The 288,358-nt window shown below is 35.7% G+C and overlaps 11 protein-coding genes and 2 long non-coding RNA genes across 28 annotated transcripts; 5 read left to right on the plus strand and 8 right to left on the minus strand.

The window, feature by feature from the left end:
• Positions 1 to 2,761: 2,761 nt before the first annotated feature.
• On the minus strand, positions 2,762 to 4,234 carry LOC128227665 (uncharacterized). Its single transcript, XR_008259844.1, has 3 exons — positions 4,119 to 4,234; positions 3,084 to 3,150; positions 2,762 to 2,851 (listed from the first exon to the last, which is right to left on the minus strand). It is a non-coding gene; the product is annotated as an uncharacterized LOC128227665 (long non-coding RNA).
• A 3,834-nt stretch (positions 4,235 to 8,068) lies between these two features.
• LOC128227662 (uncharacterized protein y4mH-like) lies at positions 8,069 to 36,898 on the minus strand. The gene is made up of 7 exons (XM_052938403.1): positions 36,874 to 36,898; positions 36,450 to 36,694; positions 10,995 to 11,152; positions 9,762 to 9,809; positions 9,525 to 9,638; positions 8,490 to 8,556; positions 8,069 to 8,257 (listed from the first exon to the last, which is right to left on the minus strand). Exons 1-7 carry the CDS (start codon positions 36,896 to 36,898, stop codon positions 8,069 to 8,071), a joined length of 846 nt encoding a protein of 281 aa, XP_052794363.1.
• Positions 11,460 to 22,691, plus strand: LOC128227659 (uncharacterized). 2 transcript variants are annotated; one of them, XM_052938400.1, is made up of 17 exons: positions 11,460 to 12,009; positions 14,256 to 14,388; positions 14,708 to 14,918; positions 15,773 to 15,960; positions 16,338 to 16,419; positions 17,038 to 17,109; positions 17,477 to 17,583; positions 17,684 to 17,774; positions 17,970 to 18,050; positions 18,426 to 18,560; positions 19,606 to 19,702; positions 19,871 to 19,953; positions 20,266 to 20,442; positions 20,662 to 20,763; positions 20,873 to 20,975; positions 21,952 to 22,061; positions 22,210 to 22,691. In XM_052938400.1, exons 1-17 carry the CDS (start codon positions 11,859 to 11,861, stop codon positions 22,213 to 22,215), a joined length of 1,929 nt encoding a protein of 642 aa, XP_052794360.1. In that variant the 5' UTR covers positions 11,460 to 11,858; the 3' UTR covers positions 22,216 to 22,691. The 2 variants fall into 2 exon arrangements, with proteins under 2 accessions (XP_052794360.1, XP_052794361.1); XM_052938401.1 differs by having other exon boundaries at positions 18,429 to 18,560.
• Positions 23,912 to 28,501, minus strand: LOC128227664 (uncharacterized). The gene is made up of 3 exons (XR_008259843.1): positions 28,406 to 28,501; positions 26,496 to 26,589; positions 23,912 to 26,283 (listed from the first exon to the last, which is right to left on the minus strand). It is a non-coding gene; the product is annotated as an uncharacterized LOC128227664 (long non-coding RNA).
• Positions 36,899 to 42,467: 5,569 nt separating the features above from the next.
• LOC128227655 (OTU domain-containing protein 7B-like) lies at positions 42,468 to 69,837 on the minus strand. 2 transcript variants are annotated; one of them, XM_052938393.1, is made up of 11 exons: positions 69,719 to 69,837; positions 67,389 to 67,533; positions 60,439 to 60,779; positions 57,545 to 57,914; positions 55,863 to 56,087; positions 53,915 to 54,013; positions 50,370 to 50,497; positions 49,142 to 49,287; positions 48,561 to 48,779; positions 47,655 to 47,749; positions 42,468 to 47,062 (listed from the first exon to the last, which is right to left on the minus strand). In XM_052938393.1, the coding sequence occupies exons 2-11, from the start codon at positions 67,474 to 67,476 to the stop codon at positions 45,912 to 45,914; spliced, it is 2,862 nt and encodes a 953-aa protein (XP_052794353.1). In that variant the 5' UTR covers positions 67,477 to 67,533; positions 69,719 to 69,837; the 3' UTR covers positions 42,468 to 45,911. The 2 variants fall into 2 exon arrangements, with proteins under 2 accessions (XP_052794353.1, XP_052794354.1); XM_052938394.1 differs by lacking the exons at positions 67,389 to 67,533; positions 69,719 to 69,837 and adding an exon at positions 63,497 to 63,754.
• Positions 69,838 to 74,987: 5,150 nt separating this feature from the next.
• Positions 74,988 to 159,285, plus strand: LOC128226495 (semaphorin-2A-like). 9 transcript variants are annotated; one of them, XM_052936394.1, is made up of 23 exons: positions 74,988 to 75,108; positions 80,526 to 80,609; positions 91,139 to 91,230; positions 102,118 to 102,174; positions 105,125 to 105,806; positions 118,280 to 118,397; positions 119,393 to 119,435; positions 119,821 to 119,886; positions 127,837 to 127,941; positions 128,598 to 128,688; positions 132,282 to 132,437; positions 133,543 to 133,554; positions 137,677 to 137,801; positions 142,855 to 142,963; positions 143,239 to 143,290; positions 145,601 to 145,739; positions 146,288 to 146,468; positions 148,008 to 148,129; positions 151,552 to 151,703; positions 153,196 to 153,281; positions 155,373 to 155,678; positions 156,044 to 156,135; positions 156,715 to 159,285. In XM_052936394.1, the coding sequence occupies exons 5-23, from the start codon at positions 105,704 to 105,706 to the stop codon at positions 156,739 to 156,741; spliced, it is 2,085 nt and encodes a 694-aa protein (XP_052792354.1). In that variant the 5' UTR covers positions 74,988 to 75,108; positions 80,526 to 80,609; positions 91,139 to 91,230; positions 102,118 to 102,174; positions 105,125 to 105,703; the 3' UTR covers positions 156,742 to 159,285. The 9 variants fall into 9 exon arrangements, with proteins under 9 accessions (XP_052792354.1, XP_052792352.1, XP_052792351.1 ...); XM_052936392.1 differs by lacking the exon at positions 91,139 to 91,230 and having other exon boundaries at positions 105,125 to 105,272; positions 105,693 to 105,806; XM_052936391.1 differs by lacking the exon at positions 91,139 to 91,230.
• A 5,982-nt stretch (positions 159,286 to 165,267) lies between these two features.
• On the plus strand, positions 165,268 to 189,862 carry LOC128227780 (semaphorin-2A-like). Its single transcript, XM_052938627.1, has 18 exons — positions 165,268 to 165,521; positions 167,649 to 167,781; positions 168,126 to 168,168; positions 169,504 to 169,569; positions 170,814 to 170,918; positions 173,116 to 173,206; positions 173,987 to 174,142; positions 174,586 to 174,710; positions 179,924 to 180,032; positions 180,193 to 180,244; positions 180,363 to 180,507; positions 181,281 to 181,458; positions 181,684 to 181,808; positions 182,682 to 182,833; positions 183,192 to 183,277; positions 187,375 to 187,644; positions 188,012 to 188,103; positions 189,012 to 189,862. The coding sequence occupies exons 1-18, from the start codon at positions 165,428 to 165,430 to the stop codon at positions 189,066 to 189,068; spliced, it is 2,079 nt and encodes a 692-aa protein (XP_052794587.1). The 5' UTR covers positions 165,268 to 165,427; the 3' UTR covers positions 189,069 to 189,862.
• A 195-nt stretch (positions 189,863 to 190,057) lies between these two features.
• Positions 190,058 to 194,662, plus strand: LOC128227781 (uncharacterized). Of its 2 annotated transcripts, none has more exons than XM_052938628.1 (6): positions 190,058 to 190,321; positions 191,201 to 191,401; positions 192,165 to 192,327; positions 192,695 to 192,895; positions 193,611 to 194,145; positions 194,467 to 194,662. In XM_052938628.1, exons 2-6 carry the CDS (start codon positions 191,267 to 191,269, stop codon positions 194,534 to 194,536), a joined length of 1,104 nt encoding a protein of 367 aa, XP_052794588.1. In that variant the 5' UTR covers positions 190,058 to 190,321; positions 191,201 to 191,266; the 3' UTR covers positions 194,537 to 194,662. The 2 variants fall into 2 exon arrangements, with proteins under 2 accessions (XP_052794588.1, XP_052794589.1); XM_052938629.1 differs by having other exon boundaries at positions 191,249 to 191,401.
• Positions 194,663 to 196,772: 2,110 nt separating this feature from the next.
• LOC128228220 (tetraspanin-33-like) lies at positions 196,773 to 207,371 on the minus strand. The gene is made up of 7 exons (XM_052939386.1): positions 206,972 to 207,371; positions 203,821 to 204,021; positions 203,350 to 203,517; positions 202,780 to 202,911; positions 201,250 to 201,294; positions 200,451 to 200,535; positions 196,773 to 197,257 (listed from the first exon to the last, which is right to left on the minus strand). The coding sequence occupies exons 1-7, from the start codon at positions 207,050 to 207,052 to the stop codon at positions 197,079 to 197,081; spliced, it is 891 nt and encodes a 296-aa protein (XP_052795346.1). The 5' UTR covers positions 207,053 to 207,371; the 3' UTR covers positions 196,773 to 197,078.
• A 2,051-nt stretch (positions 207,372 to 209,422) lies between these two features.
• LOC128226731 (uncharacterized) lies at positions 209,423 to 213,671 on the plus strand. The gene is made up of 3 exons (XM_052936735.1): positions 209,423 to 209,876; positions 211,947 to 212,184; positions 213,137 to 213,671. Exons 2-3 carry the CDS (start codon positions 211,975 to 211,977, stop codon positions 213,254 to 213,256), a joined length of 330 nt encoding a protein of 109 aa, XP_052792695.1. The 5' UTR covers positions 209,423 to 209,876; positions 211,947 to 211,974; the 3' UTR covers positions 213,257 to 213,671.
• On the minus strand, positions 213,667 to 222,050 carry LOC128226730 (uncharacterized). 5 transcript variants are annotated; one of them, XM_052936732.1, is made up of 12 exons: positions 221,930 to 222,050; positions 221,573 to 221,672; positions 221,201 to 221,335; positions 220,165 to 220,348; positions 219,419 to 219,690; positions 219,063 to 219,298; positions 218,430 to 218,583; positions 216,475 to 217,641; positions 215,922 to 216,090; positions 215,338 to 215,615; positions 214,636 to 214,812; positions 213,667 to 214,205 (listed from the first exon to the last, which is right to left on the minus strand). In XM_052936732.1, exons 2-12 carry the CDS (start codon positions 221,606 to 221,608, stop codon positions 213,981 to 213,983), a joined length of 3,033 nt encoding a protein of 1,010 aa, XP_052792692.1. In that variant the 5' UTR covers positions 221,609 to 221,672; positions 221,930 to 222,050; the 3' UTR covers positions 213,667 to 213,980. The 5 variants fall into 5 exon arrangements, with proteins under 5 accessions (XP_052792692.1, XP_052792690.1, XP_052792691.1 ...); XM_052936730.1 differs by having other exon boundaries at positions 221,096 to 221,335; XM_052936731.1 differs by lacking the exon at positions 221,930 to 222,050 and adding an exon at positions 221,837 to 221,907 and having other exon boundaries at positions 221,096 to 221,335.
• A 451-nt stretch (positions 222,051 to 222,501) lies between these two features.
• LOC128228913 (uncharacterized) lies at positions 222,502 to 228,962 on the minus strand. Its single transcript, XM_052940459.1, has 10 exons — positions 228,932 to 228,962; positions 228,538 to 228,623; positions 227,498 to 227,863; positions 227,051 to 227,286; positions 225,056 to 226,367; positions 224,768 to 224,936; positions 224,511 to 224,654; positions 224,193 to 224,323; positions 223,493 to 223,705; positions 222,502 to 222,821 (listed from the first exon to the last, which is right to left on the minus strand). Exons 2-10 carry the CDS (start codon positions 228,568 to 228,570, stop codon positions 222,771 to 222,773), a joined length of 2,655 nt encoding a protein of 884 aa, XP_052796419.1. The 5' UTR covers positions 228,571 to 228,623; positions 228,932 to 228,962; the 3' UTR covers positions 222,502 to 222,770.
• Positions 228,963 to 234,966: 6,004 nt separating this feature from the next.
• LOC128228954 (uncharacterized) lies at positions 234,967 to 241,186 on the minus strand. The gene is made up of 6 exons (XM_052940538.1): positions 241,088 to 241,186; positions 239,255 to 239,441; positions 238,140 to 238,256; positions 237,421 to 237,582; positions 236,471 to 236,591; positions 234,967 to 235,045 (listed from the first exon to the last, which is right to left on the minus strand). The coding sequence occupies exons 1-6, from the start codon at positions 241,133 to 241,135 to the stop codon at positions 235,033 to 235,035; spliced, it is 648 nt and encodes a 215-aa protein (XP_052796498.1). The 5' UTR covers positions 241,136 to 241,186; the 3' UTR covers positions 234,967 to 235,032.
• Between the last annotated feature and the right edge of the window lie 47,172 nt (positions 241,187 to 288,358).

Genomic DNA, 288,358 nt, shown 5'->3' on the forward strand with positions numbered 1-288,358 from the left:
AACCCCTTTCCGAGGGAGTAACCCAGTCGAACCTGGTCCCATTAGCGGGCTCCAATGGTTCCTGCCCTCCACAAGTGCTGATTCTGCAAGACCCTCTCGTGCCTCTACCAAGTAAGACCCTGATATTGCCTTCCCACACTGGAATGGTCCTACTTGGTCGGCCCGTTCGGTGGCACCAAAACCCGTTTTGCCACGGTTACTTGACATACCCGGGATTGGGACCTCCCACCCCACAAACTCCAATACGCACATGCGGAGATTAACAATTGCTTGTTCCCTATGCAGCAAATCTGCTCCTAGTAGCATTTCAGCTTCAATTGGGGCCAAGTAAACAGTTTCAATGCCCCAAATACAAAACATCAGGTGATCAACTACATAACTATTGAAGAATCCGGCAATACATTCATAAGACGCGCATTTTGGAGTATAGGGGGACGTTTTTTATCCTACTGTACAGATGGTCAGAAATAATGGTAACTTCTGCCGCTGTATCTACTATGACAGAAACTTCAAACCGATTCACACTAACATCAATTAGGCTAAAGTTTGTCATACTGCCCTTTAGAACGATTGGATTAGTCCCCACTGAAATAGTATCAATACTTGCCGGGTGACCCACCAATTCACAGACCCTTTCATTTTCTGGATATGATGCCTAAAACCTGTCTACTCGGGACTCAGTAAATGGAAAGGCGGTATCATTTTCTGGAAGGATCAAATATACCTTACCCTTCACATCGTTTATCTAATCGGGACTCACCAACTTCATTGGGACGGACCTGCCTTGAATGGCATTCGCACCCAGGATTGACTTACGTGACCAGGCACACAATTTGAAAACTCTCAGAGCTTCTGTCCAGGGACTTGTAAGGCTCTGCAAAGGTTACAGCTTTATTCTTGTACCTTATTCTTGCATTCCCGTTTAAAGTGGGAGGTATCACCACATGCTAAACACCCAATCCTCCCCCGGGAGAAGGACTCCGGCTACAGAACCCTGAACGCGCTACCCTTTCGTCTGGCATACAAATGTACGGAGCATGGTTCCCTGCCCTTTTCAGAAATTTTGATAGCAGATTCCACAAACGATCCAGGCTCCTCGCTTTACCCTGCCCTTGTCTATTTTCTATAGGACTCGTGGATTGAGGATGATCTTTGTCCTCAGACGTGGATACCACCCTAGCTACAGAGGCGGCATCATATTTAGTTATATGAGGGGACTGGGGACACTAAGCCCACCCGTTTCCAAGGCTCGTTAGACTTAACAGTATGTTGATACAACTTTACGACATCAACTGTGGCCCTTGCTGTTCGGGACCACTGACTGACACCACTATCTAGTATCCCCCTACAAATTTTGGTGGTTGCCTCTTTTTCAAGGAAATCGACCGATTGACTCTCATAAGCCCGAGACCCTTTTTAAGGACCCCATCTACTCAATTATACAACAGATTCCCCCTCTTCTTGAACTGCATGTTGAAATTCAAGAGTAGCTGTCTCTGGGAAAGTGAACCCCCATACCGTTCCCTTAGACAATCAAGAATCTCCATAAAGTACATATGTTGGCTAGTTTTATTGACAATGGCATGGACTTTTGCCGCCTTTCCCCCTTCCCCTAGTCTTGCACAACTGGTCCAAAGCATGACCATATGAAAACTCACTAGCTCTTTTGAATCACATAAACTTTGATTCAAATACTCCCAGTTAGAAGTACCGTAAAATTCTACCCCTGAAGGCATTCGCGCCATATAAACAGACTTCTCTGACTTTGGCCCTTTGTCTCCTTCTCTCCCAAGACTGCATGCTTCCTGCTCAATGGCATCATCATTCCAGACCAGATTAAATCCAACCCACTCCTGCGTACCCTGGCGAGTGCACATAGAATCTTCCAAATTTAACCCAACCGATGGAGCCCCTTGATTTGATACATTAATCATATCAGGCACAAATGTTCTGCACACTTTTGAGCGGTCTCCAGTAAAGTTAACGGATACACTCGAATTACCATTTAAGCTGGGTAGGGCGCATTAAATTGTTTAAGTGGCAAAGGTGCATAACCTCGGTCAGGTTGCAAAAATGGATACCCATGTCCCTCGCCAGAAACCCCAGTTGGTGAGGGCCCTACTCTGGATGGAGGGACTATTGGGTAGGTATACCCCCTATATTGATTGTAAGATAGAGGATAACGAACCAAGACATCATGCGCGGGTGGAAAAGAATACCCTTGGAAATAAGCATATGGGTACCCTGAGTCTTGTGGACAATATTGATAATTACCCCTATTCTGCTACCCAGGGGACGGGTTTGGAAATGGAGCCCTAGGTTCCCTGCTTTCCCCATATCTTACCTCTGATGAGGGTACACAGCCATCGTTTTAGGCATTAGGATAAGTCACAGTTGGGGGACTTTGTGACCTGGGGACAATATTCACAACTCCCATATAACTGGCCCTAGACTCCCCATATTTAATCAATAATGAAGGTTCATGGTGGTAGTTGTAAGCATTAGGATAAGTCGCAGGTGGAGGACGTTGCATATGGCACGAAATAATACTTGCAATACAAAATCGTTGCATCCCGGTCAAAAACGAGGTTAAACAGGTCAAATGAAAGTCATTGCATTTTGTTTCTTTATCAATGAAGCCAAATGTATGAAAATGCGCACATTACAAATCCAATTTATAAAATTTGATAGCGTTTTCCCGAAATATCTTCAATCTCTCATTTTGGTCGAGTTTTGCCAGGAGTTTTTCTGTATTGGCGAGGTTTTCTTCATAGGTGACCCCAGCATTTTCGAAAACGGGCCAGTCTGATCCAAACACACATCTGTCTACTCCAAATACTGAGAGAACGTGCTGTAAGAGACATTGAATAAAATAAGTGTCTTTCTAAAGTTGCATTATTCAACTGAAATTAGCAAATTGCCATGTATACCAGAAGAGAAGTCTAAGCCATACCACAACAATTAAACACAAACGCATTTTTTACGATAGACAAGACTTGGCTGGGCTTAAAATTGTTAAGCATATCAGTTATTAACGTCATGAAGGTCAATGTATATACATTTTAAACCAACAACAATCTTACGTCAATGAACGGTGGGTAGTCTATGGACCCCCATGTGTCTTCTTTTTGCTCAGAAATCAACCCAGATCTGTAAAATAGTGGTTCTTAAATTGGGAGAATTATGTGCAAAAATATACAATGAATCTGCAGTTTAACATTTGAACTACATGTATAAGACACACAGGTCAACGGCAAACAAATACTCGACGAGAGAACAGGTAACGTACGAAATGTTTTAAGTATAAGCTTTATTTGTTTACAACGAATGTGAAGACAGTTATATTAACTTATGCTGCGTCACATTCGTTGGTTTGATGTTGCTAAGAATGTAGTCTTGTATTGTCGGAGAACCCGGATAAAAACTTGTTCGGCTTGGTGAACACCAACCAAACTCAAACGAGTCAAATCAAACATGCACTCGAGGAGGTACACAGAGCGTAAAGTTCGACGACTAGTTATTGACAACAATTATATCTATCAACAAGAGGAAAACTCAAGTATGTGGTCTACTATGGATGTTTAGTTCAGATATTATTGGTGTGTTCTAAAGAAACGTCACTTTTGAATTTGGTGTAATAAGACAACTTTTAATGTCTATGAATGGTGTGGCTGCTTATCAACGATCGTGATTTTATATTTATAATTTATTTTATTCTGCTCCCCGAAAAACATTCGGTGAACATATGGTCGCTGCTTCCTCTGCGTGTCCAGCATTATTTTTATTTTTCAACAACCATATACTAGACAATGAATGTTTATGACAAGCTTAACCTCAGGAAGAGATGCGCATATTATCAGCACATTTAGGCTTACTGATTGTTCGCAGAGGTTTGGCCGTTCTAATCGCTCTAAAGTGTGATATAGGACCAGTCCACCCCACTATTCGTGTCCAGTCTATTCCTCAGCAACCACCAGCTTGAATTCAATAACACTTCAAGGGGAAGCTTTCTGAACAAGAGGAGATGCGCTCATTATAAGCACGTTCTGTATCGATGCTTTTACGCAGTTATGACCCTAAATATATACTCAAATAATGCCAATGTAACAACTACTTACATTTTGCAGAAAGCGTTTGGGAATTTGGCAATCTGTGTCATGTCATTCCACCAGCCCGTTGTCCTACCCTCCGAGAATATTGGTTTGGCAATGTGGTTTATGATGAAACGAAGGCTACAACATTTGGGTATTTTTAGTTGTTTTTTTGTCACATAATCATGCTTTCAGAGTGAGTGAATCAAATGCATTGACATGACAATGAAATTTCAAATACAATTTTAAATCAACATTTTACCTCGGGTGTTTTGCGACGACGGTTGGGACCAATGGAAGGTGATGTGGCCTGAAGAAATAAGCCGTGGTGAAAGTTACTCCTACATGTGTCAATAGAGACCACAATGTCATGTCAAGTTACTCCTACATGTGTCAATAGAGCCCAAAAGGTCATGTCAAGTTACTCCTACATGTGTCAACAGAGCTCACAAAGCCATGTTAAGTTATTCTTACATGTGTCAATTGAAACCACGATGTCATGTCAAGTTATTCCTATATGTGTCAATTGAGCCCACAAGGTCTTGTCAAGTTATTCCTACATGTGTCAATTGAGCCCACATGGTCATGTCAAGCTATTCCAACATCTGTCAATTGAGCCCACATGGTCATGTCAAGCTATTCCAACATCTGTCAATTGAGCCCACATGGTCATGTCAAGCTATTCCAACATCTGTCAATTGAGCCCACAAGGTCATGTCAAGTTATTCTTACATGTGTCAATAGAACAAGATTAGTTTTAAATATAACTAATAAATAAGATCGACTCTAACCTTCCGTAAGATTAAGAAATAAGGATTTTATCATATTGTAAGGACAGATCTAAGATGTATATTGAATACGGCCCCAGGACAGCAACTACTGGGAGCTTTTACCAGCTCCTCAACACAAGCCATCAGGACTTTTCCAACCAACAAAGTTACGAAATGAAATTCAACTACGTCATTCAACGATAGTAGCTTAGTTTTGACAGTCCCGCCCATCCTGGAGAAGATGACTTCACAGTTAGAGCAACTCTGCAAGCAACTCAAAGCTTGTTATGTGGCCGGTTTCCTAGCCAAAGACCCTGACCTCCTAACTCCAACACCGTCAACAGGTGCCACTTCAACCACATCACTAAACCAACGGCCCTTTCCCCCTCTCCAATTTAGTAGGAGTAAGCCTCATACTTTTCTTAATATGATGTGCTAAGCCTGTGTCAATTGTATGGTAAATGCCCTGAAAATCCCAAAAGTTTAACTCATCTCGTGCAAAGGTGTCCCTTGGGATATTTTAACTATTCCCCCTATTTGAGCACAACCCCTTTCCGAGGGAGTAACCCAGTCGAACCTGGTCCCATTAGCGGGCTCCAATGGTTCCTGCCCTCCACAAGTGCTGATTCTGCAAGACCCTCTCGTGCCTCTACCAAGTAAGACCCTGATATTGCCTTCCCACACTGGAATGGTCCTACTTGGTCGGCCCGTTCGGTGGCACCAAAACCCGTTTTGCCACGGTTACTTGACATACCCGGGATTGGGACCTCCCACCCCACAAACTCCAATACGCACATGCGGAGATTAACAATTGCTTGTTCCCTATGCAGCAAATCTGCTCCTAGTAGCATTTCAGCTTCAATTGGGGCCAAGTAAACAGTTTCAATGCCCCAAATACAAAACATCAGGTGATCAACTACATAACTATTGAAGAATCCGGCAATACATTCATAAGACGCGCATTTTGGAGTATAGGGGGACGTTTTTTATCCTACTGTACAGATGGTCAGAAATAATGGTAACTTCTGCCGCTGTATCTACTATGACAGAAACTTCAAACCGATTCACACTAACATCAATTAGGCTAAAGTTTGTCATACTGCCCTTTAGAACGATTGGATTAGTCCCCACTGAAATAGTATCAATACTTGCCGGGTGACCCACCAATTCACAGACCCTTTCATTTTCTGGATATGATGCCTAAAACCTGTCTACTCGGGACTCAGTAAATGGAAAGGCGGTATCATTTTCTGGAAGGATCAAATATACCTTACCCTTCACATCGTTTATCTAATCGGGACTCACCAACTTCATTGGGACGGACCTGCCTTGAATGGCATTCGCACCCAGGATTGACTTACGTGACCAGGCACACAATTTGAAAACTCTCAGAGCTTCTGTCCAGGGACTTGTAAGGCTCTGCAAAGGTTACAGCTTTATTCTTGTACCTTATTCTTGCATTCCCGTTTAAAGTGGGAGGTATCACCACATGCTAAACACCCAATCCTCCCCCGGGAGAAGGACTCCGGCTACAGAACCCTGAACGCGCTACCCTTTCGTCTGGCATACAAATGTACGGAGCATGGTTCCCTGCCCTTTTCAGAAATTTTGATAGCAGATTCCACAAACGACCCAGGCTCCTCGCTTTACCCTGCCCTTGTCTATTTTCTATAGGACTCGTGGATTGAGGATGATCTTTGTCCTCAGACGTGGATACCACCCTAGCTACAGAGGCGGCATCATATTTAGTTATATGAGGGGACTGGGGACACTAAGCCCACCCGTTTCCAAGGCTCGTTAGACTTAACAGTATGTTGATACAACTTTACGACATCAACTGTGGCCCTTGCTGTTCGGGACCACTGACTGACACCACTATCTAGTATCCCCCTACAAATTTTGGTGGTTGCCTCTTTTTCAAGGAAATCGACCGATTGACTCTCATAAGCCCGAGACCCTTTTTAAGGACCCCATCTACTCAATTATACAACAGATTCCCCCTCTTCTTGAACTGCATGTTGAAATTCAAGAGTAGCTGTCTCTGGGAAAGTGAACCCCCATACCGTTCCCTTAGACAATCAAGAATCTCCATAAAGTACATATGTTGGCTAGTTTTATTGACAATGGCATGGACTTTTGCCGCCTTTCCCCCTTCCCCTAGTCTTGCACAACTGGTCCAAAGCATGACCATATGAAAACTTACTAGCTCTTTTGAATCACATAAACTTTGATTCAAATACTCCCAGTTAGAAGTACCGTAAAATTCTACCCCTGAAGGCATTCGCGCCATATAAACAGACTTCTCTGACTTTGGCCCTTTGTCTCCTTCTCTCCCAAGACTGCATGCTTCCTGCTCAATGGCATCATCATTCCAGACCAGATTAAATCCAACCCCCTCCTGCGTACCCTGGCGAGTGCACATAGAATCTTCCAAATTTAACCCAACCGATGGAGCCCCTTGATTTGATACATTAATCATATCAGGCACAAATGTTCTGCACACTTTTGAGCGGTCTCCAGTAAAGTTAACGGATACACTCGAATTACCATTTAAGCTGGGTAGGGCGCATTAAATTGTTTAAGTGGCAAAGGTGCATAACCTCGGTCAGGTTGCAAAAATGGATACCCATGTCCCTCGCCAGAAACCCCAGTTGGTGAGGGCCCTACTCTGGATGGAGGGACTATTGGGTAGGTATACCCCCTATATTGATTGTAAGATAGAGGATAACGAACCAAGACATCATGCGCGGGTGGAAAAGAATACCCTTGGAAATAAGCATATGGGTACCCTGAGTCTTGTGGACAATATTGATAATTACCCCTATTCTGCTACCCAGGGGACGGGTTTGGAAATGGAGCCCTAGGTTCCCTGCTTTCCCCATATCTTACCTCTGATGAGGGTACACAGCCATCGTTTTAGGCATTAGGATAAGTCACAGTTGGGGGACTTTGTGACCTGGGGACAATATTCACAACTCCCATATAACTGGCCCTAGACTCCCCATATTTAATCAATAATGAAGGTTCATGGTGGTAGTTGTAAGCATTAGGATAAGTCGCAGGTGGAGGACGTTGCATATGGCACGAAATAATACTTGCAATACAAAATCGTTGCATCCCGGTCAAAAACGAGGTTAAACAGGTCAAATGAAAGTCATTGCATTTTGTTTCTTTATCAATGAAGCCAAATGTATGAAAATGCGCACATTACAAATCCAATTTATAAAATTTGATAGCGTTTTCCCGAAATATCTTCAATCTCTCATTTTGGTCGAGTTTTGCCAGGAGTGTTTCTGTATTGGCGAGGTTTTCTTCATAGGTGACCCCAGCATTTTCGAAAACGGGCCAGTCTGATCCAAACACACATCTGTCTACTCCAAATACTGAGAGAACGTGCTGTAAGAGACATTGAATAAAATAAGTGTCTTTCTAAAGTTGCATTATTCAACTGAAATTAGCAAATTGCCATGTATACCAGAAGAGAAGTCTAAGCCATACCACAACAATTAAACACAAACGCATTTTTTACGAAAGACAAGACTTGGCTGGGCTTAAAATTGTTAAGCATATCAGTTATTAACGTCATGAAGGTCAATGTATATACATTTTAAACCAACAACAATCTTACGTCAATGAACGGTGGGTAGTCTATGGACCCCCATGTGTCTTCTTTTTGCTCAGAAATCAACCCAGATCTGTAAAATAGTGGTTCTTAAATTGGGAGAATTATGTGCAAAAATATACAATGAATCTGCAGTTTAACATTTGAACTACATGTATAAGACACACAGGTCAACGGCAAACAAATACTCGACGAGAGAACAGGTAACGTACGAAATGTTTTAAGTATAAGCTTTATTTGTTTACAACGAATGTGAAGACAGTTATATTAACTTATGCTGCGTCACATTCGTTGGTTTGATGTTGCTAAGAATGTAGTCTTGTATTGTGGGAGAACCCGGATAAAAACTTGTTCGGCTTGGTGAACACCAACCAAACTCAAACGAGTCAAATCAAACATGCACTCGAGGAGGTACACAGAGCGTAAAGTTCGACGACTAGTTATTGACAACAATTATATCTATCAACAAGAGGAAAACTCAAGTATGTGGTCTACTATGGATGTTTAGTTCAGATATTATTGGTGTGTTCTAAAGAAACGTCACTTTTGAATTTGGTGTAATAAGACAACTTTTAATGTCTATGAATGGTGTGGCTGCTTATCAACGATCGTGATTTTATATTTATAATTTATTTTATTCTGCTCCCCGAAAAACATTCGGTGAACATATGGTCGCTGCTTCCTCTGCGTGTCCAGCATTATTTTTATTTTTCAACAACCATATACTAGACAATGAATGTTTATGACAAGCTTAACCTCAGGAAGAGATGCGCATATTATCAGCACATTTAGGCTTACTGATTGTTCGCAGAGGTTTGGCCGTTCTAATTGCTCTAAAGTGTGATATAGGACCAGTCCACCCCACTATTCGTGTCCAGTCTATTCCTCAGCAACCACCAGCTTGAATTCAATAACACTTCAAGGGGAAGCTTTGTGAACAAGAGGAGATGCGCTCATTATAAGCACGTTCTGTATCGATGCTTTTACGCAGTTATGACCCTAAATATATACTCAAATAATGCCAATGTAACAACTACTTACATTTTGCAGAAAGCGTTTGGGAATTTGGCAATCTGTGTCATGTCATTCCACCAGCCCGTTGTCCTACCCTCCGAGAATATTGGTTTGGCAATGTGGTTTATGATGAAACGAAGGCTACAACATTTGGGTATTTTTAGTTGTTTTTTTTTGTCACATAATCATGCTTTCAGAGTGAGTGAATCAAATGCATTGACATGACAATGAAATTTCAAATACAATTTTAAATCAACATTTTACCTCGGGTGTTTTGCGACGACGGTTGGGACCAATGGAAGGTGATGTGGCCTGAAGAAATAAGCCGTGGTGAAAGTTACTCCTACATGTGTCAATAGAGACCACAATGTCATGTCAAGTTACTCCTACATGTGTCAATAGAGCCCAAAAGGTCATGTCAAGTTACTCCTACATGTGTCAACAGAGCTCACAAAGCCATGTTAAGTTATTCTTACATGTGTCAATTGAAACCACGATGTCATGTCAAGTTATTCCTATATGTGTCAATTGAGCCCACAAGGTCTTGTCAAGTTATTCCTACATGTGTCAATTGAGCCCACATGGTCATGTCAAGCTATTCCAACATCTGTCAATTGAGCCCACATGGTCATGTCAAGCTATTCCAACATCTGTCAATTGAGCCCACATGGTCATGTCAAGCTATTCCAACATCTGTCAATTGAGCCCACAAGGTCATGTCAAGTTATTCTTACATGTGTCAATAGAGCCCACAAGGTCATGTCAAGTTTCTCCTACATGTGTCAATTGAGCACACAAGGTCATGTCAAGTTACTTCTACATGTATCAATGGAGCCCACAAGGTCATGTCAAGTGACTCCTACATGTGTCAACTAAGCCCACAAGGTCGTGTCAAGTTACTCATACATGTGTCAATTGAAACCATAAGGTCATGTCAAGTTTCTCCTACATGTGTCAACTAAGCCCAAAAGGTCATGTCAAGTAACTCCTACATGTGTCAACTGAGACCACAATGTCATGTCAAGTTTGTCCTACATGTGGCAATTGAGACCACAAGGTCGTGTCTAATGGTCCTGCATTATGTCAATTAAAACAACAAGGCAGTGTGCAGTACATTTTACACGTGTCAGTTTATACAACAAAACAATGATCGGTAGCCTTTCCATGTTGTTTTAATTGAAACATGAACTACATGTGCGCAGCTATTCGTGACTGAAATTGTACAACATCGCTCATGTGCTCTTTTATACTCTAAATAACTCAGGTTGTAGTGCTGTAACTATTATAAATATCTCAGGTTGTGGTGCTGTAACTATTATTAATAGGGTTAAACAAAGTTCAAAATAGATCGAAATCAACAATTAAGGACATGACCGAAGAAACAAAAAATACATAAAGCACCTTTCAAAACAATTTAGATATTGCTCTTCTAAGAATTACGTGTTTCTTTCTGCTGTGCCAACATGTTATTAAAATAGCATATACTCATATAATTACCTTACAAGCAGGTCAAATGTGAGGTCATGTTTAGCTAGGGTCTCGAGACCTTTGCTGACGTCATCTCGAGTTATCCAATCGTCTGCCTCAAAATCTAGAATATGTCTTGCCCCTTTTAAACAACCTTTTGCCTTTAGCGACGTGATAACGGAATCCAGCTTAAACAAAATAGAGGACATGTAGCTACATGTAGCCAACCCCGGCCAAGCATAGTTCGGAGATACGAATGGAATAAATGAAAACTCTACTATTTTTATATGCAAGGGTTTGGAATAGAATAACAGGGGATTTTGTACACTTACAAATATAATGATTGACAAGGGTTTATGTCACTGCAGTTCAATTTAAATCTGATGTACGCGTCCAGTGGTCATGACCATGGCAATGTGCAGATTGCCATTAGCTTTAAAGATCCACTCAACATTATCAGATAAGTAGATTGTATATGATACGCTATTAATGAGAGGCCTGTTGTAAGTTTTTCGGTATCGGAAGTAGAGGATTACCTTATATGGAAAATGCTTAAAATAGCACATGACGTATTGCAAAGGTTACGATCTACGCACACTTCTGGAGAAATGACCCGGAAACTGATGCTTTCTGTCACGGAAAGCTCACGAGAGAGATTCGATTCGAATTTCTTGAGATTGAAACTGAGATTTAAGCTTGCTTAGATATCATCGCTGACCAAACTTTAAATCAAAATACTACTCGCGCCTTTTTTTTGAATATAATTGTGACTGAATTAAGTTCCTAGAATTATTTATCGCGTTTTCGCTTGTATTGTGAATCGTCATTTGATTTCGCGACTTTATTTTTAAAAAAAAACCAGCAGTATTTGTCTATATTTTCTTTTCTGTCGAGATGCACATCCAGGTCGAGGAGCGTGTGTTTTCTTCCATTGCAGATTCAAGTGGATGTCTTGGTAGTGCGCTTGTGGCAGGTGATTCCAACGTACATCGTATCCAAGCAGCGATTCCAAATTGGTCCACTATTCGATGCCTCCCAGTATCAGGTACACACATTTTTAAAAGGCAAATGGATGTTATTTAAATGATTATGGCGAACTATTTTGCTTCAATATTGCATAAAGATGTTAGTGAATGTATTATGACCCAAATAATCTGCCACTATTCAACTTATAGTCTCCTTCAGTTTTGCAGACGACATATTTCATCAACCCGAAGACCTTAGCCTTATAGTATCCAATTTGCCCTGATATATTTGATGGTTATTACTGTAAACACTATGTTATGCACCAGTAAATTGTAACCCCCCCCCCCCAGGTCCGGGGGAATACCAGGGATAGCCGGTGAAAAGGGCCATGTTTCTACTTTCCAGGTGGCCCCACAGGGCCGGGTGACTGCGGTGTTTTTGTCATAGCGCCAAATTAAGCCGAGATTGGGCTTCATGTAGAGTCTCTGAGGTGCGAGGGCATTTGGCCGGGGTTTAACCATCAGTTCGTTCCCGCAGGGCAGGGATTTTACCCGGGGTTGGCTGGACCGAAAGTCAAAGTCCCGGCTATTCCCCTGACCCTGGGGGCCAAGGTTACAATATTGACTGGTGAATTAGCGTAGCACTATTATCTCAAGGGTATTCTGTGAGGAAAAGTGTGTCCATGCAGTGTTGGCTTTCAACCCAGAACTGCTCGAACCAACTGAGCTTTCCGGACATGAAGGATTTCGTATCCAAACACTCTCTAATTTTCCCCATATTTACATTTAAGGGTGATTCTGGCACTCGGTTCTTTCTTTTCTGACACCAATAAAGACATCCGTGGAGGTAGTGAAAGTACCCAGTGTGGTGGCTGGACACATGAATACCAGAACAATAGCACAGCCCTCTAACCAATTGGCTAGCTGGGCAGCTGGTTTTTACACATGCACACACACACGCATATACACACGCTTCATGCCTTCCACCAATAACCTTTTAGGCTGATCCAGAGATTCTTGCATTTTACTTTTGATATATCCGTATATAAGTAGTCCTGCGAGAAAGAGTGCATCCTGTGTGTGGCTTGAACCCATGATTTGATTGCACTAGCATGGCATTCCAGTGATTAATTTTGTGCAAAGGCTTCTCAAGGCTGTTTCACTGGACCATAAATTTTATTTTTCCCAAATTTTTTTGTCCAATTTCATATTTGCAAATTATGTTGATTTATACAAATTGCAGTGAATTTTATAAAAAAAATCTTGACATGACAAACTTGTTCACAGCATAATGTTTGCATAAAGAAGTGATAACATGTCTATTTACCATTACCCACACACTGTTTACTCCACTCCGCCATTTATTTTGTAGCTTGTTCTTGCTCACACATTTTACACTCCTTGGCCCCAATTAACCTATAAGCTGATTCTGGCATTTTTACCTTTTATTGACACAAGTAAGGAAAACAATTTGGAGGAAATATTGTTTGTTTGAATAATAGCCTTCTTTTGGACTCAAACCCATGGCGGCAGGAACATTAGCACAGTTCTCTAACCTATTGAGCTGGGCTGGTGGTTCTTACCCACACAAGGTACAGATACATGTAGGCCAATATATTGCTAGAAGTAAAAATGTCATATATTGCCTTGTTTCTCAGCCATTTCATCTAAAGGTCCCTGTTAGCTCAAAGTACTTGTTAAAGTGATTGGTGTATACAAAATGTTTTTCTTAAGTTTCTAGTTAAAGACCTTCTTTCTTTTCACTTTTCCTGTTTAAACATCCCACATATCAGTCAAGCTAAACTGAATAAATTTTTTACGTATATGGACAAACAAGAACTCCACACGACCACTTTTTAAACAGTGTATTATGTGAAAAGAAAAGGAAAAATGTTTTTTTATTTAATACCAATTAAATTCCATGCGCCAATCATATCACAAGATATGGTACTGCATATTCCATTCCATATTAATTATTGAATCAAATGTTTCTTGATTGATTTGAACCATCCAATACCAAAATAATATTATTAATACATCAGTCAATTGTAACCACGCCCCCCCCCCCCCCGCCCGCCACCCCCCCCCCCCCCGCCCGCCCCCCCCCCCCCCCCCGCCCGCCACCCCCCCCCCCCCCCCCAAGAAATGGTCCTTACCGGGGTTAGGGTTAGCAGTTTGTCCCCACAGGGCTGGGGTTAAACCCGGGATTTGCTGGACCGAGAGTGAAAGTCACCGGTATTCTGGACCCGGGGGGGGGGGGGGGGGTCGTGGTTAAAGAAAACATATAAAACAAAAGCTACCATTGTTCAGTTTACCTCAATTGTAGGAGCCAAGTTTGTGAATGACAAGAAGGGATTTGTGGCAGTTCTGCAGCTTTCATTGAAGAAGGAGTTTTACCCATGTGTCTATATTCATCTTGGCTCCAATGATGTTCAAGCCAGAGAGGATGTGTTTTATAGGTACACATTAAATATGTTTGATTCTATTACGTACGAAGCAGTCTTTTCAATAAGCTTCGTCAAGGTACCAGTTTTTAAAAACTCCCTTTGGCGTACTCTATTTCAATGACACACATTTTGTCTACTAAGTAACAAAACAATTTATGAAATTTTATTTAATCTCCTTTTCCTCAAGTTTTAATGTTATGAAATATGCCTGATTCAAGAAAGTTATGACAAAGTGTTATTACGACTTTATAATGCTTTATTTGAAGAAGTCACTACTTGTTTGCCTTGGCTTTATTAATAGTCTATTAAATAATGTATGTTTATTTCAAAGGAGAGTCACTGAGGTATGTGATAGTATCCACGAGACGAGTCCGGAAACTGAGATTGTTTTATGTTCTATTCTGCCACGAAAAAAGAATGACAGACGAGTATCTTCAACATTAGCGAGAGTCTTCAACAGATGGATCCAGAATGCTAACACCATGCTAATGGACATTTCAGAGGCCATCCCATACATCAGATTCCTTGGATATGGAGCTCAGGTATAAATCAACAAAATAAGTTTATGCAATACAGAAATAAAAGTTGTAGATATTTGGCAAATTTAAGATGATCCTTATTTATATAGACAGGTAGAAATATGTAACTGTAATGCATTTTTATGCCTTTGTGGATATGGGTTGTCATAATGATATTGTTTATTTCATTGGTATACATATATCATTATTATAAGTCACGTGACCTGCCCATGTTAATTTCTCATATTCCCATCATGGGCAATTTCGTACTGTCACACACTGACAGTATCGTTTTGACCGGTTGACATGATACTGTCACATAGCACGCACGTCTTAAAATAGGCATTTTTTGGTTTCCCAAGTCTGAGGTGGTAAGCGCTTATTAAAATGTATTGTGAATCTGGTTACAACCGGTGTTTGCCTTATTTCTAAACAACATTTGCAACAAAATGACAGCTAAAGTAAACAAACAATAATTACAGAATAAATTGATTAAACTTGAAAGTTGTGTTATTGTAAAAATCTTATATATCATGTATATAAATGTAACTGTGTTCGGTATAATAAAATAAATATTGCATGGCTTCTAGTGTGACAGTACATATTGTCAACATTCGGGTAAATACTGTTACCCTCGGCTTCTCCTCGGTAACAGTATTTCCCTCATGTTAACAATATGTACTGTCACACTGGAAGGCATGCAATATTTATATAATATTCACCAACTTTTTCAAAAACAGTATATGAGCAATATCATTATTTTTGTTTCTGTATCTCCGTTAACAAGATAGTATATTGAAAAGCAAAGATGAAGACTTAATATTCCAATGATTGAAAAGTTTGTTAAACCATGCATTCTGTTTTTATATACAATTAAGGAATGTGCTGATGTGTTGGGTCGTGATGGACTTCATCTGAGTCGTGTTGGTGGTAGACATTGTAGTCAGGTGATTGAGGAGGATGTGTATTCCTGGAGTGAAATAGCCTATCAGCAGGATGTACATTGGAATGAAGACATACGCCAACCACATTCAGCAGAGATTGATGCATCAAGCTTTGACCAGTGGTATTTGTTTCAAATATATTACAATTCAGCTGAGTTAATTAGTTTTTTGCCTGTGTAAAATATCCGAATATTGTCATTACCTCAGTGTTGTTTAAGGGTATAAGATGAACATGTCGTGTTGATGAATTAACATGAAATATTTTACAATGATAAGAATTATATTAAATGTTGGCATTGTTCGATACTGTCTCACTTAATTGCTTGTTGTATGATGCAAGGTTAAGTATGACTCTTGTTCGGTTTGTAATATGTTAGTCAGTTAAAAGAAGGATGTCCATTTAATTATAGTTCATATGGTGTTCCTAACTCCCTACGTCTGAGATATTAAAAACAATATTTTCCTGGTGCCTTATTTTTAGCTCTGACTATTTTCAAAGCCTGGCAGCTGCTGTTGAACCAGTCAGTGACCAGAATGTCCAGGCCAGCAAGCAGCCTCTGTACTCGGAAATAGTCCGTTTGGTAAATACAACACTTGCTCTAAATGGATGTCATTTGCTAGATGAATAGTTATAATTTATCAAAAGCATTGAATTCTCTGATAAGATGCTTGTGTTGGTTGGTAGATATAGGATGTTCATTCATAAGTTACCATTAACAGGTAATTCAAACAATTATGAACCTTTTCTAATTTGATATTCGTAACATTTGGTCAGTCATCAAGTTAGTCTTTCGGATGAACAAGCCCGAATTCATGTATAAATGCTTGGCATTTGATTTTTTTAACAAGCCCTGCAGTATAAAACCCAGAAATTGAGGAAGCCAAAACACATTTTACCAGTGCAGGGATGGGGCTTGTGCTAATATATATTTTATCTATTTTGTGTCGAAAGTAAATTAACACTTATTTACTAAGGCAAAAGTGGTCAATGTCAAGTGTTTTAACCTTAGCATGGAAGAATCAAATATGTTGTGTGTTTTTTGCCTTAATTCCTATTTTGTACCACTGTTCTTTTTATTTTGAAAATGCCTCTATTCAGAGGAGATAACAAAGGTTATTCTTAATTATAGTGACTTCATAAAACAGATGAACTGAACTTCATATTATGAGGAAAAGGAACATTTGTTTTATTCTTACAGCCAGCAGCTGAAGTTCCAGATGTTACCTCAGTGCAGCATAATGTGAAGTTACCAAGGCGCAATGTATTGAAGGTCTCTGTTATGTTTGTTTTGTACTTAAAATATATATTATAACATAATTATTTAATAAATATAGGTAATAGTGCAAAAAAAACTTATGTCAATCTGAGATTCCTGTGCTGGTGTTCTTTTTGAAAGCCTGTTAAGCTGTTTCAGATGGGCAATGCAACAATTTTAATAAAATTTAATGAGCATTTACATAACTAAACTTAAATACATTCATTGATGAAAACATTTAAAGCATGTCTGTTTCTTGTCTACCTTTGGTAGGGACAAGGGTTAAACAACCTGAAACATTTCCATATTTTGCTATATTTTTATATATCCTGATTGACTTATACCCAGAAGGTAGCCAACGTTTTTTGTCATTAATATTTAGGTTGATGAATGTGCTAGATCAGCCAGACCATGTAACCACAGATCAAACAAACATCGAAGGGCAAGGCGAAGAAAATTTACGCAACACAGACAGCTGAAAGTTCAAAGGTAAATGAAATATATTTGCTGATGTTAAAGCTTCTGTTTAATTTACTTGTCAAATCAATTAATTGATGTTACAATTATGTTTCCACATGTATATTTGTAGATCTGAGCAGTATAAAGATCACGTTGAAATTCTGTTGACATCTGATGTAACGGTAAAGGTGAAGGCAGACAATGTACATAGCATCTGGATGGTAAGTTACAATATTCCTGTAGTGATGTAGTTTCTTCAAAGAAGATTAAAATCAACATAACTATCAAAGTTAATCCTAATCATTTTCTGAGCCATAACAATGTCCTAGTGTTCTGATGTGTTCTTGAAATAGAGAGAAGAAACACTTTTGATGGTGGTTATGGATAATAAATGCTTTGATATCTTGCATATTTAGTGCCCGAAAGAAGACGCCATTACCACAAAGAAGCGCCTACCTGTCTGCTCTACAATGACTGGAGTTAAGAAGATAAACAAGGTAAGAACATGCTACATGAAATTGCAATTTGTAACAAATTGCAGCATCATTTAAATTAAATACAATTCAGTTTTCCAATAATTTAATAAAAAAAGGGTAGGCAAATGCAAAACCAATGCCTTTGTTAATCTATGAGGATTTCATTCCCAGCTTCATTTAGTAAAACCAGAGTTATAGCCCTTGAGTTTGCATTATTATTATTATCATATTTTTTTTTCTATTTATTTCTAAGAATGTTTTGGTGTATTGCTTTGATGCTTTCTGTTGAAATGTTTTAACGTGCAATATTACGAAAAGTGTCGAAGTGAATTGTAAAAACCTCATTTTATAACTTGAAGCAAGAAATATTGAATGCATTGTGTCCGTTAACTGTAGCAGACATGGTTTGACTGCCCCCTTTGCCCAGTGAAGTGTTCTAGAGAAGATTTCCTACTGGACCATTTCTGTCGACGCCATGTTCCTGGAGGGACCAAATACAAGAAGAACACTGACAATTCTTTCTGTCATCGGGTATGTTAGATATTTACTGAGTAGTACGGTAAACAAGTTTTTTTTATATCAGTGAATGAGTTTTACCTCTTAGTTTATAATTATACATTTTATAATAAATTTTTCATAGTCCTTGGCATCTTCATTTCTTACATGACTACTTTGTAAGTTTTAATAAGTCGGCTATGATTAAATTGGTATATTTTGATCCCCCACCCCCTTTTCGGAAATTTCCCCCTGGCCCCTTAAATTTATTGACTGATATAAAAATGCTCAACACGGGTCTAACCATCTTGCATATTTGTCAGGCATTGGAAACAGCTTAAATTGATACCAGCTGGTGTTGATGTAAACATTTACATGTAAAAAGGGAGGATTGTTACATTGTGTTATGCAATAAGACAGAGCATGAACACATATCCAAATGTGATACAGTCATTTATAAAAAACACACAACCCAAACCACTATTTAAAACAAGAATTTGATGAAAATGTGGCAATAAATTTATATTGGCGTAAGATACATTGGATTGTCTACTTTCTCTATGTGACATTCCCCCCATCCCCAGTGAAAGATATGTTTATAATTGTATATATGCATTAGTTTTGTTTATTTACTGAATCTTAATGCTCATTAGATAATCAATGATTCTTGCTTGTCAATAATTGTCAATTCATTGTAATGTTAATCAAATTTAATTGAATAAATGCCAAAAATGACAGATTAATATGTAATATTCATTATGTGCTTTCTGTCTAATAAAAGAAATTTATCAGTAAAACAAAATGGTTATTTACACTGTTCTGAATTTTAGTCAGTTTTAATGTCAAAACCATACTTTAGTGCAAACAGGGTCCAGGAACTCAAATTATAAATTTATGATATCCTTTCTGAAATGACATTTATCTTGCTCTTTCAGTGAAATAAATTACAATATTACATTGAAAAACAAAACAAGCATCATCTATATATAATGAACTTTCCATTAGGGTAATTTTAATGTTAAAATAATAAAAATGGATATTAATGTTTAATGAAATTATTTTATTACAATTTACGAACAAGAAATCAACGAAGAGCAGCAGAAGTCAGCCAAACTCGAAGAGCACCATTTCAACATCCAGCCTGAACCCTGTAGAAAAAACTTCACCTCCCCATCAAGGTTTAATTTCTTTCTTGGGTACTAAATCAAACATTGTTTATATAATTTTTTCATGTTATTCATGCTTCTTTTTGTCAACACTTACTTATCAACTTAATATCTGTGTAAAAATAAAAGTTATTAAGGCTCAAGTGTACATGAATTCAGAAATTTGTGATTTTCTTACAGATGAATTGGATATCGCAGATCACGCCGATTTCTCCAAATTAAAATTACTTTTATCAAATGATGTTGAGCAAAATCCTGGACCTGTGAGTTATAAAATATGTTAACATGAAAATAACGAAGAGATCAAAATTTATGAAATATAAAGTTACTATTATTAAGTTAAGTGCCAACCTTCATCTTCTGCATGTTATCCTAAAGTTTGTTTATGACATTTAAAAAAATAAAACAGTTTAAACTGGTCTTGCTTTAATGACTAATATTAAGAAACATGCAATATAACAGATTTGTAATAAAAATTTTGCATTTTCTATGGTCTGAATGAAGGTAATAATTCAGAAAAATATTAAATGATTTATTTACCATATAAACAAATTTCTTCTGTTTTTGTCCCCAAGACCTATCACTGTGAATGGAATAATTGTGGATTCATCGGGCTAACAACAACCAGAATGGGACAACACCTGCGACAACATGGACGAGAAGAGGAATGCAAATGGGCGCAATGCAATGGATTTCAGCGAACGAGCTACGAAGACCTGGAGTTACACATTATACACGACCACTTCTTTGATGTATGGTGCAAAAAATTTTTTGTAATGTTTAACTTTTTTGCATGTTTATAACACTAAATAGAAAATTAAAAATGTAATGACAGGGTTTATCAATAGCCATGATGATCTCCTTAACCTACTGAGCAATAAATAATTAGCTGTTTCATTCCCTTGTGTTCATGTATGACACTGTTAGACATCTTTCTGTCAATTTTATTTCCCAAATGATTTTTTATTTAGGACAGAATCACCTTTCCTTCCCTAGATGATTGGCTGGAATATCTCCCAGAAAAAAGAATCGACCCAGAAACCACTGATTTACGCTTCTGTCCAAAACACCTGGTAAGACCTTTTCAATAGTTTCCATATTTGAACTCAATGTGGAAATAAAGGAGTCTTTTTCAGCAATATTTCACTCACAAATATGAGAAATATTCAATGTCTTTTACAGAGAAGCAAGCTGAAGTTGTTACTGTTTGATGAGGACTACCTGGACATGCCGACAAACAAATCATACACAATGAGCGACCACCTGTGTACACTGGATTTTGAAAGTAATCATTATACTAAAAATTTCTTAAATATTGAGAAAAAATTCATTCATACAACATATCATGGTGTCTTCCTCAGCTACCTGAATATATATCTTTCCATCCTCTATTAAATCAATAGAAAATTGTTCATACATAGATTTTTTTGATTCCTGCATAACACTCAATGGCTCCACATCTTTTGTCACCTTCACAGAGTCAAACTGAGGAATGTACGCAAATTTCAGATAGATGAGGACCGAGCAGGCAGAAACAATGACCATGATGATGAAGCTATGGACTTTGAGCGATGCAGAAAGATTTACTCAAAAATACAACAATCAGCACCCGGCACATCTAACTTGTTTCTTTGGTTTTGTCCAGATCACGGTCATTGCTATGGATTCCACATGACAGTGGCTGAAGGCAGAAAAGATCCATCAGCTTCATTATACTCTCATCTAGCCAAACCTCCACAAGCAGTGTTTTATGACTTTGCCTGTAACTTACAGGAATATTGCCTCAACAGAGAGAGTGGGTACTACAAGAATGTTAGATTTTTTCACGATATTTTTCATGGTTATTCACACAAATGCTCTACTTCTTTTAGAAGCTCTCGACTTCAAGGATTTGAAAGTGTGAACTCAGAAATCTGCGAACAGTTCAACAGCTTCATCCAGATTCTGAAGAAATCAGCAAGACAAATGACACAATCTCATTTCTGTTTCTATCTTCAGTTCTTTATTCATGAGTGGAACAGGAGAAAAAGAGTTGCTTACAAGAGGAAAATCAGCACTGCACTAGCTGGGCTTTTATGAAATGTATAACAACTTTGATTTTCAGAGAGCTGTGCATCATAAAATGATCAAATGAACTATGTTTAATTTATATTTCATTCACTTCTTATATATATTTGTTTGACTTTCTCATTTGCGTATACTTTTGACTAGTATTTATCACTGCATCTGCAATTGTTTTCGGTTTCTGCTGTGTTTGTTAGTATGTTTCAGTTTGAGCGAACAGACTCCAACTTTGGCTTCCAGCTTTGCTGTTGAGAAAGGTCAACAAGTTCCACCAGAAGTTCCACCAGAAATACATCACGTCTTTAATGTATGTTAATAATTATTTACATGGTTGTAAACTAAAAGTTCAAAGCATAAATATCTTATATATATATAATTACATAAAGAAAAATGTTGATTGTTTATAAAGCTATGAATTAATATGTTTGTTATAGAAATTCATATCCCTCTTTCAGGTTTGAGGCAGATTTTCCACAGCGTCTTCATCCAATCTACTTGTGTCGGCATGTGCAACTACTTAATCTGAAGGCTTGGAGGGAATTGTAGCTCAGTGCTTCATCCTTTATGTGGATAAACAAAAGGGAACCAGAAGGATCGATCTAAAGACATTCTTTTCATAAATCTGTTGGTGTCAAACAATATAATTTTGATTGATCAGTCTTCTTAGTGCCTGTAGTGAACAGTATGTATTGTATTATATGTAGTATAATAATCAATTAAGTGTTGATAAATGTCTTACAATTATCGTATAACCCTTTATATCAAGTTTTGTTATTTAATTGTAGAACAGCAAAAGAAACATTTGTGGATTTTAAAAGATAAGGCAGAGACTATGTTTACACTGTAAATGTTCAACTGGTGAATTCCATTATTTGTTGCAATATCTAGATTTTGATAATGTAAGGAATGATTTCTGATTAAAGTATTACAATAGGAATCCAATCTCTGTTATGCTTAAAGATGCACTTTTACTCCCAAATTAGATATTCCACAGTTTATATGATTGTTTTTTATATAAAAAAAATAAGATTCTTATGAAGGATACAGAGTTGAATTTGAAAGAAGGTTGCAGGAAACATAAAGATCATAATCTTTTAGCACTCATAATCTTTTAGCACTCACCAATCATTTAATATTTTTAATTTTAGGAATTAAATACACAGTTACAATATTGTTATCAGGAATCAATATTTTCCATAAATGCATTATTTAGTAAGTAGTTAAAGGTTTATCAGTCGAAATGTATGTTTCATACATGTGTATATTTTGATTTTGAATAAGAGTCACTTGAAAGATTTAGCTAAAAATGTTAGAAGAAGAAACTGAAATTGCCCAATTCTGTACAAATAATTAAGGTCATACATTCGCTTATACACATTTTATCAATGTGGAATGTTAACTTAAATTGTTTCTTAAGTATGATATAACAATCTATATTGCATAAGTAATTGAAGATATTGTTAAATACCACTTGTATGTGTACATGCTGGGTACCCCTTGCACATAATGAAAGCTAGGTATGAATAATATACGATTTTAAAATAATTGCAGTAAACTGAATGGAAGCTGTACACACACTTATAAGTACACATTCACGTGCTGTTTCACAACATCTCATGTAACTACTGAGAACACATGTTTACAGTACATATATTACACTGCTTTATTTGGACTCATTTTATAAAAAAAAACCCATTTAATTCCTGTTTTGTTATTATTTGTTATAAATCAAATGCTTGAAGTCATGTTTTATGATCTTATAATAAAATTTTATTACGGGTCTAGTTGTTCGTTGTAGCATTGTTGAGTGAACGTCTCTGATTTTGCCTCATAATTAATGAATTTCACACGAACATGTGTATGGAACCTTCTGTAATGTTTGTGATGTATGAGATTTGCTGTTTGGAGACTTTCAGACGGAATTCTTTCCTTAGAATTAGAATGTACCATTGTTTATTATCGCAATGTCTGTTAACATTGCCAGCAAAGCACAATAGTAGAATATGGAGTCTGCAAAGAAACTGGAGCAAGTAAATGAAATGCTAATTATTACAAACTTTCAGTCGTTTATGGAACAAAATGTAATAAATGCCTCATTGGCCAAAGTCAAAAGCTAATACACAAAAAGGTAAAAGGTAAGCCTGATGATAGATACTTTTTATTCCTCCATGAAATGAAGAGCAAAACATTGATATATATACTAATAATGACACATATTATGAATTACATTTAACACAATAATATTCAAACAATACGAGTAAACCAAACATGCATATTATGTACACAAGTAGACAAACAGAATAAAATATCAAGTACTCTCGAAAGATAACAAAATTAAGCATTGGTAAGAAATATTTAGATTTAGAGCAGCCCTCTAATCCTAGGTATAATTACACACATGAATGCAAAGCTAGTACGAAAAACGAAATAACTAGGAAAGCAAAGTGTGATTTTACAATATACCTAATTCTGGATCAACTTAATTCAACAAGTTATTGACACAAGCTACATATGATTTTAGCAAGGTACAAATTCTGAAAATTGATATCCCAATGTCCGTTTTGATCAGTCTGGTCCCTCGAGAGATTGTTTTGAAACTTACAACTGCTTACTGACACACTGATTTTTTTACTATCAAGGCCCATAATCTAGGCATGCATGGGCGGATCTGGCTGGTTTTCAAAAGGAACCAAGCTCTTATGGATATGTAGATACTGTTCAAGTTCCATCGAGATACAATCAAAACTGAAGGCTGTATCATGTTAACGAGCAACTGCTTACTGACACACTGATTTTTTATACTATCAAGGCCCATAATCTAGGCATGCATGGGCGGATCTGGCTGGTTTTCAAAAGGAACTGAGCTCTTATGGATATGTAAATACTGTACAAGTTTCATCAAGATACAATCAAAACTGAAGGCTGTATCATGTTAAAGAGGAATTGTTTACAGACGCACGGAGGCACATACTACGTACACACTACCATCGCATAAGACTAAATGACTAAACAATAAACCAGTCCATTAGTTGAATAATTAAATTATATGATTTGTAATGTTCAGTCAACATTTAATGTATTGCACAAGCTCATGGTTGTTTAACATGTTAAACTTGTTAGGAATTAAATATCCAGTTAATAAACATATTATTCTTTGGGTTTAATTGCTGTAACGTTTGTTATTCAAATTAAATGACGCAACATGTTCAAATGGTCAATTCAGCCCATTTCTAAATTTACCATTACCTGGTATGTTTGAATTGTGTTGACCAGGTGGATGAGGTTAATGGAGCAATGGATGATAATGGAACTGATTCAGAAAATTAATTGAAATTAATTCTTCTTGTATATTTATGTTTTTTCCCATTAATGATTTTTAAAAAAAACATAATTTCATTGCTTTTAAAGTATAAGCATGACAGCAAAAACAAATACTATAAATAAGCATATATATGAGAGACTGTCCAAATTTCATTAATCTGCACATTTGTAGAATTCATCATGAAAAATGGGCACATAATATTTGTTCTTTCTGAAGTTAACTGTATTACAAAAATTGTAATCAGATTTTGACTAGATTATGTACTGAACACATATGCCATGTAATAAAATAAAACTATGCCCTACATTCCTGTTTCAGTTCTTGTTTGGAGCACACCCAATATCAATGCAAAAGGTGCATCGCACATTTTTGTTCAAGATACATGTTTACAAGCGGCGCCATGTATAAGGCATTTTGAATAAAAAATTTTTTCCTTTTGTAAGTAAATGATTGAACACATCAATGAAATGACATACAGAATTATCATATCAACATTACAACAAGTTTATAATACTACTTGTTTTCCTACCACAGATTCTTCATGTTCTTTATGAAAAAGAAATTAAGAAAGTAGTGTTCATACATTTTGAATTTTTAATCCAGTGTTCTTTCTTACAATGAATGTAGTCAAATTATGTAGGGTTGAAGTATGTAGTTGCATTGAAAACATGAGAAAAGTAATGGGACATAAATCATTCAAAAAATTGTGTGCCTATGACAATCCTTTAAAAGAAAGAAGTTTGGAAGAAATTTATATACATAGAAAAAACATGATTATTTCATTTGTAGTACCGGTAATTCTTTTGCAAGGCCCAGAATCACGCAATGCATATCATTTGGTAAACAACACATTTTTCAGGCATGTGGGAAAAGGCTGTGACCTGTACTTTTGTTTTTAAACTAATATACGATACATTTAAGGAGGTTGCAATTATAAGTAACTTCTACTTCAATGAAATCGGCTCGGGTTCATATAAATCAGAAAAAGAAAGATACAGAAATCGAAATGTTATATACTTAATACTCTGTGTACAGCACTGATGATGATTGAATAACTGGTTATATACAAAACATTCCATATACGTAATTTACATTGCATCAGGGACCCACCATCATCTTCAGTTTAAGGGGTTTCATGCGCTGCAGATCCTTGACGTGTGCAAGCTGCTATTGCCCTTCTCTCCATTTCTATCTCATTGGCTGCAGGCTGAAATTTTTTAGTCTGCTTAGCACATCATAGCCACTTGGCAGAAGGTGGAATGAATTAATATTAACTTCAGTTATTATTATATGCAGTTATGACAGTATACTATCCAATGTTCTTCTATTACTTTTGATGAAAGGTTCTCTTCAAAGGACAAAAATGATAATCACAATTCTAATTGAAAAATATTTTTAAGTCATTACATGTATGTGTACCTTTTTTTCTCACAACAAGAAGTCTGCACAGTTCAAACATTTATACGTTCTTAATGTTGTTACTTGGGATGCCTCCTAGGATGGCTCAAGGCACCTGCAGAGAAACAATACTTGTCAGATAGAATATGCATTCATATAAAACATTGGTTTATACACTCTTTTTTTATCTCACTATTTGGACCAGATATAATACCATAGTTTTATGATAAACATTAGGTTTATCTTTAAAGATCTTCCAACATATATTTATCCATATAAAGCACATAAACAAGGCAACCTGAAACTTAAGGATTTGATAAGAAATCCTCAAGTTTGTAAGCAGACAAAGTTAATTTGGCAATATTTGGACACATTGGTTAGAGTCTCATTGTCAATTACCGGTAATGAAATAAACAAATGTATGGAATAAAAATACTCTGTCAATCAGACAACAGGTGGGATTTTTCTTGTTGCTTGTGAAAAAATACAAAGTACTTAACTGTTGTTTAATGAAATACCTTCTTTTTCATCAGAGGATTGATAATTATAAATCTAAGACAATGTTAAACATTGCATTATCACTAGTGTACGAGAATGATAAAATATATGCTATATTTCAAGCAACTCCAGTTATACCCCATCCCCTAAAGATCAGCCAGTGTTATATACTAGTACCTCTTCTTGACTTTAAGCTGAGAACAGTCATTAACTTTTTTTTCCTTTTCTTCTTTATGCAACAAAGTTTAAAATAAAATTAAGTGCACATTACACATCATTACAAAATATTTGAATTAGCTTGACACATCTACTCTAGCTGTTAAATAGATACATGTGGTTTACTTGTAACATTTTTGCTACCAGTAATAATCAAATATATTATCAGCTTTGACAGGTTATAATTTTCACCTACTGTAAAACCATTTTCAATTTTGTGTGGTATGAATCTCATTCATAATCCCTTGTATTTCCCACGTTTTTACAAATGCATCTAAATCCCATCGGAAAACATCCTCTTGTATACATTGATCGTATACTGAGGGCAATATACCAGTACTATTTTGCAAATATGTTGGTCAGTCAATAACAGTTGATTTGCACTACATCTGAGTGCAATTATTGTTTGTATCAGAATTTTAGGTTTTTATTTTTGTCTTCTTTGATCCAACAATCTGATCAATTTATCAAAAAATGAAAAAAGAAAGATTGAATTAATGCAAGCCATTTAAGTTCAAATTCTATGGAGATTAATTCTGTTACTACTATATATTTTAATGTTTAAAGTAACACTCTTATTCAAAATCAATACAAACGCATGTATAAACAAAAATAAAGTCTAAGTGATAAATCTTTATCTTCTTTCTAAATAATGCATTTATGGTGAATGCTAAAGATTAACTGTGATCTACTATGGTCTCATTGAAATACTGTGATTTCTGCACCATTCTGTTAATTAAACTTGGTACTTTATACATGAAAACCATAGATTTAAACATTTTTTCATACATTTGGTATATAAAAACAATTGTACCAATTGTGATAAATCTTATTCGGGAGAAAGAGTGTGCCTAGTTTATCATGCAGATTTTTTTTCAAAAGTTTACAAGCAAACTTAAGAGAAAAACATACAAGTACTTTACATAAATGATAAGCATTCTTAGGATAGCAGTAAGCCAGTTACTATCCTCACAAGAGACAATGCTCATCAAGGAATATAAATGCATAGGAGTGATTCAATAAAGTTAGCAACCATCTTTGATTTTGTCAAATCAAATATAGAAATCTCACTTTCAGATAGCTTTGAACATAACTGTAAACGAGAAGTTGAGCTAGACACAGGAAAGGACAGTGCGATTTTAATTTTTTTCACTCTCGGGGGCATAAAAAATACACCTCAGAAATCAGTGAGATAAATTGGTTTTACTTTAACTTACCCATAAGAACTCGATCAGGCCAAAGAACATTTGGATTCCTCTTCACAAAGAATGGTGGGAATGAAAGATGGTGTGTACTGTCCCTTCTGATGCACTGTATACAGGAATGATACATGTCTATTAATCATTGTTATCACTAACTACATGAAACATGGCTTGAAACGGGCCAATTTCAGCACAATTAAGAGAAAATAAATAATATTTATATGACCATAGAAAAATTGTTTGTATTTTGAAAGTCATTTTGAAACTCATATTCTTCACAAAATTGCAGTGTCCATTCATTTTCACTTAAGGCTTGATGGGATAAAATAGTTTTGAAACTATACCATTGAATTGCTTTCAATATTTTGGCTTTCCATGTCAAATATTTATTGTTATCATAGATGCAAATAAGTCATTGCCTTAACACAAAAGTAAGTACCTAAACAAGTAAATAATCAATTGAAAAGAACTCATATTGATAATTGGCTCCAAATGTAATCTTCTGTAAAAATCAACCTTGCCTTTGTGAGCATATCCCTGGATCTTTCCTGTGATGTTCCATCCTGAACATACTTTGGCTTTCACCATTCTGGAAATGCGGACAATGGGCCTGTAACAATTCAAAACAAAATTTTACAACTATAATATTAAATTGGGGTGGGGCATCATTTCAAGATCTGTTCAAAGACACAATTAAATCAGTGCCTGAATGTACAACAAGGCAATCCAAAGGACAGCTATATCCCCTGCAAATAACATTCTCGGATATCTGAACATAATGATATTTGTTATTCATATTGTGTGTACTAAGTGTAGGACCTTTAAATGTTAGATGTGACCTTGACCATTGAGTTATGGACACAGGTCAAGGTCACTGCAAATCATCCCAATGAGGACACATTTCTACCAGGTAATATGGTAATCCATTCCTGCAAGTTATACTCCAGACACGAGCATGTGTACTATGGCCTTTAAATGTCAGATGTGACCTTGAACATTGAGGTTTGGACCTGGGTCAAGGTCACTCCACATCATCTCAATGACAACATTTGTAAAAAGTTATATGGTACCCATCAATGCATTTGAAATATGGACCCGGATCAAGTTCACTGCACATCGTCTCAATAAGGACAACATTTGTACAAAGGAAAATGGTAATCCATTAATGCATAAGTAAGTTAAAGCCCGGACACGAAATGTTATGGACAGACAGACGAAATGCATTCCTATAATCCTCTCCCCACTCTGTTGCGGGGGAATAAAATCAGAAACTTTTTAACAATCATCATTCAATGTCCGTGGACTGGAGTTACAAATTCAAAAATATTACAACTTAAAGCTGCACTCTCACAAATTTACCGTTTTTACAACTTTTTTATTATTTGTCTTGGAATTAGCAAACTTTTGTGTCAATATCTGCAAACCAGTGATGAAAGACCGTTGGCAAAATGTCACATCGCAGATTTTCATATTTCCATTCCAAATTTAATGTTTTATGGCTTAGACGATTTAAAAAAATGCATAAACATCAATTTTGGAGAGGAAATATGAAAATCTGCCATCTGATCTTTTGTCATCAGTCTTTTATTACTGGTTTTCTGATATTTACGCCAAAAACTGCTCGTTCCAAGACAAAAATAAAAAAGTTGTCAAAACGTTCAATCTGTGAGAGTGCAGCTTTAAGTCAATTTACAAACTATCAAGGTACTGAGTATCAGTGAAAGTGGCTTAAACTTTGGCTTTCAAGGGGCTTTCTCACGTAAGAAAAGTAAGATGCTGGGTTTCAAATTTGGCCACGCGGGTTTGAACCCAGTCTCCGACACATTTTTTTTTATATCAAAGCGTTACACATTCTATTCGATAATTGTCCAGACATCAGATGGTCAAAAAACCCAGTAACTTCTCAAAAACAGCATAGAAATTTCCTTGTGAGCTACCATGAGGCAGACCATTTATAATGAAGATAAACCCAACAATTATGTCACATCACTGACATAAGCACAGTTTACCTGTTTAGAAATAGCACATAATGGGTTCCCAGTTAAAAAAAAGCATGGAATGATATGACCGTGCAAGTCATGTGATCATTTCATATCTTAAACTCAACTTTAAAGCATTGTAGCAATACATATAGCCCGGAATTAACATAACTGAGTTTTCCCATGCCGGTACAAATAAAAGGTGAATTTCAAGCTATTGAAATGCATGTAACAGTCCAATGACTCTATTGTTTCCAAAGTAACGTGTATATATTACAACGGTTTAATTTTGTTTGTACCGGAGGATTAGGTTGGGTAAACCAGAATAGCTATAATTCCGGGCTACAACTATTTGCTGTGACTTTCAGCAGAGTTGACCTTTACTGTGTCTATGTCGTGACTAGCCTTTCAGTATACTAACCAAATCTGTGATATTTATATATATAATATATGCAAATTATATAGATGAAAAGCATTCCTTTGGCTGCCATTTTAGAGCACCTGCTGACACTGTATAGAAACACCAAACCTAATTGTACCCAAAGACAAAGCAATAATAGTTCCCATAATTGGGTATTGGAACCATGAGTTCACTGGACCACTTTATTGACTTTTACAGCAGGGTATGTATTGATCTGTAATTCATTTTTTTTTCACAACAATATATAAAAGTTATGTAAATTCTAGACAATATTTTTAATTGTGTGCAATTGTATTATGCGGTGTCCCTTTAAAAGATTAATAGTTTCATATCTAAATCATGCTCCAGTAAGAGTACTTAATTCTTTTAGGTATTGGATTTGTATCAACGCTGTTAATAAAACAGTACTGTCATATAATGAATACCACTGACACCAAAATGTGTGATTTAGGTGTATAAAATAGTGTTTTTGTTTACTAAATATGTGTCTGTTTTGATGGATTTCTCCAACTGTTTGAACAAACTAGTTTGGTCGTTAGCTAGTGAAAAGGAGTATAAACATTGTTTCACTAAAAGCAATATATAGGTACCCTATGACTTGATATCAATATTATTCATGTTTGAAGTGTGTGTGGACATTTTTTTTAAAAAAGAAAAGATTACTATTACTATCTTTTGACTTTTCAATGTTATAACCCTAGAGGGTATTTAGCCTTTCTCGTATGCAAGGCTCACGCCTGTCATTTTTCGGCTGTGAATTTTAACAAATTCACAGACAGGCTGAAAAACAGACATTTTTTTCAAGTATTCTGTTTGTCATGTATAGTATACTATGAGAAATTCGTCCCTCAAACTGTCTGAAGAGTGACAATATTAAATTTTTGAAAAAGATGATCACACAAGTTAAATTGCACCAGTCAATTGTAACAACAAATTCCCAGGTCTGGGGGGGGGGAAACCAATAACTGGTGCATTGCATGCCACTTCCATGAGACAGAATTGTCATATTCGGAGGCAATTGTGCAGAGACCATGAAAAATACCGTCATGTTTACATGTTGAAATTAGACTTGGAAGATAAACAACCCTGAATGCTTTATTTAACATGAACACCTTGAGACAACCACCTTATAAAATAGAAAAAAATAGAAAAAGATGTAGCAAAAGGCAGATGTGGTAAACAAGAGTCCAGGTGCAATACCCTAGCTCTTTTACAAAGAGACCCCTTAGTTCCTTCACGGGCTAGGTGTGAAGCACTGATACACAGGGTGCAACTTACCTAGACTAAACCAGTACTGAATACACTACTTTTTCAAGCACTACACTGCCAGGCACCAGACAAGGGAGCTACATGTACTTGTACCAACTTTTAAAGTATTTCAGTAAGAAGTGGCTTGGGAGTTTGAACCCTGACCTCCAACTCCTTAGGCGGACAACTTTACAACTGGGCATCGGAGACAGTTATAGATATCTACCGGCAGTATTTATTTACTGTGACAATTCACAAACATGTCTTTTTCATTTCTTAACTCCTGTGTACATGGTTGTAAACATCAGTTTTTTGGAGCATTTTAAATGTTTGACAACTATTTCCTCATGATAAATTTTATTTTGTCCCATTACATGACAAGCAACCAACAATGTGGCTCTTACTTCTAAATAGAAGATTCTGATGTTGGTGATGAAATTCACATACCGTGACGTCAACTTTCATATAACCTGTTCTAATAGCCCCACAATAACTTACTGAGATGAAAAGAATTCAAACAGGAGTTATAGCAGGGCAGCTTAAAGAATAATTATGACATTACTGGTTGACCATACGTGGTATATTTCCAAACAGGGCACAAATACTGATCACCTACTAATTGTAACCAGCCCCCCCCCCCCCCCCCCCCCCCCAGGTCTGACTTTCGGTCCAGCCAACCCCGGGTAAAATCCCCGCCCTGCGGGGACAAACTGATGTTTAAACCCCGGCCAAATGCCCCCGCACCCCAGAGACTCTAAATAACGCCCAATCTCGGCTTAATATGGCCCTATGACAAAACCACCACGGTCACCTGGCCCTGCGGGGTCACCTGGAAAGTAAAAACACGGCCCTTTTCCCCGGTATACCCAAAGACCTGGGGGAACCGTGGTTACAATTGACTGGTGCATTATTTGATGAATACAGTTCATTAATTTCATCTTGTTTGTTGAGTACTTTTTAAAAAAAAAAATGCCATTTAATGTAAATACGCTTAAAAATCATAATGTAGCACACGCGGGAATGACCTCAGAAGATTCATGTGCATTTTTGAGGTTTTGTGGTTATGTTAACTTCAAGATATTTATAAATATAAATAATCTTAACATTTGAATTGCAATTGTTCCAAAAAACATTTGAAACAATAAATAACTTGAGTGAGGCTTATGCACCAGTCAATTGTAACCATGCCCCCCCCCTCCCTTTCTGGGGGATAGCGGGGATTTTGACTTTCAGCCCAGCCAACCCCAGCTAAAATCCCCGCCCTGCGGGCACAAACAGATGGTAAGATCCCCGCCAAATGCCCCTGTCCGCCAGGGACCCTAGGTATATTTAAAGCGAAGACAAAACCACCTCATTCACCCGGCACTGTGGGGCCACCTGAAAGGTAAAAACATGGCCCACTTCCCCAGCTATCCCTGGTATATACCCCACCCACACCCCCGGACCTAGGGGGGCCGTGGTTACAATTGACTGGTGCATTACAGTAGTGTTTATTCAAAATAGCATCGGTAATATTTATAATTGTATTACCATGCAAGGAAACAGTATATGTGCCCTCCATAGCATAATTTTAATGGTGTTTTTCTTTCCATAATATGAACGATTTTTTTACATAAAAAAATATTAGGACGGGAATCTGTTGTCACATTAACCAAAGATGTTTCATACGAAATTTTAACTTACAACAAAAAAGATAAGTGTGAAAAAACACTTAAAAAGTGTACGGATTTGTATCCTTAGCCTATATGTAGTCAAAGTAAAAACATAAAAAGAACTAACAAATATTGAAATAAAAAACATCAATTATTATTTTGGAATTGGATCGATGCCATTTTCACCGTTGGCTACGACGCTAAACTCAATTGAACAAAGTATTTAAATTACACACATTTAACACCACTTATCTTCTCATGATTTCATACAAACATGCAACCAAGTATGCGTAAGTCTCGTTACCGGCAAGGTATGTGTTATATGGGAAACGAAATCGAATATTTAGGGGATTCGATTTTGGTTAACGTAAATTGTTCTGAAGGGCGGTGCAAAAGCACGGTTACCGGTACCCGGTATTTGCAATCACTTTCCGATAGGACTGCTATATAGTTAATATTATAATAGTACGATGGCTGTTGTGGAGTTATAATTATTGAATATGCTCTTACTTTAAACTAAATGCCTTCATTTGATAACAAAGGTTATAGTTATCCAAATTGTATCCAATTATATATTTTGGCAGATAAGGCGATAAACCGAAACTTGAACCATTTTAGTCAATTGCACACTTCAATAAGGCTAAAGATTTTATAAAAAATAAATAAACAAAAAATGAAAATGACTTTCAAATGACCCCCGTATAGTCAACAAAACTATATGGGATTCAGTTTTGATAACTCAACAAATATTATAAAGTCATATTACACCAGACAGTTGATTCAGTTTTGGTTAAATGCAATTTATGGGTATACGATTACTATATGGGAGTCAGTTTTGGTTAAATGCAATTTATGGGTCTTTAATTACTATATGGGAGTCAGTTTTGGTTAACTGCAATTTATATGTATACGATTACTATATGGGAGTCAGTTTTGGTGAAATGCAATTTATGGGTATACGATTGCTATATGGGAGCCAGTTTTGGTGAACTGCAATTTATGGGTATACGATTAATATATGGGAGTCAGTTTTGGTGAACTGCAATTTATGGGTATACAATTACTATATGGGAGTCAGTTTTGGTGAACTGCAATTTATGGGTATACAATTACTATATTTGATCCAGTTTTTGCATCTCTACTGTAGGCTAGGCATTGAACGCACGTTACAATGAACAGCTATAATGATAAAACGGGATCCCTTACCGTCAACTGTTCGTTTCATTATAATGCTCACGGTTTAGAGATATCAAAACTGGATCCCATATAAAGTAATGCTACATACATACAATGCAATTAACCAAAACTGAATCCCTTTAGTCAGTTAAGTCAACTGTGTATTTCAATATGTTTTCACTGCCTAAGGATATCAAGCCTGGATCCATCTAGTAGTTTAATACCCATACATTTATGTTGCAAAAATGCAATTAACCAAAACTGAATCCCTTACAGTCAGTTGCGTCAACTGTTCATTTCAATGTGCGTTCATTGCCTAGCATACAGTAGAGATGCCAAAACTGGATCCCATATAGTAACTGTATACCTATAAATTGCATTTAACCAAAACTGACTCCCATATAGTAATTGTATACCTATAAATTGCAGTTCACCAAAACTGACTCCCATATAGTAATTGTATACCCATAAATTGCAGTTAACCAAAACTGACTCCCATATAGTAATTAAAGACCCATAAATTGCAGTTAACCAAAACTGACTCTCATATAGTAATTGTATACCCCTGAATTGCAGTTAACCAAAACTGACTCCCATATAGTAATCGTATATCCATAAATTGCAGTTAACCAAAACTGACTCCCATATAGTAATTGTATACCCATAAATTGCAGTTCACCAAAACTGACTCCCTTATAGTAATTGTATACCCATAAATTGCAGTTCACCAAAACTGACTCCCTTATAGTAATTGTATACCCATAAATTGCAGTTCACCAAAACTGACTCCCTTATAGTAATTGTATACCCATAAATTGCATTAAACCAAAACTGACTCCCATATAGTAATTGTATACCCATAAATTGCAGTTAACCAAAACTGACTCCCTTATAGTAATTGTATACCCATAAATTGCAGTTAACCAAAACTGACTCCCTTATAGTAATTGTATCCCATAAATTGCAGTTCACCAAAACTGACTCCCTTATAGTAATTGACTCCCATATAGTAATTGTATACCCATAAATTGCATTTAACCAAAACTGACTCCCTTATAGTAATTGTTTACCCATAAATTGCATTTAACAAACACTGAATCCTTTTTATCAACTGTCTTATGTTATATGATTATATATTCGTTGAGTTACAAAAACTGGTTCCCATATAGTAAGGATTTTCTTTTTTACCAAAACTGACTCCCATATAGTCAACACTTCGTTTCAATATAGTAATCATATTAGTAATTACGGCCAAGATATTTCAAAACTGCTTCCCATATAGTTATCTTATACCCATAGACAGCTTTAAACCATTATGTAGCAAATAAGTCATTTTACGACATTATCCATTTTTGAATCCCCTCTATCATTGAATAATGAGAAAACGTCTCCCATATAACCTCCACCTACCGGCAACACATTTCCTTCTTCTAGGCAGCCATTTTTGTTACAGTCAGCATCACGGTAGTGTAGCACCGCGCATGCCCACACCACGTGACTATTTTAATATTCCATATATGGTAAAAACCGAAAAACTTACCACAGCCTAGTGTAATAAAGTGCGATGTTTACCAAATACGTACATCTGGACTGGTCAGGTCGAGTCCAGCCACAACGCCAACAATGACCGGGTGACGCGTGGCCATGTCCATCACCCATTCTGCTTCCGCTGTGCCCCCGAAGCTCGCGTTCAAACACTGCACGAAGACCGCGTGTTTAACGGGTATGTCTTTTATATTTTTCTCAAGGCCACATGGCCAGTAGTCCTTGTGGATCCGCATGTCCGGCGTTGGCCAAGGGTACTTGAACTTCTCCAAGGCCCAAACATCTGAATCACATTGAATGATGCAAAAAACAACTCTTTTTTAAATGTTAATGCATTGTGTTGTGTCCATCCACAGTGCAAAAAAAACGATTGAAAATTAGTGCTAGCCGAATGGGTATTACCCGATCCAATCGAATTCAACATACCATAAGCTATGTTATTGCTATTGTAACATTACTTACGGAAATGGCAATCCACATACTCCATTGCTGTTAATGCAGGACAAGTCGTTCATGTGAACAAAGAGTCGTGTCTATAGATACCACTCACCTGGATGAAGTGTATGTATGCCATGTCGGGTGAAGTTTTTACAAAGATAAAGTTCACATTGACAAGGTGCAGTGTTTATATAGATAACGCGCAACTATGTACATCATTAAAGTGACACTCGTGTTCAAAATCAATACATACACATGTACAATAAACATAAATTTTGAGTGATTAAACCTTTAACTAATTAGCATACAATGCATTTATGGAAAATATTAATTACTGATATCAAGATTGTAACCGTCTATTTAATAGCTGAATACGCAAAAATATTAAATGATTGGTGAGCGCTAAAATATATACTATCGTCTCATAAGGTAGAAATGGCGTGTTTTCTGCAAATTTCTTTGACATTAAACTCGATATCGTTCATAAAAACCTTGAGTTCGACATTTATTTATCCTTTTTTGGTATTATATTGAAACAATTGTATTAATTGTGGTAAATCTTTTTGCAAGTAAGAGCGCATCTTTAACTAAGGCCGCAACAAATAGACCAGTTTACGATTACAGTGGACATGCGGGAACCTCGCCTCCATTACAAGGCATTATGTGTGTTAATAAAAAAATTAGGGATGCAAACGAATATTTGAATATTCAAATATTCGATCAAACGTTTGGTATTCGACATTCGAAACTCCTCGGCCATTTTTATCAAAAACAACCTCGGATGTATGCCGGTACATCAGTTGAAGTAGTGTTTTAGAATTGTATTTATTGATCTAAGTTTAAATTGATTGTCAGTGAAGTATATTATTGCAAACATAATAAAGATTTCCAAGAGTAAAGTCATAAAGTTTAACTGCTAAATAAAATTACTACGCGATCTACTTGCAGCGGACTTAAACGTACCTCTTTTTGAGTATGTAAACCGTCCAAATACATCCGAGGTTGTTTTCGATAAAAATGGCCGAGGAGCTCCGAATGGGTATTCGAATGTCAAAATCGGTATACGAATATTCGAAAAAAGGTGCAATGAAGAGAATGATTTTTTTTTGCCTACACTTCTGCTTTTGTTTATAAAGTTCGTTTGTCTTGTTTTTACAACGATTGGCCTCTAATGCCAGAGGTGTGAATGTGATGACAATACATTAAACACGCATCATCGTCGGGTACTATAAAAAGTCCCCCTATTCTTACAATAACTGACTAGTCCGCCCGGTTAGCTCAGTCGGTAGAGCGTTGGACTGCGAACCCGGGTTCGATTCCCGGGCGGACCAGGTCACTTCTGTTGTGATTGGTTATGACATCCTTTCTACGACCATTCACACTGTACCACTGCCCCTGGCATGTACAGAAGTTGTCAGTTCCTTGCAGAGGTGAAGGCACCTAGTACTGGTTAACCGCCCAGGATAGGTGTGCGGTGGTTGAACTGTCACTCTGGGACCCTTCAATGTGCTCACGCCGGGACCCGGAGTATAACCTACTAACACCACCACAATAACTGACTAGGAATCGGCTTCAACACCAATGTGTTGTCTTTGCAGCAAATTAAGATTTGCAACATAGCTCAAGTCGCCGTGATGATATGAATGCCATGTTGCTACAATAATGTTGTTACATACATGTGCTTTAAACTGTTTTCCTTGTTTCGATACAATGTTCGTGCTTTGAAATGGAAATGTATAGCGTTTTAGGATATATATCCTATATTGTTGTACAATAGATGAGTCAAATCCATATATGTTTTCGTTTTATTATTTTACTAGTTCCCGAGTTGGTATGGGTTTTCCATAGTTAAATAAGCCAATTTAGAGGCCAATCTCAGAACGAGGCTGCTCGTCCTACGGAAAGGCTTTCCATTGGCGCAAAACGCTATTTAACTAGGAATCCATTTAATTTCACATTGTTTAGAAATATAAAGGCAGCGGAATTGAAATCATTCGATTTTGTTTGTTCAAAATGTATTGCTTTTCCCCCTGAAAATGAAAGTAACTAAATATCGTCCTTGCTTCTCAACTTGACAAGGGAGAGTTACTTTCGATGGAAGGAATACAATAGCAAAAAATGTATTACTTTTCGCAATTCAATTTCACACTGATTGTAAGCAAGATTCGTGACTGTACATGTCATGATAACAACACGTTTTAATCCAATTAATTTTCATTAAGTAATGATTTGCCATGCTCCCCCTAAAATTTGTGTGTGTGTTTTAATGTTCGCCATGCCCTTTTTCATCAGGCCCCGTTGTCATCCATTGGTCCCCACCGTTGTTGCAAAACTTGAAAACTAGAATCCTTTCAACATCTAAGAAATTTTGTTTGAAATTGTATTCGATCCGGTACATGATTTGGTACATTTATTCTGAAATCCATATTATTTACCCCCCCCCCCCTTAAAAAACAAAAACAAATCCCGAAAAACAAACAAAAACATCATCAACAACAACAAACAAACAAAAACAACAATAACATTCAACAAAACAACACAAACAACAACAACCCCAAAAGAACCTCTGTTATGTAGCCCTTCGTTTCATCATGTAGCCAATCCGATATACATGTATACTGAGGGTATGACGGCGTACTGGTGGGGTGATATACATGTAGCACAGATTGCCAAGCACTTAAATGTCTTCTGCAAAATGTAAGTACATTGTACTACTAGAGGCATTGGCATTTTGTGAGATTGATCAGCATGTCGACTGATTTATATAAATGAGCTGGTATATCAATGAGTTTATGGCTATATATTGTAAGATCAATATTTTGAGTTAAAGATTGCCTTAAGATCAACTTGAAAAATGTACTTTCGAATTCAAACTAGCTGTTTCATAAATGACCAGCAAGGTTATCGTTGGAATCGGTGTATGTTCATCGGTGGGGTACAGACTCTGTTAGAAATCATCAAGCTGGGACGTGCTGATAATATGCGTATCACCCAGTAATCTAGGATATAAACTTCCAAATAAAGTTTCATTGAATTCAAGCCAAGTTTTTGCTGAGAAATACCCTGGATAATAACGGGCCTATGTCACTTTGCATACACATTAAAAAGGGTATAACTACGTGAAAAATAATTGAACCGTTAATTGCCGTTAATATGAGTAATCTCCGCCTGTAACTTAAGCTTTCCATAAGGTTTCAATGAATTCAAGCTAGAAGTTGTCGTTTAATAGCCGTATCAGAAAAGTCGGATGGACTGGTCCTTTTAATACCTAACTATATTAAAAAGGCCCTAACTCTAAAAAAAACTCTGAAAATCACTGAGCCGGAATGCTGCTGATAAGTGCATACTCATGTTAGTAAATCTTTCCATAACGTTTCATTGAATTCCAGTCAGTAAATGTTTATAAATATCACAGACACGAATAGTGGGGCGGACTGGTCGTATATCGTACTACTAAACATAAATAAAGGGAAATAACTGTGAAAAATCACCGATTTAGAGCGCGCTGATAATGGATGTGTGTATCTCCACTTGTGAGTGAAGCTTCTCAAAAAATCATTGAATATAAGCTGTTGGTAAGAAATAGCCTGTACACGAATAATGGGACAGATGGACGCACCAACATCTACGGCTTAATACGATGGTTGATATGAGGGTCCACGAAGACGTTTGACGTTGTACGACTCCTCAGTCTGGTCGAGTAACAGCTCGTATTAATTCAATACTTTTTTGAGGATTGTTCTTGTCATAATATTCGACAGAAAGTTTCTTGGCGATATATAATCATTTACCGTTTGTTTGTAATTGGTTATTTTTACGAGTCCAGCGTCAAGAAAATGAACGTTGGTGTTTTTGCAGCCGCGCTATTCTTAAACTTAAAACGTGGTTTTATTACACCAAATTCTAAAGTGACGTTTCCCCTGGAAAAGCCCATGTTATGTAAACTAAAAGTCTATTACAATTAAAGTCCACGCGTTCAATTTTGTCGGACATAAATAAATCCTATTTTTGATTAAAATAATTGTTGTGAACAACTTGTCATCGTACGTAACGTGCTTTGTCCCTCCTTATGTGTAATTAGGCTCCGACCCATGCGATCCAACCTGTAGTTCTATTTTTGGACTGTGCATACAAAGATGGATCGTACTATTTAAATGAAACAGTCGGAAAAGAATTCAACGTTTTTTGTTAGCATATATCCGTCTTTAAATAAATATTATTGTGTTTTGTTAAATATAGACATTCGGAACACCTCGGTCATTTTCCATTGTAACAACCAACAACACAATTTGCAGGCAGATGTGTGTATGGATCAAACTGGCAAGACTTCTAAAATGTCGGTATCACTAAGAAATCCTCGCCAAAACGGAAAGTCTTGAGTTTCAACTGTTTCTCTGTTTTTAGTAACAGTGAGCCACAAATGATATCCTATGAAAGTTCTCCATAAACTCTTCCTTAATACCAAATTTCGATATGTCAACCCTATCGGAAGTTATTCAGTCCCTTCTGCTTTTCTATTTTAGGTAAGTGATCTTGACCTTGACCTTGACCCAAAGGGTCCCAAACGCAATCCCATAAAAGATCTCTATAAACTTTTCCTAATGATCAAGTTCAGTAAAAAAAAATCAACCCTAGCTTAAGTTATTCAGCTCTAACCGTTTTTCTATTTTTAGTTACAGTGACCTTGACCTTGAACCCAAACACAATCCCATAAAAGGTCTCCATATACTTTTCCTAAACACCAGGGTTTTTTTTCTTTTTGGAATCACTAAGAGGTGATCCTTTCATTCATAAAAAACATATACAAATCATAAACATGACAAATAATCATGATATACAACTATTTCATGTTAAAACATTGCACTTTAACTTAATAAATATAACTTGTATTTTTTAACAGAATATTCTTAGTTGCTTTTAAATTTCATTATGAACTTATTGAGAAAAGGAAAATGAATTCCTTTTTATATCATATTTGAATAACCAAAAGGTTGGCATGTTTAAACAAGACAGTGAACCCTAACAAAAGTTCTTCAGTTTTAACCGTCTTTCCATTTTTAGTAGCAGTGACCTTGACCCCAGGGGCCCCAAACAAAATCAAATGAAAGGTCTGCATTAACTCTTCATAAATACAAGTTTTGTCAAGATATGTCAACCCTAACAAAAGTTATTCAGCTTCATAGGTAAGATTGACGCAGGCCGCTTGGCAGCTCGCCAAAACAACAATGTACAATGTTCAAATTCCAAGGTTTCACTATGTAAAAACTGAGTTCAAAACATTATAATTGTATAACAGTTCAGAAATTGGTATGCAGCAGTGAAGATTTGGAAACTTTTCTGTAACTGAGTGAATTTCTTTGTTTGTAATCAATGCAGTTTGTTTTATTTTCGCTTAGGATTAAAATGATTTGTTGCGAACACATCAAATTTAAAACCCAGGGAAACATTCAATTTAACCTAACATTGATGATTTAATATTGGCATTGTAAATTTTAAACCTCGTAAAATTTACTGAATTTCAGGAAATCATTAAAAAAGGGTCATGGCGAAATGAAAATGACCAACAGCATTGTAAAGAATGTCGGTTGAACTTCAATACAAAAAACAAGTGCCATGAGGCCAGCAGTATGAACTTTAATCATATATTTTGCATAAGAAAATGAAGACATAACACAATAACAAGTAGTCAAAAAATAAATAACAATCATTTGGTTTATGAACTCATCACAATAAATGCAGTCTCCACGATAAACCATTTGTCCAAAGCCAGGGACAAGTAAAATTGCCAAAGGGCATGTTGAAAATTCAGTCAGCATGGCAGAAGGGACAAGTCAAACTAAAGATTTGGTGCAGGCAGACAAAAAATCAAATAAAAATAAGGTAATATGTTACAATGGCGAATGCTTTGAACCTAAATCAAAGAAAATTTACACATTTTTTAAAACCAATAACAATTGTCACGCCAACCTTATCGATTAATTGGACGTCTGTTTTTATGTTCAAGAACAAAAAAACAACATACCTATAGTCAATAGGTCTTGTTAAAATAGTTTTGGAATTTTTATTTTATTTTAACAATGTGTTTGGGCAAGTGCGAGTTGCTCTGTGCAGGTTCATTTAAACAGCTTTAATGGGCAACATTATGTAAGATATTATCGTGAAGACTGTAAATGGAATAAAACTCCAGGACAAACATTGAATATAGCATATTATTTGAAAGACAATCTTTGATGTTGAAATCCACTATATAACCGGTACAAAATATTATGTAAGTCGTCTGATCTGCAGGTTTGTTTCACTTTCAATTGCTTGCATAAAGTTTGTATGGCACAAGACAGTTGAGTGTGATGTATCTTTATTCTATCAACAAGAAGTAATCATAGTTTAACTGTCTTAGGAATATAAATTTCTTTTACTATAAACATATTTAATATTTCTTATAAAAAAAAGCACATAAATTTGCCTGCAAACATTCTATTTCATTTGCGTAGTTTTGCGGAGTAGAATTACCAATGCACTCTAGGTACATGTACCTGCATCAAATGGAACCAAAAAAACACATTTAATACAGAAATTTGTCTGAGTCTCCATATTTTATGGTCAATCTTAGATTATTTAAGACAGAAACTTTACAGGTGTGAAATAAAATATCATCGTGCTTACTCATTTCAATAGTAATACTTAAAAGAAATTGATATTATAACAAATGGCTTGAATAATTGACTACCAACTCTGATCTATATCCGGTATATCTAATTGACTGCCACTTGAATGCTCCCAAGAAAATGCTAAATACAATGTTGGACAATTCAAATAGCACAAAAAGCATGCAATAAGACATGATGCACTCATACATGCCATATCAACCCCGAGAGAATCCCCCTGACATTTAATCCATCCCTATGTCACCCTGCAGAGGATGAATATACCCATTTAAAAAAAAATTGTTTGTGTCATTCTATAGGTAAAATGTAGACTAGATTGCTTGGTACAATACACTTTCTAACAACATATATACTTAATACAGTGCTTTTCACTTAAAAAGAAACACTAGTATAAATATGGCATGTATGTGCACCATCTATAAAGTTAAATATACACTCAAAAATAACACTTGCACACACTCACATAATCTGAGGTAAATTAAGAAAAAGGCATATTGCGTCTGTTCCTGGAAATTGTCAAAAAAGGTAGTGCTATCCATTCCTTCATCAACCCATTTAGTCTATTTAAATCGCAATTCCATGCTTTCAATTTCAACTGCTACACTGCTTCAGTATAATTTCGGGAATTTCCAGGAATATAAAGCACATTGATAGTTTAATACAAAATGATATCTGACTGCAGCTTTGTCTAAGTTACAAACATTAAATGAATTAGACTTCACAATTTACTTAACACATAACAAATGAGTTTGCTATGAAACTAAAATAATATATACAGAGGATAAATGTTTGTATCAGTGTAAAATATATATAATCACCCAGTTGCACCAAATGCTATATTTCACAGCAATGAGTGAAATGTTTACTTATGGTGTTAACAAGTTGAGAATTATTGCAATGCTACAAACAATTTTTCGTTTTTTTTATTATACTCTATAACAGATAAAATATGACATTAGTAGTTTCTTTATATAAGCGCACCAAATTGTATGTAAACATTAAGTCATTTCAGAAATGACGTTATTAAAATTGTCAGCCCTGTACGCGCGAAGATTTGATTAAGACATAAGACCGAGCTAACTGTTGAAACAATGAAATTATAAATTAACATTTACACTGTTTGACAAATCCATAAACAACAGGAAAGCATATAATAAAATTATGTAACAAATAAAAACAGGGAGAATGCTATCATTCACATACTGCAAACATTTAACAGTTGACAATAAATATTGTTTTGGAACCATTTCAATATGTATATATAAATGGTGAAGTCAAAATTTGTATATGTAAAACCATACAATTATGCGATACCTCTATTTAAATTATGATATGTAATGATTAAAGCTCCTTTTTAAATAAATCACAGTCAAATATTACACTGAAGGATGAATTGGATAAACTTCAACAAATTTGTGTTTAGAACAACTGTTTTCTTGAAACATTTTTTAGACATTAAAAGCAATATAAGAACTATGAAAAAAAACAAGAAAGCTGTGCCCTCTATACACACGGAGTTCTGAACAAAAGCACAATTAGGCTCCTCTCCTATAATGTTGATCAAGTGGCATAGTTGATAACTTTTTGAACAGGAGTAATGGGTTTTGTTCCAAGTGGGCTTATCAGTACTGGTAAAATGTGTACCAAGTTTTATGTGAATATCTCGCAAGTATTTCTGATTCAAGGCCAGGATTGAATTTTTTTCACAACAGCACATGATCAAGGGCCGTAACTCACGCATTTATCACCATGGTTACAGGAATGGCTTGACATGTGTGTATTGTCATTAGCAATACAAATTTACAGTCTCATGTAGATATCATAACCGTTTTTGAGTGATAATAGGCTTGAAGTTTTTACTAAACATTTTTTCTGACAACAAAGGGTCATAACTTAACACTTATCAGAATCAGAATTTAGGGTCTTGCTACACATGTGGGCATTGCTATTGGTCACATGTTAACATAGTTTAATGTGAATATTTAGGGTGGTTTTAGAGTCATGGCCAAGTCTAAAAGTTATATCACAATACCCAAATGTTTTTCTTCACGAAACAGACAAACAAAATAATTTCACTTAACACCGAAACAATTTGTTACCACTATTTTTTTATTATTTTTTTATGGACATATTATATTCAAAGCTAAAATCGTAGAAAAACTGACAACTGACAAAACTGGAAAGGAAGAAAAACTTCAAAATAATTAAAACACCTTTTAGCTTTAATGCGAATAACTTTCTAGATATATTTCAATTTGTAAGATAATACTAACAATCTCTAAATGACTATTATCAGACTAGACCAATAGCAGGTTGGCCAAGTTTAAAAAATTATATATTTCTTTTGAAACAAAATACTTTCAATGATGACCAGTTGCTAGTGATAAAGCAATGTGATCACAATCTTATTAAATCTTTTTGCATTTCCTTATAACAAGAAGAACAATAATTGTCGTATTTTTCATTTCCAAAGAAAGTACATGAAGTGTTTCGACATTTTCTACCACCAGGAACTGTAGAAGATACCACATTGGAACTCACTGGTCTACTAACCACAGGTTTTATGGGAACTTTTTCTACTTGTTGATGAGGGGGTAGTTTTGGGTACACCACGTTGTCATAGTCTGGGGAAGGAGTCCGTGTCTGTGGCCTTTGCTTTTGTTGAGCCATGCTGGAGTTCTGTCCCTTGCCTTGGGAATTCAGATCAGCTAGCGGCTTTTGGTTCAAATTTTGGGAATCCCGTCCATTGTTGTAATTTCTTTCATTTTTGTCATTATTCATGTCATAAAACTTTGATTTACCAATCTTAGTCCCATCCATAGTGTCATGATGTTTATCCCTAGAGCGTCCATGTTTTTCTTTCTCGTGATCTATCTGCAATTTCTTCTGATCAGCGTAACATTTAGAACACAGATAGCTCGTATCAGCTGATCCATATAGATTACAGCCACTGGTGATACATTGCACCCTGTGTGGTACCACAGGACCACCGTCTCGCGGTTTTATCCGGTTAGCAGCTACATCAGCCTTATAGCGTTCCTCAGCATCATACAGGTAATTATCCACCATTTTCTGGTGTGTTTCGCTCCTTTTCAAGGCAAGCTTACAGCACCATATAGATTGTTGTTCGTTATCAGCAAGGGCAGAGATAGTCAATGGAATACGAGAATTTTGTGAACTAGAGTTTCGTAAACTTCCCTTTTTCTCTTCTTTATTACCTTTTCCCAGATTTTTCAATTTCTTTCCAACACTTTTACCAAAACTGCCAAACTGTTTTGAGACAGAATTTCCCTTTTTATCTTTCTTTTTTCCTCTATCGTCATCAGAATCGTACGACCCACTGGAGTATTTATCACTATTGTTCTCCCCATAGCTCCCACAAATTGGCAGCTTTTCAACGTCCATGTATTTCTTAAGCAGATTGATCTTCTGCTCGTCCGGCATCATGAACTGGCCATCATTCTTCTCCCAGTTGTAGAACGAGCCAGGATCTATGGCAAAGTGTAGAGGTAGGATCTTCAGTTCAGAACTTACAACAGGAATGGCAACTGAAATAGCAGGAATGTTAATGTTAATTAATCTACATTAACATCTAATACCGATTATTTCTTTCATAATAAGTCAAGTCAAGTAAATGTTATATATAACATATTCAATTCACTTTTTTTAGGGCGGTCTGCCCCTTTTTTAATCGCCCTGCCCTCTTTAAACTAGGTAATACCTTTTCACAATTGCTCTATTATTGCCTTCTATTCTGTTAGTGCCCTTTTTATTATCAAAATCACCACCAATAATTGACCGCCCTGTCATCCACTTTCATAATTGAGACATATTGCGTAATACTCGTGATAGTAGTGCCACCTTCCTATGCCCACCCCAATCTGCTGCTATGCGGATCAAGCTGCTTGCCATTTCAAAACTCTACCCAGCCCTTTTTAAATGCAGCTGGAGCTCTTTATTAGAACATTGCCAATATACAAAGCTATAATAGATGGCATTTAATGACAATGTAAATTGAAGTGAAATATAACTAGCTTTTAAATTAGCAGTGATCTTCGTTCTTGTAATAAAAATTCAACTGAAGGTCTCAACAATGGTTAGAATAGATATCAAAGTATCTACTACAGTCTGAGCACTGACCAGGAAGACTTGATCTATCCTCCTCCCCTTGTATGTTGTCCATTGGCACCAGGGCAGAGAAGTGAGCCGCATCATACGTCAACAACAGCGGCGATCTGTAATAGGGCTTCTTGTTAACAGAAAACCAGATGACGAAATTCTACAAGCTACATGAACATTCTTCTGCTACAACTTCAAAAGAGTCTTCATTTTTTGAAAAATAAATTATTTTTTTCCACTCAAGAGAACCTAAAAACTTAGGCAAGCAGATGCAAATGTCTGTCAGTTTTTATCCATGTGCCTATTTCTCAAAAACTATTTAGAATTAACTTTTTTTTAATTTGTTTTTTACTATTTACTGAATTAACCTGTCTGTTAATAACAAAATAATAAGTTTTATTTAACAAATCAGTATAAAGTGAGAATTTTGCTAAACAACACTGAAGCCTGTTAAGCAAAAGAAGTTTCAAGAAATTGGGGCCAGATGTTCATGCAGAATGACTTTACAATAATAAAAGCCAATTTATGGGACTTACTACAAATGTGAGTATTGTCACTGGTCATTTGTGTATGAAGTTTCATGTTAATAAGAAACAGTTAAAAACTTTTGTATTCTGTCATCAAAATGACTCTAGCAATTATATTAAAATAGCTCAAATTCTATGTATTACAAAAATTAAAAATAAACATGTTAAAAATGTGAAAGGCCCAACCTAGGTATTCATTCCTAAAAAACCAACTTACCAGATTAGTCACATCAGTATCATAGTGTTTTCATAAGGATTTTATGACCAATGAACATGAGCAATACAGGGCCTATCTATGCAAGCACAAAGTGGCCAAAAACTATGCAGGTAGCCTAAAGAAGGATTTTTAAAAAGACCGATGAGTAAACACTTGCACATGTATCCCTTACTGGACACTAACCTATGGCACTGTGTGGCCTCACACTCCAGGGGCAGGTAAATCCCGCCAAACGGGATGGGGGCCATAGCCTCGCCACTGGCGTCCCGAAGGATTGTGTCCGCCACCACGATGATTGGCCGCTGGATAACGTGGGCAAGCACAAACACATGGAACTCCTCCAGGCTTTCATACACTACAGGCGAGTCAGAGTCAGCATCCTTGTCCAAGGTCTTATCAGAGCTGCATTTACATGTAGGTGAAAACGGTTCATTTACACTTTACAAAGAGTCAATGAACTCGGTTAAACAATGATAAAAAGTTCCTATATAAAAAGTTGTGCCATCTTGTGTTATATATGAATTTACAAAATTTGCACAAATGCTACCAGACTATATCATCCCCTAACAGCCTACCAGGATTTGTCTACAAAAACAACGACATCACAATCCATTGCAAGTGACTACGTAACTATATAAAGATTAATTAACAGACAAGATTTTTCAGTTCAAGAAAGAAATTCAACACTTATTTCTACACAACAATGCTACTGTATAAGCTCTAATGCCTCTTCAACCATATTACCATATTGCCAGCTACAATACCTGGATGATGATGATGTGATGAGGCTATCACAGCAGCTGTTGTTGCGGGGAATGACCCCGGGGAGGGCGCGGGGCGTTGTGGAAGCCAGCCGTAGAACGTTGTCCCACTCTGCCTTCCACTCAGACTCTGAGAATATCAGGCCAGCCTGAAACACCATAATAAACATGTATTAAGTATAATCCACACATGTATTAATAAGGTATAATATACATATATGTAAGGTATAATCTACACATGTATATGTACATATGTATCAGGTATAATCAAACCTAAGGTATAATCAAACCTAAGGTATAATCTACACATGTTCATGTACATATGTATCAGGTATAATCAAACCTAAGGTATAATCAAACCTAAGGTATAATCTACACATGTACATGTACATATGTATCAGGTATAATCAAACCTAAGGTATAATCTACACATGTACATGTACATATGTATCAGGTATAATCAAACCTAAGGTATAATCAAACCTAAGGTATAATCTACACATGTACATGTACATATGTATCAGGTATAATCAAACCTAAGGTATAATCTACACATGTACATGTATTTATGGCATAATCCACACATGTACAAAATAATTATGTTAAAGTATAATCAACACATGTACATGCACATATGTCATATACATGTACACATGTATAGGTTTCACTTATGGTTTTCTTTTCATTGACCAATTAGTAAATGCTATAAAGGAAATAAATAAATGTACTGCACATACACATTCCTTAAATCAAATCTAGTTTCGATCTTCCTAGTCAACAAACGCATTCAATATTTCACAGTCATTTAAAAAAAAATCCTGGATGCAGATTTTAACATTATTGGACAAGTTTCTGTAACATATTTTCAAGTACTTTAAACAAATATATACTAATTTTAGCATTTAATCTGTAGTATAATTTAATACAAAGTGTATATTGAGTCAGAATGAGTTTAAACCTGATTAGAAATCAATCAATATCAAGCCTCCAGGTATAGGTATTATAAATTATGGGGTAAGTAGGTGACCTGATATGCCCGGCGCAGATTTCCTTTGCCCTGTTTAAGCCCAGATCGGGTCACCTACTAACCCTGTTACTTATAAAACCAGAATTTTCTGGTGATCCATTTCATTCTAAATTGTCAATCCTTGATACTTATACGAATGCTACTGGTATTTATATAATTTCTTCGAGAATACTGGAAACCCGTGAAATCTGGCTGGTAACTTACCTGTTTGTTAGTCTGAGTCTGCTGTAGTCGCCAACGCCGGTAGAGGGCGTTACTGTAGAACTTCTTTGTCAGAGTATCATACAGGGCCTTACGCAGCATCAACTGACGGTCATGTATACCCCACATAGCTAAAAACATGGCAGTGAAAATCATTAAAAATTCAAATCATTTCCTTTTGACCTTAATAAAGTATTCTCGAAATAACATATCATCCTCTTATTTTTCTTATTTTATAATATTCTTATAACAAGATCACACCAAGCTGATCCCTCCATTTAAGCTACAAGACCCACAAATATGTGAATTTTGGATGACACATGACCATCTATTATTTTGGTACATTTGAAAGGGTTTTGTTTGAAGATAAGAAACTGTAAAAATTAGGCAGACAAGAGCGGTCACAGACAGCTATATCCCCCGCCTCATGGGGCATTTTTTGTAACGAAAGCCAATCAATGGCAAGGGTAGTTTCTCAGGAACATAAGAAATGCGTAAAATTAAGAAAGGGCAATAACTCTTTCAAATACGGTCAAATTGCAAAAGCCTGACAATATGCCCTGCATCACTTTATAGTCTTCAACGTAAGTTGAGTTGAGAAGAAACCAATTTTAAATGTAAATTAAGCAAAGGGCAATAACTCTTTCAAAATTGGTCAAATCAGGAAAGCCCGCCAATATGCCCTGCTTCACTTTATGATCATCAATCTGTGAAAGTTTGGTAGAAATCGCATGAAAAACGTAAGAGGAGTTTCGAAGAAACCAATTTGAAATGTAAAATAAGCAAAGGGCAATAACTCTTTAAAAAATGGTCAAATCAGGAAAGCCCAACAATATGCACTGCTTCACTTTATGATCATCAATCTGTGAAAGTTTGGTAGAAATCGCATGAAAAACGTAAGAGCAGTTGTGAAGAAACCAATTTTAAATGTAAAATAAGCAAAGGGCAATAACTCTTTCAAAAATTGGTCAAATCGGGAAAGCCCGACAATATGCGCTGCTTCACTTTATGATAATCAATCTGTGAAAGTTTGGTAGAAATCGCATGAAAAACGTAAGAGGAGATGCGAAGAAACCAATTTTATATGTAAAATAAGAAAAGTTTGGTAGAAACCGCATTTTCATGTCTGTTTTTAATTGGAATAAAGAGTAGGGATGGCAACGAGTACCTGAGTACTTGATCGAACGTCCGAGTACTCGAGTACCAAATCACTACTCGAGTACTCGGAAAAAAAAAAAAATCTATAAAAATCACCAAATACACGATTAACAGACAAAATATCAGATCTGGTTAGTTGCCAAGAGGACAATTTACGGTCCCTCTAATCCCCACTGTGTACACAATTGACCTCAATCAATTAGTTGACAGTTGTTATGATAGTTGCAAACTGTCAACAAAGGACCCCTATTTCAAATTAACACTGATGTCAATTAGCGAAGTTTTGATAGCGGTACTTTCACCTACACAATTCGACCGTTACGAGAATTGATTTTTTAATGGGCGCATTTTAACTATTTTTGCAATGATTATCACAATTGATTGGTTGATATTAAATCAAGAATTATGAATATTAATGAGGTAAACAACAATTACACAGTACGAAAAACTATAATTTAAAAAAAAAAAAATTTTGTAGAGTAAACAACTCAACAACTGAACTTCGTATTGAATATTTTTATGGATGCTATTAATTTTTTGTCATTGTAATTCTGATTGTTGTTCATTTCTGCAGTGCATTCTTGTATAAAATGAAACGAATAAGACAAATTAAAAGCCTGAAACAACATTTGTTTCCTTTTTATATCATTTTTTGTTAAAATAGTAAAAATACGTAATGAAAGTTTACTTTAAAGGTGAAAATGACCAATAATAAGACCAACGCACAATATACGTCATTAACAATACATGTATACACAATCTTGTCTTTGCGAACACATATTCAATTTTTCCGAGTAATCGAGTACCCGAGTACTCGAGTACTCGATCGAACGACCGTCCGAGTACTCGAGTATTAATTTTACTACTCGTTGCCATCCCTATTAAAGAGCAGAAATTTACACTGTATGTTTAATGCAGTTTTGGTCATTTATTTGACATATAAGTAGTCAGCAAAGATACGCTTTTGAATAATACAAACACTTAAATGGGCCACCAGGTATCAAAATTTTACATTATATTTAATTGAGCTATCAGATAACTAGCTTATTTTTTGGTCAGATTCCTTATTTCTTTTTCTGAATTAAAGCTGGCCATGGGGCATAGCTACAAAATCACTTAAGCTAGAGTGATTGGCCTTTTTGCAAATTTCAATTGTTAACATGTTGGTTTAATTCTATCGGAATATCTTAAATAATCATTCATTTATGATCTCAAGATAAAGTATGTGCACAATTATGCTTAGAAAGACAACAACAAGGCTATGACAATACCTCCACATCAGGGCTTCTAAAAACCGGCAATTTGCCGGTCTGGACCGATTTTGACCAAGCCAGACCGATTTCAGTTTCAAAAAGTGTAAAAAAAATCGGTCCAAGATTTTTTCATTTTTTTTATAATTTCGGTCCAAAACAACTATTTAAACAAACAGTAAAAGTTGTAGAAATTGTAATACACAAAATTAATATTCATAGGTCATTCACACATTCGAAACAACCCCCAATAGGTCATAAAAGTGTCTTAGTTACCATTACCATCACACCAATGTGACCGGCTGCTTTTTCCGCTACGCTGATCACTCTATAGCCTATCTGTTAATTAGCAGACGCTTGCAATCGGTCCAATCACGTGTATTGGTAGGTCGCAGAAGACACAATTAAACAAAGCATATGTTAATTATGTGCTTGCAGCTATCTTGATTAGTGTTAAAATTGGTCCATGTCAATATGCTATGTCGTCGTCGATCATTACATGATATATCCGTTTGTTGATTACAAAACTGTTAAATTTAAATTGTAATAAAGAACCATTGCTGGTTAAAAATGGTTTTAAAGACAAATGCATTTGTCATTGTTAATCCGCGAAAGCATTAAAAATCCGAAATAACTAACCTAGCCATATATCAACAGTGTCACGCTTGATTAACTACATAGTCTGAAAGCTGAGTGCGCCGCTTGTCATTTTAATTCGCAAAAATGAAAAAATCGTTGTTGATATCACACTTATTGCTAGAAGCCCCGATTATAAATCTAGATATATAATATTATTCAAGATTATCAATTGAATGTTGACCCACAGTAGAAGCATTAAGCAAATAAATCATAATAATGTTACAATTTTTGTCGTCTGACCGCTTCCCACCGGCCACAGTTAATTAAGATCGCAGTCGTTCTTGTTAGAAACGCCGCAGAACTCGATGAGAATCTCTTTTGAAGAATTAAGCTTATATCACCGACTATCTGAATCGGCTATGCTGGCTCTAGAGCCCTCTTACGAATTGCCACATCGATTGAGGTTCTAAACTTTTAGAAGCCCTGCTCCACATTTTTGGTTATTCTGTCTTTATTAACAGTGTTTTCAAATCTGAGATTCCATCAGGTTTAATCATTTACCAAGTGACGCAGCATGCAGAAGACAGTTGCCGTCGCCGCTAGTTGCCATGGGCCACATGCGCTGACACACCCCTAACTCCGCCCACCAGTTCAGGCGACCTGCAGGAAAAAAACAACAGTTATGTCATCATTAAGAGAATTAAAGTCATAAGAAGTATATGTTTACAAAATGCAACCAATATATATATACATACTTGGCTAGTGCCTTATTCCAGAAAGTGCCTAAAATTTCACACACCTAATACATTCATTTTACAACAACAAAAAATCCTGTTTGGTGAGCTCAAATACCCACTCTTAAAGTGGGGTCTCTAACAGAAAAATAGCCTGGGGTCTGTTAGAGTATGAGGGATTCAAGCCCCTTTTAAAATTGTTTCTGAAGCCATTTTATTATATTCATTTCAAGGTGCTTCCTACTGTTTTTGATGAAATCCTCCATTCCCAAAACACTCTTTACAACTGCACAATAGTCTGAAGTTAAAAGCTCTCAAGCCTGATTCCAGAATAAATCTGAAGTTCAGAAACCCTAAAAAAGCATCCAAATAGTTGTGCATTCTGCATTAAAATGACAGGTGTTGCAAAGTAATTTCCTTTGCTAAGTATGAACACTTAAGAGCAATTTGTATCAAACTAAGACAATGTGTGATAAACACCCAGAATAGTTTGGTGGAAATTAAATGCTTAAAAACAGTTAAATGCATAGTTATTCTTAAACAACTTGCACAATTGCCCAGAATTACACACATGCCTAGTAGCCATATTGGAAAGTTTTGTTTGTCTAATTTATCAAAATTAACTCACTTATAACACAGGTGTTGTTTCAAATTTAAAGGCTGTTTTCAGCATCTTATGTACCGTAGTTCACCTTAGAGTTCAGACATCTTAAAATAATTAAATTTTTTTGTGTCCGAATTCATATAAAATTACCATTTTTACATTTTATCTATGTCCGATATAAAAACAAAACCTGCCCTTTTTCGTGTTTTTGCGTATGACTACTTTTAATTTATCCGTAGTTATCAATGGTTATTTATTATGCCTATCAGTGTAAATCGTCCATCAAGTTAATAAAAATCCCAAACAACACGAGTTTACACATGCATTGAAATGAATAAACACCTTCTATCAGCTTCAGATCAAAAGGTCACATCGTGTGACGTTACATAACTCAAAGTTATACCCTCAAGGGATTTTTATGCGATGAATGTTTCTGCGTGGTGTTTTTTTATTGTAAACTCAGTAAATTGCACTTCTAACTTTAATTCATCACGTTAATTGTTACCTGTATCATTGAATGTTTTGACTTTTATTGTTCTATTGATGGTTTCAATCAGTATAACTGTACTATTATTGCTTCAGAGAGTCTATAAATGTGGTACAAACATGTCATGTCTTGTTTTCTTAATCCTCTGATTGCCCTTGTTGTTTCTTAAATCTCTAATAAATATTTCACACTTCCTCTTTCTACAGGCAATAAATCGTTTAGGATGGTTAGTAACCAATTGAGTTGTAGTGATGTTGATGGGTACGGTAATCTAGCCAGGCAAATACATTGTAATGATAAAGATCAATAATTGTCTGTGAAACTTGTTTAGGTTAACTGTGAAAGTTATGACTGATGACCTTTGGGTGTCCGCAAATTAGGTACGCAAAATAAATTTTTCAAAAATAATTATGGAACTCCAAGGCGAATTACGGTGTATCCACTTTTGCTCAGAGATATTTGTATTGAATACATAGAATGAAAGGTGGTTTAAAACATCATGTGCGTGAAGTGATTGAATTTAACACAAGCCCAAATCAACCTCTGGTTGTAAAAAAATCTGAGTATTGTTTTATGTTTATATATGAGGGCTTGCGGGTAACAATCATATAATGACATGAACATTGTTTCAAAAAAAATGATTTCAATGGCGTGAGTGGTATGGCAAGAGTGGAAAACCCATACCAGCCTGCTCCAGGGAGACGAGGGTGGATATCTCGATAAGGTCCTTCTCCAGGAACTCCCGTAAGTCGTCGTTATACCCAGAGATGTCCGGCAGTGTGAATGTCTGAACATACATGTGGTCATGGCAATCCTCGCTGATGTCATGTAAAACATTCTTCCTCTCCTGATCAACGAGAAAAGAATTCTCGGAAATCTTTGATATGCCTCGCTTGAGAATTTTTGGTGCTGAAAATAATACAGTAATATAAATTTATGTGCTTTATGTGGATCTGTAGATTTTGTCATATCAATGTTTTATTGTTAATGCTGAAATACAGGCTTCAAAATCTCCAGGTACAGTTACAAGCATAATCCCACATGCCAAAATTCTGGATTTTATACAGCAGGGTCAAGCACTAATCTTAGAATTTCGGCATTTTGTTTCGTTTCAAAGTTTGACAAATGTAATCAGATTAAAACAAGAGCTGTCACAGTATGTGACGAATGCCCCCGAATGTGACATTGACCTACGAACAAGGTCAGTACATGAAAAGTTGATCTTGCCTTTACGTGTCAAATACATATGGCAAGTTATTTTAAATTGCCTCTGAACATAAAAAAATACCACCCATACTTGACAACCTACACTGTTATGTCCTTATATTCAGAATTCCCTTGTGAATAAACACTTAGTCTTTCACCTTAGAGGTAGGGACACGGGTCTTGCACGCGACACGTTGTCTTCGTATGTGGAACACATGTAGCAAGTGATTTTAAAATCTGTCCATACAAGGGAAAGTAACAGCCCTGACACGACAACCTATACTCTATGTCCTTATATGCAGCACTCCATTGTAAATAAACTCTAAGTGTGACCTTGACCTTTGAGGTAGGGACACGGGTTTTGCACGCGACACGTCGTCTTGATATGTGGAACACAATTGGCAATTTATTTTAAAATCTGTCCATACAAGAGAAAGTTACAGCCCGGACACGACAACCTATACTCTATGTCCTTATATGCAGCACTCCATTGTAAATAAACACTAAGTGTGACCTTGACCTTTGAGGAAGGGACACAGGTCTTGCACACGACACGTCGTCTTGGTATGTGGAACACATTTGGCAAGTTATTTTAAAATCTGTCCATACAAGGGAAAGTTACAGCCCGGACACGACAACCTGTACTCTATGTCCTTATATGCAGCACTCCATTGTGAATAAACACTAAGTGTGACCTTGACCTTTGAGGTAGGGACACGGGTCTTGCACGCGACACGTCGTCTTGGTATGTGGTACACATGTGGCAAGTTATTTTAAAATCTGTCCATACAAGAGAAAGTTACAGCCCGGACACGACAACCTATACTCTATGTCCTTATATGCAGCACTCCATTGTGAATAAACACTAAGTGTGACCTTGACCTTTGAGGTAGGGACACGAGTCTTGCACGCCACACGTCGTCTTGGTATGTGGAACACATGTGGCAAGTTATTTTAAAATCTGTCCATACAAGGGAAAGTTACAGAACCGGACGGATGGACGGACGGACGGTGCGATTTTAATATGCCCACCTTCGGGGGCATAAAAAAATGTTTTAATATGAAAATAACATTCAAAGAAAAACAGGTGCATGTTATTCCAACTTCACAAAGCTACTTCAGTAAGCTGAAACTGTCAATAGTTAGTTTAGTGTACTTACAACAATTGCCAGAAGGCATCTTAGGAGGAGATAACCTTTCATCCTGTTGTTTGCTCTCCCTGTGCAGTTCTCCCTGGGTGGGGCTGGGTCCCCTGCTGCCACTCTCCCCTGGGGCCTGCAGTCCCTCCTGGCTCCCAACTACAAACCCTGCCTTCACAACATGGGTGTTGTCACTCCTGCCTAGGTTTCCAGAGTTGGGCCGCATGGGGACGGGGTAGGACTGGGACTTTGGCAGGGGGTCAATTTGAGTGTGCCCCTGAGGCTGGGAGGATGGGCGGACAGGGGCCTGATAGATGGCAGGGGGCGGCCTTATACTTGCGCTTCCTGCTTGGGCAGCTTGCCTCTCCACCACTGGCCTTGGGCGCTCTACCTGAAAACCATACAGCACATACATGTATATCACTCATACCTTAACACAAGTTGATACTATTTTGCACTGGTAAATTAAGAGGATTTAGCAGCCACAAAATTTCAATTAGGAACGCTTTTATCTTAGATCTAGTTCATTTTCTAGACATGAATTTAATGGGAAATACCTCTTAAAATGTGCAATTATACTGGTTTATCTTAATTTTATTTGTTTCAATTTCAGTAATTACCTGCAAATATAAACCGGCAGATAAAACAAATTCTTTCTAACAAGATAATTACAATGCTGATAACAACAGAAAACTAGGTGTATTTGGCATAAAACACAACGGGCAACAAGAATGATGGGTGGTGACCTGTACTCTTGTGACAAGTACCCATGTAATAGTGTTTTAGCCAGGTTTTAAGAAGGGCAGGCTGCTACAGAAGAGGGATTGGGTGCTAAGGAAGAAAACATTAACAATAAGAACTTAACAGAAAATGCTAGGGATTGTGCTCAATTGAAGTGATATAAGGTTTCAAGAGCCAAATATGTAAAGTTTGCATACATTTATAATGATATAAGTTTAATTCAAACATAAAATATAATACAAAGAAATATTTGACAGTCATTTAGCATTTCATTCTATAAAGGCAGAAGTGTGCCCATGGTGGTCTCCATGAAGGCAGAACGGTGCTACCAAAATGGACAGGGTGCAGCACCCTTCCATAACTCTTTAGCTTAAAACCCTAATGTAACCTGTTACCCCTAATGTAACCTGTTACACTTAAACATCTAGACAACTAAGCAAGGCAAGCGTCCATCAAGTATAGTAGTACGTTTGATAAAAAAAAGTAGGGATGCAAACGAATGGCAAAAGTGATATTAGAATATTTGATCATTCTTTCAATCGAATATTCGAATACCAAAATTAACCTTTTAGAATTGTAGTAAACTATTATCTACTGTAGTAATAATCAGGGCCCTGTTACCCTTCTCTGTTGTATCCAGTACACGCGACGGACACTTATTGTTGCACAATTTAGCCTATGAATTTCCCCATTTTTCGGAATATATCCCATGAAAAAGTGATACATTTTAAACAAAAAAACGAATTATTTCAATTCCTGTGTGTTCATATTTGTAAATAATGCAAAATAAGATCTGGGATTTTCGTATTTTCCCGGGTAAATGACAATATGCTCCAACATGTGACTTCCAGCCTTGTTCTGGGATTGATGTTTACGTAATATATTTATAGAAAACGACACCATGGCCAAGCGTCGATTTTGACTTATGTATTGTACATCAATACAGGACATTATCCTTAAACGCTAAACCATACAGTGATGTTTCAAAGCAAGAGCCTTATATCGAAACAAGGAAAACAGTTTAAAGCACATAACTAGCACATGTCCTATGTATCATCAATGCGATTTGAGCAACATCGCCAAGCTTGATTAGCAGTGAAGACAACACATCCGATCTCTTAAACCCTTAATTGACATGGTCATTTAAATGTACCCAAAATAATTGGAATGTGTTTAATGTTACTTTTTCAACAGCCAGTAAATGCAAAATAACAGGGACTGTTTATAGTTACCGACCATATATCCGATATGACGCGTGACTAAAGCGTCATCAAGTTCACACCTCTGGCATAAGGGGCCACTCGTTGTAAAAACAAGACAAACGAAAAACACAGTTGTAGTCAAACAGTTTATTAATTTCAACAAAAACATTGAATATTCGAATACTGATTTTGACATTCGATTACCAAATGTTCGATCGAATATTCGAACAATCATTTGCATCCCTACAAAAAAGGGATTCAATAATGTTGTACTTTTATTCCTATTCAAAGACATTAAGTAGGATATTGTCTACCTGTTAACCTGAACCACACTGTTTGCTTTAAAATTATATTTCAATAAAAACTGCAAACTGTTTTCAATTTTTAAAACTGAACAACTTAATTGTCAAATGAGCCTAGTCTAGTACTATAAACATTTTCCAATGAAATTTGATATAATCATAAATAAAAATTCAATATCACAAATGATACAAAATAACATTCTTGTTTAATTCCATTTATTGATCAGAAACATTTTCAATTTATACTAGATGAAGAAAGTTGTTTTTCCAATGATTGCAGCAGACATTCTAGTGATTTCTATCACTGAAACAACTAATTTCATCTAGTCAATAAGCCATGCACAGTTTAGGGTTATAGCTAGAGAGCTATGGAAGCATGCTGCACCCTGATTTATTTTCATTGCACCCTTCTGCCCTTATATTTCTTTTCTTGTTTAATATAATGTATAATGATAATAAACTCATACAAAATTGACACATTTGGCATTTTTGATACCTAATATTACTTGAATTAAGCACAATTCGTAACACTTTCTGTCAAATTCATGATGTTCAAATTCTTCACAGCCTGACCTTAAATACCCTTTTCTCCCTCAGCACATTTTTTGCATTACCCTGTATTTTTTAAACCCTGGTTAAAACCCTAGATCATGCAGCTATATATAATTACCTGTATGGGTATGACAATCTCTTTTGGAGCGTTGTTCACAGGGAACTTAGGCACATGTTGCTGAGGTAGAAAAGCAGGATAAATATCTCCGGCCGCCGGCCCCATCCCTGACATAGCCGTCCCCAGACCGTCTGATATACGGTAGCTGGTGGGGCGGGGGTACATGGCCTGCTGTGCTGGAAGCCGCACAGTGGTTGCCACAGGAATCGGGTGGCGGGGTGTGATGCCATGGGGCTGGTACTGGATCCCTGCGCTGGGCACAGCCCCACCTGGCTGATATCCACCACTGGATTTTGTCTTTTTGTACATCGTGTGGGCTGTTTCAACGTTCCAGTTACTCCCTAGGGAAGGATATGATTACAGTATTATAGATGACTTATAATATAGACCTCAAATACTCGAGATACTTGAGAAATTGAATTCAGTAATGTTGCAACATTTTTATATGTATTAATTAACTTTTCTACAAAATGTTTTGTCCTGAGCTTGTCTTCTAAATTTTAAATATACAGTTAAAAAGGACAAATGCTATTAATACAAGAGCTGTCGTAAGACAGCGTGCTCGACTACGCCGCTTTGACTTAGAAGTGAATACAATAATGATGTAATATGTGCCTGTCAAAAGCTGTCAAAAGCAATAAAACAATCAAATTAAAAAATGAACAAGAATCACAATGTGACAAAACCAGGTTTTTAATGATTGGCAGAAGAGATTCAGTTTCAACCGCTTTCTTCTATTTTTGTAACATGCAGTGAACTTGATTCTAAGGGCCCCAAACACAATCCCATGGAAATACTTTTCCTACATATCAAGTTTGGTCACAGTATGTCAACCATAATTGAAACAGTGTTTTTATTTTTAGTAACAGTGACCTTGACCCAAGGGGCCCAAAAGGCAATCCATGAAAGCACTGCATAAAAGTACCAAGTTTGGTCAAACAATTTTAACCCTTACTTGAGTTATTCAGTACTAACCATATTTCTATTTATAGCAATAGTGACCTTGACCTAGACAATAACTCTTGGGCCCAAAACACAATCTCAGGAAAGGTCTCTATAAACTCTTCCTATATACCACGTCTGGTCACAATATGTAGACCCTTACTTAAGTTATTCAATACCAACCCTTTTACTTGTTTTCCCATAATGAAAATGTGGTTAAGAATACAAAAAAATGTGCCTTTCAAAAGAAATTAAAAAAAAAATTAAAAAAAAAAAATCATTCAAGGGCCATAATTTTTATTTAGGGTTAAAATGGATTTATGTTCCTTGTTGTATGATGGTCGTCAATAATTCTGCAAAGTATTAAGGGCATTGAATGAAGGGTATAAAAGTTTTTTTATTAAAATCCAAACTTGCACTAAAACTTTAACCTTCCCTAAAATTTCAACCTAAGTCAATCAGGGGCTATAACTTGTATTAAGGATAATATGGAGTTATGTAACCTCATCGTGTGATGGTCCTTAACAATTATGTGAAGTATTAAGTCAATTGAATGAAGGGTATAGAAGTTATTAATAAATATCCAAACCTGCCCTAAAACTTTAACCTAAGTTCCATAGTCAATCAGGGGCCATAATTTGTATATAGGATAATATGGAGTTATCTAACCTCATTGTGTGATGGCCCTGAACCACGGTGTGAAGTATTAAGTCAATTAAATGAAGGGTTTTGGACTTATGTGTAAATCCGAACTTGCCCTAAAACTTTAACCTGCCCTAAAACTTTAACCTAAGTCAATCAGGGGCCATTACTTTAAGGATAATATGGAGTTATGAACGCCGACGCTGGGGCAAGTAGGATAGCCCTCCTTATTCTTCAAATAATCAAGCTAAAAATGAAGATTGGAACTACATGACAACTTAAAAGTGTGAATCAATCAGATAATTAACTCTTTCCAAAAGCTAATTTTGTTGCGCTTATTAGCCGAACATATGGCCCTGGTATATTTTGGACACAGTTATATAGCAATTGAGATTATTGAATATTTTCAATAAAATGCCAATATGTATAAATATGTCCTATTAAACATGCAGGACTCATGTCTTTTTGAGAACTTTGTGCGCTTAAAAAGAACCCCATCTTTCACCATTCAGCAACTTTTAAAAATCCGCTAAATTCAAGTAAAAAATATGAAACACTGCTGCATCATAGCTGTATACAAACCCTGTTATGTAAATTATTAAAATGGTTCACTGAAAACGTGACTTGGATTTGTCAATACAAAACTTTCGACAGAAATGAATTTCATCCCACTAGCTGTCTTTGTAAATATAGGGTACATTTTCCAAATCTTGAATGATGTGAGTAGGTGCTCGAAAATGGCAGCCGAAGGAATGCTATAAATAAATAAATTTCTTTTTTTTAGAGTTTCGAGTGAAGGTTATCATTGTGTATGGTGCAGAATCAGAAAATAGATCCACGCAAAGATCTTTGGTGACTAATAAGGCATGCACGTTTACAAGGACATTTTCGTTTTTTTTTGTGTTGAAAATTACATTAGACTTTTTGATGAAGCTTCAAATTCATAAGTATGATATCAATATCTCATAATCTGTATTTAATACTACTCTGATTTACTCAGCGAAATTGTGTTGCAGTAATTTCAATAAATTTAGTTGTCTTTCGAAAAACATTTTGTATGTTAACTCAGACATGTTTGTTTCATTCAGAAGATATAAATAACAATCAAGTATGTGTTGAAAGTTAATAAATTCCAAAGAATCAGCTGAAATAGGAGTGGGATAGCTATAAATTATATGTTTTTGAAAGTTTGGCACTCTATTTTTATAGCATATGAGTCTCAATTGCCAACCAAATAGCCGAACTTGAATATAAAATTGTTCAATCAGACATTATCATGGCATTTTCTAGGTAGAGACAGTCTGCCGAGAAATTTTAAAAAAGTCGAACAGAATAATATAAGTTGTATAACAATTTTCTTCATTTCTTTTGTTTTATTTTTCAATTATTTAATGTAAAACTCTGCCAATATACTGCTCTGTGGGTAAATGTCGTAATTAGAAATGAAAGTATGAGAAACAAGTTAAACACTCACCATATAACACAAATCCAACCTCAGTTATTTTTCAATTCCATTTTTTATTGCCACTTGAGTCACCTTAAAGCTAATTAAATGATATTCCCACTGATTGTTTCAATGTAAACATGTTTACCACATTACTCCATACAATTTTACAAAAAGGAGAAAACTAACCACTGTACATAACAAAAGGTGAGTCAGTCAACAATTTCTTGGCAAGCAGGAGTTATAATTATGTTCAAAACACCAGATCTCCCGATTTATATATATTTCTCACTTATTAGCAGCATCTATCATGTCTATGTATCATGCAATCCCTATACAAGTTATGTTTAATCAATGTTTCTGAACTTAAAGCTATTTTTGGGTTTGGTTCAATAAACTTCAAAGTTGACCTCTCGGTTCAACGATCTTAATAAATGATAATTACAGAAGAAATAAGTTATTCCCTATCTTTAATGTCCGCACAAGAACAAACAATAGTCATTTAAAAACAGAAAAAAATCTCCTTATCAAATAATTTTTATATAAATATTGCATAAAAATCCCTATAAACAGTATTCTAATTATTCTTTCTATTTTAAGTATTTTGTAATTCACAGCCTATTATTTATATTAATGTTAAGTACTATGATCTTTCAACAAAATCACATCACGCTTGTCCACAATAGACAATTAAACTTCCCATAAATATAAAGCTATGTGCTGAACAGTCAGGTCTGCCATAGTAAACAAATCTTATTGAAAAGATAGATGGCTGATTTTTGCCATGTGATGAATTAGTTATTAGTGTTTTCACTCATGTTTCCGCTAATAGGATCACTGAGGACGGATACTGCATGATTTAATCATTCAGAAAGCCTTCGACAATATCAAATGCCAAATTTCCATGAATTCATTAATTGGTTTTATTAAGTGGGTTATTTAGAAGTTCACTTATATGCTCTAGCTAATATAGAAGCAATAACTACAATAACTAAAAAGTTCTTTATTTTTGTTTTATTCAACATGAAAACTAAAATATTTGGCATAAACTTGGCATAGCTTTTACCTACGGTTGTCTTGAATATTGCATGAAGAATGTTTTGCTTTTTCATATATATTCAATAGCACTGATAGATGTTTATTTAAATATAAAACTTACTTTCATTGGGGGAACAGATAAGATTGTCAGAAATCATTACAGAAAAACGGCTACAATAACTTAATGTTCAGTGTTTTTAGTGTTGTTGTTGTTTTCGGCCATTTTGTTAACGATAACAAAGACTTCTGAATGTATTTATAAATGAACTCAAAGATGAAAATTGGCAAAAACTAACCGAAAGCATAGACTGAGAGGAAAGAAGAAAAACAACTCCCAGGTTGAATCGATGATCGATTTTGACCAAATACAATTCATTGTTGCCGATTTCTGTCTCAACAAATCAGTTTTCGATTTATTATAATCGATCATCAGAACACCACTTTTATCGAAGACTTTCTATAAATGTGTGAATTACCTCTAGCAACGTGATTATGTAACAAGAAAAAGCTAGTGTTTTTTTTAGATTTCTAAATGATGAAGTCGGCTGGCAAGGTGCTGACTTATTGTTGTAGAAGATAAAAAATAAATGCCTACTTTCTTAATGTTAGTGCATCTGAAGGCAGTCGCTTCATCGTTGCTTGACACAACAAAATAACATAAAAATAAATTAAAAGTAATCTTGAAACAGCTGAATTATCTGCTTGGGTTTTACTAATTTAAAAAACAACAACACTTATATTAATCAGCACTCAGAATTCTGTGCATCATTATCTATTCATTTGTTTTCCTATGCTAGGAGTAAAGAACTGGCCTGTAGTGTACAGGTAAACCTCAGGTAACAGATGGTCAGCTGTCACTGACTGCCTCACAAATGTCTCAGAACAACCCACAAGAAGAAGGATATATATATATATATGTAAATGCTACAAGTGTATACAGTTACATTAATTTACTAGTAGGTAGAAATAATCAAATAAATAAACGCCCTTATTTAGGGCCTTTTTACCAGTTATTGGGAAGACACCCTCGTCCTTTTTGTGAGGGATAAATCATGTTTTTTTAGTTTTGAGAAAAAAAATGAAACATTAAGGAACAATGAAGTAAGATATCATTAAAGCAGTAAATATATCAGTCAAAAACATCATTTATGATTGTGAGATTTTCAATTAATTTTTTTTTTTTTTAATTGGGAATTTGAGAGGCTTTTTTTGGTGAAACAACCAGGGTCTCTCCTTTGAAGAAGTCAGGTATTGGCTAAGGCAAGAGGGTTGAAATGCCCTTTCATTTGAAAATAATATATCAAGTAACAAATAACCTGACATTAGCTCCATTACATTTAAACACCAAGGTTGCTATAAATTGAACAGTAAAGAATGCTAATTAAAAAATGAATATGTAACAGCTGGATGGTTCTTCTTGATATAAATTAAACTAATCATTTCTATGACAACAATTTTGTACATAAGCACAGTTTGTTATGAACCCTTCGCATGTCTGCCCAGTTAGCTCAATCGGTAGAGCATTGGACTGTGAATCGGACAAGCTGGGTTCGATTACCGGGCGGAGCAGGTCACTTCTGTTGTGATTGGTTATGATATCCTTTCTACGACCATTCGCAGTGGTACCACTGCCCCTGGCATGTACAGAGGTTGTCAGTTCCTTGCAGAGGTGAAGGCACCTATTACTGGTTAACCTCCCAGGATAGGTTTGCAGTGGTTGAACTGTCACTCTGGGACCCTTCAATGTGCTAACCCTGGGACCCAGAGTATAAACTACTAACACCACCAACCCTTCGCATATCTTAACTGGTTACCGTTATGAAAAGTTTGTTATTATACACCTATAATGCCATAAGGCCACACCAAATTGATGTTTTGTTCCGCGAATTAACAAATTTATCGCCAACCAGTTTTTTGTGGTAATAAGCACTGTTGAAAGGTGAAATATAACAAATTATAAATTTTGCTTGGTAAAAACGGATGAATAAATAGTAGGTATTTGAACATTTTCCATTGTCCAATATTTATTCAGTTCAAGATTATATTCAAATGGATAAAAGGATAATTATATATAAACATTCTTTATTCTTTTTATGATTGTAATTTTTAAAAAAAAATTGCACTTCGCTCACTTCAGTTTAATGAAAACTGACAAAATTGTATTTGATTTTCACTCACTTGCTCCAATTTTTGCATTTCATTACGAGTCCATTTTTACTTTTTTGAGTATTTCGCTTTTTCTTGTGAGTTTTGTTACTCGTGACCCTTTTAAGATAATGCGTTTTGTTGATTTTAATTGCGTATTAACGCATATACGCACCTTATCTGTAACTCTGTACATGTTCTTCTACTGTTACAATTAATAAATAAGGTTCCAGTGTTCAATCATTATAGAAAATTGATTGGTTGGGCTTGAAATCTGCAACAATCGATTGAATTTGGTTATAATCAATCATCACTTCAACCAGCAAGTTGTTTCCTTATTTCCTCTCGTTATTGGTGTTAGGGTGATTTCTGCAAATTTTCTCCTTTGAGTTCATTTATACATTATAGGAAGTGTTCAGTTTTCATCTTTAACAATATGGCCGTAAGCAACAACAACATCACTAAATAACTTCATACGCATAACATAAGCATTAGTTAAGGGTCGCGGGTTATTGTACAAGAATAAAACTAAGATTAGGGTATTGTCAAAGACCGATTGCACTATCGATAATCGGTAATAACTTGATTGAAACCTATTATCAATAGTCAAACTGGAACCGATTCCCAACAATTAAGTTATTGAATATATCAATGGTTAACTATACACAAAATAAATCTTTTGAAAAATAACTGATATGATTTAAAATATCAGGCAATATTGCTCAAGAGAGATACTTACGCTCAAGGTAGTCCCTGGCCTTGGCCTTATTAAGGCCTGTATATTTGATGAGACGTTCTATCGCCTCCAGCTGCTGAAAGCTGCTCATGGCTTGCTCTTAATGCGATACAATTCCCATTAGTTTGTTTTGCTTGGATTTTTGGCACTGAAAATTATTTATAAAATAAAACTCAACAATTGTCACCATAAACAATAATCTATAGACTGGGATTTTTTTGTGACTGAATTCACTAGAATACTTTTGAAATAGGGCATATCATTAGCCCTTGTAAAGAAAAGTATTCTAAAAACCTTAATTAGCGGTGTATTATTCTCTAATCAGAATGCCTTTGCAATTGCAGATGAATTTCAAAGATTAGTGACTCATCAATACTTAGTAAGAGCATGGACCTATAAACCATGGATTGGCAACTCTCATCTGTGTTAATGCGATAATCTCAAACTCACGCGTGCAGCGGGATTTCATTCCGAGATCTTACCGTGTGGTCAATTTCGAGACGTCCGACATCGGCCGAATATATACATGTAGGAAAAACATTAATTAAAATTGACTCAAATGCGCGGTACTTTCATTTGAGTTGATAATAGTCCAATTGAATCTGATTAATATCACAGTTATTAATCATAATTAAATCTATAACGAACAAGGCATTATTAGCAGAGTTGGCGGGAATAACCGAAGATCGCCGTTAATCACCAATCAGAGATTCGGCGGAATTTTTCGATATTTGCCGAGCGCGCGCTTAGGATTGTGGGTAAATTATTATTTCTTATCCTTTCACCGATATGGGGCAGTTGCCAGTCAATGGTTTATAGGTCCGTGGTAAGAGGCCAACCAAAATATTGCTTAAAGATCATAGTGACAGCACATTCACAGTAAATGAGATCAACATTTGGAAGAGTTGCAACCAATACCATCAAACACAAATCAAAGAGTCTCTAACCAAACCATTTTCACTCACATGGGACAATTCAGATTTGGTGGACAACTTGAATACACTGCAACCTATTTTTTGAAAACACTGCAACCTATTTTCTCCATCTAGATTTGAGTGATTTTTATATTTTGGTCATATGTTGGATTCCTCACAAAGGCTTTTTGAAGTGAAATAATGCTACACAGTTACACATCTGAAAAATGTTGTCAAGAAACAAGATTATTTATTCAAAGTTGGGTATATGACAGCAAAACATCAATGATATGACAATGCTTCAGAAAACAAACATGTAGGTTTAAAACTTATCATTTAATAACATTTGTTAACCAAGTTATTACAACATTATATTAATCACTCTCGTTTTATGATATTACGAGTGTGGTCTTGTGTAGTTCTGGCTTCCATAACTTTAATGTTGATACTTATTTTTTTGATGTTTACAACACATTACAAGTTATGGCGTAACCCCCATAGTAAAGTCAACCAGAATCAATTGAGTGTGATGATGCAATGCAATCACATGACCATGATGACGTCGATGGATTCTATTTATAGTATCGGATTCACATTGTTCATTTAGTTGAATCCAATTGCAGTAAGGCTGAGAATACCTTTTGATAAGTAAAAACAATTGATTTATTCCAAATTTGTAATTAGTTATATACTAATTATTCAAAATAGAAAAAATAACAGCAAAATAAACACTACATTTGTGAGGTCAAATGTAGGTCACATGGTTATTTTCTGAAAATCTTGATGTCACGTAATTAAATTTGAACACAACTTTGACCTAGTTAAGGAATGCTTATAATCGGATTTATTAAAATGATAAATTAACTATCTATAAAGCGTTTTTTGGTTTTGAAAATGTGTTTGTGAACTACATTTTACTTTATTTACCTTAGGATATAGTTATTTTGTGTGTACAATGCATACAAGTGAAATAACAGCGTGACATAAAAATGTCACGAATTCTGGTAGGGTTTGGATACGGCGTTCTCTTAAGCTAACACGTCCAAAAAGGTAATATATAACGTGTTCGCTGAAGTCCTTTTGCTAGGTCTTGTGTTGTTGGTGGAACCGGAGTACATGAGGAAACCCACTTGTCTAAATTAGGTGACCACAAACCAAACACACAATCCGTATAATTTTTGATTGGTATGACAATGCTTCTGTTTGTCTCGGAGATATTGGTTCTCATACAAATCATTTTCAATTCAATACACCTGTTGCCTTAGAAACATGAACGCCTGTAAGTAGAAATGCACACTATCTTTCACCACCTAAAAAGGTGGGTGGAGTTGGTTCAACCGATAAACTTATGCATTTAAATGAAGGACATATATTCAAAAGTTCAGGTAAACTGTAAAAGGTGTGAAAATAGTCCAATACCAATTCAACATGCTTGCGGTCACTTCCTCATACTGGAAATTTAGAAGAAAAATATAAATATCAGCGCAAACTTTATTTTGACAGCCATTAATTTTCACAACGCGCATGCGCAAAATTACTTTGACAGACCGCGCGAGTTTTTCAACGATGAATCATTTTGAAGGAACCTGGATAAATAGCCCCCCAGTCAAATAGCCCCCATTTTGGTTAAATAGCCCCCACACGTTTGATCAAATAGCCCCCACTGGGAAAAAAATGGTCAAAACGCCCCCATTTTGATCAAATAGCCCCCACTCCTTTTTTTATTTGAGGTTATATTTGAAGGTAAGTTGCAAAGTAATATTTTTAAGATATTTGAATATATATTTGAAGGTAAGATGTAATTTTCTTAAGATATTTGTATTAATATTTGAAGGTAAGTTGTTATATTTTTAATATATATTTCATTTACATAATTGCTAAGTCTACCGGTTGTATAAAGAAAAAAGTTGATTTTGAAAAATATTATACATACTGGGCGAGTACCTAAATCGGAACAGTACCTAAATATGGAACACCCATTATAAAAGTGTTTTTCCTATCGAAATCAGTTTATTTACAATTTTAATCAATAAAGACGCTTGCTTCCGATACAAGTTCCAAAGAACACAATTCCCCGGTAAGTATTTAAAATACTGTGATCATTTAAAGATTTTCATGTTCAAATGTCAATACATGGCACGCGGGGGAAAGAATTCATGCTTGCTACAATCACAGCATACTGGTACAGCCTGTACTTTACCGAAATTCATCAAATTTTACTGACAAAAATTACAAAAAAAGACAAGCTGGAAATAAATAAATTACTAATTTACTTAAACAAAACATGGAGCAATAATTTTAAAAGAATACATAAAAATAAATAACGAATTAAAACTGTTCCATATTTAGGTACTCCGAGGACGAAAAAGGCAGTACTTGATTGTGCGGTTAATAAAGTATTTTTCATGCAGATTGGTAGTATCTTGAAACAAGCCATTCATATCAACCAATTGGTCTTGAATCCTAGTATGCTGATGGAACATTTTGTAGTTGTGGTGCAAGTCTAACAAAAAAAAAATCACAAAAAATGCCGAAAGTGTTCCGATTTAGGTACTCACCCAGTACAGTACACCATAGAAAATGAGAAATATTTATTAAATAAAATTGAAACTAGGAAAACGGTATTTAAACAAAATTAGGAAATTTAAAAAATAATTTGTCTGATAAAAATAAGAGCACATATTATCCGATTAAGAGCAGAATGTATTGATAATGATAAAAAAGCCAACAGGTTTTTTTTTCTGTCCGGTGGAAACAATCTTTTCTGGCTTTTTGGTATCATTACATGTATACCAAAAGATAATAAACTAAGGAGGTTTCTTAAATGTATGTATATTTTTACATATAAAATCAACAGGGTGGCATCGCCGCCTAAACAGTCTGCTGGGATTGCGCCGCCCTTTTACAACCTTGTACGGCTGCTAAGCATTGAGGCCGATTTGATCAACAATCAGATTTGCCTGATCTCAGAACATCGCTTGCAACGTAACCAGAAGGCAGCATACAGGTCTATGCAGGGACGTGTGTTCGCTGCATGGGACCTGTACAGATCTGGCGATCTGACCAACACCGGCCGGCTAAAAAAGATTTGCTCTATATATGTGCACACCGGCCCAAAAACAAATGAAACAGAAGATTAGTGACAGCTGCATAAGAACCTTTTTATTATGTATGACATAATTTATACATTCTCCATTCTGTTAATGTATACTGTATTGTGCAATGAGAATACATTTTACCATACATTGTAAATGTGTATATAAAAGATGTGAATAATGTGTAAATTATTTCAAAATTTAAAAAAAAAGGTAAATTATATATTCTTGTTGTTCATTAATTTTGATTTGATGCGTAATCAATATTAAAATGAAGAAATACACAAAAAACTAATGGCTTAGAAACATTTAAAATGTAGATTTGATGTAATAATATATTATTTATAAGTAATATTTTAAAACATTTGTTATTCTTACTTGGTAAAATTGTCAGATTTATTAATATACAAATAATGTTAATTGCACTTCATTTTGTAAAAGTAAAGGTTTAAAAATGTTTTGGAATAACATAAGTACGCATACATACATATATATATATTTTTTTTTTAAAAAGTGGGGGCGTTTTAGGGGGGCTATTTGACCAATTTTAAAATGTGAGTGAGGGCTATTTGACCAAAATGGGGGCTATTTAACATGGGGGCTATTTTACTTGGGGGCTATTTGACTAGAAACACTTTGAATCGATTAAGTGAGTTTCGACTGAGCGGGATTGTCTTCCCTGACAAACACGTTCCTTGCCGTTTTAGTTGACACACATACTGTTAACTTGTAAATGGCACAGAGAACAAAAACCAGCAGTGCGTTCAGTAAGGCGAGCGTTTACAAAACGCTCGCAAACGTTTTGTTTTGTATCCCTGGTGCAACGCAGCGCATACACGTTAAGCGGGAAACCAAACAGCGAACGTTCGCCGCAAACATCTTTACTGAACGCGCTGCAGAGACAAACAGACACTCAACAAGAGAATCTTTCTCCGAGGGTCCCCTCAACATATATACAAAATACAGTATCTATTTCACAAAATAAGAGCATCAAGCCAGATAACAGTTATGGTCGAAGAACAACCATGTGAATCATGTATATGCCCCACGTTGGGCGCCAATGTCGACAGTAGCTCAAGCCGGCATGAATATATTGGGTTCTGTTGTTTATGCCAAGTGCATTCGGAACTCCTCGGCCATTTTATTGAAAACAACCTCGGATGTATGCCGGTACATCTGTTGAAGTAGTTCGTAAAATTTTAAATTATATCATTAGTTAAATGTAGTGTTTTAGAGTTGTATTTATTGATCTAAGTTTAAATTTATTGTCATTGAATTGTATTATAGCAAACATAATGAAGAATCCCAAGAGTTAAGTCACAAAAGTTAACTGCTAAATAAAATTACTACGCGATCTACTTGCAGCGGACTTAAACATACCACTTTTTGAGTGTGTAAACCGTCCAAATACATCCGAGGTTGTTTTCGATAAAATGGCCGAGGAGCTCCGAATGATGCCAAGTGATAACAACAAGCCTGCAATAAATATCCAAGATATTTATTTATGGAAATAAGGCATGACTGTTGTCAACAACCGAATATGGCAAAATGCCCAGATTATAATCAACAATATGTAAACAATACAATAAAAACAAATACAACTAACCTGCAATAAATATCCAAGATATTTATTTATGAAAATAAGGCATGACTGTTGTCAACAACCGAATATGGCAAAATGCACAGATTATGGCACTTGACACATTAAAAACAGTCATGCGTGAAAGGTTAGTTTAACAGGATTAGATTGATCACAGGACAGTAGGGGCGGAGATTTAGTTGAGAAATGATAAGAATTGTAAAATAGAGATCACAAGACAGTAGGGGCGGAGCTTTAGTCGAGAAACAATACGAATAATAAAATAGAGAAAAATGGTAATTTGTATTACTACAGCAACTTGGTATACAGAAGCAAGGCTCCTGACAAACAATCACATTTAAAGATTATCATTTATTATCATTTTATTACAATTTCAAATACAAGTCCTGTGACAATAACTAACTTCCAAATCATCAACGCCAAACACCAACCATCCCGGCTTCTGGTGAATGTAGCTGATCCCGATAAGCACTGAAACATGGCTACACAAACTTATAATATATGCATATAATTTATACCCCCTCCCCTGAAGCAGGGCCATTAAGGGGTCCAGGGGTCTAAGAATTAATTCTAGATCAGAAGCTTCCAATCGGATTGTAGCCAACAAGTTCTGTTGAAGGCCACACCTGCACCGATCACACCAGCTACCCCACATGAATCTCTCTCAGCCCTTTACCCTTACTGATCTACATAATTGGCATGCCATGAAGAGTTGATTCCCCTCAAGCCATTTGCTGATGGCAGTATCCTTAATACGTGTAGGTAGATGATCAAGTACCATACATGACTTTTAACCTCTAAAAGGACTTTCTCAGAATGGAGCAGTGGGAGGCAGACTGGGTGATGGATTTGAAACCATCTAAATGTGAAATAATCAGGACCTTTAAAATGCGTTCCATTCTTGCACAGAAAATGCCTACTTCATGAAGGGAGCAGGACTTTTCAGCCCCTTTTCAAAATGAAGACTTTTCAACCCGTAGACTTTTCAATCCCTGTTGTAAATACTTTTCAACCTTGACCTGATTGGACTTTAAATAGCCCTACATGACCAAGAACTTGCAATTGTCCATATTCTGTAGCGGCAAATACCGCTGCACCTTAATGTACATGATCAGAAGCCGTATTGTGACCTTGTATTAAAAGCAACAGAAATATCAACAGTCTAGTATTCCTGAGGAAAATATCATTAGCTGCCCTCAGGCCATTTTAAAGTCCCAGTCTTACACAAAACACTAGTGATGCTTGTCCTGGAACATGCCTCCTCAGCATACATGTACCTGGAATCCAAACGTACACTACCAAGGACATAAGAAAACTCGAAGTACTGCAGCTTCATGATAGTAACTACCTGAGGATAGTAAACACAACTTGCAGCCAGGTGATAGTCACAACGATAAGACAAATAACTGATTATTGTGCATCGCATCATTCCGATGATGGCCACATTAGCCCCTATTTTGACCCAAATGGCACACTCCCTATAGATCTGTGGTCATGTCCAACACCTTCATGATTGCTATTTAATCATGAAGACATTACTCCAGTTTATTATACTTGACTTAGAATCAGCCTCATTGGCTGACACATTATCAACGCAAATCGGATGCAGGAAGTCTGTATTGGATGGGTGGCAGTAGGCGGATCTTAAAACACCCTCAAACGTTGAAATTCTAGATGATGAAGACTTCAGTATTGCCTATCTGCTATTCAATTGGCTGAAAATACAGATTATAGGTTGTATTTTAAGTAGTGGTTCTAGTATTTATTTGGATTACTTCTTCTTTGACTGTCAGGCCATGCCAATAAAATGTCAAGTGTTATATACATTACTTACGTACAATTATATTGTATTTAAATTAGCATAAATAAAATTGAAGATCATAATGACACGGACCTATAAGTCTGTGATAATGATTACTTTATTTTTGAGTCATAAAGGGAGGTCACCTAGATAGAGATCATGAATTGGGTTTAGTATAGTGTACTGTAACCATGACAATCAAAGCCCACAATCAAGTTCACCTTTTCCGGAAATAATTTACTTGTGTTGTTTTCTAAGAAAATAATATTTCCTACAGCTGTATCGCCAAGAAAATATTATAACTTAAAACCAGGTTATATATGTTTAAGTTAGATTTTCTTTGTTTATTGGTCACAATACTGAGAATAGTAACTTGAGTCAACTTTAGTTTTCAGGATTTTTTTTTGACTGTTGGAACATTTCCTGAACTCTGGCTGAATTGTAAACTTTGCTTTATCAGCCGGTGTGTAAGTGTCCTGTTATACACTTATATGCATCTGTATGTTATATGAAAGTGCTTGGTGTCTCCCAAGTCTACCTAAATGGCCGTCAACGAGTCTTTTGACATTTTTTTTTTACTATGGCAGACTCAAGACTAGGTCTGGCTTCCATAACTTTAATGTTGATATTTATTTTTTTGATGTTTACTACACATTCACGTTATGACGTAACCCCCATACAAAATCAACCAGAATCAACTGAGTATGATGATGCAATTGAATGACTCTGCAATCACATGACCATGATGACATCGATGGATTCTATTTATAGTATCGGAATCACATTGTTTGTTTTGTGGTTGTCTGCCCTTTCACAGCTGATTTTGACCTTAGTAACTTAACTGATGACATACTTGCATTTCCAGCAGCTTCTGTTTTAAGAGCAGCAGCCTTTCTGTGCTTTTTCTGCCTTAATCTGGCTTTGGCTTTTATTTCTGCATCATATTTAATGTTGTTTTTTCTCAGCTCTTTAACCTTCTGTCTATATAATTCATTCTCGGCCTTCTTCTTTTGTTTCAACTTTTCAAACTTTTTCTTAAGTTTGGGATCTGATTTTAGTTTCTCCCTGTACCTTTTTACCCGTTCTTTTGAGCTTGAAGAGGGCTTGCTTTCACTATCCCTATCCTTATTCTTAAAGTTTTTTCCTTTAAAAGGGAGTTTGACCATCAGTCGCATGTTTAATTGTTATTCTTTACTGTTGACCTGTGTAAATCATAAGTATTATTCATAAAAGTCAAAAGATGAATATTATGTCACAAGTGTAACGTTTCATGGCATGTTGCAAAACTTCAATAATTATATTCTATAATCATATTTATTTCATATTTTCTTTATTTCTGAGCATGTAAATTATCAATCATTAAATTTAGTTTTAAAAAAACTTGACTAAATAGTTTTAAAAAGAAAATGTTCTGCATTTCTGCATTTCTACAAAAACAAATTGTCATGTATTTTAAATGGCACTCACTCAAAACTTGGCTATGCTATACTTAAAATATATTTTAATGTTCCTGCATGTTAACTTAACACACCGAAGAGTAATGGAGTTATGGATGTCTAAAAATATGCCACATGCTCAAAATGCGTTACGCTTGTGACATCAGTTATGATCAGGTAGTGAAGTCATTCACTTCCCCACTTGATCATTTTTTCTATACATGTTGTTTTTGGACTTCCTGGAAGTGAAAAAAAGAAAAAAATGCATTGTTAAATATGAATGGGAAAAATGATGATGTTTAAAACACATAATGTTACACTTGTGACATTCCTATGTTATGTTAGTTAATCTAGACTAGATACAAATTCTCTTTGTTTTGAGTTAATATGCTAGTTGTTTTACAAAGCCAACAGATTGTTATTCATCAGAAAAATAGTCTCTTTATATAGTGCCTTATAACTTTTCAAGGCAGCTCCAGTACTTTGAGAACTCTGAAATTCTGAATGATTGAAAATTCAACAGGTGTGAATTAAAACATGCTAGTTATGAATTTAATGCTAAAACCCAGTTAATGGAGGAAAGAAGCTGGACAGTTGGACCAATTTCTGTTCAGCAATCATCAGACTGGATCAAAATTTGCTGGTCATGTCCATCTGACCAACAGTCTTCAGGAAGTCTGCTTATGTCAAAATCCCCTGGAATAACAAAATTGTCTAAATCCCCCTAAATGTTTTTCTGAAATTTGGTCATAAAAAAATATTAATTATTGACTGCAAAATTATGCGCCTATTAAATGGCACTTCATTTGATTTTACTAGCAAATCCTTTGGTATTTGGGATTCAAAGATCATTGGGATTTAGTTTGGTTTCCAAACAAATTTTGACTTCCAACGATTCTCCAAATGGCAAAATTTATTATTCTGAATAGTAAAAACTTAAGTGTAAACTATTATAACATTCAAATATGTGATATGATATAAAGGAATGTTATGCCATTACTATTTTTTTATCTTATACCCCCGTTCTATGAAGGGACTTATGATGGAAACTCCTGTGGTAGGAGGGAAGCTGATCCTTAAAAGTTGTCTGGCTTATTGCTCAAATATGATCCCTAAGCATGGTCGCAATGTTTGTCAGCAAAATCTTTCAGACAAGTTTGATAACTAGTTTTATTATATGCCTATCAAGTTTCTTTTCCATATCCAATACTTTAATAAAAAAAGAGCAACTTTTGAAGAGACTCAGATAAATACATGTATGTGGGCATTTGAAAAATCTGACAATGAAATGATCATGTCTGTTAGGGCTTCTGGGCAGAAGGGATGACTGGTTTCAAAGAATTGCTGTCAGATAAAAAGCACACCAGAAAGCTTTGTAATATACAATCACACACACACATACGGTATATATATATATATATTATGAAGCCTGAATTATTTCATTTCATTGTATGTAATGTGTAAACATACAAATGTTGTCTGTAACTGGATATGCCAATTTTCTTCTGTTGATTATAATTGAATTTGGCTTTTAATGAAATACCCAAATGTTTGAAAATGTGTATGCAGTCCTTGACATGACAAAACATTTCATAAATGTCAAGAACAAAATTCTATCCTTTTTATGATGTTTTACAAATAAATTATTTACAAGATGACAGCTACATTGTAAAGTCTAATTGCAGGTTTTGTTTGTTTAAAAAGTTTGAAATCCTGTCATTTTAAATCTGACAGATGAAAAGAGACATCACAACCAAATAAAATCTAAATGAAATTTAATATTCCTGTTAATCATCAAGATTCCTCTCAATAAAGACATTGTAATTACTTGTGGAATGCTTACTTTCAATTTTTACAATAGGATACAATATGATACACAATTAAAGTATAATAAAAACAGTGTTAAGTCATTTCCTGTTAACTTCAGACCGATATTAAGTTTGAATTAGTTGCAGTGGGTGAGAAAAGCAAGATCTGCCCATGTTAGCATACTGCAGTGTTTTTAACCATTTTAGGAGTGGGGCTGGGGCCTGTCTACCCAATGGGAATATTATGTATCATCTAAATTGATTGGGAGTTCCAATTTTGCCTAGAAAATTAAAATGGAATACATACATACATACTCTTACCTACAAAACAGTTTGGGGTCCATTTTTTCAGAACAGGAATTGGAAATTTCATTTTCACATGTGGGGAAAAAGTATATGTTAAAGCATTAATGGGAATGGAGCAGAAATCAGTCAGAAAAGCACCTCTGCACTGGTATGGGAATTCAGGCCATTGAAATGCAGATGTTCTGATTTATTTCCAGTTCAAGAGTAATTTGATTGACAAAGCTAGTTAGTGTCAAGAAAGATAATCCTGTAAGGTTATTGGAGCAAGAATACTGTTGGCTGATTGGTTGTATTCATTGAAGGATACCGATGCTAGGAGGGTCATCTCCATAAACCTTGAAATAAAGGATTCCTATTGTGTGAAGGTGACTTAAAACCCTTCAAAATGTCCATTCATGTCATTTGCTAGTGTCATCCTTTCTGCTAAATGATCTAGCTTGTGCTACAAAGAGCCCAGCCATTCATGCCAACAACTATTTGTGGAACTGATTTTGATTGTATGTATAATGTTTTAATGATAATTATTATGTATAAAAAATTATAAGTTTGTTTTATACCTTTTTTATTGGCACATTATCTGGTATGCGATTTGTATTGTGCTCCCAAGAAACATTGGTTTGAACTCTTTGATTGCACCTGGTGGTTTTGTTTCTGTCTTCAAATTTGTGTTATTTGATGGTCATAATGATATTCAGTATTTTGTACAATATGCTATTTGATTTTGATGTTAATTAATCAATTTTCCTTACAGACTAATCATTTCAGTGAAAACGGTTTCACATAGATTGGATACATGTATGGATACATTGTGTATATGCTAATTAGTTCATATGACTATGATGTTGATCAAACCTGAAAAATATATCATGACGACTCTAATTATTGAATTTTGATATCAAAGCAAATTGTTTTGCATCAGAATGAACCCTTATTTTGAAGCAATTGCTTTGCCGAACTCAGATCTTTATCTTACAAATGATAATTCATAAATTTCCATGGACATGTCAACATAAAAAAGTGAATTGTTGAATGAATGACTTGACCAGGTTTTGAAGAAAGCAGTCAATGTGAAATTATTAATGTCAACTATCTCAAGCTTCATACAAAAATTAATACCGATGTTCCATTAGGCATTTTAGATAGTTATTTTTAATGGGTTTGTGTATGCTGCCTGGCTGGCGATATATATATTTGATGTGGAGACAAATATGCACCAACTCTAAGATAGTTATTGTTATGTCTCCTCCAATGAATTGGGGAAACAGATTGTTTTTAATGCCCTCACAGCTGTCATGCAGTCAGTCAGTCCATACGCCATGCACACACTGTTTCCACTCAATAACTCTAGAACGCTTGGTTCCAGGAACTTCAATCTTGGTATGTAGGTTGGTCATGACCACTAGATGACCCCTATTGATTTTGAGATGAGGAGGTCAAAGTTCAAGGTCAGGTCAACAATGATGTAAAAAAAACGGTTTCTGCTCAATAACTGAGGATCCTTTGGGTCCGGAACTTAATACTTAGTATGTCTGTTGGTTAGACTAGTATATGATCCCTATTGATTTTTAGATCACGCAGTAGGTCAAAGGTCACGTTTCCACTCAATTACCTAAGAACGCTTGGGCCTACCCTGGGCCTTCATACTTGGTTCTCTAATTACTTATGATTAGTAGATGACCCCTATTGATTTTAAGGTCAGTAGGTCAAGGTCTCAATGACTTTCAGGTGAAAAACCATTTGTTGGTCACTAGTCTGTACATCACACTTTGTTTCTGCTCAATAACTTTTGAATGCTTGGACCCAGGAACTACATACTTGGTATGCAGGTTGGTCATGACCAGTAGATGACCCCAATGTTTGTTCATTTCCAATCCATTAAGAACAAATTTCATGCCCCTCATTGACTATTCCTCAGCTATGACCACATACAATGGTAGAGACAAGTGCTTTTTTATAAAAGCAGTCTCCAGTTTTTTTTTGCTTTTTTAAAAAAAAAATTATTATTAAATCTGCTGCTGGGCTGCATCCCATTTTTCTCATAATGCAATCATATACAATAACTATTACATATTAATGACAGCAATATTCCATTTGTTTACAATTTTCACTGAACCATTGCATATTGATTTTAAATTACATTATGGAGAAGGTGCAGCTATTATCTATTGTGTTTGTTTCAGATTTCCAGCCAGACAAAAATCCGTTTGTGAGCCATACTTGATTGGACCTCTTAAGTCAAAGACAAGGAAGTCAATTTCAAGAGGGTAAGATTTTTAAGGATTTCTGTATTATGGGATTTTTTTCTGTATTAAGGGAATTTTCTGGTATTCTAGTAAGTTAACCCCCATCAGTACGCAGTATTCAGGAGCTTTAAAGGAGAACTATCATGGACTTAAGAGTACTCTAAATAATCAAATATTATTTGATAGACAAGATTCCCGTTGAAACATGAAGGAGTATTTGGTGCACAAGGGGAACGGGGTTGGTTGAAACATGAATGAGTATTTGTCACACCAGGGGAGATTGGGGGTTGGTTGAAACATGAATGAGTATTTGTCACACCAGGGGAGATTGGGGGTTGGTTGAAACATGAATGAGTATTTGTCACACCAGGGGAGATTGGGGATTGGTTGAAACATGAATGAGTATTTGTCACACCAGGGGGGATTGGGGGTTGGTTGAAACATGAATGAGTATTTGTCACACCAGGGGGGATTGGGGATTGGTTGAAACATGAAGAAGTATTCGGTACACAAGTGGTGATGGGGTTTGGTAAAAGCATTAAGGAGTATTCAGTGGCTAAGGAGGGACAGGGGATTTGGTAAACAAGGGGGGATGGGGGTTTAAGTTGAAACTTCAAGGAGTATTGGCCACACAAGGTGTAACGGGGTTCAGGTTGAAACTTAATATTTTGTACACAACAGGGGACGGGGTTGGTTGAAACATGAATGAGTATTTGTCACACAAGGGGGATGGGGATTTGATGAAACATGAAGAAGTTAGTTACACAAGTGGTGACGGGGGTTCATGGAAGCATTAAGAAGTATTCTGTGCATAAGAAGGGATGGGGTTCAAGTTGAAACTTGAAGGAGCATTGACGCCACACAAGCTGGGACGTGGTTTGGTTGAAACTTGATTGAGTATTCGCCATACAAGGTGTAACTGGGTTCAGGGTAAAAACATGAAGGAGTGTTCGCCACACAAGGTGTAACGTGGTTTGGTTGAAACTTGAATGAGTATAGGGTACACAAGGGGGGACAGGGTTTGGAAGAAACATGAAGTATTTGGTACACAGGGCTTAGTTGAAACATGAAGTTGTATTCAGTATGAGTTAATTTGTCTATATTTAGAAATGCAAAAAAAAGTTGAATTAGACCCCTTGAGTGCTTTTCAGTTCCAAAGTACCTACTAGCAAAAAATGCTGGCAAACATGATAACTTTGATTTAACAATAAGCATTCAATTGTTTTCAACTTTATTTCAAGGTTAAAATACTTGAAAATGTGTTTATATGTTGCATAAATCTCATCAAAAGCATCTGTCTACCATAGTGTTATGGATTAGGTAACTGAAATTAATTTGAGATCTAAAGTATATTACTTTATATGCTTACTAATTATGTCTCCCCCTCTCTGGGGGAGACATATTGTTTTTGCCCTGTCCGGTAGTCCGTCAGTCCGTCCGTACGTCACACTTCGTTTCCGATCGATAACTGGAAAACCGCATGACCTAGGATCACCAAACTTGGTAGGGAGGTTGGTCGTGAGGTGTAGAGGATCCCTATTGTTTTTGGGGTCACTAGGTCAAAGGTCAAGGTCGCGGCGACCCCCAATATAAAAAACATTTCTGCTCAAAATCTTGAGAACGGTTTGACCTAGGTTCACCAAACTTGGTAGGGAGGTTGGTCATGAGGTGTAGAAGATCCCTATTGTTTTTGGGGTCACTAGGTCAAAGGTCAAGGTCGTGGCGACCCCCAATGTAAAAAACATTTCCGCTCAATATCTTGAGAATGGTTTGACCTAGGTTCACCAAACTTGGTAGGGAGGTTGATCATGAGGTTTAGAAAACTCCTATATTTTGGGGGGTCACAAGGTCAAAGGTCAACGTCGCTGTGACCTCTAATGTAAAAAAATATTTCCGTGCAATATCAGGAGAATGCTTTGATCTAGGTTCACCAAACTTTGAAGTGAGGTTGGTCATGATGTCTAGATGATCCCAATTGTTTTGGGGGTAACAAGGTCAATAGTCAAGGTCGTGGTGACCTTCCATGTAAAAATCATTTGCGTGTAATATCTTTATGTCTCCCCCATTCATGGGGAGACATATTGTTTTTGCCCTGTCCATCAGTCAGTCCATCAGTCTGTCAGTCAGTCAGTCAGTACGTCACACTTCGTTTCCGCCCAATAACTATAGAACTCTTAGACCCAGGAACTTCATACTTGGTATGCTAGTTGGTCATGACTAGTAGATGACCCCTATTGAATTTGGGGTCACTAGGTCAAAGATCAGGGTCAACGTGACCTTGAGGTGAAGAAACGGTTTCCACTCAATAACTAAAGATCCTTTGGGTCCAGGAACTTCATACTTGGTATGCTAGTTGTTCATGACTATTAGATGACTCCTATTGATTTTGAGATCAAAAGGTCAAAGGTCAAGGTTACCTTCAGGTAAAAAATGTTATGTTGGCAGTGACCTTAAGCTTAAAAATGGTTTCTGCTCAATAACTAAAGAAAGCTTGTACCCAGGAACTTCATAGTTGTTCATGACTAGTAGATGACTCCTATTGATTTTGAGATCAGTAGGTCAATGGTCAAGGTCACCGTGACCTTGAGGTGAAGAAACTGTTTCCGCTCAATAACTAGAGAACGCTTGCAACCAGGAATTTCATACTTGGTATGCTAGTTGGTCATGACTAGAAGATGACCCATATTGATTTTGAGATCACTAGGTCAAAGGTCAAGGTTGCCATGACCTTGAAGTGAAGAAAAAGTTTCCGCTCAATAACTAAAGATCCTTTGGTTTCAGGAACTTCATACTTGGTAAGCTAGTTGTTCATGACTAGAAGATGACCCCTATTGATTTTCAGATCAAAAGGTCAAAGGTCAAGGTTACCTTCAGGTAAAAAATGATACGTTGGCGGTGACCTTAAGCTTAAAAATGGTTTCTGCTCAATAACTTAAGAACGCTTGTACCCAGGAACTTCATTCTTGGTACGCTAGTCGGTCATGACTAGTAGATGACCCCTATTGATTTTGAGATCAGTAGGTCAAAGGTCAAGGTTGCCATGACCTTGAGTTGAAGAAATGGTTACCGCTCAGTAACTAAAGAACACTTGCACCCAAGAACTTAATACTTGGTATGCAAGTTGGTTATGTAGATGATCCCTATTGATGTTGTGATCAGTAGGTAAAAGGTCATGGTCACGATGACTGTGAGCTGAAAAATGGTTTCCGATCAATAATTGAATAACGCTTGCGCCCAGGAACTTCATACAATGCAAACTTCGTTTACATTTTCCATGATTAATCAACAACACTTTCTTCTCTTCTCTATTTGATATAATCGAATAAACCAAACTTCACTGTTGGTTTGTCTCCAGTCCAAAGTTACAAATTTCATGTCCATCATTTATTTTTTCTCAGCTACGACCACACAATAGGGGAGACAAGCGCTTTTTCAAAAAAGCAATCTCTAGTTTCAGAAAAGTTTTTGTTTTGGATTTAATACATAAAAAAGCCGACAATGCCCCTTTAACTGAAATCCATGTACAGTTTTTAAAATTTAGTACTTAAAAAAAATGGGTCAACATCAGAAACTTTGTTCAGTCTATCCACTGCTCATTGCCAAGTCTGCAACCATTGCAATCTTTATTGCAGATAATGAGATAATTACTGACTTAATTGAGGTTTGTCACAAAATGTATTCATTAATGTCCACATGGTTGTTTACATATTTTTGTACACATACTTATGTTACTTAAAGATTAATATCTGATTTCCTCAGACACTTGTTACGAGGGTGGACCAAGGATTTCATAAAGGAGGGGGCACACTTTAGGGGACCAGATTTGGGCTTGTCTCCTATTCCTCAGGAAATCACAAAAAGGGATCTTATTCTTGCAAGAAGGTGTGGCTAAATATTTGGCTAATTTGTGCCTAAAATGGTGCATTTTGGTGTTATTATGCCTAACATTCTACCCAGGTTGAGGAATCATGTGACTTGAAGGGGTTCTCACATTGATAACCACGGGTCACAACCGATGTGAACAAACAAGTAAGGGACGCTAGTAAGAATTTAATCATAAAATACAAGCAAATCTTAAGTATTTTACATATGTATAGAATCAGAAAATAGTATAGTCTTTTTAAAGTCACTTACTTGTTTGTTTACATGGTAACCCATGTGAGAACCCCTTTAAGTTGTGTGAATCCTTGTACCACAATTGTATGAAATGTTCACTTTGAGAATTTAAGGGTGTGGGTGGGGGGAAGAGGGGGGAAGAGGGGTGTTGATGCGGGTTTTCACCCACTTGATCCGCTAGTGTGCATTGTTTATTCTGACTTCCTAGTATTGAAGTTATTTATTTACATCTGTACATTGTCAAGTGTACACAAAAATACCTTTCATATCATGGTTTAAAAAGCTATTGATAATTAAAGCAGGTAGTGATAAAAAGAACATTAGTTTGATCAGACTTAAGCCATCTGGATTTTAAGGAAAAGTTTGGTTAAGTTGGACAAATGATTTTTCCTGGAGATTTTTTAGAAAGATTAGGAGTTTTCTAAGTGAATGGAACTGTTTTGTGAAGGAAAAAAAATTCAGGTGAAAGGTAGTGATATATTGTTCAGGCTTTATAATGGTTAGTTTTGATGGTATGACTTTATATTTGAAAATATATTTATGTTGTTTATAATTTTGTAATGAGAAATGAACTGTAAGATTACATTTATTAGATCTCATTTTTAGCTGGACTGAAAGAATAAGGAAGCTATATATTCTATTTGCTTGGACCATCGTACAAATTTTAGGTTACATAACTCCATATTAACCCGAATTATATTAACCTTACAATCCAGTCAACATCTTGTTATATCTTCTCTGCTGCTGAAGTATAATGATAACATGCTCGGAATGTGTATTTTTAATTTCACAAGTGATCGCTTGAAGTGGGGCATATTGTTGTGAGTTGTATATAATACCTTCTGTGGCACTTTAAGAGATTTGTAAGTATTTCCCTGAGATTTATTTAGAATTTATGTTCAAGTGAATGTTTCTCACGCTGCACCATGCAATTAAATTTGTCTAAAAAAACAAATTTCTGTAAATCACTGTGTAAAGGATGCTATCATAGATAGGAAGCATGCAAAAAAATACGAGAAAAATGGGGGGGGGGATTTTTTAATACCATAGGTAGGACGCAGTGAAAAAATGTCAAAATCGGCAGCCACCATATTTGTTTCGATGAAATTTATTGAATAGTGAAAATGGCAAAGGTTATACAGCACATGTACATAAATGATAAAATATATTGAAAAAAATGGCACAGGTGGTATAAAGTGTATAAATAGTAAATTACAATTATCAAGGCTTCTAAAAGTTAAACTTTAAAATATTAACTATGTTTACTTGTTGTCGTCTGCTGGTGCTAACTGTACCCGATTTTCCACTGCCCATATAACTTAAAATCAATCATTTGGTGTGAGTAATGTCCCTTTGAAGTGAAATGTAAACAAACACCCTTTCTTCCAATTATCTATCTATTTTAGCAATTTTCTGCAAAGGATTTTGGGGAAAAAATGCCAAAAGCCTAATGCTATAGATAAGACCAGGCATTTTTTGTTGTTGGTTTATTCTGGAGGGAAAAAGTGTGTCCTGATGCACAGTGATTTACAATATGTTATGGATACTGAAACAATTGTGTCATGAAGAGCCTGTTTTGACTGAACATATTTGGCGGGGTTTTACCAGCAGTTCGTCTCGGCAGAGCGAGGATTTTACCTGGGCTTCACAGGTTGGACCGAAAGTCAAAGTCCCCGCTATTTTCCGGACCTGGGGGGCCATGGTTACAATTGACTGGTGCATTATTATATTACCATCTGATGATGGTAAATCCTGAAAATAGCTTGGATAGAATTATATGCCCAAAGCAGGGAAAAGTGTCTGAAATAAGACCCTTTTTGACATGCCCATTCCAAAGTCCTTTACATTCATTTCAAAGTACTTCTTACTGCTTTGATGCAGATGTGCTGCAAAAAACAATCTTTACAATTGAACAATAGTCGGAAGTTGAAAGATTAGTCCTGATTCCAAAGACCCCTGTTCTTTAAAGCTGCACTCTCACAGATATACCATTTTCACAACTTTTTTATTTTTTGTCTTGGAAAGAGCAAATTTTTGCGTAAATATCTGCTAACCAATGATTTAAGATTGCTGACAAAAAATCAGATCGTAGATTTTCATATTTCCGTTCGAAAATTAATGTGTTATGGCTTAAACCGTTACTAACGGTTAAAGAAAAATGCATTAAATATCAATTTTTGAACTTAAATATAAAAATCTGTGATCTATTTTTTGTCAGCAGTACATAACACATGTATGTATAAGTAATATAATTTTAAATGTCCTGGTCTACCTTTTGACTTAAATATTCTTGCATACCGGACGTGTGTTTCCGGTCATGTGACCAGTGCTGGAAAACCCCATCTTACATACCTCATGTAAGATGAGTCACGCGCAACAACGCGCCACTTCTTATTTCATTTATTGTATGGTTTATGAAAAATATATTATGCCATTTTAATAAAGCGCAATAAAATATATATGTTAGCAACACTTTTAATTAAAATTGAAAATACATAATCGTCAAAAACGCTATTTTTAGTTATTTAAAATAACTGCGCTCTATGACGTCAGTAAACAACGTCGCACGCGCTTTTTGGTGTAATTGTTCAAAAGTTTGTTTTCTACGTCATTTTTTTCACAAATTGATAAATTTAGATATGCAAGAAAAAATATCAATCATGTTTTCTCGGTCCGGATAAAAAAAAACGACCCTCGGGCACGCTGCGTGGTCGGTAACTCGGCAAGCCTTGTTACCGGCTTACACACATGCCCTCGGGTCGGATTTTTCTATCCGTTCCGGAAACATATGATAGATACTTATAAGATTGTATGATGCGGACCATAATTATTTTAATGTAACATAATACTGATATCATGTTATGATATGATATACATGTCTTAAGACATGATAAGAAAACTTATCTGGAAATATTAAAATTCATGCAAAAAAGGAAACCCATTATGCCATGTAATACAAAATAATATTAAGATTAAAGAAAGCCACTATATTTGACATTTGTACCGATTAGGAAATTCTATTTCATCTTTTCATTCATATTGTGCATCAATTATTTAAAAAGTTATATAATGAAAAGACTGCCTTTTCATTGAAATAAAGGTAAACATTTATCTGTAATTATATAGAATATTCAGAATCACAGAGTTTGTGGTTAAATTTTAAGCATATCCAGTCTATTAAAGAATGAAATGCTTTGAACTGGTAAACTGCATTAGGTTTAGAAATGATGCATCATAATTATAGGAATAAAGTATGTTTATATGACAAATATTCAAAAATGCAGATAATAACAAAACCATTGGTAGAGGACAAGATATGACAAGGCGATGATTGCCCATCCATACGTATTTCCGTCCTACCATTTGCTGAACTACTTCATAACTACATATGTGATTGAGAGAAAACTTGGAATCTTTGTCAATGAGAGGAATTACAGTGCACAAGAACCATAATCCTATCAAACATATGTATTAAGTTATCTCCCCTAACCTTTTTTCACAATCTGGTCTTGTCTAGGCCATATCTTGGAAAGTAGTCTAAAGGAATTTAAATGAAACTTGATATTTAGATAACTGACCATAAGAGGAATTGCAGTGCAAAAGAAACGTAATCCTGCTCAGCATATTTCTTTAGTTATCTCCCTTTAAGGCATTTGTGAAAAATACTTGAATTTTGTTATTGCTTACTTCTAATGACTACCAATTTTGTTAATTTCTTCAATTTAATGTTAATAAGTATTCCCCTTTTTGTCCATATTATTTACGCTTACATGTTAGAAAAAAGCTCAAATATTCACATTCCCACTATCCAAGTTCCTCTTCTCCATATTTATGCATGTCATGAAATTTTTCAGCTTTTGTACAATAATGCTTTGAACATTTCACCTTCTACCAGCAAAAATTTGTTTTACAATTTCTGCATTTTTTTGTCAAGTCCTAATGCGGTATTAGCAACACATAGTTGTCACAATGGCAGTTCAGTGTATGTGTGTGTGTCAATGCGTGTGGAAGAACAAGGTCTGTACATTACAGGTCATGAATACCATTAGAGGTCAAGGGTTAAAATGATCCTTGACTGGGCTGTTCTTTGACTAGGCATCATTGGATTTTCAAAAAACTTGGCCTGAAGGTTTCCCATGATGAGGTAATGTGTCACGCACAATTATTAAGACCCAGGTCTCTACCTCAAAGGTCAAGCTTGCCCTCAGAGTTCAAAGGTTGAAATGATCCTTGTCCAGGCTGAGTCTTATTGACCATGCATGATGGGATTTTCAAAAAACAGGTCAAAGGTTGAAATATGTCTGTATCAAAGACTCTTTTGACAGGCTTGAAATGTGGTACGTTGGTTTCTTATCATTGAAATTGGTTTGGGGAGCATCAATCACTTCCAGCAATCATAACTGATGTTGTTAAAATGTTTGTGCTTAGAATATGTGTAACTGGCTTTGATTTTGTCATTATGACAAGTAAGTTAGAAAAAACACCAATTTGTGTTAGATCTTTTAATTCCTACTTATTTTGGTGAAATACATGCCAAGTTTCATCAAGTCTCTGCTGAGTCAAGGTTTCTTTTATTCATTTTTGCCAAGCATTCCAGTTTTACATTTATTAACTGCTATGGGGGTTGGCAAACAGACTACATTTATTTAACTTTTTTGGTCATTAGAAACTTGACTCTAATTTCCTATTCATTAGTGAGCTGTTATCTCATCAAGAGCTTGTTATAATGTGGATATGGTTTGTATTTTTTCTTCCCCACCCACCTGAGTAATAAAAGAATGAGTCTATATGTAACTGTTCTGGCTTTATGTGACTATTGACTTAGTTTTCAGTGTTTTCTCTTCATTAACTCTCATAGTTGCTGTTTTTTATTTCAAGCTGTTTTTTTATTGCATAACTTACAATGTACAATATCCTATAACGACAACCCAATATATAAAAAATTGATACCAATTAAGCAAAAGTATAAGATTCGGGCTTGTTAATCCAAATGTCTCATTTCAATGACTGGGCTTGTTTAAAACATTGACTATAAAAAACAGAATATATAATATATATTCTATTATATTCTATAGTCAATGTTTTAAACAAGCCCAGTCATTGAAATGAGACATTTGGATTAACAAGCCCGAATCTTATACTTTTGCTTAATTGGTATCAATTTTTTCAACATGCCCTGATGTAAAAAATTCAGAATTTGAGCAAGCCCGGAAGACATTTAACATGTGCAGGGCTTGCGGACTTGTGATATCTTTGACTACTGCAAGCCAATTGGAGCCAAGTATTTTTGCACTCTTTTGGTAATTTGCGTACATGACTGAGGCACTGATTTATTTGACCATGACATCACATTTAATTGCCTGCCTACCTGATATTTAACAATGAATTATTAGCTGCAGGGTTTTAATTTATGCATTACAAATTAAAAAAAATAATTTCTACAGTCGCTATTGCTCCCTGGTATGTATTTGTTTAATTTATAATACATAAACTGTATAGTGGATGCCAGATGTATATAAGATTTGTGTAAAACTGGGTATTGTTTAAAGCTTCCTTGATTTACTGTATCTGTGGTGATGCCAGCAGATATTGTAAATATATATACAAAATAGGGAAGTTATGTTCCATAAAATAGCCAGCAGGAAGTTCAGATTTATTCTTTCTTTTTTAATAGTTCACTGTGCTTTAAACAGGCCAATCATACATAGCCAGGTATATATTTATATATGCACTCTCTTTTTGTTTTGGGCCCATGTGACTGAGAAGATTCATATATTGGCTGTGATGTCACATTTAATGATCTACTTATCTCAGTCATAGCGTCAAACTATAGGTCAATATTTATAGCTCACATATTAAAAATTAACCAAACTCATCCCAGCAGTCACTGTTGCTCCCTTTGAATACATTTTTATCATATGTATATAACTGTTGAACTTATTTTTTGACCAATAGGATATGGTTTTATGTTAACTTTTATTTATTTATTTTAATCCATGAAGGATTTTTATTTGCAATGTTTATTTGTTAAATCACTGAAATATTGGTTGGGCCTAAAAAATCACATTTGGTTAAGGTTACCTGACTCTACCAATGAAAAACACACTGACCCTACTGTTTTTATAGTCAGTTGAAAAAAAAAATGAATAAACTATTATTATTATTTTAACATGACTGTATGTGTTTTAATTTGTAGTTTAAATCCTTTAAAACTTTATAAAGAAGAATACTTTAACACCATTCTATAATGATGACAATAACATTCTCACATAAACCCTAATAAAGCCTACATACCCTACCTGTTTTTGAAAAGGATGTAACCCTAACCAAATCATTTTTTGGCCTTGTTTATACTCAAGTTGTAAGGGTCAAGTTCATTCTTTTTGCATTTAGAGAAACAGTACCCTGTGGATAGAAACTTCAGTACTTTTCAGATGATTAAAACCTGACAAACTTCATCAAAGACCTCATCAACTTCTGACGTGAGAAGGTGCCTACCTATTCATCACAAGGCCGGTCATGTCAGGTTTGTGTCAAATATCCCGGTTTAGGCAATGACCAACCCAGATAACGACATACATTTATATGGTTGTCATTTTAACAAAGTATGTAGTCTTCTCTTTCTGACACCTACCTTTGTGTTGGAAATCGTTTGTTGTCTTCAGTTCCAAAAATCATCCGGACGTGTGTTGTGTTTCAAGATTGTGTTGATTATGTCCCCAAATGAAGCAGTAGTAGCATTTAAAGCTATATAAATTTGGCAGATTTAACCTAGCCCCCATCCACTCTAAAATTTGTTATGATTTTACTATATTTTTTGCAATAATCTTATAAATTGAATAGAGTGTGTCATATTTCAAATCAGAAGAACAGATTTGTAACAGTGACCTATTAAAGTCGCCTCCCTGCAGAGTGGGGGAACCATGGTTTTTCTCCACACAGTAGCTAGATGTGTTAACTGTGTATGAATAACAGGACATTAATATCTTGACATCTTACACTACCAGATTATGGCCAATTTTCTGATTCTGATCATAACACTGAATGTTGTTTTTTGTATGGTGGTTGGGATTCATGTAATCTAACATTCCTGAAGCACTGTCACGTGTGTCTAAGTGATTCAAGATTTGTGTTTTATTTCTGCTTATCCTAATGTTTGAAGAGGTGCTTGAAGTTGAGCCAGTCTATAGATGACCACAGATCAAGTTACACTCTTATGTACAGTATATCCCAATGGTCAAGTCGACCAGGTGGTCAAGCAGGATTTGAAGACCATAGGGCAGCTTGAGCGCAACTTGAAGGAGGGATCAGGCTCTCTTCATATGTAACATTGGTTTAAGGGCAGCTTTCTTCAGATTATCATGCTTAATTTGTTAACAAATCTTGGATTCATGCCATTTAAGATGTTTGTTGTTTGTTAATTATGTCTCCCTCAATGAATGGAGGGACATATTGATTTTGCTTGAGTTCTCCGTCCGTCTGTCCGTCCGTCCGTCCTCCGTCTTTCAGTCACAAATTGAGTCAGCTCCATATCTCTTAAACGGCTTGAAGGATTGAAAATTAACTGGCCATAAATGTTCGCAATATTGAGAGGATGTGTAGAGCGCATGTTACAGTCAGCTCAGTTCAAGGTCAAGGCCACACTTTAGAGGTCAAAGATTATATGACTTCATTTTGTATCTGCTCCATATCTCTTGCAACCTCTAACAGGATTTGAAATAACTTGTCATGAATGTTCACCATATTGAGACATGTACAAAAAAACAACTGTCTAGTTACTTGATTGTAAATTTAAATCATAAAAGGGATAGTCGACTTGCGTGATCACATTTTATAGGGTGAGTCATCGCAAAAAATATTTGTTTTTATTGAATGCAAACAAATTGCCTGTTACATTATGATAAGACATCACCAGCTGTCAAATGTTGAGTTTTATTGTCAATAATAAATAAAAATGTGACCAAAACTGCTGTATTTTGTCAACGAGCACGTAAAATTGAATTATTTATTATAAGATCATTGTTCAAAAAGTTTAAAAAAAGATATGTTGCTTTCATAAAATTTGTGAACGAGGGCTTTATTGCATGATCGAGAAATACTTTTATAGGTATCATTTTTAGCCATCTGTTTTTCAGAGATTGTTATAGCCTTACATAGTTTTTGTGCACATTTTATGCCTAATGTCCTTGGCCATAATTCAACAACCATTTAAGATATCACATGAACTAATTGTACATTTAATATATGTCAAGTGACATATTACACACATGGTGGGCATTTAAGGCTCATAAAGTTGTCAAGTTCAATTAATGCCACTTGATAGTCTAAAAAAGTCATGCAAGAACTTTTGTCATTATACTCAATTCCTGATTTTTTTCAATTTACTTTTAAAAATAAACCTCTAATTAAGACACCATGGAAACCATACTCACTGTTTACCTCCATTTCCACTCATTGGCACCACAACGGAAGACAGGTTGGAGCATTTTCAATGAATAAGAAAATGTTATGGCTCCAATAATTTCCCGCTCTGCAATAGCCATAGAAGATATCTACATGAAACTGTGTACAAATGTTGACAATAATACAATATGAACAGGTGTAGCAAGGTCCATAACTCTTGCCTTAATAATTAATTAATTATCTAGTTATAGCTCTTGTTCATCTGAAAAACCCACATCAATTACCAGATAAAGTGTTGACATCTGCTTGCCATGTGGTTATAATGAATGATTTAACTTATCCATATCGCTTTTTTGGCAATGGTGGCGGGGCATAAATAGGCAAAAATCGCATTGTGTTTGCAAAAAGGAGGAAAATACTAACATGATTCATATCATGTTCAACCTGTTTTTGAACGTTTTTTTCAACAACCCGATATATTAGGCGTGAGACCACAGTTATTTTTACACATCCCAATTGAAAAACAAGGACATGGCATCTCTAGAACAATTCAAGATACAAAATATAATCACAAGAAACACCATGTTGACCATTGACCCGACTGTCAAAATTGAGTTCAAATACAGAACCCTTCCGCCAAGGAGTCAATCGGCTACAAACAACTAATTTTCAGACTTCCACAAGCTATGATTTTTCCAATATTTACACTGAAAACTATCAATTTCTGCAATGGAGCGTCAAATTCAGTCAAGTTCTCTGCAAAAAGAACATTTTTTGCTTCTTTTTCATTCAATTATAATAAAATATTGATACTTGAACACAAGCACTCTTTTTTTCTGTATTCACATCGGATCTTGGTCAACGGGGGGGGGGGGGGGGGGGGGGCACTTTATTGCTACATTTGCTTATTGTTCAGGGATCAATGCTCCTGAAATACAAAAAAAATGGGTAGGTGAAAAAAACATACTTTTGAGGAGGCGAATGTGGCCGAATTTCTGCCCCAAAAAGCTTTATAAGGTCTGAAGATAAACTGCATAAACAGAAATTTTTCATGAAAACTGTAGTGAAGAAAATAACAGCTACTGCACAAAAGAAATGCAGATGTGTTTGAAATGATGGTTATTATAGGCAAAATAAATATGGTGATCAAAACAGAATGCAGTAACAATATACTGTTGAAATAATATAATAACATGGTTATGTCAACAGACACGTGCTTAATGAATGCCTGTGGTGTTTCAGAAAAATCACATTTATTTTCAATTCAATTCAATTCACCATGAAATTACCCGTCAAACTAAAGGCAATCTGTCATAATGTTCTTGCAGTTTGCAATTGCATTCTTCTTTCAAATGTTTCATGCTAGTTTTTTTAACGGATCTGTTTCATGTTATAATATATGTCACAAGCACTGTATAATGTATTAGGAAATTAGACTTTGATACCAACATTTTTGTACTGCTTTATAATATTTTTTGATTGGCATGTCTGAACAATTTACTTTTCACTTTATGTTAAGTAATCAGCTTTTATAGTACTTACAGAAGATTTGAAGTTAATATGTTTACTATCAGTACGATCAGCTGTCATCAGTAATCGAATGTGCGTATCACAATTTAATGAGGATTACTAATATTAGTACAACTTAAGTATTGCAATTTTAATGCACCTGGCTTGTTTAGCCAGGCCAATGTATAATGAACTAGAGGTTTGTCATTGTGGCCATTTCTTAACCTGTAAAAGGTCAAGCTTATATCCCTTAACCTGTAAAAAGCCAAGGCTTTGCCTTTTACAGGTTAAGGTATAAAATAACCTTAACCTGTTTCATGAGTTATATGATGGCGTAAAGACACATACTAATATATTATAGAATTGTTCCAAGAAATTTAGGAGTTTTTGTTTCAGTACGTATTATTATAATTATCGTTAATTTTCATAAAAATAAAAACTACTAAAGAAGACCACTTTTTTAACTGCATTAAATTTTGACAGACCAACAACCTGAGGGCTAAAACCTCTGGTTGCGGAGACTGACTTGATGATGATGGCAGCTGCAGTCGTGTGTCAGCTTGTAACCACTGCCCAAGCCCCAAGTTGTCAATCTGCCAAGACTAATTGGTGTTTTGCAACTGGGCAATTTGTACACTGTCAGCTTGACTTGACCAGTGGTTTGTCTGATGGTATAATATAATGTTCTATTGTTGACAAAGGCTTTTGGCAGTCAGTTGAATGAAGTTAAAATATTTCAATGTTTCTTGGACGCATTCAAGTAGTATATCAAAATTCAAATACATGTAATCTACCTGGTCACTCATAAGCAATGTAAAGTGGATACACTCTGTTATATCATTCCAATAGTAATGCCAAAGTTTGAATGATTGGTTGTCGGATAAACAAAAGTGCTGATATACTGCTCACTTAATTGGCACTACACGTACTTCTTAAATAAAATCTGTGGATGTATTAGCTAGCCCGAGATTATCTGCCCCCAAGAGGTAGGTTTTATCTTTATTTCCTGCTGTTTTGTTTAGTAAAACTGGTGTTAATTCGTTAAAGTTTCATTATTTTATGTAAAAATAATGCTGTTTTGAGTGACATGAATTGAGTGTTGCATGATTGTGTCAGATTTGATTTGTCGGCTCTCCAGATTAGCCATGCTTCTGTCAGAATTCATGTTGTGGGAGTTCTTTCGAAACTCAGTTGACAAGCATTGTTTGACTTTGTCCTAAAGAATAAGTCGGGACATGTTATGTCAAACATGATGTGCATTATCTTGAATGTCTGCAGCAGCTGTTGTGTAGGAAGTTAAGTTTATCGTGCGGAACGTTATTGATATATTGCGATAGGAAGATATATGTGTGGGCAAGATGTGGGGGGAGGGGATAGCTTATTTAAAGTGGCGCTGGGAATATAAATTGCAGACAAACAGTTGTTCTGTTTGTTTTTTCCCAAATTGTTTTTGTATTTCATGTCTTCTGGAGATAAAGCAGTAATCATTATGAGGGGTTATAAAGCACAATCCACAACTACTTCTATTACTACATGGAGTTATGACCTTCTGCTGTGGTTATCTTGAGCAATGGCTGATATAGCTCAAGTGGAAGTTCCCTTTATCATTGTCCTTGATTTGATTACCTGAATTCTCAGGCCCATCATCTCAATACTCGTACTATCAAAGTTGCCAGACACCTGAGTTGCTTCCCTTTCTGTGTAAGATGATTGGCTGTTTCCACTGAAGTTTTCTTTCTTGGCAGATGGGAATTGTTATGATATCAATAGGAAGTAATGACTGGGAAAAATGTGTCTTTTGTCAGCACCTTTAATCACTCTAGGGAAGAGAAATATGCAGAAAAGCAGAATAGTTCCTTAATACCCCCTGAGTGACTATAAACGTAGTGTGCATTCTTGCACATGGTTTATTATGGCTGGAATGGGAGCAATGACAGGGATTTTTGTGTTCTTACAAAACAAATGCATGTTTACACAGTGGAACTAGACTCATTTCATGGCTCCAGAATATTTCTGTAGGTGCAATTCAGTCCCTATTATTAACACTTTTGATGTAAAAACCAATGTGTGAACCGTTTTTGAATTATCATTGTCTTAGGTATAGGGAAGAAAGCATTTAGCTCGAGGGTGGGGAAGCTGAACTGAGGGATGCCTGTAGCATCTCATACAAATTTGAAAAGTGACAACCTTAGATACATGTTCTCAATTTCGCTGTATCATATAAATACTTTCTAGCTTATAAAATTGCCTTACTATTTGACATTTGATCAAATAAAATTTGGTATAAAAAGTTTCAGCTTTTGGATTTTTTTTGTGAAAAGTTAATGGGATACTATTTACGACCCTGATAACGGTTATCAACTCATTTATGCACTTTGGAGCATTTCCCATGATGTAATCACAATTATTTTTGTCTGGGCGAGATGAAACTAAATGTAATTTTATCTACAGTAATGGGCTTTAGTAATTTCCATTCTATTAATTTCACATGGGCTAGTTTGTGCCTAATCTGTTCTGATTGCATTGCTGATTAAACAGCCTTCCAAGTTCTTTGTTTTTTTGAACACAAGTATAGATGATTATAGACTTTTAATTAACCTTTTAAGCGCCAAATATATAAATTTAAGTCATTGAACATAAGTTTAGGTGAAAGCGAGAAGGTTCTAACTGTCTCTTGCTTTAATGTCACTTACAACTTTCCGCTCTTGCCCATTGAAACTGTTTTATATCACATCGTAATAATGCGACACATCCGTGGGTCTACCAGCCTGGCACAGTTTTGCAACTGCGTAAAAGTATTTATTTTTATTTAATTCCATTTATATATATCAGGGAGGATGATCCATATGGGTAATAGTGCCAGTCTCTGGCTGTCATATTTTTGTGACTAAATACCCGCCAAGAGGGTTAAACAACTTTTAAAGATTCTGTCATTCATTTTGTTCACTGAAGATGAACTGTAAGAATGTAATCCTTGGTCCAGGAAGGGCCCCTATTAGTGTTTTTTTTACTGAACCCTCTCCCCCTTTATTTATCTTGTCTTGTTGTGAAAAAAAGGATTGATATATTGTTCAGTTTTTGGCACTGAAATAAAAGGTACTCTTTATTGTTTATTTTTGCTTTAATAAATTTGACATTTGCTGGGCACAGCCTAGTCGGTGATTTGCTTAGTAAAGCAAATATAAATGATTAGTATTTTAGTGTTTGGTGCAACTGTCTCTATACTAGCAATTGAGCGCATGCGCCAATTACTAAACCCACTTAATTAAACAGACTGATTACAAAATGGAACTTGGTGGTCTTATTCATCATTCAAGCTCTCTTAACATTTAAATCAGAATCCGCCAGACAATCTCGTAAGCCTAGACATGAGCGTAAACACTAAAGAACAAAACATTTAGTAAGTTAAACCCCTATAAAAGCCTGGAACATTTCCAAAGCTGAGTTCTCTAAATATTTCTGTGACAATACACCTCACAGCCTAATGACATTGCTCCATGTCAGGCAATCAATCTCCAGCTGTTTTTATTCCATCTGTTAATTCTTGTGCAGTATGTGCTGCATTTCATCCTGCATTTTATCGATGAAGCTACTAACTTTATAGTGCATGTCAGAAACAGGAAAAACACTGAGATTGAAAGGATGGTTGAAGATCGATAGTGAATCATAACTCATAAGAGTGCAGATTTTCTGTAGTGTAAGATAATTAATGCACAAATGCTGTGACCTGATTTTAATATCAATGAACAGTTTCTGAGTAGTAGTTATGAACCAGTCAATTGTAACTATGGCCCTCTAGGTTGGGGCGGGGACTTGGACTTTCGGTCCAGCCAAGCCTGGTTAAAACTTGCCATGCAGGAACAAACTGTTGGTAAATCCCTGCCAAATGCCCTAGCTCCCCACTGGGACCCTAGGTCCATCCCCTGCTAATTTTGGCGTGACGACAAACCGCCACATTCGGGGCTGGGGGGGGGGGAGGGGTTGCCACCTGGTATGTAAAAACAAAGCCCATTTTCACGGTTATCCCCAGAATACCCCTTGACCTGGGGGGACTAAGGTTACTATTGACTGGTGCATTAGGATATCTTTTTCAAAAATGATAATTTGATGATCAGTTTTAAAAGATGCTTATTTGATTTAGGCAATAAAGTGACATCAATGTAGTAGTTAATATTAGGCCCCCAAAATACCCAGAATGCAGAATATAGAGGTTTTTTACTGTTGCTAATCGTCTTTTTAATGCTTTCAGTTTCATTTAAATTCCTGCAGCATTTTAATTGGCATGTACCATATCACAGTGAATTTTGATTAGGAGAGATTTGTTTCCCCATATTCTTTAATAATGACAGCAAACCCTTCCTTAATCATCTGTTCTATTCTTTATTTGAATAATTATTTTTAAGCTAAAATTCTATTTCAAAAAGATCGTCATTAATCAATGCAATAATTGGTTTATAATCTGTTTGGTGAAAACATGGCTACGTCATTTGAATCCTTAAAGGATTTCCGTCTTTTGTATAATGTAAATTAGCAGTTTATTTTCTATCTCTAGACAGTCAAGAAAATGTCTATCATCATGATGATACACACAGACTTGTTTGTTAGTTTTTTGTCTATATTTATAATAGAAATTAAAATCTCCTCAGACTCTGTCTACAGATATAGACCAGTGACGTTTTCTCTGCTGGGGAATTTTTCCCTAGATTCTTATCTTCTGTCAATTATATGATCAATTAGTGAATTTTTTTCACTGAAATGTTTGGAAGCGACTCATTAGCAGCCATTCAACACAATGCCAGGGTGATGTTGGGGTGAAACAGACTGGGAAAGCATTGTTTCTTGTGGCACAGGAGGCATTTGGAAGACATGCCTGTTTGTTGCTGTCATTCAAGACAGGTGTTGTGCTGTCTAAAAGACAATATGAACCAGTGTTGCATTTAATGTAGGTGTTTAATTTTTCTGGCAGTTAATATGGTCAGATGCCTAAGTCATGTTCAGAGTTTGAATGACACGCTGAAGCTTGGAAAGTTGCCTTATCATGTCCCTCAGTATTAAATAGGATGCTTAAATTGCCAAAAGTTGCTTAAATATTGCCAAAATTACAATTATTTCATCAATTATCCTGAGTATGATACCCTTAATGTGCCTGAGGTATTCATCTTCGTTTGCATGAAAATTGGTAACTGGTTGGGCCACCAAAATATGTGATCTAAAAATCTATCCGGTGAATAATTTGTTTATAAATAGTTTTAATTATAGTTGTGGCTTGTCAGAATTTGGCAGCCATGTTGTGTGACAGCAGGCAGGGATCAGCTATTGTGTCTGGGAGGAATGTGAGGGAGAAGTTAGTGTGGTCACAGAAAGGCTAGAAGGTTTGGCAGCCATGTTGTGTAACAGCAGGCAGGGATCAGCTATTGTGTCTGGGAGGAGTTGGAGGGAGAAGTTAGTGTGGTCACAGAAAAGCTAGAAGATTTGGCAGCCATGTTGTGTAACAGCAGGCAAGGTTCACTATTTTTTCTGGCAGGAGTGGCAGGGAGAAGTTAGTGTTGTCACAGAAAGGCTAGAAGATTTGGCAGCCATGTTGTGTAACAGCAGGCAAGGTTCAGCTATTGCGTCTGGGAGGAGTGGCAGGGAGAAGTCATGTGATCAAGAAAAGGCTTGAAGATGTGGCAGCCATGTTTTTAATCAGTAGGCAGGGATCAGTGATTGTGTCTTGGAGATTTGGGAGGGAGAAATTAGTGTGGTCACAGATATACTAGAAGATTTGGCAGCCATGTTGTGTAACAGCAGGAATGGATCAGCTTTTGTGTCTGGGAGGAGTGGCAGGGAGAATTCATGTGATCAAGAAAAGGCTTGAAGAAGTGGCAGCCATGTTGTGTAACAGTAGGCAGGGATCAGCGATTGTGTCTGGGAGATTTGGGAGGGAGAAATTAGTGTGGTTACAGAAAAACTAGAAGGTGTGGCAGCCATGTTGTGTAACAGCAGGAATGGATCAGCAATTGTGTCTGGGAGGAGTGGTAGGGAGAAGTTAGTTTGGTCAAGGAAAAGCTAGAAGATGTGCCAGCCATGTTGTATGACAGCAGGCCGGATGAGCTATCATGTCTAGAAGGAGTGGGAGGGAGAAGTTAGTGTGGTCAATGAAAGGCTTGAAGAAGTGACAGCCATGTTGTGTAACAGCAGGCAGAGATCAGGGATTGTGTCTGGGAGACTTGTGAGGGAGAAGTTAGTGTGGTGAAGGAAATGATAGAAGATGTGGCATCCATGGTTTGTAACAAGATGCAGGGATCAGCGATTATGTCTGGGAGGAGTTGGAGAGAGAAGTTTTAGTGTGGCGAAGGAAATGCTAGAAGATGTGCCAGCCATGTTGTTTGACAACAGACAAGGATCAGCTATTGTGTGGGGGAGGAGTAGGAGGGAGAAGTTAGTGTTGTCGAAGAAAGGCTGGAAGATAATTTTGGCAACTGTGTTGTTTGACAGTTGACTGAGATCAGCAATAGTGTCTGGGGTAGTGGGAGAGAGAAGTTGAAAAAGTCTGGTGAATGGCTGAAAGAAATGCCAGTCAAAACTCTGGCAGCTGGCAGGGATCAGCGATTGTGTCTGTGAGAAAAGGGAGTGAGAAGTTAGTATGGTTAAAGGCTGGAATGCTCTTGCTGTGGATATAAAACAGCTGTCAGTACTTGCAAAAGAACATTCAGGATTGTACTCAACTTTGTAATGAGATTTTTTGCTACATATTTGGTACGGTTTCTAGTTTAGCTGTCTGTTTGACATAGAGTTAAATGGTACTCTATGATGCAGGACATGCAGTTACATAAGAAGATAAAACAGACTGTAATATTTTATAACTTTTTTGTACAATTATAGCTATAGAAATTAGCACACATATTAGGTAATATTAATAATTTTTTTTGACATTTACAGTAGGAAAGACTTCGTTGACAATACAGATTTGAATGATAAATGATTCATGGAAGGAGAGATTCTCTGATGTATATGTAGAACACAGTTTGATACAATTAATGTATTCAAAAATTAGAAAATTAAAGTTGTATATATTGTGGTGGCAGTTGAACATGAGACCTGTGTATCATTTAAACTCAAGAGTAATTAATTGTCGAGTTAATGACCCTTTTAATGTAAAGTGTCAGCTTTCTGCCATTTAGGCATCAGTATGAATGACTGTTGTTATTCAATAATGGAATATATCCACTTCATCTGTTATGAATGTCAGTTAAGTCTTGGTTTGATCTTCATCATTTCTTTCAAATGTATTACTCAATAAAATAGACGTTAATTAATGAGGTCTAAAAAATATTTAGCCTTCGTTGTAATGTTTTGGCTCATTTCTTTAACTAATTTTGATATTTTGTTCAGATTTTGCTAATTTTAAGCATTTTCTAAGAAATATTGCATTTAAAAAAAACACACATACTTGAACTGCAGAATTTCAAGTGCATCCTATTGTCAGAGATTTTCAGTTTGATAATTCTTGTATTTTCAGGAAGTTGCTGACTTTTCCAGATGTTTGTGGGAGTAATGTGCACCTAGAGATAAATAGGTAAAATAAATTTACCTGTAGATCGCATAGGTGGCAGTAAGTTATATCACATACATAGTTGGATAGTCACAGACCATAGGTTGCAGTTAGTCATATCATACACATAGTTGGATGGTGACAACGCATAGGTGGCAGTAAGTTATATCACATACATAGTTGGATTAACACAGACCATAGATGGCAGTTAGTCATATCATACACATAGTTGGATGGTGACAACGCATAGGTTGCAGTAACTTATATCACATACAGACGAACCCCGTTAGCTCGAAGTCCTAGGAACCGTCTGCATAACCTTGAGCCTCGGAAATTTCGAGCGAAGTGGGAATGTTTACATTCCGTAAATAGAAATCAGTCACTTACATCCAGTTCGAGCCAAAGAGGAATTCGAGCCAAGCGAGTTCAAGCCAACAGGGTTCGACTGTACATCGTTGGATTGACACAGACCATAGGTGGCAGTTAGTCATATCATACACATAGTTGGATGGTGACAACACATAGGTGGCAGTAAGTCATTTTATATACATAGTTGGATGGTCAACGCATAGGTGGCAGTAAGTCATTTTATAAACATAGTTGGATGGTCAACACATAGGTGGCAGTAAGTCATTTTAAACACTTAGTTGAATAGTCATGGCATAGGTTGCATTAAGTCATATATCATACACATAGATGGATGGTCAACGCATAGGCGGCAGTAAGTCATTTTAAACACTTAGTTGAATAGTCATGGCATAGGTGGCAGTAAGTCATTTTATACACATTGTTGAATAGTCATGGCATAGGTGGCAGTAAGTTATATCACATACATAGTTTTAAAGTCACAGACCATAGGTGGCTGTAAGTCATATCAAACACATAGTTGGATTGTCATGGCACAGGGGGCAGTAAGTCATATCAAACACATAGTTGGATTGTCATGGCACAGGTGGCAGTAGGTCATATCATACACATAGTTGGATAGTCATGGCATAGGTGGCAGTAAGTCATTTTATACACATAGTTGGATAGTCACAGACCATAGGTGGCAGTAAGTCATACCAAACACACAGCTGGATAGTCATGGCATAGGTGACAGTAAGTCATATCATACACACAGCTGGATTGTCACAAACCATAGGTGGCAGTAAGTGATATTATACACTTAGTGGGATGGTCATCGCATAGGTGGCAGTATGTCATTTCATATATGAAATATTATAACAAATAATTTCAGTTAAATTTTTAATAATATTGTTCTTGGAAAATCAAATAAACTTACTGGTTAGGATAGTTTTAGATCAATTTCGATGAAAGCTGATGTATTATATATATCAATATCATATATTTCCTGGGTAGAAACCATGAGTACTCAGGTGTCAAATTTGAGAGGCCAATTGAGAAAATATAGAACCCTCAACCTCTTTGGGTTGGGGCGGAAACCTATACCACAAGATCACTCTCACCGCTTGCCATCACTGAGAGATTCTGCCTCCTTTAGTGGTATTGTGGTGACTAGTTCTAGATAAGTGGGATCTATGGGCCATTTGGGCTCATTGTTATAATTGTGAAAGTTTGGCCTTGTTGCTGTATTTCTTTTCATGTTTATAAGGAAATTATTTTGCATTTATCAAAAATTCGAAGTTATAAGAGCGCTATCTACATGTGTGGATGTTATTGAAGACTATTTACATTTGGGCGTAAGTGAAATTATTGCAGTTTTTACAAACTTTAAAGATACTGGAGTTAAATATTTGTGAAAAATTTAAGGCTTCATGGTTGTTGTCAAGTGGGAAAAGTGATGGGCAGTGGCTTTATGGTAAACAAGTAAATATAGTCTGAATAGCCATTATGTCACATTACAGCACCGGGGTGTTGGTAAATAGGCTGTAATAGGAGCATTTATTAGCTCGTCTGTTTTTCGAAGAAAAAAAGTCGAGTTATTGTGATAGCCTTGGCGTCGTCGGCGTCGTCTGCGTCTGCGTCTGCGTCTGCGTCGTCGTCGTCGTCCAAAAACTTTAACCTTACCTCATAACTCAAAAACCGTTCAACATTTTCACATTAAACTTGCTACACGTGTTCCTATTAACACTATGCATGTTTATAGCAGGTCATATAATTTTGCCTTTAATTAATATTGAGTTATCCCCCCTTTTCGACTTGGAAAAAAAACAGACGAGCGTTGGCACCCACTCCGCGGTGCTCTTGTTTTACACTTTACCCTAATGATGGTTGTTAATAAAACTACATTGTGCAGACATAATTATGTCTAGTGGGTTTTGCACTTTGTGCAGTTGCTGCTCTGTTGGTAAAGGTTATAGTTTTGTCTCTTCTAAGAACTCACATTAGTTTACAGCCAATGAGGTCGCCTATGATAAGCCTCTTAAATAAGAACCACACACAGATCAGTAAGAATTTCAGTTTTACAAACATTACTTATAATTTGGCTTATTGGCTCCCTGCCTATAATTGCAAAAAAAGTTCTCTTCAGTTGAACAATTATTATGTAAAATCTTATTGACTAAGAAAGGATGGCTTTGGTCATCAGTCCTTCTTAATATCATCACGATTTTACACAATAATTTTTATGTTCTAACAATTTCTTTTTAATTTCTATGTTTTTTTTGTAATATAAGAAAAGAGCTGATTTCAATTTTTAATCAGGTAGATTTTAGGTCAAGATTTACCATTAATTCTAAGGATTGACTTGCTTTTATTATACTGTAACAGTCATGACATTTTGTTTGTTAATAATTAATGTTATTTTGTATGGCAACAATAATGTTCACCTTCATAACAATATACAGTTCGATCGGCTAAGCATCGTGAACTTTTTGTGGTGGATTCCGATGTAATGATTTTCAGGAGTATCTAAAAGTACATGAAATTAAAGTATTATGTTTTGTTTATACAGTGGTTTTGTGTTTAAATGAATGAAAAATTAGTGTGCATTTTATATGTTATATTTCAGGATGTAACGCAGTGGTTAAAGGCTATTCATAGTGGTTACCAGGCATTTGGTACAGACATTAGTATATACATTCATCTACAGAGCGTGGTTTAACACAGTATTGGAATGGAGAGGCGGTAGACTACAAAAAGTGTTCTGTGGTTTTAGGGTTAGGCCTGTTTGATTTAACTTTGTTTCACTCTAAATTACCTTTAAAAAAGAGAAAGAAAGTGTTTGATGGACATCTGGATCTGAGGGGAAATAATTTTTTTAATTAGTGACTGATGAGCTGAAACATTGGTTATTTGTTAAGAAGGAAAGTGAGGATGATTCAAATAATGCATGTGTTAATGTATGCTTAATACAGAGATATTTTGGAGTATAAGAAGTTTGGAATTCTAAGCTGGGGGAGTGATTTGTAACTGGATTGACTTGACAAAATCTGAAGCCTGGAGTGCTGAGATATTCTACACATCCCTGGAATTGCCAAAATCCTGCTGTTAATCATTGTGCTTAGTCTGTGAAAGTTTTATCTAAATTTAAAAGATCACTTTATCCAGATAATTGGAAATAAAAAAAACATTTGCAGGATTATTCAAAATGAAGCAGATGGACCGTTTATTCGTGTGTGTGTTTGTGACCCTGACCGCGGGAGTGGGACTGGAAGTGACTGGTCAGCCGATAACATTATTAAACTGGGACGGTAAGTCAGCTTTTAATATATACGTGTAAACTTAAATATACTTAAAAAGTTTTCAATCTTAAAGAATTCTGCTGACACCAAAAGGGAGAAAGTTTAAGTTGTCCGCTGTTTAAGGCTTACCAATGTTCATACAAATCGACTGCTGTCAGTTATAACAACACTGGCACATGGGTCCAAATCATTGTCTTTCGAGTGGTGGGCTGACATTTCAGACATCCTCTTATTATTTTATGATAACTATATAATACATAAGACCACGGATATGTCTACAATATACTTACTGAACAGTTGGATGAGAATCTTTCACAAAATTCAATTTCCTTGTTCATTCTAATTGTGATTGGTTATTGGTAAACTTTCACTTCTTCTGATTGTTAAAGGAGTGGTTTCTCAGGCTTCACTCAGTTATCTCACGATAAACATGACTGCAAGCGAAATCAATTAACTATAAAACTATTAGAAATCAATTAACTATAAAACTATTAGAACGATAGTGAAACGGTACTGTAATTATTTTGTATGAAACACTTAATGCTAATGAAGATCAATTTTCTATCAAACATAGATAATAAAAGTCCCTCCCCAGCAATGTGATAGCTGATACATCATGAAATATAACATCATATTTTATTTATGTTATAAAAATTATGTTTCATTTCATGGTAGAAGGTTTTATTAAAGAAAAGATTTTTATCAGTTCAGTATATTGTTATATTATGTAAAATTGTGACTTATGGCAAGATATATACATTTTCTGTAAATTAGTAATATTTTAATGTAAAACAGTATCATTTTGGAAAGATGTTAATTTTGTCAATGTTATATTATAAAGGGGCCTCAGCATGTTTAAATAATGCGTAATTTTCATATACAAGTTGTAAGTTTTGTATATGTATGCATTAAAAAGACTTTTAATATGCTATGTCTAATTGGAATATGATTCACATGCATACATTTCGATTTTGGGATTATTTTCTAAAGCTTAAGTACTTGAATTGGGAATTATATTCACAGCGAAGACTCACATAATGCCTACACTCAGGTAGTCAATAGGATGAGGTAAAAACCGATTCCTGGCAATGATGGCTTCCCCTTTTTCAAGCCAAACTAAACAGTTTAGGACAAACCTTTAAATTTATGATTAAACCATCTCTTTTCATAATTATATAGAAAACACTGGAAATTTCCTAACAGTTTTAGAACACATTTTTGCTGAACTTATTATTTTATGATGCGAAATAAATCAAACGAATAAACATTTCAGTTCTTTTTATTCAATACGATTGTTATCAACACCAGCAGACTTTATATGTCATATAGTAAAATAAATCAATAAGTGGCATGAATGCCATGGTACGTGATGTAAATTCCTGTCAGGAGGTAAGGCTTGATGAGAAGTTTAGTTTAACGTAATTGTTGTCACGGCCGTAACACTTTACACAAAAAACGTGCCAGCAAACAAATACCCCCGGCCTCCCAAACCTGACACATGGACATTAGGAAATATTGGCAGCCGGTTGCTTCAGAATACGTCACGAGAAAGGATGAGAACGTTATGCGCATGCGTGAGATTCCCACGTGACTTGAAACAACCGAAGCATACCGGACTGCTTAGCGATCGCACCGTCCTTAGCAGCCTGCTACTACCTGCTATTACGGCCAAAATAAATATAAATATTTATATTCAGAATGATTATTTATTATAAATGTAAAAATACGGTTAAATGATTAACATTTGTCAAACTGAAATTTCAGTCCCTTTAAACAAATGAGCATTTGTTTTTGACCTCTATAAAGTATAGTTAGGCAATCTATAAAAAAGTATATTGACCAAGTTACTTTCTAATCGATTCACAGAAAATCTATTAATTTTTCTTCGGTATTTATTTTAGAGTGTGTGCTCCAAGATGCTCAAATCTTTTAATGATCGAGCTGAATTTTTAGTGAGCTTTAAAGCTCATTAAAAGAGTGGTACATTTTAGAACACATACTGTTACATAAATGAAATTATGATTGAAGCAGATTGATACAGTAAAGTGTTGCTAGGGAATGCCAGAATTACTTGAAAAATCACTTGGGGTTCACATTGTATTTCATTCGATTCTAACTGCGATGAACAGTTTCTTAGTAATATTTGTTTATTTGTTCCTTACTGAACAATTGATTCCACATAAGCCGGTCCCAGCTTTGCGAAGAAATAAGGTGTTTAGGGAAGCGAAACCAAATTATAACTTACTTAGTGTTGGCATGAATGGCTCTATACTTGGAAAGCAAGGCGGCGAGTGCGAACCGCTATATAAATCACTTATTAACTGCAATTAATGTCTTAATTAATGTCTTAATGGGAATTTGTCAGATTAAATCAGAATCCGTCTGGCGTGGCGATCCATGATGGCTGAGACATGCGCATAAACACTAATGCAGCTTGAGCTTGACATTGAAACTTTTGCAGCCAATTTAATAGGCATTAGAGCAACTGTTACTGTTTAGTACCCTTTGAAGTAACTATTTGTAATTGTTTGAGATAATGAAATTGTCGAGTTAAACTTAAGAATAAATTACGCAAAATCATAATGAAATATCTTAACCATTTTGCTGGATCAATTGTAATTTCAAGATCAGGTGTTTCAATTAATAATCACCATGTTCAATCAACTTTAACTGAAGTGATATTAAACAGGTGAAGAATGTTTTTGCTGGGTAAGCAAAGAAAATGATATATCTTAAAACAGAAGTTTCAATTTCCTATGAGTTAATGTGAAATCACTCTTAGTAACTAACCATGGCTTTCACAAAATTAGGTAACTGAGATTTATTACACAGTATTAAGCTCTGCCCTGTTGTAAATTAAGCCAATTATGTTCTTAGGCTTTGTTTGAGATTACATTACTTGATTTCCAACTTCCCAATTTCCGGAGGGGTCCCTGGGGTTTTGATTAAAGGGACCAGGACTAGGGCTAGGGGCTGTGGTGGCCAGCATCTGTCATCTGACTCCTGGTGGTGTTTGGGTAATTTATACCATTGACCCCTTTGCTGCAGGGGTATTTAAATTAGCTTGGGTTTGGATTCACAATGATGCATTTTGTTTCTTTGAAGAGAACAGAAGTCGCCCTTTTAATTTTTCCATGACAAGAGGATGTATTTGTTAATGAACGAAGCATGCCAGTTATAATGCGAGAAGGTACCAACCCCTTCTATATTTTAATGTCACTTAATACTTTCTGACTTTAACCCAATGAAAAATCCTTTTAAGTAATTATGGTATTAAGGTTCATTGAAAGAATTGTATAATTGAAGGAATTTAAGGCAAGACCCCAACAGGTTCGTATACAAAAATGTCACAAGGGCGACGTGTATTGATGAATAAGATTACATGAAAGTTAAAAAGGGACAGCGTGCACAGTTTTTGTTTGCACGAAATGGTTTGATCAAATTGTTTATTGCTTGCTAAACTTGATATCCTTTGATGTTATACAGGATAAAGTCATGAATCTAAATTTTTGGGAACTTTTAAGATAAACACTTTATATCAGGGATGTGATTTGTCAGTGGATTTGCAGATTTCGGAAGATCAAATGGCTCCGCTGGGACCCATTTTATGTGAACAGTTTTAAAAAAAGAAAGCTGCATGGTTGACTTTTGTTTGTATTGACATTTCAGTTTGCTTCTAATTTAAAGTTCAGGAGAGCCCTCAAAAGCGCTTTTTAAAGCCAGTTTTGCTTCTGCAGCAAGTTGCTTCACCCCCTTTGACACCCATTGGGTGGCTTGGTTTAAGCCCTTCAGCTGCCAGATCAATCACATCTCTGTATATTTAGACCAAGGAAATTGCATACTTTCAATACCAAAAATTTCTGCCTGGCTATATATCATCTTGACTCTTGCAGCCATTTGCAAAGATTTAAGAAGTGTGTCAGACTGTTGTCAGACTCGTCCATTTCAGGCCTAATATGTGTTTAATATGAAGCTTTATAAATGAATATTACCATGCAAATAACTCCAAAGGTGTGAACCCTCGTTACATGCTAGTTTCAGAGGAATTTGAACTTTCAGTCCAAGTTTAGGATACTTTCTGCTGTATTTGCACAAATACGGTTAAGTTTGCTTAAACCCGCTGTCTTCACATAATAAACCCTTTTGAGCCGAAGTGGAGAATTAGTCTTTGAACAAGAAATTGCTTGTATGATAAGAGTTAGTTGTTGAAAAAAGAGTTCTTAAGTTTATATTTACAAATTAGTTCCGTAAGTACCATCGTAATAATTATCTCAGAGGTGGATTGAAAGCATTTTAAGTTTGTACAAAAAGGAATGACAGGGTGTGCTATTGTTGTTGCTATTTGGGTGTTATAATCATAGGGTTGTCACCCCTCCCCCTTGAATACAGAATAATCCTTCTTTTACAATTCAAATATTGTGTAACAAAAAATACTTAAATGTAGTACAAACTGAATATATATTTTTTTTGTACCACTCTCTTGAAAACAGAATTCTCTGTCAAAAGCCCCTGATCGAATAGAATGTACCATCCAAGAAGGGGGAGGGGAGGGGGGAGTGTCAGTAACAATTTTTTTTAGGCTTCAGCATTTTAGTCCACATTAAGTTTATTTGATATTTCAGGTTATGCAATAATATTCTGTCTGTCTTAAATTGGAGAAAAAGAATAACCTTCCTAGCTCTTTTATAATCAATGAAAGGGTTGTGTCTTGAATGAAAATATTGTACTCTTGAAAACTTGTAATGACCATTTAACCCCCCTTTTAAATTGCTAAACTCTGGTATGAAATTAAACTGGCTGGTGTGAGGTATATGGCTATTAAATGACGTCTTCTTTTGAATAGATTGAGGGAAATTTAATAGAATTTCTACACCTAAGTCAAAGACTTTGACCACTAATGGTGACACTTGTCAGTTTAACGATGAAGCAAAAGCGTTAAAGTCACTTAAGCTCTGTTTTCATGGCTTTGTGAAATCATTTTACAAAATGAGGATCAAAAGTTATATCTCTGATATGAGATCAAACGCTGTGTTGTTATATCATTATAATTTTTTCTGTAAATGCATTGTCATATTCAAATTGCATAAATAACACATAATGGCGTCTAATTGAGCTATTAATGTGGTGTTTGATCTTGTCTATATAGGAATATGCTTTAAATCAATTTGAAATATCTGCAAACATCAAAATAATACTATAGGTTTTCAAATTCATTTGACAGCTATATGTAAATACATCTAAGCTGAATCAAAAAAAATAACAATATATTTTAATTTACAAGTTATAGAGCTGGGTTCAAATGGCATTCATGTCTTTTTTAAGGAATGAAAAATAAATAATGGGTTGAATTTAAGGATTACCCAACTACCTATTAGCAAAGGCGCCAACAAAAAATGATGATGTTGTTTTATAAGTATCCTTCAACATCCAAAGCAGTTTTGAAAAAAATAATACAGTTTCAAAAGTTGACTACTTTGTTTTACTTTTCATTAAAACCCCTATCATAGTGTAATGAATATGGTCCATCAGGTCAGGGCCTCGAATTGGTGCAGCATATTTTTAATTTATAATTTGCTTTTTTTATCAGAATATTTATATCTTAAGTTATCACATTGGTATTTTTTCAAAATTGTAAGGTTTTTTTATTATTTTAATTCATAAAAAGATATACTTATGATTGATTCTTTGATACTTGCCCGTATCTATATCTCCTTACCATTTCAGGAACATGATCCTGAATGTTAAATGCTGCTAATGATGGTAATAAGTGTCACACCGCTTGTAACTTTATACTCCTGGGTGAAATTAAGTGTCCTGACCTTGTGACACAAAACTGTTACAGGGTTTGCCTTTAACTTATCATCTTTGGATTGTAGAGAACCTGACGATATAATTGTAGACTTTCATAGATTTCTTTCTTACCAAAAAATTGCTTTGATTACAGGAAGATGTATTTAAGAGTATTCTAAAAAACAAATTAAATGGTAATAATTTTGAAGTGGGCATTTGAAAAAGTCTTTGAGGATATTTTTTTTGAACAATTATTTTTATGGTTTTTTTTATTTTCTTAATTTCTGTTTGAATGCTACAGGAATAGTTTAAATAATTGTGACACACCCATTTCTTAACATTATTGGATTAGCAGAAAATTGTAAATGATTAATTATCTTAATACAACGAATTAAAGTACCAGTAATTAAGGGCACCCCTTCACTTATAATGCTTCCATTGAGTCTAATACAAATAAGTAGTGAGACTCAACAGCCTCATGTCAAAAACCAGGCTCTGATTTCTCGAAACTTTTTAAGCTTAACTAACTTAAGTAGCTTAATTTGTTTAGCAAAATTTCCTACTTTTACCTGATTTTGATATTTAAAACTTAGATTTTGTGATTATCAATCAGATAGATAACTTTAATAAAGAGTAAAATAAACTTAAAAAAAAGTAAAAAGTTCACAAGTTCTAGCAGAACAGAAATAATGAGCTTAGCTCAATTGTGTTATACAGACTTTAGAAGTTTCCAGAAATCAGACCCAGTACATTTTCTACTAAAATGATTCGTTTTAATAACTAACTGCCTCAATCTTTACCTAAAGGCTTTCAAAAATTTAAACTGCATATCAAAATCCACCATTTTGGTTTTCTACTGTATAGTCGGGAGTCCATCAGAGGAAAATGTGACGAGCCATGGCATCGGAGAGTAGAATGTGGCATGCGTGCTATATCTTAACTTTGATATGTTAGCAATCTGAAACTGCCCCATGCCACTCGAGATTTTGCCCTATATGCTCAGAATTAGGTCAAAGGTCAACTGAGTGCACTTTATATACATGGTAATTGAAAAAACACCATATCTTTGTCAATTTTAGGTTTACAATAACCCACATGGTATCAAAATGGAGCTTAGGATTTGGCCTTCATTTACCACTTACTAAATTTTATATACCTTATTTGTATACTTATGAATATTAATGAGAATGTCCGAAAAAAGGTTTTTTTTAAGAAAATAATAATTTATGGACACTAGTTTGGCAATATCTTCGTTATTTATGTTATTTATATAGCCAGACTTTACCAAAATAAGGATGAGATATTCCTCTATCAGAAAACATATACTTTTTAATATTTTGATGTATCGTTTACATGCACAATTACTGCTTAAAGTGGGTGGGGTAACTTGACACCAACATCTTGAAAAATCCAAATGTTATAAAATTAAAAATTCAGATGTTGTTTTCTATTGAATATGGTTTATGTTTATAATGTGTATTAATAACCAGTATTTGTACATTGATCAATAACAATTAAATAGGTCAAAGGTCATTCAAGTGCAATAATAAGTAAATTTAAGTCATTTATTAAAGTATGCATGTATCAATGCAAAGACATACATAAAACACTAGCAGTCATAACTATTATGTTTTGCACTGTTAACCAAACTAAGTTAACAATGTTTAGTGTGTTATTAATGATTTTTCTACACAGAAATGCCCTTATCGCCACATTTGTAATGACTGTTAAAATCACAGTAGAAGATGAATCGTTTGCTTAATTGTTTCGAGCAAAATCTGTATTTGCTGAAATGATTTCAATACACTTAAAACAGGTCTATGTTAACATATTTTTCATCAGACACTTTCCTTATCGGCAAATCTTGATTGTGTTAAAATGAACATGTTAACATTTTACAATTTTCTACGAAGGCTTTTGTAAGAATGATCCACAAGTTAAACTCAAATGAAAACTATGAATATATTGGCATTACAAATTATTTGTTTTCTTATTTATTGAAACCATTTAAGGATATAGAGCCTTTGCTCGAGCAATCATTTATGTCCTACAATGTTTTCAATGTTATCCAATGTTGAGGCATTAATAGACGGCGCTTCTGTGTGAGAAAGCTCTATAACATATTACTGGTACAATCTTAATGCGTCTGATATGACGCGGCATAGGATTAAACATGTAGCCACTAACATTCCCTTTTTTCATCAGATACTTTCATTGTTGGTAAGTCTGAACATAGCTCGTCGAGGAAATGTTTAGTGTTTAACCATTTACTCATCAAGCTATGCTTAGACCTATCTGTGATGAAAAACTCTAATAAAAATACTAACAGTTAGGCAACTGAAACTTCATTTCTTGTTTACTGTAATTAAATCATTTTAAGAAATGAAGCGTTTGCTCGCAACTAGCAAATGCTTCATATCATACAATGTTGTCAATACATGTAGTCTCAAATATAATGGCACTTTACAGTACTTATTTGGAAGAAATACCTATTAGATATTACTGTTAGCATATTAATGCATCTTTACTGAGATGCGGCCATTAGTTCAATACTCATCCACACTCATTATTCTTTATCAGATGATTTCCTTGTTGGTAAATCTAAACATAGCTTGCCGAGGATAGTATGAACAGTTAATGTATTGCCCACAATCTATGTAAAGAGTATCCACTAGGAAAACTTGATAAAAATCAAGGCAAAATATAATTTCCTTGTTTAATTGCATTGCAATCACTGTTGGAAATTGAGCATTTGCTTGTCAAGAGCAGTTGATTCATTCCCTACAATGCTGTCAATAGGCGTTGACTACAATTGCCTATGTGTAGGACATGTGTAAATTCAAATGCATATGCAGAGTTTTCCAACTTCTTACTTAAAGGTGCATAGTTAATAGACTCAAGTGTCAATTGGATTAGCGCAATTGATGCCATCACACCCACATGCTGGTGTACATTTCAATGACGCTTTAAAGCATTTGCAGCGGATAGATTTGCACTTGGTTTTACACCCACAACTTGTCAGTTCAATACAAGCATCAGGTACTGTTGGTAATCGTTTCCAGACAACTTCTAATCCATCAGGACCATCTTGCCATGCCTTAGTATCTACAGGCCTGATCTCTGTATCAACAATTGGTACATCAGCTGTGATCCAAATTGCTGCTTGATAATTTGCTCTTGCAATGTGCAATTCAAGAGCATCAGTTGTTGGTGGGAGCATTTCAAGCGTTTTCTTAGCTTTAACAAATAGCGAATGCCTTGCATTATCAACAGAGGTTTTATTGGTCCCATAAAGCAAGCATACAAACTTCTCTGCCTTATCTGACTTTCTGTCTCTTCCAACATCCGAAAATAGGTCAGGACAAGTAACATAAGTCTTCCAACAGGTCTTCTTACTAATGCCACTAAAGGCCGAAGTTGTGTCGCATCCAGTCAACGCATGAAATCCCAAAATGTTAAGGTGCACATCTCTGGGTATTTTCTGAGCGATACTATGCACGGGGTATAGTTTGGTTTTCTTTGAAGTCCCAGCCATCATCCATATTTCGATGTTTAGATACCCAAGATGGTATATCAGTAGGAGCAGTACATCTGTATCTTGACATTTGACCACTATTCTCTCATAACCTTCTCTTACACCATCTAAGGCATGTATAATGATCCTCGTGTCTGCCTCTTCCTGGTTTGATGACAGTTGTGGTACTTTTGTTTTATTTGCTAATTTCCGTGTTTGACCTCGAAAGTACATTGACCTTGACCTTATTTGACTTTAAAAGTTGGCCTCACAAAAGCTATATGTTCATAGAACTGATATATATTTTTAATAAAAAAACATATTTTATTAAATAAAACAGATATAAGATATGCAAAACATAAGTCATTGAATCAGCAAACCTGGGCAATGTTTTGTGCTTTGTTGGTAACCATAGTAACCGACATCATTCTAGTGCCCAATTTTGCTGAAACCAAAGATTATACAATGGGCTGTTTTGTATTACCTTTAAACACCAATATAAAGATGCATAAAGCTAAATAAAAAGAAAACATATTATGTATACTAAAATTTTCGAGTATGTTTCGCTTGTTGACCTTTAAATTACCTTAACCCTACCTTTTGGAAACATTGTTGGAGAATTTACTAGAAAGCTATATATACAATGATAATATAGAACAAAATATAAGTTGATAAATATAAGCGTTTTAAAGTTAAACGACATCGAGTAAGACAGGTAGAGTTTCAATAAATTTTGCACTTACTTGACCCTTGACCTAGTTTCTCACCTTCACATTCGATTTTGTCAGTGGCATTGTGTGGAGTCACACACAGCTGATATTGGGCAATACGATTATGGAATTGAATCAGTTATACTCTATGATGCCATGGGCCGTCAAAAATGAGCGACTTTTCCGCTTATGGTCTCCCGACGTAACACATTGACTTGAATTGACTTATTATTGCACTTGAATGACCTTTGACCTATATAATTGTTATTGATCCATGTACAAATACTGGTAATTAATACACATTATATACATAAACCATATGTAAAAGAAAACAACATCGGATTTTTTAATTTTACAACATTTGGATTTTTCAAGATTTTGGTGTCAAGTTACCCCACCCACTTTAAGCAGTAATTGTGCATGTAAATGATGCATCAAAATATTAAAAGTATATATTTACTGATAGAGGAATATCTCATCCTTATTTTGGTAAAGTCTGGCTGTATAAATAACATAAATAACGAAGATATTGCAAAACTATTGTCCATAAATTATTATATTTTTTAAAAAATCACCCTTTTTTGGACATTCTCATTAATATTCATGAGTATACAAATTAGGTATATAAAATTTAGTAAGTGGCAAATAAAGGCCAAAGCCTAAGCTTCATTTTGATACCAGTTGGGTTATTGTAAACCTAAAACTGACAAAGATATGATGTTTTTTCAATTACCATGTACATAAAGTGCACTCAGTTGACCTTTGACCTAATTCTGAGCATATAGGGCCAAATCTCGGATGGCATGGGGCAGTTTCAGATTACTAACATATCAAAGTTAAGATATAGCATGCATGCCAAATTCTACTCTCCGATGCCATGGACCGTCAAAAATAAGCGACTTTTCCCCTTATGGACTCCCGACTAGTAATGGCTGTGGCTTTTCAAAGGGCAGTAACCCATAACTCTGTATTTGCCAGAATTCAATAACATAACATAGCAATAACCATGCATGTCATAGAAGCTGTCACTAAGGGTATTACTCATATAAAAAGGGCGTATGAATACTCTCTGAGGAGTTGAGAATGAACAGAAGTTGTTTTTTTGATACAATAAGCTGTAAGTATAATTATAATTGCCAGGCACTTGAAATTTGAAGAATAATAAGTACAGCAGTTACGGAAATGGGAAACAATGAGATGGCAATTAACTCCAAGACTTACTGTTGACCTACTTCTGTCTGTGATCTTGTATTATATTACGACATTGGTGGGAAAATGCGTGAAATTAGTTCATAATGGACCCTTTGAAACTTAAGATCAACCATTGTTTTAAATTTGCCAATCCTGTTCTTAATCATGATTATTTTTATATGAATTCAAAGTAGTATTTAAAGGTTTGTCTCAAATTTCTGAAAAGGCTATCTTTATACAGTGGTATTTTTTATGTAGGAATATTAAAATGTTAGGGTCTCCACTATAACACAAAGAAAGCAACCTAAAATTACGTCTCTGGTGTATTATTAGCTCATCTGCATTTGATTGTTTTTTAAGTATTTTTAAAGTGTTGGTGTCCACTGCGTTAGGGGTGGCAATGCATTGTGTGCAAAAACTAATTACGCATTAACTTAAATACACATATTCACATGAGTTTTCATTCACATGTTACCATTGACAATTTTACACACTTGTGTAGAAAAATCGGAATATCCAGCTTCAATAATGGTCCAGTTATGCCCCTTGTTAACATTGAGAAAAACAAGCATTGGCATTTAAATAAGGTTCGACATTTCTTTTTACTGTGCTCTGGTTGAAATAACTTATCACTTTGTTTGGCTGGCAGGTCATGACACAGCTAAACATCTTATCAGCAAATGTTACACCATGAAGCATTCATAATCGTCTAGTTACTCCCCTTGTTAAACTGAAAGAAAAAAAAAGTTGAGAGATTGTTTATGGTGCTTTAGTTTTATCATATTATTAAGACATTCTCATTATGACTTAGTCTGGCTGGCTTAAAGTCACTGGCCATGGCTAAACATGTTATCAACAAATATAACAACATGAAAGAAGGAAAATCTCACATTAAACACTGATACATTTAAACAGGAAACATGTGAACACCATCAGTGGAAGGTCTGTGATGATGCAAGCACTATCTTCAGTTATCTTCTCTGCTCTCACACACATGGCCAATATAGTAAAGTGATATCGGATAAATGAGGGGTGTGTGCGACAACATGCCCACTAAAAACGTCTAGTCAATTTTACATATTTTAGCATTTTTTCTTTAGCGGCCCATTCCACTATCAGTCAATTGACAATAATTTTGACTGAATAAAACTGACAAAACTATCATATACTTTAATGTATTTTTATTCATGCATTTGTACTCAGAAAAAAATGCTATAGTTTTAGTAGTAGAATTATTGACAAGTATTGATAAACAATATTTGGTGTATTTTTTTCAGAGTTAGGTGTGGACTCGTTTAATGGGTCCTGTGGTGATCAGCACGCGTCGGAGCCCCTGTACTTTCGCTACCTGGTACCCAGTCACAGAAATACAGACGTCCTTTATGTGGGCGCCATGTAAGTCACCACTCAGCACCTCTTTTATTGTGAAAAAACGCAAGTTAGTCTTTAGAAGTTTATACACAGATTTAGTGTGTAATTATGAAGCATAAGTCTTCTGTATTCACTAAAGTATCAGGGGTTGTCTGGTGAGCTCAGTGGTTTAATAGCACACAAGCTTTTCACCTAGGCCACCCAGGTTTGATTCCCAGCCTGGGTGCATCATGTGAGTTTGGTTTGTGGTCACCAAGCCGGGCAAGTGGGTTTCCTCTTGGTACTCTGGTTTTTTCACAGCACAAGACCACACTCTCATGTTACATCGTGCTAATAAAAGTGATTAATATAATGCTGTAATAACTTGTTTCATAAACGTAAAAATAAACAAGTTTAAACTTAAGTTAACTAAGAATGCATAAACGTTTCAGTTGAAGTTTGAGACTCAGACTCAGGGGTCATGATTGTGGAACAGTCTCAAGTCCAAGTCTAGACTCAGACTCAGGGGTCATGATTGTAGAACAGTCTCAAGTCCAAGTCTAGACTCAGACTCAGGGGTCATGATTGTGGAACAGTCTCAAGTCCAAGTCTAGACTCAGACTCAGGGGTCATGATTATAGAACAGTCTCAAGTCCAAGTCTAGACTCAGACTCAGGGGTCATGATTATAGAACAGTCTCAAGTCCAAGTCTAGACTCAGACTCAGGGGTCATGATTATAGAACAGTCTCAAGTCCAAGTCTAGACTCAGACTCAGGGGTCATGATTATAGAACAGTCTCAAGTCCAAGTCTAGACTCAGACTCAGGGGTCATGATTATAGAACAGTCTCAAGTCCAAGTCTAGACTCAGACTCAGATACTTAGAAGTATTGAAACCCTATGACAAACATAGAACCAATTTCAATGGCCTAACTAAATGTACTGCAATTAATGTTTAAAATTATCTGAGTTGTGCAACTTGTTGACGATATTATATTTTGTAACAACAAATTTATTTATTTATGTTTTTTTTATTTTCAGGAATACTTTATACAAGTTAAACAAGACCAGTTTAGTGTGCATGGTAAGTTATTTTAATAATATCTAAATTTTATATTTTCTGTCTGAAAAAAAAGGGATATTAATATAATTTTCATGTTTTAATTTGACCTTCATTTGCAGTAGCCCTAGTTAATTGGTTAATTTTGATCGGTTCTTAATTTTATTCTTATTGATACCTTTTTGTTTTTGACATTCTATTTGCAAGCTAATCTATATGATTCTAATATTAAAGTTCCATAAGATTCTTAACAGTTCTGTTTTATTCTTATCGATTCTAATTGAATACTAAAATGTGTTTTATGTGAAAAAAACTTACATTAAGATATGTTTTAATAGTATACTCCTTCAGGTTCCAGAAAAAAAATGTAATTGTGTTTCAGTTGAACAGTTTCTCTTTGGGTTTTCAGGAACATAAACAAATAAATGCAGATGCTCAGGTGCAAAGACGGTGCGCGATACAAGGAAAACATTTGGTAATATTTTTAGCTCGACTATTCGAAGAATAAGAAGAGCTATCCTAGTCACCCGAGCGTCGGCGTCGGCGTTACCACTTATGTTAAAGTTTTTATAAGAGTTTTTGTACCACCTCAAATATTTTCAGGGTCCATTGACATATGGCTTTGAAACTTTGCACACTTGTTCACCATCATGCCCCCAATCTGTACACAGGAGGAGGTAACTTTATCAAGCATTTTAACAAAATTATGCCCCTTTTTCGACTTAGAATTTACGTTAAAGTTTGCATACCACCTCAAATATTTTCAAAGTCCATTGACATCTGGCTTTGAAACTTAACACGCTTGTTCACCATCATGCACCCAACCTGTACAGTGGAGGAGGTATCTCTATCACACATTTTGACAAAAAAATGCCCCTTTTTCAACTTTGAATTTACGTTAAAGTTTGCGTACCGCCTCAAATATTTTCAAAGTCCATTGACAGCTGGCTTTGTTCACCATCATGCCCCCAACCTATACCCAGGAGGAGGTAACTCTTATCAAGCATTTTGACAAAATTATGCCCCTTTTTCGACTTAGAATTTACGTTAAAGTTTGCGTACCACCTCAAATATTTTCAAAGTCCATTAACATCTGGCTTTGAAACTTTGCACACTTGGTCACCATCATGCCCCAACCTGTACACAGAAGGAGGTAACTCTATCAAGCATTTTGAAAAAAATATGCCCCTTTTTCAACTTAGAATTTACGTTAAAGTTTGCGTACCACCTCGAATATTTTCAAAGTTCATTGACATATGGCTTTGAAACTTTGCACGCTTGTTCACCATCATACCCCCAAGCTGTAAACAGGAGGAGGTAACTCTATCAAGCATTTTGACAGAATTATGCCCCTTTTTCGACTTAGAATTTACGTTAAAGTTTGCATACCACCTCAAATATTTTCCATTCAATTTATGTAAATATCTCAGCACATCATGTATTGCATTGAAATCTTATCTAACAGTGATCCATGCATGTTTCGCCAAAACTTTTTTATCCATACACCAAAAAGCGGCGGAATAGTCAAGCACGCTGTCTCTGTGACAGCTCTTGTTGTTTTTATTGAGAGAAATTTGTAATTTCTACATTTTCTGGTACCTGATTTCAATGTTGATAAAATACTTCAAATGACTTTTATAGCTAATACATCTGAGCATTGAACTTCTAATTGGTATGTGTGTGAATCAAATAGGAGAAATTTGTGGCAAAATACCTGTGCCGGTATTCATTGAACATTAAAGCTGCACTCTCACAGATTTACTCTTATTACAACTTTTTTATTTTTTGCTTGAAAGAGAAATTTTTGCGTAAATATCTGTAAACCAATGATAAAAGATTGCTGACAAGATCAGATTGCAGATTATCATATTTCCGTTCGAAAATTAATGTTTTATGGCTTAAACCGTTACTAACGGTTGAAGAAAAATGCATAAAACATCGATTTTAACTTAAATATAAAAATCTGCGATCTAATTTTTTGTCAGCAGTCTTATAAAACTGATTTCCATGGGTTTGCGCAAAAATTGGCTCGTTCCAAGACAAAAAATAAAAAAAAGTTGTCAAAACGTCTTAAATGAGATTAACTTTCAATTTCTTAACATTTTCAATGTCAAATAATAGAATAAAAAGTATAAGTGATTTTAAAATAAAAGTATGTTAATTCAATAACATGAATGAAAATATATATTTTCAGATATTATTAAATTATGACATCAAATGACCAGTGAACTTAACTTAGGAAATTAACTTCTGTTAGGAAATCACTTAAGATGTGTTCTGAATACCGGCCCAGACGTATCTCAACAGTTCATGTTTTAATATAAGCTTGTCGTAACTTTTTAAAGAAAGAAATAGCCTTGGCAGTGTTCTCAATAAAAACCGGCTGCCGGCCAAAATGGACGGTTCAAATGGCAATAGGGCCGGTTCAAATTGGGAAAACTAAATAAATTTTCAGTAGAATAAGTAGAAGCTGGTCGGTTACTTTATTATTTGAGACGGTTCAACCAAAACTTTTTGAGAACCCTGCCTTGGTGTCGCTATCGGCTGCGTTACAATTCACAAACTTGATACTTGGCTATTACTCAAAAAAAACAATTATGATATAACACAGAATTCTGCGCACATGCTACTGGTCCCATTACATGTTTGTGTATGAAGACTACTCTGGAATTAATCGTTTTTAAGTTCGGCTCTTTTCTTTAAAGCTGCACTCTCACAGATGTACCGTTGTGACAACTTTTTTTTTTTGTCCTGGAAAGAGCAAAATTTTGCGTAAATATCTGCAATCCAATGATAAATGATTGCTGGTATAAGATCAGATTACTGTCTTCGTATTTCCATTTTAAAATTAATGTTTTATGGTCTAAACTGTTACTAACGGTTTAAGAAAAATGCATAAAACATCAATTTTTAAACTTATATATTAAAATCTGTAATCTATTTTTTTGTCAGCAGTCTTACATAACTGGTTTCCATGCATTTCGCAAAAATTGGCTCATTCCAAGACAAAATAAAAAAATGTGGTCAAAACATTCAATCTGTGAGAGTGCAGCTTTCATCCAAAACGTCATACTCAAACTTAAACTTTGCCTTAACTTCATTACCTATCTAGATCTCGTTACACATGTTCCAAGGCTCATAACTCTGAATTCAATAATTGTTTAGTTCTATATCTTGATTGCCTGAAAAAATCACTACACAAACAAACATTGGGATCTGCTTGTGTATTGTACATATTTGTTAAGATTTTACCCTCCATGTATTTTAGAAATCCAACTATCAGAATCCCATTTATTTTACCTGTAACTGTATTGTTGAACAGTGACTTTTAGAATCCTTCAAATTTTACTTTTAACTTTACTGTTGAAATCATATAGATTTTAACAGTTCTTTTATTGTAGAAGGTCGACTGCCAGAATCACATGGATTAAATCCTAATGTAGAAACCTGAAAGTAGGACTCATTTCTGTTATAACTGTCCCTGTTTTTGAGAAACCCGACTGTTGGAATCATATCAATTTAAACTGTCCCTGTTTTTGTGAAACTCGACTGTTGGAATCATACCGATTTAAACTGTCCCTGTTTATGAGAAACCCGACTGTTGGAATCATACCGATTTAAACTGTCCCTGTTTATGAGAAACCTGACTGTTGGAATCATATCGATTTAAACTGTCCCTGTTTATAAGAAACCTGACTGTTGGAATCATTACGATTTAAACTGTCCCTGTTTATGAGAAACCTGACTGTTGGAATCATACCGATTTAAACTGTCCCTGTTTATGAGAAACCTGACTGTTGGAATCATATCAATTTAAACTGTCCCTGTTTTTGAGAAACTCGACTGTTGGAATCATGTCGATTTAAACTGTCCCTGTTTTTGTGAAACTCAACTGTTGGAATCATATCGATTTAAACTGTCCCTGTTTATGAGAAACCCTACTGTTGGAATCATACCGATTTAAACTGTCCCTGTTTATGAGAAACCCTACCGTTGGAATCATACCGATTTAAACTGTCCCTGTTTATGAGAAACCTGACTGTTGGAATCATATCAATTTAAACTGTCCCTGTTTTTGTGAAACCCGACTGTTTGAATCATACCGATTTAAACTGTCCCTGTTTATGAGAAACCTGACTGTTGGAATCATATCGATTTAAACTGTCCCTGTTTATGAGAAACCTGACTGTTGGAATCATTTCGATTTAAACTGTCCCTGTTTTTGAGAAACTCGACTGTTGGAATCATATCGATTTAAACTGTCCCTGTTTTTGTGAAACCCGACTGTTGGAATCATATCAATTTAAACTGTCCCTGTTTATGAGAAACCCGACTGTTGGAATCATACCGATTTAAACTGTCCCTGTTTATGAGAAACCTGACTGTTGGAATCATTTCGATTTAAACTGTCCCTGTTTTTGTGAAACCCGACTGTTGGAATCATATCAACTTTACCAGCCCTGTTTTTGTGAAACCTGTCTGTTTGAATCATATTGATTTAAACCGTCCCTGTATATAACCCTTCTCAAAAAAGTGCGGAAAACGCGCGTTTAACGCGCGTTAAACGTGCAGAAAACGCGCGTTAAACGCAGCGGTATTGGCACTGCGTTTTAAGCGTATTTTTCTTACCGAGTGCGTAAAAAGTGAATAAAATTGAACAGAAAAGCGCACTTAAGCGTATTTTTTCTGCGCTTTTTACAAAAAAACGCACTAAAAACGCACTTGAGTGTATTTTAAGTGCGTTTTTTAACAAAAAAAATACACTTAAAACGAACTTACACAAAAAAAACGCACTATGTGTGTTTAAACCGCGTTTTTTAGGATAAAATGCGCACTTAATACGCAGTTGAGTGCGTCTTTTCTGAAAGTGCGTTTTTTACCTCCAAAAAGCGCAGTTAAAACGCACTTAAGTGCGTTTTTTTAGAAAGAATAAGCACTTCTTGAAAGTGCGTTTTTAGTTCGCTTTTTGGAGGTAAAAACGCACTTCTAGAAAAGACGCACTCAACTGCGTTTTAAGTGCGCATTTTTGGGTTAAAAACGCAGTTAAACGCACTTCAGTAAAGAAGTGCGTTTTGATCCCTAAAAAACGCGCTTAAAACGCACTTCCGATTTTACTGATTAAAAGTGAATCTTTTGCACCCAAATTTTATGAAAAAAATGCGTTAAAAGTGCATTTTTTTCTGCATTAAAAGAGCATTTTTCTGTATTAAAAAAGAGCACAAATTCACTCAGGTGCATTTTACCTGCATTAAAAGTGTCCATTTTTGCAAAAATAAAAAATGGACACTTTTAATATATTATTTATATTGAACCATCAAAAATAGAACACATTTGAATAAATAAATACTGATTTTGTTTCATTTAAATTTCCTAAACATGAGTTTGTGTTACATATATAAAAAAATATCTCATAATTAATTTAACATGACACCTTGTAACTGGACATAATGTATTTACAGTCAGACAAACAAGTACATATTTGTAAAATTTAGCAATAATAAAATAACCTTTTACTCAGTGGCAAAAATAATTGATAGAAAATCATGAAACTGTAAGCTACAAATTGGAAAATGACAGTCTCAAGAATCTTTTGTTATATTTTTGTCAAATCTAGAGATTCCTGACAGCTCTGAAATAAAACAGGGTATCATATTTTAAATAAGTATTGACTTTATTAGTACTTAAATTGATTGACCCAATTTGGCCAGTTTCCAATAACTGGTAAGCCATGTGGAAGATGACAGTTTTATGACCCCTCCAAAAACCAACACTGTAATCATTTGTATAACTTTAAAGGTGCTAGTGTGCATATTTATGGAAACATGGCAATTTCTGCTTAATATGTTAATATTATATTAACATATATCAGGATAAAAACAAGTGCATCTTCATAGAGTTTTAAAACTACATCTACTATCTGGGACCAATAATCCTACTTCCAGCTACTATCTACACCAGCATTGTTATTTATTAAAATATGTGCACTAGATTGAAAGTTGACAAACAAAAGTCCCACAAGTAGTCAAGTGTCATAACAGTGAAATTAACAACTGAAATAAAGAATACATACCATGACCTGAGTGCTTTCACATGTCAGTTTATCACAAATCATCCAATAGTGGTATTGTCATGTTTCTAATCATAGTTCATATTTACCTGATCTAATGATCATTATTTTATTTCACTAATCCCTTTAATATTAATTTGTTTTAATTGGTGTAAATCCATTTATTAATTAAAAGATCATCAATATTCTTTTAATGAAATCCCAACAAAATGGCTACCAGTAGCTTTGATTTGAAATTGGCTCCCTAAATGCTGAGATTTAATTGGTCCTTGGTACAATCAGATAAGATCAGGCTTATCATGCATGTTGTAAAATTGGAAAGGAAATGACAAAGAATTTGGTAGTCATTACAAGAAACTTAAGGAATAATAATTCTATAAATGTTGTAATTACATGCAATTGATTCTTGCCTATAAGTAAAATTTGTTCTTTTGATTACACAATAAATAAGAAATTATAATATATTTTTGATTTTTAAAATAATCTTTCTTTTTATTTCATTATTTTATTTTTTTATTTTGAAGGTATATTGATCAATAATAAAATGCTTATTTACTGGTTGATTTATTCATTCATACATATTCTTGTATTTATGTGTGTATTTCATAAATGTTATTTTGAGAAGGGCATGATTCACATTAATATTAAAAAAAGTAAAAGATTCACTTCTTAACAAAAAGACGCACTTAAAACACACTTACTGGTGGTCAGAAAAATATCAAAATAAAAGACGCACTTAAAACGCACTTATTGGTGGTAAAAAATGAAACAAAATAAAAGATGCACTTTTCCCTTAAAAGATCCACTTAAAACGCACTCTGCTGAAAACAAAAACCTAAAAGATTCACTTTTAACGCACTTCTGTATAAAAAGCGCACTTATTGACAGAAAAAATACACTTAAACGCACTTCTGTTAGAAAAGACGCACTTATTCACAAAAAAAAACGCACTTCAGTTAACAAAAGACGCAGAAAAAATACACTTATTTAGAAAAGATACACTTATTACGCAGTTATTCATAAAAATACGCAGAATAAATACACTTTTTCAGAAAAACGCAGGAAAAATACACTTTTTAGTGCGTTTTAAGCGCGTTTTGGTAAAAAGTGTATTTTTTTTTGAGAAGGTATGAGAAACCTGACTGTTGGAATCATATCGATTTAAACTGTCCCTGTTTATGAGAAACCTGACTGTCAGAGTCGTATCGATTTATCCTGTACCTGTATTTTAGAAGAGTGACTGTCGGAAATATATTGATTTTACCTGTCCCTGTATTGTAGAAACCTTACTGTCAGAATGATATTGATTTTACCTGTCCCTGTATTTGAAAAACCTGACTGTTGGAATCATATCAATTTAAACTGTCCCTGTTTTTGTGAAACCCGACTGTTGGAATCATATCGATTTAAACTGTCCCTGTTTTTGTGAAACTCGACTGTTGGAATCATACCGATTTAAACTGTCCCTGTTTATGAGAAACCCTACTGTTGGAATCATACCGATTTAAACTGTCCCTGTTTATGAGAAACCCTACCGTTGGAATCATACCGATTTAAACTGTCCCTGTTTATGAGAAACCTGACTGTTGGAATCATATCAATTTAAACTGTCCCTGTTTTTGTGAAACCCGACTGTTGGAATCATATCGATTTAAACTGTCCCTGTTTATGAGAAACCCGACTGTTGGAATCATATCGATTTAAACTGTCCCTGTTTATGAGAAACCTGACTGTTGGAATCATTTCGATTTAAACTGTCCCTGTTTTTGAGAAACTCGACTGTTGGAATCATATCGATTTAAACTGTCCCTGTTTTTGTGAAACCCGACTGTTGGAATCATATCAATTTAAACTGTCCCTGTTTATGAGAAACCCGACTGTTGGAATCATACCGATTTAAACTGTCCCTGTTTATGAGAAACCTGACTGTTGGAATCATTTCGATTTAAACTGTCCCTGTTTTTGTGAAACCCGACTGTTGGAATCATATCAACTTTACCAGCCCTGTTTTTGTGAAACCTGTCTGTTTGAATCATATTGATTTAAACCGTCCCTGTATATGAGAAACCTGACTGTTGGAATCATATCGATTTAAACTGTCCCTGTTTATGAGAAACCTGACTGTCAGAGTCGTATCGATTTATCCTGTACCTGTATTTTAGAAGAGTGACTGTCGGAAATATATTGATTTTACCTGTCCCTGTATTGTAGAAACCTTACTGTCAGAATGATATTGATTTTACCTGTCCCTGTATTTGAAAAACCTGACTGTTGGAATCATATTGATTTAACCGCTCCCTGTTTTGAAATAACCTGACTGTCAGAGTCATATCAATTTAACCTGTCCTTGTATTGTAGAATCCTGACTGTCAAAACCATATCAGAGTGATCATGGAGAAGGATGAAGGCAAATTGTTTGTTTGTGGCACTGGTGCTTTTTCTCCTACAACGTACACGCTAAACGTAAGTATAATTGCACAAAATAGCAAAAAAATTATTGAAAAAGGTGTACACATTTTAAAGCTGCACTCTCACTGATTCATTGTTTTGACAACTTTTTTTTCCTTTGTCTTTGAATGAGCCCATTTTTGGGTAAATCTTAAAGAAAAATGCAAGGATCAGCTGATTCTGAGACAAAGAAGAATTAAAAAGGTCAAAGATGTCAAAAGACCCTAGGTGTTCAAATATCACATAGGTTTTTATCTCAGCAAAAAAATTGCTCTTTCCAAGAAAAAAAAATAAGAAGTTGTTAAAATGGTCAATCTGTGCAGCTTTAAAGATAATCAATCGACATTATAAAATTATGAGGATATTTCATGGATAATTTGGCTTTCTTTAATCATTTCCCCCTGCTAAGGGTGACATTGGTTTTGTTTTGTGTAACACAAGCCAAACCTCTCTCTTTATGCCAATGAGAGTGATTAATATAAGGCTGTTACAGCTTGTTTAACATTTTTTATAAAATAAATAAGTTTATATTTGAACTTCTGTAGGACACCATAGGGAGCAAACGAGTCGCTATTATTGCGATATAAAAAACACCACCTTAATAGTGACTTTCATGGCTAATGTATTATTGAATTCATATAAATGTTAACTTTTAAGGTCATTGATTACAGGAAACCTCCTTTGATGAGGCTGAAGCATCAGGACGAGGTCTTGGCATGTGTCCCTACGATCCCTGGGACAACGCTACGTCTATTCTCATAGGTAACAAGCTAGTGGTCGAAAAAGTGTGGTCATTTTATGCCACATTTCCTCATAACCGTGATGGCGTCTATACCTAAAAGAATTGCATTTTAATTATGGAAAGGCAAATATGGTAATTTATCAAAATGATGACCGACTGCTATCATTGAGGAACTTGCTAGAAATAAATGGCAGCCAAGATGGCAGCCAAAATAAGTTGTTATATGGATTTTCTTTCTTTATTTCTAAATATCTTAAAGCTGCACTCTCACAGGTTGAAAGTTTTGACAACTGTTTTATTTTTGGTCTTTGAACAAGTCAATTTATGCGAAAATCCATGTAAACCAGTCTTATAAGACTGCTGACAAAACATTACATCGCAGATTTTTCTGTCTTAAGTTCAAAAATTGATGTATATGCATTTTTCTTAAACCGTAAGTAACACTTTTAGCCATAAACCATTCATTTTCGAACGGAAATATAAAAATCTGCGATCTGATCTTTTGTCAGCAGTCTTTTATCACAGGTTTGCAGATATTTACGCAAAAATTTCTCATTCCAAGAGAAAAGAAAAAAGTTGTAAAAAGGGTAAATCTTTGAGAGTGCAGCTTTAAATATAATATTTTTAAATAAATGATAAAATCCATATTTCTCATTTTTCCTATATTAGCTGCCATCTTGTTTGTCTATGAAGACAGCCTCACATTACTTAGATTTATTAACTTTATAACTTCAATACCTTAATACAAATAAAAAACATTTTGTGAAGACGCCATTGCAGGGAGAAAGTGGTAGTTTTCCCTATAAAATAAGCAAGAGCCCTCCTCGCAAAATTCTTCACTTCTTATGGCAGGACTTGTCAAACAGTTTTGATGCCAAGCACCAGCATGACTGACTTGAAGCCATGGATAGTTACTTTTCACAAAATCCCGGAAAGCGGTCTGGGTATTTAGTATAAAATAAAGATAAACTCAATGTTTGAAATAGGTAAATTATCAAGATATGATTTCATCATTTAAAAATTGTAGACCATTTAACATTTTAAAAAACAATCAAACATATGGAGTGCTGGGTATAATCTTAAAGATGGCATTTCAGACTACAACTGTATCATTAAGACTTTTTTATGGTACAGGTGTTGTGAGGTTGTGAGTTTGCAACTTTTCCAGATGCTTTTGCAAGCTTGAGTCGGGGCATTTTCTTATTGCCTTGATGCACAGAATTTAAGAATCAATTTTGCAGTTTAATTGTTTATTAATGCATACATTGACATTTTGTTTTTAGCTCGACTATTCGAAGAATAAGGAGAGCTATCCTAGTCACCCGAGCGTCGGTGTAACCACTTGTGTTTAAGTTTGCGTACCACCTCAAATATTTTCAAAGTCCATTGACATATGGCTTGGAAACTTTGCACACTTGCTCACAATCATGCCCCCAAACTGTACACATGAGGAGGTAACTCTATCAATCAAGCAATTTGACAAAAATATGCCTCTTTTTCTACTTAGAATTTACGTTAAAGTTTGCGTACCACCTCAAATATTTTCAAAGTCCATTGACATCTGGCTTTGAAACTTTGCACGCTTGTTCACCATCATGCCTCCAACCTGTACACAGGAGGAGGTAACTCTATCAAGCATTTTGACAAAATTATGACCCTTTTTCGACTTGGAATTTACGTTAAAGTTTGCGTACCAACTGAAATATTTTCCATTTCAATTTATATAAATATCTCAGCACATCATGTATTGCATTGAAATCTAATCTAACAGTGATCCATGCATGTTTCGCCAAACATTTTCGATCCATACACCAAAAAGCGGCGGAATAGTCGAGCGTGCTGTCTCTGTGACAACTCTTGTTTGTTATATTGAGCATATTGGCCTATATTGAAGTGTTTCTTTACTGCTCTGGGCCGGTATTCATAAAATATCTTAATGCATACTTAAGTTGATTTTCCACATATTTTTATAGCAAAATTTAAAAAAGTTAGCAGACTTTTTAACATGAAAGTATATAAATTAAATAAAGATAAAGATATTAAAAATCTTATGACCAGTCAGAAACTAAACATAGGAAAATGATTTAAGTTAGGAAAGGACTAAAAATGTTTGATGAATACCATGCTAGTAAAAAAAACTGAGAAAAAGGTAAGTTCAGGTTGCCGTAGTCTGTCTTTGCTTTACATCTGAACATGGAATTAATTGCTTTAAAGTAATCAACATCTATGTAAGCTCACGTCTTTACTGCTATCGACACCTGTGACATCTACATGTTTACTGCTATGTAGCAGCATAAGTTTTTGTCTGAAACTAAACAGAAACTTTACAGTCTAAAACGAGTTGTTAAAGATTGATTCATAATGCTGATTTACTCGACAACAGTCACCTACCACATATTTATAGTCAAGTTAAGTCAATTCAACAGTTCAATTAGTAATCAGAGGCAGCCAGCCAAAACCTAAATTGTTTTAAACATCACTATATTATTAGTTTGCTAGCTCTACTGGCCCTTCTACTGTCCAAAGGTGAGAAGAGCTTTATACACGCTGTCCGTGGGTCCACCCAAAAACTGTGACCATGTTAAAGTGTTTAAGTCTTCAGTTTTTATTGTACTGTCATATCCGCCCATGCATGAGTGGATTATAGTTCTTAAAATGAACATTTCTGTAACCAATAGAGTCTCAATTTATTAACCATAATTATACAGTTTAAAATATGTAATACTTCCTTTACTTGATTGTATAATGTTGCAGTGACCAAAGATGGCAAAGATATAAACCATACAGTTTTGCTCATTGTAACAGCCTCGTATTTACTCATTAAAGTGTTGGAAAATACTAATTGTCAAATCATCATTTCTGTTTAGTCACACATACATATTAATCTATTTTTAATATCCATCTTGCCTGCTTACTACATTTTCTGTCCTCATGTTGAAAATGCAGTTTTCCAAATGCCATGAATTGACAATAAAAACCGTAAGTTTTGAGCTTAGTGAACTATCAGTAATGTACCTACCTGTATAACCCATATGTACAAAGTAAATGACAAAGCAAAACATGCTATAATTAGACAAAGTAAATGACAAAGCAAAACATGCTTTAATTAGAACATTACTGGCACTCATGGGCCTCTTGTTTATGATTTGTATGTATAGTATCGGACAACTTAACTGTAGAAAACAAAGAGAAAATTTATATTTAAAGTCTTGTTTGTTTCAAGCTGTTCATATTCTTATTCTTGACATGGATAAATATATTATATATTATAGTGCATATTCAACATGAAATTTATCAAACCAGTTTTCGAGAATTGATAAAAACAAGCCTTGGCGATTTTTATCAAATTAAGTATACTAGTTTTATGAACTTCTTATTGAATGATGACGAAAAGTAGTATGATGTTTACAGTATTTTTGTGATAAATACTTATTTGATGATTTATAGCATTAAAAACATAAAACCTCGGTGTATAACGAGCACAATTTACAATGGTATCTATATGATGTAATGTTGAAAGTTATTATACTTTTTCCATAGCAAAATTATATATTGACGTTATTTCATAATGGCCACGTCATCCAAAATAAAAAAAATTGAGTTTGTTTTCCAGATAATGGTAACCCAGGGAACGCCACAGTTCCGTATTTTGGGACGTTCACAGACTTCATAAAAAACTCGCCAATATTTTACCGACCAAGTTACGCAGTGGATGGCGTAACCTACTCTGAGAAAAGTACAGACATGGAGGATACAAAATGGCTGAACTGTAAGTGTAAGAGGTTACTTGCGATGCCAAGTGTTAGACTTTAAGCCCCATGCATATATATTTGTTTGTTTGTCGCTATAATATTCAAGAGAGTGTCTAATGTTTCAAAAGGGAACCATGCTCAAAATGTGTCATAAAATCTCAATGCTGCTTCATCTTCATCTGATGTTGGTAAACAAGTTTTGATAAAAGGTAAAGAAATACAATAAGCATGTGGTTATAAAGTGTGTTTTTTTCTTTTAAGAATGAACAAAATTTTGTGATTTTACTGTTGTAATATATTTTCATACAATAATCTGTAGATATTTTTACGACAACTAAAGTACTTTGTAAAATGTTTACCAGAAGACAGACTATAAACAGAATATCCCTTCACAAAAAAAATGTGCATTAATCCAAAACACTCTTAAAATGCTGAACAAAATTTGCTTAAAATCTAGAATAAGAAAAAATGCACTTTTAATGCAGAAAAAAAAACTTTTTAAAGTTCATTAAAGTCATTTCAATGCAGCAAAAATGCCCTTTTAACGCAAAAAAAATGCTTTAAAAAGTGCATGTTTTTAATTCACTTGTCTTGTGAACCATTATTTTCATTATTATTTGTTTTATAATTGGAAGAGGAATATTTAAAAATCATAGCTATACAATATTGGAAACAAGCTTTTTTGGCCCAAGAAGATTGAAGAATAGGCCTTTTATGTCTGATTAGGCAAATGGACACCAGCATTGGTTTCTGCCGAGGAAACAAGACTCGTATGTGCTTAATTAAAAAAGGGATACCTTTATCATTTATGATCAGAGTGACTTGCAGGTCATACTTATAGTCCCGTGGTCAAGGTTGGATGCATTGTATTTTGTCATTAGGCAAAGAAAGATACAACTTATAATTGCTTTACTGAAAACTGGCTGCTTGTAGATAATATATAGGGAAAGAAATGAAATTAATAAAAATAACCTGTTACCAATAACTGATGGTAAATGCACTGAAACTGTGCAAGTCTTTGGTTGTAGTTTTGCTTTTCGAAATAATAGAATAGAATCTTTATTATCAAACATAATGAAGCAAGTAAGTAAACAATAACGTGTTATTGACTTCCATTTTTAGCTAAAAACAACCGTATGTATAGGATGGAAGTGACTATAAATTAATTGCTAAATTTTCATCGCCTGTCCCCTCTTTTTTCTGACACCCCTTAAAATTTATTAATGCAAAAATGTTGAACTAAGCTCCATATTTGCATATCTATCCGGTACTGTCCGGGAACTGTGTTTATTCATACCTAAGATGTTGATGTATAACTTCACATGTTAAAAAGGAAATCTTAGAAAAATAAAATATCAACTCTCGCCCCCCATTTGAAAAAATGTTTTGGATGAAAGTCTAGCAATTAATATATTTATTTGTTAGAAATAACTGCTGTGTTACAATTTTTACTTTGTATGGTGCATTTTTTTCTGCTTATCAAATCCCATGCTTTTGTCTGTTTGATTGTGAGAGTTAATGACCTTGGGCTCTTCTTATCTACAAACATATGTTCTACAAATTATCCTTAGATCATTAATTTTAAAAGTTACGTAAAGGTCACATAACAGTTACTTCTTAAAGGGGCTAGACACCTCGTGATACAATTGCAAGAAAAAATGAAAATTGTCAAAAAGTTACATAAAATTGTCATTGTTCTGTACAACTCTCAAATCTTACCTGCTGATTTATCACATTGCTTACGCCTCATGCATCTTTCGCAGTTTTTGCCAACTCAAAATTTACTAGGGTTGTCTACCATGTAAATTCCAGTTAGTTTAAAAATAGCGTCGGTATATTTATCTGTACTCTTAAACAGATATGATTTAAACTGGGAAATCATTATGCGCTATTTTCAACGGGGTAAAGTTATGTATTATATATCAACCTCCTACTACCTCACATTGACAGTTCTTGGCTTGTTTTGAGGAAATACGGTATTTGCCGATTTTTAAACCAACTTGTGTCTAACCCCTTTAAAATATTATCTGCAAATTCAAACACACTGTGTGTCACATGACTAATATATGCACCACAATTTTGTTTTGAAATAAATGATTTTACTACATACAGTTTTACAAAGTGATAGTTATAATGATATGATTGTTGATTCAGAAGATGCCCTCAATCTTAACCCTTATTAATCTATTCCGGAATATTTCAATATCACATGTTAATCACCTTGTTTATAGTTTAATTTAAACATCACATATTTTTCTGTTTTATTTTATTACCAGAAAAATACTTTTGATAAAAGGAATTGGACAGTTAACATCATATAATACACAAATTTATTCAGCTCATCCAGGATAACTAATTTCTTACAAATTTTCTGAACTTGTTGAATAAAATGGTGTTTTATTTGATGACTTTTGTTTAATTTACTAAAACTCAAAATCAAATAATCATTTCATTTTTATTAAAACACTTATTACAGGAATTGGGTAGCACAATATGAATCGAGTGAAGCATCTTTTTTGTTTTGTTCATAGAAGTTTGAAATTTACCTGGTATATAATAAATTGATATAGCTTATATACAGTCAAAACCAGTTGGCTCAATATCGCTTTGCTCGAACTGGATTTAAAGGACGGATTTTGTTTTACTCTTTGTAAGCATTCCTGCTTGGCTTAATATTCACGAATATTTTGGCCAGTCCCCGGGGATAATGAGCCAACAGATTTCAACTGTAACATGTTTATGATATTGTAACTTAAGGACTTGTTAGCATAATTATTATAAGTGTATATCTCTCCTCCCCCTCGCATCAAAATCCCGACCTACTATGTATATACATATATACTATTTGATATTTGTTGTCTGAAAAAATGTTGTAAACTGTAAAAAGAGGCAAAATTTTAAGACTGTTGTTATATATATGGTAAATAACCTTCAAAAATGGCAAAGACAACATGTATGGAGGGATTTAGTTGCCTATATAAAATTGGTTGGGGAGTCGGTGGGGGGGTGGGGTGGGGATCGTCTTTCTTTTAAAGATGATATACTGATGATAGTATTCATATTGTTTCATATACAATGTAGATATTAAATTGAATGTATACATGTTAAACAACTAATGTACACATGTCATTAATAATAACCAATGTAAAACAATATGCTATCTTATATAACAAGGGAGGTTGTGGAACACCTTGTTGAGCAGTTGATGTACATGTTGTCTGCTTTTAAGCTTGTCTGTTTTTCAAAGAAGGGTTCATACAGGGCTTCGCATAGACTTTGTGTCATTGTTGTGATTCTGCACGCAAAAACATTAACTCTGTCCAAAACTTAAAATCATATTAATATTATTGGAATGAAACTTGGTATACATGTTGCCATAGGTGAAGCACACATTTATAGCAATGCTCATAATCCAGCTAAATAATTGTCATTTATGCTACTTTTTCTACTGAAAAAGATGAGCTTTGGCCAAATTGTCATTTATGCTACTTTTTCTACTGAAAAAATTTAGTTTTGGGCCAATTGTCATTTATGCTATTTTTTCTACTGAAAAAGATGAGCTTTGGCCCAATTGTCATTTATGCTACTTTTTTGACTGAAAAAGATGAGCTTTGGCCCAATTGTCATTTATGCTACTTTTTTGACTGAAAAAGATGAGCTTTGGCCCAATTGTCATTTATGCTACTTTTTTGACTGAAAAAGATGAGCTATGGCCTCATTGTTATTTATGCTACTTTTTTGACTGAAAAAGATGAGCTATGGCCTCATTGTCATTTATGCTACTTTTTTGACTGAAAAAGATGAGCTATGGCCCAATTGTCATTTATGCTACTTTTTTGACTGAAAAAGATGAGCTATGGCCTCATTGTTATTTATGCTACTTTTTTGACTGAAAAAGATGAGCTATGGCCTCATTGTCATTTATGCTACTTTTTTGACTGAAAAAGATGAGCTATGGCCCAATTGTCATTTATGCTACTTTTTTGACTGAAAAAGATGAGCTTTGGCCCAATTGTCATTTTTGCTACTTTTTTGACTGAAAAAGATGAGCTTTGGCCCAATTGTCATTTATGCTACTTTTTTGACTGAAAAAGATGAGCTTTGGCCCAATTGTCATTTATGCTACTTTTTTGACTGAAAAAGATGAGCTATGGCCTCATTGTTATTTATGGTTTTTTTTCGACTGAAGAAGATGAGCTTTGCCTAATATTTATTAATGCTACTTTTTTGACTGAAAAAGATGGGCTTTGGCTTATGTTCTGTGGTGCTAGTGTCAAGTCCTCTGTCATCTAAATAATGGTTTGTTTACGAGTTATAAGTTAAATTCATCGATGCAATAGCCAGAACAAAATTGTTCTCCCTATTAGGTCACTCAGATGTGTGGAGTGTTGCTCAAAGTGACCCTACATGTGTCAGGTACGCATGTGCGCCTTGGTTAACACTTGTATGTTGAGAAAAGCCTTAAGTGCAAATGTGAATAAAAAAATTGAGCTGAATGGCCTGAAAATGTGAAAAGAGAGATTCACAAAAATGACCATAACTTCATGTAGCATTCTGGATGTCAAGTGTTTGCAACCTCCGCATCACTTCATAATGGAACTTTGTAATATTTTTATAAGTTAATTTTGATACAATCTATCATATAGATACTGAATTTATTGTTAATGTTTTTTAGAATACTTGATAGAATACTATATATATAATTTATGAAATACTTTTAGTAGTATCATGTATGTACAATGTCAGTCTTGGGCTATGAAAGAATATAAAACCTGAATGTTGATTATGCCATCTGTCATCTGTCATCTTCAATCCTCCATCATTATGGCATGGGCATTCATACGTTCGGCAAGATTTCTTTCTCCATAAAATCTACTTCATCTTGAATGGCATCACTTGACTTTCTAAAACTCCAACTAGGGACATTCGTAAATATTTTTTTGGCACATTGCTTGTAGTATACTTCATGGCCCAGCCTTTTATTTGGTTTCATTGCTTTTTTTTCAGAAAATTCAATTGGGTGATCATTTACACTATTAAATATTTGCATCGAAAAATGGAAATTAAACTCTCTTTCATTCATTTACATCCATTCTTTTCATAGACATCAAATTCATTTAATAAGTAATGAAAATATTTTGTGAATTTATAAATTGAGGTCTCTTAGTGCAATGCCTTTTATTTCCAATTTGTGTGGCAACTTTCTTACACTAAGCCTGCAAACATTAGAGAAACTTGATTGGTCTTAATTTCTAGTGCCACAGTTTGTTGGTTCATTTGATGAGGGGAATGAAGTCTTCACGTTCTTCCGAGAAACGGCCCTCGAGTACACGGAAAACAACCAGAAAAAGAACTATGCTCGTGTGGCTAAAGTCTGCAAGGTACTAATTTTTAGCTCAACTGTTTTACAAAGTTATTTTGATAGCCATTATCATCATCTGTGTCATTGTGCAAAAACATAAAAATTGGCGATAACTCAAAGCCTGTTCAAGTTATTCACAATAATTTTAGAGCATGTTTTTGCCAGAGACAATTGGGTAGTCTTGGGCCATGATTTAATAAGTTGTGGCCTTAATTAAGTTACTAAGTTGTGACCTCATGTTACAAAGTTGTGACGACAAGTTAATAAGTTGTAACCTCATGTTACTAAGTTGTGGCGACAAATAAATAAGTTGTGGCTAATGTTACTATGTTGTGAGTAAGTTGTGACCTCATGTTACTAAGTTGTGACCTCATGTTACTAAGTTGTGACCTCATGTTACTAAGTTGTGACCTTATGTTAATAAGTTGTGACCTTATGTTAATAAGTTGTGGCGACAAGTTAATATGTTGTGGCCCCATGTAACTGAGTTGTGGCAACATGTTAATAAGTTGTGGCCTTATGTTACTAAGTTGTGGCAACAAGGTAAGAAATTTGGCCACAATATAAATAAAGCATTGCTGATGTTACTGTTGTGCGACCGTATGTTTGTTTACCATTCCAAGATATACAAAATACAACCAGCGGCAATAGTTATAAATATTCTTAGTGTTAAGCATTATTAGCTCTACTAGCCAAGGCCAGAAGAGCTTATGCAATGGTAATGTGTACGCCGTATGTACATCCGTGCGTGCGTCCGCTAACAATTGCTTGTGAACACGATACACTCTTCAGTTTTGATTGTATCTCGATAAAACTTGTACAGTATTTAGATATCCATTACAGCTTGGTTCCTTTCGATCCGCCCATGCATGCCTAGATTATGGGCCTTAAAAGTTTAAAAAAAATGCTATTTTAAGCTAACCTAGATTTAGCCTAGTCTAAATGAGCGAAGTCTATTTTTAGCCAAGTTTACATGTACAGTCAAGTCTAGGATTAAAGGGATACAACTTGCTTTTTGGTTCTGCAGTTGATTTTGTGAATTACTCTGCAATGTTCTTGTTGAAAAGCCAAAGGCCATTTTTAGCTCACCTGAGCACAAAGTGCTCAAGGTGAGCTTTTGTGATCGGTCTATGTCCGGCGTCTGTGGTCTGGCGTCCGGCGTCCGTCGTCAACAATTGGTTATAATCATCTTCTTCTCCTAAACCGCTTGGACAATTTTGATGAAACTTCATAGGAATGATCCTTGGTTGGTGCTTTTTCAAAATTGTTCAAAGAAATTAATTCCATGCTGAACTCTGGTTGCCATGGCAACCTAAAGGAAAATGTCAACAATAGGTTATAATCATCTTCTTTTCCTAAACCGCCTGGACAATTTTGATGAAACTTCATAGGAATGATCCGTGGTTGGTGTTTTTTTTTAAATTGTTCAAAGAAATTAATTCCATGGAGAACTCTGGTTGCCATGGCAACCTGAAGGAAAATATAGGCTGTTGTGTTCGCGCTGTGACTTTCTCTTATATGGACAGATTTTAAAATGACTATATTGATAACAAAGGTTAAGCTCTTACTCAGGTGAGCGATTTAGTTCCATCATGGTCCTCTTGTTTAGCTCTAATTGCCAAAGTGTCTGTAGTTTGCGCATTCATCTAAACAAAATTGGTTGTGAATGTTTGTTCAAATTATGCCCTGGGGTCATAACTGGCCATGCCCAAGGGTTCACAGATTTACAGGGATGTGATTTGTCCACGAATTCGCGGAATTCTGATTCCGCGGATCTATTGGCCCCAGAGACACCCCCCCCCCCCCCCCACACACACACACACACCTCAATTTTTATTTTTTTTTGTATTTTTTTACCTGAAAAAATCTTTTGGTTGCTTTCAGTTGGTTAAGTTAATATTCCAGTTAGCTTTAAATTTAAAGTCAGGAGAGCCCACAAAACGCACTTTTGACCCTAAGAGCGCCCCATAAACCCATGGCCGAAAATGTTTCAGCCCTCCAGCTGCCAGGTCAATTACATCCCTGGTTTGGTATACTTCAATTGGAAAATGTTTGAAAATCTTTTTGTATGTTCGTGCATCCATCTAAGCACAATTGCTGGTGAATGTTTGTTCAAATTATGCCCCTGGGGTCATTACTGGCCATCCCCCAGGGTTCACCGGTTTGGTATATTTAAATTGGGAATGTTTGAAAATCTTTTTGTCTGAACCAGCTATGCAGACATTTGCTATTTTGAATAAGGCACAATTTAGTGGTCTGCTTCCATGGTTGTTCAAATTATGCTCCTGGGGTCAAAACTGGCACTGCCCAGGGGGTCACAAGTTTCCTAGAGACCTATTTTAGAAATATTTTCAAAATCTTCTTGTTTCAAACCACAGACTCATACTATGATATCTCTTGTGGAGCATCATATGATGACTGTCAATCAAAACAGTTAAATTATGCCCCTTGGGCCAGCTGGCCCCACCCCTTTGGGCCTTCTTTTTAATTTTTAAAGCTACAGAAATGAAATTTTGACCATGAGTACAGTTTTGAAATCATTTGTTTTTTGTCAGTTGACCTTTACTTGGCACATATTAAAAAAATTCATGCAACTAATCTGCTTACAACACTTTCTGTCCTCAAATGTTGAACGTGCAATGTTTTCAGGTCACCCAAACACAAAACGTGAACTATATGTGTGTTGCCTATTACCCATACATACATGCTCTGGATTGAAAATGATGTCAAGAGCCATGCAAGTAGAGTATAGGCCCTTATGGGCCTCTTGTTAAAAAGAAATGAAAAGAAAAAGCAATAATTATTAACCTTGACATACTTGTGGCCTTCAACATTTATAACTCCATGGATGCAGCAGTTCTATTTTCTGTAACAGGAAGCAATAATGTAATTTTTATGCCCCCCTTCGAAGAAGAGGGGTATATTGCTTTGCACAGGCATGTCGGTCGGTCGGTCGGTCCGTCGGTAGGCCAAAGCTTGTCAGAGTGATAACTCAACGATTCCTGGACGTATGGTCATCAAACTTCACATGAAGGGCCTGACCAGTAGATGAACCCTATTGATTTTGGGGGTCATCGGGTCAAAGGTCAAGGTCACAGTGACCTTTAATGGTAATTTTTTTTTTAAGCTTGTCCGCGTGATAACTCAACAATGCCTGCACCCATGGCCCTCAAACTTGACATGGAGGTTGGGCCTGACCAGTAGATGACCCCTATTGTTTTGGGGGATCATCAGGCTAAAGGTCAAGGTCACAGTGACCTTGAATGGTAAAAGGTTGTCCGAGTGATAACGTGACAATGCCTGCACCCATGGCCCTCAAACTTGACTTGGAGGTTGGGCCTGACAAGTAGCTGACCCCTATTGTTTTTTGGGCTCAATGGGTAAAAGGTCAAGGTCACAGTGACCTTGAATGGTAAAAGGTTGTTCGAGTGATAACTCAACAATGCCTGCACCCATGGCCCTCAAACTTGACTTGGAGGTTGGGCCTGACCAGTCGATGACCCCTATTGTTTTTGGGGGTCATTGGGCCAAAGGTCAAGGTCACAGTGACCTTGAATGGTAAAAGGTTGTCTGATTGATAACTCAACAATGCCTGCACCCATGGCCCTCAAACTTGACTTGGAGAATTGGCCTGACCAGGAGATGACCCCTATGGTTTTGGGGGTCATCTGGCCAAAGGTCAAGGTCACAGTGACCTGGAATGGTAAAAGGTTGTCTGAGTGATAACTTGACAATGGCTGCACCCATGGCCCTCAAACTTGACTTGGAGGTTGGGCCTGGCCAGAAGATGGTCCCTATTGATTTAAGGGGTCATTGGGCCAAAGGTCAAGGTCACAGTGACCTGGAATGGTTAAAGGTTATCCGAGTGATAACTTGACAATGGCTGCACCCATGGCCCTCAAACTTGCTTTGGAGGTTGAGTCTGGCCAGAAGATTGTCCCTATTAATTTTAGGGGTCATTGGGCCAAAGGTCAAGGTCACAGTGACCTTGAATGATAGAAGGTTGTCCAAGTGATAACTCAACAATGCCTGCACCCATGGCCCTCAAACTTGACATGGAGGTTGGGCCTGACCAGTAGATGACCCTATTGATTTTAGGGGTCAAAGGTCAAGGTCACAGTGACCTTGAAAGCAAACTCGACAATTCTTGGACCTATGGTCATCAAACTTGACATGAAGGTTGGGCCTGCCCAGTAGATGACCCGTATCGACTTTGGGGGTCATCAGGCCAAGGTCAATGTCACAGTAACCTTTAACGCAAAAAGTTATCAAATCTTCCCCCACTGATATCTTAACAATGCCTGAACCTTTGATCATTAAATTTGACATGGATGTTAAGCCTGACCAGTAGATCACCCTTATTGATTTTAGGATTCATAGAGCCAAAGGTCAAGGTCACAGTGATCTTGAATGGTAAAGGTTGTCCGAGTGATAACTCAACAATGCCTGAACCCATGGCCTTCAAACTTGAATTGGAGTTGCATCTGACTTGTAGATGACCCCTTATGATTTAAGGGGTCATTGGGTCAAAGGTCAAGGTCACAGTGACCTTGAACGAAAAAAACTTGTCTTGTGATAACTTGACAATGCCTGCATCCATGGCCCTCAAACTTGACATTTAGGTTTCAGGTGACCAGCTGATGACTCTGGATTTTGAGTTCATAGAGTCAAAGGTCATGATGGTCATATCACACTTTATCCTCACACTTTAATGGTCATAATCTTAAAACAGCAACAAAACAGCTGTCATTTCGGTCCATGCATATTTCATTCAATTGTCCATATAATCCTGACAACATGGCGCTCAGGGGGGGCATAATGACAAACATCTCTTGTTCTGCTTATGTCACATTAATTATTATACCTATTTCTCTTTGTTGCCATTTATATGTAATTCATGATGTTTTCCAATTCAATATTGGATAGATTTAAAAATATGACAATTATTTTGACAACGGCCGATGAATATTTCCCAGAATGACCTATGATTATTTTCTGGAACCACCTAGGATTATTTAATTATTTCCAAGAATGACCGGTGATCTTTGAGACTAAATATGATTATTTTCCAGAATGACCTTGGAGGCGGCTACATGTCCAAAAAGAAGTGGCTGTCATTCCAGAAGGCTCGTCTAAACTGCTCCTTACCCGGCAGAGACCCGTTCTACTTTGACGAAATATGTAGGCATAGGAATTCTTGGCGTATTTGATTTGATAAGAGTTTCATATTACATTAGGCTTGAATAACTGTTGAGTTTTTCTTCTTTTTGATAGAAAAATGGAAACAGTAGAGCATTGATATTCCCTTAAAGTGCTTTTGTTAGAAGTGTTAACTTTAGTAGGTTTTGATATATAAAGCTATGTTTGTGAAAAAATGTTTATATGTTATACAAATAGGAAACATTTTAACATTACTAAATGTATAACAGAAATACAAGTTTGGTTACATTTTCCAGATGACATTTATAAGAGTGGTGATCTGTACTTCGGGGTGTTTTATAAACATGGGTAAGTAAAAATTATTATTACTATACCCCCGCCAAACAAAGTTTGGCAGGGTATATAGGAGTGGGCTTGTCTGTTGGTACACCAGAATAAGAATGAGTGTCAAGTTGGACCAATGTTTTGAAGGAATTGAGGTCCCATTTCAACTTGGAATTTTCAAAAAAATACTACATAATAATTTATTAAAGAATTGACTTATTGGAATCATTATACGTACACATGTTTAATATAATAAAATACAGGTCAAGTTTGATGTTGGTTACATCCACTTATTTGTGAGTTATGGTTTCTTTTCAACTTAGAATTTGCAAAAATACAGTGTCTGGACAATTACTCATGATAAGGTTGGGGGATTAAAAAAATGTGTGGTTCATATGTATTATACTATATAAAATACAGGTAGTTTCCAAGACCATAAGTGCTTAAGCCATGGGGCGGTGTCCATCACCTGTGCATCTACCTTACAGTGTGTGTGTCTGTAAACTATTGATTGTGAATGCTATAAAGTCTTCAGTATTGATACTATCTTCATCAAACTTTAACAGTAGTTTGATATCCATGATAGCTTGGTTCCTTCCTTAAACCAGCCAGATCAGTCCATGCAATCCTGGATTATGGACATCAAGATTATTGAAATTGCTGTTGTTGTCAAGTAAAAATTATTGTCTAAGGGAGACAACCTGCATTCAGTGAATGTAGTGGTTTTTTAGCTCTACTGGCCAAAGGCCAGAAGAGCTTATGCGAGGGTAATGTGTACGTAGTATGTTCGTCCGTGCGTCTGTAAACAATTGGTTGTGAACACGATACAGTCTTCAGTTTTGATTGTATCTCGATGAAACTTGTACAGTATCTAGATATCCATTAGAGCTCGGTTCCTTTCGAAAACCAGCCAGATTTGCCCATGCATGCCTAGATTATGGCCCTTGATAGTATATAAAAATGCTATTGTGTAAACACTAGCTTGTGAATACGATACAGTCTTCAGTTTTGATTGTACCTCGATGAAACTTGTACAGTATCTAGATATCCATTAGAGCTCAGTTCCTTTCGAAAACCAGCCAGATCCGACCATGCATGCCTAGATTATGGCCCTTGATAGTATAAAAAAAATGCTATTGTGTAAACACTAGCTTGTGAACACGATACAGTCTTCAGTTTTGATTGTATCTCGATGAAACTTGTACAGTATTTAGATATCCAATAGAACTTGGTTCCTTTTGAAAACCAGCCAGATTTGCCCATGCATGCCTGGATTATGGGTCTTGAAAGTATAAAAAATGCTGTTTTAAGCTAAGTCTATTTTTAGCCAAGACTACATGAGCGAAGTCTATTTTTAGCCAAGTGTACATGTAAATTCGCAATTGCTTGTGATGGTTTGTTCAAATTATGCCCCTGGGATCATTACTGCCCCCCCCCCCCCCCCCCCCCCCCCCCCCCCCCCCCCCCCCCGATATTGTCCCACAAGTGGTTGTTGAAATTATGCCCCTTGGGTCAAAACTGGCACTGCCTTGGGTGTCACAATTTTCCTAGAGACTTATTTAAGAAATATTTTCAAAATCTTCTTGTTTCAAACCACAAGGCCCATACCTTTGATATGTGTTGTGGGGCATCATATGATGCAATTGAAAACATTTGAAATAATGCCCCTTGGGCAAAAGCTGGCCTGACCCCTTTTGACTTACTTATTAATTTTTAAAACTACAGTAATGAAATTTTGACCATGTGAACGGTTTTGCAAACAAGCATTAATGTTGTTCTCTGATGTCCTTGACTTTGACCTTTGACCGACTTTTTATTTTTAAAGCTACAGAAATGAAATTTTGACCATGAGTACAGTTTTAAAAGCAAATATTTCTTACCCTTAGAATACCTTTACTTGGCAAATATAAAAATAGTTCATGCAACTAATCTGCTTACAACACTTCCTGTCCTCAGATGTTGAACGTGCAGCGTTTTCAGCTAACCCAAACACTAAAAGTGAACTATATATTTGTTGCCTATTACTCAAACGTACATACTGGATTGAAAATGACCACAAGAGCCATGCCAGTAGAGCATAGGCCCTTTTGGGCCTCTTGTTTCTTGTTCACTCCCTTACCTTTGTTACAGAGGTGAAAACAGTATAAGAGAGACAACTTGTACTGACTTGGTGCAGTTGGTTTTCTCCCTTGCCTTTGTGAACTACGTATCAGTATGTTGCATTAGCTAAGGAAGGCTTCAACAATTGTTGACCTATGCCACTTTTCTACAAGTAAACATTATCTTGCGGTGCGTTGAATCAGTATGTTCATATGTTGCTACTCACTACTTCAGTGGTGACCTAAATGCTTCCGCCATCTGTGTGTATACCAAGGCTGAAATAGAGGTGTCGTTCCGGGGAAAGTTTAAATACAAGGACTCACGCGGTGTGTGGATTACACTGCAGAATGACCCGAGCCCTCGCCTTGATAATGTGAGTAATGGGCGGTTCAACTGAAGGCTATCCCATCAGTGTTTTTTTCTCTTACCATTTTGTGACCCTTCTGTTTCTGGAAAAATGCATCTTTTTATATAAAATTAGGAAATTCTAATTTTTGTCTCTAAAAAGGCAAGAATGCTTTAAAAAGGACATAAAAAAATAAAATAATGAGATTAAGTCTGTTTCATTAAGATTACTCAAACACTTCTTTACTTAAATGGTTTGAAAGAAAGTGCAGAAAACATGGTATTCCTACCTTATGTAACGATAGTTGATCACTGTAAATTTTTTAGGACTCACCAGTCATTTAATATTTGTGTGTTTTTAGCTTTTTTATACATTGTTACTATTTTGTTATCAGTAATTAATATTTTCCATAAATGCATTATATAGTAAATAGTTAAAGGTTTATCACTCAAAATTTATGTTTGTTATACATAAAAAATTTTTTATGTATGTATTGATTTTAAGTAGGAACATCACTTTAATAAAAAACAATATTGGGATGTCAGACATTAGGTGACATATTTTGTCTATTTCAGTGTACAGCCCATGATACAAACCCAGAGATATTTGGGAGCCAAGTATTGGCCTACCAGCTTATGGACAAGAACGTGCCATCAAAGTATGAGACCCCGATATACTACAAGCGGGGCGTACAGTTTAATAAAATTACCGTTGGCCCTGAGATTCATGGGAGCAGGAATATTTACGTCGCAACAGGTTGGGTTATTTTGTTTTTAAAGCTGCACTCTCACAGACAACTTTTTATTTTTACTTTTTAATATTGGCATGTTGTCATGCGTCAGTTTGGTTATGGTTGTCTGCAAATTTGCAATACAGTCGAAACCTGTTGGCTCGACAACACTATATTGGTTTAGCAAATAGAATGGCAATTAAGGACAACATGTGAAAGACAAAAAACCAATGTGAATTTGGTTGAGGCTTGTTTATTTACAAATAATACAAGTATTAGACCGTGACTAGCTTACAAGTAGATGATGTTTGTTATGGAAGAATTGGCATTCCAAACCTTTGACCTTGGTCATAGCTCAAAAACATTTCTAGAAGTATTTACATGAAATTAAGTATCATACACATGCTGCCAACTGCAGTGACTTTAAGTACATGTGCTAAACTGAGGCATCAATTTTATGCCCCCCTTCGAAGAAGAGGGGTATATTGCTTTACACATATCGGTTGGTCGGGTGGTAGGTCGGTCCATCCGTCCGCCGGTCTGTCCGTCCGTCCGTCGGTAGACCAAAGCTTGTACAAGTGATTACCCAACAATCCCTGGATGTATGGTCATCAAACATGACATGAAGGTTGGGCCTGACCAGTAGATGACCCCTATTGATTTAAGGGCTGATCGGGTCAAAGGTCAAGGTCACAGTGACCTTTAACGGTAAAATAATTTTAAAGCTTGTCCAAGTGATAACACAACTATGCCTAGACCTATGGTCATCAAACTTGATATGGAAGTTGGGCCTGACCCTATTGTTGTTGGGGTCATCGGGCGAAAGGTCAAGGTCACAATGACCTTGAATGGTAAAAAGGTTGTCCGAATGATAACGCGACAATGCTTGTACACATGGCCCTCAAACTTGACTTGGAGGTTGGGCCTGACCAGTAGATGACCTCTATTGATTTTAGGGGTCCTTGGGCAAAAGGTCAAGGTCACAGTGACCTTGAATGATAAAAGGTGGTCCAAGTGATAACTCAACAATGCCTGCACCCATGGCCCTCAAACTTGACTTGGAGGTTGGGCCTGACCAGTAGATGATCACTATTGATTTAAGGGGTCAAAGGTCAAGGTCACTGTGACCTTGAAAGCAAACTCGACCATTCCTGGACCTATGGTTCTCAAACTTGACATTTAGGTTTTTGGTGACCAGCTGATGACTCATATGGTATTTGAAGTCATAGAGTCAATAGTCATGGTCATAACACACTCTATCCTCACACTGATTGGTCATAATTTTAAAACTGCCTCAACGGCATCCAATGTCAGTGACAAAATCAGCTGTCATTTCAGTCCATGCATATTTCATTCAATTGTCCATATAATCCTGACAGCATGGCACTCAGGGGGGGGGGGGGGGCATAATTTTTGACAAACATCTCTTGTTTTTGTTTTTTTTGCCTCTTTTCAACTGATGAAACAGAACACAAGCCGTTGTCATTAGTTCATCTAAACTTCTGTTTAATACAATCTTAACATTACTGTCATTCATATCATCATCACATGTCTTTATATTTCAGATAAAGGAGAAGTATATGACATATTTATGAAAACATTTGATGATAAAAAGCCTATGGTTGTTGTAAACAGCATATACAAACCATTTGAGAAGACAACACCCATCTGGGATATGAAATTAGAGGTAAATCTTTAATTATTAAAGAATGGTGTTGTCATTGTGCAGAAACTTTAACCTTTGCCTTCATAACTTTTGAGTTATGCCCCTTTTTTCAAAAACTGATTAGCCTCGACATCCACTTTTCAGTGCTCATGCTTTCCTTTTCATGCCCCCCTTCGAAGAAGAGGGGAATATTGCTTATGTTGGTAGGTCAGCTTCCGATGGTCGACTAAAGCTTGTCCGAGTGATAACTCAATGATTCATGGACGTATGGTCATCAAATTTGACATGAAGGTTGGGCCTGACGAGTAGATAACCCCTATTGATTTTGGGGATCTTTGACTAAAAAGGTCAAGGTCACAGTGACCTTTAATGGAAAAAGGATTTTAAGCTTGTCCGAGTGATAGCTCAAAATGAAGGCTGGGCCTAACCAGAAGATGACCCCTATTGATTTTAGGGGTCATCTGGTCAAAGGTCAAGGTTACAGTGACCATGAATGATAAAAGGTTGTCCAATAACTTGACAATGCCTGCACCCATGGCCCTCAAACTTGACTTGGAAGTTGGGCCTCACCAGTAGATGACCTATTGATTTTAGGGGTCATTGGATCAAAGGTCAAGGTCACAGTGACCTTGAATGATAAAAGGTTGTCCAATTGATAACTTGACAATGCCTGCACCCATAGCTCTCAAACTTGACTTGGAGGTTGGGCCTCACCAGTAGATAACCCCCATTGTTTTAGGAGTCATTGGATCAAAGGTCAAGGTCACAGTGACCTTGAAGGCAATCAAAACCATTACTGTACCTATGGTCATCAAACTTGACATGAAGATTGGGCCCGACCAGTAGATGACCCCTGTTGATTTTTGGGGTTGTCAGGCCAAAGGTAAAGGTCACAGTGACCTTTAGTGTGAAAACAGTTAACAAAGCTTCTCTCAGTGATATCCCAACAATGCCTTGATCTATGATCATCAAACTTGACATGTAGGCTGGGCCTAACCAGTTGTTGACCCCTTTTGATTTTAGAAGTCATCAGGTCAAAGGTCAAGGTTACAGTGACCTTGAATGCAAATATGTTTGAGTGATAAGTCGACAATGCCTGCACCCGTGGCCCTCAAACTTGACTTAGGGGTTGGGCCTGACCTGGAGATGACCCTTTTTGAATTAAGGGGTCATCGGGTCAAAGGTCAAGGTCACAGTAACCTTAAATGCAAAAAGCTTGTCTGTTAGATAACTTGACACCCATAGTCCTCAAACTTGACATTTAGATTTTCGGTGACCAGTTGATGTCTCTTATGGATTTTTAGGTCAAAATATTCCTGACAACATATCGCTCAGGGGGGGCATAATGTTTTACAAACATCTCTTGTTTTATATACTGTGAAATCATTAATGTTCGTGGGGCATTAATGTTCGTGGTTTTCGTGGGTTAGGTGATCCACGAATTCAAGATCCCACGAAATATAAACCCTTTATTCACTTTTTCAATTGCCTTGTTACGTACATACTCTAGTATATTATTTACAGAGGTCGCAGTATAGTGTGTTAAAACCTGTCTCACTGTATAACTTACGATCATTATTCTGTTAATATATTATAACTGCCTTTAACAAATAATGAACCAAATCAATTAAATGTGTTTTATGCAGCAAATGACAGTTATAAGCACGTGTGCTGTTAATGAAAATCTCCAAGTTTACAAGATGTGCGTGATGAGTGTCTGTACTCGATTTTTTTTATTTAATGAAATAATTAATCGATTACTAGTACATTGAAGGTTACTAAGCACCGAACGTGACAATATACGCACCTTTTCGGTGTTTTCACAGTTTGCAAAATTCTTAATTAGCATTAAATGGCTTTCCCTATCTGTATTTATGATCAGGGTACATCTTCTTTTATTACCGTTATTCCCAATTAAATCGATAAGTGACATGGGTATATGCACTAATTGGCATGTCGTACCACATTAGCGAGTGTCATAGAAGACGGAAATCACGGACCAGCGCGTGGATATTATGCAGACGATCTAGGACGATCGCATCTTCGATTTTTTTTTTCAAAAATGAAAATCCACGAATTTAAGTACCCACGAAATTGTTTTTTTTCGGCAAACCACGAAATTTCATGCCCACGAACATTAATGATTTCACAGTATGTCTTATGCTTTTCAATGAAATAGCATGTTTTTCTCTGCTGAAATTTCGGCTACAGTAAAAATATAAGTTTCATTGCTTTTAAAGGTTTTACAGTCAAACCTGTATTAAGTGGCCACCCTTGGGAAATGATCAAAGTGGCTGCTTAAGACAGGTGGCCACTTAATCCAGGTTTGACAATTCCTTGGCAACACTTCTTGCACTACGGCCGTTTTCTAATAACTTTATAAACTCGACACGTTCTTTTAGAGTCAAACACTTTCGATTGGTCTTAGTTTCAGCTATAATCAAAGGTAAAAAAATATATCAAGAACAATGCATTGTAAATATCCGTTCGTAGAAATATAAATCCGTGCACTTAAAAAAATAATATTAAAGTGCATAAAAATCGTAACTCGTTTAACGCCTTCGAATGACAATGCAAACTGTGAACTCATAAAACCGGTGTTTTTGTCGGTATTTAATAATTATCTTCGTAATTATTTAATTATCTTATTGATTGTGTCATTAATTGTGTCAATTCTGATCAAAACATTCGCCGACGTGTAATAAACATGATTTCTCGATGAGTAAACACGCATGGCAATCGTGTGAGGCAATATTCATTTTCATTGGATGACGGAGATACCCGAGGCCGTCGTTCTATTCCGTAAACTTCTATACGCAATTAAAGCTGTGTATTGGAAAAATTTATAAGCGGAAGTGTCAGTGACAAGGGATTAGTGGCCGCTAATTAGTGTTTATATGGCTTCATGGGGACAAAAATTAGTGGCCGTGGCCGCGTTAGACAGTTGGCCGCTTAATGCATGTACATTATATAGTAAAAACGTACGGGGGGAATTTGGAGTGGCCCGTTAAGGCAGGTGGCCATTTAAAGGAGGTGACCGTTCAACCAGGTTTGACTGTAGTTCCATTTTGTTTAACAAAAGAAATATAGTGTTCATTGCCTGGTGGAAATTGGGTTTTTAAGTAATTTTCCTAAGAACACCAATTTAATTGACATTTTTTCTTCATTTTAGCCTTTACCATGTTTGATACTGCGTATAGGTTGAATTTTGGTCAAGACATATTTATTTTATGTCACAAACGCCATGAGCTCTGAGGAGGTCTATAGCGCCAAAAATATGGCAATTTTTAAAATCGCCTATATTCATGTGATTATTAAGCATCTGCAATGTCTAAATGATAGTCAGTACTTATCTTTGATAAAACTACACGCCATGATCGAAAAATGGGCCAGGACCAACTGATCAAAAGTGATTCCTGATTCATATCTTTTCTTTTTTTCAGGGAGATACCTTATACATGGGGACAGATCATGCTGTTACCAGGCTGTCATTGGACGGTGTCTGTGAAAACTTCAGTAAGGACAAGGGGGACGGCTGTATATGTAACACAAGATGTCTCTGGTGTGATACAAAAAGAAAATGCATACCAACAAGGTACAGGATACATTGTGTCAGTGATTTGTTTTTAACTATGATTGTAAAATGTATAGAAAGGCATTACTGTAATAAACAATCCTCGGCATCCAAGCGTATCATAACCTATATGATACTTGGGCAAATTGACCAGGGAAACTTTGTAAATCTTGAATATTCTTACGGTAAGCATTTTCCGTCCAATGAAACAGCCGATAACAGAAAGGAAAGAATCTCCTTTGTGAAGAGCTATCAGCATATTTTACAATATCCTGCCTAAAATTATTTGTAAGCCGTGATCTTATTGGATTATTTCGAACCAAGATTACATCCGTAACTTCTCGGCCATTTCCGCACCGCATGAGGTGTGTCTCATGCAACCAATCAAGCGGCTGGATTTCACCTTATTAATTAAACATGAGTTTGAGATTTTTACAGCTGATATGCCCAGGGTATCATACAGGAAAAAAGAAGGGGGGTAACTGTATATAGGTAGAAAAGGGTTTTTACTTGATGTACTTAGAAAGGGGGGGGGGGTACTGTATATAAATAGAAAGGTTTAAAAAATGTTTACTGTATAGGTAGAATTGTGTTTGATCTTTTAAATGCTTTGAAGTTGAAAAGTACATGTAAACAAACACTTTCAGTTTAGCATAGAAAAAATGACAAGAAATGTTTGTTTTTTAGGCCTTTAAAAAATGTATACGCCTTTTACACATATTACCAGTAACAATATTCATATCTGTAGCAAGGCCCTTAACTCTGGCTTTAACAATTATTGTTGTTGATAGATTATGCCCCTTGATTGTCTGAAAAAAAAATCAATATTGAGCAGAACTCTAAAAACTGTTGAAGATATTCACTATTAGCTTCATAAACATGCTACCAGTAACAATATCCACATGTGTAGCAAGCTCTAGCTTTATGAGTTATCTTGTCATTCTCATTGATCAACTGAAAAGTCATTTAACATTTTTGTAGTGACAATACACATATCAGTAGCAGTGATGTGGCTTAAATGCTTGACGAGTATGTCCCTTGAATGACTTAAGGCTGCACTCTCACAGTTCGACTGTTTTGACATTTGTTTTAGTTTTGTTTCAGAATCAGCTAAATTCGGTAGCAATTCCTTCATAGCAGTAATATAAGATATAAACTCACAATAGGATCACAACAGATCTCAATTATTTAGGAAAGTGCTGAAAAAATTCATTTTTCATGAAGGGTTAGTAACACTTTGAGCTTCATGTATAAAACATCAATTTTCGAACGTAAGTATGAAAAACTGCGATCTAATCTTTTGTTAGCGGTCTTGTATTACTGGTTTCCAGACATTTATGCAAAAATTGGCTCAATTCCAAGACAAAAAAAGTTGTCGAAATGGTCAATCTATAAGAGTGCAGCTTTAAAAAACAACAACAGCCAAGCATTAACATCCACTTCAGGAACTCATGTTACCCTTTGTATTAAAATGCTAGTTGTGTTAACTTGTATGTTATCTCTTCCATTTTAGTGCGAAGAACGTGACGTGTGGCTTAAAACTAGACAGCAGGAATGTGACCGATCCGGAGCGGGTCATTGAAATCCTAAGTGAAAAAGGTGGGACATACAAACTTTACCTTGTCTGTTTAATGAAGAAAAGGTCATGGTACTGTGATAGACTGGAGGTCATACATAGAATAATAATATTTGTAATGTGCTTCCTGAGGGCACCTTTGTTACCAGGTAAAGAGGCTTGCCGAGGTACCGGCTACGCAGTGTGCCCGAGGATCAGATTTTTCTATCCGGACCAGCCACACCTGATATTTTTTTTATTTTAAATTACTTTTTTTGTGATGCATTTTTGTACTTACAGTGATTTTTTTTTGGTGCAATTTACTGCCTTCAAAAGGCTGTTTCCCCTTGCAAAAAACTCCATTTTTCCCAAAATTTTATAACTTTTTCCCAATTTGATAAATGCAGATTACATTTATGAAGAAAAAAACAATGAATTTCTTGAAATATAAACAAAATCTTGACAAGACTTAGTCTTTCACAGCACTATGTATGCATAAAAAAGTTAAAAAATGTATAGTTGTCAATATATTAGCTATTTTGGCCTGATTTTTGTATTTTTCCCAAAGTTGACTTTTTTTTCCCAATTTGCAAGGCACAGGCGGTAAAAATAATTCCAAAAAAAACCCTGACTTATCACTAAAAAGTGTGTGTGATTATGTTTACTGACGTCATGACACGCAGTAATTTTTATTCACTGCATAACATCTAAGGGTTATTATGCCCCCACAAAGTGGCGGCATATAGGGTTGCCCTTGTCCGTACGTACGTCTGTCCGTACGTACGTACGTACGTACGTCCCGAAGATTGTTTCCGATCTAATTCTTGAAAACCGTTTGTCCAATCCTCACCAAACTTTAAACACATGTTTGTGACCATAATACAAAAATATATGTTTCCAATCTAATTCTTGAAAAGTATGTGTCCAATCCTCACCAAACTTTACATACATGATTGTGACCATAATATCTTGATCAAGTTCGATAGCCATGGAAATCGCTTTTGTCATTTAGGAGTTACGGCCCTTTATTTGCAAAAAAAGACTTGAAAAATACGTCCCGAAGATTGTTTCCGATCTAATTCTTGAAAACTGTTTGTCCAATCCTCACCAAACTTTAAAAACATGTTTGTGACCATAATATCTTGATCAAGTTCGATAGTCATGGAAATCGCTTTAGTCATTTAGGAGTTACGGCCCTTTTTTGCCAAAAATACTTCAAAAATCATTATGGCTTATTTTCTGTGACAAAAAACCGAAGTGGGGGCATCCGTGTCCTATGGACACATTTCTAGTTTTGTTTTGTTTTGAAGTTAATGTTTATGGAAATCATCCATTGAAGTATCATGATTATGCTTGCATATTGTGTATAATAAAAGAAATAAAAAGTATTGCGTCACAGCGCAGGACTCATCTGGCAAGGGAGTGCCAGATAGAGTTTTTCAGCACAGCTGATTTTACCGGATATTAACCGGATAAGTTATATGTAAATGTTCAAATGAAACTTGATACACATGTTGTCAGAGCAATACGCACATGCATAAAAAGGCCTAAAACTTTGGCTTTTATAATTCTTGAGTTTTGCCCCCTTACTTGGAAAACCTCAACAGATTTACATTAACTTCGTTACACGGCACTGTTAATGAGGATTCATATCATCAAAAACCAACATGAATATCTTAAATTATAAGTAATCACATGCAATGATTGTTTTAATATTTATTTATAAACACAAGGATTTTTATCTAATAATACAATATAGTTGGAGCCAATTGTATAAGACTCGATAACTTAACCGCAGGTTATCTTTTGGTAAGATTGCACATACGAGCAATTTAATTGGCCAACAGTGATTATTGGTTAAATATTGACCAATCAATAAACATTTTCATTAACTTTAACCAAATCAAAAAATTAACAGGTTTTATACAATTGGCATACAATTATACAATACAGCAGGTAGCATTATACCATACAGCAGGTAGCATTTTACCATACAGCAGGTAGCATTAGTAGCATTATACCATACAGCAGGTAACATTATACCATACAGCAGGTAGCATTATACCATACAGCAGGTAGCATTATACCATACAGCAGGTAGCATTCATTATTATTTGATTACTTCATTTTCACAGATGTGGTAACTTCGCCCTTGTCTGCATTGGCTGGATCATATACACGGCTTCTGGTCGAAACTCGAAGATTCAGAGTTTCCAAAGTTATATGGTCAAAGGCCATGGACACAAGCTCGGACTCTAACCGCGTGAAAAGGAGCTCTTCATCTGTGACTTTACAAGACTGTGACAAGTTTATTACATCAGATACAGGGGACTTGATCATAAGAAATGTGACTCTATCAGAAAGTGGGATTTATGAGGCTAGAAGTTCAGATGATAATAGACTATTATCTCGATGCAATCTGACTGTTTCCAGTTCAGACGGTTAGTACAGTTCTTCACCATTTGGAATATCTCTGGACCATATAATGAGATATGCCCTGCATTTTCAGAACAGAAATGTATATCATAACTAGCATGACATGTTTTGTGATTAACAATTTTTACATTAACACGTATGCTATGCATTTAAGTTTTAAATGCAATATTGTTTGTCCAAAAAGAAACTAAGGGCTATTCTATTTAGAAATAAACCGAGGGGGGGAAGGCACCCCCCCTACAGAAGCAAATTTACCCTTTTGGGGTCCAAATTAGGGGAAAAAGACACCCAACCATCCCAACCATATTTGAAAATTATTGCCTCCATTGTTTTTTGTACAGTATGTATTCTGTGTGTTGGAATATTTCAGTTAAAGAGGATTTGGTAGAAGTTTGGAAGCAGGCATTCAATGATTGGTCTTCAGCTTTCAACAAGTGGCAGGGGTGTGCCGAGGGCTATCTGGTACGTACATATCAACACCTAAGTGAGGTTTAATCCATCCCTCATACATAGATGGTGTATTTTAATGACCAGGGGCTGTATTCGATAAGCAATTTAGATTAAACTGAAAATTAAAATTAGAAACTACATGTTTTAATTGGCCTGTATATTATTTAAAGCTGACCAATAGGCTGAATGGAATCACTGAGGCATGTCTAAGGATAAGGATAAGATCAATATTGAATATTTGCCATTTGGCCATATTCAATTTCGTTTTTATCCTTGTCTTAGATATGCCTCTATGATTCCAATCAGTCCATTGACCAGTTATTTTTACACTCCAATCAAAATACTTGGATTCTAATCTTAAAATTAATTGGAATTTAAACCAGGTCTTATTGTCAGATGAAGTGGGACACTGTCCACTACACATACTGGAATGGCGTTATTAAGATGAAACCTAAAAAAAATATTTTTTTATTTGTTTTAGTATTTTGTATTAAAAAACAAACAAATTAATGCCTCATGGTAAATCAATAATTTTAAAACCGTGTCAATTTTTTTTTTAGCATAAATGTTACTATGACTATCTCTTTCCAGGATTCGTGTCCCAAAAAAAGGCCATAAGACGTCAGGTAGATTTGTGAGCATATGTGATACATTGTGCCATCTACTGCAGAGAGATATGGTGATATCTTCCTGATGTCCTCTAACACTGCGCTCTTCATAATTAACTCTCTAAATCAAGTGTTATTGTGTGTTTATGTTTGTGTTTCCTGGAAAGCATGGCACACACAGGGATTACTTTGGCCGTCAGCATCGCCGTCGTTGTCCACGTTGTCGGTGTCAAAAGTTTGTTTTTCAATAGATTTGTTTTGAATGACTTGTTGTCGAGTCTTCTTACCCTGTCTCCACATTGGTCATGGTCAGTGAATGTCCTCTGTTGACTTTTGGGGTCAAAGGTCAAGGTCATGACAGGCTATACATGTGTTGCGTGGAATTCTATTAAGGATCGAGGGATTGCTAGTATGAATTCATTGCTTGATACATTGTACCCTGTTATCTGATTACACTCTTAACGTCATCATGTTCTTCTTTAGTGGTAATGGAATGTGAATGTGAAGCAATGAAATGAAGTGGTGATGGGTCAGCACTTGGTAAAATGTAATTAAAATTTGTTTTTGTTTTTTTGTAAACTGATAAAGTGTTCTTCAAAGTGTTCAGTGTTTCATAGAAACATAGCCTTATCTGCCATCTGGCTGTCTGCATGCTTCGTTGCAAATCTGCTTATTATGTTTGTTATTGGGAAAAGATAAGTATGGCTTTAGAAAGTTGGAAGAGATTAAGAACAACGATGAAAGTCTTGATAAAATGGCATGTTTTAACCTAGACAGTTATTGACATGGTTAAGATTTATTGGACCTGAAGAATATTGGTACTGAGTTATTCAATGAGTGATTCACGCGATGCTTTGATGTGAAATGATAAAAAGGGGAGGGGAGTGCTGACATGTGTTAGTTGAAAAAGGTTGGCAATGTGTCTTTTCCTTTCAAATGTGCAATATTGTGACATACATTTGGGATATGGTTTTTAAAATATGAAGAATGTTTAATTATTGCACTGTTTCATTTTATCTGTAAAGTGCCAATTGGCTAAATTAATTACTCCTGTAGCTTAATTAAACAAATGATAAATTGCAGAGGACGGTTCTCTGTGAAAGAAACAACAATCCTATCCAAGATTATTTTGTGATTTTGGTACATTGTTTTCATATTCAGACATGACATACCATAATGTCTTGTTCAGAAACATGTTGTTGTTGTTTTTGAATTTATTTATTTGTTGTTCATTTCATGTTCACCATTATTTTAGATGTTTTTGTGTGTGTTTTTGTATTACATGCTTACTTACCGTAATTCAACATTTTATTAAAATCAGTCATTTTATATACTTAAATTTTGCACAATGGTCTTTGTAAGGTGAAAGTCATGTCAATGATAAGTCACAAAAAATGTAGGTCTTAGAGTATTTATACCTGGGACAAAGCTGTGTATAGAGCATGTGATAGTGCTGTACTGAAGGGCACAAAGTTCTTTAACAACAACATTATCTAACAGCTAAACAATAGTAATCATTTATGATGACATTATATATTTTTCATGAACTCAGACAGTAAATGTGGAATTTTTTTATGACATGAGTTTAGATAATTGTAATGTGGCATATCCTTTAAACTGAATTTCATTTTACTAGAAATATGTTTTTCTTTTTGGAAAAAAACCTGACTGCAATCTGTTTGTTGTCTAAAATTACATATATAAACATTTTCTACAATAAGATTTGTTCAAAATGCTTTTGTTCCCAGCCAAAGTTGTTCTTCCTGCATTCATGGTCGTTAAAAAACATTTCCATTGTGCTAGCATTCCATGTTTAACCTTGCTTGTAGCGCAAAGTAAGAAGTTAAATTACATCACTGTCATTTTCTGGCAGTTCTTGGCTAATGTAGATTCTGCTATACATTCAGTGCTCTTTTATCAACTACCGGTAGTTCATGACAAAAAATTGTAAGATAAAAAAATCAGTTGAATATGATGCAACTTTCACAAACTTAATTAAAAGGTTTACTAGTAAAAGCATTTAAACATTGCCGAAATTTGCCATTAAAGCTTTTTATTTTGAATATGCAAAAATTTCAATCTGGAAATAAGTTACTTAACACTCATTGACAAGATGGCCTTCTTAATATATAATTATATTTTCAGTTTGAAGGGCATGTCTCTAAAATTTGCTTATAAATGGGCCAATTGCTCAGAAATTTGTTGAAGTTAACAACTTATGTTAATAGCATTGTTGTTTATTTCAAATCTGTCCTAGTATAAGTGTTCATGGACACATTTCTGATGTGCAGTACTTCATACAAATATTGATAAAAATATTTATCTATGTATATCTTATTTTAATATATCAGCACATAATGATAAACTTCACCTTTTTAATTTAGCAACAATTTTATTAACAAAGCTGTTAATAAAATTTAAACATTTGGCCCAATATCTAACAAGTAAAGTTTGGTTGATGTGTTGATGTACAAAGATTTCATTTGTATTGTTAAGTCAGTGTTTTGTGTTTTATTGTATTATTTCAAATAACATTAAAAACAAAAAATTCAAACCTGTGTTTCTTGCAGTCTGTCAACTGTCTCTCCATATTCAGTTTTTTAAATCATAACATGAGTTCTGCAAGATGCAAGGTTGTTAAAGAGATTCAAACTGATGTTAAAATAGCCATTGTCAGTTGAAAATTCCTTTGCCAGTTCTAGCCAATTAAAATGTTGTCCAAGTTCAGCCAATTAAGATGTTGTCCAAGATTAATGCTTTAACATGGCCATTATAGCTTCTTTCCCATATGAAAGAATGAAAATACAGCAAATGATTGGATGTTTGGCGCCAGTATCTTGTCTGATCAATAACTTTTAAAGCATTTGTTCAATCATCACCAAATTTGGTCAGAATATATATGGGCATATTAAATTTTATATAATTATTATTATTATTATAAGTTTGATGACCAGCTTTATTGCTCAAGTCACTTGAGAGTAAATGCCCTTTATTTAAAGAAATTACCTAAAATGGGTCTTGTCCTATCAGTAACTTTAGAAACCTTTGTCCTATCATCACCAAATTGGATAGAATGTGTATGTGTAATATCTCTGACATGTTGGATAACTAGACATATTGCTATTATCACTTGAGAGTTATTGCCCATTGATGAGTGTACGGGCGTAATATTTATGGACAAGTGCGATAACCAACCATAAAGCTCCAGTCACTCGAGAGTTATTGCCCTTTAGTTATAGAAATTACCTGAAATTGACCTTGCCTGATCATTTACTTCAGAAACCTTTGTTCAATTATCACCAAATGTAAAAATTGTGAACGGGCAGAATATCTCGTGTCAGGTTCGATAATCAGCCTCAGTCACTCTAGAGTTATGACCTTTGAATTGGCAAAAGCTGTATTTACATTGTCTGCTTTCAATTTGGTTTAACATACAGCCACTTATCACCAACTTTGGTGTCCTTAACCTTTAGTTTAGCCACTGAAATGGCAAGAAGGAATGCACCCATGAAACAAGTTAATCAGCCTATTGCAGCAACATATCCTTGATTTGATGTTAGAGGGGGCGTTTTTAGTCTTAGGGGCATGACTCAAAAGTGAAGCCCCGCTCCAGCGATACTGAAAGTATAGGCTTTAAATGTGGCTCATTTATCTGAAATGATGTATTTTGGTGTATTCTTTGCATATTCTTTCTACTAAATTATCACTAAAAGCTCACATTGGCAGTTCCTCCTAGGGGAAGGGGCACGTAATGTTTGTGCAGTAATTCTTAGTATTCTTCTACCAATCAGTGTCTGGAGTATATCTAGCAAACACCAGGAAGGAACTTTCAACATTGATACAGTGTATATGAAACAACTTTGAGGAATGCACTTAACAAGAATTAAAGCTCCGGGGCACATTGTTTCAAAGTTATCTCCCTTGTTCAGTTTTTTTTTATCATACCAAATTATGTCCAGAGCATTTTACATAAACCATTTAAAGAAATTAAGGTTTGAAAATATATATACATGCTAGATTACAATGCTGTCTTGTTTACAGTGCAAGAATTATAACTTCTTATCACATAGTGTTACAGAATGATGTCGCCCTTTACATTGAATTCTTAAAAACAAGTTTGTCCAAAGCATAATTCATATCTTTTTTTCAATGAATTAAATGAAACTGTTTTAACATTGACATACGCATTGTGCAGGGAATTTAATTCTGTGTTGCTCTCTTGTGGGGTTTTTTAACTCCCACTGTACGAGTTTCGTAAAAATGTACCATTCCTGAGATAATATAAATGATATTTCAAGGAATTGAGAAGAGACAATAAACATTTCTAGTTCTATTATTCTTCATCTTTTTATTAAGGCAAATCCACTTGCGGATTTAGAGGAGTGCGCAACCGGCACCGACAACAAATTGAGAACATTTTTTCTAAAGGGAGTAACCCCAGACCAACATGCAAATAAATTATGCCATATGTTTTTAGTTCCGATGGAGGGACGCAAGTCAAAAGGTTGGACCCCTGAGTAACGCCCCCTCTAACGCCAATTCCTGGAGCCGCCCCTGAAATTTAGTCAAGAACAGTTTAGTAAAATGAAATTTAGAAAACAATGGATTTAACCTTGGAATATAGAAATATGGCAATAAGATGTTTTGCATAGTTTAAGAAGGATAACTCTTTGGTATTTCGTTGAAAACTGGGACATAGATGGTTATGTGAGAGTGTTCACAATGCAAGAAAGGTAACTTTTGGAGCTACAAAAGCATATTCAAGAAACTAATGAAAGGACTTGAATGCAACTATGAACATTTATAGAAATCAACATATGGCATTCGGAGCTCCTCGGCCATTTTTTTCCAAAAACAACCTCGGATGTATTTGGACGGTTTACATACTCAAAAAGTGGTACGTTTAAGTCCGCTGCAAATAGATCGCATAGTAATCTTAATTAGTTGTTAAACTTTAGGACTTATCTCTTGGGAATCTTAATTATGTTTGCAATAATACACTTCACTGGCAATCAATTTAAAGTGAGAGCAATGAATACAACTCTTAAACACTACATTTAATTAATGATAGTATTCAAAAATTTACGGACTACTTCTACTGATGTAACGGCATACATCCGAGGTTGTTTTCGATAAAATGGCCGAGGAGTTCCGAATGCAACATATGGTTGTTGATAGCGCACACATTATAACTGTTGCACACAGTGTTGCAGCGTTCTTTCCCCTTGCCGTTTGATTTTCTCCGTATACATTTTTTAAAGCCAAATGCAGATACAATTGAAAAGAATTTAAACCAACTTTGAACATTGCAAAATAGCGACGGCTCGTTTTACACTGCTTCATTGATTGACCCAATGTTGCAAAGTTAACTCCCCTGTGCTTCGATAGTATTCAAACAAATTGCATCCAAAGCCTAAGTCAAAAACATCTGAAAATAATTCAACGAAGCTGAATACATTGATAAATGACATTGTAGTAATGTGCACTGTACAAGGGATATACCTCTTGGACCAATTATTGCAAAATCATCTTCCCATGTAGTTTTAAAAAAAATGTCTTAAATATTACTCTAAAACTCATGCAAGGAATATGTTTCATATGCAACATTGTGTTTCATTTTGATATCCCTTTGTTTGTAGCTCGGCTATTCGAAATAAAAGGAAGCTGTACAACTCGCTCCGGCGTCACTTATAACTCCATTACCCTTCATTCACGTATTACATCTCACAATTGTTACAATTACAATCTTTAGATTAGGGTTACATAACACCATTTCACCATAAATGCAAATTATGGCCCCTGCTTGACTTATGAACTTGGGTAAAGGTTTTCGGGCACTTTGTGTCCAGTTGAAGTTTTAGAAAAAGTTGTGATTTTCACTTATTTTTCTATACACTTCATTTAATTCATTTAATACAATCAGTTGTTTACCATTATCACTCAATCAGGTTACATAACTCGATATTATCATATACACAAATAATGGCCCTTGATCGACTTTTAAAGTTTGGGGGCAACTTTGGGTTTTAACTCAGATCCCAAATACTGTTCATACAATGGCCTTCATACTTTACACAGTAGCCATCACACAATTAGGTTGCATTACTCCATATGAGCCCTAAATACAAATAATAGCCCTTAAATGACTATTCTTTTACTTTTTATTGCTTTTGACAGGCCTTTTATATTTTTTAACCAGGTGTAAGAGGTTATTAGGGTAAAAAAAAACTGTTACTAAAACAGAAAAAAACCGGTTTGTACTGAATAACTTTTGTAACTGTTGACATACAGTTAAAATAGTAGTGAACATAAATGCGTATGGATATGTGATAATTCATGGTTGTCACGGATATGCGCGCAGTGATTCAGATTATGTTAATAGTCAAATCGGTCATTAAATAGTTCTGAGGTGAGTGAACCATTATTTCTTGAAAGGTGTGTGAAAACTTTTTTATGATGACATTTGAAGCGAGAAATAATTAACTAGCATTCTAAATATTGCCACAAGACAAGGTTTCTATGATGCTAAAGACGACAGTCTTCAACGAGGAAGGTAACTACAGTGTGATGACCATTAAAAAGGTGTTCCATACAGGAACTTGTTTTATCTCTGCCCGTGGGCAAGATTATAAGCATCTTCCATGGCCGAGAGTGTAAGATCCCTACCCGAGCGTAGGGTGTTTTGTGGAAACGAGGTTTGATCTCCTTGTTCCCAATGAACTTGTTTTTACATCAAATTGAAAATTTTGGTAGCTTGTTAAAGGGCCATAATGTAGGTTAATGCAAAAAATGAAAATGCATTAATATATTTATAAAAAAACACAGCAAAAATGGCATCAACCGGTTCACGAACCAATCAGATCATGCACCAATTGGATCACGATCGAGCAGATCATGCACCATTTGGATCACGATCCAGCAGATCATGCACCAATTGTATCACGACCCAGCAGATCATGCACCAATTGTATAACGACCCAGCAGTTCATGCACCATTTGGATCACGATCCAGCAGATCATGCACCAATTGTATCACGACCCAGCAGATCATGCACCAATTGTATAACGACCCAGCAGATCATGCACCAATTGGATCACGACCCAGCAGATCATGCACCAATTGGATCACGACCTAGCAGATCATGCACCAATTGGATCACGATCCAGCAGTTCATGCACCAATTGTATCACGATCCAGCAGATCACACACCAATTGTATCACGACCCAGCAGATCACGCACCAATTGTATTACGATCCAGTAGATCATGCACCAATTGTATCACGACCCAGCAGATCATGCACCAATTGGATCACGATCCAGCAGTTCATACACCCATTGTATCACGACCCAGCAGATCATGCACCAATTGGATCACGAACCAACAGTGCATGCACCAATTGTATTACGATCCAGTAGTTCATGCACCAATTGTATCACGAACCAACAGTTCATGCACCAATTGTATTACGATCCAGCAGTTCATGAACCAATTGTATCACGATCCAGCAGATCACGCACCAATTGTATCACGACCCAGCAGATCATGCACCAATTGTATTACGATCCAGTAGATCACGCACCAATTATATCACGACCCAGCAGATCATGCACCAATTGGATCACGACCCAACAAATAACGCACCAATTGGATCACGACCCAACAGATCATGCAAGAATCGGATCACGCACCAATAAACTACAAATAGACCTCGGAATACGGGAATTGCGAAGACATAGCCACCACTTTCAAAAAACGGTAAATTCTTTCAGGCTTAGAGAGACTCGCTCATCACATGTTTTGGCAAGAACAATAATGTTCCCGGTAATGCTTCTGAAAACACATAATACTATAAGTATTTGACTCTTTAATATCGAAATTGTAGGGGAAAAAAATACACTTAAAGTATGAAAAAAACTGGTTGTTGTGGGAAGCGAACGAACCCTCATCGGTGCAGTCAAGATAAACAATTGAAAACCGATACTTTATCCGCGCGCTCATACAGACTCATACTTAAATGATGCATATGGAAATTATTGTTAGCATTACGTGATAATGTAATTCAATCAATCAATCAATCAATCAATCAAAATATAAAAATATCCGACGACCGTTCCCGCGACTTAAATTCTAATAATGAAAGTGAGCACGAAATAAAGGAAATCAAGCGTAGAATTACCGAAAAGGAATAAAAAGGTATATCAAAATTTGTTGAAGAGTTCCAGCCGTCACTATCTCTCTTAATGATTTGCCACAAATATAAACGTAATAAAAAAGTGCAGTTTACAAACCATGAACGAGTCCCTTCAATTAATGTATTCATTTTAAATATCAATAATTTATTTTCGTTATATCCACCTCTTGTATGTGTTCCCTTTTTAATTTGAAAATGACAGTTTTTTTTCGAATCTTTAGTTTTTCTTCGAATCTTTTGGTTAAAGCAAATGACACATTATGTAACAAGTTACGAGCGCAAAACACAAAGCACTTTCGTAGCGCAGTGTAAATGTAAACTACAGCGCCTGAGTTTCATATGCAGCTCTAAATACATGTACAGTTATTGTTAACGGAAATTGATCCTTTCCTTAAGCAATTTAAGCCTCACATTTATACAAGTGATAGAGACGGATGTAGAAATGTATAACCTATTTACAAGATTTTGTTTACTTTGTTACTTGTAAATAAACTTAATAAATATGGTGTGGATAACGATTCCGATATTGATTTGGATACTTGCAAGTTGTGATTACTTTGGAAATGCACAGCCTGTCACATATTTTCAAACCCATGGTAAGTAACTGCTGTGAAAGGTTTGACAAGTTTCTATTTAAATAGGAATGGTATAAAGATAATACTAACGAATGATATTTCTTTCAAACCTTTCATAAGTATGGTGGTTTGAAAGTGCCAAGAAACGCACCTGTTTCTAATACATGCTGCAAAACACCAACGGATCACTGATCTAGTTGTGGTGTGCGAATTCCATTTAATAAGAATCTACTGATAACTGATTAACTCGATAAGATTCCTGTAACCAGTTATCTACAGGGTCATTGACGGATCCAGGGTTTATAACTGGATGGGGCACAACCGCCATTTTCGTCAAAACTTTTATTTCACTGAGGTATAGTGATGATAACGTATAAAATCGTTAATGCATTTCAACCTTTCATTCGATGATACTTTTATACATTTTATAAAGTGGACATCCTTTTTAAATAAATAAGTGAGTGAATGAGTGAGTAAGTGAGCGAATAAATAAATAAATAAAACAATGTAAATAAAATAAAATAAATAAATAAATAAATAAATAAATAAATAAATAAATAAATAAATAAATATATAAATAAATAAATAAATAAATAAATAATGAATGAATGAATGAATGAATGAATGAATGAATGAATGAATGAATGAATGAATGAATGAATGAATGAATGAATGAATGAATAAATACATAAATAAATAAATAAATAAATAAATAAATAAATAAATACATAAATAAATAAATAAATAAATAAATAAATAAATAAATAAATAAATAAATAAATAAATAAATAAATAAATAAATAAATACATAAATACATAAATAAATATAAATAAATAAATACATAAATAAATAAATAAATAAATAAATAAATAAATAAATAAATAAATAAATACATAAATACATAAATAAATAAATAAATAAATAAATAAATAAATAAATAAATAAATAAATAAATAAATAAATAAATATTCTATCAATTAATTATTTCATAAATAAATAAATAAAGGACAATTGCGTTTTAATGAATTGACCTAACTGATGCTCAATCGATGTTAGCATGGGTAGTAAACGACAGCTCGGTGGTGCAAAGAAAATGAGCTTTCGACACTTCCGTTCTGCAGCTGTGCTTTGTGTTCACTTCTACACACGTGAATTACGTTTTTTGAAAATATTTTAAAAATATGCACAAGTCCGATTCGGGAGAAAAGCTCTTGGTACCACAGTTCGCACAATATAACGAATCGATGCCAGCCTTCAGTAAGAGTGTTATAACACGGAACCATATTCTCCGATTTTCGAAAAATGTTCATTTAATAAAAACATTAAATAAAATATAAATCATACTCATGTGTGTGGAAGTGAGCACAAAGCACAGCTGCACCACGGAAGTGTCGACAGGTCATTTTCTTTTTTTTAGTGGTCGTAGGCACGAGCACAATAATCAAGATTCAAAACATGGTTCAGTCTGAGTCCGTGGAAGTACTTCGCTCTACAGACATTAGTATCAGACTGCTCTGCTCGTCCGACAAATCACCAGCTGTTAACTCGATTAAATCTCATTTGAACGAATTATTTTGCGGGTTTGTAATAATAATTCCTATGACATATATATGCTTAGTTGCAAGAATGCAAGAATGCATAGATGTTTTAATAACTTGTCAAAATGAATACTTTTTTTAAGGCAGTGTACTGTTACAGTTTTCAATGTAATAATATGTTCATGCATTAAAGCTGCACTTTCACAAATTGAGAGCTCTGACCTTTTTATTTATTTTTGTCTCAGAATCAGCTCATTTTGGTATCAATGCCTTCAATTCAGTCATATAAGATAACTCACAATAACATAGATCTCAATTGTTTAGTAAACTGCCGAAAATTTTATTTTTCTAATAGTGTTAGAAATGCTTTTAGCCAAAAAACATCAATTTTCAAACGTAGATATCTGCTCTTTTACTAGCAGTCTTATATCACTGGTTTCCATACATTTTCGCAAAAAATAGCTCATTCTAAGACCAAAAATAAAAAAAGTTGTAAAAACAATCATTCTGTGAGAGTGCAGCTTTTACATTCTGTAATTCTACTCACTATCAGGACTTGGACGGTTGAAGATACTTGTAAATTACCTTAATTACAATCTGTCTCTGCAGATCTGTCTGTGCGGTACTTTAACGACTCCACTTCTTGCGATGGCATAGACGCTCCCACTTCCGGCCAGACACTGTACTTCCGCCATCTGGTGCTCAGTGAGAGGCAACATGATGTACTCTATGTTGGAGCAATGTATGCTAATGTATTTTGATTGCTGATAATAATAGAATATCATAATAGCATATATCTCAACTAAACTGACATTGACATGCTATGATGATCTTATTGCACTATGATTTCGTTTTCTTTTATATTAATAAATATAGTTTCCGCCTTTTTTATTGAAAAATTGAGATAAGTCTTGTCAATCAAGGAATGAATAACGGGATTGGTGTCATTATTGGGGTATGAACGCAGTTGGGCTGTTTAGAGTGTGTGGAGTCCGAAAGGCAGGTATTAATATTAGACGTTGAGATATTTCCGCAAATACATGAGTGTCTACGAGTAACAAAATCATGGATATTGCTTTTTTTCAGGAACCGTATTTACAAATTGAATAAGACGTCAATGGAATGCATGGTGAGTTACATATATCATCTTTTGGAAATACAAAATGTACAAAGTACAAAGTTACTCTTCAGTGTTTGAAGAATAGTAAATACAATTATAATACAAATGTAATTAATTGGGTTCTTTCATTTGTTCTGTTGTTTTGCGAGCGAAAATATCTTCACAGCAATTATTTTTAGAACTCAAACCTGGGGTGGTAACTTAACTTTATGGTCAAACATCATTGACTTAATTCACTCAATTGACCAGTTATTCATAACTAGAAATCCGATTAGCTGCACTGTTCTTAGATCCAATTAAGACCAATATTGAATGCCAGCCCTTGTCCTATCTTATTCCATGTGAAAATAATATACATGTATCTTTGGCTGAAAGTAGTATACAAACGTTGGCCCATCAATTATACGCTTTTTAGGGACAACCCTCATTCTTTTATGCATGTGAATTAAACCGACTTCAAATAATGGCTTCTTTTATATCCACCGACGGATAATTTAAAAAAAAACAAAGACCAAATTAAAAAACAAACAAACTGTTTTTATATTGGAATTATTATTTATGTTGATCGCCTACCCGGAACCACAGTCATTTGATAGGAATGAACTCCCTCTTTGGTGTCATATGACCTGAACTTTAGTGACATTTAACCTAAAATTGTTTACATTTTTCTTGAGATTTATCAAAGGGGCCATTCCTTCCAACGATCTATCATAAAATGCATTACCAGTATACCACGTGATAAATTGCGTCATAAATGCTACGTCGGAAGACAATATTTTGATTTGAAATATACTTTAAACAAAGATAACTTCACTATTTGTTCACCATTTTAAATGAAACAAAGCGCAGTCTACGCAGCTTACGGAGCCCTGCCTTCGGCCTTTACCAGAGTTTGATTGGAAGTTTAGTTTCTTTAAACACCTCGACAAACCTTTTCACAATACGGCCGTTTGCCGGAGCAGTGTCAAAACATGATTTTGGAAACAGGTTTGTCGAAGTGTTTGATGAAACTAATGACTTTATCAAATTTCAGTAATAAAATAAATGCGGGGCTCTTTAAGCGGCATAGACTGCCTTTTGTTTCATTCAAAATGGTGTTGTAAAAGAAAAATTATCTTTGATATAAGTCTTCATTTTAAGCAAAATGTTGCCATCCAGTGCAGCATATATGACGTAATTTATCACGTGGTATATACACACACTGATTACTGCAGTCTAAAAATTTCAGAAAATCTCGAAAGGCCTAAAAAGCCTTTTAAGCAGGAGTTCGTTCCTATCAAATGACTGTGCCCGGAATAAAACAGTTTAAGCTGTATGCTGAAGCAAAAAGAACTCTTTTTTCAGAATGCCAAAGAACTTTTCCCTGATCAAAGACAGAAAGAGAGATGCCATGTTCAAGGCAAGAGAAAGGTATTGTCTGAAATTACAGTTTAATGTGTTTATAATCCGATGGTATTTAACAACTCTAATTTTCATACTGCTGTCAACGCCTGAAGAATATAAGTATCTTCCATGACCAAGAGTGTAAGATAGGTTCATTCCGACCCGAGCGTAGGGTGTTTTGCGGAAACGAGGTTTACGACGATTCTATGTGAGTTTGATGACTTTTATATGCACATTGCACACACTTAAGTATTCTTGCAATAATTACAATAAAATCATGCAATACACACTGCATGTTGTTTAAATAAACTCCAAACTTGCTTCGGTTAAAATAATATAAACTTTTGAGTTGTTCAAAGTGTTAGCGTAGCTATTAGTTTTTATTACATAAAGTCATTGTGGGGTTATTTAAATATTATCATTTTCAAAACAATTGTATGCCCTGGCCTTCGAGGCCTGTAGTCAGCCATAAAAGCAACGGTACACATTTCTAAAACTAAATGCATTTTGAGCATAAATTTTGGTTTGCATTTATTCATCATATTTATGTACATTTGGTATTTTGAACTATTTTCCAATAATATGTAACTTTAGCAGGGGCAACTCCAGGAAATGATGTTAGAGGGGGTGTGACTTCGGGGCGCAACCTTTTACACGCGCCTCTCCCGTAGAAACGTAATGGCATAAACTGTTTGAATTGGGGTTTGGGGTAAATCTCCTAAGTAAATAAGAACAATTTGTAGTCCGAAATGGTGCATTTATTCTCCGATATTGACATATAAATAGCAAACTTTGACTATTTTAGAGGGGTGCGGAGAGCATACGCCGTGTGCGCCCCCTTTAAATCCACTAGTGGTTGTAGCTATTTCGATGCGCGCGTGGTCTGTTAATACATTTGTGTCTCTGTTTTATTGTCGTTTGAAACCTTGCATTGTGCATTTCAACAGGGTTTATTTTTGGATTTTTCGACTTATAGGTTTGTCCCTGTAGTTTTCATTGTGTTATTCTTAACAAAAAAACCAGTGCAATTCTAGCAATTTGTATGGTGAAACAGAATATTTCGTTGGCTATCCTGTCCAAAATGTATCTAAATACGTCATTATATTTAGAACTATTATAGAATGATACGAACTTCTATAACAACCCTCGTATACAATGGCTGAGCTGTCGCGTCATTACCATGATCTGATTGAGGACCATTTGATTGGCTGTTTTTGCCATGGGCCCATATATAAATAGCTCCAACGTCCTCTCGACTCGTATACCAACAGGTGCCCGATTGTCAGAACCACATCCGGGTTATTATGGAGTGGGAGCCAGGGGAACTGTTCGTTTGTGGGACTGGCGCCTACTCCCCGATCGGCTACCATCTCGATGTAAGTATGATAAATATGATGGTTTCATCTGTTTTAAATGAAAACAAGTGTTCAAGTGTCATTGAGAGAATCATGTATACTTCCTGACAAATGTATTTAAAACTTAAAAGTACTTCACAACAATTGCCTATTTCAATATTTTCCTGATTTCACAAATTGCATTATCAGGCGTATGTATTTGAGTGAATAAACATTAACTATTTTTTATACAAAAAGCAATGACTCATGCTCGAATAATTACTGTTTGGTGTTCTTAGTATTAGTTAAGATGACATGAAGTTTGTTCTTAAAGCTGCACTCTCACAGATATAACATTTTTACAACTTTTTTTTATTTTTTGTCTTGAGAGAGCAAATTTTTGCGTAAATATCTGCAAACCAATGATATAAGATTGCTGACAAAAAATCAGATCGTAGATTTTCATATTTCCGCTCGAAAATTAATCCATTTCTATCGGTTTAATAAAAATGCATAAAGCATCAACTTTGAACTTAAATATAAAAATCTGCGATCTTATTTTTTGTAGCAGTCTTATATAACTGATTTCCATGGAGTTTTTGCAAGAATAGCTCGTTCCAAGACAAAAAAATAAAAAAAGTAGTCAAAACGTTCAATCTGTGAGAGTGCAGCTTTAATGAATGAGAATGGGTGGAGTGAGCGTAGCGAACGAGCCCTTTTTTAATCATTAAGAAATGACTTCAGGTCATGTAATTGACTGAGAATTCTACCGCATTGGCTGATACATAGACAACGCAAACATCTGACACAGTGTGTATCGGATGAGTGGCAATAGGCGGAACTTTGAAAACCCGAGAAATGTGAAATTCTTTATGATTGAGTCTTGTACTTAATGGTTGCATATCTGCAATTTCATTGGCTTAATATGTAGGTTGTGTTCTAAAAATGTTTACACGGTAGAAACTAGATATGTATATCTCCATTTCTAACCAGGTACACAACTTCATAAAATAATCAATTTTAGTATTTGTAATAGTTAGACTGCATGGTAAAATATTTATGAATACGAACAGGCAGACTGAGCGTAGCGAACGAGCCCTTCTTAATCATTAATATTTAACTTCAAGCCATCTAACTTACTAAGCATACAGCCTCATTGGCTGACACATTGTCAACGTTAACTCTGACACAGGGAACGTGTATCGGATGAGTTACAGTAGGCGGACATTTAAACGTCTGAGTATTTAACACTCTTAGCTTGGAACTTGATTATTGCCTATCGGCGATGCTGAAAATGTAGGTTGTATTTTAACAAGTGTTATATAACACTGCGACACGTTTGTAACTTAAACCATAACTGTCACTTTTAATTTACTAGTCACTGATTGTTTCTACAGCATGTCCACATTGTCACTCTCTTATAGCGAATGAGTTGAGGTTGGGGTTTCTAATGGCGTTTTATTTTCCCCCAACTTTGTTTCGGTCATGTATATTGTTCGTTTGTAACGATATACGTCATTTCCATCCTGGTTTGTCAATTACTCGAAACAAATGAACTCAACTCATACGTCCGCGAATTTAGAATTCTTCTTTTAAAATGATAAAGCTTAGAACTTGTGTTTTAATTGTTTGTTTTTTTATTTTTAATGACACTGCAACACGTTTGTAACTTAAACCAAAGCTTATAGTACAACCTTTTATTGAATTAGTTAAGACAACGAAGTATAGTCATAGCATTATACGCTGGCATGTATTTTATTGCCTACATTTCTTAAGGCATGTCATGTTTGTTTTGGAACGTTACCTGGTAAGGGTTCTTTGTTAGGTGCACTAGTGAATAACTAACCACTTTGCAATCCGTTTAGAAAACCGTTTGAATCCATTATATGTCAGCAATGCTTAAAAAGTAATATTTTTATCATGCGACTTCATTTATCTAAAGAAAACATGTTTCTGCAACTGACGACAATAAAACTTAAGTAATCGAGTTTCTTTGCTCCGCTTACAAATAAGGCGAGTAAAGCACCGAATGTTAGTTTAGTTTAAACTTATTTATTTTAAAACGATTGTGAAACAGTTATTACAACATGATATCAATCACTCTCTTTCTAACGAGTTTACGTACGAGTGTGGTCTTGTGTTGTGGAGGAAACCGAAGTACCCGGAAGAAACCCACTTGTTCGGTTTGGTGACAACCGTATGTAAAATGTCCAAGTAACTTTCTGGGACGTTTTCGCAGGAGGTCAGCCTAAACATGAGCGGTTCAACGTCCAGAAGCCTCGGAATGTGTCCTTTCGATCCACTTGACAACGCAACGTCTCTGCTCATAGGTAAAACTCTTCCCCTTCTTGTGCCAAATTCACATGAACCATTATTATTGTACTGCCTCCTCGGCGTCCTCGGCCTCACCCTCGTCAGCGTCCTCACCCTCGCCCTCGTTAGCGTCCCCGCCCTCGTCAGCGTCCTCGCCCTCGTCAGCGTCCTCGCACTCGCCCTCGTCAGCGTCCTCGCCCTCGTCAGCGTTCTCGCCCTCGTCAGCGTCCTGGCCCTCGTCAGCGTCCTCGCCCTCCTCGACGTCCTCGCCCTCGCCATTGCTCTGGTCAGCGTCACATTTTCAATTACGTTCATTCACTTTTGAACGAGTTGTTGAAGTGTCTTCTGCCTTGTTCTTAGTCAGCTGACGACCCTGATTGATAAATCAGTCCTATATTAAAAACTAAGTATAGTAAAAACGAAGTTATTTTAATGTGAATAAAATAATTTATGTTTTTCACATGGTGTGGAGATAAGACCGTATCAATAAAGCATCTAAGGGAAAAATGGGAAAACTGCACTTTGTCTGAGTTGAAAATCAACCAAGTTTGTACATCAAAAATATGAAAATTAAGAAGGAATTGTCATTATGATAAATGTGTTTGAAAACAAATTTAATGAAACATCGAGTTTTGAAAAAAAATAATCGTTGTGTTAAAAAGAAACTTTCTTTTTGTTAAACACATTTATTCACATGCTTTATGGATACGACACAAGCACAATTCTTTTCCATGCCTTAATATTTCTTTTCATTTAAAAACTTTTCAGAAGTTCATATCTTTATACTTAATGAACAGATAATGGGAATCCAGGCAACGCGACTGTGCCATATTTCGGAACGTATAGCGACTTTATAAAGAACTCTCCCCTGTTCTACCGTCCCAGCTTTAGCGCGAATGGCACGGACTACTCCGAGAAGGGCACGGACACGGAGGATATAAAATGGCTCAACTGTACGGTGATATACAGACAATTCTATCAAATCGGTTTAAATAAGTTTTGGTTAGGTTAAAGTTATCAAAAATATATATCGATTAGTCAATATTTATCCAATAATAAGTACAAACCAATCAAATCGTTTTAATAAGTCAAATATCAAAAAAATTACCTATGGACTTGTGCAATTGGCTCATGATGAGTTTAAAAACGCTTGCAGTTCAAATTATGTAACAGCTTGCATGTCGTCTGTATTTGTAAACCAATTATTTATTTATTACTTTATAATTGTGCATTTTCTTTTTTAAAAGTTTGAATAATTGTATAGTTTGCTGATTTGATACAGGAGCCAGGTTTTAACATAATAAACAAATAGCTTATATGTCAAAAGACAAGTACAAAAATGTAGTAAAATTGGACAAACCAGAAATGTCTACTACACTGCATTATCTATATACAGTTCCACAGTTTGTTGGATCGTTTGATGAGGGAAATGAGGTGTATACGTTTTTCCGCGAAACTGCCATAGAGTACCCAGATAAGGACGCGCACAAGACATACTCACGGGTAGCTAAAGTCTGTAAGGTGGGTACCCAGATAAGGACGCGCACAAGACATACTCACGGGTAGCTAAAGTCTGTAAGGTGGGTACCCAGATAAGGAAGCGCACAAGACATACTCACGGGTAGCTAAATTCTGTAAGGTGGGAACCCAGATAAGGAGGCGCACAAGACATACTCACGGGTATCTAAAGTCTGTAAGGTGGGTACCCAGATAAGGTCGCGCACATGACATACTCACGGGTAGCTAAAGTCTACAAGGTGGGTACCCAGATAAGGTCGCGCACAAGACATACTTACGGGTAGCTAAAGTCTGCAAGGTGGGTACCCAGATAAGGAGGCGCACAAGAGATACTCACGGGTAGCTAAAGTCTGTAAGGTGGGTACCCAGATAAGGAGGCGCACAAGACATACTCACGGGTAGCTAAAGTCTGCAAGGTGGGTACCCAGATAAGGAGGCGCACAAGACATACTCACGGGTAGCTAAAGTCTGTAAGGTGGGTACCCAGATAAGTAGGCGCACAAGACATACTTACGGGTAGCTAAAGTCTGCAAGGTGGGTACCCAGATAAGGAGGCGCACAAGACATACTCACGGGTAGCTAAAGTCTGCAAGGTGGGTACCCAGATAAGGAGGCGCACAAGACATACTCACGGGTAACTAAAGTCTGTAAGGTGGGTACCCAGATAAGGAGGCGCACAAGACATACTCACTGGTAGGTAAAGTCTCCAAGGTGGGTACCCAGATAAGGAGGCGCACAAGACATACTTACGGGTAGCTAAAGTCTGCAAGGTGGGTACCCAGATAAGGTCGCGCACAAGACATACTCACGGGTAGCTAAAGTCTGCAAGGTGGGTACCCAGATAAGGAGGCGCACAAGACATACTCACGGGTAGCTAAAGTCTGCAAGGTGGGTACCCAGATAAGGTCGCGCACATGACATACTCACGGGTAGCTAAAGTCTGCAAGGTGGGTACCCAGATAAGCAAGCGCACAAGACAAACTCACGGGTATCTAAAGTCTGTAAGGTAGGTACCCAGATAAGGTCGCGCACATGACATACTCACGGGTAGCTAAAGTCTGCAAGGTGGGTACCCAGATAAGCAAGCGCACAAGACATACTCACGGGTAGCTAAAGTCTGCAAGGTGGGTACCCAGATAAGGAAGCGCACAAGACATACTCACGGGTAGCTAAAGTCTGTAAGTTGGGTACCCAGATAAGGAAGCGCACAAGACATACTCACGGGTAGCTAAAGTCTGCAAGGTGGGTACCCAGATAAGGAAGCGCACAAGACATACTCACGGGTAGCTAAAGTCTGTAAGGTGGGTACCCAGATAAGGAAGCGCACAAGACATACTCACGGGTAGCTAAAGTCTGCAAGGTGGGTACCCAGATAAGGAAGCGCACAAGACATACTCACGGGTAGCTAAAGTCTGTAAGGTGGGTACCCAGATAAGGAAGCGCACAAGACATACTCACGGGTAGCTAAAGTCTGCAAGGTGGGTACCCAGATAAGCAAACGCACAAGACATACTCACGGGTAGCTAAAGTTTGTAAGGTGGGTACCCATATAATGACGCGCACATGACATACTCACGGGTAGCTAAAGTCTGCAAGGTGGGTACCCAGATAAGGTCGCGCACATGACATACTCACGGGTAGCTAAAGTCTGCAAGGTGGGTACCCAGATAAGGAAGCGCACAAGACATACTTACGGGTAGGTTAAGTCTGCAAGGTGGGTACCCAGATAAGGAGGCGCACAAGACATACTCACGGGTAGCTAAAGTCTGCAAGGTGGGTACCCAGATAAGGTCGCGCACAAGACATACTGACGGGTAGCTAAAGTCTGTAAGGTGGGTACACAGATAAGCAAGCGTACAAGAGATACTCACGGGTAGCTAAAGTCTGTAAGGTGGGTACCCAAATAATGACGCGCACAAGACATACTCACGGGTAGCTAAAGTCTGTAAGGTGGGTACCCAAATAATGACGCGCACAAGACATACTCACGGGTAGCTTAAGTCCGTAAGGTGGGTACCCAGATAAGGTCGCGCACAAGACTTACTCACGGGTAGCTAAAGTCTGTAAGGTGGGTACCCAGATAAGACGCGCACAAGACATACTCACGGGTAGCTAAAGTCTGCAAGGTGGGTACCCAGATAAGCAAGCGCACAAGACATACTCACGGGTAGCTAAAGTCTGCAAGGTTGGTACCCAGATAAGGTCGCGCACAAGACATACTCACGGGAAGCTTAAGTCTATAAGGTGGGTACCCAGATAAGGTCGCGCAAAAGATATACTCACGGGTAGCTAAAGTCTGCAAGGTTGGTACCCAGATAAGCAAGCGCACAAGACATACTCACGGGTAGCTAAAATATGTAAGGTGGGTACCCAGATAAGGTCGCGCACAAGACATACTTACGGGTAGCCAAAGTCTGCAAGGCGGGTACCCAGATAAGGTCGCGCACAAGACATACTCACGGGTAGCTAAAGTCTGCAAGGTGGGTACCCAGATAAGGTCGCGCACAAGACATACTCATGGGTAGCTAAAATCTGCAAGGTGGGTACCCAGATAAGGACGCGCACAAGACATACTCACGGGTAGCTAAATTCTGCAAGGTTGGTACCCAGATAAGGTCGCGCACAAGACATACTCACAGGTAGCTAAAGTCTTTAAGGTGGGTACCCAGATAAGGTCGCGCACAAGACATACCCACTGGTAGCTAAAGTAAGGACGCGCACAAGACATACTCACGGGTAGCTAAAGTCTGTAAAGTGGGTACCCAGATAAGGACGCGCACAAGACATACTCACGTGTAGCTAAAGTCTGTAAAGTGGGTACCCAGATGAGGAGGCGCACAAGACATACTCACGGGTAGCTAAAGTCTTTAAGGTGGGTATCCAGATAAGGAAGCGCACAAGACATACTAACGGGTAGCTAAAGTTTGTAAGGTGGGTACCCAGATAAGCAAGCGCACAAGACATACTCACGGGTAGCTAAAGTCTGCAAGGTGGGTACCCAGATAAGGTCGCGCACAAGACATACTCACGGGTAGCTAAAGTATGTAAGGTGGGTACCCAGATAAGGTCGCGCACAAGACATACTCACGGGTAGCTAAAGTATGTAAGGTGGGTACCCAGATAAGGTCGCGCACAAGACATACTCACGTGTAGCTAAAGTCTGTAAAGTGGGTACCCAGATGAGGAGGCGCACAAGACATACTCACGGGAAGCTAAAGTCTGCAAGGTGGGTACCCAGATAAGGTCGCGCACAAGACATACTCACGGATAGCTAAGGTCTGTAAGGTGGGTACCCAGATAAGGTCGCGCACAAGACATACTCACGGGTAGCTAAAGTCTGCAATGTGGGTACCCAGATAAGGTCGCGCACAAGACATACTCACTGGTAGCTAAAGTAAGGACGCGCACAAGACATACTTACTGGAAGCTAAAGTCTGCAAGGTGGGTACCCAGATAAGGACGCGCACAAGACATACTCACGGGTAGCTCAAGTCTGTAAAGTGGGTACCCAGATGAGGAGGCGCACAAGACATACTTACGGGTAGCTAAAGTCTGCAAGGTGGGTACCCAGATAAGGAAGCGCACAAGACATACTAAGGGGTAGCTAAAATATGTAAGGTTGGTACCCAGATAAGGTCGCGCACAAGACATACTTACGGGTAGCCAAAGTCTGCAAGGCGGGTACCCAGATAAGGTCGCGCACAAGACATACTCACGGGTAGCTAAAATCTGCAAGGTGGGTACCCAGATAAGGACGCGCACAAGATATACTCACGGGTAGCTAAATTCTGCAAGGTTGGTACCCAGATAAGGTCGCGCACAAGACATATTAACGGGTAGCTAAAGTCTTTAAGGTGGGTACCCAGATAAGGTCGCGCACAAGACATACTCACTGGTAGCTAAAGTTTGTAAGGTGGGTACCCAGATAAGCAAGCGCACAAGACATACTCATGGGTAGCTAAAGTCTGCAATGTGGGTACCCAGATAAGGTCGCGCACAAGACATACTCACGGGTAGCTAAAGTATGTAAGGTGGGTACCCAGATAAGGTCGCGCACAAGACATACTCACGGGTAGCGAAAGTCTGCAAGGTGGGTACCTAGATAAGCAAGCGCACAAGACATACTCACGGGAAGCTAAAGTCTGCAAGGTGGGTACCCAGATAAGGTCGCGCACAAGACATACTCACGGATAGCTAAGGTCTGTAAGGTGGGTACCCAGATAAGGTCGCACACAAGACATACTCACGGGTAGCTAAAGTCTGCAATGTGGGTACCCAGATAAGGTCGCGCACAAGACATACTCACTGGTAGCTAAAGTAAGGATGCGCACAAGACATACTTACTGGTAGCTAAAGTCTGCAAGGTGGGTACCCAGATAAGGACGCGCACAAGACATACTCACGGGTAGCTCAAGTCTGTAAAGTGGGTACCCAGATGAGGAGGCGCACAAGACATACTTACGGGTAGCTAAAGTCTGCAAGGTGGGTACCCAGATAAGGAAGCGCACAAGACATACTCACGGGTAGCTAAGGTCTGTAAGGTGGGTACCCAGATAAGGTCGCGCATAAGACATACTCACGGGTAGCTAAAGTATGTAAGGTGGGTACCCAGATAAGGTCGCGCACAAGACATACTTACGGGTAGCTAAAGTCTGTAAGGTGGGTACCCAGATAAGGTCGCGCACAAGACATACTCACGGGTAGCTAAAGTCTGCAAGGTGGGTACCCAGATAAGGAAGCGCACAAGACATACTCACGGGTAGCTAAGGTCTGTAAGGTGGGTACCCAGATAAGGTCGCGCACAAGACATACTCACGGGTAGCTAAAGTATGTAAGGTGGGTACCCAGATAAGCAAACGCACAAGACATACTCACGGGTAGCTAAAGTATGTAAGGTGTGTACCCAGATAAGGTCGCGCACAAGACATACTTACGGGTAGCTAAAGTCTGCAAGGTGTCAAGTCAAGTTTGTGAAGTTTGGCGTCTTTTGTTGACTATTTATGTTATCACTTGAATTTTGGAATTTTAACATTTTAAACAAGGTCGTAGCTTATGTTTGGGCTGCTGCGCTCTATGTTCTAGTTGCCATTTTTTCATATTTTCAAAAAGGAGCACACTTTAATCAATATGTCGATAATCTACAGTAATATGCTTCGGCAGCCAATTGTATAAAACTGGTCAATGGTATGGTCAATGCCTTAGTATGTCTTTTACAGAATGACCTTGGTGGTGGGTATTCATCGAAAAAGAAGTGGCTGTCCTTCCAAAAAGCTCGCCTGAACTGCTCCATACCAGGACCTGAGCCTTACGCATTTGACCAAATTTGTAAGAGTCCTGTTATGTCGTAACAACTACTTTATGACCTCAGTTACTTTACTTGATAACTCTAAAACGCTTTTTCAACGGCCCACACCTATAAAACGTAAAGGATATACATGTAACTCGTTTATTAATGGAATGGCATATTGTATTATTTTTTTTTCAGATGACATTTATAAATCGGATGATATGTATTTCGCGTTGTTCTTCCGTGAAGGGTAAGTGACTTTTTTCCACATTGATTAGGTTGCTACATTTCCTATTATTTGCAATTGTTCAAAACTCGTGGTATCACATAGTTATACTATAAATATGATTATTTGCTCTTTTTTTCAGTGAAAACTTGAACGCTTCGGCATTGTGTATGTTCCGAAAAGCGGACATCGAAAGGACATTTGCTGGAAGGTTTCAGGAAAAAATGAGAAGCGGTACTTGGCATACCGTGTCTGATGCAGACAATCCAGCGCCTAGACGAGATAATGTAAGTGAGCAATTCTTTGAAGTTAAAATTGCATTTCACCAGAATGGTATTGTGTATACAGTCAAAACTTGTTTTGTCGAAGTAGGTTGGACCTCGGGAAATACTTCGAGATATTGAAATCTCGATATAAGCATAAGACAAAACATGTGTTACTCAACACATTCGAAATATGTTTGACATATGTCGACATAACGAGTTCCCACTAAATGTGTGTGTGTGTGTGTGTGTGTGTGCGTGTGTGCGTGCGTGCGTGCGTGCGTGCTGCGTGCGTGCGTGCGTGAATAACGTCTCTAATATACAATTATGCCTATTACTGTATAAAAGCCATTGGTAATATGGACACATTTTGATGTCTGATTACCCCATGTAATTTGTTATCATTTAAAAGAAATTTGCACACTGATAACTTAGAGGTAAAAATAGAAGTCCATTACATTACTATTAATACAGTAATTGCAGTTTAAAATTTAGTACTTTATTTCAAACTGCATGTTTTGTAATCTCCTAACCCCAAAAGTCGCGTTTGCAATATTGGAATTCACATTCAGTTTCTTGTCATTGATTAGATCACTGACAGCGGATTTTCAAACTCGTATTATTAAAAAAAATCAAAACTAAAATTTTTGGCATTATGATTTTTAGTTTGGAGTTATTAGATTTTTTATTATTTAAATAAACAACATTTGAGTTTGAAAAGCCGGTGCCAGTGGAATAGATTGAAGAATTTGGTAGGTACAACAAATGCGACAGAGACGAAAACTATGTAATTTCAGTGCACAGTTCACGACCTAGGCTTACACAAATTCGACTCCTTGTCCAAGTACCAACTGATGGATGGAAACGTGAATCCTCTTTATGACAGACCGATATACTACAAACCTGGTGTCCAGTTGACGCGGCTGGTCGTGGGACGCGAGATCAATGGAAGCCGCAATATATACATGGCGTCAGGTTAGTTATTATACATTTATTTCATGTTTTTGGGAAACAGTCAAAACTGTTGTCCGAGATGGAGGGGATGACATCTAAACTGTTGCCCGAAGCCGATAGGCGGACGGCTTTATTATGTGTAATTGCCATTTTTGCATTTAACCGCCACAATTTTGTCAATTTCAACTATATTTTTGTGTTACGTCTCATATACGTATTTGAGTAATAATTATTTTTTTTCCATAGATATGGGTGACATTTATGACCTATTCTTGAAGACATACCATTCCAGCAAGACATTCACAGTCGTGTTGAATGCCGTATATTCCATATTCGAGTCACCACAAGCCGTCCGGAACTTGCAAATTCAGGTGAGATATTTCAGGGTCTTATTGACTTTGCTGTTTATTTTCGAAGGACAAATTCGATATCTGTTTTGCGTTAATTGTATTTAAAAACAGTTTTTAGTTTTCATGTACTGGTATATATAATATATTGGACATCGCACACGCACGCACGCACGCACGTGTGCGCACACACGCACGCACGCACACGCAACCACACACACACACACACACACACACACACATATATATATATGGCCAATGGCAATGGAGGATTTACCCAATTTACTGTCCTTATATTTATATTATTGTGGTGTTCGCATCAAGTTGACCCACTATCTCCTCCACCAAATAAGTAAGAGTTCATTTTAGCGATCTTCAGAAAATGATGCGAGCTTTCTCGGCTTGCGGCCTCGCTGCGATCACTCCATTCTGTAGATCGCCAAAATGAACTCTAACATATGCGGAGAACAGGGCTGACAGTAAAAGGAGTATAGTATATTATAATATACAATTACGCAAGCACAACTGAACAAAACGGAGCGTTTTTTATATTTATTCTCATGCTAAAAGAGATCAGAACAGCGTCATTTAAAAGAGCATAACATCATTATGAATGACAAAATTAACGATGCCGCAAACGTGTCGACACTTACTTACTGACTTAATGAAGCTATATAACGCCTGGGCGATCAAACTTTCTAACTAAAAAAAACTATTGACTTCAAAGAGAGCGGAGCTAGTGAGTCAAATAAGTCCGAACACCAAATAAGTTTATAATTCATTTCGGTGTTCTACCAAAAATGGTGCGAGCTTCCTCGGTCTGCGGCCTCGCTGCTCTCGCTCCAATTTCTGCAGATGCCAAAATGAACTCTGACATATATGTGTATACCATTTCAGAAGGAGGCCCTGTATATTGGAACAGACACTTCGGTCGCTAGGGTAGACCTAGATGCTGTTTGTGACAAGTTCAGCAGGAACCAGATTGATGGCTGTGTCCTCAACAGCCGCTGTATTTGGTGTAGCACAAATAATACATGCATTCCTCAAAGGTGTTTGTTAAAGTGACACTCTCATTCAAAATCATACATACACATGCATAACAAACACAATTTTTGAGTGATAAACCTCTAACTACTTACTAAATAATGGACTTATGGAAAATTCTAATTAATGATAGCAAGATTGTAACCGTGTATTTAATAGCTGGAAACGCCAAAATATTAAATGATTGGTGAAAGCAAATGATTTACTATGAATTACTATGGTCTCATAGGGTAGAAATACCGTGTTTTCTGCACCTTTCTTTCAAATTAAACACGGAATGCTTCATAAAAAACATTATTTTTAACATCTGTTCTTTCGATGGAAAATGGCCGATGAGTTCCGAATGACTTATTTCGTTTCCAGTATTGGTGTTTGCGAAAACGGTAGAATAGACAGCAACTTGATCACTGACACCAGCACTATACTCAAGTCGCTTAACATTCCAGAGGGTGAGTATTACTAAAGCCAGGGACCCATTTTAATGAAGAATTCGTATTTTAATTTATTATTATGTCTAACTTATTTGACGTTAACGTTAACAAAGTTTGATTTGTTTTCAGATAAAACATGGCGATTCTTTGACGCTTTTTAACTGTTTTTTTTTCATGAACCTATCTTGTACGCCTGATTTCGTTCGATAGAAACAGTTTTGGCTAGTTTTCAATTCTGTAAAAGCATCGTTGTAATGTCTTGTACGTAATGATTATATGTGACGTCGTCTGCCACTAGCGAATAGAGGGGGGGGGGGCGGATCCAGCGCACGCCCCCCTCTGAAATCGTCAACGTTTACTTTTTATTTCAATATGGGAGAAAAATGTAAAAATATTCCTCAAAATGCAATATGACGGACTACAAATTGTTAAATTGTTCTTAAAGCTGCACTCTCACAGATTGAACGTTTTGACAACTATTTTATTTTTTGTCTTGGAACGAGCCATTTTTTGCGAAAATCCATGGAAACCAATGATATGACTATTGACAAAAAATTAGATCGCAGATTTTTATATTTAAGTTCAAAAATTGATGTTTTATTCATTTTTCTTAAACCGCTAGTAACGGTAAATAATTACTTTTCGGACGGAAATATGAAAATCTGCGATCTAATTTTTGTCAGCAATATTATATCATTGGGTTGCAGATATCTACGCAAAAAATTGCCCTTTCCAAGACAACAAATAAATATGTTGTAAAAATGGTATATCCGTGAGAGTGCAGCTTTTAGAAAACAACCTCAAACCCCAAGGCAAACAGCTAGTTTATGCCATATACTTTCGGTTCTTAGGAAGGGGCGTATGTAAAAAGGCTGCGCCATTAAGTTACTCCACCTCTTACGTCAATTCCTTGACCTGACCCTGTTTGCGAAAATAAGTCCTGTGGGAGCATTCATATTACCACCAAAACCTAATTAAAACGAGCGGTTGGATATTAAAATACATTTTTGACAATGCGTTAATTTTAAATGAGAGAAAGTTCTAAAACAAGAGCTGTCACAGTATGTGACGAATGCCCCCGAATGTGACATTGACCTACAAACAAGGTCAGTACATGAAAAGTTGATCTTGCCTTTACGTGTCAAATACACATGGCAAGTTATTTTAAATTGCCTCTGAACATAAAAAATACCACCCATACTTGACAACCTACACTGTTATGTCCTTATATTCAGAATTCCCTTGTTAATAAACACTTAGTGTATCTTTCACCTTAGAGGTAGGGACATGGGTCTTGCACACGACACGTCGTCTTCGTATGTGGAACACATGTAGCAAGTTATTTTAAAATCTGTCCATACAAGAGAAAGTTACAGCCCGGACACGACAACCTATACCCTATGTCCTTGTATGCAGCACTCCATTGTGAATAAACACTAAGTGTGACCTTGACCTTTGAGGTAGGGACACGGGTCTTGCACGCGACACGTCGTCTTGGTATGTGGAACACATGTGGCAAGTTATTTTAAAATCTGTCCATACAAGGGAAAGTTACAGCCCGGACACGACAACCTATACTCTATGTCCTTATATGCAGCACTCCATTGTGACTAAACACTATGTGTGACCTTGACCGTTGAGGCAGGGACACGGGTCTTGCACGCGAAACGTCGTCTTGGTATGTGGTACACATGTGGCAAGTTATTTTAAAATCTGTCCATACAAGAGAAAGTTACAGCCCGGACACGACAACCTATACTCTATGTCCTTATATGCAGCACTCCATTGTGAATAAACACTAAGTGTGACCTTGACCTTTTAGGTAGGGACACGGGTTTTGCACGCGACACGTCGTCTTGGTATGTGGAACACATGTGGCAAGTTATTTTAAAATCTGTCCATACAAGAGAAAGTTACAGCCCGGACACGACAACCTATACTCTATGTCCTTATATGCAGCACTCCATTGTGAATAAACACTAAGTGTGACCTTGACCTTTGAGGTAGGGACACGGGTTTTGCACGCGACACGTCGTCGTGGAATGTGGAACACATGTGGCAAGTTATTTTAAAATCTGTCCATACAAGAGAAAGTTACAGCCCGGACACGACAACCTATACTCTATGTCCTTATATGCAGCACTCCATTGTGAATAAACACTAAGTGTGACCTTGATCTTTTAGGTAGGGACACGGGTTTTGCACGCGACACGTCGTCTTGGTATGTGGAACACATGTGGCAAGTTATTTTAAAATCTGTCCATACAAGAGAAAGTTACAGCCCGGACACGACAACCTATACTCTATGTCCTTATATGCAGCACTCCATTGTGAATAAACACTAAGTGTGACCTTGACCTTTGAGGTAGGGACACGGGTTTTGCACGCGACACGTCGTCTTGGAATGTGGAACACATGTGGCAAGTTATTTTAAAATCTGTCCATACAAGAGAAAGTTACAGCCCGGACACGACAACCTATACTCTATGTCCTTATATGCAGCACTCCATTGTGAATAAACACTAAGTGTGACCTTGACCTTTGAGGTAGGGACACGGGTTTTGCACGCGACACGTCGTCTTGGAATGTGGAACACATGTGGCAAGTTATTTTAAAATCTGTCCATACAAGAGAAAGTTACAGCCCGGACACGACAACCTATACTCTATGTCCTTATATGCAGCACCTCATTGTGAATATACACTAAGTGTGACCTTGACCATTGAGGTAGGGACACGGGTCTTGCACGAGACACGTCGTCTTGGTATGTGGTACACATGTGGCAAGTTATTTTAAAATCTGTCCATACAAGAGAAAGTTACAGCCCGGACACGAACACCTATACTCTATGTCCTTATATGCAGCACTCCTATGTGAATAAACACTAAGTGTGACCTTGACCTTTGAGGTAGGGACACGGGTCTTGCACGCGACACGTCGTCTTGGTATTTGGTACACATGTGGCAAGTTATTTTAAAATCTGTCTATGCAAGAGAAAGTTACAGAGCCGGACGGACGGACGGTGCGGTTTTAATATGCCCACCTTCGGGGGCATAAAAAACCACTCATTGCCTGCTTAAGGGACAAAATGTTTTGCAAAAATGAAAATGACACCTTTACCACTGCCTGAATTATTTTCGCTGTCATTGAATACAATGTTTCCTTTTCATGTTTGATGGACAGTTATTTGTAATACAAATTTGTTTCAATGAAGAATTTTTGTCGTAACTTGAATAATTTTAAACCTGTATACACGTCTCAAATGTCAACACATCTATGTTTTCTATTTTCTTAACTTTGTGTTTATTTAAATACTGATTAAAGTGAAGTCCTCCCAGATCATGTTAAAATATCACGAAACAATGACACACAAGGCCAATAAATGATTTGATTAGGGTTACATCCTTTTTAAAATAGGTAGGGTAGATAGGCTTCTTTTTTTTACTATTTTTATTAGGCTTAACTATAAAAACGGTAGGGACTCGGCACCTATTTTGTAGGTAGGGTCGGGTAACCCTAACCAAATGTATATTTTTAGGCCTAAAACAATTTCAGATTATGGCTAAACTCGATTGAGACCCTTATTGATAAGCCCTCCTGGGGTGGTATTCAATATTGAACATAAGTTAATCTTATTGTAATACATCAATGATGTCATTCACTCTATTAATCATTTTTTTATCACCCAGAATATGCTGAATAATATAATTATTTGAAACTGACAATTACTTAATAAAAATAATGGACTTTAGGCGTCTATTTCTCGAAGCATCTTAAGCTTAACAGGATTAAGAAGCTTATTTTAATAAATCAAACTAAATAATTAAATTGGATTTTAATTAACGAAAAATGGTTTATTGTGATTATCATAATGATAATTCCTTTCTAAATTGTAAAACTCTTAAAGAAGTAAATATTATGCAAATTATTGAACACCAAAAAAAGTGAGCTTAACTTAATCCTGTTATAAGGGACTTAAGAAGTTTCGAGAAATTAGGGCCAGATAATTCTTGGTAATTTGATAAAAAATAGTTTTCTGAGTCTGAGTCTAGACTCGTACTTGAGGCTGTTTGTAATCATGGCCCCTGACCTTTTATGAGGATTCATTGTTGCAGTGTTGCAAAGAAGAAAGAGGGAAGTAGCAGTTTCCGGTGATGCATTTCTACCGATCGAGGATCATGTTTACCGGGTTTCAGATGTGGTGTGGACTAAGGGCACGAATGGAACAATATTAGCTTTGAGTCCCGAAAAATTTATAGTTTCGAAACGTGGCGCACTATTTATACGAAATGTGCAAGACTGCGACAGAGGAAACTACACAGCAGAAAAGAAGGATGACGGACGTTTGCTGGCCAAAGTGGAATTGGATGTTAAAAATCCTAACTGTAAGTTTTGTGTAAAAATATTATAATAAATGCGCTTTAAACACGAAGGGGCGCCATGGTCGGGTGAGAGAGGCGGGGGTGGTTCGGGGGGAGGGGGGGGGGGAGGAGGTCGGATCGCGCACAACCTTTACCGCTTGTGAAGCGTGAAAAATGTTCTGCAAAGTTTAGACGACGGTACAGTCAACGTTTATTTTGATTAAGAAAGGTAGTTGGTTAGCTTTAACCCCCTTTTTCCAATTTCAAGCATTGCATTGGACAACGGGGAATGTGTTTCGATGCGTGTTGGATTTATCCGCACGCTGGTATAATATGAGACCAGTATTTCTATACTGACTGATAATGACACTTATGCCTTCAATATTTTCAGCCGAAAAGGAAGAGGAAGATGAATGGATACAATACTTTAACGATTGGTCAGCAACATTTGGAAATCTCAAAAGCTGTTGGGCTAAAACAATGGTAATAGGAAATAAATACTCGATTGCCTAAAACATTTTCTTTAAAATGTGCATTTTTATTGCAATATAAAATGTATTTCAAATCAGTGTTTTAACAAAACTAGACTTCACATTTACAAACAAAAACAATGTATCATTTGTTTGTGTAAAACCACTTAGAATTAAAACCTGTTTTGATGACGTAATAATTCACACTCCTCCCCATGTTGCAATTAATTCAGATATCCACATGAGTTGACAATCAATTCCATGGAATAGTTTTCGATAGATAATGTAAGCGTCAAAAGGGTTCTATAATGACCCCTGAATTCAACCTTCAACCGGGAGAATAAGTCCGCGGGAGCAGAAAATATATATTTTAAAAGTCATTCTTGGCTTTTTGGGGTGTATCTTATGTTTTTGGTTTAAGGATTTGTATTAAAACAAAGAAGTAAACAAGGAACGTAAGTTACACCCATCAAGCCAAAATTGAAGCATGGCACTTTTTCTGCATATGGTCCCAATTTCTCGAAACTTCTTAAGTCCCTTATAATAGGATTAAACTAATCTCACTATTTTTGTTGTTCTATAAAATGTGTTATATTTACTTCTTCAAGAATTTTTAGAATTTTTGTAGGAATAATCTGTATGATTATTCATAATAAACCATTTTTCATTTATTAAAATCCATTTTTGGTATGTATTTTGGCTAATTGAAATAAGCGACTTAAGCCTGTTAAGCTTAAGAAGTTTCGAGAAATTGGGGCCTGGGGACTAAATCTGTGTATTTCAGGGACATATGAACGGGTTATCGGAAAGGACTATTGGTAATGGCCAAAACATCTTTCTTTATTCCTTTCTTTTGTTCATAGAGCAAGGAAGAAGTTATTAGTTGTTTTTTTCTCATCGTTCTGATTTTTCTTTTTGCAGGGAAATTGCAGTGGAAGCCCAAAACTTGAAAACCCCCAAACCAGTCATGCTCCTTAAAAAGTTATCAAGCGTTAGTTTAAAGCTGCACTCTCACAGAATTACCGTTTTGACCATTTTTTTAACTTATTTTTTTGTCTTGAAATGAGCAAACTTTTGTGTAAATATCTGAAAACTAGTGATATAAGATTGCTGACAAACGATCAGATCGCGGTTTTTCATATTTACTTTCGAAATTTAATGTTTCAAGGCTTAAAGCGCTACTCATGCTTTAAAAAAATACATAAATCAATTTAAATAATAAATATGAGAACCTACGATATGGTTTTTGTCAACAGTCATGAATCACTGGTTTACATGCATTTTCGCAAAAATTGGCTCGTTCCAAGACAAAAAAATATAATAGTTTTTAAAACGTTCAATCTGTGAGAGTGCAGCTTTAAGAAACATATTTCAAAATTTAAGTTCAATAAGTTTGCCATCCTTGTAGAATCGCGTGTCTTGGATTATAATTCTATATCGTTTTATACCATAAAGCCAATATCTACTGAATTAAAACTTTGGGTCTAATCCACCCAATAAACACAAGGACGATATGAAATAGAAGTGCTGATTGTGCCGTCCATGTCGTTATTATCTTCCTATAATCAAGAACAAAATAAAGCCTGGTATTAGCTGAATGCCTATCATCTAGTGGCATTGAGTGAGCGAACCAGTTTTGTATTGAATTGCATGACAGAATGCCAGTGCTATATATTATCAACGGACAAAGGCATTATTATAAAACTACCGTTTGTAAATAAATCTTTGCGTGCTGTTAAATTATTTTTATAAACATTTAATATGTTCGTTTTGGACGGTTATTTCTATTCTTTGCTTTAATATGTACAGAAAATAAATACATAATAAAACGAAATTTTTCATCATCCCGTCGATTACCATTAACGGTACTATGTATCCGTATTTAGGCCTGTACTTTTCGGTACTGGATCTATTCGGCATCATACTTTGATTGGTATTTTTTTCCGAAATTTAACGAGCATTTTACTTGTACGGAAAATGACGGAAATATTTCCGGAAAAATACGAAGTAGATGATCAACGTCACAGTCATGAATCCAACATGTCTGACAGTGAGAATTACACGACTGGCGGAGATGATTCCATATTTCTTTCGGATACTGCATGGCTCGTGCGACACTGGAAATAGCGATGTTTCGTTTCAAAGACGGCGTATATCGTCGTAGGACGGTCACAAGAACAGGCCCGTACGTTTATTTCCGCCGGCGACGCAAAAATGTCATGCATCAAGTGGTACGTAAACTATATGAACGAGACAAAGAAAAACAGCAAACACCTGTTTTGATTGATTAATTTAAACGAACATACAGTGTGTGTATACCACATGATAAAATACGTCATATATGCTACGTCGGATGGCAACATTTTGTCACATGGTATACATACACTGACATATATCGTAATGAACCTCTTTCTATTCCGTAAGTCAGATTTATTTCTTGTCGTTTCGTAATTTTGAAGTCGAATATAGTTCATGTTTATCAATTTATTTCCACAAAATTGTAGCTTTCTGGTTACTGTATAAGAAAATGAAGACCAAACATATACGTTGTGTATTCATACTTTTATGTATTTGTATTAAATTTAAATGCGGACATAAAATAACTCTTCACAAACATGGCTAATTTTACAGCAAGTATTGTTTTATTTCAGTCATCTCTTCTTCGATTTATCTATTACCAAACATTTGATTATCCATTACGCATGATTGAGTCAATATAAGTATCAAATCGGTAACAAAGTCTATATGGGATAAGGTTATACTGATATATTCAATATAGATATCAATTAAGTTCATTACATGCAAAAGTGTAAAAGGTTCTGGATTTAATGGCATGGAAAAAATTGGACTTGAGGTTCTTTAGATGACCTTAATAAATATAATAACAAAAATAGCACAGGTGTGCAGTGATGTATTTGTGACTAAGAGATATGAGACATTTATTAAATTTGCAGACGACATTCTTTTATAACGTAATTTGCTCTACACAGGAAAACTGTTGTGACGTTAGTTAGAATATCTAATTTAATACGTTGACGAACAAAAGTAGAATTAAACAGTGCGAGTGAGAAGAAATATTTTCATTGAAAATCTTCATTTGTTTAAAAAAGATAACCTGCGAGTAAACTAGCAAGAATTTTCCACCATCTGTTTTTGAGTATTGAGGGAAGAGAAACATGGATGAAATTCATCGTGAACTCCTCATGAAGAGACAAAAATACCTGCGTGACAACATTATAATGGAGGAACGCTTATTGAGACGTCTTAAAGATTGTGGAGTTTTCTCAAATTCGATGATCCAGACTATTCAGGTGAGTCAAAATGAAAAGTTGAGACTTTCGAGTAAAATACAGCATTGGCTATTCATTCACTGTGATGGCACATTTGCTTTTTTACCTTTAAACGGAATGCTGCATTAACTAGAGATAAAGCACTAACGGCATTAAAGCTGCACTCTAACAGATGGACCGTTTTTTATTGTCTATCTTTGAATAAAGCAATTTTTGCGGTTAAGTGCGGAAACCGTTGATATAAGACTGCTGACAAAAGATCAGTCCGTACTTTTGATATTACGTTCAAAAGTTGATGTTTAATGGCGAAAACATCATTTTTCCTAAAGCGTTTGTAACTTGTTTAAGCACAAAACCTCATTTTTCGAACGTAAATATTATAAACTGCTTACTGGTTTCCGGACATTTACGCAAAGATTGGTCCATTCGAAAAAAAAGTTGTCAGAACGATCAATCTGTGAGGGTACAGCTTTAACGTGTATGCATTTAACTAAAGTATAAAAGAATATCATTGAACAATGGTTAAATTTGCCTAAAACGTATAAGCATAACTTTATAGTAAATCGACAAGTTCAGTAACTGTCCGAAATGCACGTGTCATGTAATAAAGTAATAATTGCTGAAAATATTCCCAGGGCTGGTATTCAATATTGGTCTTAATTGGATCTAAGAATGATGTAGCTAATCGGATTACTCGCTATAGATAACTGACTAATAACGTGATTGAAGGCAATGATGTATGGCCATACGATTAACTTAAGTTGAATATTAAATATCACCCCAGAGCGAGTATGACGCTGACCGGCAGATTGGCCGGATGTTGGAGATGATCACGCGGCGGGGCCCGGATGCGTATGGGAAGCTGATGGAATGTCTTTGCGAGGAATACCCCTGGGTCGTCGATAACTTCCGGGAGAAGGAGCAGGATCTGATGGAGCATGCCAGAGGTTGTTTTTATTTACTTTGCAATATCATTATTATAACACGCATTGTTTTTATGATGAAAAAATAATTTCGTCACATGAGATTTTGCCGACCAGTATTCGACAATATTTACAGTTTTCATTTTCATAACTTCATTTTTTACGAAATAATTCCTCGTACCATCGTAAATAAGGTTCTGAGAGCCATGTTATCTATATAAATACCTGTGTGACATCAGTCCATCAGTAAACGGGAGCTAAACTCGGGGACAAAATAGTCTAAAAGGGGATAATGAATAATACTGGATGGATACTGCTTATTGTCTGATATTGAGCAGTTACCCGTACTGGTATAAATAACTCAAACATATAATTATATACATTAACATAGCGAATTCTGATGTGAATCCCGACATCCGACAGACGGTAAAGGAGTACGTCAGGGAGTTGGCACGGACAACCAGGATGAATAATGCCCAGCGGAAGAACGTGGAGGACTTCCTGTGCCGCCAAATCACCATCGATACAAACCTCAACAATGGCAGCATGCCCGGCAAAAAGTTATACTCCATACACAAGTTGTTGATGCAAGGTTTGTTTCATGTTAATCCAGGCGAATGTTTCGATATTATGATTTTTTTTTATTATTATTAAAACCCACTACAATATTGAACGTTTATCGTAGATTTATTTATATTTCAAAACGGAAGAGGTATACTACTGGAAATCAATACATATATTTTGTATCTTGAAATGACAGGCTTCCTTTGTGTCATATTCAGTGTGTTTATACCATGTGATAAATTACGTCATAATCGCTACGTCGGAAGGCAATATTTTGCTTCGAATGAAGAATTAAAACAAAGATAACTATCATTTTTCTTCACCATTTTAGATGAAAGAAAGTCTATGCTGCTTAAAGAGCCCCGTCTTCGTTTTCTCAAACATTTCGACAAGCCTGTTTTAAAAAAAGTAAATATTTTGTCCGATCCATGAGGCGGCGATTTTGTGAAAGTTGTCTCAATCAATATTTGGTAAACGCCAGAAGACGGGGCACTGAAAGCGACACAGACAGCTCTATGTTTCATGTAAAATGGTGAAGAGATAGTAAAGTTAATTCGTTTAAAGTCTTCATTCGGAGAAAAATGTTGGTGCATTTATGACGATTTATCACGTTGTATATACACACACTGCATATTCATCACACTTTTGCACATTCGTCATTTTTTTATTAATTGACATGGCAAACAATGTAATCTTTGCCCAGAACACCATCGTCACATACGTTATTGTTTTGTTTTGTACAGCTATGCACGTAACGTCCTTAAACGAAAACGAGCAGATGGACGTTAATAATATCCTACCCGATAACGTTACCATTGACAAAATTGAGACCGAGGTGATGCATATGGTCAATCGGGTCCAAGACCTTGAAACGGTCATTGACACTTGTTACGAAAAACTGGGAGAAACCAACAAAGAAAAGGAATTGCCTGATCTTGTTTGGACACAACAGAAGCAACTATTGGAGAAGGAAATACAGATCGAGGAGCTGAAAGCAAAGGTGACGACGCAACACAAGACCATGAGACTGGCACGGGAGAAGGAGAAACGGGCGAGAGAAGAAAGTGTGAAAAATAGTAAAGACAAGGAAGATGTCGAACGTTCACTTGATATTTTGAAAGCAAAAATACATAAAATGCAAGAAGAGAGACAGAGGATAGGGATGAGGATGGCGTTTGACAGTGGCAATGCAATCGTGGCGAGTACATCAACGGCTGCCACATCAGCTGAGGCTTCCACTATGCAAGACCCCTCCCATTCGGAGCAAAAGCCTCCAAAGTAAGAGATCATCATTCATTCTTTCATTGCCAGATACACCGGTACTCAGTTTATCTATGTACTGTTGTGTTACTGTGTAACGTCGGTGCCGACGATTGCTTTCTTTTTTTCATTCATTGGTGTCTTCCTTCTGTACATGGTTACTTTTACTATTTTACATTTACAACACATGTTAAATGTTATTCTAAAAAAATCGCGCTATCGTCATAACTATATTTTCATTCAGGTATATCAAAATGAGATTTCGTTTTAATATCATAGGTAATGCTGTCTTAAATTCAATCTAAATTATATCTAAACATAATTTGTCTTTAATTACAGAGTTCGGATGGAGGAAAAGACAAAGCATGTACATGTAGATGACAAAACTTCAAGGTTGTGGGAACATTGACTTCATGTGATTAAATCAAGGCCCAACATGGCATTATTAACTATTGGTATATACGTGGATTGTATTGATGTCAAGCATATTTGTGTTTTCTTTTATATTTGTCACATACATTAAATTTCAAATTTTCGTCTATTCTTCAATCTTTGATATAAATGTATGTAAACTCGTCGTGTGTGTGTTGCTTCCAATCAATCGGAACTCCTCGGCTATTTCCTTCGAAACCAACAAGGGTTGTATATGGAAGGTTTACAATGTCAGTATTATTTCAATTTAACTACACTGAAAGTAGACCGCGTAGTGATTTTAATAGGTCAATTCAACTGTAGGACTTTACTCTTGGGATTCTTAATTATAAATGCAATAATACACTTCACTGGCAAGCAATTTAAACCAAGTACTAAAAAACATTAAAACACTAAAATGAATCAATATTACTTATTAAAACATTACGAACTACTTCTTTTGATGTAACGGCATTCATCCGCGGTTGCTTCGATGGAAAACGACCGAGGTGCTACGATGGATTCAAACAAGTTTTAACCTCAGCCGCTCTTATAGCTGCTTCTGATACTAAGTATTATGACGATATCAATATCAAAGAAAATCATAATTTGTACAATAACATTATACTGTACAATCTTGACAACATTCAGTTGAGTGGTTTGGACATGTTTAATTTAAACAGATGGACGATAGTTTCATTAATTGTAATCACGTAACTCCTTTGTGATAGTGTTGCTAAGTGTTTTGACCTGGAAGTGTATATGTAGCCCTTAGAGTTAACCTAGTTATAGGCCAGATCTGATGGTAGGAATTTAGACATAGAAAGAGGTACCAACCAGTATTTTGTCAAAAAGAAATAAATACATTCGGTAGGATCTCTCGACCATATTGAGTGTATTGAACAAACTGTGAAAGCTAGAGAGGCAAAACCGACGATGACTTGCTTGCACAGGAGTGTGCATATTGAACATGTTACACACGAACATATAGGAGTGCAGATTTGATTATCTCACATAAAATTGGCCTACACTATGTTCACCAAAAATCTATGAATCAATTCTGAACATCTTTGAAAGATTTAAAATGAATAAGGAGAAGCGCACTCACACAATAAGAAAGATACGGACAGACGAACGGAGGACCAACATCACAAAATCATAACACTGTACGTTCGGGTGTACGTTGTAAGAAGAACATACGAGATTAGACGAATCTATGCGCGATAGTCGTACGACAATGCACATTCGAGTTGCAAGATTAGTACGAGATATCTTGACGGCAAGCACACGGTTAAATATACTCTCGTACAATACACAGTGGCTTGATGGCAAAGGCTCATTAAAGTCATAATAAATCAGTTCAACTAGCCGATATCATCAATATAATACATTGCCTTAATTATAAGATGAGATTTGACAAAATTCAAAAGTACCCTATACTGTAATATGAAACAAGTGAAGAATTCTCGCCCGGCGAATATGTAAACAATGGTCAATTCTCGTTGAAAATTATAACTTCTTCGTAAGCTACAAACAAAATACCTGGCTCATGGATGCAGTGGCCCGTTATGTAACGTTAACACCGGTATCCTTGTCGAGAGAAACAGTCTACGACAGAAATGCTTCAAAATACGAATTATCAGAAACGCTAGCCAGACATTGTTCTGTCAAAATGACGTAGTTCCCGGCTCGCCTTCATCGATTAGCGAAAGCGGCCGAAGGACGGGAACCACCGGACCACTCAACCCTTTTCAGATCGTTCATGTCCAGCCATCTCTCCGTTTTTGTCTTAAACGTTTCAATTAAAAAAATGTCGGAAGGACAGTTATCGCGTAGATTCTGCCCATTACTTAACGGGTGTAGCTGAGCACTTTTAATCAGCACTGGGCTCACGGCCAAAACATCTTTTTGAAAGGGGTCCATGAGTCGTATTTTTATACCGACTCTTGTCGAAACTTGTCGCATTATCATACACACTCGTATCCAATAGTTAAAGTTCAAATCTATGCATAAAACGCAACCGTGTCAGTGTAAGGAAAGCGCCATATAATACAACTATTTTGTGGTTAGAAACAAATTGAATAAATACTAATAAGACAATATATGTTAATTGAAAATAATGAAAACTTGATTTGTACTTAATTGCAAAATTGACATTGTCTTTTCTGTATGCTTTATTACTTTGTAAATTTGAAAACCGCTTTTGCTAAGTATTCAAAAAAACAAACTTATTTTCTAAAACAGTTTTATTTTTATGCAATTTACGGTGTGTCGATTATATTATAAATAAAACATGACAAAAATGGATTTCTATAGAAGTGTGTAAAATCATCGACATTTACCGGTCGTGAAAATACAATACATGTATGATTTAAATGTACCAGTATTTAAAAGACGTAAAATAAAATGCATCTTTTTAACCGCCGCAAGGAACAGCTGATGAGGAAGGGTGACAACTTTAACTATTCAATGCCTCAGTAAGAGCGAGCTACCTCCCGTCTTCAATCCAATCAGTATAATTATCAGAATATGAATCACGGTCAGTATCTCGTCCTGTCATGCTGTCCACCACCTCCTCGGCCTTGCGCCGCCTTGATACGCGCACTCCTTTGCCGCTCCCTACTATAGTGGTCCCACTGGCCCTCAATCTGACCCACAAACATCCGACCCAGACAGATACCAAGCAGCTGTGGTAACCCGATTGCTATCACTATCGCGCCTGAAAACCAAAATCATACAGTATCGCTTCACTATCTCGCCTGAAAATCAACATCATACAGTTTTGCTATTTCTATCGCGCCTGAAAACCAACATCATACAGTATTGCTATTACTATAGCGCCTACAAAAACCAACATCATACAGTATCGCTATTACTATCGCGCCTAAAAACCAACATCATACAGTATCGCTATTACTATCGCGCCTAAAAACCAACATCATACAGTATCTCTTCACTATCTCGCCTGAAAACCAACATCATACAGTTTTGCTATTACTATCGCGCATGAACACCAACATCATACAACTTCGCTATAACTATCGCGCCTGTAAACCAACATCATACAGTATCGCTAATGAAATCGCTCCTTATAACCAACATCATACAGTATCGCTTTGACTATCGCGCCTGAAAACCAACATCATACAGTATCGCTAATGAAATCGCTCCTTATAACCAACATCATACAGTATCGCTAATGAAATCGCTCCTTATAACCAACATCATACAGTATCGCTAATGAAATCGCTCCTTATAACCAACACCATACAGTATCGCTTCACTATCTCGCCTGAAAACCAACATCATACAGTTTTGCTATTACTCTCGCGCCTGAAAGGAACATCATACAGTTTTGCTATTACTATCGCTCATGAAAACCAACATTATACACTATTTTATGAATGAAGTTAGAACTATGTTATAGCAATTGAAATGGGTAAAATCATCAATGTATCATTTATGTACATCCATTTTACTCGGACACAATTCATTTCATCTGACCTTTCAGCCAACCAAGGATTATAATGATATCATTGGAACTACAGGGAGGAGCTCAGTAATCAAAACTTACTTTAACTATGAAATTGTTAAAGAGCACAACCTGCAGACCATAAGTACACATAATGCCATAACGCAACAGACAACGAAATACTAACCGCCACAAAACACCACAATGCAACATTCAACATAAAAAAAAACGCCATAATACAGCTGACAACGAGATATAAAACGCCACAATGCAACCGACAACGAGAAACATAACGCCACAATGCAACATACAACGAGATACAACCAGATACATTTCGTCCAACAGAAAACGAGATACATAACACCACAATGCAACAGACAACGAGATACGTAACGCCACAATGCAACAGACAAGAAGATACATATCGCCACAATGCAAAAGACAACGAGATACATAACGCCACAATGCAACAGACAAGAAGATACATAACGCCACAATGCAACAGACAACGAGATACATAACTCCACAATGCAACAGGCAACGAGATACATAACGCCACAATGCAACAGACAACGAGATACATAACGCCACAATGCAACAGGCAACGAAATACATAATGCCACAATGCAACTGACAACGAGATACATAATGCCACAATGCAACAGACAAGAGATACAACTAGATACTATTCGTCCAACAGAAAACGAGATACATAACACCACATACATAACGCCACAATGCAACAGACAATGAGATACATAACGCCACAGGGCAACAGACAACGAGAAACTTTACGCTACAAATAAAACAGACAACGAGATACATAACGTCATAATGCAGCAAACAACGAGGTACAAAACTTCACAATGCAACAGGCAATGAGAAACATAATGCCACAATGCAACATGCAACGAGATACATAACACCACAATGCAACAGACAACGAGATACATAACGCCACAATGCAGCTGAAAACGAGATACATAACGCCACAATGCAACAGACAACGAGATACATGACGCCACAATGCAACAGACAACGAGATACATAACGTCACAATGTAACAGACAATGAGAAACATAACGCCACAATGCAACAGACAACAAGATACATAGCGCCACAATGCAACAGGCAATGAGAAACATAACGCCACAATGCAACATACAACAAGATACATAACGTCACAATGCAACAAACAACGAGATAAATAACGCCACAATGCAACAGACAAAGAGATACATAACGCCACAATGCAACATACAACGAGATACATAACGTCGCAATGCAACATACAATGAGATACATAACGCCACAATTCAACAGGCAATGAGAAACATAACGCCACAATGAAACAGCCAACGAGATACATAACGCCACAATGCAACTGACAACGAGATACATAATGCCACAATGCAACAGACAAGAGATACAACTAGATACAATTCGTCCAACAGAAAACGAGATACATAACACTACATACATAACGCCACAATGCAACAGACAATGAGACACATAACGCCACAGAGCAACAGACAACGAGAAACTTTACGCTACAAATAAAACAGACAACGAGATACATAACGTCATAATGCAGCAAACAACGAGGTACAAAACTTCACAATGCAACAGATAATGAGAAACATAATGCCACAATGCAACATGCAACGAGATACATAACGCCACAATGCAACAGACAACGAGATACATAACGCCACAATGCAGCAGAAAACGACATACATAACGCCACAATGCAACAGACAACGAGAGACAACGAGATACTTAACGCCACAATATAACAGGCAATGAGAAACATAACGCCACAATGCAACATACAACAAGATACATAGCGCCAAAATGTAACAGAAAATTAGCCAACATAAAAGAAAAGCAAGAAACACACAAGGTGATTTCTACCGTAAAAATAATAAAACGTTTGAAAGAAATAAAAATAGTTATGATGCAAATAAAAAGTTATAACTAAGGGAGGCAATCGTGAGGAGGTTACATGACACTTATTATACAACAAGCTAAAATCATCACACAAAGTATGAAACTAGCACCAGTATACCCTTGATCTATGGGAATGGTCCGTAACTGTTGTTGGTGGAACCCGTGGATCAATCCTCTTGCATGTTAAATTTTAATTCATTTTTTTTTCAAATATTGTCTTCAACTTTTCATTGGTATTCTCATTGTATTATTTGTTTTCATGTAAACTATTATTAATGTAAAACGTATGTTTATTGTCGCATCCTCAAATTTATGGCGTATCGTACATACTTATTACAGTCAATAATTGTTTTTATCCAGTTGGTTATTCAGCTTTTCGCGATTTAATGGTATAATAGAGCAATAGCAACCCATAACTATTACTATGCATGTGTTAAGGACCTCTTCTTTACCACGAGTTATCTTACATATACTCGTCTGTTCCACTTACCTATTATAGGCATATTTGCATTGAGAAAATTAATCACAGCCGGTACGCATCCTCCTGTATATATTTTTGCAAGCCGTGTTGTCGTCTGCAATGAAATCGACAATGTCAATTGATGTATTTGTTCTCCTTTGATTTCATCGCCACTTATATCTTTCACGAGAGCAACCACTTTTTAACATCGAAGAGTTCTCAATATAATATCAAAAACTTTATAAATATTTTATAAATAATAAAAGACAGAATACATTAATATTTATGAGAACAATTGTCATTGTTTAATTACTTTATGACCGATAAATGTTGATTCAATAAAAAAGAAATATTACACACCACTGAGGGTCATATGACATTATAAGGAACGGCCAGTCAGCCACCAAAGGTGTATATGGACTGAGGCGTTAGTCGAGGTCCATTCACCTTCGGGGGCTGACTGACCGGTCCTTATAATGTCATATGGCCCGAAGTGGTGTGTTATATTTCTTATATTATACAGAATACTTTTCATTACATGACAACATTTTAAAGCGATTTAAATGCTTTATTTTACAAACCTGATAATGTTTACTTGCGACAAGTTTTCGCCGTTGTGAAAATAGCAAGCCGCACTAACCAATCGTATGACGTCAGCAGTCCATATTACATTTTTTGCAAGAGCCGTACCGACCAAAAACATAATATGGACCGCTGACGTCATAAAACTGGATTTTCATCAAAATACAGTAATATACGGACCGATCGAGATTATATATATAAAGAAGGGACAAATTTATGTGAGGTATAATAATACAAAATAAGTTACCGTATTTAGCGTTTCCGCACCGCACAATATATTGTTTAAACCAGGCTGCAAAAGAAAGACGTTTGATCTGTGCATTTGAACTAAGTACTTCGAAACATTAAAGGTGATCTAATCACGATCTGTATCGCACGTTTCCGCTTAGTGCATTGATACATATTTTTTACCATTGAACAATTCAACAACACGATAGTTTTAAAAGTTGGTATGGCTATTATATTAACTGTTAAAAACCTAATTTTAGATATACTTTCTTTTCTGGGTAACACTAAGATCCTATCCTACAAGCTACAGAGGAATGTTTATCAGCATTAAAGCTGCACTCTCACAGATTGACCATTTTAACAACTTTTTTTAATTGTTTGTCTTGGCAAGTGCAATTTTTTCCGTAAATATCTACAAACCAATGATATAAGATTGCTGACAAAAAAATCAGATCGTAGATTTTCATATTTACGTTCGAAAATTAATGTTTTATGGCTAAACCCGTTACTAACGGTTTAAGAAAAATGCATCAAACATCATTTTTTTGTATTTGAATATAATAATTTTTTGTCAGCAGTCTTATATAACTGCTTTCTTGGGATTTTCGCAAAAATTGGCTCGTTCCAAGACAAAAAATAAAAAAGTTGTCAACACGTTCAATCTGTGAGAGTGCAGCTTTAATACTGAACTTTTGCAAGACACACATCAATGTTGTTTGGATTGTGCCGTGCATTGAGCCTCTCGTTCACGTCCTGTTCTTGTAATAATTAATGCAGATGACTTTATGACCTCAAATAAAATCATCCGTTGTGACGTTTGCTCATCCTCCGATCATATCTGGACACGTACAAAAGGATACATACATTATGCCTGTTAAAGATTGAACAAAACATACATAAAACCTTTTGAAGAGTTGTGTTTTGGCCCGTCAAATCCATTTCTTGCCGTCCTTGTACAAAAGGTTTTGTACAAACCTTCTTTAAATAAATGGAAATAAGCAAAATATTGCACGAAGCAGTATTGATTAATACACGACATTATAACAAATAAATCAGTGTGTGTATACCACGTGATAAATTGCGCCATAAATGCTACGTCGGAAGGCAATATTTTGATTTGAAAAAAAATTCTTTACCATTTTAAATGAAACATAGCGCAGTCTACGCAGCTTACGGAGTCCTGCCCTCGATCTTTTACAAGATTTTGATTGATTGAGTTTAGTTTCTTTAAACACCCCATCAAACCTTTTCGCAATACGGCCGTCTGACGGAGCACTGTCAAAACATTATTTTGGAAACAGGTTTATCGAAGTGTTTGATGAAACTTATGACTTTATCAAATTTCGGTTATAAGAAAAATGCGGGGCTCTTTAAGCGGAATAGACAGCCCTTTGTTTTATTTAAAATGGTGTTATTAAAGAAAAGTTATCTTTGATTTAGGTCTTCGTTTTATGGAAAATGTTGCCTTCCGACGTAGCATATATGACGTAATTTAGCACGTGGTATAAACACACTGTAAATCAGATAATCAAATTTCACAACGTGTTACCTGTAGTTCATCCGGGTCCTTACAACAGGAGTAGGGAACAGCACACCTGAGTGGGCTTGGGTTTTTCGCGGTACAGTTGAAGTACGGGTTCATGTTCCAATCGTTGTAATCGTCAATACCACAGCACAGAAACTGAAGGAAAGAGAAAGCATCAGTAGTGTGGTAATAAAACGTATTTAAATGTTTGGAGAACATCTGATGTCATTTGTAGTTCTGGAATTTAGTTATGTTTAAAGATATGCCATCCGTTTTTAAGCTATGTTTTCTGTACATCAATTTCCTCTAACTTTTCATGACTTGTCACGGCATATTGGGCTCTAGTAATGTTTTATTAATTAAACGGACTCGAAAATGATTCATATTAGCTTCAGTATCAGTATGCTATGAAATAATTCTGAGGTATAAGAGGGATTAAGGTTTCCGTCTTTCATCAAACGATGTCGCGGGTTTGAACTGTGTATACGTATATCTCTTAACCGTTCAAAATGGACTCATGTGTATTGGGTTTTGTACCAAGGAAACGCAAATGAATAATTACAAAGTTAATCTTTATTGTAAAGTTAAACTAACTGTTTCCTGAAAGTAGTCCATGATTGCCTCCTCGTCATCATGGTACTCCTTAACGTAGACATCTTTCAAGACGTCACTGAGCAGATCGACGGCCTTGCCCTTGAATACGAATACCAGGACGCCGCCAGCGATTTCGAGCAGGAATATGACAGCAAGAGAGTAGTAGAACTGGGTAGAAAAGGAATCTAATTTTACAATAATATCTAAATAATGTGTCAAGAAAAACATCATCAACTTTATACTGAGACCACTTTCATCATAGGTCGTTTCCATTATCAAACCCACCACACGCTTTACTATCAGTATCATTAATATCATCGGCTTGAACTGAGGACAATAGAAATACAAGTGATAAAAGTTCTTCAAATTGTCTGATATTTGATCTGCTTAATATGAATGTATGTATGTAAGGCTAGTTGTTTGAGCTAACATAGCAGCTTAAAGTCGTTCTAACTTAAAAGTACAACATACAATTCTGAGAAGACAAGTGTTTTCCCTGAGGGCGCCGATAAAGCCGCATATTGTGATGATGAACATGATTCCACCGAACGCCATCAGAATAATGGACATATCAAAGATAATGTCGTACACGTTCTCATTGGGCTGGTAGAATAGGCGGTTCTTCTCGGTGAACGCCCAGATTCCCAAGGCAACCATTCCCGCTCCACATATCTGTATAATAAATTGTGGGTTAGTTCAATTGTTGGGGTCTTTGAATGCATTTAAATGGGTTGGCCGAATAGTCGATTTTTTTCAACAAATGGCCAGATGTTCATGACAACCATGCAAGCTCCACTAATGCGTGAAATAGAACAGAAGAATTAGGACTGTTGTGGTCTATAACTGGGCTGGTCTACTAGAATGGACATTGGTTATAATGTCAAATCCACACATCTGGAGAGTAGACTTTTCAGGTAGTCGTAATGTGGATTTTTATATTCCATTTCTCCAGAATAGCACATCTTACAACTCTTTAATAAACTTGTATCTGCTTGACTCTTTTCCATACAAAAACTAAGATTCTCTACAAAAGGATATATGCTAGTCAAGTTTTCATTTATAAAACAACAGTGTGTGTTGCATTGTATTTTGTACATGAACAACAGTTTTTGTTTCGTAATATGTTGCGCATATTTATTACGAATGAATTTACTTTGTATTGTATGATATCAAATTATAGTCTGTGATTAAGAAATCCGAGTATGTTTTCATTACATACAGCACATCTCTAGAACACTACATAATAAAATATTAGTATCAAAAGATTACAATCTGCATATACTCGTATGTAGCTTTTTACAGAGCATATCACTAATATATTGGCACATATCAAAGTCAGTTATATTAGCTCTTGAAGAACACGTACTGATAGTCCCCATATTTCACTATCATCTCATCACAAGTTTAACAGGATGTCAAGTAACAAGAAAATGGTTTTAAAATCATTGCTGAAGTTGAGAGTAGGGCGTCTTCAATGGGTCAGTTAGAACTTCGTTAACAACGTTCAAAAAGTCATTATTGATAACTTTCAATTCTTTACTGCTCTTGAAGTTAAACGAATACCCCTTTGATCTGAAGGTTTTAAACACGACTGTAGGCGCCTGTTTCAGTTATAGTTGTGTTATGTAAATCTATGTGCACACCATCAACTAGTTCAGTTGAAAAGGTAACAATGATGGTGAACATCATGTTGTTATTAATAACAAATTTCTAAACAATCGGCTTTATGTTTATAAAGATCATTTTGAAAGTAAAATAAAGTTCAATTGATAAGAGTAGAATTTCGAGGTATTGTTTTGTTGTTGATACACGCTTTATGTAATTGTCTTCATAAAAATGTATAAAAAGAATATATTCATGAACATCAATATCCGTCCATATTTGAAGAATGTAATAATGTTAGTCGTATTTAGATTGACAGCATACCTTACTGTGAGAGTGTATTCAGATAACTCATTGTTTTTCCACTAGATGATTATAACACAATATGAATTACAATAATGCAATATGATCAACATAAAGTAGACGTCAAAAGTATGCATTTTCAAAAGAGACCTGGTCACCTGTGCCATTCCAAACTGGGTTAGATAGTTAAAAAGGTGTTTAAAATGGATGAGAATATGACAGTAGAGGTACAAGTTACAAATTGAAGAAATCTTAGATACATTTGAATACGTCCCCTGATCGCATTGTACAGTCATTGTGCGCGTTTTGCCAATAGCGTTTTTCTGTTTGCTATGAAAGATACAGGCAGTAGGATGATATATATTTCGAACGAAACCCAGCCATGTCCGGGTGTTTTTCTCAAGTAACTTCTTCTGGTCATGATGGGTGTTTTGTACCAGGTGTTTCTGTAGACATTGCATGGTTTGGAAAAACGTGTCTGTATTTTCAGTTATAACTGCTGCTTAGTCTTATTTTTAATTTGTTTAACTGTTTGCATGCTGATTTAAATGAATTCTTATAAAGTTTGTTACAACTAACATGGAATGAGTATAGGTTTATTGTATAGTTTGGGTATATTGACGTAATTTCCTCGTCATTTTGAAGAGTTCTGGGGAAATAATCTTTTGATATTCACGATAGAACAATTTTTATTTTGTAACATTAAGTTCACAGGAATGACTTTGTGTTGTACTAAGTGTTTAAGTTCTGAACAAAAATCAAAGTCTTATCGTCTAGAACTTGCATAATTTTCAAGAGCTTAAGGTTGACAATGTCAAAATCTGATGTTTCATGAAAAGTTTTATCGTTACGTACGTTTAAACAATTCCTTCACATAGGTGTTGGTTTTTATTGACAAAAGGTTGCCTCGTTAAAAATGTAAAATGATGTGGCACCAATGATTGTCCGCTATGAATAAATTTTGTAATTTGGCTCAATAAAATAAGAATCTTAAGATTTATACGTTTAAGAATTTTCGCGAAATCGGGGTAAAACTATCAAATGTATCCGTGAGATGAAAATGCACTTCAATGAATAATCGGGTCAAAAACTTTTAAAACGTATTATTCTTTTTTTAGATTTTATCGAAAATGTCTTAAACATATGGTTTGAACTTTAAATGATACTTGATTTGTCTTACTTAACGGTTCAAGCGAGCATAGCGGCAAGACAATACACGATATGTAACAACGCAAACAATGGGAAATGTCCTCCGGCAACGGAGTGAAACAATAACATGAAAACCACATTAATAAAGCTGAAGAGCATCGGAAGAATAATGGGAACAATTAAAGTTACGACACATTAAGGTATCTGACCCACAAATAAGCAGGCTCACTAGAAACCCCATCAATATTTTTATTGTCACATGCCATGTTATGTTTCTATACATATGGTTGTGGTGATGGGCTTTTTATGCTCAAGTCAAATAAAATTTATGTTCTGTTCTTAATGAATATTAAGAAATATTTTCTGCACACCAAAGCCTGTCAAATAATACCAACATATTATGTAGTCACCAGATAGCCAACTTCACATATTTGTAGAACGTATCCCTTAATTGATAACTTGTATTTGTACTATGATGAAAATCAAAAATTGATTTCAAATACAATGCATTCATATTACAAACTCAATTATACATTTATGGTTTTAGATACAGAGCAACTATACTTACCCAGTGGATGAAAGTTCCAACCAGAAGGATGTATTTCACTATTGGATTCACTAGCGTATCCCCTTTTGGACAGAACCCCATTTCGGAATATTTAGTTGTTTGTTTTCAAATATCTCCCAAATGAATGTTTAATTTTATTTCGAATTATTCGAATCAATATTTCGTTAATTCACATTGTTTTTATCCGAAAACACTCACGTCAGACAATGTTGCGAGAAACAATGTAGAATAAAAAAAATGTTGCCTCTGTTTAGCTCACATTCATTTTATAAGCATTTTAAAACTGTTTCAACACAAAAGAGTTCAGTCAATAAACTTTTGTTATGAATCGCGTTACAACTCTGATATAGTTTAAAACTTCACACGCATGAAAACGTAAACACTAAAAATAGGAACAAGCATCATGAAAACTAGGCGATGGTTGTACAGCGTGCCCTTAGAAATCATTGTGGCTGACTTGATTCATATATGACTCGGAGATTAATGCTTATACACCGTATCGTTGACTTCAATGATGGTTTAACATTATTTGCGCATCATTGATGCGTTGCCGATAAGAAGGGAGATAATATACTGAGGATGGATAGTTTAACAGGTTACACTACACTATTTATCTTTTCCGGTTGCCGAGAAAGTGCAGAGCCACAACGGAATTGCTTTGTGTAACGGATTTCTGAAAATGATTGGTAGCTTTTTCAAGGTATTGGTTTAGAAATAATTAATGCATTAATTATAATAATATAATACTTATGTGCTTACTTCTGTGTGGTTGTATTAGAGGGTGAAACTATTTTTATTTCTTTTCATCAAATTCTTCAGGAAGGATGAATACATATTTAACGGATATTTTTGAATGCCGATTGCATTACGTTTTTTGCGTTAAAACACATGGCACTTATTGGTTACTTTACATATTTGTGTAATTAAGTGCAACCAGATATGGCTGTCCCTTCATACAGTATAGTGATTACGGGGAATCCGCAGTGGGCCGTGGTTACCGTGAGAAGTTCCGCGAATTTATTTTCTGAACGAAAATGTTTAACATTCGCCTTAGTTCCATTGTCTTCAAACAGCCAGCAAATATAATGTGATATTCTACCATGATACATCCGTTTTCGCTCTAAATATATCTTGTTATTTTAAACATTGTAAAATATTTAGATTAATATAACACAATTATATTACATTTCTTTTGAACACACTTATTATTTGAAACATTGTTCCGCCAGCTTTGCTTAAATACAGCTGTATCTTGAAATAAGTTTGCGAATATTTTAATATTATGAATATACTTTATTTAATATAAATTAATGTCTAACGTTTTTGTCTGTTAACCAGGGGCGGCACCAGGGTTCGACGCCAGAGGAGCGTTATTTAGAGGTGTAACCTTTTGACTTGCGCCCCTCCCTGAGAACCGAAATTTATTTGGTTTAAAGGGGTTGGCCAGGGAGTGGGGATGGGGAACAATTTGGAGAAAATTAAACAGCTCCTCGTCCGATATGGTGCGTTGAAATAAAAAGTAAACTTGGACTATTTTAGGAGGGGGTGTGCGCAGCTGGTACCCCCCCCCGGATCCGCTAATGTTAACATTAAATATGGCAATCGGAAAGAATAAAAGTATTACACAATGCGTTTTCCGAATCTGTATCACACAGTAAAATAGTACGCATGCGCAACTATTTTTCGGCATTTCTGCAAATGCAAAAAAATCGTTTGTCGTCGAATATAATGACCTTACATTTCTTGAACAAAGCAATGTTTTGAAACATTATTATTCTTATCATATCATAGTGTATCTAAATTTTACTTGACAGTACACGTAACAAAATTTCTATCTATAGATAGGGTAACAAAATTGAGGAATTTGATTAAATGATAAAAATCACTACCTTTGTAATGAAGCCTTAAGCTCCATACTGTTGTTTGATCTAAAATATGTTTAATAACTTCAATTGGTACACTTAGTACTGTAACATCTTGTAAATTCTATGTCTTAATGACAGTTGTATATGATCTACCCCGTCAACATATTTTGTAACTTACATTGAAGAAAATGTAGTTTATTTGATGGGCAATTTGTTATCTTCTATTGCTCTTCATTTATCATGCGCTTAATCAGTCTAGCTTAGAGACACAAATGCGCATACTCCTGTACTTGGAGATATGAAAGTAGACACTAATGCTAATATTTGTTAAAGTGTTCCAAACCTAATCAAAAGCGTTATCTCATCAACCGAAAAGCACACAATAGAACATTACTTATTGATAATGGAGATAAAGCAGTAGGTTCTGTTAAAGGGTTTGACAGATTCGCCACTCAAGGAGGTATTGCTACTGCCAATAAATTTAACAAGCTCCCTGGGAATGTACGCTTTAAATACACTTTATAATCTACCGTCTTATTAACAAGCTTATATATCTTGTACCGTGCAGATTACGGGTGCGATAATTGAATAACGCGTCGGCACCCTTGTTCGATTATTAGATTTATTATACACTTTAAGAAATCAAATCAGAGCCTAAACATTGGCCTAGCTCTATTGGGGGTATCGATCTTTTTCAGAACAAGAAGAGTCTTTGATTCAAACTCATGTAGCCGCAAGAGTAAGAACACATATAACGTTTAGTATCCATTCAACTTCCAGCCAGTGTTTTGGAGCAACCGGGATAAAACAACGGATGTTTTGAAACGAAGAAAGTGTTCATTTATTTCCGAGATATTCTAGAAACCACGGAAAAGTTGAGATCATGAGCGATTAGCCCTTAGCTACTACAACTGACCAGACAATAAAACTCAAAATACTATTCGAGGAATTTAAACACTTTTGCAGATTGTGTTAATATTGTTCTAATGTTCTAAGAATCAAGGATACGTACTTATTTCCATGGAAACCCCGTGCAAAAGGTAAATGCATTAGTTTAATATATACGCTATGTATGACATAAGTATTAATTTCGAACTAATGTCATCGCCATCATCGTCATTTATAAACAAAGCAATTCAAAATACGAAAATGATTAATCGCTAAGACCATTGAATCAATTTATCTTCTTTTCCATTACTTGTTCAATTTTTACGAGTAATAAAATTCACTGTGCATTTGCTGTGAAGACGCAAGATTGAATTTAACCCGATTGAATACACCAAAGGCATACATCTATGATTTTCATTGTTAGTTTTAAAACTTTACCATTGATCCAATTACTTTAAAATATTGTATTGCAATTAGACACTCAAAGCTAGTATTTAAACTTTCACGTTCAAATAAAATGTATTGGTTTGAATTGTATAATCAATGAAAAGTCAAGTATGAATGTTCATGTTGATGTATAGACAGACTATAATACTTCACGCAAACACTAAATATTAACTTGATAGTTAAAATAAAAAGTTATTTAATGTTTTCTCCGTTTCACATGATTTTCTATTTCGTGCTGCTTGAATGATGTACTTTAAAGTTGAAACAACCAAACAGTTTGGTAAAAGTTTCAGTTAATATTTGGAAAAAACAAAAATGTGTTATTAGTCTAATATAAGTAAAAGTGAGATGACATGATTTAAAATCTTTATGATTAAGAATGAGCGGGGTAAGCGTAGCGAACTTCTTAAGTTGACACACTGTCAACGCAAAATCTGACGCAGGCCAGTGTGTATATAGCGGATGAGTGGCAGTAGCCGGACGTTTAAACACCCGCGAAAATTGAAATTCTTAATGATTAAGCCTAATATTTAATGATTGCCTATAAAAAATTTATGATTAAGTTAAGCCTAGTATTTAATAATTGCCTATCTGCTATTTTATTGGATGTAAATGTGGGTTGAATTCTACCATCCATTGTATTATTTTCTGATACCGTTTTGCTATTTGCTGTAAAAGTCCTCCGCCGTGCTGAAATATGGCTATCAGATAAGATTTACTGATTTTAAAAAGACAAAAGGCGATCAGATATTTCGCGATCAACTTTACAAGTGCTAGGCTGTCGTTACGAAGGTTATAGACAAGATCGTGTGAAATAGGCTTTGATAATTTATTCGAGCGAGCATTGCTACAATAATCGCCGCCCTGGTGCAATATCTCAATAACTGCATGTAGAATAAGAGGTAGATAATGAGTTCATGCATTAGGCTGACAATATATAGAAAATAAACTCTATATCTAACACATTGTACCGTGATATAGTGTGCGATATGCGACCGAAATATGTAATTAACCTCTATGGATTGAAAAGAAAAATAAAGACTTCCAAATAAATGCAAATCTACCATTAAGGTGGTACACACTTACTGTATCTATTGGCAGATAATCTGACAGATAATCTGCTGAATTGTTTCGTTGTGAACGTTTTTACTTCATGCATCCTTCTGTGTATCCTCAAATAACAATAATAAAATAGTTTAACTTTCATTACATGTTAAAGTAGATCTGGTAATTAGAAATACCTTAATAACTTTTGATATATATATGTTAGGTTCAATTTCAAATTAATATACTTTCAAATAACTCCTGTATGTTGTTTACTAATTAAATGGCCACTTTGGTGTGATATTATAAGTTACGGGGTTAGCAGGTGAGAGCGAAGCTCGAACCCGAATATTGATTCCTGCGCCCCGCATATCCCATATCGGATCACCTTCTAACCCCGTAACGTATATATATCACGTCGACAACCTGTTTACATGTTTAAATGTTTCATTTATTCATCGGAAGCGGAAAAGAGACGACATTTTGACGCTGATATTTGTTTGGATAAGTGTGTGATTGCGGATACCCCGACATATATTAATATATTTTAATGTATCTGTTATAGGCCATTGCTGTATTGTGACGTCATGTGTCTCCTTATGAGTGTATGTTACCTTGACCCGTGTGACTCATTAAGATCCCTATTACATTTCTGGCTACTCGATTTGTCCCTGTGGTTTCCGTTGTATTGTTGATATATATTAACTATTACCTAAACATGTACCTTCCAGGTAAACTAAGCAACGTCATACAAGTACAATGGCCGCCGTTCATTCGTCCGTACGTCCGCCGAAGAGTAAGATGCCCTGGGGAACTATTCTTAAGCCGGAGTTCGGGCTTGGGTACCAGAAAATGAATGAGTACGAGATAGAACAGACGGTGAATAGACTCTACACCATACCGACCCCGAAAGAAAGGCCGGTAACCAGAGTTGGCAAAAAGATGGAATCGTTCGAAATAGACGAAATGGTTCGTTTTAAAACTTATTAATACCTTCTTCTTTCGAGAACTCGTAGTAAATTGCAAGCATCCGTAAATAACTCGTTGGTACCCGTAAATAACTCGTAATAACTCGCACAATCTCATAAGGATCCGTGAAAGGAGACGATATTTTTATAACATTTCAAAAATCTTCCTACGATTGTCAACCGATTGATTTGTGCGTAAATAACTCGTAACAATCCGTGTTTTAAACAGCTCGCAACAACACGTAATTATCCGTAAACTGCTCGCAAGAATCCGTAAATGAATTGAATTTTTTTTTGCGATATGTTACGATTGATTTGTTAACGGACTAACTATTCGTTACAACACGTTAACAGGTCGCAACTAACTCGTAAAAGCTTCGATGAAAAATAAAATTGCGTAATATACTCATAATATAATTGTTACAATCCGTTAAAAGCTCGTAAAATGCTAGTCAGTTGCTCGTAGTTATCCGTGACAACTTCTTAAAATCGTAGAATTCTGTCGTATATATATCGTAGCTAGTAACAATCCGTAATAAACCGTAAATAGCTCGTAACACAAGAAATAAATTGCTCGTAAAAGTGGCCAAATCGTAAGGACCCGTGAATTTGTGCGATTCGTAAGGACTCACACGAAAAATCCGTGTATTCGAAAGGGGCAATATACTAATTATGATGTTGTTTTTTCATGTAAAATCCTATCCACGATCTCGAAAGAAATATATGTGTTATATCATGAATATGTCTTGGAAGCAAAAATCATATTAAAAGGATAAGATCTGTTAAACCAATGGAGAAAAATACTTGACACGTGATTACCCTAGACAAACAAATGTACGGGTTATTTGATTAAATATAATCTTTTGTAAACAAAGAAGGAATTGTACGTCTACATACTGATTAAGCAACGTATATAGTTTGCATGATCACTTCTTTCTATAACTTCTTTTCAGCTTCAACGTTTGACAACAGTAAAGAAGGAGAAGATTCCTGACCACGACAGACGTGTGACGTCATCACCGTACCAACCAATGGGAGTTGTCAGCTCATACGCATGGCAGGGATACAACTGATCATAGTCATTTTTTAAAGTTAATCGATTTTCGTCCCATAAGTAAAACACATGCTTTATGGTCATAGGTTTCAATAATACCAAAGTAGTGTACTTATCAAGTCCATGAATAGTGCACTGAACATATAACCCGCTTTCATGACAGGAAGAACGCGGACAAGAGAACATAAAGAAACCAATTATTTATTTTTAAATATAAAGATATTGTCTCATCTATGCTACATACTTACTCATCTCGTGTCGTGCTTATGTGTTATTATTTTGCTTTCTGCCCGATGTTTGTTGTGTAACTAAGAGTTTATTTTAGGTGTTTGTGTGTTCTCGAATATGTTAATAGTTTTTTATGGTGTGAAATATTTGTCAACACCATATACATGTATATGCCTTATGAAAATAAAACAAAATTATAAAAATTATTCCATCATGTATTTATGCCCACATGTAAACGCATATATACAATAATATGACACATTTTGAAAAGTTGCAACTATGATTCAAACATCATTGTTTAATTATGTATGTCAAATACTTATATTAAAACTATATGACTGATTCCGTATAATAAATATTCATTTATTCTATACAAGTTTAACACTGTTAAATGACCGACATTAATCCAAGGAATACATCTAGCTAGTCATTATAGTTCGCTGTCAGCTTATTGCACGTTGCACCTTTGGTAAATAAGTTCCCTGACATATTTCTACATCACAGCTATAAACCAGTCATAGGTCTTCCTCCGTTATAATCTGCACCTTCTTGGTCGTCTGCAAGTGTTTGTCGTCGTTAGCGGGTGTTTTGTGTAATTGGTTTGCATCCTTTGCAAGCGTAAGATGAACCTGATTTTCCTCTTTCTCCTTCCGCAGGGCCGCATCCTCACTGAGTTTCTTAGCAGCGTCCTCGTCTATCGTAAAGTCCATGTCCTCCAGTACACCGATCACCTTCTGAGTCTGAAAATAATAAGAAATGTACATTTTGACAGCCTTTCGAGCTTTGGTATAATTTGTAACATCTTCATGCCAAATTTCGTCGCCTTGGCGATCAAGCGGCAGAAGGCGCACACTGTTGCAATATGAAAAGTCGTAAACGCTAAATATGATATTACATCATGCATAAATTGCCTCCAATCGTTTTACAATTACATGTTTTCGCTTTTTTGTTATGCGAATATTCTGGATGGTTCAGCTGGAAGGAGTTGAACACAAACTTTGTTAACAAACTAAACAGAAACTACAACAGCAGATCCATGTACTCCTCGCTGTTGGAATAAACAACATGCCCTCAATAACATAAATACTTGCAGTAACCACGTCTATAAGATATCGTGTCTTTAGGTGATTTTTCGCACAGAACGATTCGGTAAGGTCGAAAAGGTCTCACCCAAATATAGAATTTGGAGGCAGCAGCACTGACACGCTTCACCCGTTCGTAGTCATATTCTGCTAAGAGCGTAAGAATCTTGGTACGAGTGTTCTTCGAAGGGAACAGTTCAGCTATCAAGTACATCTTTTTGTACACATGGTCGTTACTAAGATGTTTGACGATGTAATCCCAACTCTGAAAAATAATCAATTCAATTAACAGCTTAAACTTTAAAATAGGTTATTTTGACTAACAAATTTAATTAGCGTGATCATGTCCACGCAACTACCAGGCCCCAATTTCTCGAAACTTCTTAAGTCCATTATAACAGGATTAAGCTAAACTCATTATTTTTGTTTTTCAATAATTTGTAAAATCAAATCTTCTCTTAGACTTTTAATATTTTAGATAGGACTGATCTACATGTTGATTACATAAGACCATTTTTCATTTATCAAAATTCAATTTAAGTATGTATTTTGGCTAACTGAAATAAGAAACTTAAGCCTGTTAAGCTTAAGAAGTTTCGAGAAACTGAGGCCAGACTCTTAGGACATTCAGTAGGTAATAATATGTGGTTTAATAATGGCTAACGTCTTCAGACGCATTTGACAGTACTCATATGTACTTAAGCATTCACATTCCTCAAATCTGATACTTTGTATTTAAACAATATGAAAATTATAGAATACGGAGTGTTTTTTTAATAAACTAGTTCACCTCGATCGCTCGATCAGGTTCTTCCAGAAGTAGAAACAGAGCACCCATCGTAATATGCACTTCCGGTTGAGGATCATGCACATATATCAACTCATCTCCCGCGTGACGAAGCTCGGGAACATACTTTGGGAATTGTAGCAGAAGTTTGAGTTGCTTGCGTACAGCGAACAATCGCCGAGTCTCCACTATCAACGCACCCTTGTCGCGGTATCGGGACGTTTTCATCAACGTTTCGTTGCAGACTCTGTAGTTTCGTCGGTGTATTGCGTCAAATATTTCTATGAACATCAAAACACGCTAATGAAGGTACAAGTGACAAAAAGCATTATCCAAAGTTTTGTAAATGTGCATGATACCTAATTAATTTGAGGGAACGAACTCTGTAATTTATGTTTTATAATAAAAAAATATATAATGAATTTAGAAAAACAAACATGTAAATATATCAATAGTTAAAAGTATCGACAGCTGGTATGTATCAATTGAACTAATGTATATTATTAAGTTATATCTACTGCAATAGTATTTGTTCGAGCTTAATATTTCTCCTCGCCAAGTTCTACCCCCATCCCCAAAGCAGTTACCTTTTCTCAAAGACAAGAACGCAGCTCTGTTTCGCCCTGCTGCCAGCTCGTCGTCGTGCCTGTGTATTTTCACCCTGTGACACTTTTCTAGAGCATTGTAAACCGCTGTCGGATTTTTTCCTTGCATAGTAGTCTGTAACTCGGCTCGGGCAAGCTTTTGATGGACATTCTGAAATTAAAGTATATACACGTTATGGAAATTGAATATCTATGTAGAATTAGAACACGTCGAATGACAATCTACGCCCGCCGATTGCCCTTCGGGACAATATGGCTTTTAGACAACAAAAGGCTAAGTATATGTGGTGTTCATACGTCTGTGTCTCTGGTTCATTACCATGTTTGCCCTTGCCTTGTGCCTCTTAACATTTTGGACGACTTTGTTTGACCCTGTAGTTTTCATTGTATTATGAACAAATCATATCTCTACTCACTGTATTGAAAATGTGTCCGTTGTAATCAAAGTATTTAAACTGTTTAACATATAAGTAAATACAAGTATAACCCTCGTTAAATATATCAAAATTATTTGTTCCAAGTAATTATAATTTACCTCTCTTAGAGAATCGTCTACAGTTCTCAGCATGTAAACACACACTTTGACAGGTTCTCCAAAAATCTTTGTCTGGCCATCTTCATCTATAGTATATGGAACTGCACTTATCACCAAAGCAAATTCCCCTGGATGCGGTATCTGTATATTTAATACCAGCTGCCTCCTCCTAGTGTCCCTATAGCACTCTGCAAAATCGGAATAGTCTTGTTTCTCAGGCGAGACATTGCTTTTCTTTGCTGATTGATGCTTCTTCTTTAGCAGTAACTGCCCCGTTGCATCTAGCGGTGTGACCTCCCTACTGTTATCATCTGGTAGGAAACCGTGAACCTCTGTTATATAGTCTATCATTTTTGATTTGTCAACATGCAAGTGAAACAAGAATTGCTTTTGTTTGTACATTGGAGGTCTATCCAAAGGGGTCGGATTGTGCGGATCCGGAGCAATAACTTGCTGATACACCTTCACTATACCCGTTGGTTTCGACGGAAGCACAAGTCCGTTGTCAAAACATTCTGGTCCCGGACCCCACATAAGTGGTTCCGCGAAGTACGGCGTAAATTTGAAGTTCCTCATTCGTTCGTTGCATATGAGTTTAAATTGGCAGAGTCGAAGACGATGTGATTTATGATAACCACCGCTGATTTCCAGTCTGAAAGCACCTTCAATGGGAAATCGTATTTCAAAATAAAAGAACTCATTATGTCTGCTTTGTATCATCATCCTTGGAAGATCAGGGAGAATGCATTTAGCGTTTGAAAAAGGTGTTTCTAATAAAAACAACTCAGCCGATAATGTTAATCTATGGGCATTGTTGAAATCCGCAGCTATCCAAATTTTAACTTTCCCCAGCACAGACTCAAGAACACATGATCGTTCAGATACTAATCGTAGTCCGTATCTAAAAAAGGCTGGGGACAGTATTGGTAGTGCATAAAACTCCTCTCTTGTTTGAACCGTATGTTGTGGTCTAAGCAATTGCCAACGGGGCTCTTCCGGCCAGTTTGAATGAACAAACACTTCCGGGGTAGGCATGAAATAGTCTTCATTTATAAATGTCTTCAACACTGTCTTTAACTGTTGTACAATTTCAGAGCGCTTTCGACCACTTTGTTCTTCTTCTCGTCGTATCAAGTCATCGAATGACCATCCAAGACCATCAAGTCGCTGAAGTCAATAATTATAAGTTGGGTGATTTTTTATTACACCACTGTCTTTGACTAAAATATAATGTTAAATTTAAAGAGAAATATGTACACCCCAACTTCTATTCCTTAATGAACGGCCTTTCGGCAATTGCAAATATATTTTCAAGAACGCAACATCTTCGGTTATGTTCGGATCGCGAATCATCGTGGTTTAATATTTATTGAAAATTGTATATCTATAACTGTTATTGTTTGTGTCAGCAGGCTACGATTTTTTAATCAACAGGTTGAAAAGTGTTCATAATTTGTTAAATGTATTGCTGTCATCAGCGTTTCAATTACACGTTAAAAAGTGACGTCATATGATAAACTGTTTCCGGTTATGGTCGGGTCACTCAATTTGCTGGATGAGTGAGAAAGAATTACTGTAAGGTTTTCTGATATGAAATTAAGATATTTTTAACAACTCAGGAAAGAAATAATGAAATATTAGTGTATTTGGACACCACACACTTAAACCAGTACAACTGCATTTCATACCCAGATAATGACACCATTCTCGCAATTTATTCCTTAAATAATATTATTTTACTCGGTTGACATAGAATTTTTTTTTTAAAATCAAATAAGGTAGAATAGAATAATTATAACGCGAACCCGTTTGTGTAGTTCAGGGCAGTCGAAGCGTTCATTCCAATGCTATTTTATGCTTTGAACTTCAAGATATACCTGAAGATTGCAATGAAAACCAATTCTATAATATAAACCGGAAATTCATTTTCTCCTTAACTGGTACATTGAACTTACCTTGCAAATCCAGTATGGATGGACAATCTGCCAGTCTGCCTCTACATTGACGGCGACCCAGGAATCCGGTGCCACCTGGGACCGAATGTCCACCATATCCATATCGCTCTCTTTCGCGATTCCGTCGATTAACACTGCCTGAAGACCCGCTTCCCTGACAGTGGACATAGGAGATCAACAGAATTATGGACAATACTCACGTCCTTGTTTACGAACGGTCTCAAGTCTGGGTCTGGTTTAAAAATATCTGCGATGTTTGAAAATGGTATGATATTCAGCAAATTTTACATCAATGCTCTGCGTGAATGAACAATGTCAGTTTTAAGTCTGAGTCAGAACGCAGATTTCAGACTGTTCGTAAACATTGAGCGAAGGATTCGGCAATTATGCACAAACAAGTAATAATCATTCATTAAATATATGCTTTATGTAATTTAAATATGCGAAATATGGTCAAATCGTTTATTAGGAAATACCTTTTTCGGTCTCAATTCACAAATACAACCGTAGATTAAGTTAAGCTTTGTGTTTTCAAATGCCTTTAATTGCAGTCGGCCGATGCATTACACATACATATGAAACACACATGGATAACAATTTATGATATTTAAATGCGTTGAACTAACATGGTACCTGCAAAGAACTACATATGCTTCCGAGTACGATATATTTCCTTGAGCGAGCAACTTAATGAGGCCTTTTGGTGTTGAAATAGTTGGATGTACTAGAAGGGCGCTCTTGATGTTCTGGTAGGCAAGCCAGACGATAGCCGCCCTAGCCATCATGATGTCAGATAGCGGATGGAACCGTATTGGCTGCCGTAAGAAGTCCACCAACGCTGAAAACGTCTTCGAATGTTCGGGTGTCGTCTGCAAGAAAAGGGAAATTACATTTTCGAATTTTTTTTTTTTGAAATCGAATTCTAAAGTATTCTACTTCAGCGGTCTTCAGTATTAATTTAAACTCTTGATAAAATTGTTTCCACAAACCTTTCGAACATGATTGTCTATCACAGCGAAATTCAAAGAGCCTTTTCTCGGATGATGACGACGTGGTATACCATGTATGGATACGGCGTCAACCGATACAGCAGATCCGCCTCTACGAACAAAATTGCGGGTTCGTTCTTGATGCATGAATGACACTTTCCGACCTGACGGCGAAATGAGAGGACGAGAAGAGAGCGGACCAGACACAAAAGGGGAGTTAATCAAAACTGACCGCGGTGTTATTGAAGTTCCCGGAGTTGCGTAGCTTGAAGCTTAAAGAGATCAAAAACTCGCCTGTTTAAGATAATATTTTTACGAATATAATTTTTTTTAATCAGATAGTGATATTTTAATAGGAGTTCAAAATAATCCTTTTCATACATCTGTGTTTCTAAAACATAAGTGAACAATAAAATAAATAGATTTGATTCAATATCATTTATGTTTTGAATTACTTTACTGCAATAATAAGGAACAACAAAGAAAATTTTGGTTGTCCGGTTAGCGCAGTTGTTAACGCACTCGCGTCTCACTCAGGCGACCTGGATTCAATTTCCTGCCTCTATGAATGTGAGTTTGGTATGTGGTCACGAAGACGGACTAGTGAGCTTCCTCCGGATATTCTGGTTTCCAACCACACTTTTGCGTAGCATCGTGCCAACGAGAGTAATTAATAATTCTTTTTTGTAACTTGTTTCACAATCTTTGTAAAATGAATAAGTTTAAGGTAAAGAAAACAGACTTACGGAACGAGCTGACCGTCCTGTCCTCGTCATACTGCTGCATATCCTCCTCGACCTCTGTCCAATCAAATTCGTCCTTCTCCACGTCATCTTCGTACCAGGGTATCGGGGGACGGATGTCATCGATCGTAAGCTCCTGGGGTGCCGGGGGCCGATAGCCAGGCAGGGCGGGAGGTACCTCATTCGGCTGATGTATAATTTAAACGCATCAATTAACAAAGTACAGCTGGTGATTGTATCCAAATTAATAAAATGTATATCTCTAACAGTTAAGCCATTTTGTAAACTTATGACATTTACATGATAAGAATGGTTGGGTGTTTAATTTATCATTGTAACCATTATCTATAATAATCAAAGAAACTTTCAATAGGCATTTAGAATAACCTTTTCATTTTAATACATGTAAGTTATTATATCAGATATGCTCATCATTGCACTTAAACTGCACGAACAGTGGAATAATTTAATAATTAAAATTCGTACATAAAGTTGACATCTATTGGTACTTTTCATTTACAAAATTTCGTGGGTGAGTTAGATAACAGAAAAGTTTACATTTGTTTGTATATACAGATTAGTAAGAAGATATTATGTAGGTTGATTTATAATTATTAGTGAAAGTCATTGGTGGACACAGCAGGTTGATATTCAACGTGAGTATGAATTAAAATAGTTGGGTGACACAGTGGGTTTATACACAGCGTGAGTATGAGTTAGAAAGTTGGGGAACACAGTTGGTTGATATACAGCGTGGGTATAAGTTAGATTCGTTGGGGATACAGCAGGTTGATATACAATGCACAGCGTGAGTGTGAGTTAGAAAGTTGAGGAACACAGTAGGTTGATATACAGCGTTGGTTTGAGTTAGAGTCGTTGGTGGACACAGTCTTAGGAAAATGGCAAATCTACGGGGAACTTTATCTAATCAAACCTCATCCTTTCCCTGATTGTTTAATGCTACATTGTCATACGGTTCTACGTCCTTATCTAGAGACAATACTAATGGAGGAACTACGGAATCTTCATTATTTTTTACATTTTCTTCATTATTTGTTTCTGCTTTTACACTCGTTTCAGCATCAGAGTGGTCATCTGATTCTTCCACAATCACATCTAATGCGGTATTTGTGATCGGTTCTGTGTTTTTGATGGCGATGGACTGCTGTTCTACCTTGGTAGTGTAAAGTGTGCACGTGCCAAATTGGAAAATTACAATAAAACGGTTGACATAAAAAGTTACAGATAGGGCTATTAAAGTAAATGATACCGAAATATGTTTCTTATAATATGAGATAAAAACATCGACTTAATTAACGCATATTCGTCTTTTGTAACATTTTTAAGTTCATTTTTTCCGTTGTAGATAAAATATTATTATAGCAACTATTCCATTTATAGCTTCACTTACGTTTATTTTCTTGGCTTTCACTTGATTGCTCCCCATTCTCGGTTAGTCATCGTTGGTGCTACAATTCTTGCATTATATTTGCCCTGTTTCTTCTTCAGATCTGTGAAAAAAGAAACGAGGTCTTGTTTGGCAAAAAAAAAAAACTAATTCGAGTTAATATTCTTATTAAATAGGTGTAAATTATGATTTCTACAGTCTCGTAAACAAATAATAAATAAAATTATTTTATGTTTTATAGTAAACAAAAGCAGTTCTAATACTCACTTATCCTGTTTAATGCCTGACATAGTTAATTTTAAATGGAACTTTACTATACTGATATATTCTTATCAATAAACAGACACACTGTTTACTAACCTTTAAACATTCCCGGTAAATTCCATAGTAACGACAAACGATCACTCAATGACAGTTTAAATGTCTATGTTTAAAATGTATTTCGATACGTTATTCGGTGTACAAATATTCCAAATCGTTCTTATCATATCTTTTAAAATCAATCTTTTAACTATGTTAACTTGATACCCTTCTCTTACTATCAGTTGATTTTTCAATGACTTTAATGAAAAGAGTAAAACCAAAACACGAGCTGAACAATGAACTATAAAGTAACAATATTGTGGTAATATCTTTTGAAACAACTTAAGTTTAAACGCTTATAGGTAGTATTCATATTCAATATAATTGGGTCGTATTGGTTAAACAAAGCGAAGGAAGTGTAAATCCATAACGATTAACGATATACTAAGAGAAAATAAAAGTACAACTTTAGACTAATTCATTCCAAGTATAGACCATTATGCTCTTTAAATGAATTTAACGGAATAAATATTATTTATAAATACAACATTTTTCTAGCAAAGTATTTGTTCCTTAATATGTTTACTAAATTTTAGAAGTTATATAGATAAGAACTGAGAATTAATGTATTCGCTATAAAATACATTACTCAATACCATAAACAACAAAACAATCAAATTCATATCAAACATTAATGTCAATTAAATATGATTTATTGCATATTAATGGGAAAACATGGAATTCCAACATTAATTTGGTTTGTTGAATGTCTGTTATTCTTTTCTTAAAGTGGCGAGTATGTTCTTTAAGTTGCTTTCAGACTATTGAAATTATCACAGATATGTCTATAAACAATGAAGATTATTTTGCAATAATTTCATTATTTTTATTTCTCCTTCTAAGCCGAATTGCGAAATGCGTCCCTGGCTTTTATGAGCATGGCATCAATCTAAAATAGAAAAAACAACAACACATAATAATATTAAAAACAATGTAACAGCAGACAATATTATAACATAAATCATAATATCAATACTTTCTAGTATAGTCATCCCTCGGGGGCTTAGAAGTCATTCAACTTTCTTGAAAATAGCAGAGAAAAACTACAACCTCGACATATACAGATTTTATGTCACACACACATATGTTTTTCTTCAAAAGTCGACTTAGACGTTAAAGAAACAAGGAAAATCTATCATAGTTGTAATGTTCTGATTACAACAACAAAAACACCAACAAAAACACCACCGTCATCAACTAATTATATCGTATTTATGCAACAAATCTTATGAATAGGAAATAAGATGTACTGAAATGGCATACAAATTATAACATATTTGAAGAAAAAAGTACAACTACTAAAGCATCTACTAAATAACCAACAGCCAATTGTATAAGACTGGTTATCGATTAGGTTTGGTTAGGTTTAGTCAAAATGTTTATTGATTGGTCAGCATTGATGCAAACCAGTATTTACAATTTATTCATTAAAATAGGCAAACTAGCCTACGGACAACATATCCAAGTTTTAAACAACTGTCTACAGAAGTTTAACACAAATCACGTCGTACCCCGTAATAAAACATTCACGTAACAAAAGAGAACACTTGACGTACTAACCAACTTGTACATGGTAGCGGCTGCCTGGCTGACGTGGTTGACCTGCTCATATGAGTACGTGTGGACCACGATATTGACACGGTCAAGCAGTTCGAGATCCATGTTGGCCCAGGGAAAGTTCCGGTCGCTCATGTATTCTATGCGTTTGATCAGTGTCAGCTGGTTTAACCGATCTTTGGACAAGGTCATTTGTGATTGGATATATTTCCAATCCTGAAATAAATGATAAGTTCATATTTTAGATGACGTAACAAGAATTAAGAATAGATTGTTTAATGTGATTGTCATTGCCGCTTTGATATAAAAGGCCTAGTTTAAGGAATGTTTGGCATGATAATCCGCTGCTGTGTATTTTCTTCTAATTGCACTGGTGTCACAGTAGGGGCCAATTTCCTGTGTATTCTTTTAATGGCCCAGGGCCATTTAGGGTCCATTTCTAAAATAAAACCTCCGAAACTGCACAGCAGGATACTCAGATCGAAGATCTGATAAGAGGGGTCAAGGCAAGTAGATTTAGATCAATACACAGAGGTTGTATACTGTTAACATACTTTTTTTGGGGGGGGGGAGGGAGGGGGTCACTTATAAAAGGCTTATACGAGGCCTTTCACAGTACAATAATAAAGTATATATACTCTTTTTGACTTAAACAAATCGTTTCTTTTGTGGATTTAATTACATGTACAAACATATCCATTACCTTAACATTTCCCTTATATCCCAATAGTAGAAGCAGGGCAATCATGGTGTTATGGACAGGCGGCGTCGGTTTAGTCAACTTGTACAATTCTTCATTAGCTTCCCGTATCCCAGGTAGTTCTTTTGTGTAACCTAGGAAAATATGTGTATGGGTATTTACAAAAGCTGATTTAAAGAAAGAAATAATCTTCACCGATATCACATAACTAAGACTGGATTCATTTTTAACAGTAAATAAAGCATTCATATACTTTATGGTGCTGTCTTGTACTCATTATCATCGTGAATTGAAGTAGGCCTCGATATTTGAACATAATACCTTGTAATCCCAGGAGTTCAGAACGGAAGTTGAGCAGTTTTTCCACCTCAACAACAAGCGCTTCTCTGTACCGGTAATTGACAATTTTTCTGAGGGTCTCAGTAACAATCAACGCATTGCGTCTTTTCACAGAATCCATAATCTCTGAAATAATGATATTTCAATATTGTAGCTTCGAAATGTAATGTTTTAGACATTGTATGCTCTTGCATATTGAAAAAGAACTCCATATAGTCTTTACTTATAATATATTTAACCTTGCTTCAATCGTAAATATTCTAGTTTTGCTTCTGCAGCGGCTATTTCGTCGTCCGTCGGGGAAAGTTTCATTCTGAAGCATTTGTCTACAGCAAGTTGTATTCGATTAATTTCGTCTGTCTTCATGGCTTCTTGAAGTGATGTTTTCACAAGTTTGATCTCGGTCCGCTTGAAGAATTAATAAAAAAAATTGTTTAACTCGAAAAGGATATACAAAGTTTTAAGAACAGGATTTTAGCTGAATACATAATCAATTGTTTAGAAGAATTTATAAATGGTTTTATTACCTCTCTAAATAAAACGTTGTTTCCACTGAGCAGATAATAGCAAACCACTCTTGTTGAACCTTTCTTAGGGATTCTTAGGTTGTTTTTGACGTCCATTTCAGTGGCTGAGATTTCAACAACGCACTCCCCTCCATCTAAACGACCAAGTATCTGTAACGTCAACTGTCGTGTTGAAGCATCTTTCGTAATCTGAATGCGTACTGGATATTCGTCCGATTTTGTTTCATCGCTTGATTCCGGGTTGTTTGCGTTTCGTTTAATGTTTGGTTTGATGTCTCCATTTGAAGAGATGTGGTCGTCGATATTTCCTTCATGAACATATATCGACGGAATAATTTCTGCTGAATAATCGTATTTTCTGTAAACCGCTCTGCTAATTTGAAACGTGATGGTTGTGAGTTGGTAGTAAACTGAGGCATTGCGCGTTATGCCAGAGATGAGTTTCGGGGGTATCACCAATACGCCGCTGGGTTTAGAGGCAAGAAGTAACCCCGCTTGCTCTGACTTCGGTCCAGGGCCCCAGCACTCCGCACCTGGCTCAACCGGAGTGAAGAACCATTCTCTTGGTGTATCCATTGAAATGAGCTTGAATCTACACAGGTTTGATAGTTCGTTCCCAAACCCTCCAGTTAAGACAAGTTTGTATGCTCCTGGTGTGGGTAATCTAATTTCAAACACAAATGTGTCGTTACTTCGGTAATTTAAAACTAGTCTATTCAGCACTTTCTTGTGAACTAACTTGCCCTGAGGTTTTAAGTCCTGGTCATCAGTATCGGCCTCAATATCAAAATCAATATTGAGGCGATGTGCATGTCCCTTGGGAGCATTTATGATAATCAAGACGATGCCATCGAATGCCTTTTGAACACAATATGGTTCACTGATCAGTTTGAGGCCATATGTAAAAAATGCAGGAGAAATGTAAGCTAGCATGCCAAACTCCTCTAACGATTTCAGAGTTCTCTCCTTTGGTATTAAATGCCACTCCTGTTCCTTTGCATAACATCTGTATATAAACACATCAGGACGTGGCATGAAAAATTCTTCGTTAATCTCAAGGTGGTGTTTGTCTGACTTTTTCTTGGCAGCAGCTTTCCGCGCAAGAAACGGGTCATTTTCTATCTGAACGAATCCATCTCGCACGGGGCCGTACATTCCTCTGCAGAACCAGAGCGGGTGTATAAGCTGCCAGCTGCCGTCCACATACACGGCACACCAGGTGTCATGGGCGCCGTGATCCACGATGTCTCCGGGCTCGTATTTTCCAGCCTTCACATAACCCAGAATAATCACCGTGGGAATTTCTGCACCCCTGTCACAAAAATTGAATATTTATAAATAGTCTGAAAACATAATTTCCTTGTTCAGTGAAAGGAATTTGTATCATTATAGAATGTGGACAAATGTAACGTATGTGTATACGAATTCACCTTTAATATTTTTCGGAAAAAAGAGTTCTTAGATGACCAATTATTGTACTGAAGGATACAATTCGTCGAATGTTTGGTTGTTACACATTTGTTTTAAAGCAAAGCAAAAGGAATATTTTCATAATTGGCATCAGATTTGGTTAAGTGAAATAAAGTTAATGATTCACACGATTTTGCAGGTCACAAAACAAAACAAAACAAAACAAACACTACAAAGGTGTCAGCCCTTGCCTATTGGCTGCATTATTGCTTGACCCAACCGCACCACCCGTGCAGTTTAAAGAGAAATTGAGAAGCCAAAAAAGGGAAATTAATCCCCATTGTTCCACGAAGTGTTAAGCCACAGATAATAATAAAGTCTACTAACGGATGACTGTGTAAAAACATGCATGAGGCAGCCTAGAAAAGGATTGGTTTGCAAGATAAATGAGAACGGCCTAGGCTCTGAGCGCGTCACCTTGGTTCGTTTTCGATGTGTCACCCCAAAAGGAGGCTCAGAGACTTGACTAATGCTTTCATCCTACCCGAAGGTTATCAGAGCCGTTGTTAAAATTTTACAACTTACCTGCATATCAATGTAAATGCTTCGGTAAAAGATAGTGTCTCATTTCGAAGGTTTTGTAGAATACCGTCAGGAGTTTCAAGAGAAGCCTCCTTATATTTTGTCTTTTTAACATTCTGTCCAGCAAACCAGACGATAAGTGCTCTCACTAAGTAAGTGTTGGGAAACGTGTCCTGGTATATCGGTTGTGACAAAAATGATATCAGGTCACTGAAACTTTGGTTGTGTTTTGCAGTAGCCTAAGTTGGATAAAATAATATATTTAAAAAGTCAGTTAATCTTTGTTATATTAATAAATATTTAAAAAAAAGATACATTTTTAAGAATATTAATTGTAAACATGTTTGATTCGTATTTTATTAATATTTATTATAAAGATTACTGTACAGTAAATTGAACAAAATTGTATATTTACTCCTAAATACAATCATTAAATTCAAGTATCCTCACCGTTCGTGCGTGTTTATCAACAATGTTAAAGGATAGAACAGTCTTCTTTCCTTCCGTCCTAGCTCTCATAGATTTCTTATATCCTGAGTTGATTTTCGACCGTGCTGCCACTCGAGAAGGAGGTCGTATCTCGTCGTAATCGCTCTTTTGAATGACATCACTAGCGCCTTTCTTGTGTATATCATTATCTCCATCTATTCCATCTTCTAGTTCAGCGTCCAGGATGTGTTCCAGTGCCTCCCAGTCGACGTTCAGACTGCCCTGGTCTATTATCTCAGGCGCTGTCACTAAAGGGCGAAGGTCGGGAAGCAGCCATTTTGGTGGAGCAGGTGGAGGATACTTACCCTTGGTTCGTGGAACTCGAACCTAGTACATGTTAAATAAACAATTGAAAATGTTTTATCGCGTCAAGAATCAAAGATCGGTGTTAGATTGAGCAACCAGTTAACAAGCGGATCCGGGTGGGGGGCATCCGGTGTGCATCAATTCGGACTAGCAATTGTTAAAATTTTCTTTGAGGGAGAAACACAGAACCCCATGCCAACACTTTAAACCAAAGTGATCTCGGGTCGGAGGGACGGGCGCAAGTGAAAATGTTGCGCCCCTAAGTTACGCCCCCTCTAACGTAAAATCCTGGATCCGTCCATGTAGTTAACCCCCGGTCTCGACGACCAGTCCAATACGGTAAACCCAACACTTATTTATATATAAAGCCATTTTAATGCCCATGCCTTCTATGTTTATTGCAGTGTGGGGTTGTGCGTTTCTCGTTTGATGTTTGCTTATTGAACTCGGCCACCTAGTTTCCATTGTATTGCTTTAAAATATTTTAAAATTAAACATTTCAAATGATACTCGTTTCAAGACACAAAACAATTTAAGTAGGTCCATTATTCGCATTAACTAGGATATTCAATATATACAAATAACGTGACTGTGTATTATTTGACACCGCTTTTTACCGCACATGATTTCAAATATGATCGTATTGTACAGTAAATACTTAAACCCTTTACATCAAGAAGAAAAAGCAAACATACGGGATCAATATACTTCGTGCTTCCACTTCCCATAATCAAGCCAATTCTGCACAACGTATCATCGTTTCTTTAAAAAAGAGTAAAAGCTGGAACGGAAAAAAATGATTTCATGATAATGCGACGCTATTTAACTAAGCCCCAGATAATTATCTTACTCGATCTAAGCTGATCCTACTCGTAAAATGAGACTCTCTAAATGTCTTATTGTCGTTATTTTTATACATAGTTGGGTTAATTGAACTTAAGCAAGTGTAAAATGATCACATTGTTAAGAAATGAATTAAGGCGCTTGTTGTCATTTGTGCCGTTTATACAGATTAAAGATGAAACCGGCTCCTATTTCATTAACATGCATACAAATTCATGTCTTAATACGAAACAGTAAAAAACATACCTTGTGTATTCCAACCAAATGTCAATCATTCATATATACACTCATTTTTAACTGAAATATGTATTGAATTTCCCACTGAAACCCGAGTTATAAAGCCTTTTGTTTCATGCAAAACAACTGTGCACGCCTCACGAATTTCCACATTCATGTTGAATCGTACGCTTCGGGTAGTAAAAAGGCGGGAAACAACGTGAACGTAAATCAATAAATGTTCCGTAACAGGTCATTATGTTATTCTTTCAAACTAAGTTCTTTTTAATTACTTTTCTCTCGAATGTTTTAAAACAAATGAAATATTATTGAAAAAGTGGCAAATAAAAGAAATAACTTCATTGTGAAAATTTATTACTCGTGGACATAAAAATATTGAAAAAAATAGATAAAAAGAAAAACAAACAGGTTTTCACCAATTAAACACAAACAACTGTAATAAAAAAGGCAAATCAGGCCCCAATATTACGAAGATTCTCAAACCAGTTCAAAAACTCGAGGCGAACTCATTGTTCCACATCACAGCATGACATCATTAAACATTACACATGTTTTAATATTAAAAAAAACAACAACAATATTTTTTTATGAATTATGTTGAAAAATATCAATGCTCAATATTTTCAAAATTATTAGTATAAAACAACGTGTACTTGAGTTATAATCACAAATCGAACGTGTGTGTATGCATGTGTGTTTCAGTGCGTGTATGTATACATACGAGTTGCGTGTGCTTTATTGCTGTTGTTTTTAATCCATGTGCTTGGGTGTGCGAATGTATTAGTATGTGTTCGGCGTAAGCTTTTTTTGTTTTTGTATGCATGTTCATCCTAACAAGATGCGTAAAATTGTTATATAGGTTGATAATTTAAAACTGTAAAACTACTGATATATTCTCTTTGTGACCAATAAATGAGAAAAATGTCCTGAAGCAAAAAAGAAAAAAATATTTGAATTAAGTACTTTTGTAGAATTGCGGCCAGTGATAATAATTTAATAGTTTTCAATGTTTTGAAATTTCAGCCCGTGCTCGCACTTCCTAATCAAACTTCAGCGCGTCTTTGCCGAAAGGACGTTTCGTTCGTATACATTTTGATGCATCAATATATGTATTGATGTATTATACAAAAGAAGACAAACAAACATTAAACAAATAAAATACCGAAACAAACGAATGGCAGTATATATGTTAGAATGTGAAACGATTAAGATTTGGATAGAATCGAGGAAACCCTGATCTCCCTCTTTGTCTTTGGCCGCCGATCATTCGAGCTGTTGATGAACGTGTGAAGGTTGTTATACACGAGGATTTAATGTAACTCATTCCGGCTGCTTACAAATGTATGAAGGTTTGTATAAACGTGGACATAAGTTATGTACAATGTTTCAGGAAAGTATGCTCCTTTTCAACGCCTGACTCTCTTTCTCGACTGAATTCGTATTTTGTTATGCGATTTTTTCTTTTTCTTTAATCTTTTTCTCTTGTTCTTTGACATTTTGATCTTTCGTTTAACACTGTTGCATTTCCTGGCATTCTGTGGTTCCCTTGGGGGAAACGATTCACAGGACCCCGACCCAGGATTGGAATTGTTAATAGTTACATCTTCCAGCGGCGTTCCATTTATCGTACAAGTTGTTACCGGTTTGCCTGAAATTATTAACTCGTATGCTTTATTGTATGAATACATAATTATTGGGATGCGAATAATCTATCGTTTATTCTCTCTAATCTCTGCGGACGAAACATTACACTATAATGCAAACTATACAAGATCGATACTAAAAAGCCTGTTGAATTGAAAATGTCGTCCAAATGTATTCTTTTTATTGCAGTATTTAGTTTAGTATAAACAATATTTATTCAGTATCGTAACATGTTACATACAATGCAAAAGAAAATCAACATAAATAGTGTTGTGGATCGGGAAACAAGCTATACAGTAGCTTATTTAAATCTCTTTCCACCGTTTGGTATATGTACAAGCACTTATTTGAATTGACCAAGATCAATACTGTTTAAAAAACTTTTGTTGAAACATAACATAGCAGTATTTACCCGCGGCTTTGCTTGCATGATTTTTGTTATGCAATATACACCCCATCTTTCATAATACTAACAAGTTTACAATTGCTACTGGTGACAATAGAGCAAATGATTGTATAGTGACATCAAAACCTCTTCATGTTTTCATATTACTATTTCAACGTCACGTTTTCACAATTTCAACTAAATAAAGTCACGATATTACGAGCTCTATTTAACGAATTCGCAAGTTAACGCTTTTAACTTTCCACGATTTCAATTTCATAAAATCACGAGCTTAACTTTCAAACTGCATTAAGTCTCTGGTTATGTGACATACTGGCCAATTTCCACGTAGCGCACCGGTTCCGCCATGAACCAACCTCTTAATATCCGGGATTTCATATTTTCATATTCGATTATCGTGGAATTTTGAAGAATTTGATTTAATTCGGCTAGTTCCTCATAAAACCCAAATTTGCAAATAAAACGACTACAATCGAATATGATTCTCATTCATCAGAGGTTTGATAATGATAAATCTAACGGTGCGCATAGCGTCATCACTCTGGTGTACGAGAATGTCGAATATCCCGGATCGAAATGCAATACCAACAATCCTAGCAATATATTACGGAATGCCGTTAGGGCCATCGCCTAAGAATGTGTGGATCTGAAACGCGATACTCGATAGTACGATGATGAAAACGCGTATATTGTACTGTCGTATTTCCGCGTTTTCATCATTGTACTGTCGCGTTTTCACCATCGTACTTTCGTCTTTGCGCGTTTTCACCATCGTACTATCGCGTATCAGATCAACACATTCACAGGCGGTGGCCCGAATGACATTCCGTAATATATTTGATTGTTCACTCAAATTTACAATGACACGATAACAAGTTTACCATTTGTTTTTGACTTCAAAGGATGGTCCTTGAATTTCGAACAATGTTTTCGCTGATTGACGTTTGAACATTTTCCATAGAAATCCGTCACGTGAAGCCAGACGAACAGGATACAAACCAGACGCATCTAGCATTTCCTGAAGTATTATCAGATACAATATAGATTAGAACATGTCTTTAAAATGACATTTTCAATTTCTTTGTCTTTCTGAATTCCGGAATTGCTTATTCTTTCATTACATTAATATACGGACAATGAGATGATATGTCAATTTCGCAACTTAGAACTACTCTAAACACCGAACTGTAAAAAACACCGTTTAACAAACGTTTAACTTACCTGGAGTAGAATTTCCAAGAAAAAAACCCTGAAAACTGTTTATGCTTATTTTTAATGAAATATGTCTTCAAAGCGCTATCAAGAAATATAGAATCCGTTGTTCACAACATAATTATACGTTGCCATGGCAAATACCTTAATTGTCTTTGAGCTTGATCTGCGTATAACTTCCACTTTGTTATTGGTTTCCTTTATGCTTTGCTTAATAAAATCCAACCTATATCAGCAGCCTGAGGATATATTTGATTCGAGAGAGTATAGGGGTCGATAAAAAGGAAATATTGAAATTAAGCGGTTATAAGAGTCAATCTAATCAAAGCGCCGAAAGCGCTGATCTTTCAGTGCTAATCACACCAAATTTCCGAAATAGATGTTTTTATCAAGTCAACAGTTGGTTTAACCAGTATTTATTTCGATCATACAATAAGGCACACATAAGTCTTTCTTCTGTACATTGATAATTGTAACAGTTGATGGCGTAATCGAGATGCAAAACTAATTTAGCGTACATGTGTTTCAATATGCAAAATATAAAGAAAAGTGTGACATTGTGTTTTGCGAAAAATAAAACAGGAGTGAAGGAATAGAGCAGAAAGAGAGTTTGAAGGGAAGGAGAAGTTACTTAGCCGAGTCAACAGTTAAATTAACAGGAACATATTATAGTCTACATATCAAGCAAATGAACCCGCAGATAAGCCTCCAAAAAGGACCATACTTGATTATTGAGAATTGCAGTTTGAACAACTTAACAGATATGAAGTCACGGTTTAGCTCCCCACCTGTAGATAACACATTCAAGTCTTAGTCAGTCCCGCTCCTCTAACCTCGCCTTTATTGAACAATTTAGGGTTTACACAATATGTTCTGACTATTACTTGGCTTTAGAAGTTGTTCAAAGAATTCTAATTCACATGTACAAAGTCTTTAATTAGTAGTAACCAGCTCACTTATTAATTACAAAGCCACTCCAGGTGTACTCAAGTTTTTTTTTCATTTAATAACATTATGCACCATTCAATTGTAACCACGGCCCCCAAGGTCCGGGGATAAACCGGGGATAGCCGGGGAAATGGGCCGTGTTTTTACCTTTCAGATGACCCGCTGTGCTGGGTGAATGCGGTTGTTTTGTCTTCGCGCCAAAATAGCGGGAGAAAAGGTTCTTATCTATGGTATCTGGGGTGCGGGATATTTGGCGGTGATTTAACCAACACTTCGTCCCTGCACTGCAGGGATTTTGCCTGGGCTTGGCTGGACCAAAAGTCAAAGCCCCCACTATTCCCCGGACCTGGGGGGGGGGGGGCGTGGTTACAATTGACTGGTGCATTAAAGCGCATTGTTCGTTTCATCCAAAATCTGGTTTGTTACCAACATAATGGTTTTTCCGCCCAGGCTCATGGACTGTTACGTTTGAAACGCTTTGTCAACTTTGACAAAAACGTGACAACTTCTTTTCCAAGATTCAATACAGGAACAGTATTATCAAGTGGTATGCTATCACGTGCTCACGATTGGGAAAACAATGTAAACTATTCTATTATAAATAAGTACTGGAAGAATATGAGTTTAATATGTTTAAAGTGAGCTATTCATTTTAATCACATGATTTTAATCACATGTCCAAGAGTATACATACACATACAAAACAATGGCTAGCTGCGTTAGTTGAATGGACAATCTACACGACGTGCATTTAGTTGTATGTGGCCAAATATGATACGGTAATGTTTTGGACCAGTGCGTAACAAGAGGTACATACATCCACAGTAGAGCAGTGGCAGAGAGGGTACTCGTTTAAAACATATATAATATGTAATGTATTTCACCGAGTGACCAAGCATCAAAAGGTCCTTTATAGATATGCGTAGCAGCCGACAAAATATTAACTGTTTAATGTTCTCGAGGGGATTTATTTGCGATCTAAAACGAAAACGTATATTTATTATACGCGTATAAGTGGTACTTTTACAACTTTAATTGCATTTAATTAGTAAAAACACTCGCTCAACTGCAAGCGAACGTAACGACATTTCAGAAATGTGACTCGCGACAGACCCTATAGGCTATATTCATACTTTAGGCTAGTTATATTCCCCTCAGACTTTATTTGATATATATATTGTATTATAAGATCTACCTTACACTTGTTAAAATGTAAACAATTTAACTTGATCTGTGGATGACCATTGACTATGAAAAATCATACTCACGTATGTATGTTTAACTGCTTGTATACGCATGGACATATGGCCACATGTGTTCGAAATAAACTCTAATATACGTTTATTACTTTATGTTATAAAAGAGACGTAATCTATGTCATAAACTGCTTAAAGTTATTGAACACAGTAAATATATTGTGGACGCAAATAATAGTAGATGTGTTTAGGTTTAGGTTTAGGTTTATAACAATTGATGTAAGTCTAGCAATACGGTTTCAAGGGCGGTTCCATGATTCGACGTTATTGGGGACGTAACTTAGGGGCGTAACCTTGTGACTTGCGCCTCCCCCTTATTTGGTTTAAAGTATTGGCAGAGGGGTTTTCCCCGTAAGAAAATTCAACAATAACAATTTATAGGCCGAAAGGGTGCATTTTGGGAGATTTATTTTACTACTTTTTATATTAATATACAACGTAAACTTGGACGATTTAGGGGTGTCGCGCACCGGGTTCGCCCCCCCCCCCCAATACATCCGCTAGATCAATCATTTTACAGCATAAATTCTAGCCAGATATGATCAAATCTGTAAAGGATTTAAGAGCGCAACTCAAAACTCTGTAGACTCTTTTTATTATTGCCGTTTGCAATTTGAAATCCAATACGAAACTGCAAAATGTTCTTAAAGTCCACACCTGAAATGTAAATGGAAATTCGTTCAATATCATTATTTTGAACAAAAGGAAGGAGTATATGTCAATATTCAAATTGGGGAGATAAAATACAATTTAGTCATATTAAACGCATGAACTCATGAACCCACGGTTATTACTGACAATGGCGTCTTCTTAACATGACATATCGTTGTAGAGTCTGTGTCAAAATAGCCGAGTTTATGTTGTTTTTATTTGAACTACTTATTAACTATGAAACAATCGATGGTTTATAGAAAAGTCTTCATAGATCTGTTAACATTTATCTAGCATACAAACAACGTGTCCAATCATTACGAGGTGAAGTAGTGGAGGTAACGTTGGTTAGTGGTGGAGGTAACGTTGGTTAGTGGTGGAGGTAACGTTGGTTAGTGGTGGAGGTAATTTTGGTTAGTGGTGGAGGTAACGTTGGTTAGTGGTGGAGGTAATGTTGGTTAGTGGCCGGGTAACGTTGATTAGTGGCCGGGTAACGTTGGTTAGTGGTGGAGGTAACGTTGATTAGTGGTGGAGGTAACGTTGGTTAGTGGTGGAGTAATCGAGAAATTGTTTGTTTTCACAATGAGCAAGTGTGCAAGATGACCTCATATCATTATTGATTCCATGTATGTTTATGTTTCCTCCACAATATCGCCGTTTCCCCAATCATATGGGAAAAACATGACATTTTCTATGGAAAGCATGACCTACCGGCGACTTAAGAAAGGCCAAACTGGCTCTGTCCGTAGTAAATATGTAATGTATTTTGATACTGTTTGCTAGCATAATATGTTTAATTGTCATTGAGGTCGTCTGTTTTAGCAAAATTATCCTTTAAAACCCCCATTTCAAATGATCTTTTACTTAAATGATTCTTTTACCACTAAAAACCGGCCTTATTTCACCACCAACCTACCTCACTCGACACCACTTCTTCTCGAAACGATTTGGTCACGGTGAACATATTTATTATAGTATAGTTACAATAAACATGTTATAAACGCGACACATATTTAAATAAACATATCAACACATTAATAGAATGATGCACATATCAATGTTTAGCCACACCGGGTGGACGGCTTTTATTTGAGCGTTCCTGGAACAATCCCATACCAGGAATTTCGACAAAATTCTCTGCTACAGGGATGGGATAAAGTAAAAAAAGCGGTTTGTCTAAATCTCCTGCGTGTGAACGCCGCCACCTCCATCCCGCCCCTCGTTTGGGTAAAACATTACTGGTGCATATTTACTAATATATCGCGATGACGTGCCGATCAGGTATCGATCACACCTTTGATAAGCACAAAAAGGGACCTATTTTGTTAAACCAAAAGTGATGTCAGAGGCCTAACCCCCTGTCAAAACCTTAATGTTTTCATCCTTCGTTAAATTTCGATTTTAAATAAGGTAGCAATGTTCGATACTTACTTTCCGATCTCCCCGAGGGGAATATCATGCATGCCAGTACCGTGGCAAGTCAGGCTGGCAATGCATGGACACTGGAACACAGCGTCCATCGGCTTTCCAGATGGGTACCGCACCAAGCAACCTGCGACACAAGTTTTGTTTGTAATCAATCATTCAAACGAACCCATTTTGATGTTTGTGAAGTAATGTTTGCCTTCTAAGTTTGTAATTTCATAAGTGTTTTACAAACCGGTAACTCTAGCATTCATTGAAAAATGAGCTCTTGTATTGAACTAAGTGTGTGTGTGTGGGTGGGGGGCGTGCGTGCGTGCCTGCGTATGTGCGTGCATGTGTGTGTGTGCGTGCGTGCTTGTGAACGCGCGTGTGTGTGTCTGCTTCGATGTGTCATTGATGGAAAACTCGTAAAATGATTGTCTTCTGTGAAAAGAGATCATCGTCGGATACCCCCGATGTACCCTACTAAACTATACTTCGTTGTATATCGAGGGTGATTTGGGTAGGGAAATCTCGTATTCATGAATAATTTGGACGCTGTTCCATTGGTTCCGCGAGGTCAGAAAGAACCGGGTCTTCATTTCAGAAAAACAAATTTTGAAAGCAGTGAAAAACACTGAGCCATGGAGACTACTGACACTATTGGGTAATCGAAGAATATTTAATTGTGACATGCGAATTCATTAGAAGTAGGTGGTGGTCCCCTGCCTCATGCATGTTCTTTAAAACGAGATTTCGTCAATCAATTGTCCTACGGTATTAATGAAGTATAACGGAATCAAGTACAGCGATTGCCGACGATGGTGAAATAGTCGCAGGAGATTTCTTGAAACTGGGTCTGTAAACGTGGTTTCATCTTATGCACGTTGTTATAGGAGGTTTGCTTCATACAACGATCTTGTATTATTTTGTAAACCGTATTTTCTATATAAATTGTATTTCTTAGTTACACAAACCTGAACCAGAAGTTCCCATATTTCTGCAGTGCCCATGGGCGGCGCGCTTGCCTATCGGCCTCATGTCGCTTACACAACACTCGGTGTCCGAACAATCTGCTCCGGTCGCACACGGCTGGTCCAGGGTGGCGGACTTGGCTAGTGTCAGTGCCTGACAGGTGCCTGATAATGGAAACAATACGCTGCCAAGTCCCACCAGTAGTGAATTGTGATTGAATTTTAAGTAGCCATCATGTGAATTGTTCTGCTGTCCAACTTAACCCAAGCATCGTTTTTTCTTTTTGTTAAGAGCATTAAAGAACGCAAAGAAATAACAATAACTATTACACAGCTACTAAACGCAAGCTCCATCACTAATCGTTGGTGCAAAGAAAATAAGCTGTCGGCACCGTGGTGCAGCTGTGCCTTGTAGAGGTAAACACAGTGCACAGCTGCACCATGGAAGTGTCGACAGCTGATTTTCTTTGCACCACCGATACGTGTTGGAGCTAGCGTTAGTGGGCGTGTATTTACTATAACTATTTATCTCAAAATGTGACATGAGCCGAAGAACGCTCCTTAGTGCTTTCTGGAATGAGAAAGTTCCCGGAAGCCCTTATGCCAAACCGGCCAACGTCATAAGACAATCTACGTCTTGATAACGGGACGGGTGATGATGACTACGATCAAGACTCCACATTATTATGAATATGTTCCAACATATCAAATTAATATTTTACCTAGATCGCCTTTTGGGATAACGTACTGTCCAGTGGAGACGCACACAAAGCCATCCGCACATAAAGGATCATAGTACAGTCCCTTAAATCCAGTCGAAATCTCATTGACAATGCATTCTGCAAAATAGAAGTACAAAATAATAATAAGAACGGACAATCTTACATAAAGCTGCACTCTTACAGATTGAACGTTTTAAAAACTTTTTTTCTTGTCTTTGAACGAGCCATTTTTTTGCGAAAATCCATGGAAACCAGTTATATAAGACTACTGACAAAAAATAAAACGCCGATTTTTATATTTAAGTTCAAAAATTGATGTTTTATTCAGTTTTCTTAAACCATTAGTTGTTGAACGGAAATATGAAAATCTGCAATCTGATCTTTTGTCAGCAATCCTTTATCAATGGTTTGCAGCTATTTACGCAAAAACCTGCTCTTTCCAAGACAAAAAGTGAAAACGTTGTAAAAATGGTATATCTGTGAGAATTTAATTTAAATACCTTCAGCCATTACATCATAGTGCTTATGAATTAGATGAACATGATGATAATGTTAATTAAGGTAAATGACCACGTTCCTCCGAAAAATATGAATGTCGGCCGATTTTAATGAAATTTTAGTACTAGTATTTAAGAAGAAAATTATTAATTTTAAGTTTTATGACGAAAAGCCTTTTATAAGGAATCGCCAAAAATAGATACCCATCGGTGAATGTGACGTATTTATTTCGAAAACGAACTCGGGTAGAGTATGTTTTTATTATTTCATAGGAAATGGAATAGAATAATGAATATGATTATGTAAAAAAAAAAAATAACGGTGAGGTAAATTGCTGAAAGATATAAGTATTATCAGAAAATTGATAGAGTTAGCGTGATTTCTACGCCACCGTCAACGTCAGTATAAAACATACTTTCACCTCCATTAATATTTTCAAGACTCTATGGGCAAACTCATTCATTTAACCGCGATATGTGATTTATTTTGTGTTACTGTGCTCATTCCATCTAAAAGTAGAATGAAAAGGTATTATGTAATTACGATACGAGCATAATGGAAGTATTTCTATGTTTACTAGTAATATTGCGCAAGAATAAGTTCATTAAATCACTTACGAGAGCCCTGTGTTCCTCTCTTCTTGCAACTGCCGTGGACATATTGCATCAAGTCAGGATCAATCGTGTCTGGCACGACACGGCGACCCCGGGGCTGGTTAAAACTCACACAAGTCTCGTCGGCGTCACACTGGGACGAGGTGTCACAGTATCCGGCGAGAGCACCATGGCCGGGCGCGGGTATGGCCTGCATTGATAAACAATTAGAGTTATTCCATGTAATGGATCGGTGACAGGAGTTGCACTTAATCAACACTGCTATCGTGGAACAGTTTATACTAAGATGGTGATTGTGTAGATGTCAACCTCTCATCAAAGATGTGTTAATTCGATCCTCTCCAGGGTAAGACTTGTGTAGATGTATATGTGTTAGACTCTCACCAAAGATGATGTGAGTTTTGTCACCAAACAGGAAATAAAGTGTGTTCCAGTGATAAAGGTGTCCGCCTTTGACCCAATATGTTGTGTGTCCGATCCCCTCCAGGTTGAATATGTGGTCTAGTGGTAACGGTGTCCACCTCGCACCCAGGAGGTCGTGTTCTCGATCCCCAGAAGGTTGAGCGTGGTCTAGTGGAAAAGGTGTCCACCTCGCACTAATGGCATTGTTGGTTTTATCCCTATACCCGATTTGGTTCGATCCCCACCAGGGTGAGAATGGTATAGGTGTCTGCCTCTCACACAAGAGGTTGATGCTGTGATCCCGTCCAGGGGGAGAGTGGTACATGTGTCTGCCTCTCACACAAGAGGTTGGTGCTGTGATCCCGTCCAGGGGGAGAGTGGTATAGGTGTCTGCCTCTCACACAAGAGATTGTTGCTGCGATCCCGTCCAGGCGGAGAGTGGTACAGGTGTCCCCCACTCACACAAGAGGTTGATGCTGTGATCCCGTCCAGGGGGGGAGTGGTACAGGTGTCTGCCTCTCACACACGAGGTCGATGCTGCGATCTCCTCAAGGGGGAGAGTGTCCGCCTCTTACCCATGGGATTGCGGATATTGTCTCAACCATGGGTACATTGTAGCTGCCACACGGACACCAGTAATGGGAAATACCAAATAGAACAGCTCTAGATGAATTCATAACAGCTTCGACGTGTTCAGCTGTTTTAACAGTCGAGCTAAAATGACAAGCGCATGCGTTTTGGCCGCAAGAACAATAAGAATCAATTCTTATATTGACATTTTTCTCTTTTCATTACTTTTGTTTTTGTAATTGTAATGATTTTGGTTGTAATAGTTTTCGCGTTGATAATAAGTAATTTGTATTCGTGTTTTACATATGCCTGGCTCGGGTATTTCTTGCGAAAACCCGCCAACAGAGGTCACGTCTGGAACAAGCAAAATGCACTCTCCTTTTGGCATACACTAAATCGAGTGCGAATGAAAATATTCGAAAATTGATCAGACGATATGCTCTTATATGTTAATACAGCGGAAAAAAGTAATTAATTTCTTCCTGTTATGAAATACTTCTTTCACTTTTCTTCAGCTTTTTTATCATATTCTCTAACGGAGTCATGGCTGGGTTTTTTTTGGGGCGCATCAAATAAAAAAAATCATGCACAAATCACACCAGAATAAACAATTTAGGCAAATCCTAACCAAATTGATGTGTTGGATTTACCACCGAACCCCTTTGACATGTTTAGTTCTAGTTTGGGATTTCTTTCGTAAGGGCGGCGCCTTTCCCAAGAGGTGCGCACCGAAAGTGGGACCCCCTTTTACGACAAATACCGCCCCGCCCCTGATTGTTAATGTATTTCGATTTAATTTAAAATATTTGTTGTTATAAATTTTCTTAACTTATTACACTACAACGTAGAAATCTAACGGTTTACCTTGAGAACGCCATAGAAACAGATCGTTAGAACAATAGCTTTGAACATCTTGTTGCCCTTTTAACTGTTAATACTCCACGTCGTATAGCGCCGTTATCTATCGCTTCAATTTAGGACATGATAAGCAATGTTATGTCGACCTTTGTCCATTTTCATATGATTATGTACTATATTCAAGTCTTGCAGATGTATTTCAGTTTCGAATACTGAATAGTTTGAAGTACTTGGATGCCCTGATCGCGCCAAAGGGAAAGCACTGCGTTATTCCTAGAGTCAGCTTAATCACGATTCTTTCCCCTAGTTTCAAAAGTTAATAAATACTTCCTATTATAACATTGGACTAAATAAATGTTGGTCTATTTTCTATGGAGGCTATTCGTTGCCAAAAGTCCAGACGTGTAATTCCCACAATGTGCTTCTTAATCGTACTAAATATCTCTTACATTTGTCAATGTAGACGTGCTATTTGTTGTTTCTATTCGTCAGTTTTTCCGTATTGATTTGACATTTGTCATTATAGTAGTCAAAATGTATATTTGTCAGATCTACCCTGTATAAACTCACTAAAACATAGATCGTATAACTTGCCTTTAACAATATGATGATGTAATTTAGAAAACCGAATCATGCATATGTAAAACTGCAATCCTACAGTCGACACTTGCATTCGTAAAATGAACATTTGCAGTCCAACAAGTCCAGGTTTACAAAAGTCAATTGACAAGTTCAGAATTACAAGGATAAACGATTTCGCTTATGCCATATATGGTAAATGTTACGGAAAGAAACGAAGGTGAATGGGCGGAGCTAAGGAATCGGATTTTCTTTCGTTTATTTCCGTCGAATCAAGCAAGGGAGATAACATCTTCGCCTACTTCCAGTAAATTCCCGGTTGTACCACAGTCTACAATTTCACGAATATGTAAGTATTTGCTCAATTACACTTATATACAAACATGTACACACTACTGTTGATAAAGACTTTTTTAATGTACCTAATAAGATCATTGATATAATGGTTTGGATAATGAGTGTATATAAGTTAAAGATCTACATCATCTGGTCATGTTATTGTACTAAGACCAGATGATGTAGATCATAAACTACATGTAAACGTATTCGTTCACAAAATCATTCGTCGCAAATGAAGTGGTATGTATAGTGAAATAATGATCAATAATGCCCAGTCAATTGTAACCACGCCCCCCCCAGGTCCGGGGGTATACCGGGGATAGCCGGGGAAATGGGCCGGTAACGAAAATGTATACAGACATTTCGAACCACGACCAATTCGGACCAGACACTTCGGACCTTGCTCAGGGACACTTCGGACCATGATGTTAAATTCTAGTTTAGGCCCAGTTTTATATAATTATTGACTTCATCATTAAAATACTTTATTAATTACTTATAAAATAATATTCGTTACAGTATAATGTACGAGTTATATGAAGTTGTAATCTAAGTGTATTTTATTCATACAGTTCCAGCTACCAGGAAATAAACCTCTGGGGCATCTTAGTGAATAATTTCAACATAATAAAAATTTAGATTTTTTTCTTCGTAAATTTAAATTATCTAATATTACTTGCAATCTAAAACATTGCAAAAAGGCAAGAAAGTGTCCTCTAATGGTATAATTTAAAATATTGTTTATAGTAATTTAAAGCTGCACTCTCACAGATTGACAGTTTTGACTGTAGTATCACTTTTAGCCATAATACATCAATTTGCGAACGTAAAAAGTTCGCAATGTCCATGGTCCAAAGTATCCATAATTGGTTTAAATAGAGCCGAGTGATAGCGGAAATTTCCGAAAGACGTAAGGAGGAGTTAAGACATGGTTAAGGCGGAGTTAAGACATGGTTAAGGCGGAGATATTTATAAATAAAATTAAACTCATCTCGTAAACATGTTCAATTGCGAATGAAAAGTCACCACCATACAATGTACTTTGTAGAACTACGAACTGAAATCTGTCTTCTACACACCGCAATGTAAAACTCGGCATGTGACTTTCACAGAATGACGTCTGTTAAACATACACATCTTTATAAACACGACTGAATCGTCTGTTGAATAGATGCAACGAGAATAAAACTCCAATCGGTACAATGAAAAAGGAAAATGTGCAGTGTAAAATGTAAACATACATCCGATGAGTTGGCGGTTGTAAAATGTAAATTGGTAAATCATCAATGTTACAAGCCTAAAATACACACATACACGTCTGGACTTTTGGCAACGAATAGCCTCCATAATTTTCAAGCAGCGCTCTAAACCAGACGTTTAATCCATGCAACTCAAATGTTGTTTGGAATCCATTTAAATATAGTTAATTGAAAATAGATGCTGAAAAGGATATTTTAGCAGAATCCTAGAAAACATTTGTAAAAAACGAGTAAATATATCATCTTTACTGCCTAATACAGTCATACAGATCTGACGTATTTTTAACACCATTTGAATTTATTTGAATCAAATTCAGTTCAATAACGTTGTCAAAATAACATTTCTTTAACTGAATACAACTGAAAATAAAATAAATTATACTTTTCTTTAGTTTAGTTAAGTGTATCGTGTAGTTTTGCACAGAGAAAAGGGCTTATACATAATACAAGTTTACAAGTTTACAAGTTTATTTATCTTTTCCCAGAAGGTCATAGACCCATGTGGTACAATTTGCAAAATATATAACGTCTGGAACAAGCAAAATGCACTCTCCTTTTGGCATACACTAAATCGAGTGCGAATGAAAATATTCGAAAATTGATCAGACGATATGCTCTTATATGTTAATACAGCGGAAAAAAGTAATTAATTTCTTCCTGTTATGAAATACTTCTTTCACTTTTCTTCAGCTTTTTTATCATATTCTCTAACGGAGTCATGGCTGGGTTTTTTTTTGGGGCGCATCAAATAAAAAAAATCATGCACAAATCACACCAGAATAAACAATTTAGGCAAATCCTAACCAAATTGATGTGTTGGATTTACCACCGAACCCCTTTGACATGTTTAGTTCTAGTTTGGGATTTCTTTCGTAAGGGCGGCGCCTTTCCCAAGAGGTGCGCACCGAAAGTGGGACCCCCTTTTACGACAAATACCGCCCCGCCCCTGATTGTTAATGTATTTCGATTTAATTTAAAATATTTGTTGTTATAAATTTTCTTAACTTATTACACTACAACGTAGAAATCTAACGGTTTACCTTGAGAACGCCATAGAAACAGATCGTTAGAACAATAGCTTTGAACATCTTGTTGCCCTTTTAACTGTTAATACTCCACGTCGTATAGCGCCGTTATCTATCGCTTCAATTTAGGACATGATAAGCAATGTTATGTCGACCTTTGTCCATTTTCATATGATTATGTACTATATTCAAGTCTTGCAGATGTATTTCAGTTTCGAATACTGAATAGTTTGAAGTACTTGGATGCCCTGATCGCGCCAAAGGGAAAGCACTGCGTTATTCCTAGAGTCAGCTTAATCACGATTCTTTCCCCTAGTTTCAAAAGTTAATAAATACTTCCTATTATAACATTGGACTAAATAAATGTTGGTCTATTTTCTATGGAGGCTATTCGTTGCCAAAAGTCCAGACGTGTAATTCCCACAATGTGCTTCTTAATCGTACTAAATATCTCTTACATTTGTCAATGTAGACGTGCTATTTGTTGTTTCTATTCGTCAGTTTTTCCGTATTGATTTGACATTTGTCATTATAGTAGTCAAAATGTATATTTGTCAGATCTACCCTGTATAAACTCACTAAAACATAGATCGTATAACTTGCCTTTAACAATATGATGATGTAATTTAGAAAACCGAATCATGCATATGTAAAACTGCAATCCTACAGTCGACACTTGCATTCGTAAAATGAACATTTGCAGTCCAACAAGTCCAGGTTTACAAAAGTCAATTGACAAGTTCAGAATTACAAGGATAAACGATTTCGCTTATGCCATATATGGTAAATGTTACGGAAAGAAACGAAGGTGAATGGGCGGAGCTAAGGAATCGGATTTTCTTTCGTTTATTTCCGTCGAATCAAGCAAGGGAGATAACATCTTCGCCTACTTCCAGTAAATTCCCGGTTGTACCACAGTCTACAATTTCACGAATATGTAAGTATTTGCTCAATTACACTTATATACAAACATGTACACACTACTGTTGATAAAGACTTTTTTAATGTACCTAATAAGATCATTGATATAATGGTTTGGATAATGAGTGTATATAAGTTAAAGATCTACATCATCTGGTCATGTTATTGTACTAAGACCAGATGATGTAGATCATAAACTACATGTAAACGTATTCGTTCACAAAATCATTCGTCGCAAATGAAGTGGTATGTATAGTGAAATAATGATCAATAATGCCCAGTCAATTGTAACCACGCCCCCCCCAGGTCCGGGGGTATACCGGGGATAGCCGGGGAAATGGGCCGGTAACGAAAATGTATACAGACATTTCGAACCACGACCAATTCGGACCAGACACTTCGGACCTTGCTCAGGGACACTTCGGACCATGATGTTAAATTCTAGTTTAGGCCCAGTTTTATATAATTATTGACTTCATCATTAAAATACTTTATTAATTACTTATAAAATAATATTCGTTACAGTATAATGTACGAGTTATATGAAGTTGTAATCTAAGTGTATTTTATTCATACAGTTCCAGCTACCAGGAAATAAACCTCTGGGGCATCTTAGTGAATAATTTCAACATAATAAAAATTTAGATTTTTTTCTTCGTAAATTTAAATTATCTAATATTACTTGCAATCTAAAACATTGCAAAAAGGCAAGAAAGTGTCCTCTAATGGTATAATTTAAAATATTGTTTATAGTAATTTAAAGCTGCACTCTCACAGATTGACAGTTTTGACTGTAGTATCACTTTTAGCCATAATACATCAATTTGCGAACGTAAAAAGTTCGCAATGTCCATGGTCCAAAGTATCCATAATTGGTTTAAATAGAGCCGAGTGATAGCGGAAATTTCCGAAAGACGTAAGGAGGAGTTAAGACATGGTTAAGGCGGAGTTAAGACATGGTTAAGGCGGAGCTATTTATAAATAAAATTAAACTCATCTCGTAAACATGTTCAATTGCGAATGAAAAGTCACCACCATACAATGTACTTTGTAGAACTACGAACTGAAATCTGTCTTCTACACACCGCAATGTAAAACTCGGCATGTGACTTTCACAGAATGACGTCTGTTAAACATACACATCTTTATAAACACGACTGAATCGTCTGTTGAATAGATGCAACGAGAATAAAACTCCAATCGGTACAATGAAAAAGGAAAATGTGCAGTGTAAAATGTAAACATACATCCGATGAGTTGGCGGTTGTAAAATGTAAATTGGTAAATCATCAATGTTACAAGCCTAAAATACACACATACACGTCTGGACTTTTGGCAACGAATAGCCTCCATAATTTTCAAGCAGCGCTCTAAACCAGACGTTTAATCCATGCAACTCAAATGTTGTTTGGAATCCATTTAAATATAGTTAATTGAAAATAGATGCTGAAAAGGATATTTTAGCAGAATCCTAGAAAACATTTGTAAAAAACGAGTAAATATATCATCTTTACTGCCTAATACAGTCATACAGATCTGACGTATTTTTAACACCATTTGAATTTATTTGAATCAAATTCAGTTCAATAACGTTGTCAAAATAACATTTCTTTAACTGAATACAACTGAAAATAAAATAAATTATACTTTTCTTTAGTTTAGTTAAGTGTATCGTGTAGTTTTGCACAGAGAAAAGGGCTTATACATAATACAAGTTTACAAGTTTACAAGTTTATTTATCTTTTCCCAGAAGGTCATAGACCCATGTGGTACAATTTGCAAAATATATAATATGGCGAACGTGCATCAATATTAAGTTGACATGATCTCATACATGCATTATAGTAGCACATTTTACATAGGAAATGAAGACTTATATTCACCTATTACATGATGTACATGTTTATAATAATTCACATTTTCGTCGTATGTGTCAAAAGTATATATGCAACATAAGACTTAAAAGAATAAAAAAGTGTGACAAAAATCCAGTTGTACTGACATTACATATTAGATTAGACCTATCACTAGTGCTGTAGATAATTTGACAAATTAAAACCTTTCTCATTTGAATATTGAATTTAAATCACATTGATAACGAAAGTGTGAATTTTACATACATTTTTACATACTGCATACACCATTTTCGACAATAGTAATATTTAAAGAATAACAAATTTGATTTGATTGTGCATGGGAGATAATTGCTATGGTCTTATCAACAAATGTATATAGCGTTACTGAACTACTTTATATGAAGAATAGATTGAAAGCTTGAAAGCTTGAAAGCTTAAGGGACATGATCTTGTCAAAAATCGAAATACAAGATTAGCCACCCGGTAAATCTAAAGATGTATGTTTACTTATGTATTTCCTCTATCCCAGATCTTGCCATCAATGACAAGATATGAGGAGGAACAATTAGATAACAGCAGTTTCGCTTGTAAAATAAACATCTAGATATACATATATTTGAGCTGTAAAAATTATATTATATAGGGTGTATCACACATTTACATGGCTGAAATTGAAGAAATATCACATATTCATATGACTAACATATATTGATCAACATGTCAATTGGAACAATGATATAATAAGAGAAAAAATACACTGTAGTACTATAAGTCTAGCTTTAACAAAAGTATAGACACAGATGAAAATCAATAACATACATAATACGATGCGGCTTCCGAGAAGGACGGGAAATTCAAGTGTGGCAGCGCTTTTCACAAGTGCAAATGCAAGACCCTTTAGTAGCTATAATCAGGATTAGATCAAGTCTGTGCAATAAGGTCTGGAACAAAAAAAGACTAATACTGTCACTGGATCCAACGATGTGCCGGTGGCGTCTTAACATAAAAGTACACTCCCTCAAATCTAGATTTACACAAAAACGAAAAAAAGACTGTTATTTATACTGTAGGTTGTACGTTTTTTCGATATATCTATATGGCCGTGTTTACAGACATAAGCTTACAGATATAATCAGACTATCAAATACATGTTTTATCATTCTCTCAAAAAGAGGTCCACTTTCACTATCAACACATTTGACAAAAGTCAAAACTAACAGGCCAACGTAAACTTGTATTCAAATAAAGCTGCTAAATGAGTAAATAATTGTCAATAATTGTCCGTACCATGGTATTACTCCTCTTTCATTCATTTTGGGAACTGGGCTAGTCTTACGTAAAGTTAATTAACAAACCAATACAAAGTCAACAAATAAGCGTACGGAATTTTACACACGTTTGGGATCGTATAAACAAGGAAAATAATTATGAAGTTGTTAAAGAAAAATAAACTTCGAGTCTATTCAATATTGGCATTAAGTACAGTTTGATGTATTTGATAGGTTAAACATTGTAATCCTATCAAAATAGAATGTGTTTGCTAAACATGATTATCGTCTGTACGATAAGTGTAATTATAATAGTTGCCGTGGACGTTATTGTTCGAGAGTCACAGAACTGGTCGGGTTTTAGGCCATTGTGGAGGACATCATAGTGTATGAGTCAAAGAATCCAAGAACTGCCTTGACCAGACATCTTATAAGGACACTGAGAAATCGTTTCCATAGTACCCACATTCAAAGCTTTTTTCAAAAATCTCTGGTCGTGGTACATACCGAAAGAAGTTGTTTGTCTTAAGCGTTATACATTTCCTAAACAAGACAGGTTTTAGGTTATTTGGTGCTTGTAGAAGTTGCAATCAAGCTTTTGACTAGTAAATGTCATTACTCATAGTTTGTATTGCTATTTTAAATGCGTGATTTATTTTATGAACATGTAAAACGGAAGGTCTTCTTCTTTATCTTCAATCATTTTTTTCCAAAATTAGGTGAGTAAAAATCGGAGTTTTCTATCGTTTCGCATGCAATATTGTTTGACTAGTATTTGAATATATAACATATGAAGGAGTTCGAACTCCCTTGAGAAAATACTTAAAACTAAATCAATTTGTTTTGTCATTTAGATAAAAATTCACTGGTGCGTTGGTTTTGAATTCTATCTTTGTATATTATTCATTCCAATCTAAAGGACACCTAGACACCTTGTATCGTTTGAAAATTATTTGTTACCGATGCTTATAAAAGTTAAAGTTTTAACAACTTTGTATCTATTTTCTTTATTTCAACTCAAATCAATCATAAATGATATATTTTGCACTCTTTGAAGGCCAAAAAACTGGCTTTATATATCAACATCGGTAAAAAGAATACACACACAACACATCAATCCTTATCATAATTTTAACTTAATGTGTGGTAACTTGTTATGTACTTTGTCGGACACCCTGACGTTTTTGTTTTAAACGTGATTTCACAAAACCTTAATCAACGCGCTTAAAGCGTTGCAAGGCTTTCGGTCTGCTTCGTTTTATAAGTATAGCAATGTAATCGCTAAACAAAGTAACATAACCATATAAAGACAGAATTCTCACGCAAAATTTCGCTGGATCGAATCACACACATACTATTTACTCCCTGTACGTATTAGTGTATCTTAATTTTGCCCTCAACGTATGCCTCTCGTGGACTAAACGAAAAAAATCAGTGGTTTATAAATAAGATAAGAAAGTGGTTTGTTATAGTGACATGTGTAATGGACAATATACATAATATCATGCAATATAGACACAACATTTTACACCCGGCCCAGTGGACCTATAAGTCACCTTACAACATAAATGGTAATAATTATAGCAAGGTCAATTAAATCATTATTACAAAAAAACAATAATGGCAGATAATACAAATTAAATAAACATGGTAATATATGTTATTAGCGAGAAATATGAAAATATGTTGGTTTTAAGAATACAACAAACTTCTTCTTAATAAATACGCCATAGTTACAAATATGGCAATCTTTCTGGGATGTGAATGCATAAGTGAACATAATTTATCAGATAGATATGGATATGCGACATGCTCAATACACTAGGCTGAAAATACTGAGACAAACTGAGAAATATTCTCACTCTTTCCGTCCCGTTCGGCATTAACATAACAAACTGTAGCAGGTCGAAAGTCTGTCGATGCTTTAAGCGCCTATGCATTTACGTAATGGTTAAAGGTTGTTAGTATGTCCTAACAAGTAAATGGCTTGATGTGACAACCATTCAACCGAAAGCATCTAACTCACTGACCGCGGCTAAAATATAAACACAGATATATACATGCATTTATTTTGATAAAGAACGCGTTCATTTCGAAACTGTTTGTGTATTCTGCTATTCATTATTCATTATCGATATTGCACTTTGTTTAATGAAATGATTGCGTTTTTTTCTGATTTTAACTGCGTGAATACGGAAAAACGCAGCTTATTCGCATTATTTTAACCGTATAACGTATTATGAGTCCTTATTACAGCGCTACTTTTAGCAAGCTACTTAATATGCAGAACGCAGCTCCGTAGCTAGTAGAGGTAATTTGTAACTATGAAATTTAGATGTACATTGTAAATGTTAATATAAATTAGGTCGTTGACCACCGCAGTTTTCACAGCGATGGGGGATTATACGCCTGTGCGCGCATTAAATTGTCAGATGTTCAAAATGTTATGTCGACCTGCCGATGGTAGAATCCAATTTACGGTAATAAAAGTCCGTAAGACTAGCACCCTAAAAACAAATGCTTGTTACACTCCATTGTTCTTAAAAGTAGCATAGACAGTCGTTGATGGAAATAAAACATTATTACGCTTGCTGGATGTCTGTTATTTAGCACATTCGACCACTAATTATCCGGGCCGTGCTATGAATATTTTATCCATTGGTTTACCTTTTTCTTTGTATGTCTGGCACGATTGAAAATCTTCCTACATCATTTTTATTTTTCTTTATCAATGAACAGCCGCGTTACAATGCAAGTCAGATAAGAAAAGGGATTGTCAGGCCTATTCAATCAATTCAATTGCAGACCAAAACATCCTATTCACATGCTTAGTGATGAATTGATAAGTACAGAAATACATGCTTATTCATTGGTTCGTTTGATCCAAAGATCATCCTGTTATTCATGTCTAATGTTGAACCTGCTTTTTCTTTTAATAGTTTTTAATGAGCACGTATGAGTTTTCCATTGGTACCTTATTGTCTTGTCAGATCTTCATCAACTGATTCACGTTGTCTTTTGTCCGCTACCGTGTCATCTGCTCCGCAGCCGTTTGCTAAAACAATGTACGATGAACCGACATCCAACAAAGGTTATCAGATTAGGGCTATCCGTTTGGTAATCAATGGCCAGGTCTGTGGTCCATGTAAAATGTGTTACAATGACTTCAAACGCCATCTGCGACAGCATTAAAAGCATTACTGGCATATGAGTTCATTCAATAAGAATTACGTTTAACGATCATATAAACGCAGTAAAATATATACAAAAAATGAATTTCCATTTGGAACTTGTTAACCCTCAGTGTATCCCGTATCATTCGTAGTTAATACATACTGAATAGCGGAAATTTACATATTACAAAGGATTACTGTTACTGTACTAATTTGTCATTACAACACATATTTATTCTATCCATGAAAATATGTGCACTTCGTGATCTCAACAAAGTGCAAATCAAACACAAAAATATAAACATTTCGTTGCGACGAGTGTCATTAATCAGCAGACGATACCAGTGCTATTATAACATTGATGCGCCGGAAGTAGCAATACCGTGGATAATTATTTCTATCATCACGGTGATTCGTGACTGACGCTCCACCGAGGCCGTTTCTGGTAAGACATATTTTCAAAATTTAATTGTATGTAAACATTTTCATAAAATATTTGAATACTTCCTCCGGAATTACTCTGTAAATTTCGTAGGTATGTCGTAATGTATACATGGGCAGTGACGTCACTTTATATAGTAAGTACTAGGACAGAAACGCCATTAGAGCTGCAGTGAATTATAATCTGCTCTTAAACTTATATCTTTAATGCTGCTATAATTACTGAATAGGTTAATGTTAGGTAGGGGTAAAAGCTAGTTTAGACATCCGGACAACTCCTGTTTCGATGACTGTAAAAACGCGGTAGCCCCAAAATGTATAAATATAATTTATAAGTATATATGAGGTGTGGTTCTTAGATACCGCAGTCGATTGTATTAAAGCGGTTAATTCTTTGTCTGGTTAAAGTTAGTCGGAATGTTCATTGATTGGTGAATATTTAACCAATAATCACTGTTGACCAATTAAATTGCTTACACATGCAACCTTACCAAATGATAACATGCAGATAACTTATCAAGTTTAACATCATTGACCCTTGGTGTACTCATAATTCGCAGACCGTTCAAATGCTGTAATCCAAATATTTATGAATTGAATTGTTCTAATGTGTATTTGTGTTTGTAGTATTTTGTCCTTGATTGTCCCTCTTTGGTCATCTGCTAGGCTTTGTGCCCTGTGCTTCTTACCTGGGTTATCCGTAATCTTTTGGATACTGGGCTTGTCACTGTAGTTTCCATCATGTTAACGGTGGCGATGCCCAAGTGGCTGGCGTATCGGACTGTGAATCAGAGGGTCCCGGGTTCGATCCCCACTCGGAGCTTTGTTTGGACGTCTAGATGAATCTGCACAATTGTGTATATTAATACCTTTTCGTGACATACGTTTCACTGATGCAAAAACAGTCTTACACACACCCTGTTCTGTAATTCAACCATCAAGCTACATAATATATTGCTGGTCCGATGAAGGCAACTTACTCAATGAAACATCAGCCATTCCACAGCAATGCATAAGCTTCTTTGTACTCGAAATTTCATTGACCAAGTATATCGGTTACAGAAATACGCCAAGGAAATCATCTTGCGAGAACGTGACAAAATCCAGTATTTTATAGATCTATCTCATGGTGGTGACATTCGGTGATGCCGTACAAAATTACATACTGCCATTTAGTGACCCGTAGACGGATAACACAAATGTATGCTTCCATGGCTACAGCGATAAATATCTAACGACAAAAGGAATACAGTCTATGTTATGTATGGTAAATGAATTGGATGCAACGCTCAACTGTCCCGCCGGGATGTAAGATTGTAACATAATAAACAAATGTTTTCATTGTAACTATGACGGCTTTAAATTGATGTGTTGGTCCACGAACTATTAGGCATTGAATCTGGACAATGATTTTGTATTACGCTTTTCACGGGCGCCATACAATCTGCTATTGTGTCGTTTTTCAATGTCACTGGGATCGAAAGGCACGGAATAAGAGCAAGCTGTTTTGCAAATTAGTTGCTCGACATATCAATCTTATCAAAATGTGTATGCTACATACAAACATGATAGTTAATATTGTAATTGCATATGTATCAACGTAACATTAAGCAACTCTAAAACAGTTGTCTGTGGTTCAAAGTTCAGATTATTTAGTTTCCAAATCAGCTTATATATGTTTAAGTGACGCTCGCTGTATACACAAAAGCTGCTAAAAGTATGGTGTTAATTGCATATAGCCATCCATATACCATAAAACCTTACTAAACCAACACATTTTCAATTCTCTTGTAGAGGAGAAATAATTAACCTTAACCTGATATTAGATAAATAAAATAATTTTTCGCGTTCACCTTCGGTAGTAACAAGTAAATATCTCACGTACTAAACATCGTGTATGCAGAGAGCATTAACTTCTGAACACATAATGGTGTCCAGGAGCGCTGGAGGATATTGTCAGGATGTCTCCTCCTGTAAGACTTTTGCCCTGTAAAGTAGAATCTTGTTAATGAGAACTGCATTTTGAGTGTGCTGATTTGAGGCTATTTATTAGGTTCTTTACCGAAACCTACTCAGTAGCTTTTTAAAATGGATGATGTTATATATGTAGTGTGTAATGAATTTTAGCTCCCCTGATTTCTTACGGAGTCGAGATATTGTAATGGCCATGAACCATGATTACAAATAAAATCAAGTCCAAGGCTAGACTCAGACTCATGAAAGCACTTTTTAAATCACAAAGAAATCAGTTTTATGCCATTTGTTTACAAAAAATATCTTAATTATTGTGCGCTATCGAATAGAAATTTAATCCAGCAAATAATAAATAAATGTTATGGTAAACATATATTTACATTTAACTACTATTATGCAAACTATTTATTGATTATTTACATTGGAAATGCTTTTGAATTTTAGAGGACTACTATACTTAACACATTTATAAAAATATATTTAGCAAATCAGAAATACATTTTTACTGCTTTTGAATTTCAGAGGAAGAGTAGACTTAACTCATGTCTTACAAGGTGGAAAACGATATAGAGAGTGTCTCATTTTTTATCTCTTAAGTTCCTAATAAAGAAATAAAGTTTACGATTTTTCAAACGAGGTCTTTTTTTATACCAATACAACCTGTTTGTTATACCATGTTTATTTAGATAGAATATTTAAACGATTTTATGAGAATATTACTGTAAATTGAAAACTTACGATTGGTACATCTGTAAGAAATAAGCAATTAAAAAATACCTTGATGAAATGTCTCTCACCTCCTTTATTTCAATTTTTCATTATGAATTATGGACTTATCTGCAACGAAAAATGAAAATCTGTGTAATTCTTCAAAAAAGGCATTACACCGTACCCATTAATTCGAGTAACTGCACCTTACCATAAATTTGAAAAAGGTTTGTTTAATGATTTAATGGCGCTATCTAGGTTCAGACGAATACGGTTATTGTTTCATTTTATTGAAAACACAAAATTATCAATAAGAGTGTATATAAAAATAATTATTTTGCAAAAATTGGACAATTTAGCAGATTGCCCGACACCTTATTTTATGTTTTTTTGCCCAATTTTCCATTGATTTGATTATTATGACTAAGTGTTCAGAAAAGCTACGGCATTTTCTAAATCTACAAAACAGGCCTATAAAAGAAATCGGTTAGCAAGATTATTAAGAGTGAGATATTTAAATATAACTAACTCCATCACGCTAGCCAAGAGTGTGTATGTTTGTGTAAGGTGCAGTCCTTTTCCTCCCTGATAAAGGCTGGTGCAGTAGTTTGGTCACATACTGCCATTTAGAAACCCGAACAAGGCTTACTAAAATTGTATGATTCCGTGTCCGCAGCCGTATATATCTCGCAACGAAAGGAATACAGTCTATGTTATGTATGGTTAATGGATTAGATGTAATGCTCAACTGTCCCGCCGGGATGTGAGATTGTAACAAAAAGAAATGTTTTGCATTGTTGTTATGACGGCTTTAAAATGATATGTTGGTCCACGAACTATTAGGCATTGAATCTGGACAATGAATTTCTTTCACGCTTTTCACTGGCGTCATACAATCTGCAATTGTGTCGTTTTTCAATGTCACTGGGATCGGACAGACACGGAATAAAAGCACGCTATTTTGCAAATTAGTTGCCCGACATATCAATCTTGTCGAAATGTGTTTGATACATACAAACGCGATATTTTATATGAAAAGCGTATCAATGTAATGTTAAGCAACTCTAAACATATTCTTATTGATGCTGGCTGTATATAAAATGCTAACAACATTTCCTTTTGAGTTTTTCGGGTCATTAACTTTTCTCAATTGCAATTGCACTGTTATACTACTACTACTACTACTACTACTACTACTACTACTACTACTACTACTACTACTTCTATTACTACTACACCACCAACAACTACTATTAATATTGCTGCTGCTACTGCTGCTGCTGTAAAGCATAAGTCAGTCATTCATACCATCCATGTGCTTTCACAAATTGTATTTCCCATATTCATCAAAGTCTGTATATATAATTTTCAGAAATACACACTCATGCAGTGATAAGTAATTAGTTCTTTTTCGTATGCAGATACGCACACAAAGCTATACGTGTGTTACATTGGTCAACAGGCAGTTGAAACACCAATGTGTGTTAATTGCATAGTCATCCATATCAGACTTTACCTAACTCAATCAACACATTTGCATACCTAAAAGTAGAGAAGAAACAATTAATCTGTATTTGTTTTTGTACTGAACTGCTTAAATGATGTTCTCGCAGGGACCAATTAATGGGACTGAAATAATTTAAACAAGACACTCTTATACTGTCTCAAATAACTCTGTATTCAGTTTCGAGAAGTGAATGCAAAAAAGGTTCTTAGTAACTATGATTAAAGAACAAGATAGGACCTTTACGGTACATGCCATAGTACGTAATCTTTTAAAATTCTAGCAAAGCTACAATTGTAGACAAACGTGACAGCGCTGTTCATTGTCTGTGTTACCACGGGACAATTATTGTAATTTCTCTCGACAAGTGTCGAGTGCTGTTAACATCCCCGCTATGATTAAAGCTGGATTTCTCGCTTTGCGCAGAGCTCTCAACTAATCAAACTTGTAACACTGCTTACAAGCAAAAACAAACTAGTTCCATACAATGTTTTCCACTACAAAAGCAAATGGTACAAGTACAGGAGATCAGGAAACCCCAAAAGTAACAATTTCTGTGGATGTCCATAGCTTCACTATCGTAGCGGCCGCAGTTAGATTTTGCAAATTTCCTCGACGACTGTACCTGTAACCAAAAAGGTTGATTAAGTAAATATATATTATATTCCTTGACTTCTGGTATATGCCAAATTTGATCTCTAATCTCTACATGTTGTTTTATGTATGCATATTTGAGGTGTTCTACTTTTGGTCCTGGTTTGACCAATGGAGAATACAGCTCATTTTGAGTATAGATTAAGGCATGTTAAAGCATTATAATAAATGGAAATTTGACTTGAATGGTTTACGTCGAGCCATCTTTTGTCTATGAAAATAGTCAACCGATCAAATTTTCTCCATAAATGGACCACAAAGCTAAAGATTACCATGATCAATTTTTAAACCGCGTTATTTTCCTTTTACAAACATTGCAGTTGGTCAAATTATGTCACCGAAGTATTTGACGAATAAACAAACAATCCGACATGTCCGTCGGTGTTTTATATAATATTAATTTATCTTTTTTCAGTCGACTGCAAATGCATAACGAAGTTACGATGTCTTTGATCATTCAGTATTGTATACAATAAAATAAATAGTGTAATGCGCCATTGGTTTGGCAAGCGATGATTCTTTAATAACTTTGGCAACCCACACAATCTATTTGACTTTTTCGAATGTCTTCAGTTGGTATTTTAAGGAAGTAGCTATTTATTAGTACAATGACTTAAAAACGGATTTGTTTTTGTTCTAAACGTAAAATATAACAACATGTTAGGTTTGACAAAGTGCAAGGGAAGAAACATGTCCTTATTTTCCTTTGCTAAGTATTTCATTAATTATATTAGGCATTAGGTAATAAAGGCATAATATGGACATTATTTCCACTGACGGTATCACTGTATAACAGTTATGTCTGATCACTTCGTACATTATCTTTTGTCAAGGCATCATACGTCGTCTTCGCGTTACGATCGCCACGTTCTATACAAAGTTCTCCCACAGCTTCTTGTACACTGGAAATGAAATATATAATACTGCAACTGTTTAGTTCTTCTGCGGAGAATGAATAGTACAGGGCCCTGTTTCAATCAGGATATTAGTCCATTTCAGTCGTAAATTAAAATGATCGAGAGTGAAAAGGGTTTAAAGGTGATGTTTCCTTCTGAAGTTAATGGAACATGTTTATATATTAACTTATTTAAACTAGTTATTACATAGCGTCTGTTTTGCAGTGTTTTTAAATATTCGGCCTCAAATTAAGAATATCATCTAATGCAGACTGCTTGTTCCAGTAACAACAGTGTTAATTTTTGGTGCACGATTTTCTCCACTCTTATAAAGATGTTATTGTTGTTAATTCAGAATATAAAAAAAGACTTCTCGTAAATAATTTTATTTTTTATTGTTTTCCTGTTCTACTCTTAAAAAGCGGTCAGTCAATAAGAATATTATAATGTCGGGTACAGTTTTGCATCAAGTATAAAACACCCTCAAGTGCTGCCGATGAGCAATCTAAATCAAATGGTTATCCTCTTAACATACTATGCAGTTTGTAAAAAGTAACACGCTCTACTCTGGAAAGTAGTTTTAAATGGTGAAATATAACCCAATAACGGAATCATTTTTACTTTACAAATTCCTGAGTTTTGCTTTATTTGATTTGATGAACTATGATGATGTTATCTAATGTGCCGGTAGATGCTGCATCTTCCTGTTCACAGACACTGCCAGTAAATGACCAAAAGACGTTTTACAGACATTTTATAATTGCAAGATCGTCTACAGAGACAACCATCATTGAAATAAACGAATATAGTTTTTCGTTATATATACCTGAAGTGAATTGGATTCTAACGCTTTACTGTCCCGATGGGTTGTGATACTGGAAATATAAGATACTAATCAGGAATTGTGTATCATTATTTCTATGACGACGTTAAAAGGATGCTTTGGTCAACAATCCATTGAGCAACGAATCTTAACAAAGAATTTAAATAACGCCTTTCAAAGGCGTCTATACTAATTGCTTATGTCTCGTAGTTCGTTGACACTGGGTCAGACTGCCAATTTAAAGAATTATCGGCCTAGCATTTCCATCTGGTCAAAACCGTTATGCCACATTCAAGCAAATTATTTGAAATTGACATTGCATGGCGTATAGTTGTAAACATGTGGTAGCAGGTTAAAATTGTGTGGTTAAACCTTCCATGATATAATAGCGTTCTATTTGGTTATGCTACCGATTAGTAGATCAGCCTTTATACGTTCACTTGACGCTGGCTTAATTACAAACATCATTACACTGTCATGCTACTAATGTTTATCAGGGGTATTTTGGTTTCATTAACTTACCTCATTGCACTTCTTTGCTACAAATATTTCTTAAGAGTGTTTCAGTTTCTTTTACTTACTTCATCTCACTGTGATGCTACCAATATTTCTGAAGAGTATTTCGACTTCATTAACGTACCTCACTACCCTGTTTTGCAACTAGGCATGTTTACCTAGTCATCATTATTACGCAATAATCGGATGGTAGGCTATTAGGATATAGTTCAGTTTTGAACGAATATACCAACACAAATCGTCGGCAACCACAGTACTTTCTTCCATAACGCTTGTGCAGTTGTGTGTCAGGAGTATCATGCGAACACCAGGCAATACTTGTGGAACAGACAGTTGAAATGCTAAGATGTGTAAATTGCATTGCCATCTGTATTACATCTGTAATTGAACAAAATTAACACATTTGCATTCCTTCAGAACAGAAGAAGCAATTAAACTTTACTTGTTTTGTTACTTAACTGTCTCAATAAAGTTTCCACAGGGACCAAAACGGGACTAATATAATTCAAACAAGTACTCACTGTTATAATGTTCCACATAACGGTCTGTTCCGTTAGCAGTTACCAGCATACGTCGTTACAAATTAAATAGTACTTTGAAATGTTATAATGGCATTATCATTATGTTCTCGCAGTAACCACAAACGGAAAGATAAAATAAAACAATTTAGTACTGACATTGTGTCCCATAGAACGCTGCATTCGGTGTGTTCGTGTTTTAAGCCACCTATCAAATTCAATGTCTCTGGTACGTTAAACTGGTAGCATCTTTTGAATGAAATGAACTTGAATGATATGCTTATACTTTGGATACATCAGGGACAAATCAACTAGCCAATTAACGATAAACCTTAGAAGCACTCTGGGTTAATTTTACAATTAAAAATAAAAAGAAGTATTGACACTCTTCTCGGGAAAAACATGCATTTGAAAATGAATTGTTTAGAAATCACGACAAGGAACGATATTTCTATATCAAATGAAATGCCGATACAGAATGATGTCTATTGTCCTTAAAGTAATATTCGATATTATATATATTTATAACATTTTAGTTACTCTCCGGGCAAGCGAAACGGTGAGTCGTGTTTACTGTACTCATTCTTTATTTTCCATCAATCCTTTTAACTGTAACTGAAAATAAATGAAGTAATTGAAGGATGCCAAGTAATCAAATCAGTAATCACAATAGTAATCACACATACACATCATTCTGATTTATTTTGTTAATCACAACAAGGATGTATCCAGACTACAATAAACTAAGACGGAAACTATTATCCATTACACGTACATATCTTTGTAACGTTCTATATTTAGATATGCCATACATTTTCAATTATTTTGACAATCCAACAATGATACCAAGCTGTTCCTGAAATTTCAATCAAAATTTGCATTATTTCTACGTTATGTAGGCGCCTGTTCCGGGAATATGTCCGTATGGTTTTTGTTTGCTTTCAATGTATTGTTGTTATATATTTAGATACATCAACCTGGAGCGCACTAGGATGCTTTGATATATGACAAGTATTATGTGTGGTTCAATTAACATTATCAGAAAGGCACTCTTCCTGCTTCTAAAGAAAAACGCATAAGTTGGTTAAATTAAATACAGAATTTCTCTTTCATACCTTCTATTATATTACACAGTTGGACACTAGTCTGCCATGTCGTTCTATGAATATTTCATTTGCTGTTAACCGTTTCTATGCAGGCCTAATGCATTGGCCATTGACACAGTTTACTTTAACTAAGAGGATTACATTTTCTTTTGGATAACTTGCATGCAAAGATTATTTGTAAAGTGTAAGATACAGGTATATTTGTTTAGGCAACATATATATACGATTTAACTTAATATCGTTTACACAAGGCCATCATTTTTCCTTGGAAATCATAGATCAATTGAACAAATGGGACACTTTACCATCACCAAGCTTTTAAATCGCAGTGAAAAAATATTCTAAGCAACACAGTAAATTTATCATTGAAACTATGTAGGATTTGACGAATAAACAAAACATCCTGAGTGAAATTCGGGGTTTTATTAAGAATAAGTGAATACTCTTCTAGCATCATTTTTACTTGACTGAAGTTGAAATTGTCTTTGAGCGTTGCGTAATTCTGAATCTTAAATCTATCTGGCGAAACGAAACTTTGTTTGGCATGCAATGATGCTTTGATGTCTTTGGCCACCGAGCAAATGTATTCGACGTTTGTTTTTGGTTTTCAGTTAATATGATATGAAACAAATATTTATAAGGAAACTTAAACTAATAAAATATCTTTTAAGTAAATGGAACTGTTTAGGTTTTTTCCAGAACATATGTTGGGTAAAAGAACTATGGTAAGTCTTTCGCATAAATTTTGTGTAGATAAGGATAAATGGTTGCCTTGTGTATTTGTAAAAGAAAAGGCTAACGTTTTAGTTTGTTTCTGCTAAAATGAATGAAGAACATGGTATGACCAACGGCGGATTTTAGAAATCAATATATATATATTTATTTGTTTGAACTATAAACCTTTTTGCCTTCGTTTTGCAAAGTTGAGGTTTCCGTCTCACTGTTAAATACTATGAGATAATTCCGAGTGTCGGTCCATTCATCACGATGCTAGTTGCCCTTGGTATTGTTCTGTTAAAAGGTGTTTGTTTGCTTATTTAGAATCTGCAAAAAAATACTTCAAACAGCATTTCTGATAAAGCTTTTTGAGGAATGGTATTGCCTTCAATACTTTAAACCAATTTGATCCTATTAAAAAAACATGTTTTTGGCAAACACATATTGACGTCATTTGACTATTACAATGAATTGTATACTTAATACCGTCAATTGCCGCCAATAAGCATTCTAAATAAACCGTTTCTGGTATTTTCATGCAATGTACTTAGTATTCAACGAGGTTTTCCTTCCAATCTTAAATGGATAAAAATACACAACAACGCAATCAATTTATATTCTTGGGACGTAGACAAATGCTTTATTTGGTTTATTGGATCGGTTTTATGTTGGTGTTATCTAATATGCCCGTTTGGTGCTGCATTACGAAATGGCATTATCATTTTCACAGACACTGTCATTTAATAACCTGGTTAACGTTTTCACAGACATTTTATAATTGTGTACCATCGTCTACAGAGACAAACACCGTTGACATAAAGTATGCACCAGAACGCACTCAATATATGTATGTATGGTTAATGAATTGACAACAAACGCTTTACTGTCCCACTGGGACGTCATACTGAGAATTCAACATACTTATCAGGAAATGTTTATCATTATGTCTATGGCAGCAGTGTTAAAAATAAGCTTTGGTCCGCAATCTTTCAAGGACTGAACCTTAACTGAGAACTTCGATAACTAATTTCATTAGCGTTGTACAAAAATTCAATTTTTTCTTTTTTATTGCAGATAAGATAAGGCTGACACGGAATATAAAAAGCATGCCATTTTGCGGATAATTTTCCAAACATATATCTTGTCGAAACCTCTATGTTTCCTTTAAATAGTTTAAAATATGATGACTCTTTGAAGACCAACTTTTTATAAAATTGATAAGTAAGAGCTGTATCAATTTCGTTTAAACCTCGTTGGCTCGAACGGATGTAAAATACCGACAACAACTACAACTACAACAACAACAACTTGTGCAGCTGCTGCTGCTGTATAGAATAAGCTGTCATTCATGCAATTCATGCGCCTTAACAAAATTAAATTTTCCAAAATTATCAATGCCTGCATATTACTTTTAATAACTACATATTCATGCAGTGATAGGATTTATTCCACTTTTTGAAGCAGAGATGCAAACAAAGTGAGAGTTGTGTTACATTAATAAATAAATTACTTTTAAAATGTCTCAAATAACGCCGTATTCTGTATCGAAGGGTGAATGCGAAACGGTTCTAAGGGCAATAAAAATGGAAGAAAATAGAACCATTCTGGTATATGCCATAGTACGTAATCTTTTAAACTTCTAGCAAAGCGACAATTGTTAGAATTTTTAAGAAGTTGCTATTTATTAGTACTATAACTTAAAAACGGAATTGTTTTTGCTCTAAAAGTAAAATATAACAATTTGTTAGGTTTGACAAAGTGCAAGGGAAGAAACATATCGTATTTTCATTTGCTGAGTAGTTCATAAATAAAGCTATTGCAGACATAATAAAGGCGTTATTTCCACTGACGGCATCACTGTATAGCAGTTATGTGTGATCACTTCGTATATTATCTTTTGACAATGCATCATACGTCATCTTCGCGTACACATCTTAATGTTCTAAACAAGGGTCTCCCACAGCTTCATGTACACTAGAAATTAAATATATAATACTGGAACTATAGATACAATTATTTGAATTAGTTATATCATAGCATATTTTTGCAGTGTTTTGAAGTATTCGGCCCAAAAATAAGATTATGATCTAATTCAGACTGCTGGTTTCATGGTTTTCTCCTATTTTATAAGATATCTGAAGTTTGAGTTGTATTTGAATCAGAATATTAAAAAAACTAACTAAACAAATATTCACGTTTTCTTTTTTCTAATCTTAAAAAGATTTCAGCCGATAAGAATATTAAAATTTCGGGCAAGTTTTGCATCAAGTACTCAGGGGCGTTGCTAGCCCTCTGCTCACATGGATTCATAATTGTGCTATGCGGGTACGGAGGCATACCCTCTCGTAAAATTATGAAAACCATGTGGCAGTCTGGTGCTTTATTTAACACTGGAAAATGGGAAATTTAAGGATCATGTAGTATACTTTGGCTGATTGTATAAAACACCTTCAAGTGCTGCCGAACAATACTCTAAATCAAAATGAGCATCCCCTTAACAATCTATGTAGTTTGTAAAAGAGTAATAAACTCTTCTGTGAGATGTATATTTAAATGGTTAAACACAAATGCAAAATAATTTTTACTTTACAAATTCTTGACTTATGCTTTATTTGATTTGATGGATTATGATGGTGTAACTAATTTGCCCGGTAGATACTGCATCTATCTATTCACAGACTCTGCCATTTAATGACACGAAGACATTTTAAAGACATTTAATAATTGCATGATTGTCTACAGATAATCATCATTGGAATAAACGAATATAGTTTTTTTAAAATATATATCTGAAGTGAATTGGATTCTAACGCTTTACTGTCCCGATGGGTTGTGATACTGGAAATATAAGATACTAATCAGGAATTGTGTATCATTATTTCTATGACGACGTTAAAAGGATGCTTTGGTCAACAATCCATTGAGCAACGAATCTTAACAAAGAATTTAAATAACGCCTTTCAAAGGCGTCTATACTAATTGCTTATGTCTCGTAGTTCGTTGACACTGGGTCAGACTGCCAATTTAAAGAATTATCGGCCTAGCATTTCCATCTGGTCAAAACCGTTATGCCACATTCAAGCAAATTATTTGAAATTGACATTGCATGGCGTATAGTTGTAAACATGTGGTAGCAGGTTAAAATTGTGTGGTTAAACCTTCCATGATATAATAGCGTTCTATTTGGTTATGCTACCGATTAGTAGATCAGCCTTTATACGTTCACTTGACGCTGGCTTAATTACAAACATCATTACACTGTCATGCTACTAATGTTTATCAGGGGTATTTTGGTTTCATTAACTTACCTCATTGCACTTCTTTGCTACAAATATTTCTTAAGAGTGTTTCAGTTTCTTTTACTTACTTCATCTCACTGTGATGCTACCAATATTTCTGAAGAGTATTTCGACTTCATTAACGTACCTCACTACCCTGTTTTGCAACTAGGCATGTTTACCTAGTCATCATTATTACGCAATAATCGGATGGTAGGCTATTAGGATATAGTTCAGTTTTGAACGAATATACCAACACAAATCGTCGGCAACCACAGTACTTTCTTCCATAACGCTTGTGCAGTTGTGTGTCAGGAGTATCATGCGAACACCAGGCAATACTTGTGGAACAGACAGTTGAAATGCTAAGATGTGTAAATTGCATTGCCATCTGTATTACATCTGTAATTGAACAAAATTAACACATTTGCATTCCTTCAGAACAGAAGAAGCAATTAAACTTTACTTGTTTTGTTACTTAACTGTCTCAATAAAGTTTCCACAGGGACCAAAACGGGACTAATATAATTCAAACAAGTACTCACTGTTATAATGTTCCACATAACGGTCTGTTCCGTTAGCAGTTACCAGCATACGTCGTTACAAATTAAATAGTACTTTGAAATGTTATAATGGCATTATCATTATGTTCTCGCAGTAACCACAAACGGAAAGATAAAATAAAACAATTTAGTACTGACATTGTGTCCCATAGAACGCTGCATTCGGTGTGTTCGTGTTTTAAGCCACCTATCAAATTCAATGTCTCTGGTACGTTAAACTGGTAGCATCTTTTGAATGAAATGAACTTGAATGATATGCTTATACTTTGGATACATCAGGGACAAATCAACTAGCCAATTAACGATAAACCTTAGAAGCACTCTGGGTTAATTTTACAATTAAAAATAAAAAGAAGTATTGACACTCTTCTCGGGAAAAACATGCATTTGAAAATGAATTGTTTAGAAATCACGACAAGGAACGATATTTCTATATCAAATGAAATGCCGATACAGAATGATGTCTATTGTCCTTAAAGTAATATTCGATATTATATATATTTATAACATTTTAGTTACTCTCCGGGCAAGCGAAACGGTGAGTCGTGTTTACTGTACTCATTCTTTATTTTCCATCAATCCTTTTAACTGTAACTGAAAATAAATGAAGTAATTGAAGGATGCCAAGTAATCAAATCAGTAATCACAATAGTAATCACACATACACATCATTCTGATTTATTTTGTTAATCACAACAAGGATGTATCCAGACTACAATAAACTAAGACGGAAACTATTATCCATTACACGTACATATCTTTGTAACGTTCTATATTTAGATATGCCATACATTTTCAATTATTTTGACAATCCAACAATGATACCAAGCTGTTCCTGAAATTTCAATCAAAATTTGCATTATTTCTACGTTATGTAGGCGCCTGTTCCGGGAATATGTCCGTATGGTTTTTGTTTGCTTTCAATGTATTGTTGTTATATATTTAGATACATCAACCTGGAGCGCACTAGGATGCTTTGATATATGACAAGTATTATGTGTGGTTCAATTAACATTATCAGAAAGGCACTCTTCCTGCTTCTAAAGAAAAACGCATAAGTTGGTTAAATTAAATACAGAATTTCTCTTTCATACCTTCTATTATATTACACAGTTGGACACTAGTCTGCCATGTCGTTCTATGAATATTTCATTTGCTGTTAACCGTTTCTATGCAGGCCTAATGCATTGGCCATTGACACAGTTTACTTTAACTAAGAGGATTACATTTTCTTTTGGATAACTTGCATGCAAAGATTATTTGTAAAGTGTAAGATACAGGTATATTTGTTTAGGCAACATATATATACGATTTAACTTAATATCGTTTACACAAGGCCATCATTTTTCCTTGGAAATCATAGATCAATTGAACAAATGGGACACTTTACCATCACCAAGCTTTTAAATCGCAGTGAAAAAATATTCTAAGCAACACAGTAAATTTATCATTGAAACTATGTAGGATTTGACGAATAAACAAAACATCCTGAGTGAAATTCGGGGTTTTATTAAGAATAAGTGAATACTCTTCTAGCATCATTTTTACTTGACTGAAGTTGAAATTGTCTTTGAGCGTTGCGTAATTCTGAATCTTAAATCTATCTGGCGAAACGAAACTTTGTTTGGCATGCAATGATGCTTTGATGTCTTTGGCCACCGAGCAAATGTATTCGACGTTTGTTTTTGGTTTTCAGTTAATATGATATGAAACAAATATTTATAAGGAAACTTAAACTAATAAAATATCTTTTAAGTAAATGGAACTGTTTAGGTTTTTTCCAGAACATATGTTGGGTAAAAGAACTATGGTAAGTCTTTCGCATAAATTTTGTGTAGATAAGGATAAATGGTTGCCTTGTGTATTTGTAAAAGAAAAGGCTAACGTTTTAGTTTGTTTCTGCTAAAATGAATGAAGAACATGGTATGACCAACGGCGGATTTTAGAAATCAATATATATATATTTATTTGTTTGAACTATAAACCTTTTTGCCTTCGTTTTGCAAAGTTGAGGTTTCCGTCTCACTGTTAAATACTATGAGATAATTCCGAGTGTCGGTCCATTCATCACGATGCTAGTTGCCCTTGGTATTGTTCTGTTAAAAGGTGTTTGTTTGCTTATTTAGAATCTGCAAAAAAATACTTCAAACAGCATTTCTGATAAAGCTTTTTGAGGAATGGTATTGCCTTCAATACTTTAAACCAATTTGATCCTATTAAAAAAACATGTTTTTGGCAAACACATATTGACGTCATTTGACTATTACAATGAATTGTATACTTAATACCGTCAATTGCCGCCAATAAGCATTCTAAATAAACCGTTTCTGGTATTTTCATGCAATGTACTTAGTATTCAACGAGGTTTTCCTTCCAATCTTAAATGGATAAAAATACACAACAACGCAATCAATTTATATTCTTGGGACGTAGACAAATGCTTTATTTGGTTTATTGGATCGGTTTTATGTTGGTGTTATCTAATATGCCCGTTTGGTGCTGCATTACGAAATGGCATTATCATTTTCACAGACACTGTCATTTAATAACCTGGTTAACGTTTTCACAGACATTTTATAATTGTGTACCATCGTCTACAGAGACAAACACCGTTGACATAAAGTATGCACCAGAACGCACTCAATATATGTATGTATGGTTAATGAATTGACAACAAACGCTTTACTGTCCCACTGGGACGTCATACTGAGAATTCAACATACTTATCAGGAAATGTTTATCATTATGTCTATGGCAGCAGTGTTAAAAATAAGCTTTGGTCCGCAATCTTTCAAGGACTGAACCTTAACTGAGAACTTCGATAACTAATTTCATTAGCGTTGTACAAAAATTCAATTTTTTCTTTTTTATTGCAGATAAGATAAGGCTGACACGGAATATAAAAAGCATGCCATTTTGCGGATAATTTTCCAAACATATATCTTGTCGAAACCTCTATGTTTCCTTTAAATAGTTTAAAATATGATGACTCTTTGAAGACCAACTTTTTATAAAATTGATAAGTAAGAGCTGTATCAATTTCGTTTAAACCTCGTTGGCTCGAACGGATGTAAAATACCGACAACAACTACAACTACAACAACAACAACTTGTGCAGCTGCTGCTGCTGTATAGAATAAGCTGTCATTCATGCAATTCATGCGCCTTAACAAAATTAAATTTTCCAAAATTATCAATGCCTGCATATTACTTTTAATAACTACATATTCATGCAGTGATAGGATTTATTCCACTTTTTGAAGCAGAGATGCAAACAAAGTGAGAGTTGTGTTACATTAATAAATAAATTACTTTTAAAATGTCTCAAATAACGCCGTATTCTGTATCGAAGGGTGAATGCGAAACGGTTCTAAGGGCAATAAAAATGGAAGAAAATAGAACCATTCTGGTATATGCCATAGTACGTAATCTTTTAAACTTCTAGCAAAGCGACAATTGTTAGAATTTTTAAGAAGTTGCTATTTATTAGTACTATAACTTAAAAACGGAATTGTTTTTGCTCTAAAAGTAAAATATAACAATTTGTTAGGTTTGACAAAGTGCAAGGGAAGAAACATATCGTATTTTCATTTGCTGAGTAGTTCATAAATAAAGCTATTGCAGACATAATAAAGGCGTTATTTCCACTGACGGCATCACTGTATAGCAGTTATGTGTGATCACTTCGTATATTATCTTTTGACAATGCATCATACGTCATCTTCGCGTACACATCTTAATGTTCTAAACAAGGGTCTCCCACAGCTTCATGTACACTAGAAATTAAATATATAATACTGGAACTATAGATACAATTATTTGAATTAGTTATATCATAGCATATTTTTGCAGTGTTTTGAAGTATTCGGCCCAAAAATAAGATTATGATCTAATTCAGACTGCTGGTTTCATGGTTTTCTCCTATTTTATAAGATATCTGAAGTTTGAGTTGTATTTGAATCAGAATATTAAAAAAACTAACTAAACAAATATTCACGTTTTCTTTTTTCTAATCTTAAAAAGATTTCAGCCGATAAGAATATTAAAATTTCGGGCAAGTTTTGCATCAAGTACTCAGGGGCGTTGCTAGCCCTCTGCTCACATGGATTCATAATTGTGCTATGCGGGTACGGAGGCATACCCTCTCGTAAAATTATGAAAACCATGTGGCAGTCTGGTGCTTTATTTAACACTGGAAAATGGGAAATTTAAGGATCATGTAGTATACTTTGGCTGATTGTATAAAACACCTTCAAGTGCTGCCGAACAATACTCTAAATCAAAATGAGCATCCCCTTAACAATCTATGTAGTTTGTAAAAGAGTAATAAACTCTTCTGTGAGATGTATATTTAAATGGTTAAACACAAATGCAAAATAATTTTTACTTTACAAATTCTTGACTTATGCTTTATTTGATTTGATGGATTATGATGGTGTAACTAATTTGCCCGGTAGATACTGCATCTATCTATTCACAGACTCTGCCATTTAATGACACGAAGACATTTTAAAGACATTTAATAATTGCATGATTGTCTACAGATAATCATCATTGGAATAAACGAATATAGTTTTTTTAAAATATATATCTGAAGTGAATTGGATTCTAACGCTTTACTGTCCCGCAGGGTTGTGATACTGGAAACATAAGATACTAATCAGGATTTGTTTTTATTATTTCCATGACGGCGTTAAAAGGATGCTTTGGTCCACAATCCATTTAGCATTTAATCTTAACAGAGAATAATAACGCCCTTCAACAGCGTCTATACTATTGGCAAATGTCTCGTATTTTGTTGACACTGAGTCAAACTGCCAATGAATGTGATATCACGTTCGCAATTTTGAGAGTTTTTTGCCCAACATATCGAACTGGTCAAAACCTTTATGCCACATTCAAATGAAGTATTTGAAATTGACATTTCATGGCGCATGGACGTATGGACGTAAACTCGTTAAAAAGTTTTTTTGGCTAAACCACCTACTATATATTAGTATTTAATTTGGTTGTGTTAACGATTACTAGATCAGCTTTTATACGTTTTCTTGAAGCTGGTTTTTTTTATTCTCTTATTATTTTTCCAAGAGCGTTTTGCTACAAATATTTCTTCATAGTTTTTCTGCATCAATTACATACATCATTACATTGTCTTGCTACTAATATTTCTCCATAGTTTTTCGGTTTCAGTTACATACATCATAACATTGTCTTGCTACTAGTATTTCTTCATAGTTTTTCTGTATCAGTTACATACATCATTACATTGTCTTGATACTAATATTTCTCCATAGTTTTTCGGTTTCAGTTACATACATCATTACATTGTCTTGCTACTAGTATTTCTCAAGAGTATTCTGGTTTCATTTATTGACCTCATTACACTGTTTGGCTACCAATATTTATGAAGAGTATTTTAGCTTCATTTACTTACCTTATTACACAGTTTTGCTACTACTTATACAACTATTATCAAAGCTGCTTCTACTACTGTCTCTGTATATCGTCATACATTCACACCATTCATTCGCATGTACACGATTCATCTATCTCTGTTTAACTAGTTATTATTAGTACGCAATAATCGAATGGTAAGATATAAGTTCAGGTTTCGACGAATTTACAAACACCCATCGTCCGCAGCCACTGTTTTTTCTATCATAACGCTTGTGCAAACGTGTGTCGGGAGTAACCAAAGATGCGTACACCAGGCAATATATTAATGCTCAGAGGTGTAAATTGCATTGCCATCGGTATTACATCTGTAATTGAACTAAGTCAACAGATTTGCATTCCTCCAAAAAAGAAGAAGCAATTAAACTTCACTTGTTTTGTTACTGAACAGTCTCAATAAAGTTCCCATAAGGACCACGGCCGGGACCAATATCATTTAAACAAGTACTCGCTGTTATAATGTTCCACTTTACGGTCAGTTCCGTTATCAGTTACCAGCATATGATTTAAAAACATAGTACTGCAATAATGTCCAACATAATGTTGCAGCATTCTGTATGTTTCGTCAACACCAATCAAATTCTTTCCACTCCATTTGATACGTTAAACTGGCAGCATCTTTTGAACGTAAACTGATGTGTATGGGCTCTAGCGGAGAATGTAAAGCCGTCAACTCCTGTGAAATTACTGTCCAGAAACTTTCGTCAGACCGATTAGAATATCTTTTTTATTTGCTGATCGAATTCTATGTATTGTTTTAATAAAGTTCAATACTTTAACCAATTAACTTTCAATGAACACACGTTTACTCCTGTATAACTGCTGTTTACCAAGCTTTTGTCATGCCGATTATAATTACTCCTTTATTTGCTGATCAGATAATATTCATTGGCAAAAAAAATGAAATTCAATAACATGAATATACATTATAAAATACAGGGTCAAATCAACTGGCCAATTAATGGTTAACCTTAAAACATTTGACTTTGTATAATATGAAATCTACTGGACATGTATCTAATGATAGCGTAACGACTTGTTTGACAATCTTCTAGAGAAAAAGCGTGCAATTGAAAATGTATTGTTTAGAATTAAGGACAAGGAATACTATTTCTACATCAAATGAAATCACGATAAAGAATGATGAATATTGTCCATAAACTGATATAATTCTTAAACATTTTGATTTCTCGTCGAGCAAGCGGAGCGATGGGTCGTGTTCACTGTGCTCTTGGGCAGAATGGAAGCCATGTTTATTTTTTTTAAATGAAGCAGAAATGCACTCTTCTGGCTTTTTAAGAAAACCCAAGAAGCTGGTTAAATAAAATAGAATTTCTCTTTCTTACCTTCTATAATATTATCACAGTTGGACACTAATCTGCAATGTCGTTGTATGAATATGTCACGTGTTGTTTACCGTTTCTCTGCAGACCTAATGCATTATTCCTTGACATTGTTTACTTTAACTAAGATAATGCAATTTTCGTTTGGATAACTTGCTTGCAAAGATTGTTTTTAAAATGTACGGTACAGATAATAGATTAATTGATCAAATCGGACACTTTACCATCACCAAGCTTTTAAACCACAATCAGTGTTTTATAAAGTATAAGTGAATACCCTTCTAACACCATTTTCACTTCGCTGAAGTTGAAATTGTCTTTGAGCGTTTCGTTATTATGCATCTTTAATCTAATCGAAAGGACCCTTTGTTTGGCAAGCGACGATGCTTTGATAACTTCGGCTACTGAGCAAATGTATTTGACGTGTTTTGGTTTTTAGTTAAACTGATATGTAATAACAATTTATCAGTAATATTAACTCATAAATCTTTTAAGTAAATGTAATTGTTTAGTTTTTAACTGTCGTACAGTTATTAAACAGTCAAGCTACATGATATTTTGCTGGTCAATTCAAAGCAATTTACTAAATGAAACATCAGCTATTCCACAACAATGTATAAGTTTCTTTGCACTCGAAATGTCATTGACACAATATATCGGTTATAGAAATACGCCAAGGAAATCAATTTGCAAGAACGTGACAACATCCAGTATTTCATGGACCTATCTCATGGTGGTGGCCTTCATTAATACATTGGATGAAGCCGTACAAAATTACATACTGCCATTTGGTGACCCTTAGACGGCTAACAATAATGTATGAGTCCATTGTTACAGAGATAAGCATCTCGCGACAAAAGGAGTACATCCCATGCTATTTATGGTGAATGAATTGGATGCAACGCTCAACTGTCCCGTCGGGATGTAAGATTGTAACATAATACAAACATGGTTTCATTGTAACTATCACGACTTTAAATTGATATGATGGTCCACGAACTACTAGGCAGCGAATCTGGACAATGAATTTCTTTCACACTTTTCACTGGCGCCATACAATTTGCATTTGTGTCGTTTTTCAATGTCACTGGGATCGGACAGACACGGAATAAGAGCAAGCTGTTTTGCAAATTAGTTGTCCGACATATTAATCTTGTGGAAATGTGTTTGGTGCATGCAAATAGGATATTTGATATAAACTAGAATGGCGCATCAATGTAACATTAAGCAACTCTAAACATACTCTTAATGACGCTGGCTGTATACAAAAAAAGCTAACAACATTCCTTCTTGACGTTTTCGGGGCATGAGCGTATCTCGTATCTCAGTTGCAAGTAAACTGTTATACTACTACTACTGCTTCTACTACTACTACTACTACTACTACTACTACTATTACTACTACTACTACTACTACTACTACTACTACTACTGCTTCTACTACTACTACTACTACTACTACTACTACTACTACTACTACTACTACTGCTTCTACTACTACTACTACTACTACTACTACTACTACTACTACTACTTCTACTGCTACTACTAGTCAGTCATTCAGGACATTAATGCGCCTTCACATAATTAAATTTCCTAAATTTATCAAGGCCTATATATATATTTATTTATTAGAAATACACATTTATGCCGTGATGGGTTATTAGTTCATTTTCGTCACAGATACGCACACAAAGCGATTAGTGTATTACATTGGCAAAGAGGCAGTTGGAAGGCCTATGTTCTTTAATTGTATAGCCATCCATATCAGACTTTACCTAACTCAATCAACACATATGCATTCCTTAAAGTAAAGAAGAAACAATTAACCTGCATTTGTTTTTGTACTGAACTGCTGAAATGATGTTCCCGCAGGGACCAATTAATGGGACTGAACTAATTAAAACAATGCACTGCTATGTACTGTCTCAAATAACTCTGTATTCAGTATCAAGAAGTGAATGCGAAAAGGTTCTTAGTTACTATGAATAAAGAACAAGATAGAACCTTTACGGTACATGCCATAGTACGTAATCTTTTAAAATTCTAGCAAAGCTACAATTGTAGACAAACGTGACAGCGCTGTTCATTGTCTGTGTTATCACGGGGCAAATATTGTAATTTCTCTCGACAAGTGTCCAGTGCTGTTAACATCCTCGCTATGATTTAAGCTGGATTTCTCCCTTGATATTTGCGCAGAGCTCTCAACTAATCAAACTTGTAACACTGCTTACAAGCAAAAACAAACTAGTTCCATACAATGTTTTCCACTACAAAAGCAAATGGTACAAGTACAGGAAATCAGGAAACCCCAAAAGTAACAATTTCTGCGGATGTCCATAGCCTCACTATCGTAGCGGCCGCAGTTAGATTTTGCAAATTTCCTCGACTACTGTACCTGTAATCAACCAAAAAGGTGATTAAGTAAATATATATTATATTCCTTGACTTCTGGTATATGCCAAATCTGATCTCTAATCTCTACATGTTGTTTTATGTATGCATATTTGAGGTGTTCTACTTTTGGTCCTTTTGGTTGCTTGATCGTTGAAGAATACAGCTCACTTTGAGAATAGATTAAGGCATGTGAAAGCATTATAATAAATATAAATTTGACTTGAATGGTTTACGTCGAGCCATCTTTTGTCTATGAAAATAGTCAACCGATCAAATTTTCTCCATAAATGGACCACAAAGCTAAAGATTACCATGATCAATTTTCAAACCGCGTTATTTTCCTTTTACAAACATTACAGTTGGTAAAATGATGACACCGAAGGATTTGACGAATAAACAAACAATCCGACATGTCCGTCAGTGTTTTATATAATATTAATTTATATTTTTTCAGTCGACTGCAAATGCATAATGAAGTTACGATGTCTTTGATCATTCAGTATTGTATACAATGAAATAAATGGTGTAATGCGCCATTGGTTTGGCAAGCGATGATTCTTTGATAACTTTGGCCACCCGCACAATCTATTTGACTTTTTCGAATGTCTTCAGTTGGTATTTTAAGGAAGTAGCTATTTATTAGTACAATGACTTAAAAACGGATTTGTTTTTGTTCTTAAAGTAAAATATAACAACATGTTAGGTTTGACAAAGTGCAAGGGAAGAAACATGTCCTTATTTTCCTTTGCTTTAAGTATTCCATTAATTATATTAGGCATTAGGTAATAAAGGCATAATATGGACATTATTTCCACTGACGGTATCACTGTATAACAGTTATGTCTGATCACTTCGTATATTATCTCTTGTCAAGGCATCATACGTCGTCTTCGCGTTACGATCGCCACGTTCTATACAAGGGTTTCCCACAGCTTCTTGTACACTGGAAATGAACTATATAATACTGCAACTGTTTAGTTCTTCTGCGGAGAATGAATAGTACAGGGCCCTGTTTCAATCAGGATATTAGTCCATTTCAGTCGTAAATTAAAACGATCGAGAGTGAAAAGGGTTTAAAGGTGATGTTTCTTTCTGAAGTTAATGGAACATGTTTATATATTAACTTATTTAAACTAGTTATCACATAGCGTCTGTTTTGCAGTGTTTTTAAATATTCGGCCTCAAATTAAGAATATCATCTAATGCAGACTGCTTGTTCCAGTAACAACAGTGTTAATTTTTGGTGCACGATTTTCTCCACTCTTATAAAGATGTTGTTGTTCTTGTTTATTCAGAATATAAAAAAAAGACTTCTCGTAAATAATTTTATTTTTTATCGTTTTCCTGTTATACTCTTAAAAAGCGGTCAGCCAATAAGAATATTATAATGTCGGGTACAGTTTTGCATCAAGTATAAAACACCCTCAAGTGCTGCCGATGAGCAATCTAAATCAAATGGTTATCCTCTTAACATACTATGCAGTTTGTAAAAAGTAACACGCTCTTCTCTGGAAAGTAGTTTTGAATGGTAAAATATAACCCAATAACGGAATCATTTTTACTTTACAAATTCCTGACTTGTGCTTTATTTGATTTGATGAACTATGATGATGTTATCTATTGTGCCGGTAGATGCTGCATCTTCCTGTTCACAGACACTGCCAGTAAATGACATAAAGACGTTTTACAGACAGTTTATAATTGCAAGATCGTCTACAGAGACAACCATCAATGAAATAAACGAATATAGTTTTTCGTTATATATACCTAAAGTGAACTGGATTCTAACGCTTTACTGTCCCGCTGGGTTGTTATACTTGAAATATAAGATACTAATCAGGAATTGTGTATCATTATTTCTATGGCGACGTTAAAAGGATGCTTTGGTCAACAATCCATTTAGCAACGAATCTTAACAAAGAATTTAAATAACGCCTTTCAAAGGCGTCTATACTAATTGCTTATGTGGCGTAGTTCGTTGACACTGGGTCAGACTGCCAATTTAAAGAATTATCGGCCCAGCATTTCCATCTGGTCAAAACCGTTATGCCACATTCAAGCAAATTATTTGAAATTGACATTGCATGGCGTATAGTTGTAAACATGTGGTAGCAGGTTAAAATTGTGTGGATAAACCTTCCATGATATACTAGTGTTCTATTTGGATATGCTACTGATTAGTAGATCAGCTTTTATACGTTCACTTGACGCTGGCTCTTTTATTTTCCTACTGTTATCCCAGAGCGTTTTGTTACCAATATTCCTCAAGAGTATTTCTGTCTTAATTACAAACATCATAACACTGTCATGCTACTAATGATTATCAGGGGTATTTTGGTTTCATTAACTTGCCTCATTGCACTTCTTTGGTACAAATATTTCTTAAGAGTGTTTCAGTTTCTTTTACTTACTTCATCTCACTGTGATGCTACCAATATTTCTGAAGAGTATTTCGACTTCATTAACGTACCTCACTACACTGTTTTGCAACTAGGCATGTTTACCTAGTCATCATTATTACGCAATAATCGGATGGTAGGCTATTAGGATATAGGTTAGTTTTGAACGAATATACCAACACAAATCGTCGGCAACCACAGTACTTTCTTCCATAACGCTTGCGCAGTTGTGTGTCAGGAGAATCATGCGAACACCAGGCAATATTTGTGGAACAGACAGTTGAAATGCTAAGATGTGTAAATTGCATTGCCATCTGTATTACATCTGTAATTGAACAAAATCAACACATTTGCATTCCTCCAGAACAGAAGAAGCAATTAAACTTTACTTGTTTTGTTACTTAACTGTCTCAATAAAGTTTCCACAGGGATCAAAACGGGACTAATATAATTCAAACAAGTACTCACTGTTATAATGTTCCACATTACGGTCTGTTCCGTTATCAGTTACCAGCATACGTCGCTACAACTTAAATAGTACTTTGAAATGTTATAATGGCATTATCATTATGTTCTCGCAGTAACCACAAACGGAAAAATAAAATAAAACAATTTAGTACTGACACTGTGTCCCATAGAACGCTGCATTCGGTGTGTTCGTGTTTTAAGCCACCTATCAAACTCAATGTCTCTGGTACGTTAAACTGGTAGCATCTTGTGGATAAAATGAACTTGAATGATATGGTTATACTTTGGATACATCAGGGACAAATCAACTAGCCAATTAACGATAAACCTTAGGAGCACTCTGGGTTAATTTTACATTTTAATAAAGAGAAGTATTGACACTCTTCTCGGGGAAAAACATGCATTTGAAAATGAATTGTTTAGAAATCACGACAAGGAACGATATTTCTATATCAAATGAAATGCCGATACAGAATGATGTCTATTGTCCTTAAAGTAATATTCGATATTATATATATTTATAACATTTTAGTTACTCTCCGCGCAAGCGAAACGGTGAGTCGTGTTTACTGTACTCATTCTTTATTTTCCATCAATCCTTTTAACTGTAACTGAAAATAAATGAAGTAATTGAAGGATGCCAAGTAATCAAATCAGTAATCACAATAGTAATCATACATACACATCATTCTGATTCATTTTGTTAATCACAACAAGAATGTATCCAGACTACAAGCAACTAAGACGAAAACTATTATCCATTACACGTACATCTCTTTGTAACGTTCTTTACTTAGATATGCCATACATTCTTAATTATTTTGATAATCCAACAATGATACCAAGCTGTTCCTGAAATTTCAATCAAAATTTGCATTATTTCTACGTTATGTAGGCGCCTGTACCGGGAATATGTCCGTATGGTTTTTGTTTGCTTTCAATGTATTGTTGTTGTATATTTGGATACATCGACCTGGAGCGCACTAGGATGCTTTGATATATAAACAGTATCATGTGTGGTTCAATTAACATTATCAGAAAGACACTCTTCCTGCTTCTAAAGAAAACCCTAGTAGTTGGTTAAATTAAATAGAATTTCTCTTTCTTACTCTCAATTATATCACACAGTTTGACACTTATCAGCCATGTCGTTCTATGAATATTTCACATGCTGTTTACCGTTTCTCTGCAGGCCTAATGCATTGGCCATTGATACGGTTTACTTTAACTAAGAGAATGACATTTTCTTTTTGATAACTTAGACAAAGATTATTTGTAAAATATACGATACAGGTATATTTGTTAAGATAACAATATATATACGATTTAGCTTAATATCGTTTACACAAGGCCAAAATATTTCTCTTTTATTCTCGTAAAATTATCCAATAGCGTTTTTGCTACCAATATATCTCAAGAGTATTTTGGTATCAACTACATACATCATAACATTGTCTTGCTACTAATATTTATCATGATTTTTTCGGTTTCATTTACTTGCATCATTACGATGTTTTGCTACCAATATTTTGCAAGAGTTTTTTTGCTTCATTAACTTACCTCATTACACATTTTTGCGTCAAATATTTCTGAAGAGTATTTCGGCTTCATTAACTTACCTCATCTATCATCAAAGCTGTTTCTACTACTGTTACTGTATATCGTCATTCATTCACACCATTCATTTGCATGTACACGATTTATCTAGACCTGTTCAACTAGTTATCAATACTACGCAATAATCGGAGGGTAGGCTATTAGGATATAGGTCAGTTTTGTACGAATATACAAACACCCATCGTCGGCAACCACAGTACGTTCTTCCATAACTTTTCGAAGATGCTTACACCAGGCGATACTTGTGAAACATTGTTTAACCGACAGTTGGAATGCTAAGATGTGTAAATTGCATTGCCATCTGTATTACATCTGTAATTGAACTAAATCAACACATTTGCATTCCTCCAGAACAGAAGAAGCAATTAAACTTCACTTGTTTGGTTACTGAACTGTCTCAATAAAGGTTCCACATGGATCACAAACGGAACTTATATAATTCAAACAAGTACTCACTGTTATAATGTTCCACATAACGGTCTGTTCCGTTATCAGTCACCAACACACGTCGTTACCACTTATATCGTACTTTAAAATGTTAAAATGGCAACATCATTCTGTCTCACTGTTCCAGCAGGAACCACAAACGGTAAATAATGTAATTTAAACAATTTAGTACTGTAACACAGAGCGCTGCATATGATATGTTTCGTGTTTAAAGCCACCGATCAAATTCTTTACAACGAAGAAATGCAATTAATTTTCCTCATACCCTGCTATGCGAAGTCTGCCTGTGAAAGAACATGTATGCAGATATAATGATGTCGGTAATTCAAATTACAGAGAACGTATTTCACGAATGAACCTTGGCAATCACCTTTTAAAATCGCCAAAGGAAATCAACTTTTTTTTCCCAAAGCATATCAACCTTAAAATATATTTTGCCATTTATAACAAGATTGTATCCAGACTATAAAGAGCCTTAAAAGAAAAACTAGTATGCATTGCCCGTACTCCTGTTATATATTTAGATGGTGCAATACAATTACAATTATTTTGACAGCCAAAAATGATGCCAAGCTGTTCTTGCTATTTCAATCACAATTTGCATTATTTCTACGTAATTTTAGCGCCTGTACTCGGAGTGAGTCCATATATTTTTGTTTGCTTCCAATGCGTTATAGTTGTATATTTGGAAACATCAATCTGAAACGTGGTAGGATGCTTTAATACGTAATAGGTATCATGTGTTGTTCAGTTATCATTATCAGAAATACACTCTTCCTGCTTCTAAAGAAAAACACAGTAGTTGGTTAAATAAAATATAACTTCTCTTTCTTACTTTCTATTATATTACACAGTTGGACACTAATCAGCCATGTCGTTTTATGAATATTTCATTTGATGCTTACCGTTTCTCTGCAGGTCCAAAGCAATGGTCATTGACACAGTTTACTTCAACTAAGAGAATGCCATTTCTTTTTGATGACTTGCACGCATAAATTGTTTTTAAAATGTACGGTTCAGATATTTTTGTTTAGACAACAATTAAAAATATACACGATTTAGCTTAATATCGTTAACACGGGGCCGTCTTTTTTCTCTGTACATCATAGATCAAATGAAAAATTGGACACATTACCATCACTAAAACAACACAGTAAATTAATCTTTGAAACGATGTAGGATTTGACGAATAAACAAAACATCCTGAATGACATTCGGTATAGATGAGTATTCTTCTAACAACAGTTTCACTTGACTTAAGTTGAGTTATTATGCATCATAAATCTTTGTGGCGAAAGGACCCTTTGTATGGCATGTGATGATGCTTCGCGGACTTTGGCCACCGAGCCAATGTATTCGACGTGTTTAAGTTTTCAGTTAAAATGATACGAAATACCTTTTTATAAGTCAGTTTTAACTAACAAAATTTCTTTTAAGTAAATGGAACTGTGAAGTTTCAAGAACATAATGGATAAATAAAACTATGGTAAAACCGATTCTGCGATCTTCATGCTTTGTAAATAGTATTTAATGACTTTTTTTTCGATTTTATATGGATAAAAATACACAACAAAGCAATCAATTTCCATTTGCGGGACATTGAACTGTGCTTTATTTGGTTTATTGGATCTGTCCTATAATGGTGTTATCTAATTTACCCGTTTTATGCTGCAGCACAAAATTACATTATTATTTTTACAGACACTGCCATTTAATGACAAACAGACGTTTTAAAGACAGTTTATAATTGAACCATCGTCTACAGAGACAATACCATTGGCATAAAGTATGCGACAGAACAAACTCAATATATTTATGTGTAGTAAATGAATTGGATGCAAACGCTTTACTGTCCCGCTGGGACGTCATACTGAGAATTCAACATACTTATCAGAAAATGTTTATCATTATGTCTATGACAGCAGCGTTAAATCTTTGCTTTGTTCCGCATTCTTTCAACGAGTGAACATTATCTGACGTTTTCGGTAACACATGTCACCGGCGTCTTCAAAAAAACGCGAATTTTTAGACTATATGTTTTGTCACGTAAAAAACTACATGTTTTGTCAATGTTAAGATGTTGTGACTCTTTGAAGTTATCAATGTTATAGAAAGATCCAGATATCCACGATTACATCGTTGACTCGAACTGGGTGCAAAGGACCATTTTTTCCACTGAATGTTATCATTCCAACTTGGCTCGAATTTCCCGAGGCTCGAGATATTTTCGCCGGTCACTGAAAGTTTGAGCTAAAGGGGTTTGACTGTATTAGAATTGTAAAGACAAATTCGCTTGCAATATTCCTCTACAAGTATTACACGTCGTTTACTTTTCTACCTTTTTATTATGCACCAGACAATTGTAATCACGGCCTCCAGGTCCGGAGAAAAGAGGGGACTTTGAATTTTGGTCCAGCAAATAATCCCAGGTAAAATCCGCTTCCTGTGGGGACAATATGCTGGTAAAATTATTTATATTTTAATATTTCCTGGCACAAAGCCACGGCCTATACCCCGCTATTTTTGGCGCGAAAACAAAACCACCGCATTCACTCGGCATAGCGGGGCCACCTGGAAGGTAAAAACACGGTCCATTATCCCCGCTATCCCAGAAGTACCCCCGGACCTTGCATGGTTACTACTACTTCTTCTACAACAACAACAACAACAACTACTACTACTACTACTACTACTACTACTACTACTACTACTACTACTACTACTACTACTACTACTACTACTACTACTACTACTACTACTACTACCACCATAACCACCACCACCACCACCACTACCACTATTACTACTACTACTACTACTACTACTTCTACTACTTCTACTACTGCTACTGCTGCTGCTGCTGTTACTGCTACTGCTACACCAACAACTACTTCTACTACTACTACTACTACTACTACTACTTCTACTACTACTACTACATCTACTACTACTACTACTACAACTACTACTTCTACTGGTACTACTATCACTACTACTACCACTACCACCACTACCACTAACACTACTACTTCTACTACTACTACTTCTACTACTTCTTCTATAATAAGATGAAAAAATACTGAAAGAGGGATCGAATATGACGCTTTCTGATTAGTCTAGAGCGATCAAGTGAAGGGGGTGATTAATCCATACACCCTTGCAATTGTATACCCCGCAAACGGGAAATTTAAAATGGCGTCTAAACAAAATCTTTTGATGTTTTGGTGCCACTTCTAATGGGTATCTTACTGATGTTCGCTGTTTTGTTTTCCATATCACAAACACGGACCTACAAATGGCCCGTGTCACAAACAATCAGTTTAGTGTAACCACCGGATGTGTTGGTTGAGACGTTTTAGCGACTTAAGCAAATGTTACATTTTAATGCTGTAATATAATAACGAGTTCTATGGGTTGTTTAGACTTCTACGGATGGGATTATTATACCATATGTTAATATTGTTATAATAGCAATTTATGATCGTGGTATTATTTCTTGTATCAGTATTGTTGCTATACACGATGACACGAATGCTGTTCCAATCTTAATTTGATTAACTTTACTATGTTATTTGTAAATAGAGAAACAAAAGTCTAACAAAAGATCCTAATACGTATGTTTTTCTTTATAAAGTAACAAGAAGAGATAAAGAATATATCGCTTGGTATGAAACCACGGAGAGTGTATATCCCATTCACCGCCAGCTACTTACAGTGTAATTTAAAATAATCGACATTAGCCTGTCGTCTTCGCGGTTTATTACTCACGGCCCAAGTAACTTGACATCGTCCTTTGTTGGAAAGTAAAACAGAAGTATAGATAACAATGTAGTATAACGGTTGTTTTTTACTATTCTGTGTACGAAATACACGTAGTGAATCTTTGCGAACCAGAACTCTAAATATATTTTCCAACTGCGAGGAACTATGTCGTTATTTTTTTGTAAGTTGAATAACTTAAACAAAAACTATATGAATACATTTCCCTGTCATGACTCCATGAAGTCCGATACGAACGTTACTATGCCATGAAATTCATGTTGATTAACAATTGTCAAACGAGTTCCCGGCAAGTGTTTTGATAGTAACCGATACCGACATATACGAGGGATGATCCAAGATAACGTAGACATTCTTAACTCTCGGCATATATTTCTTGCAAGCACTAAAAGTTATTTTGCATGCCAAAGCGTTTTCACAATGTGCTGACCAACAAGCTCACAAATTGGTGAATACAGTCTTTTCACATGTCAAATAGTTTTACGTTGTTAACACGCGAAATTCTGCTAACTTCCGTACGCAAACCAAACAGAACATTGATGTTTCTTTTATTTTCTACACAATTTACATCAATTGTACACTATTTTATTTTTACATGTTAATGTAAGATCTTATTTATTTGATAAAAAGTACAGATTTACAGTTGAACCCTTTACGATAGATAAATGCTAAACTAATATTAGTATCCAGCATTACATCGATAAAAGTGTTCTATATAAATGTATATGTCAAAGCATACTACTATACAATTATACTCAACCGGGTATTCCTTAACATGGTGATTCAGAACGTTTACCTCTAATATTTAAATATATCTTTTTGTCCTCAAATTCCTTAATACAATGCTTTGAAGATCCCAATTGACATTGATTCATATTGCTATTACTTTTGAAATGTCGATTCTTCTGCAAAAGTCAACGTCATGTTTGATCACCCCTCGTACAATTAATTACGATAATTTGCCATTGCAAATTGGACATTTACGAGAAGGAATGTGCTTTCTAAATCAAATGAAATTATGATAAAGTATGATGCATGTTGACCCTTCCCTGATTTTCCAGCAATTCTAAATTAGTTTTATTACCCTCTGCTGAAACGGAACGATGGGGGTGATTGCGTGTTTACTGTGCACTATGTCCGGAATGTTTTTGATGATCCATTTTTGAACCCTGATCTTGGTATTACATGCACATCATATCACGTCGTATTCATCATGAGTTCGTAAATGTTGATATTATTTGTTCTTGCAAATATATTTCGTGTTCTGTATTAAAAAACCCAAACACGCTGTGATAGAAAAGAAGCCTCAAATGATACAAAACAATATAAAAAAAATTTGAAAGATGTCAGTTTCCAAAATGTCTTAAACTCCACAATTATAAGTTCGTCCTGGTCACAGTCGTATACTAAGTTATGATAATGTAAACTTTTCATAATCCACAGTATTCACAATTTCGGGTGCAGTTGTTGTCATCGCTGCTTTTTGTCAGGATTCTGCTTTTAAAGAATGAAAAAAATAGAAGTAATTATGATGCGATAATAGTATGGAAATTGACTAACTAGTTCATGTAACACTTATCGTTTGCCATTGCAAATTGACCGTTTTCATGACTTTAAAATCTTAAGAAATCTCACTCAATTTGAACAAGAGAACAGGAATGACTTTCGAATTTTAGTGTTCTTGCTTCATTATCGTACATTTTTTTAATGACTATTTTGACGTGATCTGCTCAGTTCAAACAATCTGACGCTTTGCTTTTTGTAAACGTTTAAGATTCTAGTAAATATACAACAGATGACAACAGTTAAACGCTGTACATTTCCTATGGAATCACATCGCAATTATTGTAATGTATTTCGACAAATGTCCAGTGTTGATATTATCCCCGCACTTATGAAACTGCCTTTTCCAATTGATCTCAACTTATCAAACGACTGGTAGTGACACCATAATCGATACACTGCAAATACTGAGATTTTTCTCGAGATTCACTGGTTCTGCAGTAGCAGAAATGCACCATTTCGAGTCATTATGATTAAACTATAAAGAAATTAGTTTAAAAATATAAATTATACCGGTGGAAACCCACTGGTCCGGCTTCGAAACTACAAACCAATCTCACTTAAATGCGCCCAGGCCGGAAATCGAGCCGGGGATGCCATGGTGAGAAGCTAGTGCGCTAATAAATAAATAAATAAATACAAAATACCTTGTAGAATAATATTATTTTTTTGCAAATAATTTAAACACTTTCCTTATTTGTCTCATAAAATCCTTTCGGCTTATAAGGTTATTACAATTTCGGTTACAGTTTTGCTCCAAGTATAAAATACCTTTAATTGCCTTCGATCAGTAACTCTAAATCAAACTGACTCTCCTAATGACATTTTATATAATTTGTACATAGTAATTTGCTCTCTTCCGGAATGTATTTTGAATGGTTAAAATGACAAAACAACGAAACAATTCTCAACATAAAGACCATGACAAAGGTCTCATTTGATTTTATAAATCAATTTTTATGATAGTGTTACCTTATTTGCCGGTACGGGCTGCATCTCTTTACAGATACTGCCTTTTAATGACTTTAAAACGTTTTACAGACCTTTTACAAATACACAGTCGCCTACATCATTGATATTAAGTTTGCAAAATAGGAAATAAAGTCTATGTTATGTATGTTAAATGAAGTGGATGCTAACGCTTTACTCTCCCGCCGGGATTTTATACGGAGAATATAAGATAATAATCCGGAATTATGTATCATTTTAACTATGGCGGCGTTGAAAGGATGCTTTGGTCCACAATCCATTTAGCAATCAATATAAACAGAGAATTTCAATAGCTTTTTCGACGGTGTCTATACGATTTGCAATTGTGTCTTATTTCGTTGCCACTTTGTCGGACTGACAAGAAATGTGATCATGCACGCAATTTTGCGGATGATTTGCCCAACATATTCATCTGGTCGAAACTTATAAACAACATTCAAACGAGATATTTTCAAAATGACATTAAAAATATACAGGGGACAATCATATTTATTTAAAGTCGGGTATATGATAATAAGAAACATTAGCTCAATGAGCTATTTTCCGACATGAATTACAACCATAACATGACAAAACCTAACAAAACATAACAATAAACTGGTAACACGTAAAACATATAGTTTTGAATAGGTAAGGTATTGAAAAAGTATTTACAAAAGCCGTTTCCAATTATAGTCATGCAGACAATTACAAAGAGTAAGACTGATTAGAGCACTGTATACGCTTTCGCTAGTTGACATACCACTGATCAATGCTAAGTTCTTTTAAGAGTATAAATTAAGGATGATAATAGTATACATTTCAAACATCAAAAAATGTGAGTAACATAATGTGTATAGGAATATCAGCATGGTTTAGAAGTGTATTTGGGAAAAGTTTTAAATGATATAATTTTTTTCATATTTTCTTAAGCTTTCTCGGAAAAAATATTAAGAAAAGAATATTTACATCTACAAGAGGGACAGGTCCAGATGCGTTGTCTGATCAATAAGTTGGAACTTTTTGACAAGCTGATTAAACCTTTTTTATTTTATGGTTCAGAAATTTGGGGATTTTTAAAATGATTGCCAATTGAAAGGATACAAACCCAACTCATAATATATGTACGCTAGTTTAAAACAACAACACCAAATGACTTTCAGAGATTGATAGACTAGATCTACTGTTATATTACATTATCAAAATTATTAAATATTGGTTTCAGAATTTTTATAAACCGAATGTTGAATAAATTTCTAAAAATCATCTACAATATAATGCTTGATGATGTTGTAAAGCTATGTTGCATGCCTTTGATGAAGCAATGAATTCCTAAGTGTATTTATTCAGACATCCAGAATTGCTCAAAGCCAGTTCAGATCATTGTCACATCGGCTAAAAGTAGAAGTTGGTAGATGGAATAATACAGTTTTGGTTCAAATAAATTGCCCACTATTTTCTGTTGTTTTTTTACATATATATTTTTGTCTTAGAAGGCAATGTCGTTTTTTGATTGAATTTCGCCTTTAAACAAATATTAGATCTAAATATATTCCACGATGTTTTCGTTATTCATTCAAATGTGTATAGAACCGTAGAATTGCTGAATACGAAAAACATTAGTTTGTTAAAGAATCTTTCTGTTTTCATTTATTAAGTATTTCATATTTTATTAAGTATTTCATATTTTTCATATTTTCGTTTATTTAGTATTTCATAACTTTACGTACATGATAAATAAATGTTAAAATACTTTGGCGAGCTCTCAAAAGCGCAAGAGCAATTAACCTTTTCCTCAAAGAAAATCGACCTATAACAAAATCAGACCTTAAAACACAATTGTTGAGAATCCATTAATGATACTTGTAAGCTATTCTTCAATTTAAATCCTTACATTATTTCTTAGTAATGAAGGCGCCTGTATTCGGAACGAGCCAATGATATTTTGGCTTTCAATGCGTAATGGTTGTATATTAAAGAAAAAATCTCAAAACTCGGCATAACGCTTTAATACATAATAAGTATCATGTGTTGTAAGAAAACTCTTCTTGCTTCTAGCTGAAATCCCAGTAGTTAATTAAATAAAAGAGAACTTCTATTTCTTACCTTTTTATATTACATATTTTAGGACAGTAATCTGCATTGGTCTACAGTTTCTTTGTAGGTCTAACACATCGGTCAATGACACAGTTTACTTGAAATAAGAGAATACATTTTTCATTTGGATCGCTTGCTTGCAAAATAGGATCATTCCTAATATTTACGATTCACATATGTTTGTTTAGACAACTATTTACATTATATGCAATTTCGCTTAGTATCGTTTACGTCAAGCAATCAGTTGTCTGGAGATACAATATATATATAAAAAGAATTGAACGTAAATGCAGCGATGACCGTAACAAAGCTGTTATACCGAATCGTTTATGCAAAAGCATTTACCTATGAAAATTGACGAACAAACAAAACAAAACATGACATACGGCGTTTTATTCAGTATGAGCATTTTCTTATCTGGTTTCACTTGACTGAAGTTGTATGATTAAGCAACACTGTCTTTGATCATTACGTTTTTAGGCTGTAGGATGCAGGCATGCACACTTCAGTTTCGCAAATCAAAATCAGGTATCGTCAGATCTACTTTTGAATAAATGCGCCGAGGTTATAAAATGAGACATACGGTGTAATGCGGTTTAAAATAGTGCGAATAAAATGACAACTT

This window comes from Mya arenaria, chromosome 3 (assembly GCF_026914265.1).
Source record: "Mya arenaria isolate MELC-2E11 chromosome 3, ASM2691426v1".
Taxonomy (NCBI): Eukaryota; Metazoa; Mollusca; class Bivalvia; order Myida; family Myidae; genus Mya; species Mya arenaria.

Coding starts and splice junctions, on each gene's coding strand:
- LOC128228913 (XM_052940459.1), bottom strand. CDS start 228,570: ATGGGAAGTGGAAGCACGAAGTATATTGATCCC. Junction 227,287..227,497: donor TTGATAAACACGCACGAACG/GTGAGGATACTT, acceptor TATCCAACTTAG/GCTACTGCAAAACACAACCA. Junction 224,937..225,055: donor ACAACGTTTTATTTAGAGAG/GTAATAAAACCA, acceptor TAATTCTTCAAG/CGGACCGAGATCAAACTTGT.
- LOC128228220 (XM_052939386.1), bottom strand. CDS start 207,052: ATGGGGTTCTGTCCAAAAGGGGATACGCTAGTGAATCCAATAGTGAAA. Junction 203,518..203,820: donor ACACTTGTCTTCTCAGAATT/GTATGTTGTACT, acceptor TTTTCTACCCAG/TTCTACTACTCTCTTGCTGT. Junction 202,912..203,349: donor TGGACTACTTTCAGGAAACA/GTTAGTTTAACT, acceptor TCTTTCCTTCAG/TTTCTGTGCTGTGGTATTGA.
- LOC128226731 (XM_052936735.1), top strand. CDS start 211,975: ATGGCCGCCGTTCATTCGTCCGTACGTCCGCCGAAGAGTAAGATGCCC. Junction 212,185..213,136: donor CGTTCGAAATAGACGAAATG/GTTCGTTTTAAA, acceptor ACTTCTTTTCAG/CTTCAACGTTTGACAACAGT.
- LOC128226730 (XM_052936730.1), bottom strand. CDS start 221,608: ATGGGGAGCAATCAAGTGAAAGCCAAGAAAATAAAC. Junction 221,336..221,572: donor TGAAAGCCAAGAAAATAAAC/GTAAGTGAAGCT, acceptor TACACTACCAAG/GTAGAACAGCAGTCCATCGC. Junction 220,349..221,095: donor ACAATCAGGGAAAGGATGAG/GTTTGATTAGAT, acceptor ATTATACATCAG/CCGAATGAGGTACCTCCCGC.
- LOC128226495 (XM_052936394.1), top strand. CDS start 105,704: ATGAAGCAGATGGACCGTTTATTCGTGTGTGTGTTTGTGACCCTGACC. Junction 145,740..146,287: donor CGAGCCCTCGCCTTGATAAT/GTGAGTAATGGG, acceptor TGTCTATTTCAG/TGTACAGCCCATGATACAAA. Junction 156,136..156,714: donor GGTGTGCCGAGGGCTATCTG/GTACGTACATAT, acceptor ATCTCTTTCCAG/GATTCGTGTCCCAAAAAAAG.
- LOC128227662 (XM_052938403.1), bottom strand. CDS start 36,898: ATGGAGTATGTGGATTGCCATTTCC. Junction 11,153..36,449: donor TCGACCTGACCAGTCCAGAT/GTACGTATTTGG, acceptor ATTTTGTTTAAG/CTGGATTCCGTTATCACGTC. Junction 9,810..10,994: donor ACATTTGACCTGCTTGTAAG/GTAATTATATGA, acceptor TTATTTCTTCAG/GCCACATCACCTTCCATTGG.
- LOC128227780 (XM_052938627.1), top strand. CDS start 165,428: ATGGTGTGGATAACGATTCCGATATTGATTTGGATACTTGCAAGTTGT. Junction 173,207..173,986: donor CGCAACGTCTCTGCTCATAG/GTAAAACTCTTC, acceptor CTTAATGAACAG/ATAATGGGAATCCAGGCAAC. Junction 180,245..180,362: donor GCGTTGTTCTTCCGTGAAGG/GTAAGTGACTTT, acceptor TCTTTTTTTCAG/TGAAAACTTGAACGCTTCGG.
- LOC128228954 (XM_052940538.1), bottom strand. CDS start 241,135: ATGTTCAAAGCTATTGTTCTAACGATCTGTTTCTATGGCGTTCTCAAG. Junction 239,442..241,087: donor GTTTCTATGGCGTTCTCAAG/GTAAACCGTTAG, acceptor TTATCAATGCAG/GCCATACCCGCGCCCGGCCA. Junction 236,592..237,420: donor TATGGGAACTTCTGGTTCAG/GTTTGTGTAACT, acceptor CTTGTGTCGCAG/GTTGCTTGGTGCGGTACCCA.
- LOC128227655 (XM_052938393.1), bottom strand. CDS start 67,476: ATGAGCAGCTTTCAGCAGCTGGAGGCGATAGAACGTCTCATCAAATAT. Junction 57,915..60,438: donor AGATTGTCATACCCATACAG/GTAATTATATAT, acceptor TATGGTTTTCAG/GTAGAGCGCCCAAGGCCAGT. Junction 56,088..57,544: donor GATGCCTTCTGGCAATTGTT/GTAAGTACACTA, acceptor TATTATTTTCAG/CACCAAAAATTCTCAAGCGA.
- LOC128227659 (XM_052938400.1), top strand. CDS start 11,859: ATGCACATCCAGGTCGAGGAGCGTGTGTTTTCTTCCATTGCAGATTCA. Junction 12,010..14,255: donor TCGATGCCTCCCAGTATCAG/GTACACACATTT, acceptor CCTCAATTGTAG/GAGCCAAGTTTGTGAATGAC. Junction 20,976..21,951: donor GTGTACACTGGATTTTGAAA/GTAATCATTATA, acceptor TGTGTTTGTTAG/TATGTTTCAGTTTGAGCGAA.
- LOC128227781 (XM_052938628.1), top strand. CDS start 191,267: ATGGATGAAATTCATCGTGAACTCCTCATGAAGAGACAAAAATACCTG. Junction 192,328..192,694: donor TCTGATGGAGCATGCCAGAG/GTTGTTTTTATT, acceptor ACATTAACATAG/CGAATTCTGATGTGAATCCC. Junction 194,146..194,466: donor TCGGAGCAAAAGCCTCCAAA/GTAAGAGATCAT, acceptor CTTTAATTACAG/AGTTCGGATGGAGGAAAAGA.